The 283833-nt window shown below is 39.3% G+C and overlaps 25 protein-coding genes, 2 long non-coding RNA genes and 1 other non-coding gene across 78 annotated transcripts; 13 read left to right on the forward strand and 15 right to left on the reverse strand.

The window, feature by feature from the left end:
- Positions 1 to 3584: 3584 nt before the first annotated feature.
- LOC135086110 (gastrula zinc finger protein XlCGF57.1-like) lies at positions 3585 to 67583 on the reverse strand. Of its 29 annotated transcripts, XM_063980887.1 has the most exons (6): positions 67251 to 67583; positions 66073 to 66244; positions 65315 to 65458; positions 64291 to 64491; positions 37280 to 38459; positions 37030 to 37123 (listed from the first exon to the last, which is right to left on the reverse strand). In XM_063980887.1, exons 1-6 carry the CDS (start codon positions 67401 to 67403, stop codon positions 37114 to 37116), a joined length of 1860 nt encoding a protein of 619 aa, XP_063836957.1. In that variant the 5' UTR covers positions 67404 to 67583; the 3' UTR covers positions 37030 to 37113. The 29 variants fall into 29 exon arrangements, with proteins under 29 accessions (XP_063836966.1, XP_063836977.1, XP_063836964.1 ...); XM_063980896.1 differs by lacking the exons at positions 37030 to 37123; positions 37280 to 38459 and adding an exon at positions 3585 to 4845; XM_063980907.1 differs by lacking the exons at positions 37030 to 37123; positions 37280 to 38459 and adding an exon at positions 5107 to 6150.
- Positions 26258 to 28452, reverse strand: LOC135086120 (zinc finger protein 77-like). Its single transcript, XM_063980924.1, has 2 exons — positions 28353 to 28452; positions 26258 to 27904 (listed from the first exon to the last, which is right to left on the reverse strand). The coding sequence occupies exons 1-2, from the start codon at positions 28450 to 28452 to the stop codon at positions 26763 to 26765; spliced, it is 1242 nt and encodes a 413-aa protein (XP_063836994.1). The 3' UTR covers positions 26258 to 26762.
- A 511-nt stretch (positions 67584 to 68094) lies between the features above and the next one.
- On the reverse strand, positions 68095 to 73829 carry LOC135086114 (zinc finger protein 37 homolog). Its single transcript, XM_063980913.1, has 5 exons — positions 73505 to 73829; positions 72491 to 72626; positions 71864 to 71971; positions 71223 to 71378; positions 68095 to 69249 (listed from the first exon to the last, which is right to left on the reverse strand). Exons 1-5 carry the CDS (start codon positions 73661 to 73663, stop codon positions 68147 to 68149), a joined length of 1662 nt encoding a protein of 553 aa, XP_063836983.1. The 5' UTR covers positions 73664 to 73829; the 3' UTR covers positions 68095 to 68146.
- Positions 73830 to 74763: 934 nt separating this feature from the next.
- On the reverse strand, positions 74764 to 81616 carry LOC135086118 (zinc finger protein 2-like). The gene is made up of 5 exons (XM_063980923.1): positions 81384 to 81616; positions 80504 to 80648; positions 77070 to 77174; positions 76606 to 76743; positions 74764 to 76030 (listed from the first exon to the last, which is right to left on the reverse strand). The coding sequence occupies exons 1-5, from the start codon at positions 81540 to 81542 to the stop codon at positions 75033 to 75035; spliced, it is 1545 nt and encodes a 514-aa protein (XP_063836993.1). The 5' UTR covers positions 81543 to 81616; the 3' UTR covers positions 74764 to 75032.
- A 220-nt stretch (positions 81617 to 81836) lies between these two features.
- LOC135085902 (uncharacterized) lies at positions 81837 to 84455 on the forward strand. The gene is made up of 4 exons (XM_063980687.1): positions 81837 to 82087; positions 82209 to 82350; positions 83250 to 83375; positions 84214 to 84455. The coding sequence occupies exons 1-4, from the start codon at positions 81932 to 81934 to the stop codon at positions 84453 to 84455; spliced, it is 666 nt and encodes a 221-aa protein (XP_063836757.1). The 5' UTR covers positions 81837 to 81931.
- Positions 84456 to 84675: 220 nt separating this feature from the next.
- On the forward strand, positions 84676 to 97704 carry LOC135085904 (zinc finger protein ZFP2-like). The gene is made up of 12 exons (XM_063980688.1): positions 84676 to 84778; positions 85171 to 85350; positions 85713 to 85838; positions 86078 to 86203; positions 88791 to 88859; positions 89255 to 89338; positions 89674 to 89742; positions 90559 to 91156; positions 91785 to 91890; positions 92333 to 92442; positions 94890 to 95063; positions 97165 to 97704. The coding sequence occupies exons 1-12, from the start codon at positions 84676 to 84678 to the stop codon at positions 97244 to 97246; spliced, it is 1827 nt and encodes a 608-aa protein (XP_063836758.1). The 3' UTR covers positions 97247 to 97704.
- Trnal-cag (transfer RNA leucine (anticodon CAG)) lies at positions 92175 to 92246 on the reverse strand. Its single transcript has one exon. It is a non-coding gene; the product is annotated as a tRNA-Leu (tRNA).
- An 853-nt stretch (positions 97705 to 98557) lies between the features above and the next one.
- On the forward strand, positions 98558 to 103706 carry LOC135086158 (zinc finger protein 782-like). Its single transcript, XM_063980961.1, has 5 exons — positions 98558 to 98794; positions 99116 to 99254; positions 99923 to 100066; positions 101685 to 101891; positions 102537 to 103706. The coding sequence occupies exons 1-5, from the start codon at positions 98639 to 98641 to the stop codon at positions 103616 to 103618; spliced, it is 1728 nt and encodes a 575-aa protein (XP_063837031.1). The 5' UTR covers positions 98558 to 98638; the 3' UTR covers positions 103619 to 103706.
- Positions 103707 to 105512: 1806 nt separating this feature from the next.
- On the reverse strand, positions 105513 to 107541 carry LOC135086135 (PR domain zinc finger protein 5-like). The gene is made up of 2 exons (XM_063980938.1): positions 107526 to 107541; positions 105513 to 106669 (listed from the first exon to the last, which is right to left on the reverse strand). The coding sequence occupies exons 1-2, from the start codon at positions 107539 to 107541 to the stop codon at positions 105564 to 105566; spliced, it is 1122 nt and encodes a 373-aa protein (XP_063837008.1). The 3' UTR covers positions 105513 to 105563.
- Positions 107542 to 107611: 70 nt separating this feature from the next.
- LOC135085905 (uncharacterized) lies at positions 107612 to 110540 on the reverse strand. Its single transcript, XM_063980689.1, has 4 exons — positions 110322 to 110540; positions 109415 to 109556; positions 108973 to 109068; positions 107612 to 107781 (listed from the first exon to the last, which is right to left on the reverse strand). The coding sequence occupies exons 1-4, from the start codon at positions 110487 to 110489 to the stop codon at positions 107612 to 107614; spliced, it is 576 nt and encodes a 191-aa protein (XP_063836759.1). The 5' UTR covers positions 110490 to 110540.
- Positions 110541 to 111628: 1088 nt separating this feature from the next.
- On the reverse strand, positions 111629 to 118668 carry LOC135086078 (zinc finger protein 25-like). Its single transcript, XM_063980839.1, has 5 exons — positions 118370 to 118668; positions 116923 to 117070; positions 115410 to 115535; positions 114256 to 114477; positions 111629 to 113846 (listed from the first exon to the last, which is right to left on the reverse strand). The coding sequence occupies exons 1-5, from the start codon at positions 118523 to 118525 to the stop codon at positions 112735 to 112737; spliced, it is 1764 nt and encodes a 587-aa protein (XP_063836909.1). The 5' UTR covers positions 118526 to 118668; the 3' UTR covers positions 111629 to 112734.
- A 575-nt stretch (positions 118669 to 119243) lies between these two features.
- Positions 119244 to 132276, forward strand: LOC135086214 (zinc finger protein 431-like). Of its 2 annotated transcripts, XM_063981021.1 has the most exons (7): positions 119244 to 119610; positions 120632 to 120752; positions 121588 to 121791; positions 122718 to 122832; positions 124454 to 124599; positions 128219 to 129319; positions 130691 to 130740. In XM_063981021.1, the coding sequence occupies exons 1-6, from the start codon at positions 119455 to 119457 to the stop codon at positions 129280 to 129282; spliced, it is 1806 nt and encodes a 601-aa protein (XP_063837091.1). In that variant the 5' UTR covers positions 119244 to 119454; the 3' UTR covers positions 129283 to 129319; positions 130691 to 130740. The 2 variants fall into 2 exon arrangements, with proteins under 2 accessions (XP_063837091.1, XP_063837092.1); XM_063981022.1 differs by lacking the exon at positions 128219 to 129319 and having other exon boundaries at positions 119323 to 119610; positions 130691 to 132276.
- Positions 132277 to 132957: 681 nt separating this feature from the next.
- LOC135086239 (uncharacterized) lies at positions 132958 to 133674 on the reverse strand. The gene is made up of 2 exons (XR_010260338.1): positions 133427 to 133674; positions 132958 to 133206 (listed from the first exon to the last, which is right to left on the reverse strand). It is a non-coding gene; the product is annotated as an uncharacterized LOC135086239 (long non-coding RNA).
- A 12721-nt stretch (positions 133675 to 146395) lies between these two features.
- Positions 146396 to 172162, forward strand: LOC135086227 (THAP domain-containing protein 5-like). Its single transcript, XM_063981054.1, has 7 exons — positions 146396 to 146567; positions 167902 to 168647; positions 168882 to 169126; positions 169348 to 169401; positions 169810 to 169962; positions 170434 to 170520; positions 170639 to 172162. The coding sequence occupies exons 2-7, from the start codon at positions 168547 to 168549 to the stop codon at positions 170764 to 170766; spliced, it is 768 nt and encodes a 255-aa protein (XP_063837124.1). The 5' UTR covers positions 146396 to 146567; positions 167902 to 168546; the 3' UTR covers positions 170767 to 172162.
- LOC135085912 (zinc finger protein 25-like) lies at positions 147274 to 161372 on the reverse strand. Its single transcript, XM_063980695.1, has 7 exons — positions 161348 to 161372; positions 160836 to 161018; positions 158817 to 158939; positions 149731 to 151056; positions 149012 to 149164; positions 148150 to 148306; positions 147274 to 147456 (listed from the first exon to the last, which is right to left on the reverse strand). Exons 1-4 carry the CDS (start codon positions 161370 to 161372, stop codon positions 149786 to 149788), a joined length of 1602 nt encoding a protein of 533 aa, XP_063836765.1. The 3' UTR covers positions 147274 to 147456; positions 148150 to 148306; positions 149012 to 149164; positions 149731 to 149785.
- A 372-nt stretch (positions 172163 to 172534) lies between the features above and the next one.
- Positions 172535 to 177083, reverse strand: LOC135085852 (THAP domain-containing protein 5-like). The gene is made up of 6 exons (XM_063980636.1): positions 176341 to 177083; positions 175862 to 176106; positions 175587 to 175640; positions 175026 to 175178; positions 174464 to 174550; positions 172535 to 174344 (listed from the first exon to the last, which is right to left on the reverse strand). The coding sequence occupies exons 1-6, from the start codon at positions 176439 to 176441 to the stop codon at positions 174217 to 174219; spliced, it is 768 nt and encodes a 255-aa protein (XP_063836706.1). The 5' UTR covers positions 176442 to 177083; the 3' UTR covers positions 172535 to 174216.
- Positions 177084 to 177521: 438 nt separating this feature from the next.
- On the reverse strand, positions 177522 to 184269 carry LOC135085913 (zinc finger protein 555-like). The gene is made up of 5 exons (XM_063980696.1): positions 184249 to 184269; positions 181084 to 181216; positions 180174 to 180296; positions 179218 to 179367; positions 177522 to 178842 (listed from the first exon to the last, which is right to left on the reverse strand). The coding sequence occupies exons 1-5, from the start codon at positions 184267 to 184269 to the stop codon at positions 177572 to 177574; spliced, it is 1698 nt and encodes a 565-aa protein (XP_063836766.1). The 3' UTR covers positions 177522 to 177571.
- Positions 179421 to 259958, reverse strand: LOC135086216 (gastrula zinc finger protein XlCGF26.1-like). 10 transcript variants are annotated; one of them, XR_010260326.1, is made up of 6 exons: positions 259699 to 259958; positions 258613 to 258754; positions 258094 to 258186; positions 256433 to 256555; positions 251936 to 254216; positions 179421 to 179607 (listed from the first exon to the last, which is right to left on the reverse strand). XR_010260326.1 is itself a non-coding variant. In XM_063981034.1 (6 exons), the coding sequence occupies exons 1-5, from the start codon at positions 259831 to 259833 to the stop codon at positions 239461 to 239463; spliced, it is 1173 nt and encodes a 390-aa protein (XP_063837104.1). In that variant the 5' UTR covers positions 259834 to 259958; the 3' UTR covers positions 239124 to 239207; position 239460. The 10 variants fall into 10 exon arrangements, 9 of the variants coding, with proteins under 9 accessions (XP_063837101.1, XP_063837103.1, XP_063837104.1 ...); XM_063981034.1 differs by lacking the exons at positions 179421 to 179607; positions 251936 to 254216 and adding exons at positions 239124 to 239207; positions 239460 to 240140; XM_063981031.1 differs by lacking the exons at positions 179421 to 179607; positions 251936 to 254216 and adding an exon at positions 238047 to 239207.
- LOC135086090 (gastrula zinc finger protein XlCGF26.1-like) lies at positions 185803 to 189617 on the reverse strand. 2 transcript variants are annotated; one of them, XM_063980850.1, is made up of 5 exons: positions 189387 to 189617; positions 188842 to 189001; positions 187949 to 188089; positions 187407 to 187559; positions 185803 to 186973 (listed from the first exon to the last, which is right to left on the reverse strand). In XM_063980850.1, exons 1-5 carry the CDS (start codon positions 189528 to 189530, stop codon positions 185832 to 185834), a joined length of 1740 nt encoding a protein of 579 aa, XP_063836920.1. In that variant the 5' UTR covers positions 189531 to 189617; the 3' UTR covers positions 185803 to 185831. The 2 variants fall into 2 exon arrangements, with proteins under 2 accessions (XP_063836920.1, XP_063836921.1); XM_063980851.1 differs by having other exon boundaries at positions 186836 to 186973; positions 187436 to 187559.
- On the reverse strand, positions 189892 to 190800 carry LOC135086211 (uncharacterized). The gene is made up of 2 exons (XM_063981009.1): positions 190377 to 190800; positions 189892 to 190229 (listed from the first exon to the last, which is right to left on the reverse strand). The coding sequence occupies exons 1-2, from the start codon at positions 190694 to 190696 to the stop codon at positions 190022 to 190024; spliced, it is 528 nt and encodes a 175-aa protein (XP_063837079.1). The 5' UTR covers positions 190697 to 190800; the 3' UTR covers positions 189892 to 190021.
- LOC135085954 (gastrula zinc finger protein XlCGF48.2-like) lies at positions 190907 to 194228 on the forward strand. 2 transcript variants are annotated; one of them, XM_063980739.1, is made up of 6 exons: positions 190907 to 190922; positions 191232 to 191340; positions 191652 to 191787; positions 192260 to 192358; positions 192612 to 192833; positions 193224 to 194228. In XM_063980739.1, the coding sequence occupies exons 2-6, from the start codon at positions 191314 to 191316 to the stop codon at positions 194210 to 194212; spliced, it is 1473 nt and encodes a 490-aa protein (XP_063836809.1). In that variant the 5' UTR covers positions 190907 to 190922; positions 191232 to 191313; the 3' UTR covers positions 194213 to 194228. The 2 variants fall into 2 exon arrangements, with proteins under 2 accessions (XP_063836809.1, XP_063836808.1); XM_063980738.1 differs by lacking the exon at positions 190907 to 190922 and having other exon boundaries at positions 191154 to 191340.
- Positions 194698 to 195911, forward strand: LOC135086242 (gastrula zinc finger protein XlCGF8.2DB-like). Its single transcript, XM_063981064.1, has one exon. The coding sequence runs from the start codon at positions 194890 to 194892 to the stop codon at positions 195808 to 195810; it is 921 nt and encodes a 306-aa protein (XP_063837134.1). The 5' UTR covers positions 194698 to 194889; the 3' UTR covers positions 195811 to 195911.
- On the forward strand, positions 197181 to 198537 carry LOC135086240 (uncharacterized). The gene is made up of 2 exons (XR_010260339.1): positions 197181 to 197264; positions 198134 to 198537. It is a non-coding gene; the product is annotated as an uncharacterized LOC135086240 (long non-coding RNA).
- On the forward strand, positions 198707 to 201975 carry LOC135086215 (zinc finger protein 675-like). 2 transcript variants are annotated; one of them, XM_063981024.1, is made up of 7 exons: positions 198707 to 198816; positions 198947 to 199003; positions 199453 to 199606; positions 199867 to 199981; positions 200377 to 200490; positions 200576 to 200731; positions 200821 to 201975. In XM_063981024.1, exons 3-7 carry the CDS (start codon positions 199553 to 199555, stop codon positions 201942 to 201944), a joined length of 1563 nt encoding a protein of 520 aa, XP_063837094.1. In that variant the 5' UTR covers positions 198707 to 198816; positions 198947 to 199003; positions 199453 to 199552; the 3' UTR covers positions 201945 to 201975. The 2 variants fall into 2 exon arrangements, with proteins under 2 accessions (XP_063837094.1, XP_063837093.1); XM_063981023.1 differs by having other exon boundaries at positions 198707 to 199003.
- On the forward strand, positions 202432 to 236285 carry LOC135086218 (zinc finger protein 569-like). Of its 10 annotated transcripts, none has more exons than XM_063981044.1 (8): positions 202432 to 202694; positions 203280 to 203430; positions 204026 to 204106; positions 206140 to 206190; positions 209174 to 209338; positions 219101 to 219378; positions 220365 to 220661; positions 228284 to 228302. In XM_063981044.1, exons 1-7 carry the CDS (start codon positions 202551 to 202553, stop codon positions 220659 to 220661), a joined length of 1167 nt encoding a protein of 388 aa, XP_063837114.1. In that variant the 5' UTR covers positions 202432 to 202550; the 3' UTR covers positions 228284 to 228302. The 10 variants fall into 10 exon arrangements, with proteins under 10 accessions (XP_063837114.1, XP_063837113.1, XP_063837111.1 ...); XM_063981043.1 differs by lacking the exon at positions 228284 to 228302 and adding an exon at positions 223233 to 223321; XM_063981041.1 differs by lacking the exon at positions 228284 to 228302 and having other exon boundaries at positions 220365 to 221272.
- A 444-nt stretch (positions 259959 to 260402) lies between the features above and the next one.
- Positions 260403 to 263758, forward strand: LOC135085863 (uncharacterized). Its single transcript, XM_063980647.1, has 5 exons — positions 260403 to 260632; positions 262242 to 262328; positions 262592 to 262643; positions 262948 to 263013; positions 263553 to 263758. The coding sequence occupies exons 1-5, from the start codon at positions 260504 to 260506 to the stop codon at positions 263756 to 263758; spliced, it is 540 nt and encodes a 179-aa protein (XP_063836717.1). The 5' UTR covers positions 260403 to 260503.
- Positions 263759 to 264215: 457 nt separating this feature from the next.
- On the forward strand, positions 264216 to 268431 carry LOC135086190 (zinc finger protein 615-like). Its single transcript, XM_063980992.1, has 2 exons — positions 264216 to 264317; positions 265964 to 268431. The coding sequence occupies exons 1-2, from the start codon at positions 264245 to 264247 to the stop codon at positions 267139 to 267141; spliced, it is 1251 nt and encodes a 416-aa protein (XP_063837062.1). The 5' UTR covers positions 264216 to 264244; the 3' UTR covers positions 267142 to 268431.
- A 6399-nt stretch (positions 268432 to 274830) lies between these two features.
- Positions 274831 to 278742, forward strand: LOC135085864 (omega-amidase NIT2-like). Its single transcript, XM_063980648.1, has 4 exons — positions 274831 to 275249; positions 275993 to 276080; positions 277299 to 277467; positions 278585 to 278742. The coding sequence occupies exons 1-4, from the start codon at positions 275155 to 275157 to the stop codon at positions 278740 to 278742; spliced, it is 510 nt and encodes a 169-aa protein (XP_063836718.1). The 5' UTR covers positions 274831 to 275154.
- Positions 278743 to 283833: the final 5091 nt, after the last annotated feature.

The following is a 283833-nucleotide window of genomic DNA, read 5'->3' on the forward strand; positions in this document are numbered from 1 at the left end:
GTTTAAAGTAAAGTAAAGTCATGTTTATTTCTCACCAACATAACAGATAAATATTATGATATTTATAATAACAAACAATTAGGAAAATTAAAAAGTAAGAATATTAGAGACGTTGGTGGGTTGATACCTGAACTAGGAAGATTCCTGTGTCTCAGGTTTGTTACTCTTTCACGCAAAAAGTACACAACAGATTTTGTTGAAACTGTACAATATTATTGTTTGTAATCCAGATTACCATATAGGCTATAATTTATGCCGATCTGTGACACTGAATTTCACGCGGGTGAAGCCGCAGACATAAGCTAGTCGTGAAATAAATAGGAAAGTTTAAGGATCTGAAACGTGGTCGCTTACTATGGGCCTCATAAGAAGGCTCAAGGTCACCCAAAGGGCGATGGAGCGGGCTATGCTCGGAGTTTCCCTGCGTGATCGAATCAGAAATGAGGAGATCCGCAGTCTCCTGACCAACCTGACTCCAAAGTGACCGACATAGCACGCAGAATTGCTAAAATCAAGTGGCAGTGGGCGGCACATAGCTCGTAGAGACGATGGCCATTGGGGCAGAAAATTTCTTGAGTGGCGTGGCGACCACGGGCTGGAAGACGTAGCGTGGATAGGCCTCCTACTAGGTGGACCGACGATCTGGTAAAGGTCGCGGGAAGAACCTGAATGCGGGCAGCGCAGGACTGTTCATTGTGAAAAACCTATGGAAAACCCAAAGGGCTCTCGCCTTTGTCCAGCAGTGGACGTCATTTGGAGACGAAATAGGAAAGAATGTAACTATCAAAACTTTCTCTAATGCAGCATTTTTCCAATTTCTCAACGAGCGGCAATCACACTTAACTAGGTAACTAACAGACTAACAGAGAGCATAGCGAAATCTATTTAAACACCAATTTTCAAAACTCCCAGAACACTTTCCAGGTAACCACGTTAATTTGTACCAAACGACTGGACTATAATTTAACTGAAATAAAAATTTGGGTACCTACATCTTCTCAAAAACAAAAAAAACTGATGCTAAAAGGGTTAAGTGACATTTTGACATTTGTAGAGGGGCTTGTAGAAGGGGAGGCTATGGTGCTGAATGTGGATTAACTCGAGTGTCATAGTAACATTAGGTTGCTAAGCTTGATCAGATGATAAAAAGAAAAATATTTTATTCAATGTATAGTCTGGTCATAAGTTCTGTCATATGATAATAACTTTTGAATATTGAATGAAAGTCTCAAAAACATTTTTTACTGAATTAGAAATAGAAAGAAAAAATGTGCGATAGTTTGAATTTTATTGTATGAGTGGACGCATAATGAAGTCCGAACTGCAGTTGCCACACTGCATTGGTGCGGCTACGCGCCAAAGCACCATTTTAGTCGCGCTGAAAAATTTTAGTTCATCTTTTCATTAAATGATAGGTGTCTATGACAGACAGCTACACATCACTATCGGTCGATCTAATTCGGTCCGCGCGCGCGTTCACTCTTCCATTCACTGTATCCCCCTCTCGCCTATCCGCCACCGAACCGGCTTGACGTGCCGGCCGGCACGTTAACTCCAATTTCAATGTAATATTATTGTCTAAAGTACAATAAATTCTCAAAAGTAAATAATGTATTTCTAATGTTTGAATGTCATTGTCGGCCGTTTGGTGTAGTGGTTCGAAACGTACTACTATTCCGGAGATAGCGGGTTCGATTCCCACACAGTACAAACATTTGTGTGCATGAACATATTTGTTTGTATTGGACTGGGTGTTTTCTATGTATAAATGTATGTATTTACAAAAAAAAGTATTTAAGTATGCAGTTTATATCCGTTGTCTAGTACCCATAGTACAAGCTTTGCTTAGTTTGGGACTAGAAGCGCAGTGTAAAATGTCCAAGAATATTAATTTATATTTATTAATTAGTTCTGCGTGAACACAGTGAACAATAGGTACAATGAAGTTTTAATTGTAAAAAATCAAAAATAAAAGTAGTTACCCTCTCACGGATAGGGAGACCTAGTAGTAGTAGCGTTAAAAGCAGTGAAGGCGAGAAGTTCTCGCCTTCACTGCTTTTAACGATTCTCGCCGAGAACCCAAAGAATCCTATGTTTTATAACTGTTTGCCCTGGAGGTAGTCTACAGCAGAAACAGGGTGAAATTAAAACCAGACATCGTTCAGATGTGCGTTCAAATTCAAAAGACCAGAGATTTTAAAAAAATCCACGTTTTGTTTAAACGGTAAGCGAAAAAAAAGTGACTTGAAAATGAAATACAGAATAATAAGGTATGGTAAATGACAAGTTTTTATCAATGAAGAAGCAGAAGTTCAATTTCATAATATGTCCTCCATCTAGGCTAGTTTCCGTCGTCACTCAAGGTTTGACTGCGTCTCAAATTTGGGCTTAATTGAGGTATTTTTTGGGTGAGAGGCATAAGAACTAATGCCGTTTTATATCAAAAATTCATACTTAGAGGTACTCAACTAGGTACAAAGTATTTCCTTGTATGTTAGTCTGCCACACTTTAGTAAGTCCCAAAATCCCCGCTTCGGCTCCCCTACTAACCATTCTAACCATTGTACACAGATAATATCTTACATGCAGCTTTTCATGTTACTACGTCACATTTTCAAAATCCGCGCGGAAAATCGCTCCAAGCGGAAGAGCGCACTTTGAGCTTGAATATTTCAGTCATTTTTAAAGATATCAAAAAAGTAAAAATACAGTATTCATCCTAATTTTTTGTAGTTTTTTTTTGCATCTTCAACAAAAATTGTGCGCCATGTCCATTATACAAACTTACTTTTGTGTCCATACTTACTGAAGGCGTTCTTGTGATAGCTGATTTCTTCTCCAGGGACTACCACTTCTACAACTGCAAGAATCGCCTCATACCAGCGCTGTCTATCCATACAAAGACTGAATTCCGTCGCACTCTGAAACCGGGTCCGGGCGTCGACCGGCTTGGCCAAATGCCGATACCCCAAGAGCTGCACATGAAACGCGGCGAAAAAAAAATAGAGAAGAAAAAAAGGAGGTCGTCGGCGAAAGGGAAGGGAGATGATAAGAAAGAGAAGGATGATGGTAAGAAGGAGAAGGAAGATGAAAAAAAAGAAAAGGATGATGACAAGAAAGAGAAGGCTGACGATAAGAAACCCAAATAAGTAGGTCGAATCTATGAACTTTGGTCGTTATGGCCATTTGACCTTGACCTTAACCATGACCATGTGCAAAAATGCATGATTTACAAAAATCTTGTCTAATTTACCAATTAGCTATTAATATTTAGTTATTTAATTTGTGTTAGTGTAGCTTATCTTTTTAAGAATTGTTTTGATTTGTTTTAGTTTTATTTTAAGCCTTTGTTGTTGTCTTACATTGTAATTTAGAGTTCCTATTTGAACCAATAAATTTTTTTTTTTTTAATTTTGTGAATTTTATTTATAAGTAAGGTGACTTACGATTAATAAAACAGTTGCGTTGCTATATTTTTTTTTATTAACAAATAAATAAAAAATAAATAAGTACAACTCCTGTCTTGTGCGTAGATATGAAAGTCCGCCACATCAAACATAGAGTTATAACTCTATGACATCAAAGTACCTATTCCTAAGTAGGTACCTACTACTACAATTTACAAAGTGCACTAGGTACAATCACAATTCCATAAGTATGCCAAAGAAAATCCGGTTTTGAATTTGCTGGCAAGAAAATTTAGGTATAATCATTCGGACGGCTTATTCTGCAATTCCTCAACAGCAGTCGAAGAATTTCCATTTCCATGCGATTCTTTCATGTGTTTCCTAAACTCTATCTTACTAGGGAACCCTACCCAGCAAGTCGCACAAGCGAATTTCCAATCTGGGTTATGTACTCGCATGTGAGCTTTCACATTTTTTTCATACTTGTAAGTTTTATTACATAAAGGACAGGGGTAATTCCGTTCTTCCGTGTGCATCGCCATATGCTTCTTCAACTGCCCTCTATCGCCAAAAGGTTTCTTACAAACTTCGCACGATATGCTCTGTATGTGGTACTTCAATTTGTGCCCCGCCAAAGCTTTTCTCGTTTTAAATACAGAGTTACACGTTTCACAAACATATTCGAAAGATATCCCATGATTCTCACTCATATGCCTCATTTTTTCGTAATGATGAGTGAATCTGGCAGAGCAGTGCTGGCAGTTGTATATGTTGAGAATTTTGTTAGGTTGTCCGTGCATCCTTTCGTTGTGGTACTTAAATTTAGCAGGGCTTTCGAAGGAGATTTTACATTTATCGCAGTGGAACTTCCCTCGGAGATGGATCTCTTTATGCTGGACAAGCCTCTGGTGTGTTATGAAGCCTTTGCCACACCACTCGCATATAGCGTTGTTGAAATGGACGTTGATGTGTTTGTTCAAGAGGAAGAAGCTAGTGAACGTTTGCGTACACAAATGGCAAGATAGGACACCGTCTTTTGTCTTCAAACTGTACACCATCATGCCGTTACCAGAGTCATTGTTGAACTTCGTAGCGTGCTCGTGTACTAAGTGCTTTCTGATATCGTCTACGTTGGAGAAAGGGTTATCACACAGCTTGCATTTTAATTCGGAGATGTCCACTTTGATGGTCTTCTTCCCTTTCTTTAGTAGCCCTTTAAGCATATCATTGAGATCAGGAACTGGGTGGTGGTTTGTGTGTTCTAATAGCGTGTCCAGTTCAGGGTGTACTTCGTTGCAGTAGAAACACTTGAAGCGGAGAGGGAAAGACATGTACGTGAAGGGCCTTAACGTAGTCTTCTGGAGTAGGGTGGCAGCGTTCTCTCGCTCCATGAGAGTCATGGACCATATACTCGTCGATGGCAGCAATTTTGCTGGCGCTGAAAAGATATAATTGTTAGTAAATTGACATTTTACCCAAGCACTTGGCTTCAAATTGAACTTATTCCAAAAATCAACCACGATCAATTTACTGCTAAACTATTTGTTTAGGTAAATAGGTAGATGTAGTAAGACATTGGGTCAATGTTTCTGGCGAATCACGTAGAAGTCATGGAACCTACCTACAACGATTTTTTGCATAAAGTAAAGCAGGTCTCACTCAGTTGTGAAATGAGAGATGAAAATAAAATTCAGATAAATTCTTTCATTGTTTTATTTTCCCTCTACATCCTGATCCACCAGAATCTGGCATTGTCTTATCAAATCCAAACTGTGACTTTTCATGTGCTTGTTCAATGTAACTTTGTGAATATAAGCGCTTTTACAAACTGGACACACAAACGTCCTCTCCCCAGTATGTCCACGCATATGCAGCATCATCCTTGATTTAGTCCCGAACCTTTTACAGCACACATCGCATTTGAATTTGTCTGTGTGGCATTTCGTCATATGCTCCGTCAGAAACCGACGAGCTCTAAAATTGGCTTTGCAAATGTGGCATTGAAAGGTCTGGCTTATTCCATGAGCTTCCCTCAAATGCACCATCTTGCTATAATGTTCTCTGAAGCATTCAGAACAGTGCGGGCACTTCTTTGGTTTAGCTCTTTCTCTGCCTTTGTGGACGATCTGCGTATGGTACTCTAGTTGGCTCTTCTTGAAAAACGTCTTGTCACAATGCTTGCAATTAAACCTGTTCGTAAGATGAACCTCCCTATGCTTCATGAGGTGGTGCTGGTTGATGAATCCGACGCCGCAAGTTTCACAGACGACTTTCCCAACGTGACTATTCATATGGGTGTTGAGAAGTACAAATTCATGGAATCCTATTCCACACACATGGCATGTGTACATTCCGTCTTTAATTTCCAAATTGAACTCTGTAATCCCATTGCTGGCAGCCTGGAATTCCTTTCCGTGGACATTTTCTAAATGCTCTCTTACTGTTTGGAGATTGGTGAAGTTTGACATGCACAAACGGCATTTGAGATTCGAAATATCGACTAGGACACACCGCTTGCCCCTGGGCAGGTATTTTTCAAGGAGAGAGTGTTCGTCTATGGCTTCGTGGGTAGTTGTGTGAAGAAGAAGTGAACCGATCTCAGAGTGGTGCTCCAAGCAGAAGAAGCATTTGAAATACGAGCCCATGAATACGAAGGGCCTCACGGTGGTCCAACATATGAGGGCAGCCGCGTTTCTCCTTTCGAGCGATGTTAGTTGCCAGATACTCGCTGCCTTTCCATTTTCTGCGAAAGAAGAAATTTGGATTTTCAGTAAAAGCAGCTTCATCTTACACAGCTTCTGACTATGAAGTTTTTTTTTTTTTTTTTGTCTTCGGCACTTTTTCGATTTTGGTTAAAGTACCTAATAATGTGCTCACAGTTTTTATTGAACTTCGAAAGTTCTGAGCTCCAAGGGCGTTTAGTTGCAGTCTGCTAATGGATACAGTCTGCTACCAAACGTGAAAAGAGAGAGAGATCCAACAATACGTACCGCTTACAAGCTATGTTTTGTTGATCCCCTTGAGTTGATGGACTATTGGGTCAAAGCCCACTGTGGTATAGACGGTAACGAAGCTGCCGACAAAGCTGACTATGAAGTTATGACGTCACAATGTCACTCGGAGTGCGGTGATCAAAGGAATTGTTTTCCCATCGTCATCGTAATCGTGGTCTTTTGAGGAAAATCAAGGTTTTCTCAATGTAATACATATCACTTTATAATTTCAACATAAAAAGGTAAGAAATCAATGAAAAACAAATGTTATAAAGAATATAATACTGGCATGTTTTATTCATACAATTAAATTAAATACACACAAAGAGATCCATTTACGAGCAAATAATGCCCCTTATCATTATAATCAATTTTACAATTTTGCTGTTAATTCGAGCCTATAAAGAAGACAACGACGCATTTTCACTGATAATGCTACAGATTCAGAAATAAAAATGTTATTGCGTTTTTTCTCTAATAACTATTTTGAACACAGCATGGATTTGGATCTATAGACTACTTTAACTACATAAGGAGTCACGTTGCTAAACATTGGCGTTTACTGTAAAATTAAAATAGCATCGTGGGTGCCATTCTCTCACGTGTCTGTTAAACTCGTTCCTATTAGGGAACCCATTGCCACATTCTGCGCATGTAAACTTCGTGTAATCTTCTCCTTGGACCTGCACATGTGATCTCATATGGAGTTTCAGACTCTTCTGATGTCTATACGCCTTTTGACATAACGCACAGACGAAATTTCTCTCTTCTGTGTGCGAAACCATATGCTTCTTCAAAGAAGTGACGCAGCTGAAACTCTTTTTGCATATCTCGCACTGAGTTTTTTGTGTGTGATACTTGTTAGTGTGCATTGTCAAGGTTCTACGGCTGGGAAATATGGACTTGCAGACTTCGCACTCGAAGGTAAAAGTGATTCCGTGGGCGTCTTTCAAGTGCTTCAACTTTCTGAAGTGTTCTGAAAACTTTTCGGGACATCGGGTACATCTTAACATTCGCATTTTCGTAGCTCCTTCGTGCGTTTTCTCTATGTGATATTTGAGATTGGAATTCGTAGTGTAAACCTTGTTGCAACGATCACAAGGATACCCTCCAGGTAGGTGGATCTCTTTGTGTTGAACCAAGCGCTGGTACGTCATGAAACCAGCGCCGCACGTTTCACACACGACATTGCTAAAATGGACGTTCATATGCCGATTCAAAAGAATAAACGTTTGGAATATCTTGCTGCATAGATGGCACGAAAATTGTCCGTTTTTCAACGTCAGGTTGTAAGCTACAATCCCGTTGCCGGCCTCAGTAAATTTCTTTTCGTGTTCAGAAGTCAAATGTTTTCGAACCTCGTCCAAATCTTTTAGTTCTTGCTCGCAGATTCTGCAATTAAGGTCTGCTATGTCTACTTTGACTGTGCGTTTCCCTTTCGGCAGCAAATCCTTTAATATCGTACTACTGTCTGGAGTCTCATGTTTCTTACTGTGCTGGAGGACGCTATGTACTTCTGCGAACTGTTCTTGGCAAAAGAAACATTTGAAATAGTATCTGCAGTACACGAAAGGTTTGGCTGTACTGTTCTCTAGAATAATGGCAGCATTCTGTCGCTCAGATAAAGTCATTTCCCACATGCTGGTGAGCACTGCTGGTCTCCGTTTACCTCCTTCCTTCTGTGGTCCTGGGGAGATAAAATTTTTGTTTAGTTAATGCTCCCTTATTTTTCTTCCTTGTTAAGGAGAAGCCGCCATCCTGATTTTCCTTTCACATGCAAGCATCTAGTTTAAGAAACTTAAGAGCAAGTTAGAAGACGTTAATAAAACAGCCTCTGTCTTAATGGTATCAGAAAATGATTTTCAACTTTAAAAAAAGTTGAAGTAAATTCAGTAAGCTCTTGTGCTCTAGAATCAGCAACTTTTCAAAACGGCAACTAAGAGTACATAAAGATTAGTTTTGGGAAGGGAAATTATCTTTGGCAGTAGCATTATAAAAATACAGGAATATGACTATCCCAAAATGACAAAATATTCCTATTTTTACGCATTCGTAAGTTCACTTCCGAAATTCTTCACAATCGTCTTGAACTGCCACTGAGGGTGCCACTGCTTCATGTGTTTATTATAATCATTGCGGTTATGGAATCCGTTCCCACATTCTGAGCACGTGAACTTCCAGACTGGGCCATGTACCCGCATGTGTTGCCTTAAAGTTCTTTCGTGCATGTATGCTTTTTGGCAAACGTTGCAGTAGAAGTTTCTTTCACCAGTATGCCCTCTCATATGCATCTTGAGTAAAGATTTTGTCCCGAAACACTTCCCGCACATTTTGCATTGTATTTTTTGCGTGTGAAGCTTCGTCGTATGCTCTGTTAGAGCTCTTCGCGTTGGAAGCACTGCCTTGCAGACTGGGCACTCAAAACTGAAAGTGATCCCGTGCGCTTCTTTCAAATGCGTCATCTTCCTATAGTGTTCCGCGAATCTCTCCAAACAGTGAGGGCATTTCAACGGTTTTATCTTTTTGGCATTCGAATTTTCATGTTTCTTGAACACATGATAACGCAGCTTCAGTTTCGTCGGGAACACTTCTTGGCAGCTGTCGCATTTGTGAACTCCGTTTTGGTGCACTATTCTATGGTTGATCAAGCGCTGGTGAGACATAAATCCTAAGCCACAGGTTTCGCAGACCACGCTGAAGTGGACATTCATGTGTCTGTTCAGTAAGAAGAAGGAATTGAAGGTTTTGGAACATTTATGACAAGATAGCAAGCCGTTATTTGTGCTCAAGTCGTAAGCCATCAGCCCGTTGCCAGCTGAATTAAACTCTTTTTTATGAGCTGCAATTAGATGTTTTCTTATATCATCCAAATCGGAATACTTTTGCTCGCAAAGTCTGCATTTCAGCGCTGATATGTCTACTTTGATGACGCGCTTGCCTTTCCTCAAATATTGCTTCAACAGCGAACACCTTTCTGGAGTAACATGGAAGGCAGTGTGTTGCATGAGAGAATGTATCTCTGGGAAGACTTCGTTGCAAAAGAAACATTTGAAATTGGCCTGCTGGTAAAAAAAAGGCTTGACCGTGGTACATTCGAGAAAGGTGGCGGCGTTTTGCCTCTCTGATACGGTCATTTGCCATATGCTGGTGCGCGGCCCTGGTTGGTGTCCTGCAGGCTCTCCTGGGAAAACAAAATATTCGTTTATTGTTTCGTCTCCACGCAGAAACTGTGCAAATTGTGCCAAACTTTCAACCTACTGCGTGCGTGCGATTCACTGCAAACTTAATCGGATAGTTTTAAGAAAGAGTTCAGTTTAATGAAAAATACAAAACAGTTCCAGATTTTTTATTAAGAATTAATTTACAAACTAGTTTTACAAACGTCGACGTTTTTACATTAATCTTGATTAATTAGTTAATGTATCAGTTCAGTTAAAACTTTATTCTACATTCTATAACACTCCGTGGACTCCATTCATATGCGCGCCAAGGGACGCTTGATCAGCACAAACTTGACCACAAACCGAGCATGTTTGACTCAGTTCATGCACTCTAAAGTGTTCTCGTAAATTCTTTCTTCTCGCATAGGCTTTCCCACATACATTACATTTGAAGTTCTTTTCTCCTGTATGAATAACCATGTGTCTTGAGAGGCAGTACTTTGAAAAGAACCTAGAATGACATATAGGACATTCCTGATTCCGCTCTTGGAGGTGAACAGATCTTATGTGGATCAGAAGATGGTATTTCAGGTCGTATTCTCGCCCACACGTTTCACATCTATACAGTCCGTTGGTTTGGTTGTGGACTATTCTTAAATGCTTAGTCCTTTGGTAGTTGGAGTTGAATCTTTCAGGGCATATAGGGCACCGTCTGGGTAGCTGCTTGAGATGAACTCCTCTCATATGCAGTGTCCTCTTAGCTGAGTTGCTGAACACCTTGTCACATTTCTCGCATGGGTAGTTCCCGGAGACATGCGTCTGTTGATGACGTTTTAAAAGATTCAAAGATATAAACACAGACCCACAAACTTCACAATTATAATTATTGAAATGTTTGCTCATGTGGATGATAAGGAGCCTCAGCTTCAAGAAGTTTTCTCCACAGACTTGACACTCAAATGTACTTCCGCCTAATCGAAAAGGGATCAAATTGTCTGTCAGTTCTAAGTCAATATTTTTGCCGTGATCTTTTAAATGGACTTTCAGAGCTTCGAAATTAGGAAGATGCTCAAGGCATATCCTGCATTGTAAATCTGATATATCAATCTTTAGATTTTTATCTCTCAACCGGTTATTTAGTTCTTTTTGTAAATCTTTGATGTTATGCTCTCTAGTCGTGTGTTCTTTCAGTAAACTTGGATCCAGAAATTGTTTAGCACATACAAAGCATTTATATTTGTTACCGGAATGCACAAAAGGATAGACGTAGGAGTTTTCGAAGATAACCAAAGCATTTTGCTTCCACGCTTGGAATTCTACTGCGTTTGCCTTTCTTGAAGGTCGAACGTAGGAGCCTTGGATAGTTTTCACGTTATACGTCACTTGGCTAAGCGGTTCTGCCACTCTGTTCCATTCATCAAGACATATCGGGTCTTTCAAAAATAGTACGCTGGTAACATTATTGTTAGGGTTCGACAATTTCAAGGGTTTACGAACTTTAGTATCTTCAGTATATTGATGGGGTATCTTATTGTTTTTTTGTGGTGCATCTTCGTATTCCCACTTCAGGTTGTCAAGGCATATCGGGGTTCTGAGGATATTGAGTGTGATGTTGTTGCCTTCATCGTCTTTGATGGTAACCGTGGAAGGACTTGCTTGGATGATCCCTAGAAGAAAAATAAAATTCCTATCATATAAACGTCCATTTATTTCTAACACGTAGGAGGCAGTACAGTATAAGTAAAAGTAAAACAAGTAGAAAAAAAAAAATGAACAACGTACCGACGAAATATTTATTTAAATAAGTTTCTTTTTCATAGTAAGTAGCTCTACAGCTGTTAGAGTGATCAAATTAAATAAAATTCCAAGTTTACATTAAAATATTTATTATTCGTTCATAAAATTAAATTACATACTGTCTATTGGTGAAACTTATTTGTTTGAAACCATAGGACACATTGTTTATTTGATTAAAATAAGTCATTATTGAATACAGTGTAGTGCTTTCAATACAGTTTTCCTGTTTTAGAAATAAAATTAATATAAATGATCATAAATACCAATTATTATTATTAGTAGCTGCTATCTACCACAATGTCAGATTTATGAAAAAATAATTTGTATCTTATTATGATAAACTATTGTAAGACGAGATTCATAAAGGTGATTCTCGATAAAGTTCAGTAAGTATATTACAAAATAGAAAACTACAGTTAAAACAGAGTCAATATCCCCATAAAATTCATCCGATTCCATGTGACCTAAGATGGTCCTTCAAGTTCTTTCTCCTAAGGAAGGCCATACCGCACATCTCACATTTGTAATTTTTCTCCCCCGTGTGAATAACCATGTGGCGTTTCAAAGTCTCTTTGTTGCAGAATCTCTGGTGACAGACGTCACATTGCTGGTTCCTCTCCTGCAAATGCACTGATCGAGTGTGACAAATCAGATGGTACTTCAAATTGAACGCTCTGCCACAGATCTCGCATTTGTGGACACGTGTGGATTGATTGTGAACGTCTTGGAGATGGATCGTCCTTTTATAGTTCGAGTTGAACCTCTCTGGGCACATTGGACATCTACGAGGGTACTGTTTCATATGCACCCCTCGGATATGAAGAGTTTTTTTGTACGCTGTGCTGAAAACTTTGTTGCAGCGATCGCAAGGGAAGTTACCGCTTTCGTGCACTTTCAAATGGGTCTTCAAGAGTCGGAGCGTCATGAATCCTGAACCGCACACTTCGCAACTGTAGTTGTTGAAGTGTATGCTCATGTGAATGACTAATATGCGGACTTTGATGAAGTTTTGCTCACATATCACGCACTTGTAACCACCCTCTGCAGATTCCAGTTTAAATGGAATGATATTGTCTTTTAAATCAGGGTCAATTGGTTTTTGGTGCGCTTGCTTTAGGTGCACTTTCAACTCTGTCAGGCCATTGGGTTTGGCGGAGCAAATCTTGCATGCGATGTCGCTTACGTCTACTTTTAGGATATTCTCGCGTCTGTTGTTGACCAACCTTTTCAGCGGAGCAAATGTGTGCGCTTCATTCATGTGGTTCTTTAGCAACGCTGTTTCTAAGAAAGATTGTGAGCAGATGAAGCATTTGAACTTGTTGTTGCCATAAATGAACGGGTAGACAGTTGAGAATTCGAATATTGTTAAAGCGTTTTGTCTGACGTCTGGGTTTCTTGACTTTGTAGGGGCACTTTCTCTGAATTTGGGCAGGATGTGTTCTCTGGGAGGCGTTGACGATCTGCCACCTAAAGATACGGGTGACGGACTGCGCGATGGGGTGAATGCTTTGGATATACTTGTGGAAACTTTCACGCTTGGTATTCGTTGCCGTAATTTAAGTTTGCTGAAGTCCGTTATTGTCCCCAGAGGCCTACACAAGCTGCGGTCGTACGCGACTTGAAAGAGAGGCACGATGCGTTTCTGCTTCGTCGTTATAAGTGTCTGGTCGGTTCCTAGAAAAGAAATAAATTGAACTGTACTTTGGAGCTACAACGGCTGCATGCAGTTTAGTTCTGGCACATTAAATACAAAAAACCTTGCCCCTGTTTTCATTGGTTTAAGAGACTTAATTATTAGGTGTGTATCAAAGATTTTAATAGACGTTATGGAAGTTATGTAGGTAATAGTAAAAGTACCTGTATATTACTTTAATTTTGACATAATACTAAATCATAGAAGACCATTATCAAGTTGGAGCAGCGTTGTAAAGGACATCGGTCATTTTTAGCGCCGGCCCCAACGTTGGAGGATGGTGAATCTTGGCATGGTGCTTCAAACTGCAGTTTTGAACGAACGATCGTCCACAAGTAGTACAGACGAATCTCCTATCGTTATCATGAATCCTCATGTGTTCTCTCAAAGTATATTTTCTAGCATATGCCTTTTTGCAAACGTTGCACTGATACTTCCTCTCCCCTCCGTGTCTTATCATGTGTTCCTTTAATTCCGATTTGGAGTAAAACTTCCACTCGCACACATCACAAGCATGTCTCTTAACTTTTAAATGAACTGTCCTTATATGGACCCCTAATTTCCCACTCAGCGTAAACACTTTAGGGCACATGGTACATTTAAATTCCTTTAATTTCAACCCATGTACGTTCGATATGTGTTTATTCCTTTGAAAGTAATTACGAAACGTCTCTGGACAGTGTGGACATCTATGCCTTTTTACTTGCATATGGACTGTAGCGTGGTGTTCATTTTTGGCATTCGTAGACCTGAAGACTTTGTCACAACTCTCACAAGGGAAAGAACCACTTTCATGTGAGAACGCGTGAGTTCTCAACCTTTCTGGGGTAATGAAACCAGAACCACATTGTTCGCATATAAAATTCTGGAAATGCACGTTCATGTGTTGGTTAAGAGACTTGAACTCGGCGTATCTATCACAACATATGGCACATTCAAAGTTTTCCCTTGTCAATTTAAATGGCAGAAACCCATCACTGGATTTCGGATCGATGTTCTTCTCGTGTTTAATTAGAAGATGCTTTTTAACTTCAACAAAATCGTTAATGTTTTCATCGCAGAGTTTACAGTTCGCGTTTGTAATATCTACTTTTATGAGCTCGTATTTTTTGAGTTTGGATATGGCTTCTTTAATATGGGTGGGCTTTAGAGAAGTGTGTTCCATAGAGCTATGTTCCCTCAATTTGGCTGGGTCAGAGAACTGTTGCTCGCAGTAGAAACAAAGATACAAATTCTTGGTCCATCGGAAAGGGCATATCTTTGTGAGCTCCAGCAGTATTGTTGCTTGCTTTTTTCTAGCTTTCAGCTCGTCATTTATGTCCTTCGCTTGATTGAGTGCGTACTTTGACGATATCGCAGTTTCGTTCACTTCGGAACTTATCTTCATAGGGAGGGACGGAGCTTCACCTAAAATAAGAAAATAAGCGTGCATGAGCATCTTTCGTCATTTAGTTGGCATGCATCAAATACACGTTAAGTATAAAGGTAGATTAATAAATATAAACGTTTGTGAGTTATTTTATCGTGAAACTGCTCATCCACGTTCATTTTCTAAGATCCTTTGCGAGAAAAACCAGTTCGTTAAATAGGTACCTAAGTTGTTTTTCAACAAATATAAATAATAGTGACGTAGGTAAAAAACTGACATCAGGGTCATCAGGTAAGAAATAGCATCAGCTAAAAATTTAGTAGTAAATGAGACAAGAATGAAATAAAACATGTTATAATTCGAAATATTATTTACTATAGAAGTTAGCAAAGACATACAAGTTGAATAATTAACTATGTAATTAACTTTTAACATAATCCACCTAGTAAAAATACTATTGCACCTCATAACTTCAAATTTAAAGGATCATTTTTGTAACTAGTCCTACTATTTATAAAGTTCAACGTTGTATCATAGAAAATTCCTTGTGGTGCGTTTTCAAATGACCTTTCAAACTGCAATTTTGTATGAACGCTTTATCACAGTGCTGACAAGCAAACCGACGATCATTATTGTGTATCCTCATATGCTCAGTAAGAGTCTTCTTTCTGGAAAACGCCTTTTTACAAACTTGGCATTTGAAGTTCTTTTCGCCTGTATGACAAATCATATGCCGAGTCAGTGATTCCTTACTGAAAGACGAGTACTCACAAACATCGCAAGTAAATATTTGCGTTTTAATATGATTCCGGCGCTCGTGCGCTCGCAAGTAGGAACTGCTGAAAAACACTCTCGGGCAGTACCCACATTTGTAGTCCCTCATCTTCATCCCATGCACAGCCAGAGAATGCTTCTGTTTCTGATAGTAGTCCATGAATGTCTCTTCGCAGTACATGCACTTGTTCCTTTTTGTCTTCAAGTGTACCGTTTGAATATGCAGCTGTTTTGACGTGATCTTGCTAAATACTTTCCCGCACTCTTCACACGGGTATGATCCTATTTGGTGTGAAACAACATGCGCCCTCAAACGTGACTCCGAGGAAAATCCAGCTCCGCACTGATCGCAAATGAACTTCATGAAATGCTCGTTTATATGCCTATTCAGAAGCCTGTAATTCTCCAATTTCTTCTCGCAAATCACACAGATAAACTCATCTTGCGTTATTCTATAAGGCAATACCCCATCGTTGTTCAAATCAATGGGTTTCTTATGTTTCCCAATCAGATGGTGTTTCAGATCTTCAAAATTGAACAGCTCGTTGCTGCAAAGCTTGCAGTTGTAATCTAATACATTGATTTTGATCGATAGGCATTTGCTTGACCTTCCTGTTGCCTTTCTTATGTCATCTTCTGTCATCTGTTTGTGTTCTAGTTCAACGTGTCGTCCCAATTCTGGCATGTTAACAAACAGGCTGGGGCAGTAAAAGCACATGAAGCCCCTGTGGAATTTAAAGGGGCACACGTTGGTGCTGTGGATGAGCGTGATGGCACTCTCCCTACTGATTCTCTTCTGTTCTACATCTCGAGTTAACGTCTGGTCGTCGTATCCGGAACCCATAATTCTGATGGGAAGGACTTTGACAACATTATGTACGCCTGTTGCGCTTGCATCACCTATAATAAGAAAAAGACGTTGTTTTTAAACAGATAGTGTTGGGTGGAAGAAGCTCCGTAGCAGGCTATGTATGTATGTAATGTACCTAAGTATGAGTATGTTTTAGTTAGATTCAAAGAATAAATTCAGCAATAAAGATTACGAGTAGGTATTCTACTTTTAACACAACGCAGAATGATTCGGTAAGTACGTACTTACTTACTCCTCAGTCGAAGATACCTATAAAGAAATAGTTGTAGATGCTATAGTGAAATAGGTATTTATTGCAGCATGATTATGAGAAAAAATAATACTATATTATACTGCAGATTTATTTATTAGAAAATATTCCAGTATCTACATATGGGAAAGTAGTACGAGTTGATCCCCTGGGGTAAGATGATCTTTCGCGATTGTGCTGAAACCACTAACGTCATTTAGTTTCTTTCACTGGTAAAACATAGCTCTGGACACATCCCCGCCTCAGTCAAATCGTAATGGTGACGTGGGCGATACATCGAATTTGACGAGAAAAAAGAAAAATTGTGTACTTCTGATCTAAAATAGGCATGACTTTGAGCTTATGTTACTTTTATTCAAACAATGTTAAATGTAATTACTGTTGTCGTTAGGCTTTCTATTATGTTTAATTTTAATATTTTGGCCATAAAAACGTAGCCGCATACTTGTAGATTTATTTTAGCAAATATTAAACAAAAAGTGGGACTTGGGTCAAGATGATCCCTTCCTATATGTACGAGATGATCCCTGGGAATTAAAACCAAAAAGTCAATGGAGTAGGTAAAGGGAAGTGAAATAAAAGAAAGAGAACTTCATATAACTCACCTGAGTCTGAAGGAGATGATACTGAGTGGCTGTACTGAACAGAAAAGTTTTCAAGCGATACCAAGGGTGAAGGATGGATAAAATGTTATGCATGTGGAAAATGGGGCCATAAAGCATGTGCTGGGGTAGAGGGTGATGAAGCAGGTGAATTTATTCGTGATATATTCAACACAGCTCCAGCCAAAAAGCATTTCACTTATTTAAACGCTTTTTAGCAGGTACTAAGAAAGAATCAGTTATTTTCGTCGTTAATTCGTAAATGTTTCTCTTTTCTAACTTTTTAACGATTTGTTCGCATAATTAGGTACTCCAAAAGGAATATAACCAGAAAAGAATAGATCATAGAACAGAATCATAAGGATCATCTTACCCCTACCTGGGGGATCATCTTGCCCACAGGGGTGTACAAGATGATCACTTTGTAAGGTTTTGCAAAAAATGAAATATTTTAATGAAACCTCAATTAATTTCTGGTTTTGAATATAAGGAAAGTTGGATAGATAAATATACTAGTAGTAATCGTCTTTATTTTTGGTTTACCTTGAAAAATATGTATTTTACAGCGATTCCCGCTTAAGGGGATCATCTCGTACTACTTTCCCCTAATAGCTTATAACTTTATAAATCATAACCATAACTTACAATTAATACAACAAAGTAACCAATAACAGAGAGAAAAGTTCTTATGTCAGTAATCTACAAAAAAATTGTAAGTTTATAATCAGATTGGCATTTAGTGGAATGCCCCCTTTCTTTTATTGAATGCCATATTTAATTTTGTCTTAAAAACCAGCGCATTTATCTGTATAACTTGAGCAATTAATTTACAGTTTTCTGCGATAACGTTACAACTTAGTCTTCTTATTCCTGTATTTCGTCGGCTGATTGCAAGAAGTCATTAACTAGCAGAAACATGATTTCGAGAAATAGCTTAATGAAGTTTGGAGAGAAAAAAGCCATTTAAAAAAAATATATAATAGGTAGCGCCGCAATGAAAATGCCGATACATAAAAATAAGTCTTAGTAAAAAAATTTAGTTACTGGCATTTCAAAATAACGTACACAGTATTTTAAAAAAATCAAAATATGAAGTTAATGTCTTTTGACTGACGGCCAACTATAACAAACCAAGAAGTAATTACTTTTTACTTTATCGGATTACCGTGATACATGTTAAATCAAGTTAAATTACGTTTAAAATAATATAATAAACAATCATAATAACGAAATATGTATTATGACCTGTCATCTTCTGGGTCACATTCTAAACAAAAAAATCAGAAACAGTGCAGTGTAAATGACATAGAAAAGACAACACACGAGATGTTTTCTTCATGAAAATTTTCGCAACTACAGATGATATAATTTTGTAAATCTGTAGCTACGAATTCTTACATAACCGATGCTAATTGCTAGATAATAATTAACTTTAAAAAAAAATAAAACCGACTTCAAATGCGTGAACACAAAAAAAAATTAAAAATATTGCGTATAAAAAAGTTCATCCCCAATTTTCCACCCTTGGGGGTGAAATATTTTCTTCAAATTCGCATGAAACCACCCTTTTGATAATACCTATTCAACAAAAAAATAATCGTTCAAATTGATTTATAATCGGCGGAGATATTGCGTATAAAAAAGTTCATCCCCAATTTTCCACCCTTGGGGGTTGTTTTTTCTATTATTAAATTTAAATGGGACCACCCTTGAGGTATTACCTATACGCCGAAAAAAGATTTGTTCAAATCGGTTCATAATTGGCGGAGTTATCGCGTAACAAACATAGGAAAAAAAAAAACATACGGGTCGAATTGAGAACCTCCTCCTTTTTTGAAGTCGGTTGAAAATAGGGTATACACGAGCACAAAATAATCCTCCCACCGTGTAGAAAATTTTCATGAAGAAAACATCTCGTGTGTTGTCGCAAAATTTTCGCAACTACAGATATAATTTTGTAAATCAGTAGCTACGAATTCTTACATAACCGATGCTAATTGCTAGATAAAAATACGGTATACACGAGCACAAAATAATCCTCCCTCAGACACTACCGTGTAGAAAATGTTCATGAAGAAAACATCTCATGTGTTGTCTTTTCTATGTCATCCACACTGCACTGTCTCTGTTGGCAAGATTAAGAAGAGGTGCAGCAAACGCAGTTAAGGAACGGCTGGGATGAACAAGGATAGGCGCATTATAAATCTTTATTAAGTTCTGGCAGTTAGTCAAAACAGTGTGTGTATCGACTATGTTACGACACAAAATCATTAATGGACAATAATTACTTTAATGCTATAAAAATTGACGAAACTGTATTTATCAAGTTTTACAAAAATAAATCTTCCAAAGTACGGCAGATATCCATTTACTGATTCTTGCATAATATAGTATAAGTCGCGGCCAATATCGCCATGCTAGTATGGACACTTAATGACTTTTTGTAGTTAATGACTTCTTGCAATCAGCCGACGATTTGACTATCACCATTCTGGTGTTCCTTATGGTGCGTCTTCAAATGCCCTTTCAAACTACACTTCTGGACGAACGCTCTCCCACAGTACTGGCAGGCGTATCGCCGATCGTTATTGTGTATTCTCATGTGCTCTTTCAAAGTCCTGGCTCGCGCGTACGATTTCTTACAAACTTGACATTGGAACTTCTTCTCGTCCGAATGACAGACCATGTGGCGGGTCAGCGTGTTCTTATGATGGGTTTTATAGTCACAGACTTCGCACGAGAACGTCTCTGCTCTGATATGGCAAAGACGCTCGTGGGAACGTAAGTTAGAGCCTCTGACAAACACTTTAGGGCAGAAACCACACTTGTACTCTCTCATCTTGATGCCGTGGACAGCGAGCGCGTGCTTCTCTTTCTGGTAATAGTCCCTGAAGGTTTCGTCGCAGTACTTGCATTTATTCCTCTTCACCTTTAAGTGTACCATTTCAATGTGAAGTTGTTTAGACACCATTTTGCTGAAATGTTTGCCGCACTCCTCACAGGGATATGAGCCCTTTTCGTGCGAGGCAACGTGAGCTCTCAAGCGCGAGTCAGAAGCGAATCCAGCTCCGCATATATCGCAGATGACTCTGGTGTAGTGCTCGTCCATATGTTTGTTTAGATGCCTGTAAATCTCCAGCTTCTTTCCGCACAATATGCATATGAATTCATCGTCCATAACTCGAAAAGGCAAGACTCCATCGTTAGTGAGGTCGATCGGTAGTTTATGTTTTCCAAGCAGGTGGTGCTTTAGGTCTTCGAAATTGAAAATTTCATCGTTGCAAAGCTTGCAGCCATAGTCTATTATATTGATTTTTAATAGCTGACGTTTGCTTATCCTAGCGGTTGCTTTAAAAATGTAGTCTTTAGTTATGTTTTTGTGCTCAAGTTCGACGTGTTGTCCCAATTCTGGCAGTTTCATAAACTGGCGAGGGCAGTAAAGGCATATGAAAAATCTGTTGAATTTAAAGGGACAGACGTTGGTATTGTATATTAGGGCGATGGCGCTCTCCCTACTGATTATATTCTGTTCTATATCGCGTAACTTAGCGTCGTTGTCCCTGACAATTCCAACACCCTTGGCTTTGATGGCAGAGACCTTAGCAACTTTATGTACGCCCGTTGAGGTTGTATTACCTATAAAGAAAAATCTTGTTATAAACAAAAATTGTGTTGAAACAGAATCATTACTAATTTCATAAGCTTGTATTATGGCTTGTATAGATGAACTGTCCCACCAAACTCATTGGCAGAGGGGCGCCACCATCGTTCAACTACCGTACCCGTAGTTTCCAACACGGCAAAAATCGGAACCAGCGATCCGGTATTGACGGTGGCGCCCCGCTGTCACGGGTAGGACAGTTCAGTTTAAATGGGTCTTTAGGACGGTTAATATTGTCTACGGACAATATTGATGAGCTGATTTACGCATTGGATTTACGTGGATAAAAAAAGTATATCTGTATTTCAACAGTTTTAAGATAACAAATAAAATAACATTATGGCTCTATACCCTTTAATGGAGAGTAACGACATTAATATACAATATGTCAAAATAATAGTTATAGCCTGACCAGGAACATAAAAACCCTCGCCTCTAATGGTACTAATTTCTTATAATGGCAACAGTAACTGAAAACTTCATTGACATGTCACCTTGCATGTCAGTCTATTGTTGTCAGTGTAAACAAACTTTATTTTAAATGTGTGCAATTGATTTTGTGAATTAAATTGCTAAAATATTTTTATAGTCATGAAAGAAAAGTGGTTCACGATGTGTTAATGTATTTGTCGAAGAGAAATACTAAGGGTTCGGACAATATTTTAATTGAATAATGTTTCCGACAAAGTTTGTCAAATTGACTGACATGTTTATCGTATAGTACAGTCCACTATGAAAATTAGCTGTAGTCTGTTTCAACTACCTATTTTAAAGTTTTTTGTCACTTTCTAAGTTTTGAATTTTATGGAATTGGGAAAGAAGTACCGAGTTTGAAGCGTTCATGAGCAGACATTGCAGTTGAATATTCAAGTTCTGAATTTGATTATTGATGAATAATAAAATAAATTCTACTAGCTCGATTGACGGTTTCATTTAATTTATTTAAATCAGGTTACTTATAATAATATTTTTTCGTTAATTTATGAAAATATCAAATTAGCACGTAATCCTGAATCCTGATACATAAAGTTAGCCTATTAATTTAACACAGGTACGTACGACTGTACTCAGTGTTGCACTATCAAATGCAATTGACGCGCCTCTATGCCAGGGTTTTTATGTTCCTGGTCAGGCTATAAGTACTTAAAAGAACAGTAACAGTGGATAACATAATTCTCATAACTTCATACGAAATACACAAGTTTACTCGTATAAAAGAATAGATACTAAATTATGAATTTTGGGTTCTTCAGTGTAACAGTTCAGTGGAAGACAACATAATTTATTGAATAGGTTCAACAAAATATTGCATTAACAATTAAAACGATATACGCTCAATGGACAATATTATTGCCTGTCTCGAAGCGCTGGTAGGGCCCAAAAGATAAGGAGACATGTAAAGTGACCCTTAGGGGCCTTTTTTTTACCGTATTTGACGTTCATAAGTGCCGCCAGTGGTCAAAATTGAATAAAATATTTTTGATTTCATTTGCAGTTTCATCTAATTAGGAGTTCTACGTAACATCGTCCATGGAGACTATAATTTACAAAGTATCAGCAAATTACAGTGTGAATGCTTTGCGATAAATTATACTTGATCTAGCTGTAGATTATCCTCCTTCATCTGATCTCGATGATGTGTTTTTAAGTGGCCTTTCAAACTGCACTTTTGCACGAACGCTCTCCCACAATACTGGCAGGCGAACCGCCTGATATTGTAGTGTATCTTCATGTGTTCTTTCCAAGTTCCTAGGCGAGCGTAGGACTTTTCACAGACCTCACATTTGTACTTCTTCTCGTCAGAATGACAGATCATGTGGCGTCTTAACGTCCCTTTATCATGAGACTGGTATTCACACAGCTCGCACGCGAACACTTGAGCTTTTATGTGATTGTAGCGCTCGTGACATCGAAGGCTACCGCTTCTCGAGAAGATTTTGGGGCAAAGGGAACATTTGAAAATTCTCATCTTGATCCCGTGCGCATCTAGCAAGTGCTGTTGCTTTTGATAATAGTTTTTAAAGAGCTCTTCACAGTACATGCACTTATTTTTCTTAGCGTTCAAATGCACCGTCTGAATGTGCACCTGTTTAGTGGTAATTTTACCGAACACTTTGCCACACTCCTCGCATGGATAAGCTCCAACTTTATGCGATTCCACGTGTCTTCGCAAACGCGCTTCAGAAGCAAATCCAGCTCCACACTGATCACAAATAAACTTCGTGTAATGCTTGTTTATATGCCTATTCAGCAGCTCAAACTGCTCGAATTTCGTCTCGCAAAGCACACAGATATACTCATTCTCCGTGATTTTGTAAGGCAGAACCCCATCGTTGTTGAGGTCGATTGGTTTTTGATGTTTCCCTATCAGATGGCTTTTGAGATCTTCAAAGTTCGATATTTCATCATTACATAGCTTGCAACTATAGTCTAATACATTAATTTTAATCGGCTGGCATTTTTCCTTCTTTACCAGTGCCTTTCTTATGAAGTTCTCTGATAAGTTCTGATGTTGTATATCGAGATGTTGGCGTAGTTCTTGCATGTTCACGAATTGTGTGGGGCAGTAGAGACAAATGAAACACCTGAAGAATTTGAAAGGGCAGACATTCGTATAGGAGATGAGCGTAATGGCGCTATCCCTACTGACTCTCTTCTGTTCTATGTCTCGCAACAACACAGCGTTGCTTGGAGCTCCCACAATGACCGGTTGTATATTACCATCTGACCCATCTGAATTACATACGTCCGTGGCGGTTGCGTCACCTATAAAGAAAAAGACCTTGTTTTTAAACAGATAGTGTTGCGAAACATCAGCATCGTAAACCAATAGGAAAATAAGATTATTCTGTCTGTCTGTAAGGACCTATAAGTGGTTATTAATTGTAAAATAACTTACTGAAATTATTAAACCCTGGTATTCCTAATACTATAATTCACAATGATTATACGACTTTCTGTAACGATAACGAATTAACTTGTGATATAATTATTCGGATACGAAAGTTTAGATGATAAGATGCACAAAGCAAAAGTAATGTAAGGTACCTATTTAAACCTGTGTATTGTAGTCAGTTGATAGCTAAATACGCAAGTAAGGGCGATGTTACACTTCCATACATTTTACAATCGTTTTTCCACGTCCACTTAACTATGGAAACTTTGTTTCGCCTTCATCCAGTAGAGTCACAGATTACCTACTTACTAATAATTTACTTAAGTTGAGCCAACGAAACCTTTTCAAGTTACAGAATTTGTTTGGGTTCTGTTTGGGAAGAAAGTTTAGCCGGCCCCACACTTTGGTCCCAACTTCCAACACCAACGAACTAGAAAATAAAATACACTTGCGAGCAAAAGTATGGAATCACTAACCAATTTGTTAGTAACAAAAAAAGTAGTAGGTACCATTTTAAAGATTAAACTTTTAACTTTAAATTGTTACCAAATTCATTTAAATCACACCAGTATTTAAAAGGATATCCCGGCTGATGTGAAAAAGTAAGGAAAAAGGCATGTATCAACTGTTTGATACGTCGCGAGTTGCGGCCTATTTACCCCCCATAAAAGCAAGTGTTTTCGGATTTTTGCTTTCACACGTTGATCCATACACATCTCCGCTTCTTTTGACACTTTATCTGAGATTCTACACCTTCAGAAGCAGCATAAATCGTTGCACTATTGCAAGGAGGGCTCAGCCAGCGGGCTGTCGCACGTCAGCTCCACATAAGCCAGTCCTGGGTTTCGAAAGTGTTAAGACGCTTTCGGGATACCGGTGGCTTTATCCCGAGACCAAGTTCTGAACATTGCCGGTGCACATAGCAGAGGGAAAACCGTTTTTTCATGTCAACTTCTCTACGAAATCGTCATTTGACTGGTATCAACGTCCAGCAAGAGCTCAGAAATGTTCGTAGGATAGCTGTTAGCAAGTGGACAGTTCGTCTAAGATATAAACGATAGAATTTGACTCCAAAAAGGGCTGCCACAGGCTTGAAACTGACGGCAGGTCACCGATAAGCACGCTTTCAATTTGCTCCTACACATCTCGATGGGAAGTCGAGCAAGCCACCCCCATAAGCCAATGTTTTAGCGAACCAGCACTGCACAAATCGCTCCCCAGGCCGTCTATAGACCCGACCTCTTCGACTGCTGCGCTGCAAAAACAGTCTGCATGCATCGGAGAACAAAACTCGCCTCCATTACTCGCCTTCCGAGTGCGAGCTAATTGAAAGCGTGCTTGTCGGTGACCTGCCGTCAGTTTCCAGCCTGTGGCAGGCCTATTTGGAGTCAAATTTTATTGCTCATATCTTAGACGAACTGTCCACTCGCTAACAGCTAACCTACGAACATTTCTGAGCTCTTGCTGGACGTCGATACCAGTCAAATGACGATTTCATAGAGAGGTTGACATGAAAAAACGGTCATCCCTCTGCGATGTGCACCGGTGCTGTTGAGAACTTGGTCTCGGGATAAAGCCACCAGTCTCCCAAAAGCGTCTTAAAACTTTCGAAACCCAGGACTGGCTTATGTGGAGCTGACGTGCGACAGCCCGCTGGCTGAGCCCTTCTTGCAATAGTGCAACGATTTGTGCTGCATCTGTAGGTGTAGAATCCCAGGTAAAGTGTCAAAAGAAGCCGAGATGTGTATGGATCAACGTGTGAACGCAAAAATCCGAAAACACGTGCTTTTATAGGGGGTAAATAGGCCGCAACTCGCGACGTATCAAACAGTTGGTACATGTCTTTTTTCTTACTTCTTCACATCAGCCGGGATATCTTTTTAAATACCGGTGTGATTTAAATGAATTTGGTATCAATTTAAAGTTAAAAGTTTAATCTTTAAAATGGTGCTACTTTTTTTGTTACTAACAAATTCGTTAGTACACAAGATCGCGTGGAAACAACTTCATGTAAGTGATTCCATACTTTTGCTCGCGAGTGTAGTATTGGCACCAACGTTGGGACATTGACTCTGACTTGACAGGACTGGTATAATAGCCGACCTTAACCGAATATAACCGACCTTAGCCGACCAACGTTGGTACGAGAGTTGGCAGCAACGTGGCGCTCGTGTTAGAGAATTTGGAGAGCCTCAATACCTGCAGGGCTATTCCGAATAGCTATTTAGGTAGTTTCAGGTCTATTTGTCACTGTCGCTCTTGCTGACGTCTCGGTTTGCGTGACAGAGATAGGCTAAACTTCTGATAACGTTTTTCGGAGTAACCCGCTGTTCCTTTCAATATCTGTTATAGATTGTTTTATTTCGCAGGCTTGAAAACAATTCAAGTGAGAGGGCGGTAGAGATAACAGGCAGAAAAAATCAGAGCATATTTCGAACATAAGTATTTTATTGCAGGAAAGTACTTATGGCTAAAATAATAATGACAACAATCTTATTATACAACCCGATTGAGTTAACTGCGCACCTGGCGGCCGTGACGTCACATCGACGCTCTGGTACGGACAGGGGAAAACGCGGGGAGATGGGCGGGTGAGTGCGAGCAGAGTAAATACAAATGAGTAGGTCATCTTCATAGAAACGCACCGAGCGCGGTTTGTATGTGAGCGCGCGCCAATACGTATGCGGCGCGCACGCACACACTGACAAAATTCGGCGCAACTCCCCGCTAATTTTTTGACAGTGTGTGCGTGCGCGCCGCATACGTAATCGTATTGGCGCGCTCACATACAAACCGCGCTCGGGCGTTTCTATGAAGATGACCTACTCATTTGTATTTACTCTGGTGCGAGGGAGTCGCATTTCAGCGAGGTAAGCAGTTAACTCGACCGGGTTGAATACTAATATTATTAAATATTGATACAAATTTTAAAATTTATTTACTTTAAATGCAAGTGATCTTACAGATAAAAAATATAAATGGAGTAGTCTGCAACATTTTTAGGAATATAATGCAGATTACTGCAGTACATAATTAAGTATCTAAATTACTCATGAACAATGCAATAAAACAATCAGATACCGAAAAAAATAGACTAGGTATAACTGTGAAAAGGTTATTCATTCATAGCTAGACACAGTCAACAATATAATATAGAGAAGTTTGGACTCAGAATTGGAAGAAGTACGAAATATCAAGTATCTAGGAACGCAAGCTTGGAAAATAATATCCTACGCGCATGTCTGTGATTCTTGGATTTTCTTTTAAATTAAAAATGGCCATCAAATATTACTCAATTTTGATTTCATTTCGATGGTGTGTCCTCATATGACTTTTCAAGCTGCAATTCTGCACAAATGCACTGCTGCAGTATTGACAGACGAATCTCCTGTCGTTGTTATGGATACGCATGTGTTCAGCCAAAGTTTTTTTGCGGCCATACTTCTTTTTGCACACCTGGCATTCGAAATTTCTCTCGCCACTGTGACAGACCATGTGATCTCTGAGTACAGCGGAATTGGAACAAGTCTTCTGGCATATTTTACACTCGTACTTTCTAGTTTTTAAATGATGCACTTTTTCGTGAACTCTCAACTGTCCACTGAACATATAGACTTTATCAGGGCACATCGAGCACCGGAACTCTGGGACTTTGACTCCGTGCACTCTAACCATGTGTCTTATTCTCTGGGCATACTCCTTGAACAGTTCTTTACAGTGAGGACACCTGTGCTTGTACACCTTCATGTGGATCCTCATGACGTGATCCTTTTTCGCAGCAATTCTTCGGAAGACTTTGTCACACATCTCGCATTTATATGACCCAGTATCGTGGCTTTGAGTGTGAGCCTTCAACCGCTCGTCCGTTGCAAAGCCAACACCACATTGCTCGCAGACGAAGTTCGGAAAATGTACGTTTATATGCTGGTTTAGCAGTCGGTAATTATGAAAACTTTGTGGGCACATGGCGCAATTGAACCCGTCTGAATTCATCCGAAAAGGAAAAACACCATCGTTATCTGCGTTCAGTTTCATTTTGTGCTCTGAACCAATATGTTCTTTGAGACTGTTGAAGTCTTCAGCAATATGATTGCAGAGTTTGCATACGAAATTGGTATAATTCACTTTAACTTTCTGGTATTTCCCAAGCTTGATGAGCGCTTTGATTATTTGTATCTCTGTAACTTGGTGTTCAGCGGAGTTGTGTGTTTCTAAATCGGCAAAGTCCGAGTATTTCTTGTCGCAGTAAAAGCACAAGAAAATGTTGTTCCACCATTTAAAGGGCAAAGCGTTGGTGCTGCTTATGAGAGACATGATTCCCTCCCTACCTATTTTCTTCTGTTGGTTGAGTTCGAAGTCGATCAATTTCTTTGTTTTGTTACTGGCGTTTATATCGTTTACTTTACGGATGGTCGTTGTGTTGTCATCACCTAGAAACGAGAAAACAATAGCGGTCACAATTTGGCCAAGAATTTATGGATTCGTTGTATTTTCTTATTTCTCTAAAAATTACAGACATAAGGACGAAGCACACTTATCAAACCAGAAACGCCTCGTAACCGTATCAACTCGAGGCGGTCAGTATTATTTGTATACTGCAATGCACACGTCTTGTCCGCACCATAACGTAAACGCTTACTACGTAAATGCGATACCCTTTCCGGGTTGATAAGTGTGCACTATACAGGTAAATAAGCACTAATATAATGGAAATTAGAGAAATCTGATTGAGGATTTGTTTTTGTTAGATGCTAAAATAAATTTCAATAGTTACGAAATCCACTCTCCACATCGAGTAAGGTTCTACAGAAAAATACAGCGGTAGGTACTCATCATTATCGCTCATCAAATAGGTGTCTTATTAAATTCAATATTCACCAGTCGACGTTGTCCCAAACTGATGGCGAAGCAAGCTATCTTCAGAATTAATAAAGAATTCAAATGGTTGATGGCAAAATTTGTGATAACCGATAATCATTAGTTAATCATCGTCCGACTCGACTAACACTTCGTTTCGATGCTGTGTCTTTATATGATTCGTCATGCCACATTTGTACACAAATGATTTACTACAAAATTTACAGACAAATCTCCTGTCGTTATTATGGATCCGCATATGTGTTTTCAGCACTTTTTTGCGACTAAACTTCTTATGGCACACTTGACACTCAAACTGTTTCTCCTCAGAATGGCAGACCAAGTGCTCCTTAAGCGCCTGGTTTGTAGTGAATTTTCTTTCACATGTTTTACATTCGTGTGTGGTAACGCTGGCAATATTAGTATGAGCTCTTTTCATGTGACATTTCAATCGCCCACTAACCAGGTACACTTTAGGACACAAATCGCACTTATATTCGGGCACTTTCGCGCCGTGCACGTGAACCATGTGCGTTATCTTCATATTGTAGTGCCTAAACGTTTCATCGCAGTGGGGGCATTTGTTCTTTTTTATCTTCTTGTGGATTCTCTGAACATGATCTCTTAACGCCGCGATTTTGTTGACAACTTTGTCACACAATTCGCATTTATATTTTCCCTCCACATGCGTGGGCGCATGTTGCCTCAAGCGCAATGCCGATGTAAACCCAACGCCACAATTGTGGCAGACAAAGTTGCGAAAATGGGTGTTCATATGCTGATTTAATAATTTATAGCCGGCGAAACTTTCTGGGCAGATCACACATTTAAAATCCTCTGAATTGATATGATATGGAATAACCCATTCGTTGGTCTGGTTGAATTTGATATCATGTTTTGAATTGAGATGTTCTCTCAATGTTTTGTAATCGGCTGCTGCGTATGCGCAGAGCTTACACGTAAAGCATCTGAAGTTCACATTGACAGATTCGGCCGCGGGAAGTCTCATCAAGAAGTCCATTGTAGTTTCACTGCCAGTAACACTGTGTTCGGTAGCGTTATGTTGCTCTAATTTTAAAAATTCCTTGAATAATTTCTCGCAGTAAAAACAGGAGAAATGGTGTTTCCGGATCCTGAAGGGTAGAGAGTCGGAGCTGCTTATAAGAGCCAGAGCTCTATTTCTGATTTCTTTTTTGTATTTGAAGGTTTCGTAGGATTTCTGGCCATCACCTAGAAAGTAGAAAACATCAGTCATCACAATTGGGTAGGTATTTGCCACCACTCCCCAATAATGCTAAAGCACAACTTTTTTAAAAAGGTACTTCATTCTGGTCTTAAAAGTTTAATTAATATTAAATTACCTGCAAAACAATATTTTTGGTTGCATTGTAAATTACAATTTGTAATTGAAAAAAGTAGTTTAATGGTGTTGACAAAATGGTGACGTCACTGGCTAGTATTGAAAAACAAAGTCTATGGGAGAGTCCCGTTTTGACAGTTTTAAAAAGTACGTCAATTGATTGGTGGTGGCAAATACCCTATTGGTCCGTTGAGGATTCGGGCATCATACTTATAATGAAGGTCTCTCAACATGAGTGAAGCACGGCCAAGAAATATTTATGCCTGTGGGCTGAGTGTGAGCGCGTTTAAAAAATTTATGAAAATATTAGTTTTTGAACGTTTCCTGCTAGGAGCGCTGTACCTACAATCCGTCATACATTTAATGTCATTTTTTGACACGCTCACTACTGAGTGCGTTTGATGAAAACTCACACTAGGCCCTCTGTTCTCATACATAATACACTACGCGGACTATAGCAGTATAATACAAGACGATTCATCGTGCTACAAAGGGAATGAGACACAGTAAAAAAATACTAATTCAAGTTGTAAAATTATGTAAAAGGAACAGTGCAAATTGCTGAACAAAACCAAAATTTAGTTTTAGAGGAGCCTTTATTGTTAACAAGATAAGTACAGGTAGGTAATACATAATTTTATAACTAAAAGGCATTTTTCCCCATTTGAAGAGTCAGATCCTAAAACATAGCAAGGAAACTATCAATCAATCAAATAATCAATAATATTATGTAGTAATTGAAAATACAATGTCTAATATTATAGTACATTCTAAGCTTTCGAACCGAAATCTGGTTTAAATCATGTAATGTGGTAAGTATTGGCGGGTAACGTAACATCATTCATCAACGAATTCCTCTTTTACTTCATTACGGTGGCGCGCTTTTATGTGACTTTTCATGCTGCATTTTTGTAAGAACGCCATGCCGCAGTATTGGCAGGTAAATCTTCTGTCATCGTTATGTATCCGCATATGCTCCACCAATATTTTTTTGCGACTGTATCTCTTTTTACACACCTGGCACTCGAAATTTCTCTCACCCGTGTGACAGACAGAGTGTTCTTTAAGCGTATGGGGAGCAGAAAATTCCTTCTGGCATATATCACACTGGTACTTCTTTGTTTGGAAGTGACTTTTCTTCATGTGACAATTCAACTTCGTGCTCACCAAATAAACTTTGGGGCACAACTTGCATCTGTACTCGGGCACTTTGACGCCGTGCACATTCACCATGTGCATTATCTTGGAACAGTAATCCAAAAAGGTCTCGTCGCAGTGGTGGCATTTGTTCTTCCTGACCTTCATGTGGATCCTCTCAACATGTGCCTTCAATGAGGCCACGGTTCTGAGGACTTTGTCGCATATCTCGCATTTAAATGATCCCTTTTCATGGTTTAGGACATGCGACTTTAAACGTAAAGCCGTAGCAAAGCCAGCGCCGCATTCCTCGCAGATGAAGTTCCGGAAATGGATGTTAATGTGCTGATTTAATAACTTGAAATGTTGGAAATTCTCATCGCAGAACACACATATGAATCCTTCAGAATTAATATGATAGGGGAATATCCCGTCGTTGCTCACATTCAATTTTATATCGTGGAAAGACCTGAGATGGTCTTTTAGCTCTTCATAATTTTCGGCGACGTGCGTGCAGAGTTTACATTCAAAATTCCTGAAATTAATTTTGATGTCCTGTGTTTTTGCGAGCCTTACTATAGAATAGGCTAATTGCTTCTCAGTAACCTGGTGTTCGGTCAAATTGTGGTGTTCTAGTTTGTAAAAGTCCGGGTATAGATTGTCGCAGAAAAAGCACAGAAAATGGCTTTTGTGGACTTTGAACGGTAAAGCGTTTGCGCTGCTTATAAGCGCCTGAGCTTCGTCTCTAAGTTCTTTTAAGGAATTGTTGCTTTCGAAGCCTGTGCTGTCATCATCACCTAGAAATGAGAAAATAAATGCTGTCACTATTTGACCATTACAGATTAAGGTACGGTAAACATCAACAGGGTAACATGAGAGGTAATCTTCGACACAATAAATGAATATTGTAAAATTATTTATTATATTTTTGCTCCAAACACTCACCTCCGTAATAAACTCTAAAATCTATACTTCAATAAAATGTGCCAACATGAATCGCAGTAAAATTCAAATTAAACTTATTTTCTCGGAAATCTTAAATCGTTCAATTCTTTCATTTCATGAGCTAACCTAACTACATAAAAACATACAATCGAACACATAACTTCCTCCTTTTTTGAAGTCGGTTAACCGCTTGAGTCCCAGACGGCATTCATTAATGTCATAACAATTGATTTATCTATTGTGTCTAGATTCGCGGGCCTTGAAGGATTAATAAACATAAATAAATTTCAATCGGTAATAGGAAAGAGTTTTTTGTTTTTTTTCAATTAAATGGGAAAAATGATCTGCGATTGCCCAGAAGAGGGAAAAAAACAGTTTTAAGATATTATCCATGTTTAATGATTTAAAAATAAATAATTTGTACCTATGCATAAAATTATTGCTAATTACTTCAATTACATTAAAAGGAACAAATTGAAAATTAACTACATTATTCTGATAGTAAAATGCGTATAATATGTAGGTACAATAGGTACCTATATATAGGAATATTAGATTAGCCCTATTTTAAAACAATGGAATTCATTGCAGCAGTCACCACTTCAATTAATATGTTTCGAGAGCATTATAAATAAATCACGATTTGTCCTGTCTTTAAGTAAATCTAACATCCATTCACACATTTTAGCCAAATTAAATCCTAACATCATTTTTCATATTAGTAGGATGATGAACTCTCATATGCTGTTTTAGGCTGCAGTTCTGAATGAACGACTGTCCACAGACGAAGCAAACGAATCGCCTATCATCATTATGAATCCTCATGTGCTCTCTCAAAGTCTTTAATCTGGCGTAAGACTTCTTACAGACATCGCACTGGTATATCCTTTCACCGTTATGTTTGATAGAATGCTCCTGTAGCTCGTGATTTGAGAAGAACTTCATCCCGCACTCGTGGCACACATGATTGCGCTCTTGGAGGTGCTGGAACCTTATATGGGCTGTCCTACGGCTGCATAAATCGAACACTTTCGGGCATAGAGCACAAGGAAACACGGTAATTTTCTCCCCATGAACCGTGCTCAAATGTTTCACCCGATGTTTGTAAGAAGCGAATTTTTCGTCACAAATGGGGCATTTGTATCGTTGGTTGGATCTGTGGACTTTGGCCACGTGAGTGCACATTGCGGCGTACGACGCGAAGGTTTCTTTACACAGCCTGCAAGGGAACACACCACGCTCGTGTGTTCGAGCATGATTCGCCATCCTATGCTGAGTCACAAAATTCTTCCCGCAATTCTCACAAATATACTGCCCAAAGTGTTCGTTCATGTGCCGGTGGAGACTGAGGAACATCTCGTACCGTTTGCCGCATATCTGACAGCAGTACTCGTCTCTGCTCAGCTTGTATGGTAGTACACTATCCCCATAAGTGCAGTCAATCGTTTTATTATGTTCCGTTTTCAAATGCAACTTCAGATTTGTATAATCAGGTATATCAACGCCGCACAGCTTACAAGTCGTCACCGTGAAGTCCATTTTCAAGGGCTCATACTTCTTTGGTTTAACTGTTATTTTTACATCGGAATGCTGAGTTTTGTTGTGTTCTCGTAGTTTTTCAGGCTCCAGAAATGTGTTTCTGCAATAGTAACACATGTAGGTTCCTTTTCTGTACTTGAAAGGGTACGCTGTAGATGATTCTATTATAATAGAAATGTTTTTTCTGAACAGAATACGTCTCCGATCGGCAGTATCCCGGGGGGATACAAGTGTAGCAGCAATCGTTTCTGTAGGCACAAATTTTCTCTGCCTGTCGGCCTGCATGGTGCTAATCTCTCTGCCTTCATCGACAATAGGCACTTGTCCAGATTTTCCTAAAAATAGAAAAACAGCCGATATAGGATCTTCATGCCAGGATTTATTCTACAAGAAATTACATAGATTATGTACGTGTAATTTTTAAAATAAAGGATAAAAATAATGAAATGAGAAATCAGATTAATATAACGTTTATTGTAAACAGTCTACAATTAATATACATTGGGTAATCTTATTTTTTTCAAAGGTTCACTATTAGGATGGTGAGCTCTAAGATGACTTTTAAGACTACATTTTTGTACAAAAGCATGGTTACAAATTTCACAGACAAATCTTTTGTCGTTATTGTGTATTCGCATGTGTTCCCTCAAAGTCTTCAGTCTGGGGTAAGCTTTTTTGCAAACTTCACATTGGAAATTTCTCTCGCCGACATGTTTCACCATGTGGTTTCTTAACTGCGATGCAGTGACGAATTGATAGGGGCACATCACACAGTAAAACTGCTTAAGCCGTGTGTGAACTTGCTGGATATGCTTCGTCCTTTGATTACACAGCGCAAACACAGCCGAGCACAAATGGCAAGGGTACTCCACTTTCTGGTTGTGGACCAACTTCAGATGTTTGGCTCTGTCTCCATACCGCTTGAACGAATCTTTGCAATACGGACATCTATACCTATATTCTGGTCCGTGAACTATAGTTATATGACTATTCTTCAGAACGCGCGTCGGAAAAACCCTATCACATTTTGTACATTTGTATCCTTCACTATCGTTGGCATTCTCGTGTATCAGTAAATGAGCCTTTAGCCTTTGAGCGACGGAAAAAGATTTGCCGCATTCAAAACAGATGTTATTGGGATAATGCTGATTGATATGAGTGTTTATTTTCGAGAATAACTCGAATTTTTGGTCACAGTGCGTACAGATGAACTCTTTGCCGTCTGTTATGAAGGGGGTAACGCCTGACTCGAGATCTGGCTTGATAGGTTTGTTGTGGGATACGCGCAAGTGATCCTTGAGCGTGTCGACATCTTTCATGTCTTGGAGACAGAGCTCGCATCTGAGTCCCGTGGCGTCAATTTTGATGTTGTCCGTCTGCCGGGCATAGCGCAGCACTTCTACTCTATTGGGATGCTCTAACGTATGCTCCTTGACGCCAGCAAGATCTCCGAACGAAAGAGGACAAAAAGCGCAGGTGAACGTCCCGCGCTTCCACCTAAACGGGCACGCGTTTGAGCACTGAATAATTATGGCTGCATTGTCCCTGTGATCATTAAACTTCCGCCGTGGTTTCCATTTTAGAGTGATCTCCACGGAGCCTAAAAAAGAAGAAAAGTTTCTTTGAAACCCAGATGTACAATTTTCTTTATTATATCTAGGTAATTTAAAAAATGGAAACTTACTACAGTGAAGATTATAAATCTGCGTCAGTTATTAGGGACGAAAAGGCCAGTAATAAAACTAATTCATTACAATTTATATGTACGTTTATTAAAGTAGACAGTCATGATAAACTTAAAAATAATAAATAATTTTTAATTTTTATAATATCCTAAGCAAATCTATGTACAGTTAGTTATTTCTTTTACGCTTCCTAAAATGTACGATATTCATATGTGAGTATCTAAGTGTGCTGCTCCCAAACACAGCAGGGCACAAGCTACACCGGTAATCTACTTTTTCTCCATGCATCTGGTCTAGATGCCTCAGCCTAGAGTGGTACGAGTCAAAATGGGCATCACAAACTGGACAACGATACCTCTCCTTTGGACCATGTCCAACTGACATGTGCCTGTTTTTAGAGGCTCGATTTGGAAATACCAATTCGCATTTGGGACATGCGAATTCCCCGGTTTCATGGCATGTCTGGTGAGCTCGAAGTTTGTGTTTCCCAGAAAATCCTTTACCGCAAATGTGACAGACGTAGCTTTGGTAATGCTTGTTCATGTGCACGAAGAGAGACAAAAATCTTTCGAATACAATTCCACAGAGCACGCATTTGTACTCTTTATCAGTCAGGACAAACGGGATGACACCATCGCTGTAATTCTGATTTATATTCTTGCCATGGACATTACCTAAGTGGCTCTTAAGTTCTTTTATGGTAGGCGCGATTTCATTACAAATGGTGCAAATTAAATCAGAAATATCGATTCTTAAAGGGTATGAAACTCGAACTTCTGGATTTTCAAGAACGTCCAATTTCTCATGAATCAATGAATGTAGCCTCAACTCCTTCATATCAGGGCAGTTAGTTTGGCAATATGCGCACACAAATTTTCCACGCTGACATCTGAATGGAACTGCATTTGAATACTGCAAGATCAAAGCAGCATTGGCTCTGTCTTCATCCACTCTGCGTTTCCTTTTCCATTTAACCTTCACTGGTGGGTTCGACAGTTTCATCCGCAGAGTATCTTCTGGTCCTATAAAAAATAAACTCATTTGAAACCGCTAACTGTTCTACTGCAGTAAAATTGTGTTTATTTAGGTACTTTAAAGCAATTATTTTTGAGTTTCTTTCTTCATATGAGTCAAAAGATGTCTCTGAAGTTTTGATTTGCTATTAAATGTTGAAGTACATTCATTGCAGTCAAACTTTTTCCCTATATTCCCGTGCGTTAATCTGAAATGTGCAGCACGTTTTGAACCCGTTTCAAACGTTTTACCGCAAGCTGGACAGTCGTAGTCTATTTTCTGTTGTCCATGACGATCCACTAGATGTTTGCCTCTAGCATAGTAACTCGTGAACGATTCCGAGCACCTCGGGCAGGAGTATCGATACCCTTTTTTATGTATTTTCAATTTGTGGCACATTCTCTCGACTCTAGTGAGAAATATGATTTCACACTCTCCACAGGGAAACTTGCCGACTTCGTGTGATTGCACGTGTCTGCGGAAACGAGATTTAGACGAAAAGGGTTTCCCACACTCATCACATACATAGTTCGGGTAATGGGTGTTCATATGTTGATTCACTTTAGGGAAGGATTCGAACTGTGCATAGCAAATCTGACATTGAATTCCACCGTTTCCCAATTTGAATGGTAGCACACCATCACTGTAGTCAGAATTCAGCGCTCTTCCATGACATGACAGCAAATGGTTTTTCAGTGCATCGAAGCCTTCTACATAATTATCACAGAGCCTACAGGAAAGATTTCCAATGTCAATCTTGAGCATATTATTTTCTGTTATCTTTGCAAATAATCGTTTAGTGGGCGGCTCATTTGAGTGACTTGCGAAAACGTGTTCTTTTAAGGGAACCATATCAACAAACTTTTCATCGCAGTACGAGCAATAAAAAACACCATGAAACCACCTGAAAGCCCATGCAGTAGAACATTCTAGAAGTGTCATAGCATTTCGTCGCATCATAGTTTTTCCGATGCGTTTTTCAGATTCCTCTGGCAGTTCGTTGTTAGCGCGCCGTCGCCTGCGCATCTGTCGCTCGCTAACATTCTCCTTTAGCTTTCGCACTACGCGTTTCACAACGCTTACGTTTGCTCCCGAGTCCGCATTAGCGGAACCTAAAAAGAAAATAAGTCTACATTATCGTCTGAGAACCAATTCTGTGATATCAAGTAAGTACGAGTATAACCTAAGGGATAGTTTAGAGATAAACAGTGATGCTGAAATACAATCTTTATTACATAAACATGTTTTATTACAAAAATATTAATTACTTAATTGGCACTTCACATTTTTGGGAGACCGTGATCTCCAAATCGTCTAATTGAGGATGATTAGTTTTCATATGTTCAACTAGCAGTGTCTGCTCCGGGAAAACTGTCGAACACCACTCACAAATGAATACTTCATGCTGTTTCATATGCCTACTGTGCCCTGCTTTGGAAGAGAAATCTTTTCCACAAACGTTGCAATGGTGTTCCTTTTTCCCAGTATGTGTGAACATGTGACTTTTCAATTGTTTGCTCGAGCTGAACCGCTTTCCACACAACAGGCATTTAACATCTTTTTGGCGAGGAAAATGAACCGTTTTTAAATGCAACGATCGTTTCGCACTTGTCTTAAAAGTAGCTTCGCAGAGAGAACAGTTGTATATCACTTTCTTTTCTCGATGTGCCTCGTTCAAATGGGCCATCCTAACGTAGTAACCATCAAATCGTAGGCTGCAATAGGGACAACCGTAACGAGGGCCTTTCGCATGCGCGCGGGCCTTGTGAGCATCTCTACTTGCGCGCATCAAGAACACCTTCCCACATTCGTTGCATGGAAACGATCCAGAAATGTGAACTTCGGAATGTTTTCTTAACCTTGTCGCTGTCATATACCCTTTTCCACAAGTGGCACAAATGTAATGCTGGTAATGCACGTTCATGTGTTTGTACAGTTTGAGGAACGTGGTGAAGTAAGCTTGGCATAACACGCATTTCCACGATTCTTTATTGAGGTAGAACGGCAACACCCCGTCAGGATGATTGGGGTCAAAGGTGCGATCGTGTTGAATAACATGTTCTCGCATATGACTGACGTCAGTGAACGAAGCCGAACAAATGTTGCAGTGAGCGTCGGTAACATCGATGTTAATCTGAGGCAATTCTTTGTATTTGCGGTATATATCTTTTACGGTATGTTTTGAAGTGCACAACCTCACGTGATCTCTGAGTGGTTTGAATTCCGAGAAATCAGTATCACAGTACGCACACATGAATCTGCTGTTTTTCCATCTGAAAGGACATACTGTCCAACTATTAAGGATGATGCTGGCGTTCCTCTTTATTATGACGCGAGCTTGCCCCCTGGCGCTCCTTTGGTAGCGTCGTTTCTCTGGCACACTATTCTCTAGGCGGTTAGGTATATTTTCCATCTCTTCTACCTTTATCTCAGTTTGTCCGCGTTGTCCTAAAAATAGAAAACGTGTGTCAGAAATCTGAATCCTCCAAATTCACTTTTCTTGATGTGCCTGAGATAGTTTTTAAACTTTTTCAGACAGCTGAAAAGTCAACTGTATTTGGTTATTTTATTTTTATATTATGTTACTTATTTAGATGTGTATTTTGTGTGATCATAATCAATAAGGAAAGCCTAGGTAGGTATATTCATTTGTATATTATGTACATTTTATTATCATTAGTTACCTGACTCGATATAGGTAGATATAAAAATTGAAGAATATTGATGTAACCTTAGATATTTCATTTTGGATTTGGAGTATGCCGGGATATAGGTAAATGACAAATAAATACAATAAGTTAGTTACAAAATGTTGTTTATTACATATTTTAGAATATTTTTCCAATAAATTAATATTACATAAAGATGCATTTACACTTATTTAAGATCTTTTACAATATATTTAGCAGCTCAACTATAATCCTAATACTTCTGTCTACATTTTTACTAATTATTGTGACAATACGACAGAACTAGGTAAATAGTTACACTGACTAAAATATATTTAGGAATATTTTTATTAATGATTGAATATTCCAATTACACATGCCAGACTCGGGACAAATTATTTAAGCCGTGAAATCAGACCCATTTAGTATTGATTGCTTATGAAAGGAAATGTGACAACAGACTTTAAGAAAGTAGATACCTATAATGAAAATAATATAAAATGTTTGTTTATTTTGTACTTTGTTCAGGAACGTGGCAAGGAAATAAATGAAAACGAATCGATGAAGAATAACAATATTATTCTTTTACATATTATGTAAAATCCATTGTCTTAAAACAAAAAACTAGCGGCTTATTCATTTTTATTCAGTTAACTTATGCACAATGAGATCTAAACCTTAAGATCTACTAATACTATCCTTTCGCGAAAGTTACCCAACATGAAAATGTTTCTTAGCGATATGTTTGTCCAGCGAAAGCTTCGAGATGAATCCTCTGGCGCAACTACCGCATTGGTAGTTATAATCTGTCTCTTTCCTCATCCGATGCGCCTTCACATTGTGGTGGTACTTCTGAGATCGCGTCTTAAACGTCATATGACATGTCGTACACTCATACATGTCTGCACCAGGCTTATAATTGTGGAACTCCATTAGATGACGCTTGCGCAACTCCCACGTTGCGAAACGAGGCTTTTCTTTACAGTACATACACATATACGGCAAAGTCGTATGTTGAGTTTTAAGATGTATACCCCTCTCTTCAATGGTAGAGAACGTAGCGACACAGCGTGGACAGCTGTATTTATTACCGTGAGGTATCTTCGTATGTGCTATTAGAGCTGTTTCAGTTATGAAACCCTCTCCACAAGTATCGCAGACGTAGTTCTGGAAGTGTTCAGCCGTGTGTTTCTTCAACGATTTGAAGTCCATGAACTGTATTTTACAAATGGCACAATTCCAATTGGTGCCGTCACTCAATTTGAATGGAAGAACACCAGGTTGAACGTCAGCATTGATTGGTTGCTTGTGATCGTTCTTCAAATGAGTGATCAGATCATCGAGGGTATCTATCGGCATAAAGCAAAGTTTACATTGAAGATCAGTAATATCAACTTTCAAGAACTCCTTACGCAGTTTCCTATTGAACACTAACTGAATATCAAAATTGGCGTGGCGTGTGGCCATGTGAGTTCGGAGACCATTCGGGTCGTTTGATTGCACTCTGCAAAAGACGCAATTAAAGTTCTGTCCCCAAGTTCTAAAGGGACAAGCTGTGGAGCATTGTAGAATGATTTCAGTGTTGCTACGATGTTTCAGAGCTTTACCAAATCGAGGTTTATAAGAAGTTCTGTAGCACTTGAATTTGCGTTCGTGCTGCCGCAATCCGTGTTCCGACAAGAAAGTCGCTCCACATTTCTCACAAGTAAATATTTTTACATGGCTTCGCAAATGACTATTTATTTGAGAAAACTCCGTAAACGATTTGTCGCATTCCAGACACATCCAATGACCAGTCGGGCCTTGTCTGTACGGCAGGACCCCAAAAGGCACATCGAAATTAACTACTATTCCGTGGTCCCGAGATAAATGCGTCATAAACGTCTCAACACTCGGTATTATATCTTGAGCACACAGATTGCATTTAAACTCGGTAATGTCAATTTTCAAGTCGTCTACGACTTTATAGAAGGCGCTGTTGTAGTCTGCATTAGTGTGGTCTGTCTTCATGTGGTTCCTGAGAGCAGCCATCGGTTCGAACTCATCGTGGCAGTACGAACAGACGATTCTATTGAATCTAGTTTTAAAAGGGAACGCAGTGGAATGTTTTAGAATAAGAACGGCGTTTTGACGCTGAGGGTTCTGGTCAACGGATCTTTCGAATAGTCTCTTTTTAGGTTTATTCTTTTCAATAACCTTTTTGGGCTTACTTTCTTTTTCTCTAAGCCCGTCATTTTCCTTTTTGGCCCCTAAAAAAAGAAAAGAACCACATCATTATTATGTTCTATGAAATCTTTGTTTTAAGGGCAAAAAATCAAAACGCCGGCATCACTACACACACACAATAGTAACTCTTAATTAGATCACATTTTTTATACCTAATATTGCATTGTATTAGTGTAAAATACTTTTAAGACAGCATAGTTTGTCCTAATACTTTTAATAACGAATCAAATCACACATCAAAATGTTTCTTAGCGATGTGTTTGTCCAGAAACAGCTTAGTTGTAAAGGCTTTCGGGCAACTTGGACAGGGGTAGTTAAGTTCGGTATCCTTTTTAATGCGATGGGTCCGAGCCATGTGGTTGTATTTACCAGATCTTGTCTTGAACGATTTCTGGCAAGTGGTACATTCGTATTTATCGGCGCCAGTTTTATAATTGTGAACTTCCAAGAGATGTCTTTTCCGTAACTCCCAGTTAGCAAAACGAGGTTTCTCTTTACAATAATTACACATGTACGGCATCGAAGTGTGTTGAGTTTTGACGTGGATATTCCGCTCATCCAACGAAGAAAATGTAGCGATACACCGACTACAACTATACTTGTTCTCGTGTGGTATTTTGGTGTGAGCTATCATAGCCGATTCGGTGATAAATCCTTGTCCACAAGTGTCGCATACGTAGTTTTGGAAGTGCTGCGACGTGTGCAGTTTTAACGATACGAAATCTTTAAATTCATTTGAGCACATTGTACACTTCCAAATAGATCCGTCGTTTAGAACAAACGGTAACACGCCTAACTGTGAATCAGTGTTAAGAGGCTGGTGATGGTCATTTTTCAAATGGTAAGTCAAACCCTCAAAATCGACGATTGGCATAAAACATAGTTTACACTGTAGATCGGTAATGTCGATTTTGAGGAATTCTTTGCCTAGCTTCTTATAAAATGCATTCTGTACATCATAGTTAGCGTGACGAGTCGCCATGTGACCTCTTAAACTGTTCGGATCGCTAAACTGAACGCGACAGAACACACAATTGAAGTTATTTTTCCACGTGCGAAAAGGACAGGCCGTTGTATATTGAAGAATAATCTCTGCATTGCATCTCGGTTTCATAATTCGACCATTCCGTGGTTTGTACGCTGTTCGGAAGCATTTGACCTGGCGATGGTGGTCCCGTAGAGCATTAGCAGATAGAAAGGCCGTGCCACATTTGTCGCAGCTAAAGTTCATAAAATGACACCCAATATGCCTTTTGAAGCTGACAAAATCTAAGAAAACCCTCTGACAATATACACATAAGAAGTTACTTTCTACAGTTTGTTTGAATGGCAGTACACCGAAGCGTGCATTGAATTTTACAGGTTTGTGGTGCTTATGACAAAAATGACTCATTAATGCGTCTATATCTGGAATTTCTTCATTGCATATCTTGCAGGACAAATCTGTGATGTCTACTTTGACTAAATTATCTTTAGCTCTATAAAATACGTTTTTAAAATCTGAATTTAGATGTTCAGTTTTCATATGGTATCTGAGCAGGTTTAGAGTGTCGAACTCCTCATGGCAATAGGCGCATAGTATTTGGCTAAAACGAGTCTTAAATGGATAGGCCGTGGAAAATCTGAGAATCATTTCGGCATTGCGCCGCTGTGGAGTCTGGTACACAAGGACTATTTTCTTTTTTGTGGCGGTCTCACTACGTCCATGAATTTCCAATGTGGACCCTAAAAACAAAAAAGAACATGGTCAGTGTCTTACCCAACGACTCACTATAGTTTATTATAGTTTGAGAAGACATTTAGGCCAACATTTAAAGGCGGATCGTATTGATCATGCATTTATTATCATAACTATGTGTAACAATAAGTAACCAAGTTCAAAATTCAAGAGAAACGTTAGGGTGATGAGATTTCATATGCCCTTTCAAGCTAACTTTCTGAGCAAACTGTTTATCACAAATAAGACAGCCAAATCTTTTATTTTCGCTGTGAATCCACATGTGCTGTTTTAGCGTCTTGTCCCTGGAGAATGCTTTCGAGCACACAGAACATTTAAACAACTTCTCTCCCGAGTGTCCAAGCCTGTGATCTTCTAAATCCTTTTTATTGGCAAACCTTTGACCGCAGCAAGTACAAATAAAGTTCTCGTCGGTGTGGCTTATTTTAAAATGTTTGTAGTATAGTTTTCGGTTTTCAAAGACTTTGTCACAGTCTGGACAGTTATAAGTTTTCTTCGGACGCCCGTGATAGACATTCCAGTGTTCCTGTTTGGTCTCCCAAGAGAGAAATCTATCGCCACAAATAGTACAGCAGAAGGACCAACAGGGTTTGGACATTTTGATGTGGTCTCGTTTCTTTTCTAAACTAGGAAAATCTTTCCAGCATTTCCTGCAAGAATGTTTCCCTGAATGCGAACATTTGATGTGGTAACGTAAAGCTTCCATGCTCAGGTAGTTCCTTCCACAAATGTCGCAGGTGAACTTCAGGGAATGCGCAGTAGTATGACGTACTAGCGTGACCAATGACGGCATTTTCTTGTCGCATAGGAAACAAGACCAATTTCCATTCTCCATTTTATACGGTTGCATGCCCACTTCGTACCTGAGATCTAGTTTTTTCGATTCGTGTTGCTCTTGTATGTGTCTAGCGATGCCGTTGATGTCATCAAATGGTTCATCACATACTCGACATCTAAGCCCAGTCAGATCGACCTTGAGGTATTCTTTGCGGCGGTAGCAATGTGCAAACGCTGTTGAGACTGTATAAGTTTGGTGAGCATTGTCCATATGCCTCCTGTATTCTACTGGGTCCTGGTACGACTCGCAGCAGTAGACGCAAAGCATCTCGTTGCGTTGTAAGCGGAATGGGTAGGCAGTGGAATATTGCAAGACAACTTCGGCATTCCGTTTCGCCATAATGTGATTGGCTGGTTCTAGAAAAAGAAAAAATCTGGTTGTGACTACAAGTGTTCAAAGATATCGAGAAATTTTTAAATGTATGTGTTAAGACAAGTTACGTGTCAATTTTACTGACGGGTATTGTAAATTGTTACCTAATGCTCCATACAGCATAAAATGAAAAAGACATCTAGTTGTTAATATCCATTTATTTAAAACTTAAACATCGAATCTGCATTTACAAGTAGTAGCGATTAACAAGTAATGGGAGTTACAATAAAAATATTCCCCAATCTATACTATATTAGACAAGTAAATATTTATGTAATTTCACCTTAACCAAAGTAAGTTTATATACGAAAACGGATGTATAATAAATCCAATTAACAATAATGTAGGTGTGCGCATAAGATAAGTATAAGATAAAGTGTAATAATTGTCAGCATTGTAATGAAAATATTGTAATTATTTACCAGCTATAATAATAATAAACAAATAATTGAGTCTTGAATTAAAATACAATCGTCATTTAAGTTGAATAAGTATTACAAAATTGACATAAAGATATGGTACAAAGCACGCAGAGAGCGCGAGCAATTTCTAGTCACCGTAGTGCGAAAACTCACAGTGGAAATCTCGTTGAAGAAGTCACAAAATTACACCCACTACGAAAAAATCAACTCCGTGCGTCATAGCTCACAAAACAACTATCAAAACACTTTAATCTGTTAGACTTTCCTGTAATTAATATTGATTGAAATTAGACCAATCTAAAGCCACAACACAATCATTGAACGAGTTTTGTGTGCTTCGTCTTGTAATACATGAACTTTAGTGTTTCATGTCCATAATTTTGATGACTTATGATATGTACACTCGAAAACGTGACAACTGGAACTTCCTGAAACACGTCTTGCTTTAACAATAACTTGGGTACCCTCTTTAATGCAAAATCAAAAATGAAATGCAGCTCACGTTTTTTATTATACATAACTTCAATATCTACGCGTACTCGAGAGCTATGATAATATTGCAGTCTGATTGATCAACAAGACAGTGCAATGCCGGTTAGATATTTTAGAAAATGAAGTCGCAACTGTACGTAATAGTCATGGGACTCATGGGCGATGGTAATCTAAGGGTGCTCAGAGTAAAATTGCCATATGGCCTACACGCATTGAAAAACAACATTTACTATAGACTAATACATCCAATGATATTATTATTATGAGCTTGAAGAAGAAATCATATTAAAATGCGCGTGGATATACGAGTTATTTTTATTGATAGTTTTGGTATTTTTACGCTAGCTCTTTACACAGTTTCATCCACCAGCTCTGGGTGATGAGCGTTAATGTGTTTTTTCCAAGAAATTTTTTGGCAGAAACCTTTATCGCATACGTCACATACGTATTTTTTAACGTCGCTATGGATCCACATGTGAAGTTCAAGTGTAGACTTCCTGAAAAACATTTTACCACATACCCCACATGAAAAGTTTTTCTCTTTAGTATGGGATATTAAGTGTCTTTGTAAGGCAGGTTGAGTATGAAACTTTTTCTGGCAAAAAGTACAATCGTAATGGTTATCAGTGTGTTCAATAACAAAGTGTACCCTTAAGGTGTCCCGCTTCTCAAATACAGTCCCGCATTCTAAGCAGGGAAAAATTTTCTTTCTCCCATGAACTTCTTCCATGTGGATCTCTCTTACTGACCATGAGTAAAATCTTTCCGAGCACATTTTACAACTGTAGGAGCAACAAGCTTTGGACTCCAACAAGTGGTTTTTAAGATCCTCTGCAAACTGGAATTCTTTTTTGCACTTTTTGCACGCCGGAGCAGACGAACTGTGATTGATTTTCACATGCTGATGTAACGCGGCCCGTGATGAATAAGATTTACCGCACACCTTGCACGATTTGATCAAAAAATGCGACTGCGTGTGTCTGCTAAGCCCGCGTAAATTACTGAATTTGAGTTGACAAATAGCACAAGCGAACTTATCATCAACGAATGTGTATGGTGTAACTCCTAAACATCCATCCAGGGCTAGGTCAGTCAAGCCATGATCGTCGATCAAATGTCGTGCGATCTCATCTAAGTTTGTAAAGAAGTGTTTACAATGGCGACATTGAAGGGACGTGCAGTCGACTTTGACTAAAGCGAAGTTTCTATTGAGGACTATGTTGACGTTGAACTCTTCATGTTCGGCTTCCATATGCTGCCTAAACATCGATGGTGTATTGTATGTTTCGTAGCAATACATACAGACCATGTCTTGACCCAGTAGCTTGAAGGGGTAAGCGGTCGTGTTTAGCAATATGATCGCGGCGTTGCGGTTTGCTTGGCTTATCTCTAGAACAAACAGAAATGCTTCTTGTGAGTTTTGATTTGAATGGTTTAATGATTTAATATTTAAAAATATCTCGATAAGCGATATTAATCACGCTAGTTTAGAAATTCTTACCGCGTAATTAATGATATTCAAACTAGGGCATGCAAACCGGTTAACCGGATAACCGAAAAAACCGGATAACCGACACAATTTGGAACTCGGTTTTTGTCAGTTATAAATCCGGGTTTTTCGGTTTTTTCGGTTTTTCTTCTACGATTTTAGATAATTTAATAACTCATACAAGAACACGCTTCTTTAGTCATATCAATAAAAACAATTATTGTAATGCAATGTGGAAGCGGTACCAAGGCTCCAAAGTGTTCGCAAGAGACAACTCTATTGGGCAAAGCCAGCTGACGAAGCTAACGACGGCGGACGGTAGTGTAACGTCAACAAAAGCCGAGGTTCTGGGTGAGATCGAGAGGTTTTATGGACAGCTATATACCTCGGTCACCAAACCCGTTGATAGCTCAACTTCAGATCCAAGAGCTAAGCTAACTCGACACTATACCGAAGATATCCCGGACATCAGCCTATACGAGATTAGGATGGCTCTCAAACAGCTAAAGAACAACAAGGCACCGGGTGATGACGGAATAACATCGGAGCTTCTGAATGCGGGTGGAACACCGATACTGAAAGTCCTTCAGAGACTCTTTAACTCCGTCTTACTCCAGGGAACTACGCCAGAGGCATGGAACTGAAGCGTGGTGGTGCTCTTCTTCAAGAAAGGTGATAAGACCTTGCTGAAGAATTACAGACCCATCTCGCTTCTGAGTCATGTCTACAAACTGTTTTCGAGAGTCATCACGAACCGTCTCGCGCGTAGGTTCGATGACTTCCAGCCTCCCGAACAAGCCGGATTCCGAAAAGGTTATAGTACCATAGACCACATCCATACGCTGCGGCAGGTTATACAGAAGACTGAGGAGTATAACTTGCAGTGTTACAATCTCTCCAGCGGTGCCGTATTGACTATCGGTATATCGAGGTGCTGAAGTGCTTGTACAAAAACGCCACCATGTCGGTCCGAGTACAGGAGCAGAGCACGGGGGCGATTCCACTGCAGCGAGGCGTTAGGCAGGGAGATGTTATATCTCCGAAACTGTTCACCGCTGCATTGGAAGACGCTTTCAAACTCCTGGTATGGAAAGGATTCGGCATAAACATTAATGGCGAGTACATCACTCACCTTCGGTTTGCCGACGATATTGTAGTCATGGCAGAATCGTTGGAAGATCTTGGCACAATGCTCGAAGACCTTAATCGAGTTTCCCAACAGGTAGGCCTGAGGATGAACATGGACAAAACGAAGCTTATGTCGAATGTCCATGTTACGCCCTACCCAGTTTCAGTTGGGAGCTCAATTCTCGAGATTGTCGACAAGTATGTCTACCTCGGACAAACGATCCAGCTAGGTAGGTCCAATTTCGAGAAGGAGGTCAATCGTCGAATCCAACTCGGCTGGGCAGCGTTCGGGAAACTACGCAACATCTTTTCGTCCAAAATACCTCAATGCCTGAAGACTAGAGTGTATAACCAATGTGTGTTACCAGTGATAACTTATGGCTCGGAAACGTGGCCTCTCACTATAGGCCTTATACAGAAGCTCAAAGTTGCACAGCGTGCTATGGAGAGGGCTATGCTTGGTGTTTCTTTGCGAGATTGAATCAGAAATGAGGAGATCCGTAAACGAACCAAAGTCGCTGACATAGCCCGACGGATTAGCAAGCTGAAGTGGCAATGGGCAGGGCACATAGTACGCAGAACTGACGGCCGATGGGGCAGAAAGGTTTTGGAATGGAGGCCGCGTACCGGAAAACGCAGCGTGGGACGTCCACCTACAAGGTGGACCGACGACATCGTAAAGGTAGCAGGGAAGCGCTGGACGCAGACCGCTGCCAATCGATCAACATGGAAAGCATTGGGGGAGGCCTATGTTCAGCAGTGGACGTCCTATGGCTGAAATGATGATGAATGATGATGAATGCAATGTGAATGAGTAGAGTATAGTCTATGGCTATGGTATTGAACTAAAGTACCATGTATCTTCTAGCTAAAGCTATAAGCGCGCGGGCGCAAAATGGAACGCGCTTTGTATTTGACCATTGCCGCCATTATTTTTGCTTTGCTAGTCTCTGTCAGTGTCAACTTGCATATTATTTAAATAAGCATAACTATGACCAAATTTTCTTCTTCTTTTTTGATGATGTTGGCAATACACGTCGAGGTCGACTTGATTTGTGCCATTTTCCAGTATATAAGTGATACGAGTTACAAAATGAGATCAAGTATGATATAATGAAGGATGATAGATGATACCCTTTCCCACCCTTTGAGTCTCAGTAAAGTTGTGGTGCTTTACTGAGACCTCCTATGGACAACTTGAGAGAACCAGAAGAATCACGATGCACTGTTTTGCTTCACTTGCCCACACCCATGGACGTTCACGAACACTCAATGGTTAATAATCCACCATTATTATACATTAATAGTCGCCCACACACGAATTTGAGGAAATAAAACAAAACCGCTAACATGACGCTTCAGATTCCCGCCAAGAAGTCCTGACCAAAGGTTTTGCTTTGCTAATGAGCGAAGTATCCTATTGTTGATCTCTTTATATTTGATTTTTAATTAAACTATTCAATTGATCTCACAATATTATGTTCAGAACATGTAACTTCATCTTGTCAAACTAGAATATAAAAGAAATAAAATGATTTTTATTATAATTTGCAGCATTTTTATTTACTTACAAACAGTCGACCCGAAAAACCCGAAAAAACCGGTTTAGTTCGGTTTTTAAAAATAAAAACCGAAAAAACCGGTTTTTCCAAACCGCTCGGTTTTTGCATGCCCTAATTCAAACATCTTCATTTAAGCCATATAACCCTTCGCCTGAGCATGCTTAACTTGCACCACTTCTCGGCATCAATACATCATGATCTTTTTCGCAATAGAGACGTATAAATGACTATACATTGTTTATATTTTTAGCATAAGGACAAAGCACTGGGAGCGTTTTCAGCAACACTATGCCCCTTCTTGCGCTTGATTCTCAAGTGTTATTTATACACTAAAGCAGATAATGAAAAGTTTAGTAATACTTATTAGTGATAAATAATTCTACTTAGAATAACTACGTAGAGTACATTTTTCTCTACGAATTTTGTGATCGTGGCACAGAGGCTCAGTCAGCTTCTAGTAGCTAAAGGAATGTAATTAAGATCTTTAATTGCTACTAAGTAGGACTGACATCAGAAATATCAAACTTTTACTCTATTTAACTCATAGGGACGTCAGGGTGGTAGTTTTTCATGTGCATTTTCCATGTCTTTTTCATTTTGAATTGCTTATCGCAATCTGTGCACTCAAATCTCTTTTGATCACTATGTACCCAGAGGTGGGCTACCAAACTATTTTTTCTAGGAAAAGCTTTCGAGCACACTGTGCAGACGAAAGACTTCTCCTTGGTGTGCACAACCATATGCTCCTTCAGAGTGAATTGCGAGCAGAATTTCTTACCGCACTCGCAAGCAAAATACTGATTCGTATGGTTCACAGTAAAATGCCTTTTATATACGCGTCGATCAGTAAACACTCTCGGGCATTCTGAGCAGGGAAACGGTTTAGACTTTAACTCGTGTACTTGAGTTTTGTGGGAATTCCTTAAAGCCAACGTGTGGAATCTTTCACCGCATAATGTGCAAATGTACTCCCAGCATAGAGGCGACTCTTGAATGTGATTTTTTTTATCTTCCAACGTTTCAAAGGTGGATTTACATCTCAAACAAGACCACAGTTCGCTATGAGAGTCCTCTTTGTGCTTTTCGAGCCGGTTTAAGTAGAAGTAGGATCTTCCACATACGTCGCAATGGTGTTTGGCGAAATGTATCTGAGTGTGGCTGCTGAGAGCGCGTAACGATATAAATTTAGAATCGCATAATGCACAATCCCACCTCTCACCGGGCAAAATGAATGGCTGTACTCCCAAATCATAGTCGAAATCGATTTCTAGATTGTGGTCGTCTACCAAATGGTTGACTGCGTCGCTTAATTGTTTTAACTCTGCCGAACAAATCCTACACCGGAGTTCTGTGCAGTCGATCTTGATATATCCGTAAGGAATATGGGCAAATGCCTTGCTTATGTTTACGAGAGGGTGTTGATCGGCCATGTGACGCCTAAAGAGAGTGGGGCCGTCGAAAGTTTTGTCGCAGTACAAGCACACGATGCCGCGTTTTGGTAGCTTGAATGGGTACGCTGTCGTATATTCGACAATGATCTTGGCGTTGTTCGTCGCGTTGACCATCGGATCAAGTTCTAGAACAAAAAGGAAAGCATTTGGTCAGGTGTAGCTCTTCCTTAGTTGATAAATTAGAAATCATTACACAAATTATGCATAATACGAAAAATTCCTAATTATAGCGATATCAGGGTTAGCTTTTGTTAACTTGAATAGAATTTCTTACTGCGTTTTAATAGATTGTGTTTTCGAATTACATTTTGATAGTTGTAATAATTTTATCATCGTTGAATAGTACGCCAACCAGGTTGTTGTGTAAATATACATATTAAGATCTCAATCCTCGCTAACTAATAGCAACGCCTGGGTAATGAGATTTCATATGAGATTTCCACGTGACTTTCTGATTAAATTGCTTATTACAATCGACACACTCGAATCTCTTATGTTCACTGTGTATCCACATGTGCTGCACTAAAGTCTTTTTTCTACAGAAGGCCTTTGAACATACTGTACAGGGGAATAACTTATTTTTTGTATGCACAACCATATGTTGCTTTAATTTCGATTTTGTTTCGTACTTCTTACCACATGAGCACTCAAAATAGTCGTTTGTGTGAGTTACCATATAATGCTTTCTATATTTTTGTCGGTCCGGGAAAACTTCGGGACACTCGGGACAGGTGTACTGCATGCCATGAACTCGAGTTTTGTGAACATTTCTCAACGTCGATGACACGAATCTCTCATTGCAAAATGTACAAACGAACTCCCAGCATTGTGGCGTTTCCTGAACATGTTTCTTTTTCGCTTCTAGTGATTCAAAAGTTTTTTTACATTTAACACATATCCGCTGTTCCCCTATGTGAGACACCTGTTTGTGAAACCGAAGAGCTGACACTGAGAAGTAAGATTTTCCACACGACTCGCAGGTACTTAGGTACTTAGGAAAATGCGACTGGGTGTGTCGGCTCAAAGCACGCAGAGATATGAATTTTCTTTCACACATAGCACACGCCCATTTATCATTAGGCAATATAAACGGCTGCACTCCTAAATCGCAAGTTAAATCTATACTGTGGTGGTGTTCTTTTATTAAATGGTCAGCGGCGACTTTTAAATTATCGAGAGTAACTGAGCATTTTCTACATTTGAGATCTGTGCAGTCGACTTTGATGTATCTATCGGGGATATGCGCAAATGCGATATGTAATTTCACTGCAGGATGATATTCGGACATGTGTTTCCTAAACAGCGGGGCGTCATCAAAGCTCTCGCAACAATAGACGCACACCATACATCGCTCTGGTAGCTTGAATGGGTACGCTGTCGTATATTCGACAATGATCCTGGCGTTTTGCTTGGCGTTGGACATCGTCGGATCATTTTCTAGAACAAAAAGGAAAGCATTTGGTCAGGTGTAGCTCTTCCTTAGTTGATAAATTCAAAATCATTACACAAATTATGCATAATACGAAAAATTCCTAATTATAGCGATATCAGGGTTAGCTTTTGTTAACTTGAATAGAATTTCTTACTGCGTTTTAATATATTGTGTTTTCGAATTACATTATTATTGATAGTTGTAATAATTTTATCATCGTTGAATAGTACGCCAACCAGGTTGTTGTGTAAATATACATATTAAGATCTCAATCCTCGCTAACTAATAGCAACGCCTGGGTGATGAGATTTCATATGAGATTTCCACGTGACTTTCTGATTAAATTGCTTATTACAATCGATACACTCGAATCTCTTATGTTCACTGTGTATCCACATGTGCTGCACTAAATTCTTTTTTCTACAGAAGGCCTTTGAACATACTGTACAGGGGAATAACTTATCTTTTGTATGCACAACCATATGTTGCTTTAATTTCGATTTTGTATCGTACTTCTTACCACATGAGCACTCAAAATAGTCATTTGTGTGAGTTACAATAAAATGCATTCTATATTTTTGTCGGTCCGGGAAAACTTCGGGACACTCGGGACAGGTGTACTCTTTCGACTGCATGCCATGAACTCGAGTTTTGTGAACATTTCTCAACGTCGATGACCAGAATCTCTCATTGCAAAATTTACAAGCGAAAGCCCAGCATCGAGGAGTTTCCTGAACGTGTTTCCTTTTCGCTTCTAGTGATTCAAAAGTTTTTTTACATTTAACACATATCCGCTGTTCCCCTATGTGAGACACCTGTTTGTGAAACCGAAGAGATGACACTGAGAAGTAAGATTTTCCACACGACTCGCAGGTGTGCTTAGGAAAATGCGACTGCGTGTGTCGGCTCAGAGCACGCAGAGATATGAATTTGCTTTCACACATAGCACACGTCCATTTATCATTAGGCAATATAAACGGCTGCACTCCTAAATCGCAAGTTAAATCTATACTGCGGTTGTGTTCTTTTTTTAAATGGTCAGCGGCGAATTTTAAATTATCCAGAGTAACTGAGCATTTTCTACATTTGAGATCTGTGCAGTCGACTTTGATGTATCCATCGGGGATATGCGCAAATGCGATACGTAATTTCACTGCAGGATGATATTCGGACATGTGTTTCCTAAACAGCGGGGCGTCATCAAAGCTGTCGCAACAATACACGCACACCATACATCGCTCTGGCAGCTTGAAAGGGTACGCTGTCGTATATCGGACTATGATCCTGGCGTTTTGCTTGGCGTTGGACATCGTCGGATCATTTTCTAGAACAAAAAGAATAGCGCTTGGTCAGTCTTTTCTTTCCTGGTGATGAACCGTACATAGAGTACGAAATTGCAAAAATATTTTGTTAGCAATGAACTACAATGAATGAAATCATTACTCTTCCTAATATGATTTTTCACTAGGTTTAACTGTTCTAGCATCACAAATTTTCCAGTGATTACGAAATTTTTCGCCTCTAGGAAACACTTCTCTGCATTCTGGACACGCCTGAGACCGTTTATGCTGCTGGATTACCGCGTGAGCTTTAGCTTGGTGAGACAACCTTTGGTTCCACGTGATGAATCGTTCACCACAAATTTTACACAAATGAGCCCAGCACTGAGGCGATTCATCCCAGTGCTTTCTTCTCGCCTCCACAGTTTTAAAAGTTCGTTTACATTTTCGACAAAGCCGATTGTCGCCTATATGTGACACTCTCAAATGCGCTTTTAAGGAAGATGACGTCGAATACGATTTACCGCACGATTCGCACGTATGTTTAAAGAAGTGACTTTGCGTGTGTCTGCTAAGAGAACGGAGACCAGAGAATTTCTCGTCACATAACGCGCACTCATAGCGGTCATCGTCCAACTTAAATGGCTGCATACCGAGATCGTATTTCAAGTTTAAGCCGGATATATTATGTTCACGTATTAAATGTTCAGCAGCGCTTTTCAAATCTTCCTGCGATTGAGAACACAAGCGACATCTAAGTTCTGTGCAGTCGGCTTTTCCGTATCCATCAGGGAGATGAGAAAATGCCTCGCGCACAGGGAAATCTTCATGTTCACTGTCCATATGACGCCTGAACAACGCCGAGCTGGAAAAGCTCTCGTAACAGTACACGCAAACTATTGAGCATTCGGGCAGCCTAAACGGATAGGCTGTAGTATATTTCAGCATTATCTCGGCGTTCCGCTTTGCGAAGTACATCGGATTGTGGTCTAGAACAAAGAAATGTTCTTTATCATACATCCGTCTTCAAATCAGAATACTGCTTTCAGTTATTAAAAGCTGTGAGAAGGTAAATAGTGACTTTTTTAAAGAATATAGCTCAATTGATCTAAGTAATAACCGTTTCAACAAATTAATTCAAGTAAATTTAACTTAGTAAAACAACAACAAATATGTGCAAATTAACAATTTTTTTACTATTTATTCTATCTATTTATTGCTAACAGAGCATCGTCTCAAAGTCCTATGTTAGGGTTTACGCGGCTAGTAGTAATATAATCATATATTTTTTATACAATAACAATTAATTAACAAGTCTCTTTGTTCTGCGCATCATTAAAAGCATTAGGTGGTTGATATGGAGGTATTTCAAACCCTGGATGGTAAGACTTCATGTGCGTCCGCCAACTGACCCTTTGGTTGAATTGCTTATTACAGAAAGTACACTCGAAGCGCTTATGTTCCATATGAATCCACATGTGCTGATTCAAATTCTTTTTCCTGGAAAATGATTTCAGACACACAGTACAAGGGAACAACCGCTCTTTCGTGTGGACAACTCTGTGTTCCTCTAATCTTCTTTCGTTTTCAAACTTCAATCCGCAATCGGAACACGCGAAGTTCTGATTGGTGTGGTTTATTTTGAAATGCCTATTATAAGCGGAGCCGTCAAAAAATATCTCTCCACATTCCGGACAAATGTAAGAATGTTTCTGAACCCCGTGCTCTTGGACTTGGTGAGTTTTCCTCTGATTCCACGTGATGAAGCGTTTGTTGCACACTCTGCATACGTGATTCCAGCACTTGGGCGATTCCGCCAAATGCTTTCTTCTAGCTTCCAACGTTTTAAAGGTACTTTTACATTTTCTACAGTAACGCTGATCGCCAAGAACATGCGAACCTGTAATGTGAGCTTTCAAGGACGACAATGTCGCATACGACTTGCCACACGACTCGCACGTGTACATGTGCTGTGAAAAATGTTTTGTAACATGTTTACTTAACGCACGGAGACCGCCAAATTTTTCATCGCACATAGCACAACCGTAGCGGTCTACATCTAGCTTAAATGGGTATATGCCAAGATCACATTTTAGGTCTAAATCGGACATGTTATGATCGCGCAGCAGATGTTCTGCTGCATTTTGTAGATACTCATGTTTGATTAAGCAAAGGCGGCATTTCAATTCAGTGCAATCAGCTTTTATGTATCCAATAGGGTAATAATGGGAAAATACATGACGCAGAGGAAAGTCTTCGTGTTCGTCATCCATGTGCCTTCTGAACACGGCCGGCTCAGTAAAAGTTTTGTTACAATATACGCAAACTACGGAACATTCCGGAAGCCTGAACGGATAAGCTGTTGTATATTTCAATATTATCTCGGCGTTCCGCTTCACGAAGTAATCATAGTCTAGAACAAAACAAACAAATGTTCGTGATCATGTGTTTTATATTATAACAAGAGACTAACTTTTAATCCGTTTGTAATATATATTTTACTATTAATGTACATAACGTTAACTAACATAATATTTATTGCACAAGAAACAAGAGACGCTCAAGAACTTTGGTCATTATAACACTTATTTATTTCCCTAACCCTGTGTTCAATCAATTTGATTTCAAGACTGATAGCAATAATTTGAGATTAGTGTTTTTTGCATCATCGAAAGCGCTTGTCGATTGATATGGAGGAATATAAATTTCAGGGTGATAAGACTTCATATGGGTCTTCCAGCTGACTCGCTGGTTGAACTGCTTACTGCACAGTGTACACTCGAACCTCTTGTGTTCACTGTGGATCCACATGTGTTGAACTAAATTCTTTTTCCGAGGGAAGGACTTAGAGCATACTGTGCAGGGAAACAGCCGCTCCTTCGTGTGAACCACTCTATGTTCATTGAGGTCTCTCTTGGTTTCAAATTTCAAACCACAGCACGAACACATAAAATTGTCGTCAGTGTGATTAATTTTAAAATGAGAGCGGTACTTTTTCCTATCTACAAATATTGCTCCACACTCTGGACAAATGTATGACCTCTTTTCAGTGCCGTGAACTTGAGCTAGATGAGCCTGTTTCAAATTCCACGTTATAAATCTTTCACCACAAACGTTGCACAAATGAGACCAACATTTACGCGATTCTTTCAAATGCTTGCGCTTAGCTTCTAAAGTACTAAACGTGGCTTTACACTTCCTACAAATTCTATTGTCCTGAATGTGCGAAAAGCGGATATGATGGTTCAGAGTCGTCATGGTGGCATACGATTTGCCGCAAGCCTCGCAGGTGTACTTCAAAAAGTGGGTTTGAGTGTGTCTACTCAGCTGTCGCAAGCAGAGAGATTTAGAATTGCATATGGAGCAAACGAATTTATCTTTCGCCAGTCGAAATGGTTGGATTCCTAATTCCGCGCTCGAATCTATCGGTTGGTGATGAATCATTTGCAAATGTTGGGCCACATCCTCCAAGTTGGCCAACGTTTCGTTACATAGCCGACAGCGGAGATCGGTGCAGTCGGCTTTGATGTACCCTTCGTTGCAATGTGCGAACGCCATCCTGACTTTGAACGTTTGGTGTTCAGTTTCCATGTGTTCCCTATACCCGGAGGAGTTCTCAAAGCTCTCGGCGCAGTACACACAGACCATGGCCTCCTCCGGCAGACGGAACGGGTACACAGTCGCGTATTTCACTATAATCTCGGCGTTGCGTCTCGCGATGATATTAGAATCGATTTCTAGAACAAAAAGAAATGTCCTTGGTCATTCAACTGTCTTGTTGATCGTTCTAAGTTAGTTCTTTTATACAAAAAACACATATTTTCCCGGTTTCCAAGGATATTATATTCGTGGGTTAATCGAGTCTATTAAATTTTCAATTGAAGTATAAAGAGAAAAATGACCTGGCTCTGAAATGATAAGTTTTTTTTTTGACATAGGTACTGATGATTATGAATGAAAGTTATGATTAGAGGCAAATGATTTATTACACATTATCATAGACAAACTAGCAAAGATAGCATTTATAATAAACAAAAAAGTATAGACTTATCACGTAAGTATTTTACACACGAGTTTATTATTATGTAGCAGATTTTTCGGGGAATTCTTTTAAAAATGTATCTGGATGATGTTTCTTCACGTGTGCCTTTAGCTTAGTTCTGCTAACAAACATGCGGTTACACTGGGTGCATTTTGCCTTTTTGCTATCATCGTGTATAGCCAAATGTAACCTAAACGCTTTTCCTCTAGCAAATGTTTTGTCGCATACTGGACAAACGAGGGGTCGTTGCCCAGTGTGGCTAAGAACATGTTCTTTGAGCGACGAATTATAAGTAAATTTCCTTTCGCAGTATGGACATTTGTGATCGTCTGTGTGTTCAGACTTAAAATGCTTATATAGCTGCATACGCTTCACAAACACAGCCTTGCATTCGGTGCAACGGAACTCGGGTTTGGGAACACCGTGCACTTGTTCCATATGATGCTGACAGAGCTCCCAGTATAGGAAGCGTTCTTTGCATAGCTTACAAGTGTACGGCATGCAGTTTTTGGATATTCGAATGTGTTCTATCTTAGCCTGTGCAGTTGGAAAAACAACCTTGCACTGCCTACACATGTGTTTGTGCGAGTGTTGAAGCTTGATATGGGTACTCATGCCGCCAATAGTCTCACATCGAAAGCCGCAAATATCGCAAATGTACTGGTAATAGTGCGTTCCCATATGCCTCGACAGCGGAATGAAGCAGGAAAACTTCTGATCGCACAATATGCATTTGTAATTGTTATGTTCTAGCTTCAACGGAACAACGCCGAGACTGATTTCAAGATAGATTCCGAGTGAATGAACTTCATGTAAATGTTCTGCTAGAGGTTTTAACTCATCAAAATTCGTGCTGCAAAGTAAACAGCGCAAATCAGAAATGTCTACACGCAATTGGAGGTCTTCGTTTTTTTTAATTAGACAAGTCGATTTATCGATGGACGGATGATCTTCCCCCATATGAGTCCTCAACCGAGAGGGATCGACAAATGTTTGGATGCAAAACCAGCACTTTAACACTGGTCCCTTATTTCGAACAGGACAAGCACTGGAATTTCGCAATATTAACTCGGCATTTTTCCTTATGCGTCGCTTTGTTACACTATTGGGAGCAACTGAGGTCATATTTTCCACAGTTGCGACTTTGCTGCTGGCCGCTACACTTCCTTTCTCTTGTTTCATGTCTAGAACAAGAAAAGTATGATATTCTAGATCAAGTACTAAAGTCAGTATCAGGAATATATCTAGTTAATAATAACTTACAGGAGGATACAAAGAATATTTATTATTTTTTATCATGGCACATTACGAATCCGCCTAACAAAATTAAATAGTCGTGGTGTATTTATTGGTACTATTTTAAAAGGATAATTTCGAGTATGGGAGTTGTAATAAATATTAATTAATTTGATAAATATAGTTTAATCAACAAAAGAAGAACATTACCATGTTTCTCAAATTGATTCGTAATTTCTATTCACAAGTATATCAATTGCATTTCACCAAAAAGTACAATTTAAGGATCGTCTTAAATGGAACTTCATACACGAAAACTATGAAACGTGTTTCTCCAAGTGTCTATTAAGTCTGGAAGGCGTGGCAAACTTGAGCCCGCAATGAATGCACAAGAGGCAGTCCTGTGAATGCCTCAGCTTGAAATGGTCATAAAACGCCCTTCGGTCCTCGCAGACCCAATTCACGCAATGTGTGCAACGATAAGTCTTTTTCTGCATGCCATGGACTTCTATCATGTGTTTCTGTTTCATCTCCCAACTGGGGAATCTTTCAGGACATTCCAGACAGCAATGGAGCATACACCGCTTTTCAGTTCTCTGATGTACCGCTTTGGCCTCCATAGAGGGGAAAACTGTCTGGCAACGCCTGCAAAACGCCTTGTTTTCCTCGTCGTGTTTAGCCCTTACGTGCTGTACCAGCCCTGTTGCCGCTTTGTAGCTCTTTCCGCAAATCTCACAGATGTGATTCTGGAAATGCGTTATCGTGTGTTTGTTGAGATGCAACAACGACGGCAAACTTTTATCGCAAACGGCACACTTCCACGCATCCCTTTGCAGAAGATACGGCATAATCCCCAACTCAGTGTTGAAGTTGAGGGGTTTTCCGTGAATATCTTTTAGATGTTCGGCGATGTCTTTGAGTGTGTTGTATTTTTGTGAGCAGATTCTGCATTTGAGGTCCGCGATGTCCGCTTTGAGCGGTTCTGTTTTTGGGAGCTTGACGAAAGCCATGGCGATCGTAAACGTTTGGTGTTCGTCTGTCATATGCGCGCGAAACTGGTCGGGGTCGTCAAGCAAGTCGCCGCAGTAAACGCACCGCAGCGACTTGAGGTTCACACGGAAAGGATACGCGGTCGTGTTCTTTATGATTATCTCCGCGTTTCTTCTCACGAGGTAGTTTGGCGTGACGTCTAGAAAAGGAAAAAAATGTGTTGTAGTTCTTCGGGTCTGGTACTCACAACGTAGGACACTTGCATTTGGGTCATGCTTTTCCGATACTGCCAAAACACTTGTCAAGAAGATGACAAATTTTTCAGTGTAAGTTGTAAAGAAAAGTTATTATGAAAAAAGTAAATGTATATGACGTAAGAGATGCATATTTAGCAACGCCAGTGAGGTCAAGGGTTAAATAAAATAGAATAACATATTGGTTTAAGTGTATTCATAAATGATAATTATGTGTGGTTTAAATATGGCCGCCAAACCCGGATAGCCTGAGATAAAATTTAGATTCTAGACTAGAATTGGGTAATAGATGCATTAGATGAAAAGGCATAAGAGCTATTGAATTACATATTGAGAGAGCTATTATTATGAGATCAGATATGTACCGCATTTGCTTATTCTTCATTAGAATAGTGCGAATCCAGCTTATATTTACAGTCTACTTATCTAGTATAGTAAAAGTTTTCGTATAATGAATTCTACACAACATGCTTCGACATATGCCGCTTTAGCCGATACTGCGATAGGAACTTCAAGCCGCAATGTTTGCACATGGCACAATCCTCGGAATGCTGCAGTTTGAAATGGTGGTAATACGAATTCTCGTTTGGGAACGTGATATCGCAGTCAGCGCATCTATACGTCCTCTTGGACTGGCAATGCTCAACCTCCATGTGTCGTTTCCGTGACTTCCAGTCCACAAACCTCTCGTTGCATTTCGGACAACAGTATGGCATGCAAGCCTTCTCTGCTCTACGATGCTTCTCTTTAGCTTCCATCGTGGGGAAGAACTTCCCACATTTCCTACAGGACACCTCGTAGTCCTGATGTTTGGATCTCACGTGGCGCAGCAAACCTGTGGTCGCTACGTAGCTGCACCCACAAACGTGGCATACATAGCTCAGGAAATGGGTTATCGTGTGTCTGTTCAGATGGAACAACGACGGTAGACTCTTTTCGCAGACCGCGCAATTGTACGTGTCCTTTCGCAAAAAGTACGGCATCACTCCGATTTTCGCTTTGGTGTTAATCTTTTGATTGTGAACTTCGGCTAGATGTTTGGCCATGTCTTCCAGGTTATGTTTTTCGGAGCAGAGTCTACACCGTAGGTCAGCGAGGTCTACTTTGATGAATTCTGGTTTGGGGAGGTTGTGGAATGCGATCTTGAGACTGAAGGTGTCATGTTCATCGTCCATGTGTTTCCTGAAGACGTCTGGGTCATCGTAGAGCTCCTGGCAGTAGACGCACAGTATGGACTTGTCATTGACACGGAACGGATACGCGGTCGAGTACCGCACGATGATTTCCGCGTTCCCCCGCACGGGATCGTACCGATCGGCTAAAAAAGAAAACATTCTCTTTGTAGGCCTTTGAACATGGAGGTCGGCGGCGGCTTACGGATACGGCGTAGCGGCGAGTTATAAGTATTATCGGAATACTATCCGTGATTCTCAAAGATTGTAACGTTTGTCAAATAAGAGTTGGTATAATTCAATTCAACGTGCTTTTGGGAGCACAAACCCGTGGCGAATAAAGGTCAAAATCCAGTAAATGCTTAATCTAATTAAAATTAAGACTGACACCATAACGCAGCTGTGAAACGTGTATAGTATGCTGTACTTTGGCTACTTTTGAAAGGTTTTGCAACATCACAGCTGTATTAAGAATCAGTTGGCCACTTCAAAGGAGTTGCTGGATCGAATCAGTTCTTGAATCCCGAGTATTTCAGCTATACTTCAAACATCTCTCTCGCTCTTTCTTGACATATTCGTTCTAACAACTCGAATGAAGTGCAATCGGAATACGGTATCACATGGAAATGTCTCTTTCTTACAAAAAATAGTTTTTACTATTGATTATAACTTTTTCAGAGCTACAATCAACATGAACAGAGCTCTCTTATCAAACTACATGGCTAACACTTACCCATGGCATTCTGGAGCAAGGGATCAGGGGATCGAACCCTGTACAACGCATGATGATTTGATGACTCGTTGACTCGATGATTTTGTTTGTAGTAGCTGCTAAAATCACCTAGGTATCTGATACGAAATCTCTAGGTTCTAAAGTTCGTAAAAGAAATGTCTTTCTGTTTTCTTTTAAAAATTATGCAATTTTTCTCAAAAATCTGGTGACTACGTAAAGAATAAACAAAAATAGAAAAAGCCCATGAACCCACTACTTTTACCCCCCGCGGGATTCGAACCCACGCATCATTGTAGGCCACGCAGTATTATATTAACTAAGGAAGTAAAACTTCATTTTCAACCCATGATTAGAGATATTGTTTCTATTACTTTAATATAGGATAAAAATGTTTTATTATTTCCTTGGAATGGAACCCTAATGCACCAACAAAAACTATTTTCAATAATGTTTATTGTGTAAAAATATCTTGTAGATCCGCTGAAGACTCGACGCTGTCAAGATGAAGCTATAATACCTATAGGAATCCCTATGTCAAACGAATATGTTTTATATGTAAAGTTACATAGAATCGTCTATTATAGACGATGGTGACTTTCTTCGTAAAATTCGTTCGTAATGTTCGTAAAAAGAACAAAATTCGTCTGACATAGGACTAAAAAATACATAGAAATAGAAAACAAGAACAAAATAGCTCTGCATGTCTCAACCAATGTGACTAAATATTGGCATGTCTGAAATTATTTACGGTTTTTTCGCGCAATGTAATATAAACATACATGTCAATATTATGCATATCTTTTTAAGATGGAGCACAAAGCTAGTATACAATGTGATTCTAGTTTATAAAAATCGATAATAATAATAAAATCGAGGTAAAAATAGGTACAGTCAGCGTCAAATAGTTAGTGACACCCAAAGTGGCCAAAAAGTTGACAACACAACCTTATTAAGAAGTGTTGCGAATTTTTTGGCTACTTTGGGTGTCACGAACTATTTGACGCTAAGACCAAGAACAGACGGTGAAACGCAACTGCAACGAAACTGCTAGTTACTTTTGAGTTGCATCTAAGTTTCTGCCATAGCGTCCGTTGAGAGACCACACATGACGCGACCAGTTTGAAAATTTCAGTTTCATTCATCAGAATCATCACAAAGTTGCAGTTTCGTTGCAGTTGCGTTTCACCGTCTGTTCTGGGCCTAAATGTATCTCTTTCTTGTCACTCGATAAAAAAACCAATATTCGGGTAAATTAATTTACGTCACACTGATCGAGACATTATTCTAGTGTGAGACATGTCCATATGATCAAACTATGCTAGAAAAAACACAACTTATTTACAGTGGTATTGGTAGATATTTTGCAAGGATAGCTTTCTTGTAATCTTGGAATTCCAATAATTTAAAATATTTCATGGAAACAGTGGAATTGTGTAGTTGTTATCAGGTGTCATAAATAATATTGCAATAGTCCTACTAATATTATAAATGCGCAAGTTTGTATGGATGTCTGGATGTTTGTCACTCTTTCACGCAAAAATTACTGAACAGATTTTCATGAAACTTTACAGTATTATTGTTTATAACCCACATTAACATAATATAGGCTATAATTTATGCCGATCTGTGACACTAAATTTCACGCGGGTGAAGCCGCGGGCAAAAGCTAGTCACCTATAATTAAAATGAAGAGTTTTAGGTATCTTTACAAAAACAATTAAAAACGTTAAAGTTTTCTTTCGCCAAAAGGATTTCACTTAAAATTATATTGAAAATCAATTCCCAAGCAGTTTGGGAAGGCATACTGGAAGAATCTTACAGCAATAACTTAATTATCTAGCACTTTTACTACAATATGATTATTGTTACATGTAGGTATGAGAAACAGGTATGTAAATAAATACAGTTTACTTACACACAGCAAAAAATATTCTTTACAAGATTTATTTGACTCATATCGATTTAGAAATAATCAATATGTTTTTTTTATTACTTTCCTAATAAATGAATAATGAGTGTTGGTGTGCGTGTGTGTGTGTGTGCGTCCATTGCAAAATATCTGCCAATAAAAAGTCGGTAGAAAGAGTTGCCATCAATTACCCTTTTGTATTTTTTTAAAGAAGAATCTACAGCTTCTTCTGTTAACCTTTAAGGTTGTATAATTTTTAATAGTATTATTTACCCACCATTTTAAAATTGGTTCATAACAAAATAGCTTTTTTGAAGAAAGAATAAGTATACAGGCTGTCATAGTCGCAAAATATAACGCTATGTTTGGATGAAAGTGTTTCGATCGCCCATACTTGAATAAAAAATCTGTCACTGTTCATAAAAATCTAAAAACTAATATCGATTGGGAATTTAAATGGTTTTAGCGTTTTAGGAACTGTGAGATATTCAACTTATTATAGTCTAGTCGCCGAGCACGTATAATTTTGTCCAATGACCCCAAGCTACCCATCCTTATCGCTCGCGCGTAATTATATTGCTGTCGCGACTGTGCGACGGGCGGCCGCAGTGAGTGTGCGAGCGCAACAGCAACATAATTACGCGCGAGCGATAAGGATGGGTAGCTTGGGATTGGACAAAATTCTACGTGCTCAGAGACCAGGCTTTAGCGGTTGTTATTTTTAACGGAGAAAAGGAGCAATAATTATTTGTCAAGTCTTCAAAACAGGACAAAAGAAGACCTAAACCGGCAATTCACAGCAACTCCCATTTCCGACCACAAAACATTTCAAACGGATGCCTACCTTTCTTCTTCTTCTCAGTCGGCTTGGCCGCCTTGCTGGTGGTGGCTTTGACCACTTCCTTCTTGGTTTTGGCCTTTTTGGCAGGGCTTGTTTTGGCCTTGGTGGTGGCTTTGCGTTTCTCCGGCTTGCTGTCCGCTTCAGTGTCTACGGATTCTTTTTTCGGTACCCTGGTGGCTAGCCGAGTTAGGGGCTGGTCGTCGACTGTAAGGGAAGGCACTTGTGAACATGGAGTCTATAGATTATTATTATAATAGGGAAGTTTCCTGAGTAAAAAAGCAAGAGTTTTAATTAGTCCGTCAGCCTATCAAAAACTACTTGACACGTATTTTTCAGTTTTTAAAACTAATGAAAATGTAAAGAGTTAAAGCGTGCCTAAGTTCTAAAGAAAAGGCCCGTGACGTCAGTGAGTGCGTAAAAGTGCAGCACTTTGTGACGTTGCGCGGAACTTCAACGCACTATAACTTTGTAATTATTTGTTTGATTAACAATTCAAAAAATAAGTGTCCTATATTTTTTTTTATTAAAATTGACGGACAAAAATTTTTTTTTAGGAAACTAGTCTATTGGCCTGTTTGTTGTATTTATGCAAATAGTAGAAAAAGATGTACACTTTAACCGCCAGTAGGCTATTTTGACATCTGCTGTATTTCACAAAACATCAAAATATTGTTTTAAACATTTTAAATGGTATGTCGTAGGGCGACGCTAATGAGAATATCGTGTCTTGCAAGCGACTTGCAGCGGAGTTGGACGCAGCACCACGCGCCGCCGAAATGTGACTGCGATCTTCAGTTCAGAAGTCGAAAACGGCGCGACTCGGCATTAGAAATAACAATGACAAAAGTTACCGGTGCGCGCGAGCCCTAATGGTGGTTCATTTAGAAGTAAAACCGAAAGTGACAAATATACAAGAAGAATTATTATAAACGACGGTACTTCCTGCTGAACACCTTGCATCTTACGAAGTAAAACTTGATACAAGTTGTGCCCTCTTCTGAACAAAGTAGTAAACAAAAACACTCACGATCATCATCATCGTCATCTAGGTCTGGGAAATCGGTCCTGTCTCCAAAGTCATCGCCGTCGCTCTCATCTTTCTCCGTCTTCACTTGTTCCACCTTCACCTCCGTTTCCAGGGATTCCAGGGTCACTTCAATGCGGGATTCTGCTGGCAAATGGACCATTAGTTAAGCACTTGAAATTTGGCAGGTTCCTTAAAGGGTGTAGACATCCGCTAAGAACGGATTTTACGGAACTCCACCCCTAAGGAGGTAAAATGGGATCCAGGATAAGCCGCGGGCGGCCGCTAGTGGCATATAAAAGCCAATAAATTGAGACCATTAACCATAAAAAAAGTCTACCCAGTAGGATATCCCTAAATTAGAGAACTAGTATTTGCCTTCTTTTGTTGACGCCATTGGCGCGTGATATAGGTCTTCATCAGTTAGCGCCACTGTAGCCACTGGCACATGACTCTTTCAATTTGACGGTCCAACACTTCTTTGCTCTGCTCCACCTTGGTGGAAATCAGGCCTTACATTGAAATAAACCTAGAAATGCATGGTCTAAAATGACTACTGGTCCATGGAGAAGAACTTCATAATTTCAGCTTATTACAGACCACTGCTGGACATAACTCTCTAACAAGGAGTGTTTAGGTGATAAACAATTGGTCTTATTTTTTTCATTCTGCCACTGCCAAAGTATTTGGTCTATCAGGTATCGAACTCTATCGTAATGATTGAGATCTTTAGCCAGTCTAGAACCATCCAGAACACTTACCAGTCTCAAAGTCCGATAGCCGTTCAGTCCCAGGGTCGAGGTACTGCATGAACGTCTTCTCGCACTCTTGCACCTGACGCTTGAAGTCCGACGCATCTCGCAACCGGGATATGCACGGCTCGCAGATGAGACGACTGTTGCTGTTCGGGCCACCGGATGTGGAGTAGGCGATCTAGGACAAATTGATAAGGTTTTGAATGGCGCAATGTTAGTGTCATACAATAAAATATAGCTATTATGGACCTTAAGACTTGACCAGGACAGGCAAAAGTGGAGCAAGATGGAGGAGGCTTTTGCCCATACAGTGCCACAATAACTAGCAAAACACAAATATTTTAATGAATTTATTTATTGTAGCCAAAACTGTTTTGTGGAAATAAAAGCCTTTTATTTTTATTTTCTTTATTATTGCCTTATAATGACATGTCATGACTATAGGCCTCTTTTACGTTAGTATCTGAAATTATGAATTGGTCCAATAGTTTATGACCACAAAGCATAAGATCTTTTCATTTTCAGATCAGGTTGATTTAAATTAATGTCGATTTTCCAACTTGTGTGTTACAATCTGGCACTGTTCTTACCCAGACTTTGACCGATAGGACATAGCTTTATTCTTTACTTGATCATTTAATAGACCATGTTTTGAAACATTGTAAAAATTTTTTTGTATCTAGACCCGTTAGTATTGTAATAAAATGAAGGCAGACTAAGAGCTAAGTTCTAAATTTCCTAATGGAGTCTCTTGCCCCAATGTGTTTATTTAAATTGACTAATTGAAGACATAATGTGAAAAATCAATAAATTCTTTATACATTTTAAAAAAATAGTAGCATATAGCCTCTTAGAGCTAGCTAAGCATAGAATGTTAACAATTTGACTGTTTTCTTCAATGATACAGCCCTTTTTAATTTATATTACTACTTAGTTTCTGATTCTCATGGTGATAGCTATATCAATAGCTTCAAACTTAACAATTCAAAAAAAACATCAACGAAAAAGATGGCGTTCTGAGGGCCTACAGCTTTATTGATTTTTACTACCCGACCCAATTGAGACTACATCACAAGCGCAGCCCGGACAACGATGCGCATGCCATCCCAATTCAGCAGCATAATCAATGAAAGCCAACTCCTGCATGAAGAAAATGGACGCCATCATGGCATCACAATACTTACGGATAAGCTGAAGGTCTCCGAGAGCATCTCTGAGTACACCTCCCGCTTGCCCATCCAAAAATATTCAGTAGAAATGTCTTTGTAACAGCCTTCAGACAAACAACAACGGCAGACCGTAGGGCCCGGTCGCCAGTCGGTGGTTTTCGCTGCCATTTTCACTGCTATAGTTGTTCTATCACGGCTAATTCAATTAACATAATAATTGTATGTCACTAACTAACAATAATAACTAATAAAACTGGCTTGAAACTAATTATTTTACATTTACACATCACAAAAATGTAGAACCGACGCCATCGGCGAAAAGCGGCTGGCTTGCTAGTGATGGGACACTGACGGCGGCAGACTGACAGACAAGGTGGAGAGTCGAACATTGGATCAATATTAATTTTTCTTAGATTGTAAAAACTCGATTAGGAACAAAAAATTGAAAATAGACGAAAACGGGGATTCTTTAGCAATAAAGCTAAGGTGAAGTTCTCCAGAGCCTCAATTTTTTAATATTTACTTCATAGAAACGCTACAAAGTTGTAGTATAGTTCCAAAATACTGAACTGTCCTATCCTATCGATGACATTGACAGCGGGGCGCCACCGTCAATACCGAATCGCTGGTTCCGATTTTTGCCATGTTGGAAACCATATAGTTGAACGATGGTAGCGCCCCCCTGTCATTGAGTTTGGCGGGACAGTTCAGCGTGGGTCATCTATATGTGATATGTGATTGAACTTATTCAAACAAAGAGCTGATTGCAAACGAAGAAAATGCTGTAATTAATCTTTACATATTTAACGCTGCTAAGCATTTCTAAAACTATTTTCTTACACAATAAAACACATATTGGCAGTGTATAATTGATTTTTATTTTGGTAAATACGGTAAAAACGGGCGTGTCATCATTCCAGCTGATCCAGCATTACTGACTGATGTTTCGCTCGTATGTGATGCTTCAGGTTATTGCTTTGTGTATACGACGCGCTGCAAATCGCGCATTTGTACTTTTTCTCACTATCATGCGACTGCACGTGGACGCGTAACGCGCGCATCCGTGGGTAACTCTTCCCGCAGTATTCACATCTAAAGTTCCTCTCACCAGTATGTGAGGCCATGTGGTCTTTCAACGCAGACGGCAAATAAAACTTTTTTTCGCAAACATTACACTCGTGTTTTAAAACTTTCAAATGATTCTTTCTATTATGCTCTCTGAGAGACTTTCTTGTATCGTACACTTTATCACAATGTTCGCACGGAAACGTTCTCTGTTCTCCGTGTACCTCTATCATATGCCGGTATCGTAAACTGTGTGAAAATAACACTTCGTCGCATTTGTAACAAGGGTACGCTGGCTGTTCGCTGTGAACCCGCGATATGTGGTAGTATCTACCGTGTTTTGACTTAAAAACTCTTCCGCAGTCTTTACAGGGATAAGTATCTTCAGTCTTTTGAGGTTGATGCGATTTTTGGTGAATAATCAACTTCCCTTCTTCGAAAAAATGCGCTCCACATATATCGCATATCCACGTCCCGAAATGCTCTGCCATGTGTTTTTTTAATGCGTGAAAATACGTAAAAATATTCCCACATTCGAGACACGATAAATTACCCAATTTTAATCGAAATTTCAAAAACTCATTCTTGATGTTTGGGTATAGCATTTTGTCGTGAAAACTAGTGATGTGACTGTAGAACTCCTCCAAATCATCGATAGGTTTTGGACATAATCGACAGTCTATTCTTGTAATGTCTATTAGTAGCGATTTCTTGTAAGTAACTGTGTCTTGGTATGTGGTAGGGTCATGCGTTAGCGTGTGCTCTCTTAGTTTGTCCGGATCTGTGTACAGTTCTTTGCAATATACGCAGTGGTAGTCGCTGAAGGTAGTGACGAATGGACAAACATACGAATTGACTACTAAAGTTATTGTGTTATGGAATGCTTTAGCGCTGTTTGATTTCCAAGGCCGCATCGCTGGCGGCATTTGAGGCGGCATAAGGTCCATATCTGTAAAGAAAATGAAGAAAAAGTTATTAAAATATCGATAAAAATTCGATTCGTAAACAATGCTTTACATCACTAAAATTGGCAAAAGAATTAAGGTCGAAGCACACTTATCAACTCGGAAACGGATCGTAACCGTATCAACTCGAGGCGGTGAGGATTCTTTGTATGAAACTCCGTACTGCAACGCACACTTTTCCGCACCGTAACGTAAGCGCTTCGCCTCGCGGCGAAAGGCGATACGGTGTGTTGACCGTTTTCCAGGTTGATAAGTCTGCCTTGGGCCGTGCGAGTTCGATTTTTTAAGTCCTAACGAAGACCCTTCAGTAGTGCGCAAGAATCGAAAGTTTGAAACCCTGTCGACTGCTGCGACGGGCTGTGAAATATGAAAATGCCCGCTCTTTTCGATTTTTACAAGCTTTATATTGACTTCACTTGTTAGTATGTGTGGGACAAATCTTGCAACTGAATTTAAGACCAGTTCTCCTCAACCGATTGAGGTGAAATTTGGTATACTTATGTAAGTACGATGACAATGCAATATTATGGTACCATTGAGCTGGTCTGATGATGGAGTCGGGAGGTGGCCATAGGAACTCCTAAACAAAACGGCGGAAACACATCGAGTTTGGGTTCGTTGGATTTGTCTTTTCGAGCACTTTAGTGTTAGATAATGTCCAGGGTCCTGAGATTAAGATATAACTAAAAAGTAAAATATAATTATAATAAAAATAAACTTTTTTAAAAACAAGCTTTTATTCTGAATTTCGAAAGCTTGTAGCGCAAACAGAAAAAAAGAGGAATAAATTCCATGCGCGATACAAACTTTCGAAATTCAGAATAAAAGCTTGTTTTTAAAAAAGTTTATTTTTATTATAATTATTTTGCTTTTTCCACTTTGTTTAGTGTTTCTTCTGGGGGCGTAGTGTGACTTTACGTCAAACGTATTCGATGTCGACTGCGTAAAAAAGTGACATTTATTAAATGTATGGCGGATTGTACAGTGCCCCTAGCGGAAACTTTCAAAAACTAAAATCTTCATACATTTTTAAACTCAGTCGGTATCGAATGCGTTTATAAACTCACAATACACCCTCAGTTGTCAGTTTTGTGCAGTTTAAAATGAAACTATTTTAACACACATACCGACTTCTTGGCGGGAATCTGAAGCGTCATGTTAGCGGTTTTGTTTTATTTCATCAAATTCGTGTTTGGGCGACTATTAATGTGTAATAATGGTGGATTATTAACCATTAAGTGTTCGTGAACGTGCATGAGTGTGGGCGAGTGAAGCAAAACAGTGCATCGTGATTCTTCTGGTTCTCTCAAGTTGTCCATAGGTCTCAGTAAAGCTCACAACTTTACTGAGACTCAAAGGGTAGGAAGTATCATCTATCATCTTTCATTATATCATTACTTGATCTCATTTTGTAACTCGTATCACATAAATACTTGAAAATGGCACAAATCAAGTCGACCTCGACGTGTATCAGCGTTGCCAGTTTTTTTTTTCGCCAAGTCGGGACTTTGGTACTTTTTGAGTGAAAATATCGGGACTCTTCCGTCAGAAGCGGGACATAGTAAAAAAACGTATATAATCAAAGGTTTTCAAATATTTATCTTTTTATTTGACTTAAAATTACTTTTACGTGACAATATATAGCAAAAGTAGCCATAGAAAATGTATATTAACAAAAAAATAATATTTTAAATCACATTTACTCTATCGTTAAATTCGTCTTTAGAATAAAAAAAGAATAAAATTTAAAAAAAAATATTTTTTAGAATAATATGGCGTTTCAAACAATAGTTTGGTGAAGTAAGTGTCCCTCTCCGAAAAGCGGGACAGAGCCTGTCCCGCGCGGGACATTCAAATTTGATTTAAAAATCGGGACGTCCCGCCAAAATCGGGACGTCTGGCAACGCTGACGTGTATTGCCAACATCATCAAAAAAGAAGAAGAAGAACACACATACCATCATTCTCCAACTGCTTAAGCTCGTCCTTCATCTTCTTGATCTTGACCAGCATTTCCTTCTTGGCGCGGGTGTCGCTCGCCTTGTTCCGTTTTGATCTGCGTTTTGTTTCTTTAACTTCGGCCTTCCACGTGTCTACTTTCACGTCTAGTGGGACTGCAAAGAGATATAGTTCCAAAATACTGAACTGTCCTATCCATGACATTGACAGCGGGGCGCCACCGTCAATACCGGATCGCTGGTTCTGATTTTTGCCATGTTGGAAACCATATAGTTGAACGATGGTAGCGCCCCCCTGTCATTGAGTTTGGTGGGACAGTTCAGCGTGGGTCATCTATACATGTATTTTCACTTCTTAATTAGGCCTTGAATTAAAATATGCCTACAAACTGTTTTAAATTAAATTTTCTTCCTGGCCTGGAATTTCCTTCATTGGCCGAGTCTTTGCTCTTACTGCTTAGTCCTATCAGGTAGAACCACCAAAAATTATTTGCAGTGATCCTGCCAGTAGCTCTATGGTAATTAATGATTTTGTACGGGTAACTTTACCCCCGAAAAACTAAATTATCTGTGATAATACTACCAGTAGAACTAAGCAGTAGGACCACAGGCAAAACCTTACATTATGGTTTGTAACTTACTATTATCATCGTAATGGTCTGTGTGGTCCATAGCTTCCGGCAGTGAGTCGCAGATGTCATCGTCAGCTTCTATCTTTATGTCCAGCTCTTGCTTTATCAGTCCTTCATCTGGAATGAAATTATTTAAATTATTTCAATTATACACCCAATATCACTTGAAGAGTCACTTTAGATTAAAAAGAAGTGGGAGTTCTTAATTTAATCATTGGTATTGGATGGAATATTCTTAGTCCAATGAATAAAATAAAAAACTTAGGCCATCAGAGCGTTGTGATTAGATCAAATTCTGTGGAAAAAAGGCGAATCATTAATCTCCTAAGAAATGATACGCCTTGAACAAGGCATTCATCAGAACGCCATCATGCATCAGGTAGAAATCTAAAATTCCAAAAATATCAACACTTCATTATCATTGATTAGGTACTAGATTGCAGACCGCTACTAACTGGGCAATGGAAATCATTAGGGGAGGCCTATGTTCAGCAGTGGACGTCATGTGGCTGAAATGATGATGATGATAGCTACCGCTGGCCAGCTGCGCTTGCAGCAGCTTCTGCTCGCACTGCAGCACAGATGCCGGGCTCCCCGTCTAGGTGGGACGCTGTATACATCACTACTGATAGCTACCGCTGGCCAGCTGCGCTTGCAGCAGCTTCTGCTCGCACTGCAGCACCTGTCGGCGGAAGGCGCAGGCGTCGCGCAGCCGCGACACGCACGTGGCGCAGATCACGCGTTCCTCTGGCTCCCCGTCTAGGTGGGACAGCTGGAACGGAAGGAAGAAACGCATTTAAGAAGGTTATGCTTCAAAGCTTGAAGTGGTAAAGTAAATTAGAGTAAGATCACACATTTCACCAGTGTGGCATGCAAAAATATGAAATTTAAACAATGTCATTAAGTATGTAGTCAACAATAGAATTCTCAAGATCTAAACACCCGTGATGAAATAGTTACATGTACTAAAATTCCACTGTCCATCGTCTCTTTAAACACTCAACATTGGCAAAACCAGTGTACGTCAAATAGGTACAAAATTGAAGCCATTAAACTTAATACTAATAATAAACGCCTTTTGAAAACGGTGACTGAGCTTCTTGTGCTGCTTCTTCTCCGCACTGGCCCATTTATAAATTATTTTCTTTCTTTCAATTACTGTCTAGGAGTGGTAGGGTTAAAGTAATGCATGTTAAAGCGCTTTTTAAAAGGCAATTTGGCAACGGGCAGAAAATAAATTACTTGACTTAATTTTTATTTAGATGTCCTGCAGGTCTATAACTGTGGAAAAACTAGACACAACGCTTTTGCATACAATGTTTGAAAGAATAAAATGCTCAATAATGTAAAGTATCATACTAAAAGTTTGCAATTTGTCCTTGTCTATTAGTCAGATCCGAAAGGGTATAGAATTTCTATTAAATTAATAACATTTAATGTAAGAAAATCTGTACATAAAATCTAAGTAAGTATTTTTACTCAAACACTACAAACTTTCAGGAAAAATAATAAAACAGGACAATCTACATTAATATTTTTGTCTTACAAATAATACATTTAATCATTGAATTTTCAGCACGTACCCCGCAGCACATTTTGAGGGGTTACAAGACAACAATATTATGAGTATTAATCATTAAATTTACTCACACAAAGCCCGAAAGAGTCCAAAAACATATCAGCATACACCTCCTTCTCCCCGCACCAAACGTATTCAACATTAAGCAGTCTACATCGCTTTACCAGACCGCAGCACCTGCATAACCCTGCCTCTATCACAGGACCTTTCTTTGAGATATTCACTTCCATAACTTTTAAATTATTTAATGTAAAAACGAAAATAATTCTGCGAAAACTCAATCAACTTCAGTCAATAACATAGACTAGTGATGTTCCATGTTATAGCTTTATTAAGTCGATAGGTAGAATGTTAACGATTTTATTCAGTCTATTAGAGTATCAATAATATTTTTGTGGTATCATAAAAAAAGGTACATAAAACAGGCTAATTCAAGAAAAATCATGTTTGTTGTAGTCAGATGGATGGTGAATTATTAATTTTTATTTCATAAACCTGTAAATTATTTTTACAGACGTAATTAATGAATAATAATATCTTACTATTCTATGGTAATTTAATAATAATTGACTGGTTTTGAAAGACGGTTTTTGTTGTGGATAAACATTATTTTAAATATCGATAAAGTAGTGGGTAACATCCCTATGCGGCAGGAAGTGACACTGACAGTTTACTTTTTCTTTACTAGTGCAGCAAGTACTCGATTTTAGTTTCATCCATTTTTTATACAAATCTCAAAAATATTTAAAATACAATTATTATACAATAATATTACACCAAAATTAACTATCAATATCGCGTCGGCTAATTATACCGATTGTAAGAAAGCTGAAAATATAATTTTCAGCTTTTTAATGTATTTCCGTGTCCAACGGATAGATGGCGTTGTGCTGATTTAGATCGCGGCTTACGTGCTCTGTGCGTCGATCAAAAAAGTGCCATTTGTCTAGCTCTAGCTAGCTAGACCCACTGAAGCAAATAATTACTTTACTCTTTGCACTGAAGTTTCCCGTAAGCTACATGACAGGACCAAATTCCCTAAATTCTGCCAATTTTTAGTATAAATTAAATGCTGTTGAAACATTGTTAAACAAATAAAATAAATGTAAGCTTAGACGATTATCACACTGCACCGCGCTCCGCGTGATTTCATATAAAAAATCCCCCGCGCAGACGCGTTGTCAGTGTGTGTTGTGCCGCGCGTGTTTTCTATACAAACTGAGGTAGTTACTTGCATACAATGATAATCTGTCGTCCCGCGTACCGCGGCGGAGCGCGGCGCAGTGTGATAATCGCCTTAGTCCAGGATTTTGAAGTAAAACAACGGGCTGTTTTAAAATAAGTAACTTTTAATAAACAGTTATAATACAGTAGACATTGATCCTGCAATGAAACTATCTCTGTATCGTTAGACAAATTCCTCCTCAAAGTTAAGAATCTCCTTTGTCCCGCCAAGCATTGGCTTAAGAGAAATCATTAAGGTTTGAATGGATATAATTGTCCCAATACTCCATAACACAGCCCCCACTGTATTTCAGAAATGTAAAGATTCAATATTCGTTTTCTCAATCAGGGAGAGAAAAGGAAACCTTCCGATCCTCAAGGCCCCTGCGAATTGTGCGATTGAATATGAATCTTCAAATAATGCAGCCGAGGATAGCTCTTCCCACAAATATCGCAATGGAAACTCTTTTCGTTCCTGTGTATCGACATAACATGTTCGTTCAACCGAGACGGCTGCGCGAACCCCCGATCACAAATACCACATTTGTGCTTGAATATCTTCAAATGCACCGTCCGATTATGCTCCCTAAGGTTCTTTTTAATAGTGTACACTTTCCCACAGATGTCGCAAGGAAATATTTTGGCTTCCCCGTGAACATCCAACATGTGCTTATAACGATCTTTATCTGAGAACAACACCGCGTCACATTTGCTGCACTGAAAGGCCGCTTCTTTCTTATGCACGCTGGAAACGTGAAAGAACATTGTATGCTTGCTTTTGAACAGCTTCCCGCATTCGTGGCACGCGTATCTCTCGTCCGATTTGTGAGAATTCCGTGTATGCAACTCCAAAGATCTTCTGTCGAAGTAATGCGCCCCACAGGCATCGCAGACGAAGGAACCGAAATGCTCGGCCATATGCCTTTTTAATGCGTGAAAGAACACAAAAGTTTTGTCGCACTCCGTGCAGGATATCGTGTCGCTTTTGAGTCGGAACTTCAAGATTTCTTCTTTGATGTTATTCACTACCTTCCCATGTACATCTTTAATATGTGTCTTAAACGAGTCCATATCTAATATTTTAGTTTCACAATGCCTGCAGTCAATTCTTTCTATGTCAATGTATGTTGCTTTTCTTTTGCTGAACACGCTTTTGAAAGTTTTCGGATCATGTTTCGAGGTGTGGTCTCTAAGTTGGTTCGGGTCCGTGAATGTAGCCTTGCAGTAGACACAGAAGTAAGTGCTGTAAGAAGTCTGGAAAGGACAGACGTAGGAATTTTCGACGATGGTGACCGCGTTTTGGAACATTAGAGAATCTTCGTCGACGAATTTGTCGCGTACCGGCGGTTTGAGTTTCGGTTTTGGAAGCTTTTCTGAAAGAGAGATACCTAGATGAAATACTGAATTATTACAACATACAAAACAAGGAAAGAAATAAATACACAATTTAGGCGGTCTTATCGCTATGTAGCGATCTCTTCCAGACAGTCGAAGGAGAGGACAGTGGTTTAAAAGTAAAAGGGAAGTTGCTTTGGGAAAGCAGAAAAGCGTTACTGAAAGAAGAGGCCCGTGACTTCAAGGCGTGCTTAAAAGTGTAGCACTTTGTGATGTCACGCAGAACTTTAACGCGTCTTAACTGCATAATTACGTGTTTAATTGACAGAAATATAATATGTCCAATATTTTTTGATAGTCTAGCCTATTATAATCGTTTCATTCACTAAGACGCGTCCCGCCAATTTTATATTTGGTCGAGGGAAGCGCGGGGTGCGGGAAGTTTGATCCAAGCAATCCGAGCGTCATTATTGTAATGTGCGTGTGCACTCATGGATGATATAGCGTGTACCAATAACACTCAAACATTAGCGGAAGAATGGTGGGGCGCGTCTTCGTGGATGAAACTATCTATCTACATTATAGCCTATTACAAAATAAAGATGCAACTCACTATCTGGATGGATCTTCTTTAGTTTCTCCTTCATTTTCAATATCTTGTTCAGGAGCTGTTGCTTGGCCAACTCATCATTTCGAGTGACAACTTTTTTACTATTTGTTTCTACTTTTATATTGTCCGACAATGCATTACCTGTAACAGTTAAAATAGAAAGTATAGTGACTTTCACACAAACGAGATAATGACGAAAATAAGACAAGAAGAATATCATGTGAAATTGCGCAATCTTGTAAACAGTCCTTCAAAACTTAACCTTAATTGGCTGTAGGGTGATGATATATAACCTAAAGCCTTCCTCGATAAATGAACTATCCATCACAAAAAGAATTTTTCAAATCGGACCAGTAGTTCCTGAGATTAGTGCGTTTAACCAAACAAACTCTTCAGCTTTATAATATTAGTATAGATTTTGTACCATCAATTTTATAACTCAAAATCAAATAACAAAATGTTCTCACCATTGTCATGATTGTCTTCACAGTGGTCCATATCATCATCTTCAATTTCTTTTTTGATTACTTCTATTTTGAACTCCTTCTTCACCATTGGAGGGCCAGATGCACCTGCATAGTGAGAATTATTTATCAACTTTAAACTAATTTTTAGAGATGAAACGGATATCCGGCAACTATCCGGTAGGCCGGATATCCGGCCTAAATTTACTATCCGGCCGGATACCGGATAGTAACTCACTATCCGGCCGGATACCGGATATTAAAAAACTACGACAATTTCCTATTAATAAAATGAAATACATCTTTGAGGTAAATATCAATAAAATGGCTTATAATAATGACAGCTTTTATTTAAAGTCCAAAAAGTTACAAAAAAGCCATTCTTCAAAAAGCCTTTCAAAAAACTAATTTCTTTTTCTGGGATATTCACTCTAATGACGAATACATAAATACAGGGTGGCCCAGAAGAAAATTCACTTTTGAAAATTGAAGGAAACGAAAACTGTACATTTTTATAAAACTTTAACTATTGCAATTTGAAGGAAAAATGTAATTTATTTTTAAAGGACAATGGGCAAAATGGTACCCGGCTCCAATAGATATGCTTCTAGTGTCGTTTGAAAGGTCTTACCAAGACGAACTACTTTTACTTTGGCCACCAGCCTCAGATCTGGTTGTGTTCGAAGATAAACATACTTTTTTGAAAAATGGTACCCGGCTCCAATGGTTATGTTTGTAGTGTCATTTGAAAGGTCTTACCAAGACGAACAACATTTACTATGGCCACCAGCCTCAGATCTGGTTGCGTTCGAAGATAAACATACTTTTTGTGTAACCAAAGTATCATACGTGTCCATCGTATGGTACCTACATACTTAGGTTATGCGAGGCATGAAGGGTTTACTGCTGCAGCATCCTTCCTTAACTCTATAATTATTGATAGGGATAATTGTGAAATAAATGTTTTTATTTGAAGAACTACTACCCCCTAATTAATAAAATGTTATACTTAGGATGAACCTTGGATTAAAATGACATTTCCATACCAAATGACAATTTAAGCCAGAGTTCAACTAGGGTGTAACTTTTATAGGGGTTGGAGTTTTATTACTTCTTAAGGGTTTTATTACGGGTTGTTAAAGCGAATAAACCCACAATACCCAATAAGTCCACCCACAAGATGGACCGACGACCTCATAAAGGTAGCGGGAAGGCGCTGGATGCAGGCCGCCACCAACCGGCCATTTTGGAAATCATTGGGGGAGGCCTATGTTCAACTAGACGTCCTATGGCTAAAATGATCATGATGATGATGATGAAAGCGAATAAAGGGCTAATGGCTTGGGTAGTTCATCGTAGGTATAATCCTTTCCTTTTCAATGTTTATTTTAGTTATATTAATAGATTCCAGTCGTAGTACATACTCGTATACATGGATGATTGTGTTATACTTTCATAATAATACTTAGTGGAATTACTACTTTCAAAACGTGAATTAGAACTGGCCCCATAGCAGACATTTTTCTACATCTAAAGACCTTTTGAAATATATATTGGTTATGGCTATTGGAGCGGGTACCACTTTCCATACATTTGTGCCCATCATCCTTTACCTTTATTAAATTAAATCGCCCAGGAGATTTCTTTGACGCTTACAACATTCGATCAACATACATCAAAATCTTGAAATGCGTTCGTTAGAATTACCTCGAAACCTATTTTCAATTTTTTGCCGAATGCTCAGCTTCAGTTGCTGCATGTTTGTTGGATTATAAAAGTATACTCTATTCTTAATGTAACACCACAAAAAAGAATTTTCTGGAGTGAGATCAGGGCTTCCTGGTGGCCAGGAGATGTCACCCCTGCCTGAAAATATTTTTTTGTGGGAACATGTCTCTTACCATCTAAATGCTCTCATTTTAAGTGTGACACGTAGCCCCATCTTGGTGAAACCAAGTGCTCCGGTCATAGCCTTGCGAATCTTGCAGCCTCTAAGAAGCGCTAATCTCATTCCAGCAGACTTCGTTTTGCGGGGTTACCTTATGAGCAGAGTATACTCTAATAATCCAAAAACTGCAGCATTCATCCATCCTGAATCCATTTCGAGGTAACTCTAACGAAAGTTTTCCAAAATTTTGATGTATGTTGACCGAATGTTGTAAACGTCAAGGGAATCACATGTACGATAAAATTTATAAAAGGAAGTAAATTTTAAAATAAATTGCACTAAATTTCCTTTAAATATATAATAAATAGTTAAAGTTCTACAAAAATGTACAGTTTTCGTTTCATTGAATTTTCAAAAGTGAATTTTCTTCTGGGCCACCCTGCAGTAAATAATATCTGTTAATGTCTAAATATTGCCAAATAAAAAAGGCGATCTTTTTTTCACTGATGGTTTGATGACATGATGCATGCAGTTCAGTCAGATTACGCAGCAAGTAAACTAATTTAATTTTCGCTATTCAATCACACACTCACGATAGCAACCAAAATCGCTCGAATTGATCTGCCCCCTAGACAAGTGGCAAAATCTGACATTCTATTCGGACAGATTCGATTTTCGAAAAGTGTGACTAGTCTAGTCTACTAATAGACCCACTGATCGCGTTCGAAGCACCTGTGCGGCGCTAAACTCGTCACGACATGAAACGAGACAATGGGCCAACTATCCGGCCGCCGGATATCCGGCTATCCGGCCTAGCAGCTGGCCGGATATCCGGTATCCGGTATCCGGCCAAACAACTATCCGTTTCATCTCTACTAATTTTCCTATTAGAGATTATTTATTTATTTTAAACTTATATGCACATAGAACGGTATACATAAGGCGGACTTAATGCCTTATAATAGAGGCCATGGATAAGATCACCTAGGACATTGGTTCGCGGGCCATCTGTGTACTTAAGTATAAGAAACCTGCGACCGCTGAGAAAATGCATTCCAGACTGCTCGATATGTAACAATAAATAATCTTGACTGGAGGAGGGGGGCGCGGAATTATTTGTATGGTTGAAAGGGGGCGAGTCTCAAATAAGTTTGGGAACCAATGACCTAGGAGATCAATGTGTACTTCTTATCCATAGGTAATCAAAGGACACCAAAGTGTCACTTGGAGTCCATTTTGATCACCTGGGTGATCAATTCCATCCAGGTGATTAAGGCTGGTTTTAGTGTCACGGGGACCGTCCGGTGCGGACCCGCTCCGCACAGCCGATCTGTATGAACTTCTAGGGAGCGTTTTAGAGTAATGCGGTCCGGAGGAACCGCTCGCTCCCTAGCAGTTCATACAGATCGGCTGTGCGGAGCGATCCGCACTGACAGTCCGCGTGACACTAAAACCAGCCTAAAGTGGAATAGAACTTAGAACAGCTTATCCATATGCTACGAGTATAAAATATAAGTAAGTAAAGTAAAATATAAAAACACTTAACTACCTTCACTATGGACATGAATCCAACTCTGCAGCATTTTCTCTTCACACTGCAGCACCTGCCGACGGAAGGAGCTGGCTTCGCGCAGTCGACTGACGCAGGTTGCGCATATTAAACGGTCTTTTGTTTCGCCATCTAGATGGGACAGCTGAAATAGGAAAAACAACACTCTTAAGCTTCGGCCAAACCAACGAGTGTAGACCGCGTTGGCGATGGTGAAAGCTGAAGCTTTAATAGCAACATAAAAGGGTGCCTGCAGTGAGTGTGCGAGCGCGACAGCAACATAATTACGCGCGAGCGATAAGGATGGGTAGCTTGGGGTCATTGGACAAAATTCTACGTGCTCACGGACCAGGCTTTAGTAGAAAGAAAGAAAGATAAACCAAATGTTCATTTGGGACAATACTTAGTTGGCAGGGAAGTAGCTACTAAGGGGCAGTGCCCCGGGGCCCCCAAGCTCAGGGGGCCCCTGAATCCTTACCAGAAAATCTCAATTGAAATAAACTTTAAAAATTTCTCCCAATTTAAAAAAAATAAATAGAGAGAAATTCGAAAGTTATAACTAGGGAATTTACCCTAAATTCTTTCTGTAGGTTGGCAGTGTAGTAAATTTGACAGATAGGGATATTACCTATGTGCGTTTTAATGTGAAGAGAAGAGAATGGTTAAAAAAAATAATGCTGAATCAGGAGTAACTAAGCTTAATGTTAATAAAAATAAACTTGATAAAACCTAACCCATTTTTTGTTTGCCCCGGGGCCCTTGGTTACCTAGTTACGCCACTGTTAGTTGGGACCTTACATTGTGAAAGAAACCTTTGTAAATACTTTTAGGGCCTCCGTAGAGTTATAAATAAGGTGGATTACTCCAAAGAATAACTTACCATTAGTCCAAAACACTCAACGAAGATATCAGAGTAGGTTTCTTTCTGGCCCAGATATTCGTACTCCAAGTTCAATATACGACACTTTTTAAGGGCTCCACAGCAGCGACATATCCCTGGGTCGTATATTGGACCTTTTTTACTGTACGTAACATTCATATTGGATTACTTCTTCACGATTTACAGTTTTATTTTTGTTCAACAACAAACCCAACAACAAAACAGCTGATCTTATCAGCTTGTCACAACAAAATGTCAAAAAGTTGCGTTTTGTTTCATCACTGACCACTTATTGATAAATTAGTTTTAAAATACAGATGGCGCAATTTCCGTTACAGCGCCATCTAGTTTTAGACACTAGCTCATTAGTATGACTACTCGGCGCTAGATGGCAGTGCAAAAACGTCAAAGGATTTGACAGATCGAAATGGTGTTTTGTTTGACAGCCGCGGCGTAGGCACAATCAGGGGCGAATTTTGTTTGTTGATTGATTTTAGAAAAACCAAAATGTGAATAATCTCACAATTGATAAAACATAATCTCTCAAAATGAGCGTGGCCAAGCCCAAGGGGCCAATATTTGACCCCGGGCTGTGCAGGTGTTGTGGGACTATGAAGAGGTGTCGTGTTTTGAACATTGAATACGAGAACAGCGGGCAAAAAGAAGTGTATTCTGATATGATAATGGATTGTTATGGCCTTCTGGTAAGAATATCAGTCAGCATTTCATCCCATAAACCTAGCAAATACCATTAAACTCTAAATTACTCACATATCCTGTCTCCTTAACTCGACAAACTTGTTCATTTTGCACATTTCCTTCCAGTTATCCCACCTAGACGGCAAGCCTTCAGAGCGTTTGGTGTGCGCTACATGTGTGTTGCGGCTCCGAGAGGCGTTCACCTTCAGGAAGCAGGTGCTGCGGTGTGAGGAAGCCTTTCTGCAGATGAGGATGTTGGACTGTGAAGGTATTACTATAAAATTATGTACAGAATATAAATATCTAAATCTAAATAAATATAAATAATTTTAAGTTTTGTAAATATATTATAAAATTATTGTTTATTGAATAATAAATAAATATAAATATCTTCCCAGACCCATCACAGAAAATAAAATTCATCATTTCAATTTCTGCCCAACGGGGAATTGAACCTGGGACTTCTCGACATAGTAATCTGTTCCAAACCACTACACCAAATGGCCAACAACAGAACATTACCATTTATAGTCATAATTTAGGAGTTGTGTTGCTATAAAATTAAACAATGGGTAATGGGTAATGGCACAGAAGGCGTACATTTTCGTTTTTTTATAGGTATGCTTATGTATAAATAGGTAATTTAGATTGCAAACATTTTTTTTTCCTTTAAAGTTTATAATTGTTTCAATTCAAAGTTTATAATTATTTCTTAAGCCCTCATAACTTTATTCTCGCTCAACATCCTAGAGAATTGGGCATGGCTGAAAACCAGTGTTGCAAGGATCTGTCCTTACAACGTATACTGAGCCAGGTCCAATTGCCTTCAGTGTACTTATTAGTTGTAAGTCTAACTACCTGTACCTACCTATGTCTAATGGTTCGAAGGCAATAAATACATTTTTTATTTTATTTTATTTTTAAACACTGAAATTCAGGTTAGTTTTTTATGTTACCCATTTCAATCTGTATACTGATGCATCAGTGAGCATGGCAATCCTGTTAAATCCTGCAAAATGATGACTTTTCAAGAAAATTATAAATACATAACTTGAAAAAATCAAACTGCCAAAGGCATTCATAAAATTAACTGATTTTATCATGAACTTTTAGATAAAAGTAAGTACCAAGTTTTAGTCAAACATTTTTTAATGTGTTTTTCCGCAGCAGGGGCTCAAGTGGCCCAAATGGCGGAGGCGACGGTGGAGGGCGCTCCGCCGGCGGTCTGCGTCAAGACCGAGCCGCCCGACGACGACTCCATAGCCGGGGACACGCTGGCCGACCTGCCTGACGGTCAGTAGAAAATGCACATTCATAAAACTCATTCCTTTTTGCAAATAGGCGTTACATGTTTACTTCCCGTTGTTCCCGTTAGCCGAATCTACGTTATGGGGGGAATTAAATTTAATCACGTCGTCGCTTGCCTCTCTAACTGACGTATCTGACATTTTTTCGAAACTGAGTTATCTACACCATCTTAATCAATTTCGCAAGACGAATCGATTTGTCTAATCGCCTGAAAATTATGCAAAATGTCAGTTAGAGAGGCAAGCGACGACGTCCCACTGACCCTGAAGTGTCACTGTCGGAGACACGGCGTATGGGGACAACGGGAATAGTCGTTAAAAAAAAGCGCTTTTACACAACCCCTTCTTACTTTTACACATCCCCTTCTAACTTTTACACTTATGAGGATATAAATGGATTAGAGCTTAGAAGAAGCAGCTGAAGAAACTCAAAATTTTTTTGAAACACAAACTGCCAATTCAATCTAATCTAATTAAATCTGCTGCCTGATCACAGATAAAAAAGGAGAGCAGAGCTCTGCTCTATTTAGTTGGTAGAAAATGGTCGTAAGTGAGCTTTTTCTCATTGGACCACAATCACCTCTTATGTTAAGTGACATGCAGTCTAAGAGTAGGCGCACACCGTTGATTTTTAGTTGGCCGATAGTTGTGCCCTATTTTAATTTGTATGAAGAATTGGCCAAATCGAATCGGCGTAGTGTGCGCACTCCCATACATGCCCATACTGATCAACTGCCCGACTAAACTATCGGTCGACGAAAAATCAACGGTGTGCGCCTACTCTAAGACTTCTAATTACGCAATATTTCCACACCAATTTCCAGATGAGCCCGACATCAAAGTGGAAGCAAACGACGACTCAAACCAAGGCGACGTACCACTAGTGCAGCGAGTGAGAAAAAAGTCCACTGCTCCGATGCTGGAGATCAATGTGGCTCCTCTCGCCACGCCTGCAAAGAAGGCCAAGCCTGCAAGTGAGTTATGTTTCTACCCGAACAGAGATTCCGTCCTCCCCATGCGAGATTTCGTCCTCCCCATGCGAATTTCGTCCTCCCCAATTGAGTGAGTAAGCTGAAGAAAGCCCGCCGCTCCCATGCTGGATATCAACGTGGCTCCTCTCACCACGCCTGCAAAGAAAGCGAAACCTGCAAGTGAGTGCTACTTCTCTCAATTTGGTTCTCCCCAACCGATATTCCATCCTCCCCATGCGAGATTGCGGTCTCCCCATGCGAAATTTCGTCATCCCCAACTGTTTTTCGCCGAAGCAAACGACGACTCAAACCAAGATGACTTCACTAGTGCAGCGAGTGAGAAAAAAGTTCACTGCTCCGATGCTGGAGATCAACGTGGCTCCTCTCGCCACGCCTGCACAGAAGACCAAGCCTGCAAGTAAGTGCTTCCCTCGATTCCATCCTGGTCGTTTCAGCCAAATGACGTCCATTGCCGTGTGGTGCCGTGTGGTGACGGCAGAGTAGAATACATTTGTCACCAACCCCTACTCTTCCCGCGGGTGTCGTAAGAGGCGACTTAGGGACTACACATCAAACAGAGAATGGGCAGCAGCGCTCTCTGAAAAACATCAATCTTTTAAACTGCGATCTCCAACCCGCCTGCCTAGCGTGGAGATTATGGCAAAACCCTCCACTATAGTGGAGGAGGCTCATAGTCCAGCAGTGGACTGTAAAGGGCTGTTGATGATGATGATGACGTCCATTGCTGGACAAAGGCCTCCCCCAAGGTTTTCCATAATGAACGATTTGATTCCATCCTCCCCATGCGAGATTCCGGTCTCCCCATGCGAATTTCGTCTTCTCCAACTGATTTTCCGCCGAAGCGAAACGACGACTCAAACCAAGGCGACGTACCACTAGTGCAGCGAGTGAGAAGAAAGCCCGCCGCTGGCATGCTGGAAATCAACGTAGCTCCTCTCGCAACGCCTGCAAGGAAGACCAAGCCTGCAAGTAAGTGCTTCCCTCGATTCCATCCTGTTCGTTTCAGCCAAATGACGTCCACTGCTGGACAAAGGCCTCCCCCAAGGTTTTCCATAATGAAAGATTCGATTCCATCCTCCCCAACCGATATTCCGTCCTCCCCATGCGAGATTTCGTCCTCTCCATACGAGATTCCGTCCTCCCCATGCGAGATTCCGTCCTCCCCATACGAGATTCCGTCCTCCCCATGCGAGATTCCGTCCTCCCCATACGAGATTCCGTCCTCCCCAACCGAGATTCCATCCTCCCCATTCGAGATTCCGTCGTCCCCAAGTAAGATTCCGGTCTCCCCATGCGAAATTTCGTCTTCCCCAACTGATTTTCCGCCGAAGCAAACGACGACTCAAACCAAGGAGACGTACCACTAGTACAACGAGTGAGAAGAAAGCCCGCCACTCCCATGCTGGAGATTAATGCGGCTCCTCTCACAACGCCTGCAAAGAAAGCGAAACCTGCAAGTGAGTTATACTTCTCTTGATTCCCTTCCGCAACCGAGATTCCTTCCACCCCATGCGAGATTTCGTCATCCTTATGCGAGATTCCGTCCTCCCCACGCGAGATTTCGTCCTCCCCATGCGAGATTCCGTCCTCCCCAACCGAGATTCCATCCTCCCCATTCGAGATTCCGTCGTCCCCAAGTAAGATTCCGGTCTCCCCATGCGAAATTTCGTCTTCCCCAACTGATTTTCCGCCGAAGCAAACGACGACTCAAACCAAGGAGACGTACCACTAGTACAACGAGTGAGAAGAAAGCCCGCCACTCCCATGCTGGAGATCAATGTGGCTCCTCTCACCACGCCCACAAGGAAGGCCAAGCCTGCAAGTGAGTTATACTTCTCTTGATTCCGCCTTCCGCAATCGAGATTTCTTCCTCCCCATGCGAGATTTCGTCATCCTTATGCGAGATTCCGTCCTCCCCACGCGAGATTTCGTCCTCCCCATGCGAATTTCGTCCTCCCCAATTGAGTGAGACTGCTGGTGGTGTGAGTAAGCAGAAGAAAGCCCGCCGCTTCCATGCTGGAGATCAACATGGCTCCTCTCGCAACGCCTGCAAGGAAGGCCAAGCCTGCAAGTGAGTTATACTTCTCTTGATTCCCTTCCGCAATCGAGATTTCTTCCTCCCCATGCGAGATTTTGTCCTCCCCAAGCGAGATTCCGTCCTCCCCATGCGAGATATCCCATGCAAGATTCCGTTCTCCCCATGCGAGATTCCGTCCTCCCCATGCGAGATTCCGTCCTCCCCAACCGAGATTTCGTCCTCCCTAACTGAGACTGCTAGTGCAGTGGGTAAGGAGAAGAAAGTCCCGCCGCTCCCATGCTGGAAATCAAAGTGGCTCCTCTCACCACATCTGCAAGGAAGGCCAAGCCTGCAAGTAAGTGCTTCCCTCGATTCCATCCTGTTCCTTTCAGCCAAATGACGACCACTGCTGGACAAAGGCCTCCCCCAAGGTTTTCCATAATGAACGATTCGATTCCATCCTCCCCAACCGATATTCCGTCCTCCCCATACGAGATTTCGGTCTCCCCATGTGAAATTTCGTCTTCCTCAACTGAGATTCCATCCTCCCCATTCGAGATTCCGTCCTCCCCATGCGAGATTCCGTCCTCCCCAATCGATATTCGGTACTCCCCATGCAAGATTTCACCCTCCCCAACTAAGACTGCTGGTGCAGTGGGTAAGCAGAAAAAAGTCCACTGCTCCGATGCTGGAGATCAACGTGGCTCCTCTCACCACGCCTGCACAGAAGGCCAAGCCTGCAAGTGAGTTATACTTCTCTTGATTCCCTTCTGCAACCAAGATTTCTTCCTCCCCATGCGAGATTCCGTCCTCCTCATGCGAGATTTCGTCTTCCTCAACTGAGATTCCATCCTCCCCATACGAGATTCCGTCCTCCCCATACGAGATTCCGTCCTACCCATGCGAGATTCCGTCCTTCCCATGCGAGATTTCGTTCTCCCCAACTAAGACCGCTGGTGCAGTGGGTAAGCAAAACAAAGTCCGCCGCTGGCATGCTGGAGATCAACGTGGCTCCTCTCGCCACGTTGATTGCAAAGAAGGCCAAGCCTGCAAGTGAGTTATACTTCTCTTGATTCCCTTCCGCAACCGAGATTTCTTCCACCCCATGCGAGATTTCGTCATCCTTATGCGAGATTTCGTTTTCCCCATGCGAGATTTCGTCCTCCCCATGCGAGATTCCGTTCTCCCCATGCGAGATTCCGTCCTCCCCATTCGAAATTTCGTCCTCCCTAACTAAGACTGCTGGTGCAGTGGGTAAGCAAAACAAAGTCCGCCGCTGGCATGCTGGAGATCAACGTAGCTCCTCTCGCCACGCCCGCAAGGAAGGCCAAGCCTGCAAGTAAGTGCTTCCCTCGATTCCATCCTGTTCCTTTCAGCCAAATGACGACCACTGCTGGACAAAGGCCTCCCCCAAGGTTTTCCATAATGAAAGATTCGATTCCATCCTCCCTATGCGAGATTCCGTCCTCCCCATACGAGATTTCGTCCTCCCCATGTGAGATTCCGTCCTCCCCATGAGAGATTCCGTCCACCTTTTCCTCTTTCATTAGGTCCACGTCGTCTTTATTTTCTTATTACTTATTACCTAGCAAAGAAGGCCAAGCCTGCAAGTGAGTTATACTTCTGTGGCGACACCGACGATACGCCACTACAAACTGTGTACCAACAGATGGCGCTGTTACTACTTCACTATGGCACACTCCGCCGCTCATACAAACCTGCATCGCGGTGACGGAGTTTTATATCCTGCCAAGTATATAAATCAAGATGGTGTAAATTGGACCTTGGTCCCCGAGCATAACACCCGCTCGGAAGGAAGCACTAACATCTAGCTTCCTTATTGTGGTTGAGCATCATATCCCACACTTCTCTTGATTCCCTTCCGCAACCGAGATTTCTTCCACCCCATGCGAGATTGTCATCCTTATGCGAGATTCCGTCCTCCCCATGCGAGATTCCGTCCTCCCCATACGAGATTCCGTCCTACCCATGCGAGATTCCGTGCTCTCCATACAAGAATCCGTCCTCCCTATGCGAGATTCCGTACTTTCCATGCGAGATTCCGTACTTTCCATGCGAGATTCCGTGCTCCCCATGCGAGATTCCGTCCTCCCCATGCAAAATTCCGTCCTCCCCATGCGAGATTTCGTCCTCCCCAATTGAGACTGCTGGTGCAGTGGGTAAGCAGAAGAAAGTTCGTCGCTCCCATGCTGGAAATCAACGTGTTTCCTCGCACCACGCCTGCAAGGAAAGCGAAACCTGCAAGTGAGTTGTTTCTACCTGAACAGAGATTTCGTCCTCCCCATGCGAGATTCCTTATCTATATCTATAACTACAGTTCTTTTTTATCTTTATTAAGTCGCTTTTATAATATTTTTATTTTGTGTTGTAGATTTGAGCGACAAGAGCTTAGCCTCATTGAAAAAGCAATCGGCATTACCGACTCAAGCAAAAAAACCAGGTATGTAGTTTATTTGTAAATATGGAATTTGGAAAAGTAATGTTTCAGGATGTTGTTGACAGATATGTTTCAAGAAGTTTGCAAATAATGCATCAAAACTAAACTATCCCAACCCATCTGTCAGTATGGAGAGTGTAGGCCAATTTCTCAATTTGCCTCTGGTAAAGTAGAAAAGGTTGTGCTTTTGCAGTGAAGACTAAATGACTTTCCCTGCCTGCTGCTGTCTTTCCCGAAAACTATAATCCGGGCCTCTTCAAGGCGAGAGTGAATAGGCACTTGCAGGGCAGATATGTACCATCCTAGACTGCATCCCACTTAACATCAGGTGCGATTGCGGTCAAATACCTGACTTGTTCTACATAAAAAAAAACCTGACGATGATGATTGTCTTTCAGTACTCCGTGCAACTGCAAAAAGGAAATCCGTCGACACGAAAGCTAAGAATGGAGCCGCGACCCATGCCATGGCTAAGAGGACTCGTAAGTATTGATTATTTCTATAAAATTTGATCGGGCAAGCGGGTTATTTTTCTTCAAGGCAATAAACTTCAAAATGTATTACTATAGGCGGTTATCACACTGCGCCGCGCTGTGATTTTCATATAAAAAAACACGCACGCGGACGCGTTGTCAGTGTGAAGTGCCGCGCGTGTTTTCTATACAAACTGAGGTACTTGCATACAATGATTAAATCTGTCGTCCCGCGCTCCGCGGCGGAGCGCGGCGCAGTGTGATAACCGCCTTACAAGTACAGTTTAAAAACTGTGAGAGTGAAAAAACAACTATTAATTTTCAAATCGATCCTTTCTTTTCAGGACCTGCAGGAGAAAAGCAAGCACAAATACCCACGGTTCCGACGGCCTCACAAATGCTACAGCGACAGAGTAAGTAAATATAGTATGTATTATTATTATTAAACTTACCGTAGCCATGATTTTCTATTAAGTAATAAAACATGAGGCCTCCAGCCCATCTGGGCAGTGTGACACTAGGACTAATTCTCCATTTGCCACTGGTAAAGAGAGAGTCATGCTCCTGCATTGAAGTCATAGCACACTTATCAACAGCGATTACGTTACGGCGCAAATAAATGTTCGTTGCAGTACAGAGTTTCATACAAAGAATACTGACTGCTTCGAGTTGATTTGTTATTGGTTTTGGGCCTTCATTTGCGCCATCTCGACCAGGTTTGATCTATTGTGGCAGCCCTTGTCTTTAGAGTTCACTGCTTAGACCCGTTGAGTCTATAAATTTCCAGATTCTTTGGAGCGTGATATCTGCTATCTCATCCGGGTGCATGATGTGTCGCCCGAGATGGATACTTCTTTTGCTCATAAGCGGGAAGCATGAGCAAAGAACATGCATGGCCGTTTCTTCTTCTGTATGGCAGAATCTGCACAGAGTTTCCTCGGTCATGTTCGTGTTTGATTTGTGTTTGTTTAGTTTGCAGTGGCCGGTTAGTATTCTAGTCACTGCACAGGCTTTGTATCTTTTGAACTTTAGCAGTTCCTTAGTTACTTTGTTGCTATATCCCTGAATGAGTGTTTTTGTCCCGATGTAGACTTCCACCACTCAATAGCCTCTTGTTTGCAGAGGGCGGTTGATAGGGTTACGATCTGTTTTCGGGTTGATAAGTGTGCTTCGTCTTTATATGATATTGACTGGTATTCTAAAAACACCCTTAATCCCTTCTTTTCCAGAACTCCCAATGGCGAAAGTGCAAGAAATGATGCGCGAACGCGACCCCACCTACATGATCGAGACAAATGCGCTCACAATCATCGAGTTCTCATACGTGTGCCCCTTCAAATGCCGACACAATCACCTACTATGTCACTACTGTGGTGCCCATTTCATAGACCCAGTGCATTTGAGAGAACATACTGAAACAAGCCACTCTCCGAAGAAATTCAAAATCGCTGAACACCGGAACATGCTCAAAGTGGATCTAACAAGAATCGACTGCAGATTATGCCCGGAGAATATTACAAACCTGGACGACTTCAAGAAACACATATCGAGTGTCCACAACAAAAAATACTACTTCGACTTCAAAGATTTGATTCTACCGTTCAAGTTGACTAAAAACGAAATGAAGTGTGCAGTGTGTGATGTGATTTTTCCGTACTTTCATGCGTTGAATAAACATATGAACGTGCATTTTAGTAATTATGTGTGTGAGACGTGCGGGTTGGGTTTCGTTGATAAGGGACGGTTTGTGATGCATCAGCAGAGGCATGAGGAAGGCGATTATCCGTGTGAGACTTGCGGGAAGGTGTTCAAGGCGCAGTATAATAGGTGACGTCATAAGAATATACATACTTTAATTTACAGAAAAAAATATAAATTGCAGTAATGTCCGTCTCTTAAAGGTCGGACCTCATTTGCTCGGCGCGACACAGCGTCAAATTATTATTTCAGTCATTTTGTAATTGTATGGAGTTTGTCGCATTATGGCGGCGCTGCAATGAACGTCGCAGCACAGTTGCTTACGAGAAAATATTTAACGCGCAGTGCAGTGCCGCGTACCGCCGCGCAAATGGGGTCCGACCCTTTTACAAAAAAAAAAAAGTTTCTTCTTTCTTGTCAAAAAGACGCCTGCTGAGAAAAAACACGCTCGCTGTGTCCTGGACACTGAATTTCAGTTGCATCTATTTAACTATTTCCAATGCTTGCGCCTGCGTGAGTTCCAGATTGTCACAGACAGTTGTTATTCGGATGTATAATAAACAATAACAATATAGTCTCTTGAAAATCCTATTAGTTTTTGCGTGAAAGTAACAAACCATCCTCACATACTTTCGCATTTGCAATATTAATAGGGTTTAAAAAAATATAACAGTCACAGTTAACTCTTTCAAATTGCCTCACATTCATGTATCAATTCTACCATACCATATTTAATTGTGTTTTTTTGTTCCCCCAGGGATCTCCACAACGACCGGGTTCACATGAAGCGCGGACGCGTTTACTGCCCCAAATGCGACATCCGGCTCATGTCCTACCACCAGAAACTCAAGCATTTGGTCGAGGTGAGACTTTAAATTTGTATTTATATCTATAATATTTTATTATCCACAATGAGGAAGCTCTTGGCCTGTATCTCACCTGATGGTAAGTGACGATCAGGCCGAAGGTGGAAGCAAGATTCACTCGGAATCCTCAACCACGGAGGAACTGGCTATCTTACCTCTAACTGCCGGAACACAACAATGCTGTTAACATTGTTGTTATGGCGACAGACTTAGGTAAGATGATGGTAGCTAGCCAGGCGGACTTATGACAAGCCCTACCAACTAAACCGAACAGAAAAATCTGCCCCCAGTGGGAATCGAACCCAGGACCTCTGCGTCTGAAGCAGGTAGTCTTACCACTAGACCACAGAGGCGGTATATGTTCTTTTTGAGACTGTACCCTGGCATTTTTGGTATGTCAACAATTCCAATTATTTTTACCTAATTGTCTGCATTTCAGGTGCACGGCGAGGAGCCTCTGTCGTTCACGTGCAACGTGTGTGACAAGGTGTTCGAGACGCGCCGCACGCTCACCATACACCGGCGGAAGGACCACTTGAAGGACTACAGGTAACGTTGCGACAATAGCCCAACGGTGGAGGCCGACCAAACTTAAGCACGCATGTCCCCTTATAGCACACATGTCCCCTTATCGCACGCATGTCCCCTAAAGCACGCATGTCCCCTTATAGCACGCATGTCCCCTTATAGCACGCATGTCCCCTTATAGCACGTATGTCCCCTTATAGCACGCATGTCCCCTTATAGCACGCGTGTCCCCTTATAGCACGCATATCCCCTTATAGCACGCATGTCCTCTTATAGCACGCATGTCCTCTTATAGCACGCATGTCCCCTATAGCACTCATGTCCCCTTATAGCACGCATGTTCTCTTATAGCACGCATGTCCTCTTATAGCACGCATGTCCCCTATAGCACTCATGTCCCCTTATAGCACGCATGTCCTCTTATAGCACGCATGTCCCCTTATAGCACGCATGTCCTCTTATAGCACGCATGTCCCCTATAGCACTCATGTCCCCTTATAGCACGCATGTCCTCTTATAGCACGCGTGTCCCCTTATAGCACGCATGTCCTCTTATAGCACGCATGTCCCCTTATAGCACGCATGTCCCCTTATAGTACGCATGTCCTCTTATAGCACGCATGTCCCCTTATCGCACGTATGTCCCCTTATAGCACGCATGTCCCCTTATAGCACCCATGTTCCCTTATAGCACGCATGTCCCCTTATAGCACGCATGTTCCCTTATAGCACGCATGTCCCCTTATAGCACCCATGTTCCCTTATAGCACGCATGTCCCCTTATAGCACGCATGTCCTCTTATAGCACGCATATCCCCTTATAGCACGCATGTCCCCTTATAGCACGCATGTCCCCTTATCGCACGTATGTCCCCTTATAGCACGCATGTCCCCTTATAGCACCCATGTCCCCTTATAGCACGCATGTCCCCTTATAGCACGCATGTTCCCTTATAGCACGCATGTCCCCTTATCGCACGCGTGTCCCCTTTTCAAAAAGTCACTAATTTTAAGTTTTATACTTGCACTAGCTGTGCCCGCGATTTCGTACCCGTGAAAATAGCTTGCATAATATTTCCCGTGTTAATAATATTCAACCAAATATACAAACTCAGTTTTATAATATCAGTATAGATAGGTACATTGAAAAAATCGATTGTTTCAACTGGGAATTCAACACATTACCGCTCTGACTGCTGAGCTACGGGACTATTCCCACCTCTCGTTCCCACCGCTGCAAAAGGGATGTTTCCTGGGTAAAAAAGCAAGAGTTTTAATTAGTCCGTCAGTTAACTTATCAAAATATACTCTACACGTATTTTTCAACTTTTCAAATTAATGAAAATTTACGGAGATAAAACGCGCTAAAGTTCCAAAGAAGAGGCCCGTGACGTCAATGAGTGTTTAAAAGTGCAGCACCTTGTGACGTCGCGCGGAACTTCAACGCACCATAACTATGTAATTATTTGTTAGATTGACAAATAAAAATATACGTGTCCAATGTTTTTTGATATTAAACATGACAAACTAAAAAATTTTTTTAGGAAACTAGCCTATTCCTGTGTAAACCGCTGAGCTACGAATATATCTCAACTTTTCAGCATTAATGAAACAATGCTGGTTTACCCGATGTGTCTATAGCTCAGGGGTCAATCAGTTAGTCGCTCGGCTAGCAAAAGTCGGATTCAATTCTCACCATAGGCAATCAATTTTTTTAAGTTAAAAAACCCTTAACCCCTAGGCCACAGTGCCATATTATTATACATCCCGGTAAACTGAACATTCGCGCTATCGGGATGCATGTAGCCAGCCAAGTATTCTTCGGTGCTTTTTTGCATAGGTCTTGAGAGTCATAGAATGTTATCGTTATGAGGATGTGGCGTAAATGCAAAAGACAATGCCGGAAATTGGCGTCTTTTTTTTTTCGCGCGGCCATCGACCAAACTTTGTTTTTTGATTACAAAATAGTGTAATAAATCAAACTTACTATGACATGTATGTATACCTCTAAACTCAGTCTGAACTGAGTTACGAGCATTAGAAGTTTGATGATTTTCATACTAGATTTGCTTTTTGCGCGCAAAGTTTTGTAAAAAATTGCAACAAACTAGTGAGATTGTATGTGTAAACAAACAATACCATCCATTAAAGGCTCCAAACATCAGTATGGAGCAGAATCAGCGCAATAAAAAAATAGCGCAATATTTTGTTGCAATTTCTTACAAAACTTGCGCACAAAAAGCAAATCTAGTATGAAAATCATCAAACTTCTAATGCTCGTAACTCAGTTCAGACTGAGTTTAGAGGTATACATGCCATAGTAAGTTTGGTTTATTACACTATTTTGTAATCAAAAAACAAAGTTTGATCGATGGCCGCGCGAAAAAAAAAGACGCCACTTTCCATACAAAATCTGGCATTGCCATTTATATGTTTGTTTATGTGTATCTATTTATTTGTATTTCCAGATACATATGCCAATGCTGCGGCCAGAAGTTCTTCACTCGTTTCGCCTTGAACAACCACATGCCGGTCCATACAGGCGCGAGAGACTTCAAGTGCAAGGTCTGCGAGAAGACCTATCCAAGGCTCAAGACTCTGAAGGACCATATACGGATACACACCAACGACAGGCGGTATAGGTGAGAAAATTTAAGACTGCTCTTTATTGCATTGATTGCGAGAGACTTCAATTGTAAGGTCTGCGAGAAGACCTATCCAAGGCTCAAGACTCTGAAGGACCATATACGGATACACACCAACGACAGGCGGTATAGGTGAGACATTATTTTAAGACTGCTCTTTATTGCATTGATTGCGAGAGACTTCAAGTGCAAGGTCTGCGAGAAGACCTATCCAAGGCTCAAGACTGAAAGACCATATACGGATACACACCAACGACAGGCGGTATAGGTGAGACATTATTTTAAGACTGCTCTTTATTGCATTGATTGCGAGAGACTTCAAGTGCAAGGTCTGCGAGAAGACCTATCCAAGGCTCAAGACTCTGAAAGACCATATACGGATACACACCAACGACAGGCGGTATAGGTGAGACATTATTTTAAGACTGCTCTTTATTGCATTGATTGCGAGAGACTTCAAGTGCAAGGTCTGCGAGAAGACCTATCCAAGGCTCAAGACTCTGAAGGACCATATACGGATACACACCAACGACAGGCGGTATAGGTGAGACATTATTTTAAGACTGCTCTTTATTGCATTGATTGCGAGAGACTTCAAGTGCAAGGTCTGCGAGAAGACCTATCCAAGGCTCAAGACTCTGAAAGACCATATACGGATACACACCAACGACAGGCGGTATAGGTGAGACATTATTTTAAGACTGCTCTTTATTGCATTGATTGCGAGAGACTTCAAGTGCAAGGTCTGCGAGAAGACCTATCCAAGGCTCAAGACTCTGAAAGACCATATACGGATACACACCAACGACAGGCGGTATAGGTGAGACATTATTTTAAGACTGCTCTTTATTGCATTGATTGCGAGAGACTTCAAGTGCAAGGTCTGCGAGAAGACCTATCCAAGGCTCAAGACTCTGAAAGACCATATACGGATACACACCAACGACAGGCGGTATAGGTGAGACATTATTTTAAGACTGCTCTTTATTGCATTGATTGCGAGAGACTTCAAGTGCAAGGTCTGCGAGAAGACATACCCAAGGCTCAAGACTCTGAAGGACCATATACGGATACACACCAACGACAGACGGTATAGGTGAGATAATTTTAAGACTGCTCTTTATTGCATTGATTGCGAGAGACTTCAAGTGCAAGGTCTGCGAGAAGACCTATCCAAGGCTCAAAACTCTGAAAAACCACATACGGATACACACCAACGACAGGCGGTATAGGTGAGACATTATTTAAAGCTGCTCTTTATTGCATTGATTGCGAGAGACTTCAATTGTAGTCTGCGAGAAGACCTATCCAAGGCTCAAGACTCTGAAAGATCATATACGGATACACACCAACGACAAGCGGTATAGGTGAGACATTATTTTAAGACTGCTCTTTATTGCATTGATTGCGAGAGACTTCAAGTGCAAGGTCTGCGAGAAGACCTATCCAAGGCTCAAGACTCTGAAGGACCATATACGGATACACACCAACGATAGGCGGTATAGGTGAGAAAATTTTATTCGCTCAAATCTATTTCGCTGGAATGCAACTCTCCGACCGTACCAAAACGGCGATGTGACGTCACGTCACAGCTGCCAGATGCGCAGTTAACTCGACCGGGTTGTATGAAGGATAGAGAAACTATCGCAAGCTAAATTCTTGCTCCATTTTGAAAATAATTAAAACTAAAGCAAACTTCTGCAAGTTTTATAGCTAGTTTAAACCTCGCATTATACTCAGAAGTCCTGGGTTCGATTCTCAGTGACGACAACATTTTCTGCTCGGTTTCGGTTGGTGGTAGGGCTCGTTCTAAGTCCCCCTGGTTAGCTACCACCATCTTATCTAAATTCATAAATAAAATTAAAATTAAAATTCATAATCATAATCAAAATCATAATCAATACAGCATTGTTGTTACGGCAGTTGGAGGTAAGATAGCCAGTTCCTCTGTAGTTGAGGATTCCGGGTGAAGCTCGCTTCCACCTTCGGCCTGATCATCACTTTCCATGAGGTGTAAAAATATCTTATATATGCCGTCAGAGACACAAGAAATATAGACCTTATTGTGAATGTAATAAAGTTTGTTTTCTCTCAACAGATGCCACATATGCGGTCAAGCCTTCATACAAAACTGCAGCTTAAAGGGACACATGAAGAGTCAACACCCTGAGTATGGATAAGGTGTCTTATTGTAAGAACAACGTGGCTGTACAGTACAAGCAATAGTAGTTTTTATGTGTATAGCATTAAGGTATCGAATCGGACAAGTTTTTGAAACCGGTACCTCTAGCATGAGCAACTTTCGTCTTCGAATCGTTTGCGTATTCGACAAAATTCGATACTCAACCTTCGAATTAAACGATTACGTGACAATTTTGATTCTCAAAATAAGTTTCGTACAACCATTTCTCATACTAAGTTCACTTTACGACACGGTCACAAGGGCGCTGATGTAGTTTTCGTACTAAATCTTTTGATGGCGATTCGAATACGCAAACGATTCGATCTCGAAAGTTTTTCGTGCTAGCCGAACCGGTGAATAAAAGTCGGACGTAAGTTCATTAATAAATTAATTTCGAATCTATTTGTCACTGTCGCACATGCAAGCACCTCGCAGTGAGTGAAAGAGACGACAATGTGAACAAGATCCGGGACCCCCCAGATATCGGGAACAATCACAATTTTAGTATTCAATTGAGATTATTTATTTTATGTATTAAAAATCTGATTATTTTTAAATGCAATGAAATATTTTATTATATTTTAAAAATTAAATATTATTTATAGGTTTTATATTTTATTCTGATTAATAAGAGAAATGATGTGGAAGTCATTGGGGGAGGCCTATGTTCAGCAGTGGACGTCCTGTGGCTGAAATGATGATGATGATGATGAATAAGAGAAATGAAATGTAATACATAGGATACTTTAGCGTGTAGATATCAAAAATATCTTTACAGCGAAAATGCACACATTTTCATTGATCATTTGGACTGTAAAGCTATTTCACAGACACTGTCTCCATTTTTACGTTGAGTATTTTGTAAATATTAATGAAGATACAATTTGTAATAAATTATTGTTAGAACAGTTCCGATTTTCATTTTAGATTAGCAAACGATTGTTTTTTCTATGCTATAAGCTAAACCCTAGCACACAGAAAAAACAGTAAATAATCGTCAATGCGTGCAGTACATAATATGTGCAGTAGCACATATTTTAAGTTCAGTTGCATTCGGATGCATCGCATATCATACATAAATTACGAGCATGCAAAACATTCTTCATGTTTCGTATCACCTCTGTGGCCCTCGCCCTTTTTCGCCCCACCTCTATTGTAAACTTTATTTACATCTACTCCTCAACAGATGGCGCTATATGACAAAACAGTATTAAAAAAACAAATGGAGCATGTTCCATTTATCTCGTTTCTTTACAATTTTGACACCTTTTATTGCACTTTTTCATTCGGTACGTATTTCTGCTTTTTTTCAATGGAACAGATTCTGTCAAATGTTATGTCTGCCTGCTGATTTGTTGTTTTACGAAATAAAGTGAAAAATTGTACAAAAATGAGTGTAAATAACCAGAGGGGACCTGTTTTTGACCCTGGACTGTGTCGGTGTTGCGGTGCGCTCAAGAAATGCAGGTTGCTGAACGTGGAATACGACTGGAGAGGTCAAAAAGAGGTGTACTGCGATATGTTTGTAGATTGTTTTGGTTTGATGGTGAGTAGCGGAACAAAACATTACCGAAACTCGATTTTAATTTGTATTTCAATCAACCAAAGCTTTAGTAACTCAATATCAAGGATTACTTCCTGAATTATACCTAAAGTAAGTCATCAATCATCAACCAAAAAAAGCTTTTAAAATTAAGCAAAATAACAGTGATTAGGAACTTAATCACCTTTAAATATACTGAAAAGGAAAACTATTTCCTTTAACATAACACACCTAACTTTACCCCCAAGCCAAATTCCACAGAAGTTTCCAGTACTTTTTCTATCATAACTTTTCTTAATAATATGATTGTCTGAACACTTACAGCTATCAAACCTCGACGGGGAACCCCTAGAGCGGCTAATATGTGCTACCTGTGTTTCCCGCCTCCGTGAGGCGAGCTCCTTCCGTATACAAGTGCTGAAGTGCGAAGAAACACTGCTGCAGGCAAGGATACATTTGGACGGTAAACAAATTATGTTTCTACTTTAAAGTAAGACAGGATTGGAACTAAAATAATGACGTAGGTGCTATGCTAAATTGTTGTATAATTAACTAAAGAAGTTGTATTACTTTCCTACCTTTTAATGATTTGTGCATGAAGTATGAACCATATTGTTATGTTAATGTGCACAAAGTATTCTAAACTATCACTGCTATAATGACTAATAATAATAATAATAATAATATAAGCCTTTATTACTGGATTACAAGGTATTTTACAACATTAACATTTCATTTTACAATTTAGTTGCACTCATCTCCAGTTTGTCCTTGGACATAGGCCTCCTCCAATGATCTCCATGCTTCTCTGTTTCTAGCCATTTGTGGCCATAATGGCCCTGCTAATTCGCGGATATCGTCCTCCCATCTTTTCGCTTGTCTGCCTCTGCTTCTTTTTCCTTCACGGGGATACCATTCCGTTACGGCTCTTGTATATGCTATAATGACTAAAATGTGTTAAATGATCAACTCCATTTCCTATGACTTATTAATTTGGAGGCTACTAGTAGATAATGGTTGTTAGTGTTCTTTGAAAATAAAAAAACAAAGTATACTCATAGTTAGTAAGCTAAATAAGTAGTTATTGAACTAAGCTAGACTTATATTACATAATTTATTTTTTCATTTCAGATGAAGCCACAGAATCTGACATCAAAAAGGAGCCAGATGCACAAATCAAAGTTGAAGTCCAGTTAAGCGCTGAACCGCAGCAAGATCCGTATCCTTATGACGCTGAGCCACACCATGGAGATAGTGGGTCTGACCGTGCATATGGTATGTATTTATCTCATACTACACTCAACATCAAATAAACCGCACCTTCCGCGACGCGAACTTTAAAAACTTTCTTCTGACACAATTATGGTACCCCAACAATATTGGTGTTATTTGAAAGCCCAATAAATATCCTTAAAGAAAAATACATTACATTTCTAAATAAATGATTAACATATACTTACCATAAATGTGACTTGAAAATAGACCTCACTTTGGGCTCACCTCTGGGATCAATTAGACCAATTTTTATGGTTATAAAACCAAATAAAGATCTCACGTGTCCTCTTTAACAGATGGATAGCGATTAATCCTAACTTAACAGTTTTATAGTCATAAAAAATGGCTATAGCGTAACTACCTATTTTTTGAAGAAGTGACTCTGGATCCTTGTAAAGACACATTTTTGGGGTAAAAACCTTTCCTTTAATGAAATGAAGTTTAGAACTAGACTTTCAAATGATACCAATGATTGTGGGAAGTGGGGATGCATACGTTTGATAAGTGCTTGTCGCGGGAGGTGCGATTTATTTGATGCCGAGTGTAGTTCTCATCATAGTTCAAATATGTATATTTGAATACAACTAAAGTCCGGTCGCCTAGCAGATAGAATTTCGTCCAATGACCTCAAGTTACCCATCCTTATTGCTCGCGCGTAATTATATTGCTGACGCGACTGTGCGCCGGGCGGCCGCACCGCAGTGAGTGTGCGAGCTTCAAGCAACATGATTGTCTAAAAAAGAAATAAAATATGGTGTGTCGGAATCGCGTCAGATTAAGGGAGGTGCGGCAGCGGTGCCGTTCGGTAGTTCTACAAATAAGGTCCACTGTCCGTCATTTGAAGAATGCATGCACACCGCATGACGAACGCAAGACGAGTGGTAGGGCGCCAGATGCCGTTTCGTGGACACTGATATTCAAGAAGTCAAGATGCAAGCAATCTTCAATAGACATGTTGATTGTTGACACCACCAATCAATTGACGTACTTTTTATAACAGTCAAAACGAAACTGTCTGTCTGTCCCATAGATTTTGTATGGCACTACAAGCAAGTGACGTCACTATTTTATCAACTCAATTAAACTACTTTTTTTAATTACAATGCGAACAAAAATCGTAATTTACAGGTAATTTAAAATTAAGTTTTTAGCCCCAGAATGAAGGGTCTTTTAAAAAAAGTTGTGGTTTCGAATTATTGGAGTATGGTGTCAAACTGTCTATTGACGATAGCGTAGCGCATGATGACGTGTGGTTTACGTGGACAGTATAGTTCCAAAATACTGAACCACGGTAATACTATAGTATTACCGTGACTGAACTGTCCTATCGATGACATTGACAGCGGGGCGCCACCGTCAATACCGAATCGCTGGTTCCGATTTTTGCCATGTTGGAAACCATAAAGTTGAACGATGGTAGCGCCCCCCTGTCATTGAGTTTGGCGGGACAGTTCAGCGTGGGTCATCTATAGGCCTGAATCTGACTACGCTGCGGCTGCGGTGACGCTCCGCAATACCAACAGGTAGCATTTCTATTTAAACTGAATGATGTATCAAACATCACATGAGAAAGAGAGATGAAATCAAATAGCTAACATGCTCTTGATGTAAATTACAGATTCACTTGACGACAACAAACCACTGTCAACAATGAAATCGCCCAAAAAGTCTCCCAAGCTGAAGAAATCTTTGAAAGCAAAGAAGAAACTGAAGACTGAAAAGAAAGCTAAACGGAAGAACTCCTTGAGTCAAGAAGAGAAGGATAGAAGGCAGATGTTAGCTAACATAGCTAAGATCAGTGAACAGTTGAAGAGGATGCATGAAGGTAAGTTTGGGCCAAGGGCCTATACTAACACTCCCGCCGCGCTTGCGATTCCGTATTGAAAATAATGTAATGGCGCGGATTTAACGTAGTAATGACTTTGCCAAACTGAACACGTTCCAAACCAAACGCTAAGGCCTCCTGCGCACTAGGCAGCCTGGCTGTGGCAGCCAAACCCGGTATATGAACACCGTCATATTATGTTCAACTGTCGTCGCTTAGCGACCCCGGTTGAACATATTATATGACTAGCTTTCCGCCCGCGGCTTCGCCCGCGTGGAATTTAGTCTGTCACAGAAAAACTATCGCGCGCGTAACTAATTATGTTGCTGTCGCGCTCGCACACTCACTGCGGGCGCCCGTCGCACAGTCGCGACAGCAATATAATTACGCGCGAGCGATAAGGATGGGTAGCTTGGGGTCATTGGACAAAATTCTACGTGCTCACGGACCAGGCTTTAGCTGTCTAAAGTAATTTTATTTTCTTGTAAGTAGGCTTTTATAAAGGGCTTTTAACTATATTTACACGGTAGTTTGACTATTGTATGTACCTATGTAGTTGAGGGTTTAATTCTTTTATGCATCACAGACGTTGACTTCAAATTGAACACATATTTTTAATATTTACGATAATAATCTTGGTTACAGATGAAATCCAACTCAAGCCGCCAAAAACGATCGACAACGATCACAAATGCTTCATGAACGCCGTCGCCATCGTCCAAAACTCCTACGTCTGTCCGTTCGACAGTTCATTCAGCGATTACTACTGCGTCTACTGCCGGGGAATGTACACAGACCCTATTAAACTCAGAGAGCACACGCTATCGCACGACCCGAGTGCGTTCAACGAATATGCTGTGACAAAGAAACAGCTCATGCTTGATATTTTACGAATAGACTGCAGATTGTGCGAAGAAAGAATTGACGATATAGACATACTAAAAAATCACCTGATAACATCCCACGATGTGAAACTGCATGACGTCACCAATGAGTTCCTGAAATTTAAGTTGACAATTAACAATTTGACGTGCATAGAGTGCAATGGGACGTTCAGTTTTTTTCATGCGCTAAAAAAACATATGGCAGAACATTTCGGCAGTTGTATATGTGATGTGTGCGGTGCCCATTATTTTGAGGAACGGATGCTGAGCCTTCATATGAGGTGTCATCAGAAAACGGACGAAGAATTCACTTGTGATGAGTGCGGGAAGACGTTTAAGTCTAAACATAGTAGGAATCTCCACGTAGCGAGGTTGCATAGGAAAGAAGCAGCGTATGAGTGTAATAAGTGTGATGAAGTGTTTTATTCGTATTCGTTAAGGTATAGACATATGATAGAAGCTCACGGAGAGCGACGTATATTCCCGTGCGAACACTGTGATAGGGTCTACGACAGCAGAAAGTCGTTGAGAGAACACAACCGAAGATCTCATTTAAAAATTTTCCGGCACCAATGTGAGGTCTGCGATAAGAGGTTTTACTTGCCATCGAGATTAAAAGAACACATGGCAACACACACCGGAGAGAGAAATTTCAGGTGTGAGTTTTGTGGGAAGAGCTACCCTCGGTTACGAGGTCTGAAAGTGCACATGCAAAGTCACAGTGCGGAGAAAAGGTATAAGTGCACGTTATGTTCGGCGTCGTTCACTCAGAATGTGAATCTGACCAGCCATATTAGAAGGCAGCATCAGCCTGCGGATATGGAGGAAGTGTATCACGAGTAGAGACGCTGTATCAGAGACAGTGGCGTAACTATATGGTGTCAGGGCTGGCAAAATGCCACGGGCCCCCGGCCCCCCTGAAAATAACCAAGATACGCCAAGGGCCCCATGCCATGCCCACAATTTGCCACGGGCACCGGATGGTATAGTTACGCCACTGATCATAGAGATTTGCCATAGCAGTTCTTCTTCTTCTTATTTTGTTTTTTTGCCAAGTCTGGGATATTACGACCTACAGAGTGACCTCCCCAATGAATTCTGTCTTCTAATAGGGCAAAAAAAAAAAATTTATGAGTTGCCAATTCAACACTGTTGGGTCAGCCAAACTGAAAACTTTGAGATAATTATGTGAGATGGGTATTTGGATTTGGCCATTAAAAATTAAATACTGGAGGAGATCTGTCTTTAGAAAATGAAATATTGAAAATGATTAATGGGAAATTGGTAATTAACCAGAGTAACGGTCTTATTTATTTGAGTATTATTTTTGTAAATATAGTACAAAACCTAGAATATTTAAGTTAATAAATTTTAATGTAAAAAAGATATAAAAATAATTTAATGGACTTAAGATTTAAATCATGCAATTACATAATGTAAATAATAATTTATTTATCAGTAATTTATGTTTCAAATAATAAAATGTTATATTGAGAAATAATTTGGTTTATTCTTCACCTTCAGAGGAGGTGGAGGCTCCTACTAGGTGGACCGACGATCTGGTAAAGGTCGCGGGAAGAGCCTGGATGCGGGCAGCGCAGGACCGTTCATTGTGGAAAACCTTGGGGGAGGCCTTTGTCCAGCAGTGGACGTCATTTGGCTGAAACGAAACGAAAACGAAACGAATTCTTCACCTTAGAAATTTAACACCGCCTATCTATCTTATAATCCGATTCTATACTGTTACAAATGTATTCTCACCCGCACACCTCCCCGCGTTCGCCGAGCAACGATGTGACGTCACGGCTGCTAGGTGCGCAGTTAACTCGACTGGGTTACAACCCAGTACTACAGTACTAAAGCCTGGTCCGTGAGCACGTAGAATCCCGTCCAATGACCCCAAGCTACCCATCCCTGTCGCTCGCGCGTATTATGTTGCTGTCGCGACTGTGCGACGGGCGCCCACAGTGAGTGTGCGAGCGCGACAGCAACATAATTACGCGCGAGCGATAAGGATGGGTAGCTTGGGGTCATTGGACAAAATTCTACGTGCTCACGGACCAGGCTTTAATCCATAAATAAAAGGAATACCTGCGGGCCAAGTGTGAGTTTACATCAAACGTTCTCACTAGTGAGCGCGTTAAAAAAAATAAGAACATTTTAGTTCTTGCTCGTTTCCGCTAGGGGCGCTGTACAATCCGTCATACATTTCATGTCACTTTTTTACGCGGTCGACATCGAATAAATTCACACTAGATTTGAAGAAGAAGGGTCTTCAAACGCTTCATCTTCACGTAATATTACTTGAGTACTTACAGCTTGACGTTTCGGATCGTCGGTTGTGTTGGTACAGCCGTGATCATAAACAGACTGGCGGTTTGCACGTCGTCTATTCGGACGAGCTTGAAGATCTTTGGCTACCCTCACAATTTTTTATGTAAAGAATATTACAACCCGATCTAGCTAACTGCGCACTTGGTTGGAATGCAACTTTCCCTCGCACTCACCCGCATACCTCCCTGCGTTCGCCCCGTCCGTATCAGAGCGTCGATGTGACGTCACAGCTGCCAGGTACGCAGTTAACTCAATCGGGTGTTACGAGTGGATTCACCCTATTAGACGAGCGGCGGCGAGGTTCGAATCAACGTTTCTCGGATATCGAGTCGGTCCAACACATTCACCGTTCGGCTATCGTGGCATAAAAATTTCTAGAGCATTTAAAAAAAAATACAAAACATTTGATCATCAATTCATGTAATAAATAAATAAAAAACACATTCACATTAATTCAACTAAAACTCGTATCCAAGTCGTACCCTTGGTGGTGACTCTTCATATGATTCTTGAGACTCCCATTCTGAGTGAACGCTGAGTTGCACAGATCGCATTTGTACCTTCTGTCGTTACTGTGAGACCTAATATGCTCTTGGAGAGACTGCAGCCTCGGGTAGCTTTTTTCACAGAACTCACATCTGAAATTTCTTTCACCGGTGTGCGTTGCCATATGCTCTTTCAACCTCGATGGAAGGTAAAACCTCTGATCGCACAAATCACACTGATGCCGGTACACTTTCAAATGATTTCTTCTGTTATGCTCCATTAATGTCTTCCTCCTATTATACACTTTGTCACACAATTTGCAAGGAAACGTCCTCTTGTCTCCGTGGACTTCTATCAAATGCTTGTTCCTTTGAGCATAAGACAGAAAACTTGCTTCACATTTATAACAATTAACTGTTGGTTTCTTTTCGTGTACAGTGGCTACGTGTAAATATCGGCTGTACTTAGATTTTAGATTCTTCCCGCAGACTTCACAAGGGAAATTCGCTTCGACTTTGTTGTGAGATTTGATGTGAGTTCGCAGTGAGTTTTGCTCGAGAAAGCACGCTCCGCACATATCGCAAATATAAGTGCCAAAATGGTCGATCATGTGTTTTTTTAACATATCGAAATACGGGAACACACTGTTGCATTCTGTACACGCTAGATTGTTTGAAGTCAGTCTGAATTTGAGGAATTCGTTGTCAACTGGGTATATGATCTTTCCATGGGTATTAGTGATGTGCCGCTTGAAAGTATCGATATCGTCTATTTTGTCCGGACACAATCTGCAATCGATTCTTGTGATATCTATTTTGGGTATTTTCTTGTTTTCCATCATACTTTCAAAGAGTTCTTTTGGGTCATGGGACAACGTATGGTCCCTTAACTCTATGGGGTTCACGAACTGGTCCTTGCAGTAGTAACAGTAGTAGTTGCTGATTCTATTATGGAACGGACAGACGTAGGAGTTCTGTACTATGGTGACTGCGTTGTTATACATCATGTTGTCGTGGTCGAGGGATTCCTTCTTTTTTGCTCTTGGTATCTTCTCTCGTTTTGGGGCAACTGCTTCTGTGGGCAAGGAATAGACAAGGTTAGTTTTGAACAAGGATCTAAGCTTAGGGTTTGATTCCCTCGAGGGCAAAATTTAATGATGAGAACAAGTATCTGTGGTGTAAATAGACATAAGTTTATAAGCTAAGGTATACCTGTTAGGTAAGGCAATTACGCCTTAGCTAGATAATATTCGTGCAGAAATAATTTATTTGCTTTATAAAAGGAAAAGTAGATGTTTTTTAACAGTAATAGCAGTAATAGGCACTTGTTGTTGTAAGTCAATTTACGTGTTTACCAGCATTCGCATCAATTCGTCGCAGATACGTCGTTTTAGCCAAATGACGTTTATTGCTGGACAAAGGCCTTTCTAGGCCAAGGACTACCAGATCGTCGGTCCACCTAGTGGAAGGCCTGCCCACAATACGTCTTCCGTACGTGAATTTCTACGATATGACGTCGTCCATGCCTTATAGCTTGTAGGCCTGGTAGCACCACTTCTATCATGTTTACTTGTAAAGCCTGGTCCGTGAGCACGTAGAATTTTGTCCAATGACCCCAAGCTACCCATCCTTATCGCTCGCGCGTAATTATATTGCTGTCGCGACTGTGCGACCGGCGCCCGCAGTGAGTGTGCGAGCGCGACAGCAATATAATTACGCGCGAGCGATAAGGATGGTTGCTTGGGGTCATTGGACAAAATTCTACGTGCTCACGGACCAGACTTTAGGAGCCCTTACCTATAGCACACATCGTAAAGATTCGTTTTTAAGTGTGCTACTGCCGTGTGGTTTCTGGACTATTCCCACCGCTGCAACTTGCTGAGTGGAAAGGGTCAGCTTGCTAAAAGTAGCAGGTATGCTATGGCTCTTACCTGTAGCGCTCATCATGTGGTCACTACACAGGAGTTGCAGCGGTGGGAACGAGAGGTGGGAATAGTCCCGTATTGCTGGAAAAAAACTAGTTTTTTTTACCTGTAGCGCTCATCATGTGGTCCAGCTTGTCTCTCAGCTTGTTCATCTTGGCGAGCAGCTGCCGTCGCCCGGGCTTCTTGTTGCGGCGCGGCTTGTAGTCCGCGTCCGAGGCGTCCGAGGGCGAAGGCTCCGACTTGGGGTCTTGCTCTTCGAGGTCTGGTGGAAATCCAGAAAATTATAATTTTATTGTGGAATCTAGAATACTACCCGTTCGCGCTAAGTTTGCCGGTCCGTGGAATGCGCGTCTCCCCCAACCGCGATTAAACGCAATTAGTTGGTGATTAAACGCAATTAATGTGTCTTATTTTACGCAAATACACAATTTTTATCAATAATAATAATTAAAAAATATTTTAAATAGAGTTATAGACGCTTTTCTTCGAGTGACGTCATATCGCCAGCGGCAAACTTAAAGCGAACGGATAGTACACGCAATTATTGAAGACGAAGCATTTCAATGATTTATCAACACGCTTCTTCACATACGAGCATCACAGCAACAACTAGTTTTTGTTCGTTGCTTCGCCCACGGGAAATTACAGATCGTTTTAAATAACATACTAAGTTATTAAAGTTTAAACAATTTACTGTAGTTTTAAGTTTTCAACAAAATCGTTTAGGTAGTAGTTTTTGCGTGACATCCATCGAAATACGCGATTGGTTTAGACTCAGTTTCCACCAAAACGGAGAGCATGTACCTATCCTCTGCATCTGTAGGAGATATTTTAAATAACAAATCAGATTTCCTTAGATAGAGTTAAGGAAGACGTGTTATGGAGATTTGCCGGGCTAGGATGTGCTTCGTGACAAAATATTATCGATAATTTTAGACGACAAATGTATGGGCATATCGCGAAAAATCGATAAAATGGCGCGATAAAAGCTTATCACGGGGTTCCATCCTAGGCCTACTGATTAGTTATTCAAAACGTTCAAGACACATCTCCTTTTGACTCCTAAACGGGCCTAATGCCGTGCCTACGCATTTATAGCGACGACGTCACATCATAGAGGGGCATTTTTAAATAGTTATAGATATTTGCAACAAAAAAGTAGGTGTAGATCGTTTAGGCGCGATTGGTCCAATCGTGAAAAATTTACAAATTGGCGATTAGTCCAATTCGCGATTGGTCTAATTCGCAATTAGTCCAATTCGCTATTGGGCCAATTCGCTTTTTCCTGCAATAGTAGTAAAAGTTGGATAACCTCCTTATTTTTTTCATTTTGGTTATCCTTTTATTTTGGACCAATAGCGAATTGGACCAATCGCGAATTGGATCAATAGCGAATTAGACCAATCGCGAATTGGACCAATCGCGCCTAAACGGGTGTAGCGTATGTGCTTACCGGGTTCGCCCATGCCCACGTCGTCAGCGCCCATCGAGTCGTTGTCATCTGCCGGCGGTTCCTGTTTCACCTCCAGCAGTATCTTGCTGTCTAGACCTGGAAAATGTTATTTTTAATGTTAAAAAACAGATAAAATAATGAATAAAATAAAAACACATCAGTCTGAACAACAGTGGCGTAGTGTGCCTTATTTTTATTGCATTTTTTGCCTACCACCAACCAAACCGAACAGAAAAATCTGCCCCCACTAGGAATCGAACCCGGGACCTCTGCGTCTGAAGCAGGTGGTCTTACCACTAGACTACACTTGACTTGACTTATGGTCCTATGTCCCCTAGATGGGGCAGAGGGCGTCCACAACAGTCCTCCATCGCGTTCGGTCTTGTCTTAGTCCACTAGACTACAGAGGCAGTTAAAAAACTTAAGTTCTTTAAGTTTTCACCTTGCTTGGTCTCAAGCCGGGCGCTCAGGAACACCTCTTCGCTCTGCAGCGCCTGCCGACGGAAGGCGCAGGCGTCGCGCAGTCGCGACACGCACGCCGCGCATATGCAGCACTCCTTGCTGTCCCCGTCCAGGTGAGACAGCTGAAAAATGGTTACGAAGTAGAAATATTTTTATAGACTGGTTACAAAAGTATTTTCTATAATTATTTGTTTATAAGAGTTTTTTCAACCTTTGGGTCACGACCCCCAAAAAACAGTGAACGGTTGGGGGGTCGCAAAAATTTTTTTTCATAATAAGGGTTCAAAAACACTGGTTTAGAATAATTGAATTAGTTCTTACATAATTAATCTTTACAGGACTCAATTCTTTTTCGTCCTACCAAAAGTAAAATCTGAATTATTAAGGACTTAAGGGCATAAACTGGTTTAAATGTAAAACCAGTGACAATACCCAGTAGTTACTTAAAATTATATACAGTATAACATAACACCGCCTCCTTTTTTGAAGTTGGTTCAAAAATAATGTAAATTCCACATGAAAAAGTAGTCAATTGTCAGTGATCGTCTTTACAACATTTTTTTAAATTATTTAAACTATTTTCATGCCTGATGCAAATATTGTAGTGAACAACAACAGTTTAATATTTTACTCATAGGTCTTCTATTAAGAGCCTATGATGTAAAATTCACAAGCATTGGGCAATTAGAAAAAATAGATTAGGTTTTAATTGTAGGGAAATAATTGAAAGTATGAAAAATATACAGAAGAGCTTAGAAAAAGGATTAAGGACTTTTTAGGACTTGGTTTGCTGCTTATTCTACAGAACCAAGGGGGAAGGATTTACCGTACTTTAAAGAAATAGATATCTAGGATGTACACAGCTCAATGAAATTAAGTTAGCTTACCAATAAACCGAAGCAGTCCATAAACATATCTGAGTAAATTTCCTTCTCGCCATTCCACAAGTATTCTGCGGTCAAAAGTCGGCATTTTTTAATAGACCTACAACAACGGCACAGTCCAGGGTCCACAATGGGTCCTCTATTTTTCCCTGACCCCGATGGAGTAGCCATTTCTTGATTTATTTACATTTAAATTAAATAAAACTTCGATTCTTCACATCAACACAATCACAAGACGATACAAAATTAACTATAGTCGTGTTCCATTCCAATTCGTCTATGTTTCAGCAGAGTATAATTTTTTTGTAGGATTTCTGAAAAAGCTTCAAAAGAAATTTGATCGTAAGCAATACACAAAAAAATTATTTGAAAAGAACATGACCAACGCAACGTCAAAAGCGTTTCGTTTTTGCTATAAGAGCCCCGATTACGGTAACTTTTAACGTCAACAATCCAGACACGCTTCTCGATTCTGCGATACGATTGGTCGTTCAACAGCGTACGTCAGCTGTTTTGACCAATCGTATTGCAGAATCAGAAACGCGTCTGGATTGTAGACGTTAAAAGTTACCGTAATCGGGGTGCAGATTTTATTCCCTTTAATAAAAATAAATTAATTCGATTATGATTATAAAAACCTTCGAGCAGGGAACTTTTGAGGAGATGATATTCCGCTCTTAGCCTGCTTCTCACCTGCCGGGCTAGGATGCACGCCGTGATTAAATCTTATCGAATGTTTTAGACGACAAATGTCTTAAGATTGATAAAATGGCAGTGATAAACGCTTATCGCGGCGCGCATCCTAGGCCTACTACTGATGTGGAAAGTGATCAGGCCAAAGCTGAAAGCGAACATCCTCAACCACAGAGGAACTTAAAAACTACCGGAACATTTTTGTTATGGCGATAGACGTAAGAAGCTTGTCAGGCGGACTAGATGTTAGAACAAGCCCTACCACCAACCAAACTTTTGCTCCCACTAGTAATAGAACCTTGGACCTCTGGATCTGAATCTGAAGTAGGTGGTCCAGCCTCACAACAGGAGCGGTATAAGTCGCGCAGCGAGAGTTGGGGCGATCAACACAAATATTATTTTATTCAATATCTATTAGCTATTAGTTTTGTTTTTTTATGGCGGTTTTTTATTTTATAGCTTGAATGTGATAGAAATTAGAATGCACTGACTAGGGTAAACGCGCAATTATCGTCTCATAAAAATAATTTAAAAAATATTGAGCAAAAAAAAATGTGAAAAGTTTTTAAATTGAAGTTCACGAAGTTCAGGGATTCACGAAAAAATGAAAGCATCAACACTTTTTAAACTGTTTTATTATAAAACTTATAAATTAAAGTCAATATTACTTCACTTGACCACTACTTAGGAATATTATCGTCATCATAATCTATGAGATTAATACTTATTTTTATTTACAATATTTAATTACTAAAATAAGCATTTACAAGATTTTAAACGCACATTTTTTATTCATTATTAATAATATTTTAGGTTTCAAAACTTAGCCTTGTGATGATAAATTATTATTATTGTGATTTGTTCAGCATAACTTCTGCATAACTGACTAATTTGCTATCTACAACTATTTTATTTGTTTGTAAAAATATATAAATTGTGATGAATTTGTTTAAACAAAGTATAAAGCCAAAGACTTAAGAATGTTACTTAAAAATCTTTGTGTAAAATATTAACCTACAATAGGTACATTTCTATATTAAACTGTATAAATAATCATCCTACTCATCATTACTCCTACTATACCGATACATTTGATAGATCGTGCTTAAATAATATTAAAACAATAAAAACATTATCGCAAATGCAGAATTACATTTCAAGAGATTGTGTTAGTCAGTTCAAAATTATGAACGCTAATATTGTAATTTATTTGTACTCTTAAGAATACTTTGCTGACGAAAATGTTGATGTCGTGTTTGTTAAACATCGGGAATAAATTAGATATAATAATTATTATGCTGCCTTATTAATAAGCGTTTAAAAATCTAACAATACTGTTCTGTTATACAAAATAATCTCAATAAAAAAAATGTAAAAAATAACTTAGAAAATATACTTTACACACTGTGATGTTTTAAAGTGATGTTGGTAATATAATTATATAATAATATAAATTATAATTACTTGTAAAATAAATTGTGATGTTTTAACGTGATGTTAGTAAAATAATTCTAAAACAATATAAATTATAATTACTTAAAAAATATACTGTGATGTAAGTAAGTGATGTTGGTAATATAATTCCATAATTTAATAAATATAAATAATTTCGTTTGAGAAATTGCAATTTGATTCAAGTATAAAACGCACGATCTACCCCATCTAATACACAATAATCTCAATACAAACACACTAAGCAATATCCACACAAGTTTCAATTATCTTAGAAATAACATCCCTCTATGTCACATTCAGGATGGTGGTTCTTTATATGGGACTTCAGACTCGGGTTTTGTATGAACGCTTGACCGCAAATGTGACATCTATACCTCCTATCGTTTGTGTGCGTTCGTATGTGGTACTGCAGAGACTTCAACCTAGGATACGACTTGTCGCAGTACTCACATCGGAAGTTTCTCTCGCCTGTATGAGTCGCCATGTGCTCCTTCAACCGAGACGGCAAGTAAAACCTCTGATCGCAATACTCACACTGATGCTTCAACACCTTCTGGTGATTCCTTCTTTGATGCTCGGTCAAAGTCTTCTGCCTATTATACACTTTGTCACACAAGTTACACGGGTACGTTCTATTTTGGCCGTGGGCTTCGGTCAAATGTTTGTTCTTTAACGCGTAAGACATGAAACACTCGTCACACCGCGGACACCGTATGATGGCCTTTTTCTTGTGCACTATATCCACATGCATGTCCTTGTAATGGTTTGATTTGAACACTTTTCCGCAGACTTCGCACGTGTGTCGCTCGTCGTCCTTATGTCGTTTTAAATGGGCGTCCAAGCGTGGTTTTTCCAAGAAACAGAAGCCGCAGATATCGCAGGTGTAGTTACTGAAATGCCCCACCATATGGGTGTTGAGGGTGTTGAAATCTTCGAACACATCGTTACACATGACACAGACTAAATCGTTCCACGTCAGTCTGAAGAGCAGCATCTTGTCCGGTGCTTCAAAGTATATTTTCTTGCCGTGGATCTGGTCTATGTGCTGTTTAAAAGTATTGAGATCATCTATTTTGGCCGGACACAGTCTGCAGTCAATTCTTGTGATGTCGATTTTTGGCATTTTCTTGTACCCCATGAGTAGCTGGAACGGTTTGGTGTCGTGGGTCGCTGTGTGTTCTCTAAGGTCTTCTGGTTTTGGGTAGTAATCTTTGCAGTAGAAGCAGTAGTAATTGTTTCTTCTGTTCTTGAAGGGGCAGACGTAGGAGTATTGGATGATCGTTATTAGGTTCTCTTCGGACATGCAGTCGAGGTCCCTGTCGTAGTTGTGGCGTTTTTCGACGGGCGGTTTTTTCACTTTGATCACTTTTTTCGAGGAACCTGTAAAGTACAAAAATAACTGAATCATTATCCAAACCACTTTAAGTCACGCAGCGAGAGTTGAGGCGAATACATACTCACACTGATGAAATATTTAATACAGAACACACAAATCTGTCAGAATAGGTACCCATGTATAAGAAATGTGAACAAATTGTATTTTTTAAATAGTGTAAGTAGGTATATGTAGGTACTGTTGGTGTACCTTTCCAAATAAAATAAAATAAGCAACACGTCACGAGCAGCACCGCTCTCTGAAAAACATCAATCTTTTAAACTGCGATCTCCAACCCGCCTGCCAAGCGTGGAGATTATGGCAAAACCCTCCACTATAGTGGAGGAGGCTCATAGTTCAGTAGTGGACTGTACTTCCTAATAATCTTTAAAAAGATGTTCATTGTTCACTTACCAGCTTTCTCCTTCTTCGCCTTAGCCACTTTCGTCTTCTTCTTCGTAGACCCATTACTCTTTGTAGATTTTGTCTTCTTGCTTCTCTTTCTTTTGATCGGCTTGTCGGAATCCGAAGATGATGCGTACGAGTCGTCGCTGTCTTCTGTGCTGCACTTTGGTGGCGGTTCTATGTCGTTTGCTTCTATGTCGATTTTCTCCTCTTTTGTGTCCGGTTTTACTTCTGTGGAGAGAATAATGTGGCGTGTTTATGACGTGTTAAAACCACTTCTTTTTTTTTATCCACAACGAGGAAGCTCTTGGCCTGTATCTCACCTGATGGTAAGTGACGATAAGGCCGAAGGTGGAAGCGAACTTCACCCGGAATCCTCAACCACGGAGGAACTGGCTATCTTACCTCTAACTGCCGGAAAACAACAATGCTGTTAACATTGTTGTTATGGCGACAGACTTAGGTAAGATGGTGGTAGCTAGCCAGGCGGACTTACTTTAACATTCCAACTGGAAATCTAGCCCAATGTCTTGACCAAACTGGGGTTTGTCAGTGATCAAAAAAGAGTCAATGAATGAATGGCAAGATTTGCGGATGGCGTACCAAAATAGCTCCCTAAATTGATATAATTTGTGACAAATAACTAGGTAAGTATGTCTTTGGAAGAACCAGTAAATGTTGAGGTAAACCAGAGCTTGGCAAGCATAGAATAGAGCTTTTTACGTCTAAGTGGAATGAGTCTGACGCAGAATCTACGCTGTTGGGGCATTTCTTCTAACAAGGGGCACTTCTCAAAATGTGCATTTCGCAAAATGTGCATTTCGCAAAATGTGAATTTGGTAAAATGCGTACTTTTCCAGATGGCTAGCGAAAGGTCGCTGGTAGACACTTGATGTGACAAGTTGAGGCCTATGTTCGACATTAGCTAATGATGTTAATAGAACATCCAAAAGCAATATAGGAACAAACCTAGTATACAGAATAGATAAAGTCCGGTCGCCGAACACGTAGAATTTCGTCTATTTATATTGTTGTCACGAATGTGCGACGGGCGGCCGCAGTGAGTGTGCGAGCGTGACAGCAATATAATTACGCGGTAGCTTGGGGCCATTGGACGAAATTCTACGTGCTCGGCGACCGGACTTTAGATCAATATCCCATACCTGTATCATCAGCGGAGTAGTCAATCGACAGTCTGTCGTCGTGGTCCATCTCGAGGACGGAATTGTGATCGCTGACGTCATCCTTGGGCTCTATCTTGGGCTCAATCTCCAGGGGCTTCTTGGTTTCTGTGGAGGAGTACAAACATTGCTGGTTGATGAATGTGGTAGAGATAAGTACTAATGTGGGTCAGGTCCACTAAAGCGGAGATGAGAGGAGATATGCGACGAAACTGGCAGGTTATTTCCACCAAAACGTAGCGTAATTAGACGATCCCTGCTGCCTTTCCTACACATAATATTTCACACACATAGCCTTTCTTGGGAACAAGGCGCGCGAGGCCATTTTCACCGAAAGCTGAGCAGAGAGATGTAGAAATAAGGAAATCTGATTGGTTATTACAGATTTTCTCTCGTCTCCGCTCCTTAGTTAGTTATTATGACTCGTCTCGCGGCGATGTATTTGCTTCAGGACGAGGCAGCCGTTCGGCCTGAGGTTGCCTCGCAATGTATCTGGAGTGACGCTCCTACAGTCATTTCTGGCTGGCGTAAAAGAACAGCTGTACCTCGTGCCTAAATTACATGATGATGAAGGATGTAGTGGAAGTCTCCTACCTTCCGCCCTCTTGTACTAAAGCGTGCAGGAACAGCTCCTGACATGCACCTGGTGCGTCATTTTCACAGTGAATTAACCTGATGATGAAGGATGTAATAGGTGTAGCGCTCAACTCAGTGTCTGAGTTATGTAAGCAGCACGGCGAGGGACGATTTTGACGTGACGGAGCATAAAAAATATGAACTCTCGCTCGCTGACATTTGACGTAAGAAAATCATCCTCCCGTGCCGCTTCCACACCTCAGGCACTAAGTTATAAGCTGATAGGTGAGTATAAGGCAGGTTTAAGAATCGCGCTGACCGCTCGCTGATCGTCGGCGCTGCCAGATCAATATGTACAATTTGAAGGAAACGTTCCTGAGTGACGCTGATCGCTCGGCGCCGTCGCTTCATACATTTTGGCCGTCAGCGCCGACGGTCAGCGTGCGTCAGCGCGATTCTAAGGCCTCAGCCTCGAACTTAGCGGGCAGCGGGGCGGGAGCGGCGGCGGCGCTGGAGCGGGGCGGGCAACGCAGACCCGTTCTCGAAACAAGCGGGCAGCTCGCGCGGCGCTTTAGCGGCGAAGTGTTGTGATCGGGGTTGTGTTGTCGAGATATTTGTTTTTATTCGCAAACGAAATGTCTGAACAACGGCGACAATTTTATTTCGATTCAAATTTATTCCTAACGCTCGATTTATTGTGGGCAAAAGAAGGAGTGCGCTGCCCGCTCGTTGCCCGCTCCCTCGCCGCTGCCCGCTCGTTGCCCGCTCCGGCGCCGCTGCCGCGCCGCTGTTTTCGAGAACCGGTCCATTTGATTTTACGCATAAGATCCTGCCGCTCCCGCGCCGCCGCCGCCGCCGCCCCGCTGCCTGCTAAGTTCGAGGCTGAGGCCTAAAACTAGCCTAAGTGGAAGTCTCCTACCTTCCGCCTCCTTGTACTCCAGCTTGGCGTGCAAGAACAGTTCCTCGCACTGCAGCACCTGCTGCCGGAGCGCGAGCGCGTCGCGCAGACGCACCACGCACGTCGCGCAAACGCCGCTGTCGCGCTCGCTTTCGTCCACGTGCGACAGCTGCATAATAAATAAATAAAATAAATAAATAATAAATATCCTTGGACATTTTTTTTACACTGCGCTTCTAGTCCCAAACTAAGCAAAGCTTGTACTATGGGTACTAGACAACGGATATAAATAAACATACTTAAATACTTTTTTTTTCGTAAATACATAGAAAACACCCAGTCCAATACAAACAAATGTTTGTACTGTGCGGGAATCGAACCCGCAACCTCCGGAATAGTAGTCCGTTTCGAACCACTACACCAAACGGCCGATAATGTTACAGGCTTAGCGCTCCTGCACACGACGCCGCCACCGTGCCTTTCCACTGTTTATACGCGCCGCGTGAAGCCCGCTGCCGCGCCGCTGGCGAAATTATGCTTTGATGGCGCGGTGGCGGCGCGGCGGCGGGCTTTACTCGGCGCGTATGAACAGTGTAGGGGCGCGGCGGCGGCGTCGTGTGCAGGAGCGCTTAGGCTGTTACACCATCTCACTTATAACTTTGACAACCATCAAAAATCTGCCAAACTTCATACAAAAAGCACCGGTTATTTTTATTGTTACGGTTAAAATAAGGTGGTGCAATTCAGACTTAAATTGAAAGAGAATAGAACCTTTATGGGATATCCACCATTCGAAAAACCATTTCAATGAGGGTGTGAACAATTTCGCTGGCAACGCAGGACCAGTCATTGTGGAAACCCAAGGGGGATGGCTAGCATTTACCTACCACGATATTTCATTTTGGTTATTCCCAGGATTTCATACCTTGATACAGCATGGAAATACAAATCTTAATCTTAACAGTTTAAATTAGTAATCGTCAATTGCTTAATCATGCTTTTTTAAAGGTCAAGCCTAGAGTGTAAACAGTTCAGCATAAACATTAAATTTAAAATCAAAAATCATCAATTTACCACTTTTTAGACATTTGTTTCATGCTCATGGGGTTGATTTTGAAACCTTTGGTAGATGACCTGATGTTATTATGTTATAGTTTAAATAATGTGTGACCTAACACACTATTTAAACAATCCAGACAAGAGTGTAATTTCTAAATGATAATTTGTTTGTAAATACTTATCCATGTAAGAACTTTTCTGGCTTTTTGAGAACAATTAATACTTTTGTACAAAACAAAATGTTTTTTTGTTGTTGTAATAGCATAGTTAAGAGGCTAAAATTAAAATAAAATAAACATTGCAAAATATTTTTTTTTTATGCTATAAGTGAAAGTGGATGTTTTACATTTTTAGCAATAAAATTGCCATTAAAGTTATATCACAGTAACTACCTTGTAATAATACTCACGAGAATACCAAAACAATCCATGATCATATCCGCGTACACTTCTTTTTTGTCCATCCAAGTATACTCGGCGGTGAGAACCCTGCATTTCTTGATGGCTCGACAACATCTACAAAGAGCTGGGTCTATAATAGGCCCGTTATTTTTGGGCGCACTCATTTTTACCGTTTGTAAATATAATTTAATGTGTTTCAGTAATAATTATTCCATATTAAAGCACCCAAGCGATTTTGGGATGTGGCCCAAGCACCAAAATAATGGCCCACGACACGAAAGCTTTCCCAAAACGACAAAATGTCAATAAAAGAAGCACAGACTAAAAAAACTGCGTTTAGTTTACTGCTTCAAGGAGAAGCTTCCAATCACTCGATTATGATTGTGATTTTAACACTGTATAGATGACCCACGCTGAACTGTCCCGCCAAACTCAATGACAGGGGAGCGCTACCATCGTTCAACTATATGGTTTCCAACATGGCAAAAATCGGAACTAGCGATTCGGTATTGATGGTGGCGCCCCACTGTCAATGTCATGCACACAGTTCAGTATTTTGGAACTATAACATCACTATTTCTTGTCTTTGACATAAGTTGGTGTGACCATAAATAAACGTAAATTACCAAAAAATGGGGAATTTTAGTTTTTGTGAGATCCTACCACTAATTTCGTTTTTTTTGTTAAAGCCAATGTAACCGAATTTTCATGTTAATTATGAAAAATCTTGCTTATTGTCTCATAATCTTGTCTTCATGCAAATGAATTTGTAAAAACTGACAGTAATATTCTGCTAACACGCACGGTGATATCTCAGAATATTCGATAAAAAATGTTCTTGTTCATTTACGAGTCACGAGTTTAAAATGGGATGAACTGAGCAATAATACTGCATCATGATGCGATAAGCGATAAGGTCAACTATCACTGGCCATCACCCCACCCTGCGCGTCAGTGCATTATTATTTATAAATTGTTGGTAATTTAAATATCGAACCTGGTATTCCGTTAAAAATTTCATCACCACCTTGGACGAGAGGCATTTGGCTTGGCTTCATTTTATTTTCCTATAGCTACATTTTCTGTTGTGAAAATGGATCAAGAAGTTCAAAATTCTGATACCGAAGTTTTCGGAAGATGCAGGTGCTGCTTAGAACTTGGCAACGTGAAGGACATGTGGACTCCGTATCCATGGGATGGAGCTAATGAAATCTATGGTGAAATGCTCATAGAAACCTTCTCAATAACTGTAAGTAAACAGTTTTTATAAAACTTTCTGTACAGCTGTTCAGAAAAATTTTCAAAGAAGATTGGACGTTGGATTATAACCCCCATCCTTAGATTAATCTAAGCCCCAATCTGACCCCATTCTTGTGCTTTTGGGTTCTATTTTAATCATGCATACCTTTTTGTAAACTTTATAACTATGATAACCTCAGAAAAAAATTAATAAAAATAGTAGCACTAGCACTATTTTAAAATGCTAATATGAACCAACCTTCAGTAGTTGTCAGCTTCTTACCCAATTATAAATATAGTCACAGAGTTAAATAAAAAAAAGTATATAAGTAGTATATCCATTAAGCTAGCACCCATAACACAAGCATTAAGTTGCTTACTTTGGGGCTAGCTGGCGCTGTGTGAAGTTGTCCAAAGATTTATTTATTATTATTTATTTATTATTATTTATTTATTATTTATTATAAATAAACATAGATCCCTTCATCAGTAGGAGTTGTCTCAACTGATACTGAATCCTTGCAATAATGCCAGTAAGAGAAGTACACACGGCAACACTGTTAACTATCCATTTCCGTTTTTGCTCTCATCAAATGGTGATTCTTTGCGATAGAACGAGACAACATGACAGGCAATGGATAGTTAACACTGTTGCCGATGGTACACCAAGATAATGCGATGAAAAAAACTGTGTATTTAGATCATCACAGTCCAAGTGTTTCTCTGTAAAACTTTAAAAAACAGAAGAATGCTTCAAATCGAATCACAAATATTTAATTCAATTTTATCAAAATCGTCAAAGATTTAAAATGCCCCTAATGGGGTACTTTGACGTTCATAAGTGCCAAAATACTGGTCAAAATTGAATCTGAAATGTCTCTTCATTTGGGCCCTAACGTGGCTGGCTGTAATAGTGTATTACATTTAAAAATTTCAAATTTACAGTTAAAGCAGTTGCCTGGCAAGCAAATGTTTGTGGGAATTCCCATAGGTTTTTTCATGTTATTAATAAAATCATGTTTATTTCACAGTGGGATTCGTCAGCGACCAATGAGGTGATATGTGAAATGTGTGTGGGAAGACTACGGGACGCGCACACTTTTAAAAGGGAGGTGTTGGCCAGTGAAAAGTTGCTAATGGACGGAGCCTTAGGTCTGTATGCTAGCTAGTTGTTTCAAAAATATCTTTATTTACATACATGGTGGAATTTTGTAATGCCACCTGGAGGGAAAGTACTTTTAATACTGTAGATAGAAAATTTTACTCAAAGAAAACATTCCTTTATTTTTATAAAGAAATAGAACTGCATTCAAAGAATTTCAAAAATTTGCTTGCCACACCCGGGACTCGAACAAACTAAAATCTAAAAAATTACACCCTGTATTTTAATGCATCGATAGTTAGGGTTAAGCATAAGGATGCAATCTCTCTAATAAACTTGATAAATCAAATGAAAGGAAAACCATCAAATCTTAAATTGTTTTAATTGTTTACAGAAAATTGCATTGATTGGTGGTGAAATTTCGAAAAATGTTCGGAAATCTTTAAATGCAGTTCTCTTTCTTTTCAAAAATAAAAGAATGTTTTTATTAAGAGTACTTTCCCTCCAGGTGGCATTACAAAATTCCACCCTGTAGACTATTAGCTAGACTAAAATCGGTTCAGTGGTTTAGGTGTGAAAGCCACACAGACAGACCGACAGTTACTTTCGCATTTATAATATTAGTAACGATTTAGTTATTACAAATCGTCAAATGCTATTAAGGAACGAATCCACAACCTTTCGACGCTACTTTACGACTTTTGAAAATTTCGATTGGTTCATCCAGTGTCTAAGTAGCTCAGAAGGAAGAACATTCGCCTGGCAAGCGAAAGTAACTGGCAGGTCATGGGTTCGATTCCTTAGGCAGTTGATATTTTCAATTTATTTGTAATGTAGCATTAGTAAACGCTCCCATGATTTTAATTCCTTTAATATTTTTTATAGATTCTGAATCAGAATCCGTTAATGAAGAAAAGTTATCGGAGATGGATCAGTACGAGATCATTACATACCACGAGGAAGGCGAAGAAGACAACGAGGAAATTGTATTCGAGCAGATTGAAGAGGATGATGTGCAAATCAAACAAGAAGAAGATGAGGACATTGAATATGAGGAAGTTGAATATCTAGACGATGAAGTAGCGGAAGGTAAGGAATCATCATTATTTGTCATCATCATTGCAGCCATAGGACGTCCACTGCTGAACATAGGCCTCCCCCAATGATTTCCACAATGGCCGGTTGGTGGCGGCCTGCATACAGCGCCTTCCCGCTACCTTTAGGAGGTCGTCGGTCCACCATCGTGTCTTTTAGCGCAAACATCCATTCGTGCACATGTCTTTTCGCGCAAGTGTCTGTCTATGCGCGCAAATGTCTTTCGCCCCCGATCTTTGACCCCAAGCTACCCTTATTGCTGTCGCGCTCGCACACCCACTGCGGCCGCCCGTCACGCAGTCCACAGACCATAACATGTACTGATGTTGTTGTCTTAATAAGGATTACTAAATAAAAAGAAAATTATTTCTTTCTTTTAGTCGGCCGTTTGGTGTAGTGGTTCAGAACGGACTACTATGCCGAGAGGTCCCGGGTTCGATTCCCGGCCGGGCAGAAATTGAAATGATGAATTTTTAAAAAGATTTATTGACTAATCATAATTGACATTAAATTTAATTTTCTCACTCTGTAACCATTTTGTATATTTGCATGTCATAGTCTATGACTAAATAGGTCTTAAGTAACATTATATCTAATCAAATAAGAACTACTCTGTAACCACCTATTTAAGGCAAATAAATGATTATTATTATTATTATTATTTTAATTTCTGTGACGGGTCTGGGTGTGACTATGTATAATATTTATGTATTTAAAAAAAAAAAAAGGATTTAAGTAGTATATCCGTTAAGCTAGCACCCATAACACAAGCATTAAGTTGCTTACTTTGGGGCTAGCTGGCGCTGTGTGAAATTGTCCAAAGATTTATTTATTTATTTTTTAGCCTGATGATAAAAAAAAATCTCTTCCTAATCTTTGGGCCAAACAGAATTTATGTTACCAATGGTCTTTTGTTATAGAACACCAAAAGAAGGAGAAAAAAAAACGCAAAGCAGCTGCCGCTAAATCGTCTAAGAAAGCAAAAGCAGTGAGCATCAAACAAGCGCCGCAAGTTGGCAGAAAGAGGAACTACAGGTATGCAACGACGTCACAATAATATCTAAAGCCTGGTCCGTGAGCACGTAGAATTCTGTCCAATGACCCCAAGCTACCCATCCTTATCGCTCGCGCGTAATTATATTGCTGTCGCGACTGTGCGACGGGCGCCCGCAGTGAGTGTGCGAGCGCGACAGCAACATAATTACGCGCGAGCGATAAGGATGGGTAGCTTGGGGTCATTGGACAAAATTCTACGTGCTCACGGATCAGGCTTTACATAATTATACTTCTATACTAATATTGTAACTCGGTGTTTCTTTACGAGATCGAATCAGAAATGAGGATCCGTAAACGAACTAAAGTCGCTGACATAGCCCGACGGATTAGCAAGCTGAAGTGGCAATGGGCAGGGCACATTGTATGCAGAACTGACGGCCGATGGGGTAGCAAGGTTCTGGAGTGGAGGCCGCGTACCGGAAAGCGCAGCGTAGGACGTCCACAAGGTGGACCGACGACATCATAAAGGTAGGAAGGCGCTGGACGCAGGCCGCTGCCAACCGGGAAACATGAAAAGCATTGGGGGAGGCCTATGTTCAGCAGTTGACGTCCTATGGCTGTGATGATGATGAATATTGTAAAGCTGTATAGTTTCGTTCGGTTGAACGCGCTAATCTCAGGAACTACTGGTCCGATTTGAAAAATTATTTTTGTGTTGGATAGTCCATTTATCGAGAAAGGCTTTAGGCTATTTAACATCACCCTACAGCAAATAGTGGCGGAGCAGTAAAGAAAAATGTTGCTAAAACTTGAAATATTACACAGCTAAAGTCCGGTCGCCGAGCACATAGAATTTCGTCCAATGACCCCAAGCTACCCATCCTTCTCGCTCGCGCGTAATTATATTGCTGTTGCGCTGTGGCCGCATGTCGCACAGTTAGTAGCTTGGGGTCATTGGACGAAATTCTATCTGCTCGGCGACCGGACTAGTAAATCATAAAATTTACCTGAGGCTGACAATAGTGTCTGAGTTTCTTGCGCTGCTTCTTCTCAGCACTGGCCCAGTTATTGTCACGAAGCAGTGGTAGGGTTAATAGGTACAGGGACGTGTAAAAGTGCTTTTTAAAAGCCTATTTGCAAAAATAAATGAGTTTTATGAGTGTTTACCATGACTTTGACTTGACTTATGGTCCTATGTCCCCTAGATGGGGCAGAGGGCGTCCACAACAGTCTTCCATCGCGTTCGGTCTTGAGTTTCGCGTTTGATCTCGCTCCAAGTCTTGCCGATCTTCTTCGCCTCGTCTGCCGCAGTGCGCCGCCAAGTTTGCTTAGGGCGACCATGTTTGCGTTTTCCTTGGGTGTTCCAATCAAGAGCCTGCTTGGTTTACCATGAGGATAGCCAAATTATAGGAAACTAGCTTTCCGCCCGCGGCTTCGCGCGTGTGGACTACGTTATTTACATATTAACCCTTTTTTCCAAAATAAAATTTAGCCTATGTTACTCGTGGAGTAAGCTACATTAAGCTTCCGAATGGTGAAAGAATTTTTAAAAACGGTCCAGTAGTTTTTGAGCCTATTCATTACAACCAAACAAAAAAACAATCAAACAAACAAAGTTTTCCTCTTTATAATATTAGTGTAGATAAATGATCTTTTTTAGGATGTACACCGAGGCGACCCTCCGTCAATGCGTCGAGGAAGCAATGTCAAGCACGGAGCCTCTGTCCAAGGTGGCGGCGCGTTACGGCATCCCCAGGAAAACTCTGATCGCTAGAGTATACAACATCAAGCACGGGCTGAAACCTGGTGAGTGGATCATCTATATTTATAATAAATCTGTAGAGAGGTCAATTCTGTACATGAAATATATTTTCAAAATAATTTCATGTACAGAATTAGTGATTAGTGATCGATACTGATGCTAAAAATGCAATCAGTAAAATTTTTGTCTGTCTGTATGTTCCTTATAGAAACAAAAACTACTCGACGGATTTTAACGAAACTTGGTACAATTATTCTTCATACTCCTGGGCAGGTTATAGTATACTTAGGAATTCCCACGCGAACGGGAATTAGCGGGAAAATCCTTTTGTATGAAAAATCTAAACCGCTTAAGTTAGACGCTTGAAATTTGACATGCAGGTACCTTAGTAAACTTAAAGCTTAGTTACAACAGGATATTGCAAAATTCCCACGGGAATGGGAGTTAGCGGGAAAAAACATTTCTATAAAAAATCTAAACCGCGTAAGATAGATGAAGGGGGTAAAACGGGATCCACGCGTACGAAGTCGCGGGCGGCCGCTAGTTAATAATAATTATCCTATTAATATTATAAATGCGAAAGTTTGGATGTCTGGATGTTTGTTACTCTTTCACGCAAAAACTACTGAACGGATTTTGTTGAAACTTTACAGTATTATTGTTTGTTACCCATAATAGGCTATAATTTATGCCGATCTGTGACAAAATTTCACGCGGGTGAAGCTGCGGGGCAAAGCTAGTTAATAATAGAGGAAGCATAATAATAATAATAAAATCATTTATTTGCAAGAACATGGTTACAGATGGGTGTTAACTGTTAATTTAATAAATTCCAGCATATTCTGTCGCATGCGACGTGCAAAAGTTCTTTGTCTTAAAGTTATATTAATTACTAGCTTTCCGCCCGCGGCTTCGCCCGCGTTGAATTTTGTCTGTCACAGAAAAACAATATCGCGCGCATATTTGCTCACCGTTTAGACCTACCCTGGACTACGACAAACATTTTAAAACCAAAATCAGCTCAATCGGCCCAGCCGTTCTCGAGTTTTAATCAGACTAACGAACATCAATTCATTTTTTTTTATTTATATAGATTATTGCTACATTTAGTTTTAGACTTTACATATTTTACAACTCAAAATACTTATTTTACTCGTAGTTGTTTTTTATACCAGTAACAATACAATAAATAAATGTCAGGAAACGAAATTTGAATTGCATGACGAGCAGCCATCCCGTGCCGCTCACATATAATTTTTTTTTATGCAAAACAGAGCAGGTATTTCTGGAATACAATCTCACTTGATTTTTATTAGGAACAGTATAGGGTGGTAGTAAACGCCTATTCACTCTCGCCTTGAAGAGGCCCGGATTATTGTGTTCGGGCAGGCTTGTTCATCTCCGCGTGTTTACATCGAAAACAAAACACGCACGATGGCCCACCTACAGGATACTATTCGACAAGGCCTCACATACGAGCGAACATTGACTCACGCACGCGTATTCTTGTGTATGATGGAAAAAAATAAAGAAAATGGTGTACTAAATACTGTGCAGTATTTAACTGCCTAAATAATAATAAAAACACAGAATGTACTTTTTTAAGTTGCCTGAAGACACTGAGAGGTAAATAAGTGGTTAATATTATTCATGCTTAATCATGTATTTCCTCCGCCATTTTCCGCAGTTTGGCACCTCACGTCACACATCATTTTACCGAAGTCAGCCCTATGGCTTCGGCGCAGTACCGATCACTGACGTTTGTCAACAAAATGGTGCTTGACTCTTGAGACAAGCTAAATTACACCATATTGTTAATGACATTGAGCATATTTTTTTTTAAATACCTTCGCGAAGTAAGCCTTCTGTACGTAGTACTTATTATTATTCTGTGGTTCAACGGAGAGAGACAGTAATGCGGAGAGTTGTGGAATATCTATTATTTGGTGCAGGACAAGTTTATTTTATGCTTAACAAGGTTGATATTTGACCACAATGGTGGTGTTAAGTGGGATGCAGTCTAGGACGGTACATATCTGCCCTGCAAGTACCTATTCACTCTCGCCTTGAAAAGGCCCGGATTATAGTCTTCGGAAAAGACACCAGCAGGCAGCGAATTCCAGTCCCTAGCTCGATCGTATAAGAGTCATCGAAACGCTTAGTGCGAGCTGGTGGAATGTCACAATATAGGGATGGTACGCTAACCTGCGTCTGGTTCCCCGGTGATGGAAGGGAGCGGAGCGGAAAGCGAACAATTAATTTACAGATAAATGTTGCAAGCTTAGAAGTACATAGAAATGAAATTTAATGTATAGCCTGACCAGGAACATAAAAACCCTCGCCATGTTGCGGAAAACTAATGGTACTAATTTCTTTTAATGGCAACAGTAACTGAAAACTTCATTGTCATGTCACCTTGCATGTCAGTCTATTGCTGTCAAAGTGTAAACAAACTTTATTTTAAATGTGCGCAATTGATTTTGTGAATTAAATTGCTAAAATCTTTTTATAGTCGTGAAAGAAAAGTGGTTTACAATGTGTTAAAGTATTTGTCGAAGAGAAATACTAAGGGTTCGGACAATATTTTCATTGAATAATGTTTCCGACAAAGGTTGTCAAATTGACTGACATGTTTATCGCATAGTACAGTCCACTATGAAAATTAGATGTGGTTTGTTTCAACTACCTATTTTATTTTATTTTTTCACTTTCTAAGTGTTAAATTTTATGGAATTGGGAAAGAAGTACTGAGTTTGAAGCGTTCATGAGCAAACATTGCAGTTGAATATTCAAGTTCTGAATTTGATTATTGATGAATAATAAAATAAATCCTACTAGCTCGATTGATGGTTTCATTTAATTTATTTAAACCAGGTTACCTATAATAATATTTTTTCGTTAATTTATGAAAATATCAAATTAGCCCGTAATCCTGAATCCTGATACATAAAGTTAGCCTATTAATTTAACACAGGTACGACTGTACTCAGTGTTGCACTATCAAATGCAATTGACGCGCCTCTATGCCAGGGTTTTTATGTTCCTGGTCAGGCTATACACACAACGATCGTGTCGAGAGTGAAACTACTTCTTCTTTTTCGTCGGTACACTCTTGCCAGAGTGGTCGTGGTCGTCACACCCGGTCCGGTGGCAAGCCTCACAATCCGTCGCCATTCCTCCTGCACTGCCATTCTTGTTAACTCGTGGAGTTGACCATCGAGTTAACCGCCTCTGTGGTCTAGTGGTAAGCCCACCTGCTTCAGACGCAGAGGTCCCGGGTTCGATTCCCAGTGGGGGCAGATTTTTCTGTTCGGTTTGGTTGGGGGTAGGGCTTGTTCAAAGTCCGCCTGGCTAGCTACCACCATCTCACCTAAGTCTGTCGCCATAACAACAATGTTAACAGCATTGTTGTGTTCCGGCAGTTAGAGGTAAGATAGCCAGTTCCTCCGTGGTTGAGAATTCCGGGTGAAGCTCGCTTCCACCTTCGGCCTGATCATCACTTACCATCAGGTGAGATACAGGTCAAGAGCTTCCTCGCTGTGGATAAAAAAAAATTGAGTGCGGTTTTGAGCTGGTCAGTCCAGCGCATGGGCGACCTGCCGCGCGCTCTTGTGCCCTCAACCTTCTCCACAAGTGAAACTACAACTGGGTGTTTTGTTGTAGATGCCCGGATCCGACCAAAGCCGGACGAGAGCCGGAAACACAGGCACAACGCGCGGACTATCCTGCACTACTCCACCGCTACGCCCTTTAAGACACACGGCTCAGATTTCGTCTGCTATTTCTGCAACGAAGCATATACCACCATCAGCGAACTAAGAAAACATAACGTCATCCACGCGCACGAATCAAATGAACTCCATTTAAAAATGGCTAGCGGTTTCAGTCTCAAACTCGACGTGACAGATTTAAAATGTCGTCTATGCAAAAAGAACTTTGACTCCTTAGAAAAATTTACCACTCATATTATCCAACACGGAAAAATTATACATACGGATATCAAAAACGTGATTATTCCGTACAAGTTTGACAAAGATGAGTTCAAGTGTACGCATTGCGATTCAGCGTTTAAATTCTTCAAACATCTCAGCGAGCATATGAGCGAGCACTATAGAAATTATGGATGCGACGAATGTGGGAAAGGCTTTATAAGCCTGCCTACGTTGCGGCAGCATAAGTTGAGACAACACACTATAGGGGATTTCAAGTGTGATATATGCCCCAAAAGATTCCCTACCAAGTCTCGCTTGGCAGCTCATCTGCGAGTCGTCCACATATATTCAAACGAAGCTCACAAGTGCTGGAAATGCTCTAAACTATTCCTAGACGCAGACGAAAAGGCTAATCATGAATTAGAATTTCATTCCGACGAGGCAAGACCATGCATTTGTGATGGGTGTGAGCGTAGATTTGATACTTGGATGAGCTTGAAGCATCATAAGACCCGTTGCCACTTCAACCAGCCTCAGAAAACATGTCCGGAGTGTGGCATGGTATTTTCTAGAAAAGCAACATTAGACAGACACATGGTGAAACACACCGGGGTCAAAAACTACAAGTGCCCGGACTGTGGGAAGAGTTTTGGCCACCGGCAGAACTTCCAACTGCATTTGAAGATACACAATGACGATTGCAAGCTGCTGTGTGAGCTGTGTCCCAGAAAGTTCACAAGGAGGTACAAGTGGAGGGACCACATGGCTTTCACACACAGTATTTATGATTTGTGAATATTGAATGAAGACTTGACAGACATGGCATCTATAGGTTCTTAAACTAGCGGCCGCCCGCGACTTCGTACGCGTGGATACTGTTTTACCCCCGTAGGAGTTGAATTTTACAAAATCCCGTTTAAATCGGTTCACCTACGTTCTAAAAGGAACCCCCATGCATGCAAATTTTGAGACTCCTAGCACTTAGGCCCAGAACAGACGGTGAAACGCAACTGCAACGAAACTGCAACTGCTAGTTACTTTTGAGTTGCATCTAAGTTTTTGCCATAGCGTCCGTTGAGAGACCACACATGACGCGACCAGTTTGAAACTGAAACTGAAAGTTTGCTTACAGCAGTTGCAGTTTCGTTGCAGTTGCGTTTCACCGTCTGTTCTGGGCCTTATAGTTTCTAAGATTTCATGATGAGTGAGTGAGTGAGTCGATCAGTCAGTCAGTGACTTTTCGCTTTTATAGATATAGATTATAAAGCTAAAAAATTGTTTGGTTAACGCGCTAATCTCAGGAACTGTATTTTTTTACCTTACAGCCAATAGGGGCGGAGCTGTAAAGAAAAATGTTGCAAAACGGGAAATATTATTCAAACTATTTTCACGCTTACGAAGTCGCGGGAACAGGTAGTTAACTTATAAACACTTCATTGGGTAATTGTAATAAGTTATTTTTCAATAAAAAATTATGCTCTTATGTGCTAAATCATTTTTGATGTATTATGCATAACTAGCTTTTGCCCGCGGCTTCACCCGCGTGAAATTTAGGGTCACAAATCGGCATAAATTATAGCATATATGTTAATCTGGATTAAAAACAATAATATTGTAAAGTTTCAACAAAATCCGTTCAGCACTTTTTGCGTGAAAGAGTAAAAATCATCCAGACATTTAAACTTTCGCATTTATAATATTAGTAAGATTAGTAAAAGATGTGTTGTTATTAAGTACTGTAAGATTATTGTATTTGTAGAGAGTAAGCGTTGAAATATTATGAGGTGTATTATGTACCTAAATTAAATAATAAATAGTGGTTATTTGTACTCTTGATTTTATTAAATTTTTAAAATAGCCAATTTAATGCTCCAGTTGAGTTAAATTATTAAGGAATTTAGTTCCTAAGGCTGAACGGCATGTAACAAATAAGTATTGTGGTCCATAATAATCTATCCCAAGGTAATTAAACGCATTAAAATCTTTTGGCAATTTTTTTAACGTAAACCAATGAGGGTTTTCGCGATTAATAAATCCGCCAGATGGCAATACGTAGACGCGAGGTCCAAATGCTGCATGATTGGTTATTTTTGACATAATAACCAATCATGCAGCATTTGGACCTCGCGTCTGCGTATTGCCATCTGGCGGATTTGTCAATCGCGAAAACTACCCTCATTTATTTTCAATCCTTTCTTTCCAGAAACGCCTAAAGAAATCGCGACGCATATGAACAACGAGCGACACTACCAATTCGTGCAAGAAATCACGAAGGTGCTGTCCCTCACCGACGCTGTCCCTTTCAAGGTAAAATCCGCCAGGTACTTCTGTGCGTTCTGCTACACTGCCAGTGAGAGCTTCGAGGACCCCAGCGAACTCAGAGTCCATACAGCCAGCCACGGACTGAAAGAAAGACTTGACAGACTCGACCAAATCATGAGGCCGCCGTTCCTCAACGAAATGTTACGCGTAGACATCGAAATGTTCAACTGCACGGTCTGCCAAACCCGCATACCGACGTGGAACGATATGTTCGTGCATCTGAAGGATTTTCACGATATTGAACTAGACCAGGTTTATGACAAATTGATTCCGTACAAGCTGAGCGCTCATAATGTAGTTTACTGCGCGCTGTGCAACGAAGATTTCCCGAATGTAGCCAATTTGGACTCTCATATGAACGCTCACTACTGCAATTATGTTTGCTCGGAATGTGGAGACACTTTTGTTACTGAAAATCGACTTAAACACCATATTATGATACACAACACGGGCAAGTTTTCGTGCGGGCATTGCGGGAAGACGTTCTCTTTGGAGAAGTACAAGAAAAAACACGAAGCGATGGTGCATAAAGAAGCTAAGTTGTTCAAATGCGCGGATTGTGGCGAAGCGTACCATTCTGAGTACGAAAGGCATTTGCACATAGTCGAAAAACACAAGGAGAAGGTGCGGATGTCGACCTGCGAATTCTGTGGGAAGACTTACGATTGGAAGCCATACTACATGGCCCATTTGAGGAAAGTTCACCACAAAGTGAAGAATTATAAGTGCAATTATTGTAACAAAAGTTTTCTTAGCGGACACGAATTGAAAATGCACGTGCAAAGGCACACGGGGAAAGGCAAGCATGTGTGCATGTTTTGCGAGAAGAATTACGTCACTTTCACCGAGCTGAAGAAGCATATGAAAAAGCACGCCGCTGAGATAATGTACGTGGACGAAGATAGCGTTGTAGTGAGCCAAAGCTAATTTTAATAGTGTGAGTTACATTTCATACAGCGCCATCTAGTTCCAAACCAAGCAAAGCTTGTACTTTTACTGTGGACCTTTTCACACTTGAAGTTACGTGTGGTACAAAATGTACATTTTGTTACGACCTAATGAATTTTTAGATTTTCTAGTTTAATTTACTTATAATTTAGTAACTAAGGTGCATTGGATTCTAGGACGTGTATAGATCGTTTCATCCACGAAGACGCGCCCACCATTCTTCCGCCAATGTTTGAGTGTTATCGGTACACGCTAAATCATCCATGAGTGCACACGCACACTACAATAATGACTCCCCGACCAAAAATTGGTGAATATATTTTTGAATAATTCGAAAAAAAAAACGAATCAAACAGTCTCACACTACAGAGGGTTTATGAAAAGCGAAAAAAATGTTACTGTTCCATAAAATCAAATGAGTTTGGGTTCTGTCTGTACATGATAGTTAAATGTGTGTACTATTCATAATTTATGCTCAATAAAATTAGATTGATTAAAAATCCGTCTGAATGAAAATTTCAATTAGAGTCATTCGGGTCAAGAGCACGCACTTTTTTTTTGATGGCCTCCCAGACCTATAAAGAATTGTATAATTGGCATGTTATGATATTAAATCTGTAGAATATTTAATAAATTTTCACTATTTAAGAAAAATTTCCATCAAGATTAATTAGTTTTAGCCCTACATAGGCTTAACTGAAAACTTTTCCAATGCGTACTCTTGACCCGATGTGTGGGTAAAATTACGCAAGTCTTAGGGTAAAGTTACGCACGCGGGGTAAACGTACGCATTCAGATTTCTAATCTAAGAGAATACAATTAAGATTGGCAATAATCAATATTTATTTAATCTTGTAAATAACATTTTAAGAACTTTAACATTAAAAAAAATAAGAACTCTTTGTATTATACAGGGTGGAATTTTGTAATGCCACCTGGAGGGAAAGTACTCTTAATATTGTAGATAGAAAATTTTACTCAAATAAAACTTTCCTTAATTTTTGAAAACAAAGAGAACTCCATTCAAAGATTTTTGAAAATTTTACGAAAATTCACTATCATACCATAAAATTTTTTGTAAATAATTAAAATAATTTAAGATTTCATGGTTTTCCTTTCATTTAATTTAAGCAAGTTTGTTAGAGAGATTTCATCCATAAACTTAACCCTAACGATCGATGCAATAAAAATACTGACGTGTAATTTTTAACAAATTTTAGTTGGTTCGATTCCTCTACATTACTAAGAGTACTTTCCCTCCAGGTGGCATTACAAAATTCCACCCTGTATCTATTATAATGTGAATCTTGTCTTAAATTATTTATATTGGCAATAGTCACACTTTGAGATCAAAATAATTGGCCTTCATTATTTGGTCATCTGAGATGAGATGAGGGTCCGCTGAGGGGCCTTCCTTATGTAATTTCTCAGCATTTTGGTGTAGGTATTCTGAAAGATTGAACAATTTTTGATATTTTTATTTCATTTGGGGTATAAGTGCGCAACGGGGGTAAACGTACGCGTGCGTACTATTAATCTCGTACTCTTACCCCAATCGGCAAATATACCAAATAATCAGTCACAACACACACGTTAAATACTTTTTACGAATATGATAAACTTAGATCAAAACTACATTAAATGAACAATAGAAATATAGTATACTTACTGGCACAGAGCTATCCATTTAACTACAGCACACTTTTCCGTGGCATAAAAATTAAACGAAATAAGCGTGCTACAAGTATTCGGCGACGTGTCGCGACCAGTACTTAGATTGCGTCGGCGCGGCGCGTGGCTCCTAAACGGCGACAGTAGCGCCACTCTATTTTACAAACACAGACCTCGGCTCCCCCACCCCTGTCGGAGATAGGACCACCGCGTACTTTTACCCACCGCGTGCTGTTACCCCGAATGACTCTACCTATTTATAAAAGACGATCATTAATAATGTATTTTGATAATTAGTTGATATCGAAGATGTTAAATGAATGGAATCATTAAGTGAAAATCACTATAATCCAGCGACATCTGCCATCGCCACTACTGAGCTTCGACAAGACAGACACCATATAGACTTAGAGCTAGTGAACGCCAGACCTACGTCACTTTATAATGCTCCCAATATAGGCACAGAATAATAATAAGTACCTTGTACAGAAGTTTTACTTCGCGAAGGTATTTAAAAAAATGTATGCTCAATGTCATTGTCGGCCGTTTGGTGTAGTGGTTCGAAACGGACAACTATTCCGGAGGTAGCGGGTTCGATTCCCGCACATTACAAACATCTGTGTGCATGAACATATTTGTTTGTATTGGACTGGGTGTTTTCTATGTATAATAAGTATGTATTTACAAAAAAAAAGTATTTAAGTATGTTTATATCCGTTGTCTAGTACCCATAGTACAAGCTTTGCTTAGTTTGGGACTAGAAGCGCAGTGTAAAATGTCCAAGGATATTTATTTATTATTTATTATTAACAATATGGTGTAATTTAGCTTGTCTCAAAATCAAAAAATCAAAATCAAAAATATTTATTCAGTTTAGACCACAAGTGGCACTTATGAACGTCAATAGAAAATAATAAAAAAAGAAAAAGGTAGCCCTTATGGGGCACTTTACATGTCTCCTTATCTTTTGGGCCCTACCAGCGCTTCGAGACAAACATATGGCAAGTGCTGAGAAGAACAAGAGTCAAGCACCATTTTGTTGACAAACTTTAGCGATCGGTACTGCGCCGAAGCTATAGGACTGACTTCGGTAAAATGATGTGACGTGAGGTGCCAAACTGCGGAAAATGGCGGAGGAAATAGATTACATGACTTACTGGACTTACTTTGAATAATATTAACTACTTATTTACCTCTCAGTGTCTTCAGGCAACTTAAAAAAAGTACATTATGTGTTTTTATTATTATATTTAGGCAGTTAAATACTGCACAGTGTTTAGTACACCATTTTCTTTATTTTTTCTATCATACACAAGAATACGCGTGCGTGAGTCAATGCTCGCTCGTATGTGAGACCTTGTCGAATAGTAATCCTGTAGGGTGCCATCGTGCGTGTTTTGTTTTCGATGTAAACTCGCGGAGATGAACAGGCCTGATATAGGTTAGACCGAATGTTGATGATGAGAAGTTGTTTCCTCATCAGCCTGGACAGTTTTGACCGTTCCAACTCCTTGATAGACATTCTCTCATATAAAACAAAATAAAACGTTCCTTAATTTAAAATTTACATAAAATTGGGTACCTAAATGAATAAATTATTTGTTGGGACTACACACTACAGTAATATTTGAGTCAAATTGACTGAATTTGACAATAAATGACCGGTCATTTATGGTTTTTGACCATCGTGACCGGTCAGATTCAGTCAGTTTACATCTCTATTCATGATGCACCAACATTCTAACCTATATTAAATTTGGAGGAGGGCATATGCTGACAAACTTTCAGCTTTTATAAAATGACTAGCTTTCCGCCCGCGGCTTCGCCCGCGTGGAATTTTGTCTGTCACAGAAAAACTTTATCGCGCGCGTCCCTGTTTCAAAAACCGGGATAAAAACTATCCTATGTTCTTTCCCGGGACTCAAACTATCTCTATGCCAAATTTCATCAAAATCGGTTGCGAGGTTTAAGCGGGAAAGCGTAACAGACAGACAGACAGACAGACAGACAGACAGAGTTACTTTCGCATTTATAATATTAGTTGGGATGTAAGTCTGGCGTTCACTAGCTCTTAGTCTAATAGGGGTATAAAAAGTCGCCTCAAAATGCAGGACATTTAAAATGTAAATTGGTTTAACGTTGTATTAATTTTATTGTAATTAGAAAATAGGGTGTGTTTGTGTATGGTTAGGTTATAATAGATGAATGAAATCTTTTGTAAGATAAGCTTAGTTTCAAGCAGTTGTTAAAAATAATATAATTATGTCATTGTTATTTGCCAATCCGCGCTTCGCGTCTTGACTGGGGTCAAAATAACTAAGTTAACATTCTTTTTCTTTTTTTTAATATTAGGGACTCCTTGGTGTTTATAATTTGTTGACGTCATGTACTATAATATTTTAATGTGCGTTCCCTTCGAGAGGCCACTGTGGAAAACGAAGGTTTCGTATACATAAAGATTTAGCAGAACCTCTAAAACAAATGTAGCCAGAATGATAAATTTGTAGGTGTTGTAAGTTGGACGCTACAACCCGCCGAATGTGGTCCCTCAGATGAACTATGTCAAATACCAAATTACTGAATCTGACCAAATAAGATGATTTTGATGAATGGTAATATTTAGGAGGTAAATCGTAGGGCTACATACGAAAATAAGAGCTCTGGATAGTTACTGCAAATAAAGAAAATCCAATCAGACGATGGGCCCTCAGTTCACCAGTGCACAAAATTTACTTTAATGCTACAAATTGGAACTTGAGACTAAGTTTCTTTGGTAAGGTTTTAATTTTAGCAGAAGTAGCCACAATGCTACCCTGAGAGTACAGGGTTTATATATTCTACTAGTACAGAATAAAAGCTCTAGTAAAGTGAGCCCTCGGAACACACGCTAAAAACCAATTCCATGATAAATATCTCGCCCAACTCATTGTTTGATAAAAATAGTTTACACCATTTTATGTACAAAATTTGCAGTTTAAAATTGTATTCAAATATTTTTGCTGTATAAAGTATTTAAAGAAATATCTTGCTTCTTAAATTCTCCGTAATGATTTTGTGTATGTTAACCACATTGTCGATTTTTTTAGGAAACTCAAAACTACGGTACCTATAAGTAGGTATTCTGTACTATTGCCTAAGAGGTATTTTGAGATAAATCCGAGTCTATTGATTTTATTTTAATTAAATAAGTACGACGTAAAAATAATTTTATTTAAAGTACCTACGCATTGTGTGATACGGAATAGATTTAGAGCTGTGATACAACAAAATCGATTAATGCCGCGATTCATTAATCAATAGCAGTGAATCGTTCGTTCGTTTCAGCCAAAAGAGGTCCACTGCTGGTCAAAGGCCTCCCCCAAAGATTTCCACAATGGCCGGTCCTGTGCCGCTCGCATCCAGCTACCTCCCGCGACCTTCACCAAATCGTCGGTCCACGCCACGTCTTCCGGCTCGTCGTCGCCACTCAAGAACGAGCTATGTGCCTAGCCCAAGCTGCCACTTGATTTTAGCGATGCTGCGGGCTATATCAGTCACTTTGGTTCTCCTACGAAACTCCTCATTTCTGATTCGATCACGTAGGGAAACTCCGAGCATAGCTCGCTCCATGGCCCTTTGGGTGACCTTGAGCCTTCATGAGGCCCATAGTAAGCGACCACGTCTCAGATCCGTATACCATCACTGGCAACACACACTGGTCAGTCTTAAATAAATAAAATAAAATAAAAAGTATTTAATTCATAATAATAAATATATAGATAACAGTGATCCATAAATGTTAGTAAAAACTTAGGCTAATGTTAGTATCTTATTTCTAAAACCGACCTCGTCCTGCTGAGCATGTGGCCGATCAGTGGACAATCCCCACTTTCGGCTATCTCCTTCAGTACGCTGTGGCACAGTTCTTAAGACACTGCGGTATTTCGGACGTGAGATTATCGCGAAGCTTCCCGGCGGACGCTGCCCAGCCGAGTTGAATTCGACGATTGTCTACTCACGGACATTGCCCGCGGGCGGCGTGACCGGAGGGAGCGGCGAGCGTTCGGCGAACGAACGAGCAATGTTCGGTTCGCGAGCGAACATCTAAGAAGACGATCCTGACGCACTCTCTTCAACGACTTTGCACAAAACGGTCTCGATAACATTGTTAATTTATACCGAATAGACAACTAATTGTATACAGTCCACTCTTTCATTTTATTAACTTCCACTACACTCACTATCGAAGTAACAACGATTGAGTAAAAATCGCCCTGTATATGTCGCAGGCAAATTGTATGATTCCGCATTTTACAAACGGCGTCGTCAATTTACAAACGCTCGCTGTTCTATGAAATGCCGAAGGCAAATTGGCGACTCGTTCAATTGATAAAATTTCGACTATGATTGTTGCAATAGGGTGACCATCATAAAACACATGTTGGACAAATCAGACTTAATTTCATAAATCAGGTAGGTATCTATTCAAGTAAGACAAACCTAAAATACTTGCTACTCCTTAAGGAATTAAAATATTTTCGTAACAAAAACAACACTAAACTAATTTAAACTATTGACGTACCTATAGGTAGGTACATAAAAATATGACATTAAATAAGTTTCGATAGTCACTCCTTTAGATAAGTCTTACATTTTAATTATACCAAGAAGAAGTCTAGAAGACAACACAATATTTTTTATACCAATATATTCCACAGCAGTCCTCCGAGCACCAGATTCCATTGTCATCTTAGCGTTTTTTATGTGCCGGATAACCTCAAAATCTATTTTATTTTTCCATAGCTTTTTCACTGCTCCTATTTGTGAATCGTAAAATTTTCTTAATTCACTAAGTATAATAAATGTCTTTTTTTGGGAAAAGTCCTTTTAATACGTAGAATTTGCACTGTTTGCTGTATCACAACACCACTAATCGACGCCATTTTTCTTGTTTTGATTAGCAGCGCCTCGCGTGGTAAGAAAGAGAACTAAATACTTCAATTTGCCGCGACATTTTGTAAACAGCGATTGAATTGGCTATCAAATGTTTTGGCATATTATAAAGTGCCAAGGCAATTTACATTTTGCCTTCGGCATTTCATAGAACAGCGAGCGTTTGTGAATTGACGACGCCGTTTGTAAAATGCGGAATCATACAATTTGCCTGCGACATATACATGGTGATTTTGTTATCAGTATACTTTTTTTATTATGCTCTATCTATAGAAATGTTTAACAGTACTACTTTATCTTGAATTTTTTTAATCGTGGTATAGGTTGTGTAGGGACACTTTTTCTAGTTTAATCTATTAATTTTCTGATGTGTGGTTACCCTAATACGAATATTTTGTTCACACATAAATGAGTCCGTTTTATTTCAAGAAAGGAAATATTTACACACCACACAGATACTTAAGTTTGTAGTACGAAATGACTACGTTTTTATATTATTATGTGTAAATTAATACACCTTCCACCTTGTCTCTAAATATGATAACTATTTTCTGAAACGTGTGGCCCGAGGGCTCACTTTACTAGAGCTTTTATTCTGTACTAGTAGAATATACAGTGTGTCCGGGCTTGTAGTGATCAAACTTTATGGGCAAAATCTAGGGACAATTTTATCGATAAAAATACTTCAAATTTGGGGCCTGACCCATTTCTCGAAAAATTACATCGATTTAAGTTTTTAATTTTTAGTTTACACCTCTTCTTTAAAAAACAAGTGAAAGCGTGGGTAGCTCAACATTAATAGGCAAATATTTTATATCATGCGATAGCCAATAAAATTATCTATTAGTTGAAGAAGAAAGCAGACACAAGTTTCATACATTTTATAGGAGTAAGAATGGATTGAATTAGAAAAATACATTACTTTTTTCACTTCTTTTTCAGTTATTTTCCAACACAAGGAAAACCAGGTCGTTAAGGTATGTTTTATTTGCATTGTATTTTTAGTATTTGAGCTATTCTACAAAACGAATGTAAATTTATTAGTCTACGTCTATTAGTTTCGACGTAATTGTTGAACAAAAATACCCCTTTCCAGCGGTTTCCATAGTAATCGGAATAGGTTGTGTGATTCTTTCAGGCAGTGCATTTTCGCATGTCGCGTGCGCTATGGAAACCGCTGGGAAGGGGTATCTTTGTTCAACAATTACGTCGAAACTAATAGACGTAGACTAATAAATTTACATTCGTTTTGTAGAATAGCTCAAATACTAATAATACAATGCAAATAAAACATACTGTAGCAAACCCGCCTAGGAATCGACGGCAGCGCCGCCTACCAAAATAATTTTTTGTCTATGGCAATGTAAGATATTCGTCTTCTCTCTGGCCACCCGGCACATGTATTGTAACAGCACCGTAATTTTTATTTTATAATCGTCAAGTAAGAGTGGAGTAAACTCGTTCACAGGTTTTCTGGACTTTTAATTCGGGCCCTTTCAAGATCCCTATAAAAGTGGCTGCCCAACGTGACGCCCGAATGTGAAAAGTGAACTCTGATAGCCGTGAATGAGTTTTCGTGTCAGCGCAGTTATTTCGCTGGATTTAGTGTTAAATCGCGTCTGCCTGATATCCCCGGACTCGAAAATCAAGTTTTTTCTTTGGTGCAACGTGTATTATATCGTTTTTAGCGAAAATACAGTTGAGAAAAACTGGACGATACCATTTTGCGAGTGTGAAGTGCACAGTAGGCGATACCATTTTCCTATTGGTCGATAGACTTTTAAAGTGACTTTGAACAGTATACGTGAAAGTTAGAACTGTGCACGCGTGTATTTTGACGTTCGTATCTGGAGTTGTTGATATCGGTTCTATCCGCCGATATTCGTTCCCAACAGCTCATGTTACCATACGAATATACCGTGCTGCACTAACCACGTCTGGACTGCTGTATTTAGTGAAAGTTACGCATAATAATGGTCCTAACGAGATCGCGTACAAATAGCCCGGCGCAAAGGCCTGAGACGTCCACGGAGACACCAGCTGCGGCTGAGGTGGAGATGATGGAATCACCAAGGGAGTCTACAGAGGTGCGTGACGCACCTGGTCCAGTGATGGCTCCTGCACAACCGGTGCCTGTCGTTATGACGGATAGTCAATTGGCGTTGTTGCTGTCCCAGATTGGAAGCAGAGCTGCACCTGTACCTGCAATGCAGTCTAACTTTGCTGCGTGCACACACCGATTTGATGGCAATAAAAATGTCATCCCGTTTCTAGAAGCCATCGAGATCTACAAGGAAAGCGTTGCTATGACTGATGCTATGGCGATGCGTGGACTGCCGATGTTGCTGACGGACTTCGCTGCGGAGTGGTGGCAAGGTGTAAAGCATTCAGTTACGACATGGAGTGAGGCACTAGCATTATTGAGGAATACCTATGGACCAAGATTGCCCCCACACATGATATATAAGGAATTGTTCCGGAGAGAACAGGGTGATGAAAACACAGATGTTTTTGTGTGCAAGTCAAGAGCACTACTATCACAGTTGCCTGCTAATACTATACCAGAGGACCCTGTGCAGTTGGATATGGTCTACGGGCTGCTGCACCGCCGTATTCGGAGACAAGTTGCCAGGACAAGCTTCTCATCCTTCCAGCAGTTGTTGGAGTTAGCACGTGTGGTGGAGGAGTTGGAAGAGGAGTGCCCAGCTGTTACCAAAACTGAGGTTACTTCGTCTGAGATGCCAACTAGGAGTGAATCTCTTCCTCAGGACCGAACCACAGATAGAGATGCTACTACAAATAGGAAGGCTAGGCTCCGTTGTAACTATTGTAAGCAATTCGGCCATATGAAAGATGAGTGCCAGAAAGGCCAACGGAAGAAGCAAAATGAGCAATTTGAGACAGAGCAAGAGGAGAGACCAGAATCTACGAAGCCAACTGTCACCTGTTTTGGTTGTGGTTTACCCGGAGTAATTAGATCTAATTGTCCAAATTGTAAAAGTACTAAATCTGACTGTAATGTTAATTTACCAGCATTTGCTGCATTTAGTCCTAAACTTATTGATGTTTGTATGAGACCTAAGCTAGGTATTGAAATTTTGGGATTGCATGGTTCTGCCTTGGTGGACACTGGGGCAAAGCAATCAGTAGCAAGTGATAGTTTGTATAGAGTGTTGGTGGAAAAAGGCCAAAAGTTTGATACAGTTAAATTGTTTATTAGTTTAGCCGATGGCTCTAAACAATGTAGAATTGTTAAAACTGCAAAAGTAAATGTAAAAGTTCATGCAATTGTAGTACCTACCTTATTTATTGTAATACCAGGTGCTACAGACTCTCTACTCGGTATGGATTTTATTCAGGATTCTGGCATGATACTGAACTTTACACAGAATTGTTATTCTTTTAGATCTCATCCTATGTCTTACCAGCTGAGGTATGAAACTGAGGACCCTGTTGGGGCCTGTGCTGCAGTTTCACCTGCTGTTGACCTCCGCGGCAAGGAAGGTGAGTTGTTGGAGGCTGCTGACCGGGAGTTGTTGAAGAAGCTCCGGTGTGACAAAGGCATCTTCAAGCGAGGGGGAGCCCCCACGACATCTGCTGTCCAGCATAAAGGTACAGGTGAGAATGTCCCTGTAACCATACCACCTTACCATGTTTCTCCGGTAAAGAAGAGGTCAGGAAGAAGGATCGGAGACATGTTATCTCCGCTAAAGGTACAGTACCCATCCAGGATTAAGGAAATTTTGCAGCAGAAAATGTGAACGAATGAAGGCCCTAGCCAACGATTAATAAAGTTGAATATGCTCCAGGTAGGATCAATGGTTGCTGATAATGTCAGTCATCCCCCTGATTCAACATTTACCATTTATAATATTATTATGTGTCCGGTAATAGACTTACCTCCCCTGAAGCACGTCGCACGGTGGATGCTGATGAAGCTCGGAGACCTGGACCTGACATCATTAGAGATCAGGTATTACTCACCACTCACGCCCCCAGTCCTGCTGCTCGCGGCGTCACCCATAAGTTCTGTTCTCGTCGAGAAGGCCGTTACCGCCCTGGTAAGGTCATTAGTCCGACCACTTATGAGGTAATAGGTAGAGTCGGTCAAAGGTAGGTCGGTATCATGCCGAAGGCATTGTTCCCTATCGTGGTCCTGGAGAGTTAAAGGTTGTTCAGCGTAGAAAGGCCAACACACCTACGGGTCGTTCAGGTGTGTTGAAGGGGGAGTCTGTAGCAAACCCGCCTAGGAATCGACGGCAGCGCCGCCTACCGGCCCGTTTTAGTGATTACAACTTAAAATAATTTTTTGTCTATGGCAATGTAAGATATTCGTCTTCTCTCTGGCCACCCGGCACATGTATTGTAACAGCACCGTAATTTTTATTTTATAATCGTCAAGTAAGAGTGGAGTAAACTCGTTCACAGGTTTTCTGGACTTTTAATTCGGGCCCTTTCAAGATCCCTATAATACCTTAACGACCCGGTTTTTCTTGTGTTGGAAAATAACTGAAAAAGAAGTGAAAAAAGTAATGTATTTTTCTAATTCAATCCATTCTTACTCCCATAAAATGTATGAAATTTGTGTCTCTTTTCTTCTTCTACTAATAGATAATTTTATTGGCTATCGCATAATATAAAATATTTTCCTATTAATGTTAAGCTACCCACGCTTTCACTTGTTTTTTAAAGAAGAGGTGTAAACTAAAAATTAAAAACTTAAATCGATGTAACTTTTCGAGAAATGGGTCAAGCCCCAAATTTGAAGTATTTTCATAGATAAAATTGTTCATAGATTACGCCTTTAAAGTTTGATCACTACATGCCCGGACACACTGTATAAACCCTGTACTCTCAGGGTAGCATTGTGGCTACTTCTGCTAAAATTAAAACCTTACCAAAGAAACTTAGTCTCAAGTTCCAATTTGTAGCATTAAAGTTAATTTTGTGCACTGGTGAACTGAGGGCCCGTCGTCTGATTGGATTTTCTTTATTTGCAGTAACTATCCAGAGCTCTTATTTTCGTATGTAGCCCTACGATTTACCTCCTAAATATTACCATTAATCAAAAATCATCTTATTTGGTCAGATTCAGTAATTTGGTATTTGACATAGTTCATCTGAGGGACCACATTCGGCGGGTTGTAGCGTCCAACTTACAACACCTACAAATTTATCGTTCTGGCTACATTTGTTTTCGAGGTTCTGCTAAATCTTTATGTATACGAAACCTTCGTTTTCCACAGTGGCCTCTCGAAGGGAACGCACATATATTTTACCCTATCGGCGTTGCGTGGCCTAAGTTAGATGAAAAAAGCAAAGTAAAATGAAAAAAGTTGTAAGAAATGAAATCGCAGAATATAAATTTTACTAAATTAATTGTAAAAGTTATATTGTAAATTTTGAGAAACACAAATGAGTTTTGTTTGCTCGTTCTACAAGTATTTTTAAGCCGGGTTCAAACGGGTGTAATGTGTCATGTAACATGAATTCTACGTGTGGACGGCACTACGAGCTTTACATGTAAATTGCTGCCCATTCTATTTCCATTACATTACACGATACATTCCATTACACGTTACACTCGTCTACCCGGCCTTAGATGAATTACATGGAAGTGTGACCCTTATGTTGAGTTAACTTTTGAATTAATAAATGCCAAAAGTTTCCAACTTGTTTTATTTATGTGAAACCATAATTTTTTTACATATTTAGTTTATATTTTTACACTTGCTCTAACATCTATATGTCGCAGTAAGATAGATAAAGCCGTAATATAGTTATGTCCCTAGGGATATAATTATATACCGTAACATAGTTATACGAAAGCGATTCATTACTATCTCACTAGGAATATAGTTATAAAACGGCCCAAGTTTAGTGATATAGTTATATTACTAGATAGTAATGAATCGCTTTTGTATAACTATGTTACGGTATATAATTAATTATATCCCTAGGGATATAACTGTATTACGGCTTTATCTATCTTACTGCGACATATACAATACATACATATAATAAATAATATTATGTGTAAATAAGTATTTTTCCAGCACTTTCGCTCGCAGATATCAGATCGTTTAAACCAAAGGAAGTCTACTGCTGGACAAAGGTTCCCAAGGGTTTCCTCAACGACCGGCCCTACGCTGCCTGCATCCAGGTTCGGCCTTTTCTAGATCGTCGGTCTACCGAATGGGAGTCCTGTTCACACCACACCGTGTCTTTCGGCCCTTGGTCGCCACTTGAGAAGTTTTCTGCCCCAACGGACATCAGTTTACGAGCTATGTATGCCCCGCCCACTGCCACTTAAACTATAGTCTGCGACTGGCACGCGCAGCGAGTGTGCGAGCACGATAGCAACATAATTACGAGCGAGAGATAAGGATGGGTAGCTTGGGGTCATTGGACAAAATTCTACGTGCTCACAGACCGGGCTTTAGCAATTCTGCTGGCTATGTCGGTTCTTTGATTTTCCTCCAGATCTCCTTATTTCTGATTCAATCACGTAGGGAACGCCAAGTATAGCATAGCACGCTTCATCCTGCATATCATCATCATCATTTCAGCCATAGGACGTCCACTGCTGAATATAGGCCTTCTCCAATGATTTCCACAATGGCCGGTTAGTGGCAGCCTGCATCCAGCGCCTTCCTGCTAACTTGAGGTCGTCGGTCCACCTTGTGGGTGTACGTCCCACACTGCGCTTTCCGGTACATGGCCTCCACTCCAGAACCTTGCTGCCCCATCGGCTGTCAGTTCTGCGTACTATGTGCCCTGCCCATTGCCACTTCAGCTTGCTAATCCGTCGGGCTATGTCACCATATCATCAGCTATTTAAAAAATTTAACCTGTAGTGCTCTCACATAACGTCCATATGACTCTTCATGTGTATTTTCAACGACTTCCTTCTCGAATAATTCTTGCCACAGATGGAGCATACGTATGACCGTTCTATGTTCGATTTGTAGTGTTTCAACATGTGCTCCCTCAACTCAGTCTTGTTGTAACATGAATATGTACAAATGTCACATTTGACGTCTTTCAGCTCCATGTGCCTCTTCATATGACAGGAGAGAGTATACCGTCTCTGATAGCCTTTATTGCACACATTGCAACGGTAAACCACTGGTTTCTCTCCGTGAACTTTCACCATATGTTTCTTCCGTAAAAAATAATCTGAAAACCGCTCTGTGCATTTAGAACATTTAACCTTTTTGAGCATTTTATGAACAAAATCAACGTGGTACCTCAATTTTTGCTGCGTTCTGAACACCTTTTTGCAACTGTCGCATGGAAAAGTCCCGTCTCTGTGTCGAGTATCCATATGTTTTTTCAATCGCATGGTGGTTATAAAACCTGCACCGCAGAAATTGCACACATAGTTTCTGTAGTGTGTGTTCATGTGTTTTTCTATCGAACCAAACGTCTCAAAGTTGAACGCACAGATTTGACATTCAAAGTAATTCTCGAGCACTTTGAACGGCACAACTCGATCCGTGACATTATGATAAAACTTATTCTTGTGTATTTCTATGAGATGCTCTTTGAATTCTTTAAGACTCGGTATCGTAATATCGCAGACAGTGCATTTTAAGTCTTGAACGTCTGCATATACAACTAAAGTTTCTGCAGTGTATAATTTCAGAGTTCTTAAAAGCGAAACTTTTGGATGCAGTTCGGTTTGGTGTCGCCTCAAGTGGTCAAATTCTTCAAATGACTCTCTGCAGTAGAAACAGGGGAAACCAGCGGAACGCATTTTGCTTCTGAAAAGTGTGGCGTTAGAGAATTGCAGTAAATTGTAGGTGTTCACGATTAGGGCTCTTTTGAGCCGTTCTTTAGGGTCTATGTGGAGTTGGGTCTGCTTGGGTGGCTTATCTGAGGACAAAATATGTTAATGTTATTTACCTTTATTTTCATAATTTTTAGGGTTCCGTAGTCCTGACAAGCAACTCTTATAGTTTCGTTATAATAAATAAATAAATCTTTGGACAATTTCACACAGCACCAGCTAGCCCCAAAGTAAGCAACTTAATGCTTGTATTATGGGTGCTAGCTTAACGGATATACTACTTATATACTTTTTTTTTTTTAATACATACATATTATACATAGTCACACCCAGACCCGTCACAGAAATTGAAATTCATCATTTCAATTTCTGCCCGGCCGGGAATCGAACCCGGGACCTCTCGGCATAGTAGTCCGTTCTGAACCAATACACCAAACGGCCGACAAATTATGTCCGTCTGTCTGTCCGTCCGAGGTTTTGTTTGGAAACTATTGGCACTAGAGAGCTGTATTTTTGTGGAGGTATGTATATTAATCACGCCGACAAAGCGGTAGAATAAAATTTTGAAAAAAAAATTTTTTTTGGGTAGCTCCCCTGCATGTAAAGTGGGAATGATTTTTTTTTCATCTTCTACCCCATCGTGTGGAGTATCGTTGGATAGGTCTTTTAAAATTGCTTATGGGTTTCTAAGACCAGGTTAAGATAGATCAGTTAGTTTAAGAGTAATAGTCGTTTTACTCATAAAATGTAGAATTTCATACCTAATAAAAATTTTCTTAAAAGAAAATACTAACTTCTGAAGTATATTGTAGTAACAAAGGACAACTACGGAACCCTACACTGCGCGTGGCACGACACGCACTTGGCCGGTTTTTATTTGTCACTAAGAGTAGGCGCACACCGTTGATTTTTAGTTGGCCGATAGTTGTGCTCGATTTTAAACTGTATGAAGAATCGGCCAAATCGAATCGACGTAGTGTGCGCACTCCCATACATGCCCATACTGATCAACTGCCCGACTAAACTATCGGCCGACGAAATATCAATGGTGTGCGCCTACTCTAAGAACTAGTGGCCAGATGGAAGGGATTCTTAGTAAAGGGGCTATTGAGTATACTAACTTGAATCAGAATCATTCCAGCTGATCTGCGTATCAGAGTTGCTATCATCGTTTAGTGTAATCGTCACTTCTTGCGTACATTCGTCACTCTCAGCATCCTGCTTGGTCTCAGTGAAGTTTCCAAAGTCGTTGACTTCAATTTTGAAGCCAACCGTTGTCTGTAACGTTTCCTTTGGTATGGGCACTGAAATCAAGTAATTAAATGAATAAATAAATAGGACCGTGCATTGTGGAAAACCTTGGGGGAGGCCTTTGTCCATTTGGTTGAAACAAACAAAATAAATAAAATTAAGTGAATAAATAACTTATTTGACTGTTTTCAATAGGCAAATAAGGTATTAGTATTAATTACTGATTTTATTTTCATTAGGAAACACTGGTTTAGCCTGTGCAGGGACAGGCAGCTGTGTTCAGCATTGTTGTTATGGCGACAGACTTAGATAAGATGGTGGTAGCTAGCTAGGCGGACTTAGAACAAGCCTTACCACCAACCAAACTAAACAGAAAAATTTGCCCCCACTGGGAATCGAATCCGGGACCTCTGCGTCTGAAGCAGGCGGCCTCAACGTGACCACGACCGCTCTGCCAAGAGCGTAACGAATTAGAAGAAGACGACAGAGGCGGTTATAGTCATGACTACTTTAAGAAAAATAAGAAAAAAATCTATTTCAAAATGTTTATCTTACTTTTCCTAAGGTTTAGGAAAAATTACTAGTTGAACTTTAAGAAAAATAAGAAAAAAATAATTAAGATGGTTTTTTATGTAGGTAATATGCACATCATGGAGCCGGCTTATCGTTGAATTTTGGGGCAGTATGTATACTCAGAAATATCATCAGCAAAAAAATCATCAACGCTTAATAATAAGTACAATTACCATTGACTAGAACCATCTGCTCGTTGTCGCATTTCTGTAGCTCCTCCATGAGTTGCTCCTCCGTCCGTAACACCAACGCCTTGAAGTCCCTCGCTGCCCGCAGCTGGGCCACGCAGTCTGAGCATATTAGTGTGCTTAGGTTGGTATGTGTTGATAGCTGAAGAATTTCAACAGGAAAGATTAGTTGGATTTAGGATCAAGTTGCCTTCTTCTTCTTTTTGTATCAATAACAAGCTTATCAAGCTTTCTGCCCGCGGCTTTGCGCGCTTGGACTACATTATCTACATATTTTACGGAACCCTATTTTTTTCCAAAATAAAATTTAGTCTATGTTACTCGTGGATAATGTAGCTTTCGAATGGTAAAAAAAAAATTAAAAACGGTCCAGTAGTTTTTGAGCCTATTCATTACAACCAAACAAACAAAGTTTTCCTCTTTATAATACTAGTGTAGATAGACAAATCTAGTTGCCTGAATTTGAGGATACTAGATATGTAGGGGGCTTAAGGGGTGTCGTCTCAAACACACCCAAATGATTTTGGGCGCCGGAGTTGCGAAATAATAATTTTAATTAATTTTTTAAGTTCGTTGATTACTTTTGCAAATGAGTGGACGGAACATAATTTAGCTACACTCCCCCTCGTTCTTTCCCCAAAATCGTGGACACAAATCTAATTAAAACCTTTCTTTATGTTTAATACCCAAACTATTTAACTATAAATGCTAAGCTGTTTTCAAATAAAGTTTCATCAAAATATGTTTAGTGGTTTTTAAGTACCTAACCTAAAGGCGTAATAAACATCCATCCTTAGATATAGCAAACTTATTATTTAGATTTAGTAGTAAAATTAAGAAAACTTACAAAAACATTGAAACAATCTAATAAAATATCCGCGTAGATTTCTTTAGAACCACTGCTTAGATAAGCTTTGGTGATGTTCCTGTGGTAGCCTTCTTCTAAACAACATCGGCAGTGGCCGTAACTAGACTCTGTATCAGTTGTATTATCGCGTTCCTGTAAAAAATCCATTTTTTGGAACTAGATAATCATTTTTGGTGAAAACAGCTGAAAATTTCTCTAATATTTTTGAGCGTGTCTCACAAAATGTGTCAAACCATGACAGCTAACTGAGCTAACTAAAGCACCAATCACGTATCACTTGGGCTTGGCTTACTTCAACGCGATTGGTTAAAATAAGTATCGCCATGTTGGCCCGTGGCTAGTGAAGTAACTTAGGCAAAATCATAATCGAAAAAAAAAAAGGAGAAAATATGTCATTTTGATGAGGTGTAGGTGGAAAAACAAAACGCTTTTCGAGGCAGAAAACAAAAATAATTCCTCTATGAAAAGGGGACGAAATATTTTTTTATCCGACTTCAAAAAAGGAGGAGGTTCTATGTCAAATTGTTAGTTACAGTAAAGTTATAACAGTTATCTTGGGTACCTATCTTTGAATTTCAGGCATTGTAGATTGTAGTGCATAAATTTTTTACTGCTGAAAGTTACCCTGATATTCATAATAAAATACCCAAGGTGACTGTAATATTAAGAAATATAAATTATACAATGAACATACATACCAAGATTATTTAACAAAATAATTTATTAGGCAACAATTAATGCAGTAATTTAATTTCACGTCAAACCATAATCTTTATGATGACTTCTAATGTGGCTTTTCAAGCTGCAATTTTGTATGAATGCTTGCCCACAGACAGGACACACGTACCTTCTGTCGTTTGTATGGATTCGCATGTGTTCCTTTAACGTTTTCTCTCTAGCATACGATTTTTTGCAAACAGAACATTCATGAATTCTTTTTCCGTTATGTTTTATCATGTGATGCCTTAATTCCACGTTAGTAAAGCATCTATAAGGGCATATTTCGCAGTATATATCCTTTTGCTGTATATGCGTTCGCATATGAATGGATAACGCGTAGGGACGTTCGAATGATTTTTCGCAAATGTTACACTTATATTCTAGAGGAGCTACTCCGTGTACCAGCACCATATGCTTATGTCGCCGGAAGTATTCATTGAATCTCTCAGGGCATCTATTACATTTATATTTCTTCACATTCTCGTGAACAGTTTCAACGTGAATCTTCCTCTTTTTCTGAGAAGGGAACTGCTTTTGGCAAACCTCACACGGGTACTGTTTGGTTCTACGCGAATGCATATGATAGCCGTGTATTCGTAATCTCTGTTTCGACACGAAACCAGAATCGCATTCTTCGCAAACGTAATTTCTGTAGTGAGTGTTCATATGCCGCTCTATAGCTCCAAATGTCTCGTAAAGATTACCGCAAAGTTGACACTGGAAACTGTTCTCTTTCACTTTGAAAGGAATAACTCTGTCCGACAATTCCAAATACATTTTCTTTCCGTGAACTTCTGTTAGGTGTTTCTTTAAATCGTTCAGACTTTGTATACTCTTACTACAAATTGTGCATTGTAGGTCAGATATATCAGCATAAACAACTACTCCATCAGGTCTGCCCACTCTGTACTTTTTTAAAACGCTTTGGCTGACATTCTCTTTGGTGTGATCTGATTTCTGATGTTTTTTAAGTTCTTCAAAATCTTCAAATAACTTTTCGCAGTAAAAGCACGGATAAGCTCTTTGGAATTTCGATTTAAAAGCTGTTACATTTGAAAATTCCAGTATTGCAGTTATATTCGTTGCATGAGTTAATCTTTCTATGGTGTATGGGTTTTTAAGTCTATCAATGTCCAGTTTGTCGTTTTCTTTATACTTGGTGGTCTGTATTCGCTTCTTTTTAGTAAAGGGTTCGTTTAGGTCGTCGTTAAGTTGGTCATTAGGTACCGTTTTTAAATTTCCTTTTAGTTTTTCTGTGTCTGTCTGTAGCAGTCGCTCTAAAGACTTTCCTGATATATGTTTACCTAAAACAAAAAGTATTGAGTAACAATAATACACTTTAGTTTGCAACACTAGCTGCTTCAGGTTTCAGGTAGTTAGATATTTATAGCTCTTGAGTCGTGATCCTTTTTTTTGATGTGCCAGGAGGCAAACGAGCAGACAGATCACCTGATGGTAAGTGATTACCGTCGCCTATAGACACCCGTAGTCCCTGGTTACTTTTATGTTTTTAATGATAATAAATCAATCAATTTAATTTAAAACAATCTGCTAGCATTTTTGTTACGTTTAGAACCATTCTCGTAATAGTTTCTTTTGCAATAAAAATACTGTCTAGCTACACTGTAAGTTTTAAAACTACCCACCTTGTACGGGCAAGCCATCGTACATTGCACTTACTTTTACGCTTACGTTTGCGTCCTACTTTTTGGGCGCGCGTTAGTTACTATTTTAAGTATTTTTCTTTATTATAACTCAGTACGTCAACAACCATCCCACGTAACACTACTACTCAAGAAAAGATTTGCCACGATAACTCTGTCAGTATTTCACTACAATATAAACTTTAAACTTTGGAGATCTTCTCTTCTTGACGTGCTCTTCAACTCGACTTCAACTAACTTCAACTCTACTTAGATAAATGTATGGCCCTACAAACCATACATTTAATGGTCCTTCGAGTTTAAATTCACCAGTGAAGTGTACAGTGTGTGATCAGTGATAAATCTGCGGTAGCGATTCGGTTGACTGGCCTTCCGGAAGAGGAAATCCCCAGATCAATTGAGAAGGCGCACATATCGCAGAGGAGTCCTATCACGTACTTACACTACCTCCTGGAACGAACCAACACCAAGCTTCATCTGCCACCGTCAACTACGTGCCAGATCACTAAGCTACGAACTACTTACGAAACTTCATCCAACTTCTACAACTACAATCAACTAACTACTTCAACAACATCATGCTGGAACTACAACAACAGTGTTTCAACAACATCAAAACTCTCTGCTCTAACTACAAGAAAGACAGCGAAAACCGAAAAAACCAAGAATACTTACTTAAACGACTGGAGTCTCTCGAGGCACAGTGGAGCGACTTCAGTGCACGACATAAAAAACTACTGGAAACGTTCGAAGACAAGAACATTAACTACTTTACCGAAAACATCTACGAAAATACGAAACAACTTTACGAAACTACTAGAACAAGCATGGAGAGCTTACTGAAAAAACTATCTGAGCCCAAGTCTCTGGAATTCGACCTATCAGGAATGCTGGAGGACAGTTCGGATGAAACTTCATCATCAAACTCACTGCTGGAAAAACAAATGTGTAACTTCAAGGCTCTTGATCGTGCTATGTCCAAAATTGACCTCAAAACAATCACCGAGAAGTGGGAGCTTCAAGACCATTTCTCTACAGGGTGTTAGGTAAATGGGTATATGAGCCGACACTAGCCCATGTTAACATAGGCATATAAATGGTATGGTGAAGTCAGAAATTTGATATCATCATTTTAATATTTTTAATTTTCATACAAAATAAATTTTATATAATACGATTTGTATGAGAAATAAAATAATTAAAATGAAGATATCAATTTTCTGACTTCACCATACCATTTATATGACCATGTTAACATGGGCTAGTGTCGGCTCATATACCCATTTACCAAACACCCTGTATACTAAAATCTAAGTGGCAAGACATTGACAAACTACATTGGGAATTAGAAGCTTAGTACAAGGGCTCCAACGACAAATACTACAACATATTTGTCGAAATGGAAGACAAGTATGACGACATCCGACGAGTTTTAAACTCAAGAATATGGTCGACTGTGCATTACGAAACATCAGCGCCGAAAATGGAAATACCTGAATTTTCTGGCAACTATACTCAATGGATTTCCTTTAAAGATCTTTTCATGGAAACCATTCACAACAATCCAATGATAAACAACGCTCAGAAGATGCAGCATCTCAAATCTAAACTGAGAGGCGAGGCAGAGCGCATAGTGCAGCATCTCAGTATCAGTGCCGACAACTACAACTCATGCTGGGAGATACTAACGCAACGCTATGGAAACCGACGCCTTCAGTTTACATCTTTCATCAACACCATGCTCAACTTGCCTACCATACAAAATCCTGATAGCTACAACTTGAAAAAGATGCACGACGTCATCACTGAATGTTTGAATGGAATCACAAACATTGGCATTGACACGACTACGTGGGACCCACTGATTGTCCACCTGATGTCACTAAAACTCGACAGAAGTACTTACTCGGAATACATGAAAGAACTACAAGACCACAGAGAATTGCAGCCCCTAAACGACTTTCTATACTTTCTCGAGTGCAAGTTCATGGCGTACGAGTCCATGAAAACACCAAAAAAGAAGCTTTTGTTACTCAAAATCAGAAGCATACTTTTACGAAGACTTCAACTTCAAACAGAAACATTCCTCCATCGTGGAATACCAGCGAGAGAAACTATTCATTCAAGAAATACAACAACGAACCTAAGAAAACTTATTACACTACTTATGGAAAGTGCCCTAACTGTAACGAGAATCACGTGTTGATGCAATGTCCAAAGTTCATCGACATGAACCCCACTCAACGCAATAACACTGTTGCAAAACTGCATTTGTGCGAAAACTGCTTACAGGCACGGCAACGACAAATGCAATTCTACAAAAACTTGCAAAGAATGCAACATGCGACACCACACTTTATTGCACAACTCTACAAAGAAATATTCACCAACAACTAAAACATCAAACGAAACTACCTCAAAACCACGACCTTCAACTTCTTCTCAACCATCTTCCAATCATCTATCGACGGAAGATGTGGAGATCTTACTGCCGACTGTACAGCTGCAAGTGATGTCTGCAAACGGCACTCAAATTAAACTTCGGGCTTTACTAGATCAAGGCTCGCAAGTGAACTTAATTACTGAAAGGGCGGCGCAACTGCTACGTCTGCCTAGGAAGCGACTGAACGCAACCGTAACAGGAGTAGGATCTGTTTCTGGAGACTGCAAAGGACGTCTAAATCTGTCTTGCAAGTCCATTTACTCCAGTTACGAGTTTGAGGTACAAGCCCTCGTAATGAAAAAGCTCACTAACAACTTGCCAAACTCCTCATTTGATCCAAATGAATGGCCACACTTAGAAAACTTGAAGCTCGCAGATCCAGACTTCCACATGTCGCGCCCTATTGACCTACTGCTAGGAGCCGACGTGTACTCCGACATCTTACTAGATGGAGTACTCAAAGGAAGTCAACAATCACCGATTGCACAACAAACACAATTGGGATGGATTCTGTGCGGCAAACTGAAAACTTTAAACTGTCACGTGACCCTCATCGATCGAACGAAATATCGAAATACTGGGAGAGCGAAGACATCGTCCAAGACGACAATGACCTGTCTAAGGATGACTTCTGTGAAAAACACTACTCAAACACCGTGCAACGTCACTCAAACGGGAAGTACATCGTTGAAATGCCACTTCTATCTAACTATGAAGAAAAAATGGGAAACTCAAGATCTATCGCTCTCTTACAATACTTACAACTGGAGAGACGATTTGAGAGAAACCATAAACTTGCTCAAATGTACCGAGACTTTATCAACGAGTACATTGAACTTGGTCACATGAAGCCGTCGTCATCGATACCTACATACTACCTACCGCAACATTACTTACCGCATCATGGCGTTTTACGTGAACAATCAACTACTACCAAACTGAGAGTCGTGTTCAACGCTTCTCAAAAAACTACAAGTGGCTTCAGTCTCAACCAACTACAAGAAAAGGGCCCAAATCTACAAAAAGATATTCAGGCCCTTATCTTAAAATGGAGGTATAGAAATAACTCAAGATCAACAACAACTACAAAAAATTATTTGGCGTGACTCACCAACTGAAAAGCTCCGAGAGTATGAACTGTGTACCGTGACTTATGGGATGAAATGTGCTCCGTGGCTTGCTATGAGAACTCTCAAACAACTTGCAATGGACGACGGTCACAAACACCCAGAAGCAGCACGCATACTTCAAGATGAGTTTTACGTGGACGACCTTGTCAGTGGTCACAACGTACTCGATGACGCAATCAAACTTCAACAATCGCTAATCGAACTTCTAAAACTGGGCGGCATGAACCTGAGAAAATGGTCAGCGAACGACCCCATTCTACTAAATAACTTAACTGAAGATCAAATTTCATCACGCAACAACTTCGACTTCAAACATGATGAATCACTGAAAACACTTGGCCTCGGCTGGAACCCCACTACTGACAAATTCTCTTTTAATTGGGAACTGGGAGACAACGTGAAAGCTGTTCTTACAAAGAGGACATTACTATCAGAAATATCAAAACTTTATGATCCCCTGGGATGGCTCTCACCTGTCACCATTACGGCAAAACTACTGTTCCAGAAAGTATGGACGGCCAAGTTAGGGTGGGACGAAGCTCTACCCTCCGACATTCAAGACGATTGGGCCAAACTTAGAAGTGAACTTCCGCTAGTCCAAGATGTCAAACTTGACAGATGGCTAGGGGGCCGGCAATCAAACATCGAACTACTTGGCTTCTCAGATGCAAGCGAGAAGGCTTATTCATGCGTCATCTACAGTTATGTCGCTAATCCTGACGGCCCTCCAACTATAAAATTACTCACTGCAAAGACTAGGGTTGCCCCTTTGACACAAAAAACAACACTGCCAAGAATGGAATTATGTGGTGCACTACTACTTTCACAACTTGTACAGAAAATAAAAAAAGCCTTTAAAGGACACACGATTAACGTCCGAGCATGGTGTGACTCTCAAGTTGTTCTCGCCTGGCTGCAAGGAGACGTATCCAGATGGGAGAGATACGTAGCCAACCGGGTCAACAAAATCAAGCAAGTTATTCCATCAACAAACTGGCAGTACATTAAGTCAGAACAAAATCCAGCAGATTGTGCTTCCGAGGACTGTACCCCAGCAAACTAATAAACTTTGAGCTGTGGTGGAAAGGTCCCGAGTTCCTTCAAAATGTTGAAACTGAAAAGTCCATGAAAAAGCTTACTTGTTTATACACTACAAATACTGAACTTAAAACCAAGAAGGTGGAAGCCCTGAAAACAAATCAAGAACATTTTATTGAAAACTTAATAAATAAATGCAGTTCATTGTCGCGTGTAACAAGAGTCACGGCGTGGATACTGCGCTTTATTACAAACGCGCGCCGTACGACAAAACTTGACACCAAACACTTGACTACTACAGAAATATCAGCTGCTAATGAGCAAATAATTAAATTCGTGCAACGTACAGAGTTCGATAACGAGTACAGACAACTGATGAAACAAGATGTTATTTCGAACAAAAGTTGCATGTTCAAACTTAACCCCTTCTTAGACGACAAAGGGATTATACGTGTCGGCGGCCGTATCAACAACTCCAACTTACCATTTGAGATGAAACATTCCGCCATCATCCCGCGGAATGGACGTTTTACTGGTCTACTTATCGATCAAACTCACTTTACAACACTTCACGGAGGTGCTCGATTGACGTTGGCTCATCTAAGACAACGCTACTGGATTGTTGGCGGAAATCGGGCAGTTAAAGCAAAATTACGTCATTGCATACGGTGTCATCGACACAAAACAACTGAAAGCCAACAGATTATGGCCGACCTACCACAACAACGTGTAACACCTTACCGGCCGTTCACGCACACCGGGGTCGACTTCACTGGTCACGTGGACGTCAAACTGAACAAGGGAAGAGGCGTTAAAACTTCAAAAGGATACATAGCTATCTTTGTTTGTATGGCAAGGCAACTAAAGCCGTACATATAGAGCTGGTATCAGATCTCAGTACTGAAACTTTCATTGCCGCCTTCCAAAGGATGTGTGCTCGACGTGGCACTCCAAAACATGTCTACTCGGACTGCGGCACCAACTTTGTCGGCGCATCTAAAGTATTGCGAAAGGAATCCGAACAATTCCATCTACAACTTTCTTCAGAGTTTTTTTGACCACATTGGACACCAGTAGGCCTAAGATGCGCGCCGCGATAAGCGGTTATCACGCCATTTTATCGATTTTGCCCATACATTTTGACGTCGATAAAAGTTATCACGGCGCGCATCTTAGGCCTACTGGAGGTAGATTGGCACTTCAACGCACCAGGCTGGCCTACAGCAGGAGGCCTCTGGGAGGCTGCTGTGAGATCCATGAAGTACCACCTACGGCGTGTACTCGGAGATCAGAAACTGACCTTCAAAGAGTTTCAAACTTTACTAGCACAGATCGAAGCGTGCATGAACTCCAGACCTCTGTGTCCACTAACTGAAGATCCTGAAGAATTTGAAAACTTTTTAACTCCGGGACACTTCCTCACCGGTGGCCCTGTGATGTCACTGCCGATCTCCGACCACAGTGACGACAATATCAACTTACGTCGGCGATGGCAACTTACTGAAAATATGCTACAACAATTTTGGAAAAATTAGTCTAACGAGTATTTAACGCAACTACAAGGACGAAGCAAATGGAACAAAGCATCTGAGAACATAAAAGAAGGTGATATCGTGCTGGTCAAGGACAACAACTTGCCCCCTGGAAAATGGGCCATGGCTCGTGTGCTTGAAACTCATCCCGGTTCTGACGGATACGTACGAGTGACTACTTTGAAAACTCAAACTGGCGTTATAAAGCGCCCCATCGTCAAACTGTCACCGCTCCCGTTGGAAACTGAAATTAACTCCAAACTACCAATATGCACATCTGAAGAGCCCCAGCAAGACGAAATCACACAAAAACAATCAACGAAAACTAAAAATAGCAAGACAAAAGGATTATCAGCCTTAACTACTGCACTATTAACAATGTTTATTGTTTTGACTGGATCATATGGCGAAGCGGCGTCAAGCGCTCTCTGTCGGCAAACTACAAATGATTCACGATGAGTGGACACAGCTTATGTATTACAATCTAACTAATTATTGGACTAAAGTTGACCAACTCAAAACTTACCTTCAAGGTTTAAGCGATCTGTGTGACAAAACGGATCCCAGATACTGCAAAACAACTTTAGATCAATTATCACACGAGATGGAACTTCTTGACTTTTACAACATGATTCTGCTAGCGCCGCATAAACACCTCTACGAACGGAAAAAACGAGGCTTGATCAACGGCATTGGCAGTATCGCTAACACCTTGTTTGGAGTTTTGGATCAACAATTCGCTGACAAGTACCAAAAAGACATTGAAACCTTACAAAACAATGAAAACTATTTACTTACTCTGGTAAAAAATCAAACTTCGATTGTTGAACTCGAAAACAAGGTGCTAAAGAAAACTGAAGACAACATAAATCGCCAAGTCTCCATGATGGAAGGCTACATGAACCAAACTGACCTGAAAACCTTGGGCTTACATAGATAAATTACATATTACAGGTAAATCTTACTTTAGATCTGGGGCTTGACACTGTATAATAAATACTTTCTATCTATTTACTTATGTATTTATCTATAAGCAAGCCTCTTTCACTCAGCTGATTGAAATTATAAAATAGGGGGAAGAAATAGGTATATTTATTCCCAAAAAGCATGAAGCATATAGTTGAGGACTGCACAGGACTGGTCGTTGCGGAAATTTCTTAGGAGAGGCCTTTGTCCAGCAGTAAGCAGTGAGTAGACGCATCTCTCACCAGATGCTGTGCATCGTCACATGCCGAATAATAGCAATGAATCACTAACCTTCACACATATTATATTTGCTGGACTCTTCTTCCGAACATTCCCCATTGCTCGTTATTTCTTCTTTTACAGATACTGTAATACTGAACTCCTGCTTTACTGTATCTTGATTTAGTATATCACCTGTAAATTTTAAGTCATATTTAAAAGACCACTTAACGGTTTTCAAGCATCTACAGTTTGGCTACAGTTTATTAGAGTAGGTGCAGATTTTATAGCTAGTAAATAATATTTATGTACAGACAGACAGTACATTTTAATTGCAATTTAGCATACATTTATTTCTAATACACTCGACGTCAAATAAATCGCACCTCCCGCGACAAGCATTTTCAAACGTATGCATCCCAACTTCCCACCAATATTGGTACCATTTAAAAGCCTAGTTCTTAATATTTGTGCCGAATCCGCTCCAGTCCAGGAGCTTGAAAACATCTTCCAGGGCGGTGGTAAACAGTTTCGGAGATATGACATCTCCCTGTCTCACCCCTCGCTGCAACTGGATAGGTTTTGAGTTCTGATCCTGGAGGCGGACCGACATTATGTTTTCGTACAAGCCTTCAGCGCTTCGATGTATCTATAGTCAATTTGGCACCGTCGGAGAGACTGTAGCACTGCCCAGGTCTCGATCGAGTCGAAGGCTTTTTCATAGTCCACAAACGCCAGACAAAGTGGCTGATTATACTCCTCGGTCTTCTGTATAATCTGCCGTAGCGTATGTATGTGGAAACCGGCTTGTTCGGGAGGCTGGAAGTCGTCGAGCCTGCGTGCGAGACGATTCGTGATGACTCTCGAAAACAGCTTGTAGACATGGCTCAGAAGTGAGATGGGTCTATAATTTTTCAACAAGGTTTTGTCGCCTTTTTTGAAGAAAAGTATCACCACACTTCTGTGCCATACCGTAGGCGTTTTTCCCTCAAGTATGACGGAATCGAACAGCCTCTGAAGAGCTCTTAGTACAGGCGTTCCGCCTGCTTTCAGAAGCTCAGCCGTGATTCCATCATCACCCGGTGGCCTTGTTGTTTTTCAGCTGTTTGAGAGCCATTCTAATCTCGTACAGGCTGACGTCCGGGATATCTTCGGTGTAGTGTCGGGTCAGTCTAGCTCTTGGGTCTTCCGCTAGATTTGTGACAGGTGTATGTACACTCGTGTATAATTGTCCGTAGAACTTCTCAACCTCTTCCAATAACTCAGGCCCCGACGAGATGTCTCTGCCATCCTCGGTCTTCAGCTTGGTCAGTTGACTTTGGCCAACAGACAGATCCCTAGCGAACACTTTAGAGCCTTTGTTACGCTCAATCGCCTCTTTAATACGATCTGTATTAAATTGGCGTAGATCGCGAGTCAAAGACTTGGAGATCTGTCTGTTAAGACGCCGATACTGAGCAGCATCTTCAGAGGACTGCAGAACCAAGTTTCGTCTCTCTTCCATAAGTTTATTGGTGAGGTCAGAGATCTTTTTGGTTCCTTTTTGACGACGGGTTTTAAAGAACTTAGACCCAGTCGTTTGGACAATTTCCACGAACCTGTCATTGTATTCGTCCACATTTTCGCAGTCTACTAGGCATTCGAAACGATTTTGCAACTCGAGCTGAAGCTTTCGGGGTTTTGGAGTTGGATGGGCGCTGGGCGGAGCGTAGACTTCATCAGTCGACGCCTCTCGAGCTTGGGTCTGATATTCAATGTGCCTCTTACCATTCGGTGATCGCTTCCTGTTTTGACCGAGTTGATCACAGAGACATCATTGAATATATGCTTCTTCGTCGACAAGATGAAGTCGATCTCATTTTTTGTAGCGCCATTGGGATGCAGCCATGTCCACTTTCGCTGTTTTGACTTCCTGAAGAAGGAATCATCCTGGATTACATACATACCTAATAAAAAACCCTTAGATTAATCTAAGAAAAAACCCTACACTGCACATGGCACGACACGCACTTGGCCGGTTTTTATTTGTCACTAAGAACTAGTGGCCAGATGGAAGGGATTCTTAGTAAAGGGGCTATTGAGTATACTAACTTGAATCAGAATCATTCCAGCTGATCTGCGTATCAGAGTTGCTATCATCGTTTAGTGTAATCGTCACCTCTTGCGCACATTCGTCACTCTCAGCATCCTGCTTGGTCTCAGTGAAGTTTCTCAAGTCGTTGACTTCAATTTTGAAGCCTACCGTTGTCTCTAACGTTTCCTTTGGTATGGGCACTGAAATCAGCAATTAAATAAATAAATAAAATGTTTATTGAATAAAAGTTCTATGTTTTTGGAGTAAGAGAATTGAAATTTAAAATGTATGCTCTCTAGATGTTATGGAGGTGTACTGATAATGTATCTTTAGAAATCAACCCCCTAAGGGGGTAAAAGGGGCGTCAGAAGTTAGTATGTTTTTGAAGTAAGAGACTTGAAATTTAAAATTAAGATTTTTTACGTAGATAAAGAAGTCATGACAATGTGCACCCTATGGCGCCAGCTTATCGTTGAATTTTGGGACAGTATGTATAATCAGAAATATCATCAGCAAAAAAATCATCAACGCCTAATAATAAGTATAATTACCATTGACGAGAACCATCTGCTCGTTGTCACATTTCTGTAGCTCCTCCATAAGTTGCTCCTCCGTCCGAAACACCAACGCCTTGAAGTCCCTCGCTGCCCGCAGCTGGGCCACACAGTCTGAGCATATTAGCGTGCTTAGGTTGGTGTGTGTTGATAGCTGAAGAATTTCAACAGGAAAGATTAGACTTGGATTTGGGATCAAGTTGGTTTCTTCTATGTATAATAAGTATGTATTTCCAGAAAGAAATAATATTTAAGTATGTTTATATCCGTTGTCTAGTACCCATAGCTTAGTATGGGACTAGAAGCGCAGTGTAAATGTCCAAGGATATTTATTTATTATTTTCTTCTTTTTGTATCAATAACAAACCTAGTTGCCTGAATTTGAGGATACTAGATATGTAGGGGGCTTAAAGGGTGTCATCTAAAACACCCCCAAATGATTTTCGCGAAATAATAATTTTAATTAACTTTTTAAGTTCGTTGATTCCTTTTGCCAATGAGTGAATGGAACGTAATTTAGCTACACTCCCCTTCTTTCCTCCCCCAAAATCGTGGACACAAGTCTAATTAAAACCCTTCCTTATGTTACTTTTAAATTCTACATATAAAACGGCGCATATACCCAAACTAATTAAGTAAATGCTAAGCTGTTTTCAAATAAAGTTTTATCAAAATCTTTTTAGTGATTTTTAAGTGTAAAGGAATAATAAACATTCATCCTGGGACCCTTGGGAACCTTGCAATTTTTTTCGTTTATATACTTACAAGATATAAAGAGATTTTAGTAACATAAAAAATTTGAAAACTTACAAAAACATTGAAACAATCCAACAAAATATCAGCGTAGATTTCTTTAGAACCACTGCTTAGATAAGCTTTGGTGATGTTCCTGTGGTAGCCTTCTTCTAAACAACATCGGCAGTGGCCGTAACTAGACTCTGTATCAGTTGTATTATCGCGTTCCTGTAAAAAATCCATTTTTTGGAACTAGAAAATCATTTTTGGTGAAAGAAAACAGCTGAAAATTTCTCTAATATTTTTGAGCGTGTCTCACAAAATGCAACAAAATGTGTCAATCAGTGGGTAGACACTTCTCATACAAAAACTAGTCTCTATATGTAGCAATTGATATACAACCTTATCTCTTAAGTAATAAAGTGCATTTTGGATTGATTTCACTATAGCAGGGGAACCCGCGGATCAATACCACCATACTAAAAATAATTGTTAGTGTCCTTATGTTGGTAGTATTGTTAGTTTGACAAATGAAAAAAAATGTCTGTCAATTGAGTTTGAGTTTTAAACCGGCGAATTGATTCGTGTGAAGTTATTTTCTCAGATTTGGTGCAATATTACTGTAAATAAACTTTTCTGTCGTTTACGTTGAGTTGATTAAGTTCCTCCGTATCGGGCGTGATAAAGTTTGCTGTTCAGTGTTATGTTTTTTGTGAGATAGAGACTCTTTTAAATAAGCTGTGTTTCAACTTCTACAGAAGTTTAAACTCTTATTTACTTTTCTGTTTAATGGGTATGTTATCTACTTACTTGAAATATTAGATCTATTACAAATCTATTTTTCATTAAAAACAACCCTATGTGATGAAAATGTAAATGTACTTTCAAAACTGGTAAATGCATGAACCAGGGCATTGACACTGGTTGGAGAGAAATTATAGGCTTTTGTTTAATTAATACCTATTTCATTTTAGGCTTCTACTGATAATGGAGAGTAGAAACAACAAGAAGTGCGTTATTTGTAATAAGAGGCGAAGTCGTGGTGGATCACCCTTACTTTTGAGTAGGTTTCCTCTGGATTCTGACCGGTAAGTTTCTAATAACACTCATTTTATTACAAGATAATTTTACTGATTGTGTAAACTTAAAGGCTGGGATTAATATTTTTAATCATACAGTAAATAACCATAACCAATTTTTAATTTCAGTATTTTGTTTCGTACTCTGTAAATGAATTGCATAACAATACTAAAAGAAATTAGTTGATGAATAAATTTCAGTTTGTTATTCTTTTTCTTTTCTAATAGGTATTTCTTATTTCAGTTGTCGAATGTGGGTTAAAAATGCTGGCATAGAAGACTTAGCATATGTACCTATTGAAAAGTTACACCAACTGAAGTTTGTTTGTGGTGGGCACTTCACTCCTGAATCCTTCAATGCCAAAGGAACTCGGCTGAAGAACTCAGCTATTCCAACACTGGAATTGAGCAATCCCATCTTGCCAGATGAAGTTTTGACAGAGTTTCCTCTTCATGTAAAAGACTCCAATAAAGAAAACCTCAAGACAGGTATGATGATGACTTCAATTATTTTTTTTAAATTTAATTTACTATCTATCAATTTTTCTGAATTATTTAGATGTCTTAATTAATTTTCTTTGGTTTCCAAAACAAACCAACCGAATGCAATTTAACAAGGTTCTTTCTTTGTAACCACAAACATGTGTTGTATGCTTATCAATAAATAATATATAATTTCAATTATTAATTATATCTATACTTTGTTACAGTTCTTTATGATCATTCATATTGCATTCCAAAGAAGTCAAATCCAGTTGAACGAGGTATGTTTATCTAAAATTATACTAATAATATAAAAAGGAAATATTTAATTGTTTGTTTGTATTTGATCAGCTCCGTAACTCGAAGCCAAGATAGCCTAAAGTGCGGGTTAGAACCCCACAGCTTGAATATTGTAGTAAACCCACTCGTAACACAATTTAGCTTAGAATGTGTGTTGAGTTAGAGGGACTTTAGTAATTTGTGTAATACAAATTCTTCAAAAAAAGTACCAGACCAATTTGAAAAATTTTAGGCAATCTACATTAATTAGCCAGGTCAGCTAGTTTAATAATATTTATAAGCTAGTAATTTTTAATGTGAGCAAGACATGTACTAGACTGATTGTACCCTAAAGTTGGGTAAGAACATGACATTTTATTACCCAATTCACATTTCATTATCTGCTTTCAGTTCCCCTTACAACTACAACCAAACAACTAAATTCAACATGTTTGGGAGCTGTGGATATACCAGATTCTGGTATTTCTGCGAAAACAACTTTTGAACCTCTTCCTTCTACTTCCAATGCACCAGAACATATGACCTATAAACCCATTACTCATGGTAAGTGTACAAACTAATTATTTACCTTCTAAAATATGCCTTCCCTCAAACTAAAGAATGCCACCCTGGATGCGTTCTGCAGTCTGCAGTCAGGTCAAAATGAACTTATATGTACAACATTCTAGGTTTCTGTACATTTTATATTAATGCGATTTGACCGTGTGGATACGAACAAAGAACGCAAAGCACACGTGACTGATTGCCTTATCACGACCACTTACAGATTGTCTTGACATACCCGCAGACCGCATCCAGAATGCAGAACATTAAAACCTCTAAATGCCTTTAATTTAATATTATGTCATTGTTATTGAAGGTGGGCCCACGCTTCATATTTTATGAGAAGAGCTATCATTATCCTGTCTTTGCATTTTTTAAAAACTTGATAATGATTGATTGATTTGGAAATAATATGTTTCATAAAACAACAAAATAAATTTTAAACTTATTTGCATATTTATAATATTTCAGATGATAAAAACATTTGCCATCAAGATGCACAGGCAGAAATATTAGTCCACAGTTATAAAAGACCTAAGAAAAACATTGAAATGAAAGGTAAGATAAAACATACCTAATTTAAAAAACTAAGTAAAATTGCTGATTAATTCACCAATATTCAATTCAATATTTTGCTTTAATGTTGCTTTTTTTACTAATGGAAATGTTTTTATTACAGACACTTCATCAACATTTACAATTAAAGAGAAGAGGCTTTGGCGACAGTTACAAAATGCAAAAAAAACAATAAGGAATATAGCGAAGTCAAGAGTGAATTTAGACAAGTTAGATTCGGAAGTGCTGACATCGTTAGTAAAGGATGTAGTGCAGAATAACAAAAAAAAGTCACAAGGAAAAAGGTGGACTTTAGCCAACAAAATATATGCTTTGGCTATATTTAAACGGTCCCCTAAAGCATACCGCTATATGCAAAAGCTGTTTACGCTACCAAGCACTAAAACGCTCCAAAGGATTTTAAAAAATATACCAATGGAGCCTGGTATAAATAAAAATATAATTGATATGTTAGAGGCAAAAGCATCAAGTATGCCAAAGGAAAATAAATATTGCTCGTTAATATTTGACGAGATGGCGTTAAAGAAACGGATAATTTATAACGAAATTGCTGATAAAGTGGATGGCTACGTGGATTATGGAGAGGGCGAGAACATGGGACGAGAAAAGAAAATTGCAGACCATGCGTTAGTGTTTATGATACAGGGTGCTAAACATAAATACAAACAATATATTGCGCACTATTTTGTGGAAGGCACAATATCAACAGCAAAACTGGCAAAAATTATATCGGACATCATCAAAAAATTAAAAGAAATCGGATTTATGGTTCTAACAACAGTTTGTGATCAGGGATCTACAAATATAGGAGCTCTTAACATGTTAAAAAGAAACTGTGGACAAGGCATAGATAGCAACTTTTTCTCTGTAAATAATGACAAAATTTTTATAATCTATGACATCCCTCACTTGTTCAAATCATTACGAAACAATTTCTTTAAAAGTGGAAATATGTCTTTCGATGGAAAAATTGCACAATGGAGGCATTTGGTAGTTGCAGAAGAACACAACAGAAATTTTTTAAATTTTAAAAAACTGAATAGTACCATTGTAAATCCAACATTCAAAACTAAGATGAGGGTGAAGTATGCTGCGCATGCTCTGAGTAATACCGTGGCAGCTATTTTAAAAATGATGGCATGGAAAGAAGTTTCTGATTGCAATGATACAGCATTTGTGATTGAACAGTTAGATAAACTATTTGATTGTACAAATGGTCCATCATCTTTAAATGACGTAAAGAAAGGGATCCGGGAAAATGTTTCCACATCAAGTAATCACATTGAGTCTTGGACCTTTTATACTGATAAGTTAAAAACCATAAAATTTATAACAGCAGAAAACACGATACTAAAAAATGTTAAATGCGTAAAGGGATATCAAATATCTATCAAATCCTTAAACGATATTTGGGAAAAGTTAAAGAATGAAGGGTTTAAATATATGAACCTTAGACAGTTTAACCAAGACTCTCTGGAAAACTTATTTGGAATCATTAGGCAACACAGTGTAACCAATAGAAATCCCACTATCACGCACTTTACTGCAGCGCTTAAAACAAGCATGGTTACTGGGCTGAAAGTGCCTCATAGCAGAAGTGCTAATTGTGAAGCAGACAACAATAAACATATGCTGGAATATAAAGACATTTTAAAAACTAATTTAAAAACAACAGAAATAAAAATTAATGTTCAAGATTCCACAGACACTGAATTTTATCCTGTGTTGTCTATCCCGGACCCTGAAAACTTAGAACAGCCCATTGAAAATTTGTGTAGCCTTGAAAACCAACCAGTAGTATATGTAAGCGGGTATTTAGCTGCCAAACTATTACAGAACAGTTCTTGTTTAATTTGTGAAGAGTGTTTGAGCGTGAAAACTCCTGTTGACAATGATTTGTATGCATATATATCTCTTCGCGAATGGTGGCATGATAAAAAAAGTCTCGTTTATCCAACAATTCAATTATGTACCACCGTAAATGCAGCTAAACAATTTTATCATGACCATATTGCCGACCAGATATATATGGAAAATGTTGGAAAATTCATTTTCTTAATGTTGAGTACAAATTGTAATTTTAGTTGGTTTAAATGTCAACAACATAATAAAGAAATTTATGATAAGATGTTTAAAATATTAAGTTACCTTTTTCTAAGAAAAAGTTGTAAAATCATTAATGACAGCTTCATAAAAAGTGAAAACAATTTTGCTGACAAAAGTAAAAAAGCACAGCAACAAAGCATTGAAAAGTAATCTTGAGGCTGAGGTTCGATCAGCTGATAAGAAATAAATAAAAATCCTATTTTTTCTTAGAAAAAGTTGTGAAAATAAAAGTTTACAAAATTATCATTTCTGTACTTTGTTATAATTTTCAATAATTCCTCATGCCTACAACTGCTATGTCATGTTCAATACTTATTGTAATATACCTATTTTATTTTGAAATAAATAATTTACGTTACAAAACTTCGTTTTACTTACACATAGTATAAAATAAAAATAGTAATCATTAAAATATTGAAGGTTCCTAAACTAGATATCGATATGCAATTACAACCCTAGCAAAGTATCGATAATCGATAAGTTATTACGAACGTCACTAATACTGTCAGAAAATAAGGCATTATGTTGGTAGCTCCGCCTGTAGTTTGTGCGGTTGGTAAAGATTTGCGGGTCGTTCTCTAAAATGCATATGTGTGCGTGAGCTCAAAAAATATCTATGGAGTGCCGTCTCTTACTCTTTTATGCTCTTTGGTGTCAATCCATGACAGCTAACCAAAGCACCACCAAAGAGCATAAAAGAGTAAGAGACAGTGGGTAGACACTTCTCATACAAAAACTAGTCTCTATATGTAGCAATTGATATACAACCTTATCCCTTAAGCAATAAAGTGCATTTTGGATTGATTTTACTATAGCAGGGGAACCCGCGGATCAATACCACCATACTAAAAATAATTGTTAGTGTCCTTATGTTGGTAGTATTGTTAGTTTGACAAATGAAAAAAAATGTCTGTCAATTGAGTTTGAGTTTTTAACCGGCGAATTGATTCGTGTGAAGTTATTTTCTCAGATTTGGTGCAATATTACTGTAAATAAACTTTTCTGTCGTTTACGTTGAGTTGATTAAGTTCCTCCGTATCGGGCGTGATAAAGTTTGCTGTTCAGTGTTATGTTTTTTGTGAGATAGAGACTCTTTTAAATAAGCTGTGTTTCAACTTCTACAGAAGTTTAAACTCTTATTTACTTTTCTGTTTAATGGGTATGTTATCTACTTACTTGAAATATTACATCTATTACAAATCTATTTTTCATTAAAAACAACCCTATGTGATGAAAATGTAAATGTACTTTCAAAACTGGTAAATGCATGAACCAGGGCATTGACACTGGTTGGAGAGAAATTATAGGCTTTGTTTAATTAATACCTATTTCATTTTAGGCTTCTACTGATAATGGAGAGTAGAAACAACAAGAAGTGCGTTATTTGTAATAAGAGGCGAAGTCGTGGTGGATCACCCTTACTTTTGAGTAGGTTTCCTCTGGATTCTGACCGGTGAGTTTCTAATAACACTCATTTATTACAAGATAATTTTACTGATTGTGTAAACTTAAAGGCTGGGATTAATATTTTTAATCATACAGTAAATAACCATAACCAATTTTTAATTTCAGTATTTTGTTTCGTACTCTGCAAATGAATTGCATAACAATACTAAAAGAAATTAGTTGATGAATAAATTTCAGTTTGTTATTCTTTTTCTTTTCTAATAGGTATTTCTTATTTCAGTTGTCGAATGTGGGTTAAAAATGCTGGCTTAGAAGACTTAGCATATGTACCTATTGAAAAGTTACACCAACTGAAGTTTGTTTGTGGTGGGCACTTCACTCCTGAATCCTTCAATGCCAAAGGAACTCGGCTGAAGAACTCAGCTATTCCAACACTGGAATTGAGCAATCCCATCTTGCCAGATGAAGTTTTGACAGAGTTTCCTCTTCATGTAAAAGACTCCAATAAAGAAAACCTCAAGACAGGTATGATGATGACTTCAATTATTTTTTTTAAATTTAATTTACTATCTATCAATTTTTCTGAATTATTTAGATGTCTTAATTAATTTTCTTTGGTTTCCAAAACAAACCAACCGAATGCAATTTAACAAGGTTCTTTCTTTGTAACCACAAACATGTGTTGTATGCTTATCAATAAATAATATATAATTTCAATTATTAATTATATCTATACTTTGTTACAGTTCTTTATGATCATTCATATTGCATTCCAAAGAAGTCAAATCCAGTTGAACGAGGTATGTTTATCTAAAATTATACTAATAATATAAAAAGGAAATATTTAATTGTTTGTTTGTATTTGATCGGCTCCGTAACTCGAGCCAAGATAGCCTAAAGTGCGGGTTAGAACCCCACAGCTTGAATATTGTAGTAAACCCACTCGTAACACAATTTAGCTTAGAATGTGTGTTGAGTTAGAGGGACTTTAGTAATTTGTGTAATACAAATTCTTCAAAAAAAGTACCGGACCAATTTGAAAAATTTTAGGCAATCTACATTAATTAGCCAGGTCAGCTAGTTTAATAATATTTATAAGCTAGTAATTTTTAATGTGAGCAAGACATGTACTAGACTGATTGTACCCTAAAGTTGGGTAAGAACATGACATTTTATTACCCAATTCACATTTCATTATCTGCTTTCAGTTCCCCTTACAACTACAACCAAACAACTAAATTCAACATGTTTGGGAGCTGTGGATATACCAGATTCTGGTATTTCTGCGAAAACAACTTTTGAACCTCTTCCTTCTACTTCCAATGCACCAGAACATATGACCTATAAACCCATTACTCATGGTAAGTGTACAAACTAATTATTTACCTTCTAAAATATGCCTTCCCTCAAACTAAAGAATGCCACCCTGGATGCGTTCTGCAGTCTGCAGTCAGGTCAAAATGAACTTATATGTACAACATTCTAGGTTTCTGTACATTTTATATTAATGCGATTTGACCGTGCGGATACGAACAAAGAACGCAAAGCACACGTGACTGATTGCCTTATCACGACCACTTACAGATTGTCTTGACATACCCGCAGACCGCATCCAGAATGCAGAACATTAAAACCTCTAAATGCCTTTAATTTAATATTATGTCATTGTTATTGAAGGTGGGCCCACGCTTCATATTTTATGAGAAGAGCTATCATTATCCTGTCTTTGCATTTTTTTAAAACTTGATAATGATTGATTGATTTGGAAATAATATGTTTCATAAAACAACAAAATAAATTTTAAACTAATTTGCATATTTATAATATTTCAGATGATAAAAACATTTGCCATCAAGATGCACAGGCAGAAATATTAGTCCACAGTTATAAAAGACCTAAGAAAAACATTGAAATGAAAGGTAAGATAAAACATACCTAATTTAAAAAACTAAGTAAAATTGCTGATTAATAAACCAATATTCAATTCAATTTGCTTTAATGTTGTTTTTTTTACTAATGGAAATGTTTTTATTACAGACACTTCATCAACATTTACAATTAAAGAGAAGAGGCTTTGGCGACAGTTACAAAATGCAAAAAAAAACAATAAGGAATATAGCGAAGGTAGTTGCAGAAGAACACAACAGAAATTTTTTAAATATTAAAAAACTGAATAGTACCATTGTAAATCCAACATTCAAAACTAAGATGAGGGTGAAGTATGCTGCGCATGCTCTGAGTAATACCGTGGCAGCTATTTTAAAAATGATGGCATGGAAAGAAGTTTCTGATTGCAATGATACAGCATTTGTGATTGAACAGTTAGATAAACTATTTGATTGTACAAATGGTCCATCATCTTTAAATGACGTAAAGAAAGGGATCCGGGAAAATGTTTCCACATCAAGTAATCACATTGAGTCTTGGACCTTTTATACTGATAAGTTAAAAACCATAAAATTTATAACAGCAGAAAACACGATACTAAAAAATGTTAAATGCGTAAAGGGATATCAAATATCTATCAAATCCTTAAACGATATTTGGGAAAAGTTAAAGAATGAAGGGTTTAAATATATGAACCTTAGACAGTTTAACCAAGACTCTCTGGAAAACTTATTTGGAATCATTAGGCAACACAGTGTAACCAATAGAAATCCCACTATCACGCACTTTACTGCAGCGCTTAAAACAAGCATGGTTACTGGGCTGAAAGTGCCTCATAGCAGAAGTGCTAATTGTGAAGCAGACAACAATAAACATATGCTGGAATATAAAGACATTTTAAAAACTAATTTAAAAACAACAGAAATAAAAATTAATGTTCAAGATTCCACAGACACTGAATTTTATCCTGTGTTGTCTATCCCGGACCCTGAAAACTTAGAACAGCCCATTGAAAATTTGTGTAGCCTTGAAAACCAACCAGTAGTATATGTAAGCGGGTATTTAGCTGCCAAACTATTACAGAACAGTTCTTGTTTAATTTGTGAAGAGTGTTTGAGCGTGAAAACTCCTGTTGACAATGATTTGTATGCATATATATCTCTTCGCGAATGGTGGCATGATAAAAAAAGTCTCGTTTATCCAACAATTCAATTATGTACCACCGTAAATGCAGCTAAACAATTTTATCATGACCATATTGCCGACCAGATATATATGGAAAATGTTGGAAAATTCATTTTCTTAATGTTGAGTACAAATTGTAATTTTAGTTGGTTTAAATGTCAACAACATAATAAAGAAATTTATGATAAGATGTTTAAAATATTAAGTTACCTTTTTCTAAGAAAAAGTTGTAAAATCATTAATGACAGCTTCATAAAAAGTGAAAACAATTTTGCTGACAAAAGTAAAAAAGCACAGCAACAAAGCATTGAAAAGTAATCTTGAGGCTGAGGTTCGATCAGCTGATAAGAAATAAATAAAAATCCTATTTTTTCTTAGAAAAAGTTGTGAAAATAAAAGTTTACAAAATTATCATTTCTGTACTTTGTTATAATTTTCAATAATTCCTCATGCCTACAACTGCTATGTCATGTTCAATACTTATTGTAATATACCTATTTTATTTCGAAATAAATAATTTACGTTACAAAACTTCGTTTTACTTACACATAGTATAAAATAAAAATAGTAATCATTAAAATATTGAAGGTTCCTATACTAGATATCGATATGCAATTACAACCCTAGCAAAGTATCGATAATCGATAAGTTATTACGAACGTCACTAATACTGTCAGAAAATAAGGCATTATGTTGGTAGCTCCGCCTGTAGTTTGTGCGGTTGGTAAAGATTTGCGGGTCGTTCTCTAAAATGCATATGTGTGCGTGAGCTCAAAAAATATCTATGGAGTGCCGTCTCTTACTCTTTTATGCTCTTTGGTAAGAGACGGCACTCCATAGATATTTTTTGAGCTCACGCACACATATGCATTTTAGAGAACGACCCGCAAATCTTTACCAACCGCACAAACTACAGGCGGAGCTACCAACATAATGCCTTATTTTCTGACAGTATTAGTGACGTTCGTAATAACTTATCGATTATCGATACTTTGCTAGGGTTGTAATTGCATATCGATATCTAGTATAGGAACCTTCAATATTTTAATGATTACTATTTTTATTTTATACTATGTGTAAGTAAAACGAAGTTTTGTAACGTAAATTATTTATTTCGAAATAAAATAGGTATATTACAATAAGTATTGAACATGACATAGCAGTTGTAGGCATGAGGAATTATTGAAAATTATAACAAAGTACAGAAATGATAATTTTGTAAACTTTTATTTTCACAACTTTTTCTAAGAAAAAATAGGATTTTTATTTATAAACATCTTTAATTTTCTTATCAGCTGATCGAACCTCAGCCCTAAGATTACTTTTCAATGCTTTGTTGCTGTGCTTTTTTACTTTTGTCAGCAAAATTGTTTTCACTTTTTATGAGGCTGTCATTAATGATTTTACAACTTTTTCTTAGAAAAAGGTAACTTAATATTTTAAACATCTTATCATAAATTTATTTATTATGTTGTTGACATTTAAACCAACTAAAATTACAATTTGTACTCAACATTAAGAAAATGAATTTTCCAACATTTTCCATATATATCTGGTCGGCAATATGGTCATGATAAAATTGTTTAGCTTCATTTACGGTGGTACATAATTGAATTGTTGGATAAACGAGACTTTTTTTATCATGCCACCATTCGCGAAGAGATATATATGCATACAAATCATTGTCAACAGGAGTTTTCACGCTCAAACACTCTTCACAAATTAAACAAGAACTGTTCTGTAATAGTTTGGCAGCTAAATACCCGCTTACATATACTACTGGTTGGTTTTCAAGGCTACACAAATTTTCAATGGGCTGTTCTAAGTTTTCAGGGTCCGGGATAGACAACACAGGATAAAATTCAGTGTCTGTGGAATCTTGAACATTAATTTTTATTTCTGTTGTTTTTAAATTAGTTTTTAAAATGTCTTTATATTCCAGCATATTTTTATTGTTGTCTGCTTCACAATTAGCACTTCTGCTATGAGGCACTTTCAGCCCAGTAACCATGCTTGTTTTAAGCGCTGCAGTAAAGTGCGTGATAGTGGGATTTCTATTGGTTACACTGTGTTGCCTAATGATTCCAAATAAGTTTTCCAGAGAGTCTTGGTTAAACTGTCTAAGGTTCATATATTTAAACCCTTCATTCTTTAACTTTTCCCAAATATCGTTTAAGGATTTGATAGATATTTGATATCCCTTTACGCATTTAACATTTTTTAGTATCGTGTTTTCTGCTGTTATAAATTTTATGGTTTTTAACTTATCAGTATAAAAGGTCCAAGACTCAATGTGATTACTTGATGTGGAAACATTTTCCCGGATCCCTTTCTTTACGTCATTTAAAGATGATGGACCATTTGTACAATCAAATAGTTTATCTAACTGTTCAATCACAAATGCTGTATCATTGCAATCAGAAACTTCTTTCCATGCCATCATTTTTAAAATAGCTGCCACGGTATTACTCAGAGCATGCGCAGCATACTTCACCCTCATCTTAGTTTTGAATGTTGGATTTACAATGGTACTATTCAGTTTTTTAATATTTAAAAAATTTCTGTTGTGTTCTTCTGCAACTACCTTCGCTATATTCCTTATTGTTTTTTTTTGCATTTTGTAACTGTCGCCAAAGCCTCTTCTCTTTAATTGTAAATGTTGATGAAGTGTCTGTAATAAAAACATTTCCATTAGTAAAAAAAAACAACATTAAAGCAAATTGAATTGAATATTGGTTTATTAATCAGCAATTTTACTTAGTTTTTTAAATTAGGTATGTTTTATCTTACCTTTCATTTCAATGTTTTTCTTAGGTCTTTTATAACTGTGGACTAATATTTCTGCCTGTGCATCTTGATGGCAAATGTTTTTATCATCTGAAATATTATAAATATGCAAATTAGTTTAAAATTTATTTTGTTGTTTTATGAAACATATTATTTCCAAATCAATCAATCATTATCAAGTTTTAAAAAAATGCAAAGACAGGATAATGATAGCTCTTCTCATAAAATATGAAGCGTGGGCCCACCTTCAATAACAATGACATAATATTAAATTAAAGGCATTTAGAGGTTTTAATGTTCTGCATTCTGGATGCGGTCTGCGGGTATGTCAAGACAATCTGTAAGTGGTCGTGATAAGGCAATCAGTCACGTGTGCTTTGCGTTCTTTGTTCGTATCCGCACGGTCAAATCGCATTAATATAAAATGTACAGAAACCTAGAATGTTGTAGGTACATATAAGTTCATTTTGACCTGACTGCAGACTGCAGAACGCATCCAGGGTGGCATTCTTTAGTTTGAGGGAAGGCATATTTTAGAAGGTAAATAATTAGTTTGTACACTTACCATGAGTAATGGGTTTATAGGTCATATGTTCTGGTGCATTGGAAGTAGAAGGAAGAGGTTCAAAAGTTGTTTTCGCAGAAATACCAGAATCTGGTATATCCACAGCTCCCAAACATGTTGAATTTAGTTGTTTGGTTGTAGTTGTAAGGGGAACTGAAAGCAGATAATGAAATGTGAATTGGGTAATAAAATGTCATGTTCTTACCCAACTTTAGGGTACAATCAGTCTAGTACATGTCTTGCTCACATTAAAAATTACTAGCTTATAAATATTATTAAACTAGCTGACCTGGCTAATTAATGTAGATTGCCTAAAATTTTTCAAATTGGTCCGGTACTTTTTTTGAAGAATTTGTATTACACAAATTACTAAAGTCCCTCTAACTCAACACACATTCTAAGCTAAATTGTGTTACGAGTGGGTTTACTACAATATTCAAGCTGTGGGGTTCTAACCCGCACTTTAGGCTATCTTGGCTCGAGTTACGGAGCCGATCAAATACAAACAAACAATTAAATATTTCCTTTTTATATTATTAGTATAATTTTAGATAAACATACCTCGTTCAACTGGATTTGACTTCTTTGGAATGCAATATGAATGATCATAAAGAACTGTAACAAAGTATAGATATAATTAATAATTGAAATTATATATTATTTATTGATAAGCATACAACACATGTTTGTGGTTACAAAGAAAGAACCTTGTTAAATTGCATTCGGTTGGTTTGTTTTGGAAACCAAAGAAAATTAATTAAGACATCTAAATAATTCAGAAAAATTGATAGATAGTAAATTAAATTTAAAAAAAAAAATTGAAGTCATCATCATACCTGTCTTGAGGTTTTCTTTATTGGAGTCTTTTACATGAAGAGGAAACTCTGTCAAAACTTCATCTGGCAAGATGGGATTGCTCAATTCCAGTGTTGGAATAGCTGAGTTCTTCAGCCGAGTTCCTTTGGCATTGAAGGATTCAGGAGTGAAGTGCCCACCACAAACAAACTTCAGTTGGTGTAACTTTTCAATAGGTACATATGCTAAGTCTTCTAAGCCAGCATTTTTAACCCACATTCGACAACTGAAATAAGAAATACCTATTAGAAAAGAAAAAGAATAACAAACTGAAATTTATTCATCAACTAATTTCTTTTAGTATTGTTATGCAATTCATTTGCAGAGTACGAAACAAAATACTGAAATTAAAAATTGGTTATGGTTATTTACTGTATGATTAAAAATATTAATCCCAGCCTTTAAGTTTACACAATCAGTAAAATTATCTTGTAATAAATGAGTGTTATTAGAAACTCACCGGTCAGAATCCAGAGGAAACCTACTCAAAAGTAAGGGTGATCCACCACGACTTCGCCTCTTATTACAAATAACGCACTTCTTGTTGTTTCTACTCTCCATTATCAGTAGAAGCCTAAAATGAAATAGGTATTAATTAAACAAAGCCTATAATTTCTCTCCAACCAGTGTCAATGCCCTGGTTCATGCATTTACCAGTTTTGAAAGTACATTTACATTTTCATCACATAGGGTTGTTTTTAATGAAAAATAGATTTGTAATAGATCTAATATTTCAAGTAAGTAGATAACATACCCATTAAACAGAAAAGTAAATAAGAGTTTAAACTTCTGTAGAAGTTGAAACACAGCTTATTTAAAAGAGTCTCTATCTCACAAAAAACATAACACTGAACAGCAAACTTTATCACGCCCGATACGGAGGAACTTAATCAACTCAACGTAAACGACAGAAAAGTTTATTTACAGTAATATTGCACCAAATCTGAGAAAATAACTTCACACGAATCAATTCGCCGGTTAAAAACTCAAACTCAATTGACAGACATTTTTTTTCATTTGTCAAACTAACAATACTACCAACATAAGGACACTAACAATTATTTTTAGTATGGTGGTATTGATCCGCGGGTTCCCCTGCTATAGTAAAATCAATCCAAAATGCACTTTATTGCTTAAGGGATAAGGTTGTATATCAATTGCTACATATAGAGACTAGTTTTTGTATGAGAAGTGTCTACCCACTGGCACCACTCACGTACCACTTGGGCTTGGCTTACTTCAACGCGATTGGTTAAAATAAGTATCGCCATGTTGGCCAGTGGCTAGTGAAGTAACTTAGGCAAAATCATAATCGAAAAAAAAAAAGGAGAAAATATGTCATTTTGACGAGGTGGAAAAACAAAACGCTTTTCGCGGCAGAAAACAAAAATAATTCCTCTATGAAGAGGGGACGAAATATTTTTTATCCGACTTCAAAAAAGGAGGAGGTTCTATATCAAATTATTAGTTACAGTAAAGTTATAACAGTTATCTTGGGTACCTATCTTTGAATTTCAGGCATTGTAGATTGTAGTGCATAAATTTTTTACTGCTGAAAGTTACCCTGATATTCATAATAAAATACCCAAGGTGACTGTAATATTAAGAAATATAAATATACAATGAATATACATACCAAGATTATTTAACAAAATAATTTATTAGGCAACAATTAATGCAGTAATTTAATTTCACGTCAAACCATAATCTTTATGATGACTTCTAATGTGGCTTTTCAAGCTGCAATTTTGTATGAATGCTTGCCCACAGACAGGACACACGTACCTTCTGTCGTTTGTATGGATTCGCATGTGTTCCTTTAACGTTTTCTCTCTAGCATACGATTTTTTGCAAACAGAACATTCATGAATTCTTTTTCCGTTATGTTTTATCATGTGATGCCTTAATTCCACGTTAGTAAAGCATCTATAAGGGCATATTTCGCAGTATATATCCTTTTGCTGTATATGCGTTCGCATATGAATGGATAACGCGTAGGGACGTTCGAATGATTTTTCGCAAATGTTACACTTATATTCTAGAGGAGCTACTCCGTGTACCAGCACCATATGCTTATGTCGCCGGAAGTATTCATTGAATCTCTCAGGGCATCTATTACATTTATATTTCTTCACATTCTCGTGAACCGTTTCAACGTGAATCTTCCTCTTTTGCTGAGAAGGGAACTGCTTTTGGCAAACCTCACACGGGTACTGTTTGGTTCTACGCGAATGCATATGATAGCCGTGTATTCGTAATCTCTGTTTCGACACGAAACCAGAATCGCATTCTTCGCAAACGTAATTTCTGTAGTGAGTGTTCATATGCCGCTCTATCGCTCCAAATGTCTCGTAAAGATTACCGCAAAGTTGACACTGGAAACTGTTCTCTTTGACTTTGAAAGGAATAACTCTGTCCGACAATTCCAAATACATTTTCTTTCCGTGTACTTCTGTTAGATGTTTCTTTAAATCGTTCAGACTTTGTATACTCTTACTACAAATTGTGCATTGTAGGTCGGATATATCAGCATAAACGACTACTCCATCAGGTCTGCCCACTCTGTACTTTTTTAAAACGCTTTGGCTGACATTCTCTTTGGTGTGATCTGATTTCTGATGCTTTTTAAGCTCTTCGAAATCTTCAAATAACTTTTCGCAGTAAAAGCACGGATAAGCTCTTTGGAATTTCGATTTAAAAGCTGTTACATTTGAAAATTCCAGTATTGCAGTTATATTCGTTGCATGAGTTAATCTTTCTATGGTGTATGGGTTTTTAAGTCTATCAATGTCCAGTTTGTCTTTTTCTTTATACTTGGTGGTCTGTATTCGCTTCTTTTTAGTAAAGGGTTCGTTTAGGTCTTCGTTAAGTTGGTCATTAGGTACCGTTTTTAAATTTCCTTTTAGTTTTTCTGTGTCTGTCTGTAGCAGTCGCTCTAAAGACTTTCCTGATATATGTTTACCTAAAACAAAAAGGTATTGAGTAACAATAATATCGCAACGCTAACTGCTTCAGGTTTCGCCGGTAGTAGACGTAGTTAGATATTTCTAGCTATTCGAGTCGTGATCTTATTTTTAACCGACTTCAAAAAAGGAGGAGGTTATTTATGTGACAGGAGGCAAACGAGCAGACGGATCACCTGATGGTAAGTGATTACCGTCGCCCATAGACGCCCGTAGTCCCTGGTTACTTTTATGATTTTAATGATTAATGAATCAATCAATTTAAAACAATCTGCTAGCATTTATGTTACGTTTATAATAGTTTTCTTAGTAGTTTCTTTTGTTAATAAATAAAAATACTGTTTAGCTACATTGTAAGTTTTAAAACTACCCACCTTTTAGAGCTTCTAAGCGTTTAACGAAATTCGGGCAAATCTTCTTGAGGTGCACTCGCTTAAGCAGTGGTTTAAGCGAAGTGAACCTCGCGATAAGTTTTGATTCGCCTTCCACAAGATCATTATTCGGGGGAGGGGTATTGTATATTACTGAAAAGGTAAAAAATACTTTTTTACAAATTATTCTGAATGCAATGTTAATACTCCAATGAGGGTTTTCGCGAATGAAAAATCCGCCAGATGGCAATACGTAGACGCGAGGTCCAAATGCTGCATGATTGGTTATTTTTGACATGACATTGACAGATATGTCAAAATCCACCAATCACGCAGCAGTCACACCCCACATCCACGTCCCGCCATCTAGCGGATCTTTCATTCGCGAAAACCCTCATTGCAATGGCCATTCTTATAGGTGATGGGAAGCACTGTGGAGTAGGCAGGAGGCCTGGCGCAGGTTGTACATTGAAGGTTGCGGAATGAAATAGGTATATTATATTTATTATCAAAAAGTATGAAGCATCTACAACCTGGTCGAGTTAACTGCGCACTTGGCGGCCGTGACGTACATCGACGCTCTGAGGTGGAATTGTGTAAAGCAATCGTAATCATTTGACAGTTCATAACGTACGATAAAGTCAGTTAGACAAAGCGTTTGACAGAATAATCGTACGTTATGAACTGTCAAATGATAACGATTGCTTTACACAATTCCACCTCTGGTTCGGATGGGGTGAACGTAGGGGCGTGTGCGGACAAATGGGGGGGGGGGGGGTCTTAGAATCGCATTTCAGAGAGGTGAAGGTGATGCAGTTAGCTCAATCGGGTTGTAGCTGCAGATAGCGCAGGACCGATCGTTATGGAAAATTCTTAGGGGAGGCCTATGTCCAGCAGTGGTCATCCTTTGTTGAAACGAATTCTTATAATTTCAATAATAATAGCCATAAATCACTAACCTTCACACATATTATATTTGCTGGACTCTTCTTCCGAACATTCCCCGTTGCTCGTTATTTCTTCTTTTACAGATACTGTACTACTGAACTCTTGTTTCACTGTATCTTGATTTAGTATATCACCTGTAAATTTTAAGTCTAATTTAAAAGACCACTTAACGGTTTTCAAGCATCTACAGTTTGGCTAGTTTTTTAGAATAGGTGCAGATTTTATAGCTAGTAAATTATATTTATGTACAGACAGACTACCTATATATTTTTGTTGCAATTTAGCACCTATTTCTAATAGTTAAGATAGCAGTGTTCTTTTTTTTGTTGTCTGATGTTTTTTTAAATTTACATTGAATGGAATCTGAGAGACCAGGCAAGCGTCTAGTAAGTTTTCTTTTAAAAAATCTGTCCATAATCACTTCCTCAAAATGATCTCATCTTCATGAATTGTAATTTCAGTTTAACTCAATCATCTATTTTATGTATGTATTTATTTATTATATATTTTATATATTATTTATGTATGTAGCATATTTGTTTTTGTTTTTCTTTCCTGCACTAGAAGTACCGCCAAACAAATTTCTTTTCTGCTCAACCCAAAGGTAAACTGGTCGAGAATGCTTTAGTGCATTAAGTTCGCCTTATGTTCAAATTTATTTTGGCATAAAAGTTTAAATAAATAAATAAATAAATCTGACACAAAAGTAGGTTAAAAGTTTGAAAATATCGCCAGGGCACAATATTAATATGTATGACAGTGTGACTTAAGTGAGCCATCTAGTTGAGCTATAGCACACACTGGGCGACAGTCGCGGCGACTAGACTCCGCGACTTTTCAATTTCATATTATTCTCGTCACAACAGAGTTGAGTTGTCGCTTTTTCTTCACATCAAATACGTCAAAAATATACAAACTTACTTTGACCAGAATCCAAAGCTTCCAGCAGCTGTCTCTCCGTGTTGAATACCAGGATCCTGAAGCTGCAAGCATCTCTCAAGCGTGTGATGCATTCGTTACATATGAGAGTGGATAACCCGGCCTTTGACAAAAGCTGAAAATAATACAAATATTAAAGTAAACTATTATGACAAACAAGTATAGGAAATTAAAATAACAAAACTATCTAAACTTAAAATTATAAGAGAAAAACCTTATCTTTTTTATCAGAAACACTGTAAATGGTAGGTACACATCACTTAAATATAGGTGATGATCAATATGAACTAAATAAAGAAAAAAAATGTTTAATAAATATGTTTTTATAACTAAATCCTATGACACAGTATAAATGGTGTAATAAAATTAAATAATAATTAGTTATAACGCTGCTAGAGTTTCATTATCATCATTACTTCAGCCACAGGATGCCCACTGATGCTGTGAATAATAAAAAATAAAAAACTAAAATAAAAAACTCAATAAAACTCATTTATTTCTGTAAATAGGCTTAAAAAAAGCACTTTTACACGTCCCAGTATTAACCCTACCACTGCTTCAGGACAATAAATGGGCCAGTGCTGAGAAGAAGCAGCGCAAGAAACTCAGTCACTATTGTCAGCCTCTTTTTCAAAGGTTTACATGCTTTAAAATGTACTAAGTTATAAATATTTATTTATGCGAGCTAGGCAGTAAAGTATCCCAAACATTTTTATCTTTTAAATAATCATCGACTTTATAGTAGCCCTTTTTCATTAAGGTACTTTTAATATGTGCTTTGAATTTATGAATGGGTAGTTCTACAACAGTTTGTGGTAATTTATTAAAGAATTTAATACATTTTCCCATAAATGAATTACCAATCTTATGCAATCTGAAATTTGGAACGGCAAGTTTATTTTTGTTTCTTGTATTAAAGTTATGCAAATCGCTCTTTTTCGTGAATTGCTCTATATTTTTGCGGACATATAAAAGGTTTTCATAAATGAACTGTGAAGCTACTGTCAGTATGTTAATTTCCTTAAAAAAATCTTTCAAGGAAAATCGGGGTCCAAGGTTATAAATGGCCCGCACTGCTCTCTTCTGCAGAACAAACACAGTTTCAATGTCCGCGGCTGAGCCCCACAACAATATGCCGTATGACATTATACTATGAAAATAGCTAAAATATACTAGCCTTGCCGTTTCAATGTCAGTTAATTGCCTTATCTTTCTCACTGCAAAAGCAGCCGAACTGAGCCTTTTTGACAAAGTTTCAATATGAGGACCCCATTGAAGTTTAGCATCTAAAGTGATTCCCAAGAATGTTGTGGAATTTATGCTATTTAATGGTTCATTCTTCACCATTAATTGCGTGGAAACCTGCCTCACATTAGGTAAGGTAAATTTAATGCACTTAGTTTTGTTTGCATTTAACAATAAGTTGTTAACAGTGAACCAATGCAGAACCTGTGAGAGTGTGTTATTAATATCGTCAAAATTTACTTTACCTCTATCAACTTTGAAAATGAGAGATGTGTCATCAGCAAATAACACAATATCACACAGATCTTTTACAAAGTAAGGAAGGTCATTAATATAAATAAGAAATAGCAAAGGTCCTAATATTGATCCCTGCGGCACACCCATAGTAAGAGGTGCTCCAGAAGACTCAGTTCCGTTAATACAAACTTTTTGTTTTCTGCCTGTGAGATACGAGTTCAGCAGATCAAGTGACTTATTCGAAACACCATAATGTCGCAATTTGTTTAGTAAGGTTTGGTGGTCTACACAATCAAACGCTTTTGAAAGATCACAGAAAATACCAACAGCGTCCTTTTTACTCTCCCAAGCATCAAAGACGTGTTTCAATAGTGCTACCCCAGCGTCAGTAGTACTTCTACCTTTCGTAAAACCAAATTGCTTATTGTGTAATAATTTGTTAAAAATGAAGTGAGATAGAAGTTGGTGGAAAATAATTTTCTCAAAAATTTTGCTAAGTACTGGTAGAATAGAAATCGGTCGAAAATTAGAGGGGTCACATTTGTCACCAGCCTTGAACAATGGAATTATTTTACTTAACTTCATTAAGCTAGGAAAGCAACCTTGATCAATACATGTATTAAAAATGAATGCAAGGTGAGGAGCTATGGTGTCAATAATTGTTCCAATTATACTGACTGAGATTCCCCAAAGGTCCTCGGTTTTTTTCATATTTAATTCTCTAAAGGTTTTAATTATTGTATTACAATCTATATGCCTGAACTGGAGCAGACACTGGCACTCGGTGACATTAGATTTTAAAAGAGACTCTGCAAGAACTGGTGATGAATTCAGTTCTTTAGTTGTTTCAGACGCAATATTGGAGAAGAATGTCTCAAATGTGGTTGCAACTTCTGTATCGGAATTTTTAATTTCGTTTCCGATTTTCAGTGAAAAAGTGTTATCCTTCGATTTATTTTTACATGTTTGTTTATTTATTATGTTCCACGTAGCCTTAGCTTTATTATTAGAATTTAAAATCATGTTTCGAAGATGATTTGATTTAGCAGCCAAACAAACCCTTTTAAATATTTTTGAGTAATTTTTAACATATTCTATAACATTCAGATCTTGCGTATCGGCTTTAAGACTATATAATTCATACATTTTATTTCTACTCTTGTGAATGCCGGTTGTAGCCCAGTCGTCAAATTTACATTTAACAGAATTTATTCGGATCTTTTTCTGTGGGAATGTGGTTTTGAATTCCTCACTCACAACACTGAATAGATCCTCATAAATGTGATCAACATTATTGTCATCTAATATAAGTTTATCAATACCATCACAAATATTTTTCTTAAATTTGTCAATTCGGTTAGTTGTTATTGGCCTACAAACAACATCCACTGTACTAGCGACATGATGGTGCTCAAATGTGGCCAATTGTCCACTATGATCTGAACTAAGGCAATTAATTATTGATTTACTTTGAATATTACAGTTACAAAAAATGTTATCTAAGCAAGTAGCTGATGTTGGAGTGATTCTAGTAGGCTCATTGAAAAGATTTGATAAATTAAAAGATTTAAAAAGGTTTAAGAATCTTATTTTATATTGAGTATTATCTAATAAATCTATATTAAAATCTCCACATACAACTACTCTCTTATTTGATTTAAATACCTTTTTCAAGACCTCCTCCATAGTGGATTCGAATAATTGGTAATTTGCAGATGGGGGCTTGTACACGCTTACAATTATATACTGCTCTAGCTCTGCACACGCAAGTTCTATAGTTCGTTCGATTGAGAGTGAAACAATGTCTTTTCTTTCCTTGTATTTAAATTGATTATTTATTATTATGAGTGACCCCCCTCTAATAGCAGACTCCCTGGTGAACGAACTACAAACTTTATAATTACCTACATAAAACATTAATTCATAATTTTTAAGCCAATGTTCTGTTAAGCATAATACATGAACATTGTATTTTTTTAAAAACAATTCTAGTTCTAATTCTTTGCCAGCCAGGCCTTGTAAATTTTGATGAACAATATTAAATCCTTTAATAGACCTGTCTGTTGTCGTCCCTCTCAGTTTAAATCAGAGGTCGTCACAGAAATATTAGTATTTCTACTAATAATATCAAAAGTTGAATTTACTTGTTTTGTGTTAATAACACAGTTAATATTATAAGCTAACAATGTAGCAACTTTTAATTTTATACTTTGAGGCAGGTGTAAAGAGCTGCCTGTCAATAAGAATTTATTATTAATAAATTTATTTGTGTCGAAAAACACAAACTTGTCGCTATGACGAACAGTCAAGTTACATAATAGAGTATTCAGTAAGTGAATACTTTTGTTATTATCTGAGGAGCCATTTTGACAGTATGGCAGGGCACACATAATTATCTTTTCAACATTAAGGCTGGCCAGCATGGAAAAATTATGCAAAATATTTTTCCTACTAATATTCTGACTGTTTCCTAACATTAAAATTAAAATGGATTTGCTGAAATAAGAATAACTTACACAAAAAGAATAACTTACTTTTAAATTGTAGCATTCGAATAATATATCGGAATACACTTCGCGAATCCCATTCCAGCAGTATTCCTTTTTGAGATCCTTGTGGCTGCCCATAGCAGAGCAACAGCGACATTTTCCGTAAACGCTCGCAAATTTTATATCCATTTTAATTTATTGTTGTCGTTTTTGTAACTAATTTAATTAATAAAAATAAAATAAGTATTGCGGATCATTCCGTACCAACACAAAAAAATGGTTAAATTGACAAGTCAGTGATGTGCATTGTGCATCGGCCATGGAACTGTCAAATTATTCGATTATGATTCTGCGTTTCGTTATTGCAAAACCACATGTTTGTAAAATGCAACTAATTGCAAAAAAAAAACTAGAAAATTGCAGGATGTATCCCTAAAATACCCAGCTAAAGATTTTTCTCAACTTTCTCACATTGTTCATTTCAGCCGAATGACGTCCTGCTGGACAAAGGCCTCCCCCAAGGATTTCCACAAAGACCATCCCGGCACCTCCCGCGACCTTCATCAGATTGTTGCTCCACCTAGTGGTGGCCTGCCCACACTACATCTTCCGGCTTTGTGGTCGCCACGAACGACGGTCGAACTTTTCTGCCCAAGCTGCTCTGCGTGCTACGTGCCCCGCCCACATTATTCTCCAATTTCTCACATTGAAATAAATAAAATTAAACTAGAAAAATTACATTAACCTTTATTTACAACATCATTGCAAACCGTACTCATGGTGATGAGTTTTCAAGTGTCCCTTCAAGCTACATTTCTGAACGAACGCCTGTCCGCACACAGCGCACGAGAATCTCCTATCATTGTTATGTATTCTCATATGCTCCTTCAACGTCTTCTTCCTAGCGTAGGACTTTTTGCAAACGGAGCACTCGTATATTCTCTCACCGTTATGTTTTATCATGTGCACTCTCAGTTCATTGTTCGTAAAACATTTATACGAACACAAAGTACACTGGAAGTCTCTCTCTTCCAAATGATCTCTCTTCATGTGTCGAGATAATGTGTATCGTCTATCAAAGCTCTTTTCACACACATTGCATTTATACTGTAACGGCGCAACACCATGTTCTTCTACCATATGCTTCTGCCGTCTAAAGTACTCCGAAAATCGCTCAGGACATTTTGTGCATTTGAACCGTTTGACCATCTTATGCACTGTGTCGACATGGTTCTTTTGTTTCTGCTGTGTTGTGAAAACTTTCTTGCAAATATCGCAGGGAAAGCTGCCTCCCACATGCATGCTTTTCGAGTGAACTTTCAGCCTGTATTTCGTTACGAAGCCCGTCCCACAATCTTTGCACACATAGTTCCTGAAATGGACGTTCATATGTCTCTCTATCGACCCAAAGGTTTCAAAACTAAACCCACACATCTGACACTCGTACACATTATCTGTCGACAGTTTGAACGGTATAACTCTGTCAGTGTATTCGAGGTGCATTTTCTTATTGTGTGTTTTCGTTAGATGAGTTTTCAACTGGCTAAGATTCGTAATGCTGCTATTGCAGATGGTACAGCGCAAATCGGTGATGTCAGCGTACACAACTAAGCATTCAGCCCCGTATGTGCCGAGAACTTTCCTCAATTCACTCTTTTTATGCTCCGATGTGTGCTCTCTGAGTTCGTCAAGGTTCTCGAACAAGTTTCTGCAGTAGAAACATGGGAATCCGCTCCTGCTTCTGCTCTTGAACGGCGTAATATTTGAAAACTCTAATAACGTAGACGCATTGACGATGTGGGCCATTTTTTCAGAGACAAAAGTCTTTTTTGTGTGTACTTTGCTTCTTATGTTATCATTATCTAGTAACTTCACTAGTGAACTGGGCAGCACAATTAAACCTGCAAACAATATACTTTCTTAAAGTTTCAATTAATGTTTTCAGCATCTTTTCGATACAACGATAAGCTAAGGAAATTCAAAGCGATGGCCAACATGAAATGTTGCATATGTCAGTCTGTACCTTTTAATCGTAAGTCTAATGCACCTTTCTAAAGTTTGATGTACCATTCAATAAGTGTAATGTACCTTTCAATAAGTGTAATGTACCTTTCACAAAGTCTAATGTACCTTTCAATAATTCTGTTGTACCTTTGTCCTATGTGTATCTTTCACTAAGTCTAATGAACTTTTCAATAAGTCTGATGTACCTTTAAACAAGTCTATTGTACCTTTGCCTTATGTTTGCCTTTCACGAAGTCTAATGTATCTTTCAATAAGTCTATTGTACCTTTCAATAAGTATAATGTACCTTTAAATAAGTGTTATGTGTACCTTTTAATAAGTCTAATTGTTTCACATACTGCGGACAGGTTTTGGCCAGGGTCTGCCGCGTGGGCAGACACTTGAGCTTTGGGAACCTCGCAAGGAGCTTCGCCTCACCTTCGACCAGGTCGTTGTCGGGCTTCGTTGGTTCAGCCTCATCCGCTGAAAAGTTAAGGAATATTTCTAAGTTATGTATTATTAACATTCTTTCACTAACATAATATTTTTGTGTTGTAAATATTCTTGGGCATAGTGTGGGGGAGGCTTTTGTCCAGCAGTGGACGTCTTTCGAACGAAATATTCTGGCAGTGTGTAAACACTGCGCCATCCAGTCCCAAACTATGCAAAGCTTGTACTATGAGTACCGAGACAATCGATATAATACTTAATACATTATAGCAGATAAATAACTTATAAATCAGTTAGAATCCTCACCTTTTTGCTTTATTTTCGAAATACGCGCCCACACGTTTTTAGTTTACTTAAGATAAATAAAGTACTATTTTTTTTTGTAAAATAAATGATACTAATAAATAAGAAGAAATACGTACAATAATGATCATCTTCAGGCACATAATCTGGGTCTGCATCGGTGTTGTCGGGCTCCACATCGATCAATTCTTCTTTAATTACTTGAACATCAATTTCTTGCTTGACTTCCACATCCTTGAGAGCGTCTATGCTTACTGGCACTGGAAACAAATAGTGAATTAGCTTTAGTGATTAATTTAATAAATCTTTTTTATTCAATGAGGGTTTTCGCGATTGAAAAATCCGCCAGATGGCAATACGTAGACGGGAGGTCCAAATGCTGCATGATTGGTGGATTATGACATATCTGTCAATGTCATGTCAAAATCCACCAATCATGCAGCATTTGGACCTCCCGTCTACGTATTGCCATCTGGCGAATTTTTCAATCGCGAAAACCCTCATTCAGATTCGTTCAACAAGAAGATTGGAGGCCTTGTGGGCTAACTTACAAATAAAACAAATGTAAATCAAATGAAAACAAGTTAGATCTTACAATCGAGGGAGAGGTAAATTTATTATAACAACAACAACAGGAGCAGGAGGTAACAGTATTTGAACGTCAGGATCTTGCCAAAAAGGATGCGGAATACAAACTGGAGTTAGCTTCCTGCTGCTGTCTTTCCTGAATACCATAATCCGGGCCTTTCCAAGACGAGAGTGAATAGGCACTCACAGGCCAGATATGTACCATCCTAGACAGCATCTTACTTAAAACCAGGTGCGATAGCGGTCAAATACCTGCCTTGTCTTGCATAAAAAACAACAAGTGTGTCCACGGAAGGCCAGGACTTTGACATGCCTAGATAGTGAACATATCACCTCTGCATGTGTAAGCTTGTATTGCAGTCGCAAGAAATACAATTACTTAAGACAATATCAGTAAATTCTCTATTTAAATTTTAAAGTTTACCATTCACGAAAGTCATCTGGTTGTCCCCTGGTTCCTTCCGAGCAGCGCTCAGCAGTTGCTGCTCCGTCGCTACCACCATCATGCGGAAACTGATCGCCTCGCGTAGCCGCTGGACGCAGGATGAACATATGAGTGTGCTGATGTTTGCGTCTGTTGAGAGCTGGAAGACAAGAATAAAAAAGGGACGTGTTTAATAAAATATTAAGATCATAAAACTGGGTCTCCAGCGTCGTGTTTTGCCCTAAACAATTAATTAAAAAAATGTCAACATCTAACATTTTTTGTAGTTAATTTTGTTGAAAGTTGACATGTTTTTGGTGATTGTGCTGGAGATCCAACTTAACTAGTTTTTTTTCGAACAACTAGTACATATCGCAAATTATTTCAAATATTCACAAGTGTGGTGTACCTAAACTAAACCCGTAAGTGCTTAAAAGAGTAAAAGGATCTAGCAAATCAGGTACATAACACGTATGCGAATTACGGTTGCTAATAAGTACGCTGCTTAAACCCGAAAATAAATAATTTATAGACTTTTTACTTACGAACAAATTGTAGCATTCCCTAAAAATTTCAAAGTACACTTCGCGTATGCCATTACAAAAGTATTCTTTCATAATATCCCGGTGATATCCTGTGCCTAAGCAACAACGACACTGGCCGTAGTTTGCCAGAGTTTTAGACTCCATGATTCTTTAAATTATACAGCGAAAATAATTAATTTTTCTATCAAAACAACAAATAAGATCAAAAAGAAATCAACAAATTTACGCATTTTGACATTTTTAGTTTTTTAACCAACTAGTGCGTGCCCAACACCATAATCGAATTTCCTTTTTCTGCCTTCGATTAGTGATTTACAATGCAGAAACAAAACGCAGTTGGTTAAAAAAATCTTATAATTCAGTTTCAGGTTTCCAGTTTTCAATGATGTACATGTAATAAATCAAAACATCAATTTTTACAGAACACCTGAAATGCAGTAACTTAAAAGTGCGTGAGGCAGTTAATTCCATTCTTATGTATGTAAAAAATAGAAAAATAAACAAGTTAAAATAACTTTTTTATTCAAAAACCTTATCAAAAACATACAATATCGTAGCAAACATAACAACTGCACAGCCAGAATCTAACAGAATTATCATTTTATTTGACTTTTACATTTTACAACACTGTAACTTCAACCTTTTTTCTCCAACAAGTCTACATAAGCACAGTCAATCAGATCTTCATTTTTAACACCGAGTTTGGTTTGCAAGTCCTTGGCAATAACTTGACCTTCTTCAACAGTCTGTTCTGGCCGCAGCACAACTTCTAACTCCATGAAGTCTCCGAGGTCCTGCACGGAGTCAATGTGGACCCGAGTTTGATCAACCATGTACAGTTTCCTGGAATGTAAAAAAATAATAATAAAAGAATAACAAATTACAATACAACAATGACTTACTTTTGAAGATACCGTTTTGAAGCAACAGTACAGGCAGAAATTTACTTTTCATCATACCCTCAACCAAATGTAATAATAAGAAACTGACCTTTCTTTGATAACACGTCCTCTCGCACCCATACACTGGGTTAGCATCTTATCTAGCAATTTAGCTTTCTCACTGTCCGTCACTGAAAAATGCAGCAAATCATAATCTGCTAGTTTCGGCCCCTCTTGGTCACTACGTTCGTATCTTACTAGAGTGGCTGATTCATCAGCGTAGTATCTCATCTTCAAACGCCCATTATTCACTCGGTAAAAAACATCGTCCTGTTTGATTATTGTCGGAGGACCACCACTGAGTTGCTCGGCTACTTTGCAAATGTTTTCCAGATTTGTTATCTTCGCTTTTATCTCAACGTTACGCATTTTGAATTATTAAACACAAAAACAATGAAGTGGATAGTGAAATTACAGTAATTAACTGTAAAAACCTAAAGAGATAACGCCGGTAAAAAAAGAAGTGAATGTTTTTTTTCCCGCCTTGGCGTGTCAAATGTCAATGTCAAGCTAGAACATTCGTTCAGAAAATGATTTGAATCGACAACACAACTATTTTCATTCGATTGTGTTTAAAAGTACATAAACAATAAAGGTAAGCAGCTTTTCTGAACGAATTTTATGCAGTCATATTTGAAAGGTCAATAATTTTTTAAACTTTTATTCTTTCTCTTTTCCTATTATACTATCTTGTGCATGTGTAAAAGAGATAAGCTGCCTAAAATGTCATCTTTCCAAAACTATTAAATCTGATGGTATTATAATTTGTGCATAAATGTCAAAAAATCATAAAAAAAATTGTATCTTTGCCAATCTTTGCAGCAGTTGTTTTAGTGAAATTTTAACTTAAAATAATGGATTTAGAAAATATAAACAGCTGGGTCTCACAGCCAGATGTATGCAGGTGTTGCCTTTCGGCCAGCGGGACGTGGGATGTCACAGCTTCTTACATATCAGATTCGGGAATCAAGGAAGTGTATTTTGAAATGCTTCGAGATTGTTATGGCATTACTGTGAGTATTCTAGTTTCTAAAAACGTGAGCTTAACATTTTATCTTGCTTGCTAACCGGTAGATTTTGCAGTAATAAATATATTGTGACTAAAAGTTTTTTGTATCCAACTGGATTCTAATTAGAATTGTTATCACCTTAATACAGCCTAGACATGCATTATAGCTGACTAAGTAGCCTTTATAGAACTTAAGGCTTACTATATTTATGTATTCTTTTTATATTGTCCATGTATTAAATCCCTGAAGGTGCTAAATAAATTATTTTTTATTTTTTTCTTTAATTAAACAAGATGTCTGCCTTCATTCCCCAGTTGTCCTATCTCTCGGAGTGGGGCCCGAGCCGGATGGTGTGCAAGCTGTGTGTGGGTCACCTGAGGGAGGCCTGCAGCTTCCGCGACCAGGTCAGGGCTGCGGAGAAACATTTTACGGAATACTGCAGCAGTAGAGGTATGAAATTCTCTTGTATTATAAGATTTTAAATTTTCTTTCTTCTTTCCATTTTAATTCTCTTGTAATCTGTATGTATCTGTATCACCTGTGTCAACCATAATGAATCTACTGTTAATAAACAGACAATCACTCTTCCTTCAATGCACACCCTGCCAATAAGTTTCCAAGTTAGTTTTGTTTATAATTTAATTAATAAACATTTTTCTTTCAAATTTTACTTATTCACATTATTTCATGGTACATTACTTATTTATAATCATCCTAAATTTTTGTTTGTCATAAATAGAACTTGTTTTTGTCTCACATAATGGCATGTCTTTTGGTTGGTTGGTCAACTGTATACAACTCACACAGCAGCAACACAAGTTACCACTGTGTGTTAAGCAGTAGCTGCCATCTTTCCATTCCATCTGCTATAAGCTAGTTAAATACTGCTATGCCCTTATCTAATAAAATTATTTCATTACAGATCATAACACTGGCATGGTGACAGTCAAATTAGAAGAAAATGTCAAAGCTAACAGTCCAGAAGCTGATGGTTTCAGTGATAGGGGAGTCCCATCTGAAGGTAAATATCTTGTTTATTGGTTTTGATTTTGGACATTATTTTATATGAATTAAAGTTTACAATATATCAGCCTCATTAGAAGGGATTTAAAAAGCTTATTTAGAACCTAATGTTCTTGTTTTAAGATCTTAGGATTGCTTTTTGGTGAAATTAAAGTAAAAATAATAATTCAAATCACACTAAGTGGCTGGTAACTGGACTTTATTATTATTTTATTTCATTAGTTATAGGACTCCAATTTTTTTCCTTTCAGACGAAAACAATCGAATATCGCCTCCAGTTGTAAAACCTGAAAAAAGAATACAAAAGAGAAAGAGACAGAAAACAGATAAAGTGAGACAAAAGAAAAAGAAAACTAAAACGGAATACGATTCAGATACGCCTATTGCCAACATGATAGATAAGAATGAACCTTCATGCAATGATAATAAGGCTGTGATTGGAAATGTAAAAGATGAAACTCCCAATGTTGAGAGTAAGTGAGGTATTTTTATTTTTTATTTGAGGTCATTTCTTAACTTATTTTTGATTCAGAGTTGCTCATCTTTATTTTTATAGTTTGGTAGTTTATGTAAACTGTATCTACAATTTTATAAAACATATTGAATGAAATTCTTATACATTTTGCCTTCACATTTGTAATTTTCCATCTCAATAATGTGAAAATCCAAACAACCTGTTAAATCTTTTGAAAAATTTCTAATTTTGTGGCTGCTTGACTGCTGGCGATAATAATAAAATATTTGACTTATGGGTTATGTTGTGAGACGAGAAAAATCCGACTTAAGGTATCAATATTAGTAATTTGACTTTTATAACTAGGCCGCGGTGGTAATCAAACAAATAAATAGCATTTTATTTTTAGGGCCACCGCATACCGGGGCGAACGGTGCCAAGCACTTATCGGACCGGAAACGCGTCATGCTGACGTGTGACGTCGTCCTTAGACACACCACCGCGTGCCCCTTCCGTCACCACAAGAGCTGGTTCCAATGCTTCTTCTGCTCACAAGGATTCATGGAAATGAACCTCCTCAGAAACCACACCCTCCAAGATCACTCAAATGTAGACTCTGAAATAAAAAAAATAAAACGCTACCCGCGCTCCCTCCAAATCGACATTTCGAATTTAGAATGCCGCAACTGTCACTCGCCGATGACAGATGTCAACGAAATGCGCCGCCATCTTAGCGACGCGCACAGTAAAGTCATTTACAACGAGTGCATAGCCGATTATAAGGTTAACGCCAGTCCGTTTACGTGTCATATTTGCAAACAGGAGTTCCACGTGTTCCGAACTCTGACTACCCACATAAACGAGCATTACGCGAACTGTATTTGCGAGGTTTGCGGGAAATCGTTCCTTAATTCTAAGAGGCTTAAGGTTCACAAACGCACTCACGAATCTGGAAACTTCCCTTGTTCCGAATGTGGGAAGGTTTTGAAGACGAAGACTTCCCAAGCTAACCACATGGAGAGTGCTCACTCTAAGCGACAAATGAAGTGCCAGATCTGTTTTAAGCCCATGAAACATTATAATGAGAGGATCAAACACATGTCGGAAGTTCACAACATAACGCATAAGTTCAAATGTCCTATATGCGGTAGGGAGTACAATATAAAACATTATTTGGCGACTCACATACGCCAGACTCACGGGCATAAGAATAAAAAGTGCTCTGAGTGTGGCATGGCCTTTATTACGAATCATGGCTTGAAAAAGCATATGCTTAAACATTCAGGAGTCAAGCCGTTTTCTTGCAATGTCTGTAGTAAATCGTACGCGAGGAGTTATACTTTGAAAGAACACATGCGGGTTCACGATAATGACAGGAGGTTTGGTTGCCCTGAGTAAAACTGAAGGCGCCATCTCTAGAGTTCTAAAGCCCGATCTGTGAGCACGTAGAATTTTGTCCAATGACCCCAAGCTACCCATCCTTATCGCACGCGCGTAATTATATTGCTGTAGCGACTGTGCGACGGGCGCCCTCAGTGAGTGTGCGAGCGGGACAGCAATATTTACGCGCAAACGATAAGGATGGGTAGCTTGGGGTCTTTAGACAAAATTCTACGTACTGGCAGACCAGACTATAGACAGGCAGGATTGATAGTAGGCAGAAACCAAACGGTTCTTACCACTGCTTCGGGACAAATAATGGGTCGCTGTGCTGAGAAGAAGCACCGCAAGGAACTCAGTTACTATTCAGACATTAAGTCCAATGTCATAAGTAAATTCCTGTCCCAATGTCTATAGACTGAAAAAGAGTCACTAAAATAGGCTTAAATTGCTACAACGCTAACAAATATTGTATTTTATTTTCAGCGAATAAATTAGGGCTGGTATCGTTTAAAGTGCAAAGAAAGCAAAAGATACCTTCACAGAGCATCATCGACAACCGCTCACTTCGCTCCAATATAACTTTAGTTCTCAAAAACACCTCTGTAGTTCCTTTCAGGCATATAAACAACAGTAAATTCGCGTGCCTGTATTGTGAAAAGGGGTTTCTATTCTTCAAAGAATTGAAATCCCACATGGATTCCCACAGGAATATAACGGAAGAAGAGATTAACGTGTCTCTAAAAACTCCTAGAGATTTAATAAAGGCTGATCTAAGCGAAATATCCTGTACACTTTGTGGGGAAAACTTCAAAAACATCGACAGTGTTATAGAGCATTTGGTGGAAGTCCACAAAAAGATTTATCATCAGAACTTACGGATGAAACCTCCTCACGGAATTTTGGGTTTCGATCTTAGCTCCGAGCAGTTAAAGTGCAGTGTGTGTCAGAAACAGTTCAGGTTTTTCAAGAACCTATCTGTCCACATGAATGAGCATAGCACATGTTTTATGTGCCACGTGTGCGGCAAAAAATTCATATCGGACCATAGACTGCAGACGCACATAATGATGCACAAACGGACGAATATATTCTGCAAGCATTGCAACAAAGACTTTAAGACTGTGGCAGCAAGGAACTACCATATACGAAAGGAGCATAACGAAGCTCCATACAAATGTCCGGAGTGTTCTGAAAGTTTTACGCAGTACCATCACAGGTTGAAGCATTTGGTTGAGCGGCATAAGGTGAAGAAGCCGGAGTTTAAATGCGATATTTGTGGACGCGAGTTAGCTAGTTCTGGGGGACTTGCAGCCCATAAAAGGTATTCCCACTTGAAGACGGTTCAGTACCCTTGTGAAATATGTGGGAAAGTTTTCGCGTACAAATGGATATGGCAGAGGCATATGGATGTCCACACTGGTGCCAAAAACTTTGAGTGTAAGTTCTGTAATAAGAAATTCGCTAAGTCGTATTCACAGCAAATGCACGAAAGGATTCATATGAACGATAAAAGGTACGTCTGCGGAATATGTAAAGCCGCGTTTATACAGAAGTGCAGTTTGAAGAACCACACTAAAGTCCATCATCCGGAGGCTGATTTGAGCAAATTGTGAATTGGAATATGTATTACTGTGATGTGATTTCTAGTCAAAATTTAAATGAAAAATCAAAACATTGAATTAGAACTAAGGCCCTTGAGATCGTTGGTCCATCAAGGTGCCTTTTCCATTAGCCTAGGTGCAGACCACCGACTTTTAGTTGGCCGATAAGTAGTTAGGCCCGATTCTATTTGTATGAAGAATCGGCCGATACCAAATCGGTGTAATGTGCGCACTTATACATCTCCATAGGTACTAATCAACAGCCCGACCCAACTATCGGCCAACTAAAAATCGGTGGTCGGTGCCTAGAGTTAGAATGAGGGCACCAGTTGGCGCCACTGTGAAGTAACTGTCACTTGGTAGTGGCGAAGACTGGCGCACATTGGTAATCGCTGAAGCGGTAGGAGGACTATCGCATTTGCACGCACCAGGATGGCACCACTGTAATTAAAGAGTAGGATCTTTTCAATCGCCAGTGGTGTCAAAAGTAAACCTTGCTCTACAGTAACTGGTAAGAGAAAAACTGCCACATTAGCTTGCTCACGCTATCGGTTATTTATTGATCTCTTTTATGATTGTACTCTTTCTGCCATAATCACTGCGATATTATGTATTTATTTAATATTTTTGCTAATCAAGTAATATAAATAAATATTAAAATTTTTAATCGTTTTTTATTTATTTAAACAAAATTCACGGAGCGAAGTAGGTAGTACGACAAAGAAAATATGGACAGCAAAAATTTGAGTGAGATCTTAAGAGTAGGCGCACACCGTTGATTTTTAGTTGGCCGATAGTTGTGCCTGATTTTAAATTGTATGAAGAATCAGTCAAATCGTCGGCGTAGTGTGCGCACTCCCATACATGCCCATACTGATCAACTGCCCGACTAAACTATCGGCCGACGAAAAATCAACGGTGTGCGCCTACTCTAAACAGTTGTAATGGAATGTAATGGAAGCTATTTTGTATCAAATGACGTGCTGTCCCTATTTAAAAAATACGTCTTTCTTTACGTGTCGTTACTTTATAGAGGCTGGATCAGACTGAGCATTAGAATTAATTTATGAAAGTACGAGAAAATAACCATACGGTGATTTTCGGTCCACTATCAAGGTCATGGCCAACTCATTCCGATTAAACCATCACGTCTCCTTTGACATCAATCTGAATGTCTAATTTCTCGATTTAGTTTATAGGTGTACCAGAATCTCATGGCAAACAAAAATATTGGAAAAGTGTGTTTTTCATATGGCCATTGTCTATGGCTTTATTGTCACCTGTCAAAGTAAATCAAGAGATCTGTCAGCCGTTGCAGAAATTTTGTAATCTCTTCATGCCTATTTGTTATTTTTGTGAAAAAGACGAAAAAACTCAAGCAAGTCATATTGTTTTCAAAGTGTATTGTAAAATAAGGCATAATTCAAAGTCAATCTTTGATTTTAAAGCGCGTCGTTGAGTTGACAGTAAGTTGGAGTGAAATGTTTTGATACTTATAGCCTGACCAGGAACATAAAAACCCTGGCATAGAGGCGCGTCAATTGCATTTGATAGTGCAACACTGAGTACAGTCGTACCTGTGTTAAATTAATAGGCTAACTTTATGTATCAGGATTCAGGATTACGGGCTAATTTGATATTTTCATAAATTAACGAAAAAATATTATTATAGGTAACCTGATTTAAATAAATTAAATGAAACCATCAATCGAGCTAGTAGAATTTATTTTATTATTCATCAATAATCAAATTCAAAACTTGAATATTCAACTGCAATGTCTGCTCATGAACGCTTCAAACTCGGTACTTCTTTCCCAATCCTATAAAATTCAACACTTAGAAAGTGACAACATTTTTAAAATAGGTAGTTGAAACAAACCACAGCTAATTTTCATAGTGGACTGTACTATACGATAAACATGTCAGTCAATTTGACAACCTTTGTCGGAAACATTATTCAATGAAAATATTGTCCGAACCCTTAGTATTTCTCTTCGACAAATACTTTAACACATTGTGAACCACTTTTCTTTCACGACTATAAAAATATTTTAGCAATTTAATTCATAAAACCAATTGCGCACATTTAAAATAAAGTTTGTTTACACTTTGACAGCAATAGACTGACATGCAAGGTGACATGTCAATGAAGTTTTCAGTTACTGTTGCCATTAAAAGAAATTAGTACCATTAGTTTTCCGCAACATGGCGAGGGTTTTTATGTTCCTGGTCAGGCTATACCTACATTTAGTTTATTACCTAACTGCGTCAGAAGGAGGGTTATGTTTATTTTTATATTATTCTTACCTAATAGCTGCTTTATCGGGGTTTTCAGGTGTATTTCATGCATTGGTGCAAAGGAATGGTGAAAATGTTATGACCATGTAAAGAAAATTGAAAAAGATTTCATCAAGCAAGTTTCAGTAATTGAAATGCTGAAAAAGCGATTTATATTATATTAATACCTCTTCAACTTGATCATCTATTTGAAGAACAAGAAATGCAAGTGGAGTTCTTAGAATCGTTTTCTAGTTCTGAATGAAGTGATAAGTTATAAGTATGATACTTAATAAAATTATTTAGGTACAGTAATATACGGTTTACTTATTTTTCAAGACATGTTCCTATGTTAAAAACCCGATGTATAACAACATTCTTCATACACATACCTAAAATGTATAGGTAGGCATTCGTACTTCATGTTCATTAATATTAGTCATAAATAAAAATTAAACAGTATCAAGATCGTTTAATCCAATTTCCCCAGTATTGCACTCAACAAAGTTTATTTTCCCCATTTGCCATGAGATTCTGGTACACCTATAGTGTCGCCACTTCCCTAGCAAATGACCGATTATGGTGCTATGCTATGCCGCATTTTGTGCGTTTTGTCTAGGGGGGCAGCTGTTGTTGTTTTTTCATTGTTTTTGTTGTTGTTGTGATTGCGTTGCCTTCTATGGAATTAATTTTAAAAAAATCTTTCTAAAACATCAATTTATTGAAAACAAATGGAACAAAGTTAGGATCATGATATTTTAAGTTTAATTAAATCTTAAATAATTATTTTAGCAAGAAAAACCTTACGCTCCCACGTATTTGTAGAAAAAATGACTACAGAGATGAATGTACTTAATAACGACCATTGTAGCAACTTGAAGAAACAGTGCCAAGGCGGAAACATTGAAGACAACAGTAATTATTCCCTGTAAGTAAATAAAACTGCTGACTTTTAAGTGGCACTGTTTCTCAAACTTTTTCAGATAAGTCCCATGTGGGCACATACAAATTATTGAGACTTTACCTACAGATGGAAGAGCAGTCGCCCGGCAAGCGAAAGGTCGTGGGTTCGGTTCCCGCCTTAGGCAGTTTATGCCTAAGCGATTATAGCGATTTCTTCTAGTTGTTTATTTATATTTTACCAACAGATGTTTCCTTTTTTTTTATAAAAAAAGAGACCGTACTATCAAACGTATATTGAGAATTAACATTTCAATATAAATTATCTGCCTGGGTTTTTTTTTTTGTTTCATTTTTGGCAAATAAATAATATTATGACAATAGAGAATGCACCATAACCTTTCATGCGCCTACAAGGAGCCTGTTTAAAATAAATCATGTAGATGTATTGGCTCAATAAATTTTTCCTTTTTTCAGCCTGAACTCAGTTTTTGAGGTGCCTATAGAGCAGGCTGACTTGTGCTGCTGCTGCCTTCATCTGCAAAGCCAGAAGGGCTTGTGGCAGACTTATGAATGGATGGGGGGCTGTGAGAAGTATGGGGATATGTTGGGGGAGTGTTTTGGGTTAGATGTAGGTATTTATTTATTTCTTGTAGTAACAGATCATTTTGAGCTTTAATAACTTGTGTTGAGAACCAAAAACAATAGAAAGTTGTAGCTTTCTGGAAAATATTAAGTGACTTATTTGCAGTTTTAAAGGGGAATCTGGTGTCTGAAAAGGTTAATTTATATTGACTTAAAAAACTAGTAAACAGCTTTGACGAACATCATCTCGCTTTGAATAATAGATGAGAGAAAACTTAATCATAAAATTTTTCATTCTGGTTTCAGTTGTCAGATCAGATCAATGCAAAGATCTGCGAAGTGTGTATAACGCAACTGCGCAACGCGGTGTGTTTCAAGGCGCAAGTGTCTCGCTGTCAGGCTCGGCTACGTGAAGAAAGTGGTCAGTAAAATTAGGATTTTCTATAAGCGTTTCTTGAGACTAATTCATCGTGATTTTTAACTTGAGTCAGGATGTACGGCACGTCTAATGTCCTTGTAATAGGTGCTACTTTGCAACAAATTATTCTTTTTATACAAATTATTAGTATTTGAATGTTCTGTTGACTATACGAAATAGTATCTATCATTTTATGCCCTCAGTGAAAGAGTGCCTTTACTTGCCAAACTTTTATTTAATTTAGAACTACATTTATCTCATTCTGTACAATTTCTGTGAGATGTTTAACGTATTTCTAAATAATTATCACACCTTCAGTCTTTGTTTGTTGCATTTTGAAAAAGCTGGAGGAAGTGTGATGATTCTGAGCTGGTCTTTTAAAATGTTTTCTATTACAGATGTGAAAACTCATGAGAGAAGACCAGATAAGCAAGAGAAAACAGAAAATGAAGTAAAAGTTGAATATGATTATGACAGGAAAGATACCACAGGTCACGACGATTTCTTTGAAGGTAGGTTAATAATAATTAAGTTGCTATATTTTGGTTACCTAATACCTGGCGCTATTTGTTCATTTTTTTATCAATTTAGTTCCAGATAGACCTCCTTCGGTGAAATCAGAAAATAGTAGTGATGAATTTAGTAAAACATTGAAAAGGCGAAATGATAAGAGTACCCCAAAGAACTTGAAAAGGCTACCAATTATAAACAAGCGAAAGAAAGGGCGGAAAAGACTAATCCAAATCAAAAAAGGTGAGGGTATAACCTTTAAAACTTTTCAAAAATTATTATAGCTTGTGACAGAGATTTGCTAACCTGTTTTTATGATATTTCTTTTCTAGATCCCAAAGTTGACCGCAGAACCGTAGCCTTCCAGTCAGTGAAGTATACGAAACCACGCAGAAATGTTGGCCTTCTATTAGAACATTCCACCATCTGCCCTTTCAAATACAGCCAGGCCTACTTCAAATGTTTCTACTGCAGTAAAAATTTCCTAGTCTTCCAAGAACTGAAGAACCATGTCATAGATTATCATGCGAATATCAGCTTTATTGACATAGTAAAAGGCATCACAAGACCGCACGATCAAGTCAAGGTGGACGTTAGTGAAATATCTTGCAAAATATGTAATTTAAAGTGCACGAAATTGGATGAACTGACGATTCATTTGAGTGAAACACACAGCGTAAAGTTCGATGAGAATCCAGAAGATTCCATCATAAGCTACGATTTGGGTGATAATAAATTTAAATGTACGGTTTGCAAGGAAGAGTTTTTGTTCTTTAAAACGCTAGCGAAGCATATGAACGAACATAGTTCGAACCATGTCTGCGATGTGTGTGGGAAGTGTTTTCTTCTTATAGAAAGGCTGAGAGTACACGTGCAGATGCATTCGGAGAATGCCATTAAATGTGATAGCTGCGACAAGATTTTGCCCACAAAGCAAGCCTTGAAAAGCCATATACGTTACGCTCACGAGAAAAAATTGTACGCATGTTCTATTTGCAACGAAGCGTTTCCAACTTATAGGAAAAGGTTGCAGCATTTCGTAGAGGGGCACGGTCGAGCCCCTTTGAGTTTGCAGTGCGACCAGTGCGACAAAACTTTTAGCTCTAACAGCAATTTGAATCATCATGTCAAGTATAAACACCTTATGGTGCATAGAGAAGCAAAGTATACATGCGAGGATTGTGGTAGAAAGTTTAAAACGAAACGCGTTTTGACTGGTCATATGCTTGTGCACTCGGGCGAGAAAAACTTCGAGTGCGAGGTCTGTAAAAAAAAGTTTGGGAGACTGAGTTCGTTGAAGGAACATTTGAAGATACATAGAAATGATAAGAGATGGTCGTGCGGTGCTTGCGCCGTTTGTTTTGTACAAAAATGTAGCTTGAAAAACCATATCAGAGTGCATCATGCTGAATATAATGTGGCTGATTTGATTGTTTATAAAAGTCCTGATAAATAAATAACTTTTACAATAAAGATGTGTGACTTTTCATGTTTTTTTTACAAAAAAATCAAAGATTTTAATTTTTTTTAAATTAATTATCGTGTGTAACTGATAAAGTCATATACATATACAAATTATTTGAAGTCACGGTATATTTTTTATTTTAAATCACGATTTTCTCAATCATTTTAAGAATCGGACGTTATAAGCACACAGAGTTCAGAATCGGCCCCTTACGTTTAGTTTTAAAGATAGTGAAGTGAATAACAGAATCGAATATTTAACTATCTTGCAGTGCTTGCAGCGAGAGAGACGTCCTCTGTCCATATATATTTAGCTCTAATCCTCATTACACACAAAAATTAAAATCGAATTATTGTCCAAAAATACCTACAAAATTATTTTTGAATAGCAATAGAAATATGTAGTTTTTTTTTTCGATTATGAACAATATAAACACAACGCGTACCTCCCTACTTAATGTTGTGATTGGTTTAAAAAAATAAAGAGCAACAATGGCGGCGTGTCCACATTAAAATTTGTGAAAATTCTCTAAAATTTATGATAAAACTGTTGTCACAAGTAATTTAAGCCTGCACAGTGTAATGTTAATCCTTAAAAATGTCGGGGGAGAGTTGGAAACTTGAGCAGGATTTGTGTCGCTGCTGCCACAGCGAGGGCGCGCATAAAAACTTGTCCGAGGCTTGTATTGACGGGGAAGACGAAATTTTATCAGACATGTTACACGATACGCTAGATATTACTGTAAGTCCGTAATTTCTTTCATTATACTGTACTAGAATTCTTTTAAAATGCTATTGTTCGCTCTTGCTTTGTGTATCAACATTACTTGTTCTGCTATTCCTCTGCTCTTGAATTGAATTTTTTTAATAAGACACCTCTAGTTAACCTCAGTATTGACTAAAATCATCCAAGTACACAAATGGTCTATTTGGGGTGGGGGCTACAACACTATTCTTAGATGGGCACAGCCCACTCGGCCCCCTATAAATATGCCTATGCAGTCTTCACTAGTTTTTGATCCAGGGCTTCCATATAATGTATTATGTTACAGTGCATTTACTTTTACATTCTTCCTAGTGACCAGCCCTGGCTTCGCACGCAATGATGATACTAAATGTTTTGTTAGTTGGGTCTGATTCTAATTTGCATGAAGAATCGGCTGATACCAAATCTGTACATCGTACGTGTCCATGCTGATTAACAGCCCGATCCAACTATCAGCCAACTAAGTTGGTGGTTTGCGCCTAGGCTTAAAGATGTAAGCATACATAGGGACAGACAGCGGAAAGCAACTTATTTTATACTATGTAATGTTTGGTGTTCCAGATAAACCCGGTCACGGGCCCTCTCGGCCTGGTCACGTACACGATATGCGAGCCGTGCATGATGCGGTTGCAGGACGCATGGAGCTTCAAGCAGCAAGTGGTGGACTGCGAACGACGCTTCCACGAATTATACAGTAGAAACGCTTTGAAAAGTATGTAACACGTGTTTTTGTAAACAAAATACCAATTTTATCTCCATTCTTAACACATTGATGGACAGTAATATCAGAGTAAATTCAAATGAGTAGGTCATCTTCATAGAAACGCATCGAGCGCGGTTTGTATGTGAGCGCGCCAAAACGTATGAGGCGCGCACGCACACACTGACAACATTTAGCGGGGAGTTGCAGTGTGTGCGTGCGCGCCGCATACGTATTGGCGCACTCACATACAAACCGCACTCGGTGCGTTTCTATGAAGATGACCTACTCATTTGAATTTACTCTGGTAATATCCACGGGCGTTCATGTAGTAAAGGATGATACGACAGAACACTTATAGACGTCATAGTTTTTACTCATTTTACATTGACACAATAAGTAATGTCATTTGGGAAGTAATTCATGTCGCCGCCCCCGCGCCTTTGCACTGTTTATACGCGCCGCGTGAAGCCTGCTGCCACGCCGCCGCCGCGCCACTGGCGAAATTATGCTTTGATGGCGCGTGAATAGCAACTTTAAAACGCTAAGAAATTTTAATAAAATATACCAACACAAACATACATAACATAGCATTTCTTTGTTACAGTGGATCCGGACAATGTCATCGTAGTAGATGTGAAGCAGGAAGTCGATTTGCCTATTGTTGTCAAGACCAGTCCAAACGAAGGTTTGTAATTATATCAACCAATGGACGTAATGTGAGTTTACATCAAACGCATTTGACATTGACTGCGTTAAAAATATACAGGGTGTTAGGTAAATGGGAATATGAGCCGACACTAACCCATGTTAACATGGGCATATAAATGGTATGGTGAAGTCAGAAAATTGATATCATCATTTAAATTTTCATACAAAATAAAATTTATAAAATCCGATTTGTATGAAAATTAAAATAATGAAATTTAAGATATCAATTTTCTGACTTCACCATACCATTTATATGCCCATGTTAACATGGGCTAGTGTCGGCTCATATACCCATTTACCTAACACCCTGTATATTTTTAACGCAATCAATGTCAAATGCGTTTGATGTAAACTCACATTACGTCATATATGATACACCCTGTATATGAAAATTTTAGTTCTTGAAAGTTTCCGCTAGGAGCGTACAATCTTTCATACATTTAATGACACTTTTACGTGCTCATTAGTGACGACGTTTGATGTAAACTCACACTAAGGCTAAGAAGAACTCACGGCGCGATTTTCACCCGCACTTATGAAAAAACTAGCACAACTCGCGCCGTGAGTTCTTATCGTAACCGTAAACGCTTCCGTGAGTTTTGAAATTAAACCGCAATTCCACAACCGCCGCGGGCGGGGGTGAAAATCGCGCCGTGAGTTCTTAGCCTAAGGGCCTTGCCACACTAGCGATTTGCAAGCGGAGTGGTGGACAAAATGCTTGCAAAACGCTGCCGCTCCTCCGTGTTGAAACCGCTTGTAATACGCCAGTGTGGCAAGGCTCTAAGCCCTCATCATCATCATTTCAGCTAAAGGACGTCCACTGCTGGACATAGGCCTCCCCCAATCTTTTCAGACTTACTAGTTGGTAGTGACATACATCCAGCGCCTTCCTGCTGCCTTTATGAGGTCATTAGTCCGTCTTGTGGGTGGATGTCCCACACATACATTACTTACTAAAATGGATAAAATATTCATAAATGTCCATCTCATTATAATAGTTGATGATTGATGATAAATAATGATAATTGACTCCCCTTGGCTACTACTCAAAATATTTTTTACACGGTCACTACTCAAGGGTCATTTTGACCCTGCTATAAAACTTTATATATCTTCAAAACTATTGCGGATTATGGGGTAAAACACATTATGTAATAAAAAGGGTTTATAATGCAATGACATAACAACTTGAATTGTTAACTAAACAGTTTAGACAAACATTAATTTGAGCATGTGTTGCAAATGGGTATTTTACACGAAGAAAAAACACTGTTGGGTTTGCGACCTTTTTTATAGGGACAAATGCCGCAAAGCTTCCTTTTAGATACCACATTAGAGACAACTGGAACAGATCTTTCAGGCATAGGCAGTTTGTATATCCCTGAAGTTATCAGACGCAATTCTCGGGGAATCTGTTCATTGCAAATTCGCTGCTGAGCGTAAGGTACGCAAAACTTCATATCAAGCCCTCGTAGGAAGTTTGGTCGATTTACTGATGCTGTGTAAAGAAGCAAAGGTGGAGGGGCCTTGTATCGTGGAAGTATCCACCTCATTAAAATCACCATCATCAAGCAACAAAACATTGACAATTTCTTCATCCGTGAGCGCATTTCTACCCCCATACCTATGACAAACCAAATCAAAATGAAGAAAAAGACGACGACAAAAAGCTACACTATCATTGCAAAACAAACCCTCAAACTAATAGTATTTTACGCATAAAAAAAACGTAAAAAAAAATATCACAAAATATTTTTTTATCGCCTGTCCCTGCTACTCAAGGGTCACCGTGACCCTGTCTTTGCTATTTTGGCGCGAAAAATGCACCGAGCCACTGGAAACACCCACCATACGAAGCAGCGAGCGCCGTACTGAAAATACACGGGCGGGGGACTCGCAGTCGTTAGGGGCCATTGCCAGTAAACGTAGGTTTTAAAGTTGGCAGGGTCTCACTGACCCATGAGTAGTGACCAAGGGTTGCAATTAAATTATATTTTTTTCATTCTACAGGTGTAAAAGAAGAAAGGCTACACAGTGACGATGAAGATTTCCTACCAGTTGGTCAGTATTTATTGTTCTTTATTAATACCTTGATTCATTTCTTTCTATGCAATAAATATGATTATTTGGCAGACTAAACCAAAATATGTAATAGAATTTTGCTTATCCTATTAAGGCTTGGTATTTCTGCTAAAGTAGGTATTTCGCGCTGTCAAAATCTGCGCGCGCAATACTTCGCCGAAGACAGCGCGCCAAAGAGCTCTCGCGGCTACACAGTATAGAAATACGCAGTTTAGAAATACGCAGTTGGTTAGGTTAGGTTGACTTCCTTCCGTTCAAGCGTCACACTCACAGCACTTTCTAATACAAATCAATCATATCCAAGTGATACAAATTAAAACAACTTTCAAAATTTTTGGGAATATATTTTAGAATCGAATAAATATAGAATATAAAAACACGGTAAACACGGTTCAAAGAGGCGTGGCGTCACCCGACCTTCCGGAAGTTCCGCGCCGGCTAAAATAATTTCAAGATTACGTCACCCGACCTATCGGTAGATCCTCGGGAGCTTGAGCGATTGGAAAAACATTTTATGATCAGTTACTCGTATTAGCGATTATTTAGAGCTTGGATAATAAATTATAGTTGTTGCACTTCACAAAGCTTTGCATGTAGTTAATTACATTAATCAGTACACGCATCAATTTTGTTCAGTCTTTTTGTTTATTAATAAATAAAAATATACTAAAATTGCATACATATTTGTTTGTATTGGTCTGGGTGTTTTCTTTCCATAATTTATGTATAAAGTATGTACGGGGCTCTGTATCGAAAATCACTATGAGCAATGAGCATCACACACGGTTACCTGGAGTGCATTACCGCAGCAAAATTTTTATAAATGTTGTGCTTTAGAGAGTCGAGAGTATAGCAGATAATTAGTCCATCGTGAGCAGAAATTTGTTCACTAATAGCAAAATTCGTTCAAATTATAGTTTTAAAGTTATTAGGAAAACACCACTTTTAACTGATTTTTGCAGTCAAACTGGTTTTGACCGATTATGAGGTGGTCCCTGACAAGACAGAAATTTGGTAAAATGGTCCCTCATGACTTAAAGGTTAAGAACCACTGCCCTAGAGACTCAAAACTACAAGGATAAACATAAACTCCAGTTTTAAATCCGTTGATATCTGCTGCATCTGCCATGTTTTTGGCTATAAGATTCTTCTATCTTACGGCTTAGACCTTTAGCTACAGACCTTAGACAGTATTTTTGTGAAAATTCTTACGCATGGTGGAGGAAGGGACGCTCTAGACACTCAAGTCTACAAGGAGTCACATCAACTCCAGTTTTAAATCCGTTGACATCTGCTGCATCTGCCATCTTTTTGGTTAGAAGATTCTTCCATCTTGCAGCGTAGACCTTTAGCTACAGACCTTAGACAGTATTTTTGTGAAAATTCTTACGCATGGTGGAGGAAGGGACGCTCTAGACACTCAAGTCTACAAGGAGTCACATGAACTCCAGTTTTAAATCCGTTGACATCTGCTGCATCTGCCATCTTTTTGGCTAGAAGATTCTTCTATCTTGCAGCTTTGACCTTTAGCTACAGACCTTAGACAGTATTTTTTATTATTTATTTGTGTCAGTGTGCTCTTCTAAAGAGTGTAAGACGATTGTATGTAGGTACTATTAAAATGTAATTTTAACTCATTGGTTTGTCTCATATTTGAGGAATGTACCATGTATCATTAGTAGAGTCTTCGTTTAAAAGGATGCGAACGATTTAAATTTCAATAGGTAGACAAAATTGATAATTCTTAATTATCAAAAATTTAAGCTTTCTCCAGTAACACTGATATTATTATACTGTGACTCATCAAAGTCATCATTGTCAAAAATATTGACAAATCGCGAACTGTCACGGCCAAAAAACTGACACGCGTCCGTCCTCCGTAAGCGCCACCGCGCGACTGATTGAGATTGTCCAAGCCGTCATGGACGATTTTTTCCACATTTTTTAACATAGTAACTAAATAAGACGCAATATAAAAATTTCATCCGTTAAAAGCCCTCAAGTTATTTCTGAACTTTAGTTTAGTAAAAGATTTAGAATCTCAAATCGCTTATTTTAAAAATAAAACCATAAATAGAAAACGAATAGAGGTAACTTTGGGAATTTATTCTATCGAGTCAACTTCATCAAATCGTGTTTCCATCCGTTAATAGCCCTAGAAAATATCCTGAACTATGCCCCATAAAAATCTTAGCCTTTAATTTTACTGTTTAGTCCCTCAAAAATGAAAAATGAAAACCTCATTTTCGCCATTTTCTCTGCTACCCGGCCTTAACCGTGTGTTTTCAGTAGAGTGTGTTTCCCTACTCTTGCCGTGGAAGTCGTAAATATGAAGCGATTAAGCGTGATAAAGTCCGATCGCCGAGCAGATAGAATTTCGTCCAATGACCCCAAGCTACCCATCCTTATCGACGGGCGGCCGCAGTGAGTGTGCGAGCGCGAATAGCAATTTATTTACGCTCGAGAGCTAAGGATAGGTTGGGGTCAATGGACGAAATTCTATCTGCTCGGCGACCGGACTTTAGAACATAAATGCACAGGTGAAGTGACATTGACAAATGTTAGAATTTTCCATGCACAAAAATATAGGGATAATAATATAGTCCCACGATTCTGAAACGTGAAGTGGCAAAAATCTTAATTAATTTTTTGTCGGCCGATAGTTTAGTCGGGCAGTTAATCAGTATGGGCATGTATGGAAATGCGCACATTACACCGATTTGATATCGGCCGATTCTTCATACAAATTAGAATCGGGCCCAAATATTGGCCAACTAAAAGTCGGTGGTCTCGCCTAGGCTTAAACTAAACCCAGTATTGATATTAGCGCCCTCCGGTAATGTTATATGGTTGATTAACGTGGCAAAAATCGAAACCAGCGATCCGGTATTGACGGTGGCGCCCCCTGTCAATGTGTATTAGGTCTATAGGACATTATTTTATAATACTAATCCCTTTACAGACGACGTCCAATCCGACCTATCTGACCAAGAACAGACCAAAAAGAAGCGCAAGCCCCGCGGCCGGCCCAAAGCCCCGCCCAAGATCAAAAGAACGCCCCGCCACGCCCAGAACAAGACGCAGAAGGTGGACGACTCGACGGCGGACGACGGGAAGGAGAAGAAAGGTAGGTGTCTTGATTACACTGAAAAGTTCGCGCGTGGAGTTTCGGGGTGTTTGACGAAAGCTAGACGTTTTAAGGTTCAATTTTGAGGATTTTTTTAGTGAAAATAGGGAATATGCATGTTTTACGTGACGTCACGCTCATCTAATTTAATGAACGTTGAATGCAGAGTAAATACAAATGAGTAGGTCATCTTCATAGAAACGCCCGAGCGCGGTTTGTATGTGAGCATACGTATTGGCGCGCGCTCACATACAAACCGCGCTCGGTGCGTTTCTATGAAGATGACCTACTCATTTGTATTTACTCTGTTGAATGCAACGTTTTCTATTTCTAGTTTTAATTCAGTATTTTTTGTAAAGATAAGATAACTATGCTTTTTAAAAAGTTTTTTTACATTGTATAATTATTATCTTTTATAAACTGCATATTCCCTATTGTTTTTAGACACCATTTATCCATAATTCTAAAGCACAGCTTCCTAAATGAATAGCATTAGCTTACATCGACCTACTGACGTGACGATAATTTGTCGCCGATAGCTAGCAAACGCTCAAAGGTTTTACTTAGGGCCACATAGCAGGGGAGACAACTGAAAAGTTCATAGGTCAATTTGAGTCAGAAGGCCTTCTTGTTTTATTTCATACGATTAATACAGATTTTAAAGTATTGTGCTCATTATTGAATAACGAATAATCTTTAGGAAAGGAGAATAGGATTTCACAGGACATATTTCAGGTTTAAAATTGATATCAAACGTTCAGCTTTCCTCAAAGACCGTGTAATTTTCTTTAATTTGTGTAATAAGCTTCTATAAATATACATAAAGGTCTTCCAAACAATAAAGAACCATATATGGATATTCGAAACTCCATGCAGAACCGATTGTATTATGTACAGATACGAAAATGCATTTTTATCAAAAAGCCTGGAGCCTGTCTCGATTTTGCTTAAGGCACTATTGTCTCTCGATTGATAGAATCGACATTAAAATCGATAAAAAAAATCGATGTTATGTAATTTATTGCAAATAACTCGGATACTGATTCAGAGACCTGTATTATCGTCACATTTGTTCTACAAATAAAATGATTTGATTTAAAAAAGTTCTCAAAGATAAATTTTTGGATGACTTAAAAACCTTAAAAAAACACTAACATTGAATTTTGATTTGTTTTAGTGCATTTTCGTATCTGTGCAATTTGTATTCTATTTTTCTGTGTGTTTTTATCTGAATTGACTATTATTCGTATCGTGTGACATTATAACTCTTATGCCATTGGAATATAAACTACTTTACCCTGACATTCGAATCGGCTTAGGCTTTTAACTCTACGACATTAAAAGATGCGTTTTATTATTTTTTTCTAAACGGCAAATGCGTTAATTGACAGAATAGAGCGGTTTTTAGCTTAACTGGTACGTTTTTATCTATTTACAGTATTTATACATTCGTAAACTATATTTTATTCATCTGTGAATATTTTGCGGCTTGAAATATTAATTTATTTACTATTTTTTGCGATAATTACTCTTACTTTTGTTTATTATGAATTCTCTAGGGATTTTTTTAGAAAACCATTTTCTTAAACCTTACAATATTTGCCCGTATCCTTAGCATTTTTCAACGGCAATTTTTGCCACCACGTTATAACCTCACCACCTTGTATTAAGGTCCAAAAACGATAAAATTTTGATGGCGTGTACGCCAAAAAACCTATTGAACATACAAGTGACTTAACCGCCCTGTTTAAAATGCCCAAAACGACCACCCCGTCACTGGCACGCCCCAAAAGAACATTCAAGAAAAACCAAGAAGCAAACTGAAATGTTTATTTTGTTCTTCTAGACGGTAAAGCTGCCAAGTTCCGCCTCAACGACGGGGACTATACTCGGGACGGGGATATATACCAATGCGGCCGCTGTGATAAACGTTACGACAAATTTTTCTCGCTTAAGTTTCACGTGAAGACAAAACACTATCACATAGCGAGGTATCCATGCCCGTTCTGCGAGGAGCAGTTCATGACGCCCGCGCCTCTCACGAAACACAAACTCAAAGTACACAATGTGGACGACAGAATCAGTTGCAACGCTTGCAAAGGGATATTCAACTCTAAAGTGCAGCTGCGAAAGCATATCAACAATTTCCATATGATGGGCGAACGGTATAAGTGCGAGTCATGCGACTACGAGTCCTTCAGCTTCGAAGGTATGTACAAGCATAAGTTCAAACACAAGACGGTCAAGGATTTCCATTGCCGGTTTTGTAGGAAGGCGTTCTTGAGGAAGACGACTCTGGATCTGCATGAGAGGATACATACTGGAGACAGGAGGAAGGTGTGTGCTGTGTGCAGCAAGGCATTCGTTCAGAAGGCCAGTCTGAACTATCACATGACTAAGTACCATCCAGAGGTCAATTATTAGTGCCAGTGACGTTAGTGGGATGTGTCGTTTTTTTACGTGAACATTTTTTTTTGTATTTATTGTTAAAATTAATTTTACATGATCGATACTTAATTGTTTAATCATACGTCTTCTTGTGCAATAGAATTTAAGCCTAATTTGATCTTATTAGATGTTAAACTTACATATCAATGAGAGAAGAGGCAGGCACGCCCCGTAGATGTGAATATACCTTTACTAGCTTTCCGCCCGCGGCTTCGCCCGCGTGGAATTTTGTCTGTCACAGAAAAACTTTATCGCGCGCGTCCCTGTTTCAAAAACCGGGATAAAAACTATCCTATGTTCTTTCCCGGGACTCAAACTATCTCTATGCCAAATTTCATCAAAATCGGTTGCGAGGTTTAAGCGGGAAAGCGTAACAGACAGACAGACAGACAGACAGACATACTTTCGCATTTATAATATTAGTTGGGATTAGATGTGCGCGTCATGACGTCATATTATGTCAAGGAAAGAATTGGCTACGTGCGTCAACAACTGAGTCATTTCTTACGTAATTAAAAAGTAATTTTGTTATAACAGAGACCGTAATATTTTTACATAAAGTTTATTTATGTCAATCTTTATTTAAAGCGTGATACGTAACAAAACGTTAGCAGAATGGGTCGGGTGTATGTACCCTACGGGACTATTCCCGCCTCTCGTTCCCACCGCTGCAACTTTTGTGTAGCCAGGATCTACAGTTTGACCGCCAATAAAAACCCAACCAATGAAGGTCAAGTTTGTCCCGGGGTAAACTTAAATTAGTATAGTATGGTCGGTTAAATTATAGTCAATACTTCTCTGCAATCATCCAGTAAAGCCTTAAAAAATATATTTGTGCAAGTGTCATTGCTCTTCTTAATTTCGTTGCGGGTCCAATGACTATTGATGTGCCGTTCCCGAGAACGCTCTCTCAACTGAGAATATTCTCGGGAGCGCTCCCGGGAGCGTTCTCCTAAGTGAGAAAGGTTGAGAATCATGTTTATCAAATGGAAATAAACAAACTTTCGTAAGTAAATTAGTATTAAATTAAGTCGACAGATAAGTGTATATTAAACAATACACTCTATTTGCAGTGAAAGGCTATATTCCCAGTGTTCCCGAGAATATTCTCGGGAACTTTCCCGGCAATATTCTCGGCAACTGCACCTTTATTATATTTTATTTTTTTCGTCGTGAAATGTCGTTTTAATGATATGTAAGATGACAGAAATTTCTTTTTACACGTAATTAAATATTGTAACTGTCCATTTTTTCGTTTATAACACGCTTTTATTAGGTCGTCGTGTATGTAACTAACTATGTAATGGAATCTTAGAATCTGAATCACACGTACTTCTAAGTCTTGTATCATCATGAAACTTGGCAATTATAATGTAGATTAGATGACAATACAATATTGTGGTACCAGCTGGTCTGATGATGGGACTGGAAGGTGGCCAAAGGAATTCCTAAACGAAACGGCGGAATCACATCGAGTTTGGGGTCATTGGATTTGTCTTTTCGAGATCTTTAATGCTAGATGATGTCCAGGGTCCTGATGATTTTTGGCCTTTTAGTGCTGTTAGTAATTAAAAGCGTGTTTTTAGTTTTTTAAACTATTCTTATTTGACATTAAGGACATATTTCACAATCGCTTAGTAAGGGCCAGTTTCGCCACTTCTGGATAAGTTGTGGATAGCTTGTCTGACGGATCATTTGACACATTTTTATAGAAAATACGTGCTAGCTAGATTGATCCGACACTTACCGAATATATCCCGGACATTAGTCTGTACGCGATTAGAATGGTTCTCAAACAGCTGAAAAACAGCAAGGCACCGTAATCACGGCTGAGCTTCTGAAAGCAGGCGGAATGCCGGCACTAAAGGCTTTTCAGAAGCTGCTCGATTCCGTCATCCTCGAGGGAATAACGCCTACGGCATGGCAAAGAAGTATGGTGATACTCATCTTCAAAAAAGGCGACAAGACCTTGTTGAAGAATTATAGACCCATTTCGCTTCTGAGCCATGTCTACAAGCTGTTTTCGATAGTCATTACGAATTGTCACGTTAGCAGGCTCGACGACTTTCAGCCTCCAGAACAAGCCGGTTTCCGATTAGGCTTTAGTACCATAGATAGACCATAATAATATACGCTACGGCAGATTATATGGAAGATCAAGGAGTATAATCAGCCGCTTTGCGTTTGTGAACTATGAGAAAGCCTTCGATTCGATTGAGACATGGGCAGTGCTGCAGTCTCTCCAACTGTGCCAAATTGACCATCGATACATTAAAGTGTTGAAAGGCTTGTACAAATAAGCCACAGTGACAGTCCGTTTCAAGACCAGGACCCGAAACCTATCCAGTTGCAGCGAGGGGTGAGACAGGGAGACGTCATCACCATCGCCCTGGAAGATGTTTTTAAGCTTCTGGGCTAGAGCGGATTCAGCATAAATATCAACGGCGAGCACATCACCCAGACAACAGACGATATCGTAGTCATGGCCGAGATTGTGGACGATCTAGGCACAATGCTCGATGGCCTCAATAGAGTATCTCAACGAGTGGGTCTCAAAATGAACATGGACAAGATTTAAAAATCATGTCTAAAGACCGTGTTGCACCCACTCCTCTAAAAGCTGGAGACTCTACACTCAAAGTTGTTGACAATAAGTATACCTGGGACAAACAGTCCAGTTAGGTAGGTTCAACTTCGAAAAAAGGTCAATCATCGAATCCAGCTCGGCTGGGCAGCCTTCGGGAAGCTTCACGATATTTTCACGCGGCGTCTCCGTCGCGTTGCCGCTCCGCTTTAAATCCGCTTTGAATCCGCTTGCAATCCGCTAGGGTGGCAAGGGCCTTAAAACTCAGAGGCACACTGATGTTCAAATACCGTAGCCGAGTCCTAAAGCCGCGGTACGCGTTCGCCACGAAAAGAGTGAGCAAGACAGCAATATCTCACTCACACGTGTCATGCCTTGTTTATAACGACTAGTCTTAACGCCCAGTTTCGAAACATTGCAAATAATATCACATAAACAACAAAATTACAATTAAAACTAAATGTATTCTATCGAGAACACTGAGAATATTCCCGGGAGCGTTCTCGGTTCTCGAGAATATTCTCACTGGGAATATTGCCGGGAACGAGAACTTTCTCAGCGGCACATCTCTACCAATGACAATTTAACTTTCCCCCGGAACAAACTTGGCCTTCACTGGTTGGGTTTTTATTTGCGGTCAAGCTGTAGATCCTGGCTACACAGGAGTTGCAGCGGTGGGAACGAAAGGTGGCCACCTGACCAATGTCGCACTTTGCCATATTGCCATGCACGATGTTTTAGTACATTGTTTTTATACTTTTTATGTCGATTGTTGTATAATAATAGTCTTCTGTACTGTTGTATGAAATGGTTATGACTTTTTTACATTATGAACTTTTTTACTCGTAAGAATATTTTTTCCATTCTAACATACAATCAAGAATCTTATTTGTTTTTTTTTTTCGAAATATAGATAGCAATTACAATACAATACAAATTGCTAATAATCTTAAAAAAAGAAAATAAGAAAAATTGCCAGAAATCGTAGTAGAAAAAAGTGAACGTATTTTGCAGTCAGATCAGTGTATTTATTTTATTTATTCTGGACTTCTTAAAAACCCGCATTTTTGTATAACTTGAAATATAGGAGAAGTGAATCTATGACCATTTGCTTACCTAAACTAGGAAACCTAACTGTTGTATTTATTTTAGAAGATATGGGGAATATTTTTATGCACATAGTTATTATTCATATTATAATATTAATTAAATATAAATAACTATTATTTTATAAATATCACAGGTTACTTTTATGAATTTACCTTCCATTATTTTAATTTTTTTACTGTAAATAGTTTTTTCCTTATACATACATAGTACTATGCGTAGTACATACTCATATAGTTATATTTGTTTTTATACAACAAAGCAGCCGTGTTTAAGACTGTTGTGTAATAAATAGTTATAGTAATATAACGTGTTGTAAAATGAAAATTAAAGTAATTATTACATGATTTGTTTATTTCATTTGATATTTTGCTAAGCAATGATATTTCGCCCAATACCTCCTGAATTTTGTCGGTTTAGTTTAAGTGTGGAACAGAAACAAACATCCATTCTCACAATATAATATTAGTAGGAAGGATATAGACGTGTTCAAAATGTATCAAAGTATCTTTAAATTTACTTTAACTGAAGAACGCAATAAAAATAGTCAACTACGTAATTACATGGCGTGTGTGTCATTCAGGTATATCCAAAGAAATCAATTTAAGACGAACATATTTATTCAAGGAAATCAAAATCAATAACACGTCCTAAATCACTTTCAAACTAGGTATAACCCACCCAACAATATTCCACTTAATCACAACAACTATGAACTCGTGAATCTGTAAGATATACTCGTATAGCCCGGACGAAGGAAGTGACGGCCATCTTTCTTCTACAGGGAACAGGAAACGCGCGGACTATTACAGCGTAGCGAACGAGCGTTACACATGCAACCTCTGCGAGCGAACGTTCGCGTCGCAACCGCTTGTCTCGCAACACCACCGCTACGTTCACTTAAAACGGCGCCGTCCGAGAGAGCGAAAATGTCCCCACTGTCCTCAAAAAGTCCCAGGGTACCTCCGTGCGTACCATTTGGAAGAAATCCATGGGATTCCCGCTCCATCTTGTGGGGTTTGTCAGAAAAGGTTCAGGTTCCCATGTGAGGTGCTAAATCATCAGAGGAAGGTGCATCTAGTAGAGAGGACCGCCACTTGCGACGTCTGTGATAAGAAGTTCTATGATGGTTTTAGTCTGAAATCGCATATGCTTACCCATGGTAATTTGATGAGGTTCAAATGCGATTTTTGTGGGCAGGAGTTTAGGTGGAAGAATAACCTGAAAGACCATATTTTAGTGCACATGGGGGTGAAACAGTATTCGTGCAAGATTTGCAATAAAGCATTTGTGCAGAAGTCGTCGGTTAAACAGCACACTTTGCGGAACCATTACTGATTATGATCAATGGCAGGCAAGAATGGAGATCATCATCAGCTCATGTAGACTCGACTGCTGATTTACTTATGGGCATAAGTATAATAATAATGATACGGGCGTATTCATAAACGATGCTTGCTTTAAGTGAAGCAGCAAATCTTATGCACAGCATTGAATAGAGCTCTGTGATTGACTCGTGTGTCATCTCGGGGCTACCTCCTAACGCCTACTTACTTAATAATACAACTAACTAAATTTAACACTGACTTTCATTATGTACCTATAAGGACATGCCACACTGGATGCGGTCTGCGGTCAGGTCAGATTACTTTGACCGCAGACCGTATACAGTGTGGCAAATCCTTACATGACATTACAACCTAAGTATGCATAACAAAGTACCAACCTAAAAACCGTAGTTAATATAAATGGTTCTACCAGCTGCCTAGGCTAGAAAATCGCTCATATTATTCCGAAAGAAATCGTGTCATGTGAAATTTAGAATAAGTCGAAAATGATAGGATGCTATGAAGGTTAGTAAGAATTCCAAAATGTATCTTGATTATGAGCTCAAAACTTATTATACACACGGCGTCAAAGTACCGGCACCTCCCGCGACATACTTTTAAGCGTACGCTTAAAATGTATCTTTATTAGGATCCAGTGTCTCTTCTTAAAGCGACAGGTAGTTACGCTTGAGCCAACTTTTATGATTCTTAAACTGTTAAGTTGGGATTAATCGCTCCATCTGTTAAAGAGGACACGGGAGATCATTATTTATAGACTAAGAGCTACTGAACGCCAGACCTACGTTATTTTATAAAGGCTGAAAGTTTGTCAGCGCATGCTCCCAACATAGCTAAGAACCATGGCCAAACATGAAGTTTGGGTCATGGTGGCTTTGGCAGACAGACGGTACTAAAGGTGTGTAAAATACCAACTTAATTACGTCAAAGTATAAAGGCTGATTTTTTGATATTTCCTTCAAAATGTCATTAGAAATGACGTCATTAATTGACAGACACCTACCATGGTTGCAGTCCTTAGCCAGACACCTTAAAGTTCATGAAAATGTAGTCCTACTTACGTCATACTATAAAAGCTGATATTTACACAAAATATTTGAACTATCATTTGATGAAGTTTCCTCATCAGCCAGACACTTCTGATGGTTCCTTCGCCTTGCCAGACAGCTTTTAGGGTGGCTGAAAGTGCGAACGCGAGGCACTATAAATATTGTTTTTTGTACTTTTTCTTAAGTTACTCAAGTATTTGAGTCTGTAAATCATCATCTCATGTTGATGAGCTGATGATGGAAGGTAAGTACAACTCCTTAAGGCTTAGGAGTTGGAGGACAATTCCTTAACCAGTATAATATAAGTATAGTTTCTAAAGTTATTAGGGTGTTTGCATCAGCTAGTCATCATCCCATGTTGATGGAAAGTACAACTCCTTAACGCTTAGGAGTTGTAGGATAATTCACGTCATGCTCTCCGGCGGAACTACTTTTGATTTAACTAGTCTAGTGTAAGTTTCTAAAATAAATCTTTGAAATGTCTTTAAAATTCTAGTCCTATTTAAAAAAAAAATGATGTCACAGGTTTCGCCGTATTTTGTTATTGAAAGTGGTTGCGCTGCAGAGTATCCTTCCAGCGAAACCATCACGATATATCTATTACTATGCAAAGTATAATCAAATTTATAGTATCAAATAATACTATAACAATTCTGTATTGAATTAGGACCCCCAAATCCTCACTAGAATTTATATACGCGGAAAATGTGGTGCCACAAATTTTATCTTCAAAATAGTTGCTAAACGCCTAGAGTAAAGTTCTTAGCAACATTAGCATTAACATAGGTAATGATAATGTTGCTAAGAACTTTACTCTAGGCAACTTTCAGAGCTAATCACTTTAAAATTAGGGATTACCTAAGCCTTAAGGAGTTGTACTTACCTTCCATAATCCGCTCATCAACATGAGATGATGATTTACAGACTCAAATACTTGAGTAACATAAGAAAAAGTACAAAAAACAAACAAACTGCATTAGTAAAGCCTGGTCCGTGAGCACGTAGAATCTTGTCCAATGACCCCAAGCTACCCATCCCTATCGCTCGCACGTAATTATGTCGCGACTGTGCGACGGGCGCCCGCAGTGACTGTGCGAGCGCGACAGCAACATAATTACGAGCGATAGGGATGGGTAGCTTGGGGTCATTGGACGGGATTCTACGTGCTCACGGACCAGGCTTTAGGTTCAAATACCAGCAAGATGCTCACCCTATCTTTCTTTTTTAGGGTGCGCTGACCAAAAATTGATGCCTTACATCCTCAAGGAAAACGACGGGGTCAAAGAGTTCATATGCAGCTGGTGTAGAAAGCCCTTTGGGAAGCTGGGACTGTTCTCGCAGCACTATAGAGATGTGCACCTAAAGAGGCGGCCTAAGTTGTACGGCTGTTACTTGTGTCCAGCGAAAGTGCGCACCTACTTGCGTACGAAGCATTTGGAGGAGGCTCACGGCATCCCAAGGCCGCAGTGCTTGGCATGCGGGAAGAAATTCGCATTCCCTTTCCAGGTAGTCTTTTAGCTGTCCTTTTAGAAGTAATTTACTTTCCGCAAATTGTCTTTTAAAAAACGGTTTTACACGTCTTAGTTTAAAGATCAGAGATCTGTCAACCCATGTGACCAGCTCTCAAGTAACTTTGTAGCCTGCTTGAAACATGCTTTTAAAATCAAATGGACTAATCCAATCAATCAAATCTAATGTCCAAATAACTAATTTAGACATGGCTAAGTAACAAAGAATTGAATGACTGAGTAGCGATCTTTTGTGGTTTGATACTTTCAATAAGTAACTTTTTTAACTCACATGTCCCTAATTTGCCGTCGTGCAGTCCTGTTGTTCCCAGGGAAACAACAGGATCAATCCTATTGTCTCCTCCAGGAGGGGCAATTAGGAGGACAACAGGACTGACCATAGCCTATGCTATAGAACAGGGGTGGCCAGCCGGCCGATCGCGACTATTAGTGCAGTCGATCGTGGCAAGGCAAACAATACTACATGATTGTGTACTAATCTATGCTGTTTCATTTAAGATTTCAAGAAGTATGTAAGTGGTAGATGCCCAGGGTTTCGTTAGTAAACAGTAGATCTATGTCTAATCAAGTTGGCCACCCCTGCTATAGAACAATCTCTCTCCTTCATGGTCTCCCACTGGGTGGACCAACGATCTGGTGAAGGTCGCGGAAAGTGCGGACCGGTTGTGGAAATCTTTGGGGGAGGCCATTGTCCAGCAGTAGACGTCATAACTAACAAATAGAACAAAGGTTCGTTCGTTCGTTCGTTTCAGCCAAATGACGTCCACTGCTGGACAAAGGCCTCCCCCAAGGTTTTCCATAAGGAACGGTCCCGCGCTGCCCGCATCCAGGCTCTTCCCGCGACCTTCCCCAGATCGTCGGTCCAGCTAGTAGGAGGCCTGCCCACGCTACGTCTTCCAGCCCGTGGTCGCCACTCGAGAACTTTCCTGCCGAACAAAGGTTAAACCTTCCAAAACCTTTCAGGTGATCCAGCACCAGAAATTGGACCATATGAATGAGAAGTTGTATTCTTGTACCGAATGCGATATGCAATTCAAGAACCTATCCTACCTGAAAAGGCATTTGCCGTCTCACTCGTCGGAGAGGCCGTACCAGTGCCAGTATTGTGACAAAACCTTCAAGTGGAAAAAGAACCTGACTTCGCACCATATGATGCATCTAAACGACAAGAGACATTTTTGTTACGTCTGCGACGCTGCGTTTGTTCAGTCCTCCAGTCTCAAGTATCACCTTATGAAGAAACACCCGGAGTTGGCTTAGGTGTGTTTTGTAACCTATGAAAAGCCTAATATGGGGGGCTGGGGAAGGCAGCTGGGAATGTTACAACCAGGGATGTTATGGATATGAAGTTTCGGTTATGGATACGGTTACGGATATTAGAATAATATTATACCGGTTTCGGTTACGGTTACGAATATGAAATCATTTCGGATTATTCGAAAGTTTCGGATAATTTCGGTTACAGATATTATAATTTTAAAAATGTTAAATTCAAATAGCAAGATGCTGTGCGATCCACATACTTAGCCACTTTATGTACTATGACGACACCTATGATAAAGGTAAAACAGGCGGGGATATTAGATGGTGCCAGGGAATGCCAGACAAGTAACAAATATTAAGATTTAGACAGAATTCGCTTTTATCCGAAACTTTTGAATCGGTTACGGTTACGGATATTTTTTTATTTCGGATATCCGATAGTTTCGGTTACGGATATCCATAACATCCCTGGTTACAACCCGATCGAGCTAACTGCTCACCTCGCTGGAATGCGACTCCCTCGCACTCACCCGTATATCTCTCCGTATTCGCTTTGTTCATCCGAATCACAACTTCGATGTGACGTCACCGTCGCCAGAGTAAATACAAATGAGTAGGTCATCTCAATAGAAACGCAACGGTTTGTATGTGAGCGCGCCAATACGTATGCGCTGCGCACGCACACACTGACAAAATTTAGCGTGGATTAGCGGGGAGTTGCGCCGAGTTTTGTTTTTTGTTGTGTGCGTGCGCGCCGCATACGTATTAGCGCGCTCACATACAAACCGTGCTCGGTGCGTTTCTATGAAGATGACCTACTCATTTGTATTTACTCTGCCCCTACAATACACGAACTTTACTATGAGGTCTCACAGTGCGCGTGGACGCATATGACACGCGAACCAATCACAGAGCTCTATTCAACGCTCTCCTTTCGATTTGCTGCTTCACTTAAGCAAGTATTGTTTGTGAAAACAGGCGTAAGAGTGCATCCTTAAAAAACTTATTTGCCCAAAATTGCTGTATTTAAAACATAGTGAAAGACATGTCATCATATTGCATTTTACTGTTAAGTATCATGTTTAATCCAAAATAGTTTGTTAACTATATTGATTACACTAATTAATTACTGAGCTATTGTATTCTTATTTGTTTTTAAATCTTTACCCCAAAATATAATGAGCCACAGTACATTTAATTTTGCTACTTTTAGGCTGGGTTGCACCATCATAATTTCATCATATAGACCCAATATACTGAACTGTCCTATCCGTGACATTGACAGCGGGGCGCCACCGTCAATACCGAAGCGCTGATTCCGATTTTTGCCATGTCGGAAACTATAAAGTTGAACGATGGTGGCGCCCCTCTGTCAATAAGTTTGGTGAGATAGTTCAGTTTGGGTCATCTATACTCCATACAAAAAGCACCGGTTATCGTCTTAGTTACCGTTAAAGTTAGGTGGTGCAACTCAGCCTTAGGATCGGCGATTGCTATCCACACCGCTATCTTACAAACGCCAAACGTGGCGATTGAGTCGCTTTTCGGAAGCTCGACGGAGCGACAGCAATCGCTAAAACGGGCGATTCCAATACCGCGTCCGAACTCCGATAGTATGAAGTCGCGAAATCGCTATGCTGCATCGATACAGTCGCAAAATCGCCGATTCTACCTATTTAGAATTAAATATTAGGCAGACAGAAATTGATAGACAAAAAGAAGAAATGTTTATTCAGTATCTTTTAAATTAAATTAAATTGGAAACTTAGATGGACGTAAGGTACCTAATAATCCGACTTTCTATGGTCGGACATCGAAATGTGTGAGCTCACGCACGGGACGCGCGCCGAACGTCTCCGAACGCGAGCAATGTTCGATTCGCGAACGAACATGGATGTCTATTCACTACCTATAAAAACCCATAGTAAGCTGACACTTTTGCCCACCTTTTAGATTTAGCATTATTTTTAAGTAATTCGCTTCATTATTCACAAGATTTAACTAAATAAACTAACTAATCAGCCCTTTTAAACAAAATGAACATTATTTTTTGTAACGGTTTTAATTTCGAAATCGTTTCACGGAGCGAAGTAACTGCTACAACCCGATCGAGCTAACTGCGCTGGAATGCGACTCTCCCTCCCACTTACCTGCACACCTCCCCGCGTTCGCCCCGTCCGTACCAGAGCGGCGATGTGACGTCACGGCCGCCAGGTGCGCAATTAACTCTATTACATAATTTTTTTCCCAATGAGCAACAGCAAGCACTCAACGGGAACAAAGAAAGGGAAAAAACGTCGTAAAACGTAGTGATTTAACGAAAGGATCGATACGTCTGAAAGTTACGACCATTGCGTTTTTAGTGAGAATATTATTCCTAACCAAAAGCTACTTACTAGTAAATTTTTTGTATAATTTAATTTTGTTTTTGCTTACTCCACTATTTACGATGGCTTCTTCAATTTTAATAACTCCAGTGATCTTCGTGTGGACAAAAAAATACATCTCTGCTAAACCTAACCTGCGTTATTTTAGTCAAAGAAAAGTAAATACAAATTTTAATTTCAGATGCGCCAACGAACTCCTCATTGCTTGGTTCAACTGTCTGCCTGAGCAACAGTAAGATATGTAAGTCATACACCTGCATCGAATGCGGCAAAAAAGAGGACAAGCCGGGCAAAGTGAAAGATCACATATACAAAAGCCACTTAGAAAACGCTACGACTACGACTTGCTTTTGTAAGAAAAAGTTTGGAAACCAGACCCGACTGGACTACCATATCAAGAATGTGCACACGCTGTTTGAATGCAACGTATGTGCTAAAGGTTTTATGAAGAAAAAGCTGCAGCGTCATAAGGCTGAAGTTCACGGCCTGCCTAAGAAGTTGCCCACTTGTGGTGTTTGCGGGTATAAGTGTATGACAGAACACTTGTTAGTGGAGCATCAAAGGCGCGTGCACTTGAAAGAGAAAAACGTCCAGTGCCCCCAATGCGGGGAAATGTTTTTCGACAACGGATACTTGAAGTTACATCAGGTGAAACACAATCCAGTGATGAAGTTTAAATGTAGATTCTGCAATAAGACATACCCGCGTAATCATACCCTGAGTAGGCATGAGAAGATTCACACTAAGGATATGAGGAAAAAGTGTGAGGTTTGCGGGCAGATGTTTGTTCAGAAAGCCAGTCTGAGTTACCATATGAAAAAGTATCATCCGGAAAAAGTTTAATAGGCTAGATTCCTAAAAAAAAACTTTTAATGCGCTATTATAAAAAATATTGGACACGTGTATTTTTATTTGTCAATCAAACATGTAATTACGAAATTATGATGCGTTGAAGTTCCGTGTGACGTCACAGAGTGCTACTCTTAAGCACGCTTTGACTTCACGGGCATCTTCTTTTGTACTCGCACTTTATCTCTTTAAATTTTCATTAGTTTGAAAAAGTGTACGTGTCGAGTATTTTTTGATAAATTAACTGACGGAGTGATTCAAACTATTGCTTTTTTACCTAAGAAACATTCCTATCATGATCATCCGGGTTAAGGTGCGCGCCGTGATAAAATCTTTTCGGTGATTTCAGACGACAAACATATGTACTTATCACGTAAAATAGATAAAGCTTATCGCGACGCGCGTCCTAGGCCTACAGTGGGCTGAGTGTGAGTTTACATCAAAAGTCCTCACTAGTGAGGTGAGCGCGTTAAAAAAATGTATGAAAATTTTAGTTCTTCAAAGTTTCCACTAAGGGCGCTGTACAATCAGTCATACTTTTAATGCCATTTTTTTACGTTCTCACGCCGCCGCTCACTAGTGACGACGTTTGAAGTAAACTCACACTAAGCCTCATGTAGTGGAGACTACATGACTCAGGTCATGTAGTCTCCACTACATGAGCCCTATCTTATTTACCAAAGGTAAATGGAGGAATTTGATTACACTCCTCAAGCTCTGGCCATACGAGTTGGAGACACTTAATGTACGCATTATTTGTTGCATTTTTGTTATATTTCATTAACCCCCGTCGAAAAATGAGGGGTTCTCTGTCTATGACATCATAGCTGCTAAATGACTGAAGCGATTTTCATGTTGTTTTTTTTTTGTATGAAAAGTGTTTCAAGCGCGAGTGTTCTTAGCTATGTTTGATGAAAATCGGCTGAGCCGTTGAAAATTTATGGGGGTAAAATTACCCGAGTGGGGGTGTGCGTTACAAAATTGAATGTTGAATTAATGAGGGTTTTCGCGATTGAAAAATCCGCCAGATGGCAATACGTAGACGCGAGGTCCAAATGCTGCGTGATTGGTGGATTTTGACATATCTGTCAATGTCATGTCAAAAATAACCAATCATGCAGCATTTGGACCTCACGTCTACGTATTGCCATCTTGCGGATTTTTCAATCGCGAAAACCCTCAAAATTGAAAACCCCCAACATAAATGAAAGGGTTTGCTGACTTAAGTACTTAAGCGGTACCCCGACCCGATAAAACCTTATTTTCTAATTTCATTTCTACTCTTCAATAAGTTACTTAATGTTTTTGCGTTGAGGGTTTTTTAAATTTTTAATTAAACTACCTACCACTTAAAGAAATGTCACAAAGATTGCGTTCATGTTAACTAATTTTATTATTGTGGTATTTTACTGATAATTCTGTAAGTTGCCGTTCCAATAATATACGTATTTTCTTAAGATTAATGGTGTTTTATTTCTAAAAAGAACACAAATGTATATTATTAATTCGGCTTTTAGGTATAGGTACGACGAGTAACTTTATGTATGAATTATTGAAATGCAACAAAAGTGGTATTTTATTAATCATAATTTCATTATCTCAAAAATGATATCCCAAAATAAATAGTAGCTTTACAGTCTGATCAAGCTAACTGCGTACCTCGCTGGAATGCAACTCTCCCTCCCACTTAGAGTAGACGCACACCGTTGATTTTTCGTCGGCCGATAGTTTAGTCGGGCGGTTGATCAGTATGGGCATGTATGGGAGTGCGCACACTACGCCGATTCGATTTGGCCGATTCTTCATACAATTTAAAATCGGGCACAACTATCGGCCAACTAAAAATCAACGGTGTGCGCCTACTCTTACCCGCACACATCCCCGCGTTCGCCCCGTGCCAGAGCGGCAATGTGACGTCGCACCGCGTGACGGCCGCCAAGTGCGCAGTTAACTCAACTGGTTTGTAATGATGTAGTCTCAATAAACTGGCGCCCAACGAGTTACTATAATATGAGAGAACACTGACGATAGTCGACACTCTGAATACCTTCATAGTCCAGTAGTAAGAGATTGAGACTCGTGACTATTAGGTTCAGGGTTTGATTCCCAGGTGGGTCACAGGGTAAAATCACGTCTAGTACGCAAACGTATTCGTTCTTTTTATGATCATAAGGTAGTCCAGTCAATAAAGCATTATAGATGGAAATCCATGGAACACAATTTTTGACTTCGGGACTTTATTTAGACTAGTTAGGAGGTGAACATAGCAAAAGTCCCCGCCCTTAGCCCTTGAGCCGGCGGGGTGAGGGGGGTTTAAAGGTACCACTTTTCGGTTTTTCGCTTAATCCTCGGAAACTATGCGTCCTAGTGACATGACTACTATGAACCAAAAAAAGCTTATTCAATTTGCTACAGGTGAGATAGTCAAGTTTTTCTATATCTTGTATAGTTTTTGCGGCATCTGTTCTAGAAGGTCTGTAATATTGGAAATTTTATTTTTGTCTTACATGTTCCCATCAGGAGAAAATCGACTAAATCAACATTGAGCAAATATTTTAGACATGCGGAAGCATGTTAAGCCTAGTTCCAGGGAGAGGACTGCACTGTGCGTATATTTAGACGAATCAATTGGAGCCACTTTTGACTCCACATCACTCAAAAACTACTGTGCATTAACACTTCAAATTTGGCTCATGTGTTGAGACTTGCAAGATAAACATCAGCTTCAAATTTCATAAATATACCTCAAACGGTTCTTTAGGTATTGACGTCCAAAAATCTACATATCTGACTTATAGACCAAATTCTAACAACTTCCAGATGACTTTGAAGGTTCAAATTTGGCATACAGATAGGTAGATGTGTAAATACAAAGAAACAAATAAAAAACCAGTAAATTTTAACATTTAACATTTTTAGATAGATTTTAGTGTTCTAAATGTAGAATTTTGAACGTCAATACCTAAATAACCGTTTGAGGTATATTTATGAAATTTGAAGCTGATGTTTATCTTGCAAGTCTCAACACATGAGCCAAAAGACAATGCCGGAAATTGGCGTCTTTTTTTTTTCGCGCGGCCATCGACCATACTTTGTTTTTTGATTACAAAATAGTGTAATAAATCAAACTTACTATGACATGTATACCTCTAAACTCAGTCTGAACTGAGTTACGAGCATTAGAAGTTTGATGATTTTCATACTAATTTGCTTTTTGCGCGCAAAGTTTTGTAAGAAATTGCATCAAACTAGTGAGATTGTATGTGTAAACAAACAATACCATCCATTAAATGCTCCAGACATCAGTATGGAGCAGAATCAGCGCAATAAAAAAATATCGCAATATTTTGTTGCAATTTCTTACAAAACTTGCGCACAAAAAGCAAATCTAGTATGAAAATCATCAAACTTCTAATGCTCGTAACTCAGTTCAGACTGAGCTTAGAGGTATACATGCCATAGTAAGTTTGGTTTATTACACTATTTTGTAATCAAAAAACAAAGTTTGATCGATGACCGCGCGAAAAAAAAAAGACGCCACTTTCCATACAAAATCTGGCATTGCCATTTGAAGTGTTAATGCACAGTAGTTTTTCAGTGATGAGGAGTCAAAAGTGGCTCCAATTGGGTCGTCTAAATATACGCACGGTGCAGTCCCCTCCCTGGAACTAGGCTTAACGTGCTCCCACATGTCTAAAATGTTTGCTTAATGTTGATTTAGTCGATTTTCTATTGATGGGAACATGTAAGACAAAAATAAAATTTCCAAAATTACAGACCTTCTAGAGCAGATGCCGTGAAAACTATAAAAGATATAGAAAAACTTGACTGTCTCACCTGTAGCAAATTGAATAAGCTTTTTTTGGTTCATAGTAGTCATGCCACTAGGACGCATAGTTTCCGATTCCGCATAGTACCTTTAAACCCCCCTCTCCCCGGCGGCTCAAGGGCTAAGGGCGGGGACTTTTGCTATGTTCACCTCCTAACTAGTCTAAATAAAGTCCCGAGGTCAGAAATTATGTTCCACGGATTTCTCTCTACACCGTCGTTAAAGCATTCATTGACTGGACTAAGGTTCCTGTTATCATTTTTTATTTCAAATGACCGTTTAAAATCTACAATAATTTAAAGAACGAATCATTCTCGCCTAAACATTAAATTAAATACCTACACTAAAACTACGCTAAAATACTCACAAAACTTCTAATACACTAATGTTTTAGAACTTATACACGACCTTTTGATTGATATGATATGACTGTGTCTGGCTCTAAGATTCAATTGATAAGTACTCGCCCCATACTATCTCTACAGTCAAATATTTAAATGATTGTATACTTCTGTCAGTATGCAAACTAAACAACTCTTATATTTTAATTTCAGATGCGTCAAAGGACTCCGTTAAAAACGGGTTCGCGTGCGAACATTGCCCCAGAGTCTACAAGCAACGATCTCACTTGAAAAGTCACATTGAAAACATACACAATAACGTCGCGTCTACGTGTCAGCATTGCAATAAGAAATTCGAGTCTGTGTTTAAGATGAAGAAGCATATTTACATACACAAGTTATTCGACTGTCCGGAGTGTTCACAAAAATTCCACAAGATGGAGCTGGTTTATCATAGAGCTGACGAGCATGGTGTGCCGATGCCCACTTGTGGGGTGTGTGGGTATAGGCATTACAATAAATTCATCGTTGTTAGCCACCAGAGAAGAGTGCATATGAACGAAAAGACAGTGCCTTGCCCGGAATGCGGTGAGAAATTCTTTAGTATTTACGAAATGAGGGACCATCAGGTCAGGCATAATCCGGTTAAGAAATTCGAGTGTAAGTTCTGTAAGAAGATGTTTCCACGGATGCATACTCTCATCCGGCATGAGAGGATCCATACTGGGGATAAGAGGAAGGTGTGTACCGTTTGCGGAGAGAAATTCGTGCAGAAAGCCAGTTTGAGCTACCATATGATGAAGCGGCACCCGGACCAAGTCTGAATTGCTTAAAAATGAATCATCATCGGGTCACTTGGTCTTTGGCAGGAACACGATCCTCTAATTTGTCAGAGATGAATCTATTTGGCCCACACTCATGCTTCGGGGTCACACAAACTTGTGGTCCCCTTCTTTTTATTTCAATGAAAATCTGTGTTTCAAGAGTTTTGTCGGTGTTACAATATCGTTGTCACGAAAGAATAATGATTTCTTAGTCTGTTAAACTGTCTTAGATGTGCATTCTATCAATGTTAAATTCTTTAAAACTCATCCATTACTGTCTGTCTATTATTACTTACTTCTAAGATTATTCTCAAATTATTTTTTGATCTAACTCAAAAACTTTTTATTTTTTTTCAAAGAGAAGACTCATTTACGTTTTTTATTTGTTATAGATATTCAATTTTTATTTGATTTGATTATTTTATAGTGCAATGAGTAAAATTAAAAGTAGGTACCTACCAGCTATCTTTGTTCTTCATAAATGTTGAGTTAAAGAATATAAGGTATTTTAATTATTATAATTTAACAAAAGTGTCACTAGAGTAGCTATAGCTAAAGTATTTCAGTTGTATGGTCTGTTAAATAAATTATCTTGTAAAATAAAATATGTGTATCATTTCCGAAATAAATGTCCTTGTTCTGATGTTTACTAATAAGTTTTCAAATCGTGATTCTCCTATAGATTTTGACCGCTATTTCGCGTTCACCGTTGTATTTTTTAAATAGTTTATTCAGTAGGTAGGTACATAGGGCACTTATACACGTCCCAAATATAGCTTGCCCTACCAGCACTTCGGGACAACATATGGGCTGGTGCTGAGAAGAAGTGGCGGAAGAAACTCACACCTTTATCAGCCTCTTTTTCAATCAAATACAGTAATTTATAACTTTCATGAGACGTAATAGCCTATTATTCTAATGTATGTTATGTAATGTAACTTTAATACTCAAAATTATCTTACTTTTGCGTGTAAGAGAAAGAAACATTATCACAAACTTATACATTTACCTATTACGTTTACCCGTGGGCGCCAGCCAGCCACTTCATATTAGTATCTTCAAGCACTAATGTGTGACAGGACCTTACTCCTAACAACCAAACCTTATTATCATTTTCGCTTGGTCCAAAACCAATGAAAATTTTTATCACGTAGTTCCCTATAGAGGGTTAGCTCATAACCGTAATTTCTTAACCTACTTACGTAGAACGCCCATGATCTTATATCACCGTACTCATCACTCTTAAGGTATAAGTCCAAGATGGACTGCAGAGCGCAAACTGCAAGCCAACACGGTTTCTTTGACTTTTTCTTTTTTTTCATTACGATCAACCGCAGCCTGCGGTTGCAGTCTGGCAGTCCATCGTGGACTTGTACCTTTATGTTTACCCCTACTTAAGTAGTCCGGGAGTAGGTAGGTACTTAGGTCCCGATGGGATTCGAATTTTGAACCTTTATGGCGTTGTAGGTTGTAGTCCGGTACGCGAGCCACTAAGTCAAGACTGTCGTCAAAACAATAATCCATGTATTTTGTTTGTGTCAGTGGAAAGAAACAACGTAAAGTAAAAAACGGGTGTTGAAGACTACATTCTAAGATGGTAATAACTTTGATATTAAGTAGGCAGCGTTAGGGCTCTAGCAAAAATTTCATTTAAGCATTAACTACAATTTAAATTGCCATGCTACAATAAAGTAAAATTGCTGATCAATTCTCTTTAATGCTACCAGAACTAAACGGCATCTTTATTTTCAGGTGATTCTAAAATGGCGGCGTTACTAACCAAATTCACTGTCGTCGAGGAAGACAGCAAAAAGAAGTTCCTCTGCGAATTCTGTGCCAGAACGTTCACTACACTTTTCTTCGTAAAAAATCACTTGCAAATATATCACTCGCAAGAGTTCATATGTGGGACGTGTAATAAGAAATTCCAAAATGGCTGCCAGTTAAGAAAACACTTGGCTATCCATAAGCTTTTCGACTGTCCTGATTGTGATGGGACGTTCTCTAAGATTGAGTTGGGTTATCATAGGGCAGACGCGCACGGGGCGCCCATTCCCACATGCGGAGTCTGCGGTTACAGGACCTTGAATAAGTCTCAAATGATGAACCACCAAAGGAGGGTCCACATGAAAGAGAGAACGATTCCATGCCCGTTCTCACAGTGCGATATGATGTTCTACAACCAGAATCATTTGAGGCAGCATTTGGTGAAGCACAATCCGGTAAAAAAGTTCGAGTGTAAGTATTGCCTGAAGTCTTATCCCAGGCAGAATACGCTAATGAGGCATGAGAGGATTCACACAGGAGATAAGAGGAAGGTGTGTAAAATTTGCGGGGAGAAATTTGTGCAGAAAGCGAGCTTGAATTACCACATGATGAAGCGGCATCCGGACGCTGTGTAACAACATTATATTAGCTTGGGTACTTATAAAATGGTTTGTTCTGCTGACCACTCTGACTGTTTTCTATGACGCACAGCCAAAGAAAGCTGAAGTTTGAAATAGGCTTCAAGGCTCAGCCGAAACGAATTCTTGAAATTTTAAACTACGAATATTATTATTAGGTTTTTAGGTATAATGTTATTGTTAGCATCCGCTAAGAAAGGATTAAGTGGAAGATTTTATTTTTATTTTGGCAAAATGGGTTAATTTGTATTAAAGTTTTTATTCAAAAGAAGCTAGTCTAGTACCCAGTTAATAAAGGTGTGTAAAGTTTGTTATTTGGGTTTCGGGATCGTAAAATATGTAGCTCTTGTTTTAGTTCGTTCGCTCACGATTCGTGATTCGTTCTTTTCGAATAACTAACTTTACTGGTGTGTATTTAAAATTGTATACCTACTGTAATAATATAATATACCAATCCTACAGTCAGGCAGAACACCGTATACTTAGTTCATAAGTTGTTTTGTAAGACCAACACTTACTCTTTTACCTGTTTCTTTACAAGTTTGTGCGGTTGATGGCACATCAATATGACCCTACTCCTCTGTAGCAAATTCAAATTCTTTATTGCATATAAAATAGCTCATTAAATAGTTGTGATTGATGCGATGCGCAGGCCGCTACCAACCGGGCAACATGGAAAGCATTGGAGGAGGCCTATGTTCCGCAGTGGACGTCCTATGGCTGAGATGATGATGATGATTGATGCGATTATGCAATATTTTTTTTAGTGTCAGCGACCGTAGAAACAGTTCTATCTAGTGCTATCTCAGTCACTGCTTGAGGCATGGGAGCGGTACGGGAGTGTGACATTGACATAATGATGTGACATAAAACTCTCATAAGAATCTGAAGAAATTCTGAAGTCTCCCTGACATTTGACAAAAACACCATCCCGTACCGCTTCCTTACCTCAGACACTGACTGAAGTTAAAAGTAAGCCTCTATTATGATTATTGATCATATCTTTAGGCTAGGACTTAATAACAGAATTTGTAAGTACACACAGAATTGTATCATTTATGTAAATAAGAACAGTCAAATTGCTGACGTGTGTGAGAGCGACGTTTTAGTAAAATGGTGTAACTAAGACATTATTTCGTTAAACAATTTTGATTTATTGTAATTAATTAAGAAAGATGGAAGAAATTGTTAATGCAATTAAAAATATTATTGTTTTTTGGTCATACCTATTGTTTTATTTTTTTCAAGATAGCAAATACTTACCCCATAATGACCCATAAATACCCCATAGACTACGAGGGGGGTTCAGAAAGTAATGAGAATGGGTTATTTTTAGCCAACTCAAAAATCTGAAAAAAATTGGACAGGTAGCCTAATTCTTCAGTAAAACTGTGGTAGAAAGTTCATTTAAGTTCACCATTGCATTTAAGAAGCATTTAAGAAAAGGGAGTCAGGATTTACTTATTTAGCTTTACAATACCACTTGCCATTGTGAAACCAATCGCTAACTTCTCGTCTTAGTTATATTTCTTTTCCAATACATGCTTGATGATGAATTAAAAAAACCAAATTGTTTAAACGATTTAAAATATTATTTTGTTTCAGACGGATCGATGACGCTAGAAGATGTCACCGACTTCACCATCATCGAAGAAGGCCCCCAAAAGAAATACCGTTGCAACAAATGTCCCAAAATTACTTCAACGCCAGCTAGAATCCGGAATCACATACGATACCTTCACTTGCAAGAAGAGAGTGCTTGCGTATGTGATATTTGCAAAAAGGAGTTCAAAACCAGACCCCAGTTAAAAAGGCATATGTGGCTTCACAAGCTCTTCGACTGTCCTGAATGTTCGCGGCAATTCACTAAAGAAGAACTAGGATTTCACAGAGCAGATGAACACGGAGTTGCCATGCCTACTTGTGGGATCTGTGGTTATAGGAATATTGACCAGTTTCGTGTAATAAGGCACCAAAGGTCAGTGCATTTGAAAGAGAAGAACCTATCGTGTTCGCTCTGCGATATGAAGTTTTTTAGCACGTCGCATCTAAGAAAGCATATGGTGCGGCATGACCCGGTCAGAAAGTTCGAGTGTAAGTTTTGTAAGAAGACTTTTCCACGGCTCAATACGCTGCGGCAGCATGAGAAGATTCATACGGGCGATAAGAAGAAGGTGTGCCCCGTTTGTGGGGAGAGGTTCGTGCAGAAAGCCAGTCTGAATTATCATATGATCAAGCATCACCCTGACGCGGTGTAAGAATACGAATCGTTTTCTAGCTGTGAAAGAAATACAATCCGATCGAGCCAACTGCGTACCTCGCTGGAATGTGCACTCAGGCGCTCACCACGAGCGTAGGAGACGTCACGGCCACCAGGTGCGTAGTTAACTCGACCGGGTTGTATGTAGTTATTCCAAGTTTGCGTCCGTTTCTGTGTTAATCAGATATTCCGAAAAATAAGCGTATACAGGGTGTTAGGTAAATGGGCATATAAGCCGACACTAGCCCATGTTAACATGGTTATATAAATGGTATGGTGAAGTCAGAAAATTGATATCTTCATTTTAATTATTTTATTTTTCATACAAATCGGATTTTATAAAATTTATTTTGTATGAAAATCTAAAAAAATAAAATGATGATATCAAATTTCTGACTTCACCATACCATTTATATGCCCATGTTAACATGGGCTAGTGTCGGCTCATATACCCATTTACCTAACACCCTGTATTTGCGCACCTGTATGTTTAGTCGATAAATGCGATTGTTAATTGTTTATTTATATTTTGTGTAAACAAGATTTTACTAGAATTCTGTAAATTGATATTTTGACTCGTACATTTTATTAATATGAATTTATTTACATTTGTCATTAATTGAGAAATAAAACCCGTCATTGGAATATACTTACCTAAAGTTTTTCAATAAAACATTATTGAAAATGGTTGCGTTTTAATAGCTAATCATACGAAAATAGACCTAAGTGACATTGCCACAACTAAAGTTGTCGCCTAACGTGGATTTCTAATAAACCTAAGTGACACTGCCCAACTAAAGGTGGCGCTCAACGTGGTGTTCTAATAGACCTAAGTGACACTGCCCAACTAAAGTTGGCGCCCAACGTGGTGTTCTAATAGACCTAAGTGACACTGCCCAACTAAAGTTGGCGCCCAACGTGGTGTTCTAATAGACCTAAGTGACACTGCCCAACTAAAGTTGGCGCCCAACGTGGTGTTCTAATAGACCTAAGTGACACTGCCCAACTAAAGTTGGCGCCCAACGTGGTGTTCTAATAGACCTAAGTGACACTGCCTAACTAAAGTTGGCGCCTAACGTGGTGTTCTAATAGACCTAAGTGACACTGCCCAACTAAAGTTGGCGCCCAAAGTGATGTTTCAATAGATCTAAGTGACACTGCCCAACTAGAGTTGGCGCCCAACGTGATGTTCTAATAGACCTAAATGACACTGCCCAACTCAAGTTGGCGCCCAACGTGGTGTTCCAATTGACCTAAGTGACACTGCCCAATTAAAGTTGGCGCCCAACGTGGTGTTCTAATAGACCTAAGTGACACTGCCCAACTGAAGTTGGCGCCCAACGTGGTGTTCTAATAGACCTAAGTGACACTGCCCAACTAAAGTTGGCGCCCAACGTGGTGTTCTAATAAACCTAAGTGACACTGCCCAACTAAAGTTGGCGCCTAACGTGGTTTTCTAATAGACCTAAGTGACACTGCCCAACTAAAGTTGGCGCCCAACGTGGTGTTCTAATAGACCTAAGTGACACTGCCCAACTAAAGTTGGCGCCCAACGTGGTGTTCCAATAGACCTAATTGACACTGCCCAACTAAAGTTGGCGCCCAAAGTGATGTTCCAATAGATCTAAGTGACACTGCCCAACTAAAGTTGGCGCCCATCGTGGTGTTCCAATTGACCTAAGTGACACTGCCCAATTAAAGTTGGCGCCCAACGTGGTGTTATGTGAAGTTGAAACATTACACCGTATTATTTATTTATTTATAAAGATATTTTATTTAAAAATATTTTTTATTTTTACCATGTGTTGAAAATTAAGGAACTTCAAGTGGTAGGTATGGTACTTTTAGTTTTTACAAATAGATAGCTTGTTTCGTATACAGTTCAAATTCTAACGCTCTTCTTTCTTCATAGGTACCGCTCTCGTGGACGAGTACGTAATGATACGCGACGATAAGTACACTTGCAAGGCTTGCGAGCTCTCGTACATCCGGCCATCCGATCTCCGGTACCACGTCATCCGATCGCACCTCAAGCAGAAGTTCATTCGCTGTCCTCACTGCCCAGAAAGATTCATGTACCACAGCCAGCGGAAAATGCACATATCTTCCAAGCATTCCAAAGAAGATCCTAAGAAATTTTCGTGCGCGCATTGCAGCAGAGAGTTCAAAAGGAAAAACACTTTAGCTGAGCATATGATGGATGTCCATATAGAGAAGAAATGTCAGCACTGCGAGAAACAATTCGTACGGAAGCGGTATTTATTCCATTTGAACGAAAAGCATGGGGTTTCGATGCCCACTTGTGGGGTTTGTGGGTTGAGAACTTTGACGCAAAGCTCTCTGGTACGTCACCAGAGAAATGTGCATTTAAATGAGAAGAATAAGAAGTGTGAGGTTTGTGGAAAGAAGTTCCACACCCAGTCGAATCTACAAGACCATATGATCACGCATGATCAGAAGAAAGTTTTCAAATGCGACGTTTGTGAAAAGAGTTTTGCTAGGAAGGAGTGCTTGAAGACTCATTCTAGAATACATACAGGAGAGAAACCATTTATTTGTAATTTGTGTTTCGCCTCTTTCGTGCAGCGAGCCAGCTTGAGGTTTCATATGAGAAGTCACCACGCCTCTTCCAGTTCAACTAAAAATAAGAATTAGTAATTTCACTTCTATGAGAGAAAGAATAAACGCTTTTTTGTTACCAAATAATAGAGACCAATTTATCTGATTACTAGTCAGCATTATCAACGCTTATGTAAATAAATAATTGCTAATAATTTTGTTTCAATCTTTTAATGGTCTGCCATGGAGGACGCTCATGGAATAATTACCTAAATAGCCAATAAAATCAAAATATCATCTACATACTAACATAAATAAAAATAGTCGAGAGATTTCTATATTTTACCTCTTGCAATACTTACTGCTATCATTTGCTATTATGTCCAGATGCTTGAGCTCCTCGTCCGCCCCATTAGCGTTGCCGTTGCGTCGAGTCGCCGTTGTCGTTCCGTCAGCGTCGCCGCTCCATATTTTGGCTGGCTAGGTGACTTTTCGACAGACTTATGCCCGTTTTCACCATCAATCCCTAATTTTTAAGTGACCCCTATGAAAACAAAATTCCTGTTATGTGTTACCATTATAGGGGTCACTTAATAAAAATTAAGGATTGATGGTGAAAACAGGCATTAGTCACTCTATTCGCTGGGTGCGAAGTACTAGGTGGGGGTAACATAATCGATCGCAGCGCTCATGGTGGTCAAAAGTAGAAATAATGTAAGCTCTGTCATCAGATTTATCTGTCAATGGCAAAGCGATTCTACATAATACATTTTAATATCATTAACTAATCGCATGAAAAGGGTCCTACTGGGAACTTAAATAAAAGAGTGGACTGTATTTCGATAGGGCTGGTTTAATAGCCGTTTACAATTTGGAAATAACTAGACTATACAACGTGGTAGTACAAAAATGAGTCACAGTAGTTGTTGTGCACAGATGTTTGCCTTATGATGAGAGCGTGAATTATTGAACTCTGCCCTTGTTTTGTTCTTAATTCTTCTTCATCTCGGACTTGTCCAGCCAATACCAACAACTTTCCTTAAAATACGGTTTGTGGTTGGAATTTGATATTGTAAAACTCACAAACCCGGTCTTCAAAACAATACTCATTTCGATCTGAAAACGGTATTTAATTTATTACTAGCGATACAGGAACATTTAAATATATTTACTGTTATATAATGAAACCGTTAAAGTAGCTTTTTCTTTTTGTTTTACTGTAAAACTACAATTATAAATGAAGTAAACAAACCTTGACACCATCAAAATTAAACACACTTTTTGGACTTACCTCATTTGATTTGAATGACCAAAATGATTTCAAAACCTTTTTTCCACCCAAATCGTGGTATCACAACAATTTATTAGTTGAAAATATTTGTTATGTTTTCATTTCGATATTTTTTCACAAATAAACGACCTAAATGTCAATGTGACAGAGCCCACAAAGTTGTGGACGCTAGTTGGCGCTGTAATCGTGCACTGAGCCAATAGGGCGCTTTCAATTTAGACGTTTCGCGCGCACCATAGTACCTACATGTTCATTTTAACACCCCGACCCAAACTTATACTTACGCTCACTGTAATAAAAACTTACCTCTGCACAGCACATACTTTTTAAGACTTAAGTCAGAGTAAATGCAAATGAGTAGGTCATCTTCATAGAAACGCACGGGCGCGGTTTGTATGTGAGCGCGCCAACACGTATGCGGCGCGCACGCACACACTGACAAAATTTAGCGGGGAGCCAGTCGTGGTTGCGCCGAATTTTGTCAGTGTGTGTGCGGCGGCATACGTATATTGGCGAGCTCACATACAAACCGCGCTCGGTGCGTTTCTATGAAAATGACCTACTCATTTGTATTTACTCTGCTTAAGTGTTATAAATTATGAAATTGGAGGTTTGCTTAAATTAAAATGTAAGTAAATAAAATGTTTAAGTAATTTATTCTAAAAAGTCACTTACACGTAGGTAATACAAGCAGGTATCATCTTATAAAATAATGGGAGAATTTTGCACGGACTACAACTTCAGATCTATGTAAGTACATGACCTATGAACGTTTTCACCATCAATCAAAAGTGACCCCTATGAAAACAAAATTCCTGTTATGTTACCATAGGGGTCACTTAAAACTTAACCTACTTCTTTAGTCGTCCTTCAAGTAAATGATACGACTTGGTGTGTACAGTCAGCGACCGTTGGTTATCAAATATCTTATTGCAAGCCTGGCACTTCAGGACCAAAGCTTTAGCTCCGTGCACCTTCACCATGTGATCGTTCTTCTTAGTGTAGTCCGAGAATTTCTCTTCGCAATACCCACACTTACTTCTTTTATTGTGGCTCACATGTACAGCCCTTTCGTGCTCTTTCTGCTTCACCTTATTATCGAAAACCTTACTACATTGCGGACAAATAAACTCTCCTTTCTTATGCCTATAGCTATGAGTTTGAAGCATCCTTTGATTTACAAAACCACTGTCACAAACATCGCAAACGTAATTCCTAAAATGTTTGTTCATATGCTCCAGGAGGACTTTGAAATTGTTGAATTCGTTTCTGCAAATGGCGCACCGAAGAGTGTCTGCATCATCAAATCTGAATGGAACGATGTGGTTGATACAGTCTTTGTGGAATACTTTGTGATGTGATGAGGTCAAATGGTGTTCGAGTCCTTCCAGGGTGTCGACAGCGTAACCGCAAAGCTTACACTGTAAATCTGTCACGTCCAACTTCACTATGAAGTTTATAATGGAATAGCCCTGCATGAACATGGATTTTTCGTCGTCGCCATGACTGGTTAGGGTGTGCTTTTTTAGTTGTGCTGGGTCAAAGAAATTCGTCGGGCAAAAGCTGCAAGTAAATCCCAAACCACCCCAACTTCTGATCGGAGTGGCATTTGATGACGTAATAATAGAAGCGACGTTCGCTTGATGTTTATCCACTTCTTTCTTTTTCGTCAATTTCAAGTGAACGGGTGGGGGCGGGGGCTGGGGAGTTATGACCATGACTCTTTTTGGGGCGCCTCGGAGCATTTTCTTTCTTGGGCCAATTTTGATTACGGCTTTTCTGGATTTAGGGCCCGGACCTATAACAAAATTATTCAGTAAGTTCAATTTTGTATGCGTCATCATCACTGATCAGTGCTTAAATATCTGCTATGAACATTTCCAGACGCTTATAACTTTTATAAGGTCCTAATATTTTGCATCCGAAATAAAAGGCTATGGTCTAGTTCTTACGGTCGCAAATTCTTCTACATCATATTTGCCATCATCTAAATAATACCTGAAGAAATAAACAAGAATACTATAATAATACTTGACTTAATCAAACGCACATTACACGCGGTGCACATCCTTCTTATGTTCAACCATCACACTCCTCATGATAAACGCTTTGTCACAGAACTCGCAGACATAGTTCCGATAATGTTCAGTCATATGACCCTGAAGGTCGCTGTATTCGTCGAACTCCTGCAGACAGATCGCACAGCTCAGCTGGAGACTCTCAAACTTGTACGGGACCATGAGATTCCTGATGTGAGAATGGATCGGCTCGTCATGTTCCAGTTTTAAGTGTTCGATCAATTCTTCCAGACGATTCATACTGTCGTTGCAAATGGTGCACTTCAGATCTGTGACGTCCAAATGCACGCTGTATCGCGATAAAGACCGAATGTTGAGGCATTCGAGTTTATCATCAGAATCCCTGTGCTTGTCTAGCGTATGTTTCTTCAAGTCTCGGGGATCCATGTATTGATCAAGGCAGTAGCCGCAGGCATAACGGTCGCCAACTTTGCAGCGTATAGGGGTTGCGTTGGAGCATCGCACGACAGTTTTGATGTTATCAAAGTGCAGGTCCAACTCAGTGAGGCGTTTTTGCTTCTGGGACGTGCGTTCGACGTGGCGCACGCGCGAAACGCCCGAAGGCTTGATGTTGATGAAGGTGGAGAAATTGACTCGCTTGTTTAGAGTCAGTGTTTCTTCGGAGACTTTCCCACGGGACCTCGTGTTACGCCCTGAAAATAAACGTGGGGATGATTGTTTGGATTTGTTTTACAGTGTTTTGTTCATGTTTTAAATGTAGTTTATGAAATAGTGTTAATAATAAATTATGTTCTCCCTCCAACTTGTTGGAAGATCTCACGCCATGCCGAAGTCTTGGAGATAAGAAAATGGCACACAAGAACGTTAGTAGCAGTAAAAAGACATGGTTTTTGATCGGGCTGTGGCTTATTGGGTTTGCTGTTAAATATTGTATCAGTTACAAAATAATACTATTTATAACGTTCATAAAGTTGGTTAGAATTTTGTATTTGAGTAGGTACGAGTGACGAGTAAATAATTTACGTAAGTTTCTTGTCGAGGTGTTTGAATTTACTCTTGACATTATGTAAATAAAAGCAATAAAATGTTGCGTTCCCTAATTAGATAACGAATGTAAATTCACGTCTTCTTGTAATCCGTGTCTATTGTCTAGGCAATGAATCCGTTTTCTAATGCTTAATGCTTATACCTAGAGAGGCAACTCTAGATTATTTTAATAGTATGAATAATCTTTGTATTTTGAGATTCTCAGCTTTTAATCTTTCACGTATGATACGGAAATAAAACATCACAACTAGGTCATACCAATTAAAATTTATTTCATAAAATTTTAAATATAACAATCATAATTATCTCTAACATAAATAAACTCTACACTTACGCACAAATAAACATAATATCTTTAGCTAGATAAAGTTAAATTTAGACCATGTCCCCGTGTTTGGCGCGCATGTGACCTTTCCAGCTGCATTTCTGAACGAAAGACTGCCCGCAGTGCTCACATTTGAATCTCCTATCGTCCGCGTGTATCCTCATATGCTCATTTAGAGTCTTTTTCCTCCCGTAAGACTTAAAACAGACCCCACACTGGAACGACCTCATGCCAGTGTGTTTCACCATGTGCTCTTTCAACTCGCTCGTCTTGAAGAATTTCATTTCGCACTGCTCACACTTATGGCGTCTCTCCATCAAATGATCCCTCTTAGTATGAATGGTCAAAGCCGTTTTAGTCGCAAACGTTTTGTCGCAAGCGTGGCACTTTAACGCGCGGCTTGGCACACCGTGAACCTTGGCAATATGCTCGTCTTTCTTCTTATAATTCTTGAACTTCTCGTTGCAATACCCACACTTGTTCAGCAAGTTGGAATGTATGTGCACGGATTTTTCGTGCGATTTCTTTTTGCGGAACGTGTCGAAGACTTTCTCGCAGAAATCGCACTGGAAGACTCCGGTCTTGTGAGCTTCGGTGTGGTTCATTAGAATGCTGCGAGACACAAAACCTGCATCGCACACTTCGCAAATATAATTTCTATAATGCGAGTTCATGTGCTCTAAAAGTACTTTGAATTTGTTGAATTCGTTCATGCATTTGACGCATTTAAGCGTATCGCCGTCGAATTTAAAAGGGAGTATGTGGTTTTTGACGTCCGTATACAGTCTTTTATTGTGTACTTCTATTAGATGCTGAATGAGATCTTCTAGAGAATTTATAGGGTTATTGCAGACGGTGCATTGTAGAGACGTGATGTCCAGTTTGACGAGGAAGGAGTACATCATTTTGCCTTTCATGAACTTCACTTTGGCTTTTTCGTCGTGTTTCTCTATGGTGTGAGCTTTAAGGTCGGCGGCGTCTGGGAATTGTTCGGAGCAGAAGCAGCAAGCGTAGCCGATGCCGCCTCGGCACCGGATCGGCGTCGCATTGGAGTGTTGGAGGATCATTCGGATATTGGTGCGGTGCTTGTCCAGTTCCGGGATCTGGCTTAGAAACTCTTCACTCATTATCCGTGTGCCGCTCGCTTTTAACTCTATTTTGACTTTGCGTTTCAGTTTCAGACGCACACCTACAAAGAAAAGTAAATGTTAATAGTCGATCGCACTGGAGTTATTGTCCGATTCTTATTAATGATACGTGTTCTAGCAGTGTCCGTATGTGTTGGTAGGAATTTGTTTTTAGCGCGTTAAAAATACTCATTTAGTAGATTTCACGTTTATTTCCATAAATTAATTAAAAAATATTATTACAGTTTTTGGAGAGCTTACAAAAATTAAACTTACTTTCAAGTGTAAGAAACTCAAACACCTACCTACATCAAGTCTACAAATAAACACTATTATGAAAGTAATATTAAATAATAATAAGTCCTATAGCTTTTACAAAAGCCTTAAGGCGACTGTCCAATTATGCAAATAATCAGTCCTTTTCATTGTGAAAAATGTTGAACTAAACAAATTCAATTCAAATTAATAATTAATTAGCAGTAGCCTATAAATTGACAACGTTTAAACTTCCAAATTATTAGCAGTCAACGTTTTCTTCATCTATCAAACGATTATTCAGTTCACAACCAATTCCTTATGCTTAGAACGCATGTGATTCTTCCAAGAGCACTTCTGGACGAAGGCTCGGTCGCATATCCCACACTTGAATCTTCTGTCGTCTGCGTGGATCCTCATGTGCTCTTTTAAAGTGTTCTTCCTTCCGTACGACTTCAAACACACGTCACATTGAAACTCTTTGATCCCAGTATGTTTCAACATGTGCTGCTTCAGATCACAACTTATAAAGAACTTCATATCGCAGAGTTCGCACGCGTATCGCCTCTCCATCAAATGATCCCGTTGTATATGCATCATGAATCCCCTTTTTCGGTCAAAAATCTCCCCGCAAGACCGACAGTTGAACTCTAAACGTGGCGCCTCCACGCCGTGAATCTTAGTAATGTGGTTCTCTTTCTTTGAAGAACTCGAAAACTTCACGTTGCAATATCCACATTTGTACAAAAAATTCGAGTGAATATGCACGGCTTTCTCATGGGATTTCTTTTTCCTGCTCGTGTCGAAAACTTTCTCGCAGAATTCGCACTGGAAAACGCCAAGCTTGTGCCCCTGTACGTGGGTGTCCAGGATCTTGCGAGAAACATAACCAGCGTCGCAGACCTCGCAAACGTAGTTCCTGAAATGCGTATTCATGTGTTCTAGGATAAGTTTAAATTTGCTGAAGATCTGCAAGCAGTAGATGCATTTTAGAAGTACGCCGTCGAATTTGAACGGGAGGATGTGGCTTTTGATGTCCGTGTATAGTTTTTTATTGTGAGATTTAATGAGATGGTCGACGAGTTCTTCCAAAGTGTCTATGGATTTGTTGCAGACAGTACATTTTAAGGCCGTGATGTCAAGTTTTACTAGGAACGCGCTCATCATTTTGCCCTTCACGAACTCAGCTTTGTCGTTGTGGTGACATTCTAAATTGTGAGTTTTGAGGTCTGCTGGGTCTGGGAATTGTTCGGTGCACAAGCAACAGGCGTAGCCGATACCGCCGCGGCACCGAATCGGTGTCGCATTGGAGTGTTGGAGGATCGTTCTGACGTTGATGCGGTGTTTGGCCAGTTCTGGTATCTGCCCCGAATAATCCTTGGACTTTTTACGTCCGCCGACTACTTTTAAGGCCCTTTCAGTTTTGACGGTACGTTTCAGTGTCAGACGCACACCTACAAAGAAAAGTAAATGTTATTAAGTCGATCGCACCGGGCAATTTTTAGATGTATTTTTTGTAAGTTTTACCTACCTACTTATTAGATTTTTGTTTAAGCAATTTGTAAAGTGTCCTAGCTATTAAGATTTTTGCATTTACATTGCAAAAAATAAATTGTCACTGATAAATACCTATTAAAATAGCTTTTCCTAAAAAAATGACACAAACATAAGTTTGTATTTGGGTCACTTCAGATTAGACGCAAGTTGTGGCATATGGAGATTTGCTTTCGCAAGTTGAGGCACATAAAGCTTTGCTCTTAACATTAGTAGGTACAAGTAGATTTAGGCACTTGTCCTACCGCAGGCGATCTAAAAGAAAAAGAACTAGAAACTAGATATTTTGGCGGGAGAACGAGACATTACGACAAATACACAAGATGGGAAGAGACAGAATATTTAACTCGACAGTTCTAAAGCCTGATCCGTGAGCACGTAGAATCCCGTCCAATGACCCCAAGCTACCCATCCTTATCGCTCGCGCGTAATTATATTGCTGTCGCGACTGTGCGACGCGCGCCCGCAGTGAGTGTGCGAGCGACAAGGATGGGCAGCTTGGGGTCATTGGACGGGATTCTACGTGCTCACGGACCAGGCTTTAGTCGTATCGACCTTTTGTATCGCTGCTAGTTGACCGTACTTTAGTTAACACTGTTGCCGATAGTACGTTGATTTGTGATTATTTTAATGGAAGATTTGGGACATGGGATACAAGTAAGTAATCAATTTAATTATAGGTATAATCATTTATTCATCATCTAATTATTTTAGATCATACAGCACAAATAAGAACAATGTAGGTTTATCAATTACTTATAAGTACAACAAAGCGATTTACCAGTGGATGGATTTACCAATATCTATAGGTAGGTATTACATTCTTTTCATTTATGTATTAGGCCCGGTTACGGTCCACTAAGGCGGAGCGGAGAATTTGCCAGCGGAGGCGGCACAGAGCGGTGCGGTGTTTCATTGACAGCAATAACTGACAGCTGAAAGCTACGCACAGCTTACTGCTTAGCTCTCTGCTCTTTTCCGCTCCGCTTTGGTGGAAATAGCCTGCCAGCTTCGCCGCACATCTTTTTTCGTTTCCTCTCCGCTCCACATTGGTGGAAACCGAGCCTTACACTGGTCTCTTCACGAGGAATGCACAAAAATATTTAAGTTAACCTGACAGACCTATCCTACTTTTTGGATTAAAGGTAATGCTACCTATGCAGCTATGTTATAATGACATCATGCTTCGACCGCATGTGATTCCTCCAAGCGCATTTCTGGACGAACGCTTGCTCACAAAGCTCGCATTTGAATCGCCTGTCATCCTGATGTATCCTCATATGCTCTCTCAACGTATTCTTTCGTCCGAAACACTTCAAACACACGTCGCACTGGAACTCCCTTACGCCCGTATGCTTCAACATGTGATTTTTCAATTGGGCTCCCGAAAAGAAGTCCATCTCACAGAGTTGGCACTGAAAAGGCCTCTCCATCAAGTGATCCCTCTTTGTATGGATTCTCAAGGTATCCCTGTTCGTAAAAGCCTTGTCGCACATCGGACATTTATATTTAGACTTCCCAACGCCGTGCACTTCTAAAACGTGCCTATCCCTCTGTCGGGAACTTCGAAATTTGACTTCACAATACCCACATTTGTTCAAGAAGTACGCGTGTATATGAACTGTCCTCTCGTGCATTTTCCTCCTTTGTGCCGTGGTGAATATACTGTCGCAGAAAGTGCAGGGAAAAGTACCAGTTTTGTGAGAACCCTTGTGGACAGACAGTCTGTTACGCGAAGTGAAGCCAGCATCGCAGACCTTGCAAATGTAATTCCTGTAATGTGTATGCATGTGTTCCTGAAGCAGTTTGAATCTGTTAAAGATTTGCTTACACTCGACGCACTTTAGCTCACTGCTATTGAACACAAAAGGTAGAATATGGCATTTGACGTCTGTGAAGAATTGCTTATCGTGTATTTTGATGAGGTGCTGAGTCAGTTCTTTGACGGTAGGTATATTTTTATAACAGATGGTGCATTGTAAACCCGTGATGTCTAATTTAACGAGGAAGTTGCTCATGCATTTTTGTTTCATGAACGTGCTTTTGGCTTTTTCGTGGTTTTCCAGAGTGTGGGTCTTGAGATCGGCTGGATCTGGGAACTGGTCTGAGCAAAAGCAGCATGTGTACCCGATGCCGCCGTGGCACCTTATAGGCGTGGCGTTGGAGTATTGTATAAGCATTCTGACGTTGGTCCTTTGCTTCTCTATTTCTTGGACCTGGTTATACTTGAAAGACTTGTAAGCCATTTCACTTTCGTCCACTGTGGGCAAGACCCGTTCGAATGTGACCGTAACTTCCGTACGACCTATAAAGAAAAGTCAATATTAATATTAAGAAGAGCTAAACTATTGGGTTTTTAAAAGATAGTTAAGTAGTTTACCTAACCTTTTATTTAATTTTGTCCTAGCGATTCTGGTCGTGTCGTGTCGTATAAACAAAACACATTGAGTAACATCCCAACTAATATTATAAATGCGAAAGTAACTCTGTCTGTCTGTTACGCTTTCCCGCTTAAACCTCGCAACCGATTTTGATGAAATTTGGCATAGAGATAGTTTGAGTCCCGGGAAAGAACATAGGATAGTTTTTATCCCGGTTTTTGAAACAGGGACGCGCGCGATAAAGTTTTTCTGTGACAGACAAAATTCCACGCGGGCGAAGCCGCGGGCGGAAAGCTAGTTTGTCATATTATTTCAGATATCTCCTCGTTGTTTTTTTAAGGTTATGTTATGCCAAACTTATTATCCACACTTTTATAATGATCTTCAGGAAACCCTATACCTATACGTAAGTATTGAGTCATTGTCTCGAAAAATAAATAAGAAATACTGAGTATTAAATAAGAAACAGGATAGCTTATGATATTATATCATTTATTAATCAATAGAGATAAATTCGATGTGAATATTGCAAGAAAAACATAAAAATATGGAATGTACATAGGTAAATTAAGTACTTATTTATACATCTTTTAATTTATTAATGTTTATATTACAATCATTCCAAATGATCAATTCACAACCTCTCCGTGTTTAGACCGCATGTGACTTTTCCAACTACACTTTTGCACGAACGCCTGTTCACATCTTTCGCATTTAAATCGCCTATCGTCTGCATGTATCCGCATATGCTCCCTTAGCGTATGTTTTCGACCGTAACACTTGAGACACACGTCACACTGAAACTCCCTGATCCCAGTATGCTTCAGCATGTGATTCTTCAAGTCCTTGCTCGTAAAGAACTTCTTCTCACAGTGCTCGCACTCATGCCGTCGTTCCATCAAGTGATCTTTCTTCGTGTGCTTCGTCAGCCGGTCTCGACTTGCAAAAGACTTCTCGCAAGCGAGGCATTTGAAAACTAACGGTTCTGCCCCGTGAATCTTAACCATATGATCAAGTTTCTTCTTATGAGACGTGAACTTCTCTGAGCAAATCCTGCATTTGTTTCTTTTTTGGATGCCTTCATGAACATACCTTACGTGTATATCCCTCTTGCTCCTCGTGTCAAAAACTTTGCCGCACGTCTGGCAATCAAAATCTCCCTGCTTATGCCTTCTTAAATGACTCATCATCGTCCGCTTGTTCACAAATGGCGCGCTACATATCTGACACAAATAACTGCCGTAGTGAACATTCATGTGCTCTTGAATTATTTTGAAGCTTTTGAATATCTTTGAACAAACAACGCAAACGAACGCTTCGTTCTTGAACGAAAAGGGTATTATATGGTTGTTGATGTCCAAATGCAGTTTCTTATTGTGTTCTTGTATTAGATGGTTCATCAACTGCTCTAGGCCTTCTATGCTGCTCTGGCAAAGCAAACATTGGAGCGCTGTGACGTCTAATTTGACCACGTACGACGCCATCGGGAAATTTTCCATGAACAAATTCTTTTCTGAATCTGTGTGTTTTAACAGCGTGTGAGATTTCAAATCCGTTGGGTCCGGGAAGCTATTTTCGCAGCAAAAACAACAAGCGTAGCCTTGACCATCGTGGCATCTGATGGGAGTCGCGTTTGTATATAGAAGTATCTCTCTTATATTATGTAGGTGTTTATCTATTTCCCGGGGTATTGTTTTTCTTGAAATTGGCTTCTTTATCGACACTGTCCATTCGATTCGACGCTCTCTTTTGATCGCCTTGGGTCGTAATATCTTTAGGAATTCACTCATGGATCTTTTTACAATACCTAGTTGCGTTTCGCTGCGATTACCTACAAAGAAAAATTCGCATTAAAATCTTCGAAGCACCCTACAAGATATAAGATAAAGTCGAATTTTGGAGGGGTGAAAGACCGTGACGTCAGCGTTACTTATAAGTCAACCCAACTAAATATTCAGTGGGTAGATGGAATTGACCTCGTCGCCAATATCGCCTAAAATATTGGCGACGAGGATTATTAAACTGCTTATAATTTGCTAGTGGGTATAAAGTGAAACATTCTTTAAAAGGAGAGAGCACAGTTTTCTTAATTTAGTGTTATTTTTAGGTTATAGAATCTTTGTTTAACCGTTGTTTTGGTTCTTAAAATAAAAATACCAAAAGTATATTTTAATAATAATATTATTCAAATGAAATAAGTGTATAATTTGTGATATTATTATAGTAATACTTGATTAGGCAAATCACGATACAATTTTTGTATAATAGCAATAAATATTGCAATCCTTTCTTCAAAATACACACAGTTTACAATAACCTAAATAATAATATCCTAAGGAAAAACATTTGTTAAATATTTTGTTTATTATGCGATGAGCGTGTCTTTGCTATTCATAAACTAAAGATCATTCGATGTTGGTTCTTAATCATACAGACACGCCTATATGACTTTATTATTAAGACTAGATTACTATTATTATTTAAAAAAAAAACATTTAACTAGGTTTCAAATTTGTGGATATTAACAATAACCACAAGGATTTATTCAGTTTCGGAATGTCTAAATTCATTCAACTTTGAAAAGTGTCTTGAATGAATTTCGTGGAAGGCAATAAATTATTTCGAATTTAAAACCATTTATAAAATACCGTATTTCAGGAAAGCATTGTTATTAGGCCAGCTAGTTTTTTTTGCACAAATTGAATAAAATAAATAAAATCTTTACAGACAAAAATAAAAAGATTATGTCCATAAGTTTAATACTTTTTAGGCCGATAAGTACAGCATTTGTTATTCAAATATTCGTTAAAAGATTTATATTATGCTAAAAGTTTCCCTAATACATTTTAAATTCAGATAAACTGAACGTTTTTATAGGAATATTTTTAACTAAGTAGTTATTCAGTCGGGTAAATATGTAACTCCGTGGAAATGTACAAAATCCCTTATACTGTATACTAACAAAATTCACTTAGGCATGTTAGGCATATTCTGCTGCAGATTCTGATTTGGATTCATCATAGACGTTTTAGTTATTCCGTGATTTTTCTTCATGTGTTTTCCTTTGCTGTTCTGCGTAGCGTATGCCTTCCCGCATATATCACATTTGAACTTCCTCTCGTTTGTATGGGTCGCCATGTAATGCCCTAACATGTGGCGTTTGATAAAGAATCCCATACTGCAGACGGAGCATTCGTACGGCCGCTCTTTCAAATGCACCCCACGCATATGCAGCATCAAATTCGACTTTAAATTGAACTTCTTTTCGCACATATCACATTTGATGCCTTCAGCGTTGTGCACTTGCATCATATGCCGAGTCTTCTGGTAATAATTCTTGAATCTAGCTTTACAAATTTGACACACACTATCTCCAGCGATTCCTTTGTGTTCTGTATTGACGTGAGTCTTTCTTTTGGACTCCGCAGCGAATGTCTGTCCACAATGGCGACAAGGGAAGGTAGATTTCTTCTTGGCATGAGTCGTCTCGTGCCGGTTTAAACGGAAACTATTCACAAATCCTGCACCACACGTGGTGCATATAAAGTTCCGGTAATGCACGTTCATGTGTTGCATCAACAGTTTCATGTTGTGGAACACTTCGTCGCATAGAACGCAGTTGATTTGCTGTTCGTTGGTCAGTTTGAAGGGCTGGAAGTAGTCAGTTATGCCGTGATAGTATTTTTTGTCGTGTTCTTTGACTAGATGTTCGGTGAGCGGGCTTAGGCTGTCAAAGTTTTGGTCACACAGAGAGCATTTGAGGTCGACAATGTCTAGGAACGCTACGAAGCTAGCCATACCAGAGCCTGCTTTGTAGGTAGGTTTTTCTCTGACGTGATCGTTTTGTGTGTGAGCTCTTAGCACGTTAGGGTCGGGGTAAGTCTTGAAGCAGTAAGCGCAGACATATCCCGCGTCATTGCGGTCCTTGAACGGCGTCGCATTGGAGTACTTCAGCAGGGTAGTCAGATTGTGCCACTGCTTTTTCATCTCCGGGAGATGTTTCTCGCGGAACGGTAAGTTATCTACCTCTATGTGTACCTCCTCAGCCTTTATTTTCTGTTTTCGTTTTTTTGCGCCGCATTTACCTATAAAAGAAAAATATTCTTTCACACGTTATTCCTTGTTCTTCTTATTCAACTAATACACCGGACGTTTCAACGTTTAATTGGTTTCCTTTTGGTTATTATGAAAAAACGAGAAATATGAAATCAAACGCATAAAGGTAAATCAATATAATTTATTACAGCAACTTTAGCAGCCACTATAAAACTTAAATACTATAAAACATAAAATAAAAGGATAAAATAGTTTCGTGGTCATTTTAACAAATCTAATGTTTTGATCTAAAGATATACTTGACTGATTTTCACTATGTTATGTGGTTACAATAAAACTTTGCTAAAAGCCTAAAATAAAAGTTAATCGATACAAATAAAATGTATTTAGTTCGATTCTATTGAATATTAATATAATCAATAAAATTTAGAATAAAATAGACAGGTTTTTGTTTTATTTCAATAAAACTAAATGTTAAAACATATCCGAAGATGAGATACGTAACATAATATTTTCATAAAATTTATAAATGAATAAGAAATCTACTTTGTCATACTGGAAGAAAAGAAATCTACGTGTTTTTGTTGGTATAAAACTTGTCATAAGGCCTAGGTGATAAAGGTGATAATAATTTTGCTCTTAAAATAAAATAAAAATGCAATACTTGAAAAAGTTTGCAATACGGTTGGTTTTACCCACAGATAAGGATAGATGCAGCATGTGTCAAAAATTGTATGAAGCCGAGCGTGCCACTTTTTAAACGTCATTAGTGTCATTTTAGCGAATTTTAGTGATTGCCGCAACGTAAAAGTAATCGTATCATCGTACTGCATTTGCAAAGTCATCGAATGATATCGTGTGACTCGATTCGAAAATTAATTAATTCCGATAAAACTGATAATTTGTTAAATACAAAACCAAAAGCATCTTTATTTACCTTTTTAAAATAAATTAATTCTTACAAATCGTCAAATCTCGTTATTTTTTTTACCCTACCACCGTTTCAAGACATAAATTTGTCAAGTGCATGAATACATGCATCAGTGTGTGTCTTATTGTTATGAGTAAGTACGGTTCCTTGGGATCGGTATGAGTGCACCACATACAGGGACCATGGTTTTAACTCTTAAGAGTACATCGCAGGATATGTATTAAAAACAATGCTACTCTATTACACTTCTTCTACTGCTACTTTATTCTAATTAATTATTTGTTACTTGTGCTGTTAATTACAATTCTCAATCCGTAAATAATTTCTTCTTTCTACCGTGTTCGTACTACTGTCCTCGTAAAATCATCGAAACCGATTGTTGTAATCGGATTACATGAACATCACTCGACCATGTATGTCCATTTGGACATATCGGAATGGCACGCTTTGACGATCAACTTGCTGTATCTACTCTAATCCATATCTGTGGTTTTACCAGTGCTGAGCATTACATTTCCTGCCTAGATCGTTACAGTCAGCGTTAAATAAGTAGTTCATGACGCCCAAAGTGGCCAAAAAGTTGACAACACAACCTTATTCCAATGAGGGCTATCGTTTTAGCGCTCACCAGTTGGCGCCACTGTAGAGTAAGGTCCTGTCACTTGCTAGTAGCGAAGACAGTGGCGCCAACTTGTGAGCGCTAAAGTGGTAGGAGGACTATCGCATTTGCACTCATCAAGATGGCGCCACTGTAGAGTAAGGTCCTGTCAAATGCCAGGGGTGCCAACTGTTAAGTATAAAAACGATAGACCTCATTGTAACAAAGACGTGTTGCGAACTTTTTGGCTACTTTGGGTGTCACGAACAATTTGACGCTGGCTGAACCAGCTAAATCATTAAATAAAACTTTTGCCAGACATTCTAACTGGCTGCATACTATCATCTCTTGTAGGTACCTATAATAAGCGTCAAATAGTTCGTGACTAGTAGCAGGCCTGTTCATCTCTGCGAGTTTACATCGAAAACAAAACACGCACGATGGCCCACCTACAGGATACTATTCGACAAGGCCTCACATACGAGCGAACATTGACTCACGCACGCGTATTCTTGTGTAGGTATGACGGAAGAAAATAAAGAAATGTGCAGTATTTAACTGCCTAAATAATAATAAAAACACAGAATGTACTTTTTTAAGTTGCCTCAAGACACTGAGAGGTAAATAAGTAGTTAATATTATTCATGATAATTTCATGCTAAATCATGTATTTCCTCCGCCATTTTCCGCAGTTTGGCACCTCACGTCACATCATTTTACCGAAGTCAGCCCTATAGCTTCGGCGCAGTGCCGATCACTGACGTTTGTCAACAAAATGGTGCTTGACTCTTGAGACATGCTAAATTACACCATATTGTTAATGACATTGAGCATACATTTTTTTAAATACCTTCGCGAAGTTAAACTTCTGTACGTAGTACTTATTATTATTCTGTGCTAGTAGCCAAAAACTTCGAAATACGACTTTGTTACAATTGGAATAAGGTTGTGTTGTCAACTTTCTGGCCACTTTGGGCGTCACGAACTATTTTGACGCCGACTGTATATCAGACTATAACGTGGCATCTATGTAGTTATCATAAGAGCGACTTTTTGACAAAAATGTAGGTAATATACGCTGTTCGCTGTATACTGTACGATATAACACATTTACGCCCGTATTCACAAACATTACTATGAGGTCTTATAGTGCTCGTGGACGCACAGGGTCCACAACCAATCACAGAACTCAATTCAACGTTGCGTTCCATTTGCTGCTTCACTTATGCAAACGTTTGTGAATGGCGTTACAATGCGTACGACTACATAAACTCTGTCTTGTGTTTCTCATCCTCCGCTTTTTTTTTATTTTCGGCTGCAATCTGCTTCAACGTCATCTCCCTATTGTCAATCAGATGTTTAACGTCTTCAAATTCCTTGAAAATGTCCAAATCGTCCTGATGCAAGCGCATATGCGCTTTGAGGCTGCATTTCTGAACGAATACCTTTTCGCAGACCTCGCACTGATATCTTTTGTCGTCTTCGTGTAATGCCATATGGACTTTCAATGTACGCATCTGGGAGAATGTCTTTCCGCAGACATCGCAAGCGCAAGTTTCCCCGCCAGAGTGCCTCGCCAGATGATCGACGAGACCGCGCTTGGAAAAGTACTTAGCGTTGCATTTATCACAGAAATAGTTCCTTTGCTGCAAATGGTGATTCCGTATATGCCTGTTGAGCTCAAACTTCTTTTTATACGACTTACTGCAAGCGTTGCAGTTGTACACGATTGATTTTTCGTTGTGCTCTTTAGCTAGATGCTCGTTTCTGTCGTAGTAACTCGTGAACACTTTGGGGCATTTCGGACACTTGTTTCTCAGCCATCCGCCGGTGTGAGCACCTTTTTCGTGGTTTCGTTTCTTTGCTAGAGAAGAATATGTCTTATCGCAGTGATCACAAGGAAAGACACCTTGAAAGTGCGTGTAATCGTGTCGCCTCAACGCCGCTATGGTAACGTAACCTGCACCACATTTTTTGCAGCAGTAATTCCTGTAATGCGTCGTCATATGATGGAACAGATTCTTGAACGATACATGGACAACAGAACAGATCATGCAAGTATAGCTGTTGCCGTTTCCTAAGCGGAAAGGGAGTATGACGTCCTTGATGTCTTTATAAATGGTTTTATTGTGTACGGCTGTGAGATGCTCCTTGAGATTTGCTAAGTCAGTCATGGGCAGATCGCAGACCGTACAGCGTAAGTCAGTGATGTCGAGTTTGATGGGGTTGTAGCTGAGTTTGTAGTCTGCCATGGTGTTAAGTTTGTCCTTTTCGGACTGGAGGGAAGTGTGTTCTCGTAATTCTTGGATAGTTGGGAATGATTTACAGCAGTAGAGACAGGAGAATCCGCGGACCGTCTTATTGCGGAAGGGACTCGCGTTGGAGAATTGTAGTATGGCGGTAAGGTTGACCCTGTGTTCGGCGCGTTGTGGCGTGGCGCTATTGACGCCTTTCTTTTTCGCTTTCCTGCGCTTCGGCGCGGCGCCGTCCGTTCCTATAACAGAAACGTGAATCTAATTATCTTGTTCCGTCTTCTTAACTTTAACCCAGGGTTGGTTTTAATTTACGTTGTTTCGGTTATTTTTATAAATAAAAGTCAACGGTTGTCGCAATGTATGTTTTATTAGTGATAATAACTAATATTTATTTCAATATTAGCAAGTTTTCTCAAGTATTTAAGTGCTGAGAATAAACATGCTGAAAAGGCGTCCACCGTGCTAAGATGACGTCGAAAATCTGTATTGCAATATCATTTTTTTGTATTTCTTTGCTGTTTGTAGTGCGTGGAGGAGAAGATGTGACTTCCCACACTTCATTTCTATGTGATTTCCTGCCTATGTTCACTTGCCCTTGTGATTTCTGTGGATATGGTATATCTTCGGGTGATCATCTTGAGAAAATCTTGCATCTGTTCTTGTATTGATATTTTTCCTTCTTCATGTCCAATTGCTATCAATTTCGAGTGGAGGAAGTCAATAGCATTTCGAGGCAGCTAGCGGGTTAATTGATCTACGTTCTTAATTTCCTCCATTTGCCAAAGTCAGAGGGTTGCTCCTAAAGTGAAGACTGGATGACCTGATGATGTGGATCATCATTTATTAAAACCGTTCTTCAAGTAGGTACTACCCAACTTATAAGATAATTTAGATCTCTTTCCAGATAGGGTGTATCATTGTATCAAGGTGTTTTGTTAGATTAGTGTTTGCTAAAATGGTAGATTCAACTAAAAGTAATTAAAAAAATTGGAAACAATTTCCGAAACGTTTATGCTACTTTCAATCTTTTGCCAAATAATTGTCATGGTTGAAATGAAAACTAAATAGAAGGCAGTATATTTTGTAATCCAAGTAATTCTCCAAAATGCATTAATATTACGGTGGTATATTGTACAGATCATACCAATTCCCAGACACCGATTCAAAGTCCTCATTAAAGATGATATTAAGAAATTGATTAATCGATTCAAAACGCAATAGAACAAGCCTCCACTTTATTCGTTTCACGCCATCTAGCGCATCGTATATGATCTAAATCGCTACGTAGAGTGACGATTTTTTTCGAACCGGTTTAGAGAAGTTTGCAATTTTTAAGTTCTAAAAGAACTCAAGTTAGTCTTTATTATTACTTACTTTACTACAATTTAAGTTATTAATTTAGGAGTGAATAAATAAAGGAGCCAAATTAATTTCAAAACATAGATACGATTTCCTGTTTAAGTGGGTAAGCAGAACTAAAAACAATAAATGCTGATTTGTCTCGTCCGCCTAAGCAATTTTTAATTTTCCCTGTACAAAATCATATGCATCTGTTGTAATAATAAAGAAAGGGCGACTTAAAAGCTAAACGGATAAGTATAAAAAAAGCTGTAAAAATTTGGCTTGCTATTAAAAAACAATAAGTTAATGATATTTAATAGTGTTTATGTCAAACTGTGGCGCTTAGAAAAGTTTGACACGGCTGTGATAAACGTTGCTACAATGCACATGATGGAAAAAGATAAAAAACCGTAAGTATACAGCTATTTTGATACCTATAAATATGTGGCACAGTAGGGTATGAGCATGCTAGTTACAAAACACAAAACTCAATTTGTTAGAAATGATTTATTTTTCTTTTTGTTGTTGTGCTATCGAAAATAATTTAACATGAGATAACATGTAACTAATTTAAACAATTAGTGATAATAAGTTTAATGTCCACTGTGTCTGAGCTCAACTATAGAACTTTAAAACTTTAATTGGATGCAACTGGTAAAAAAAAATCCTAAAAATAACAGTTTATTCTTTTTTGTTTATACTGCTAAATAAGGCATTTGGTTGGTAGGAAGAAGTAGATCGTCAATCGTAAACGTATCTAACGCCCGTATTCACAAACATTACTATGAGGTCTCACAGTGCACGTGGACGCACAGGGTGACACACGAACCAATCACAGAGCACTATTCAACGCTGTGCGTTCAATTTCCTGCTTCACTTAAGCAAGCATCGTTTGTGAATATGGGCGTAAATCATCATCATCATGTGACCTAACGTAAATTAGTCTCAATACCTAAAAAATATAAAAACTTTTTGTAGTAGCAACGGAAAGCTCTCAAAAAATCTTTCTAGTATTATAAAAAAGTTTCAAAACTTGTTTGGCTCAGCACAGCGCCATTAAACCAACCAGAGTGCACAGACCCACAGTCCACAGATAAAATAAATCTTCACTTACGTTTCGAAGACGTCTCGGCTTCGAGCTTCGGCTGTTTGGCCCGGGATGTCGTCGCCTTGGCCGACCGCTTTTTGGCCTTAGTATCGTCTGACGACTCAGTCTTGATTGCAATTTCTTGGTATTCTGCAATAGGGGGATTTAGTTTTAGAATGGGAGGAGAACAGTCATGTAAGCCAAGGATGCGCGCCACGATAAGCTTGTATCGCGCCATTTTATCGATTTTTCGGATTAAGCCCATACATTTGTAGTCTAAAATCCTACTAAGGGGCCGTCCATATTACGTCATTCTAAATTAGGGGGGGGGGGGGGGGTTGGTCTGCGGATGACGGTAAATGATAGATGGGGGGGGGGGGGGGTTTCGAAATTGACGTCATTCTTATTTATTTATAGTTTATTGTTCACGTACAAAATGATTATTTCTAATAAGAAATTTCTTCCAGCACACCTAGTAAGTGAGACTGCAAATGTGAGAGGCGGCTAAGGCGCGTACAATACTAAAATAACTCATAATAAACATACATAATGCAACATAGATGTACACAAATACAGTAATAACTACAGATAAAATACTCTAACAATAATATTACATATAATACTAGCTGCCCGCCCCGGCTTCGCCCGTGGTACTTTCATGTATTATAGGTACATATAAACCTTCCTTAAGATTCACTCTATCTATTAAAAAAACCGCATCATAATCCGTTGCGTATAGGGTTGCCAGGCGTCCGGCTTTTTAGGGTCTTGTCCGGCTTTTTATTTGGTTACCGCGCCATGCGAAAGTCGAGCCACAGAATCGTATGAAGCGCACGCATCAGGAATCAGGATGTTGGTTAGCAACCGATGATGATAGTACTCACTCATGAGCTGTCACATGTACGGCTTTTAGGGTAAAATGTCCGGCCACATGAAACACAAAGTCCGGTTTTTGTGATTTTGGACCTGGCAACCCTAGTTGCGTAGTTTTAAAGATCTAAGCATAGGGACAGACAGCGAAAGCGACTTTGTTTTATACTATAAGTCGGCTTCCTTTGTCTTTGGCAATATATAATATTATTATTCCCTATTTTTCACTTTTATATTATATTAAATCAATGATTATTGCCAAAGAAAAAATTATAAAAGGTGCTTCTATAACCAAGTGTTTTAATCATATAATACCCTATTTTTCTCAAATCTGCAATGTTTTAATTTTGTCAAACTGGTAATGACGTCAATTTTGGGAGAAGGGGGGGGGGGGGGGGGGTCCTTAAGAAATGACGATAGGATGATTGTAGGGGGGGGGGTCTAAAATCTGAAAAAATCGATGACGTAATTTATGGACGGCCCCTAATATTATAATTTATAAATGCGAAAGTTTGTGTGGATATCTGGATGTGTGGATGTTTGGATGTCTGGATGTATGTTACTCTTTCACGCAGAAACTACTGAACGGATTTTGATGAAACTTTACAGTAATATTGTTTTTAACCCAGAATAACATATAGGCCATAATTTATGACGATTTGTGACAAACTGAATTTCATGCGGGTGAAGCCGCGGGCAAATGCTAGTATTATCATAATTCTAATTAGATTTTGCAATGAAATTGTAGTCTGAAGTAGCATCTTTATTATAGTCCCTTCAGATTAGTGCAGCTAGGCTTAAAAACGTAAGAACTTTACCACTTAAACTCATTTCGTCGGAGTACTTGTCATCGTCATCGGACACTCCGACTGCTTCTTCCAACGGACTTGCTTCCACCTTCACTATGTTTGCTGTAACAATGGATTTAGCAAATTAAAACAAGACCAGCAAGAAATAATGATTGTGTTCAATCCTACTGCTAATCAGAAAAGTGAATTGTGTGTAAAAAGCCCAAAATTAAGCAAATGATAATGTATTTGTAAAGAAAGAAAGAATGTTTATTCAGGAAAGAAAGACATTTATTAAATCGATATTATTTGCAAATATTGGCTTACTTACAGTAGGTATCTTATTGTTGAATGTAAAACTACATCAACATTTTTACAGAACAACTTATGGTGTTAACAATAATTAATAAAAAATAAACTAAAACTCTGTAACTGGCTCAGATTTAATGCTCCTTAAGCCAACACGAAAATTTCAAACCAAGCTGTCGAGTTTCTAAATAGATAATGAGAAAACAAGAAACAGCGTAATTTTAGTAAAAAAATATTTACATTTAAACGGCAGATCGTCCAGCCGCCTCTTAAACTGCTCCTCTGTCCTCTGCACCTGCTTCTTAAAGTTGGCTGCGTTGCGTAGCTGTGTGATGCACACTTCGCATATGCCTGCCTCCTGGCCGTCGTCTGACGCTGCCAGCTGTCGATAATAGAGACATTAGTTTTATTACTCTCAGTAGCCTTTGAAATCAAGGCACAATACAGGGTGTTAGGTAAATGGGTATATGAGCCGACACTAGCCCATGTTAACATGGTCATATAAATTGTACCTATGGTGAAGTCAGAAAATTGATATCTTCATTTTAATTATTTTATTTTTCATACAAATCGGATTTTATAAAATTTATTTTGTATGTAAATTAAAAAAAAAATGATATCAAATTTCTGACTTCACCATACCATTTATATGCCCATGTTAACATGGGCTAGTGTCGGCTCATATAACCATTTACCTAACACCTTGTAGAAATCAATTGTTACGGCAGCCTCATTTGACCACTTAGGGTTAATTTATACAAAAGACACAATTCATTAAAAAAGAACTAAATGCACAAAAAGGTGCAATAAATATGAACCTCACTGAACTGTTCAAAAACAACCAAATTGTTGTTATTTATACTTTAAAATCTTTAATGAAGGTCTGTCATCCATTAATTTTAAATGAAATTACATAATGCTTTAAAATATATGGGTTCATTTATGTGCCTGGTAATTTCTAATTAGAAACACATCTAGATGTGTAAATTGAAAAAAAAAAACCTAATTAGTTATTAAAAAAACTTAAATATTTAGGTGATTGTGTACAAAATACTGTGGCTATAGAAAAGCAATTTTATTAAAATTACACTTTACAGGTTGAAACTAAAAAGTATTGAGAAGCGGATTTATGACTCAGGTAAACAATAATATTTATTCATCATCCATTGCTTGTTCAAAGTGGTGATCAAAGTTACGCCTATTAAAAAAATTATCCATGTAAAGTTATAAGGTAAGTTAAAATATTTTTAAGGTTATCAGATTCATGAAGATAGAATAGAATTGAGGACCGTTTATTTGTTAAGTTATTCTTTTTGATAAACTCACAGTAATATCAAAGCATTCTCGTAACATTTCCCCGTAGACCTCCTCCTCTCCCATCCATTGGTACCTCGTCGCGACATCTTTGAACGTGCCCTCGGAAGCACAGCACCGGCACATGCCGTTGTTTATCGTCTCCATCTTTCGCGTTTATTACACAAAACGTTTACTTATTAACTAAACCGATCAGCGGAGTAATTTTATAATATTTTCAATTTATAAATTCAGTCAAAAACGCCGTCGATGATGCGCCGCCATTTTGTAAGCTAGCTAACTTTTTTTGGCGTTTGTCGATGCAGTGCAGTGGTAAAAATAAAATATCGGTATTATTGTACCGGAGTATTTAAAAATTATATCGTTAACTTTCCTATTGAATTAAAAAACATGTTTAGAAAGGGTTTATAAATCTATTTTCCATAACTTTTTCAATTTCTATTTAAAAAAGAGCAAATAAATTGCGAATGCAGGGCCCCAATTACGCTATTTTTTAACGTCTCCAATACAGACAGCGCGCTCCAAGCGCGTCTGTATTGGAGACGTTAAAAATTAGCGTAATCGGGGCCCAGTTTGTTCGAAAATAATGTAAACTGTAGCAACGACAAATGAAATAACGATAAACAACGTCACCTCACGTCACGTCAGTCGGTGGCCAATTTGACACTACTACCTGTCAAATTGGCCACCGACTTGTCAAATCTGTCATTTTCAGCACAAAAAAAGCTCCTGTTTTTCAGTCAGTTTTCTTTTCTTTCCGTGGTTTTTCGGAATTTCCAATAGGAATTTCAGAATTCTGTTTATTTTAGCGTAAAAAATGGACTCCGCTATGGTTTGCCGATGCTGCCTGGCACGGCCTCCGGACAAAGACTTGAAGTTATCCTACCAAAGGCTTGGGAAGAATGAAGTGTACTTGGACATGCTAAAAGAATGTTTTGAGATTCATGTAAGTGGCTGATGGTTGAGAGATCTATTATATTTGTCTGCATGAAACAGGTCACATTCCGGCCAAGTAATGTTGGTTGCCATAAGCAACAGAATTAGTTAAGGACTCTGTACCTGAAACTGCAGTAACATTCATAACTTTGAAACTTTAATAGTTGAAATTCTACTACAGTGTAAATGTCACAGCTGATTGATTTGAAAGTACCTTTTGCCTTTGATTTTGTCTGCATCCATAATATGCTCGAACATCAGAAAGTTAAGTTTCTTTGAAATCCGGCTAGCAGTGTAGCAGTGACAAATATCTACTATCACAGTCTTTAATGTTTATTTACAATGCAGTGGACTTCCAGTTATCTGGCAGCCACTGTTATCCAACATGCCTATCGCTATTGATTGATACATCATTTTTGTCAATTTTTATTCTTTGATTTGTATTTTGTCGGATTACAATATACTCTTTTTTTTTTTAATTCTGGATTATAAAACTATAATGAATCTTAAGTCCAGCAGTGGACGTCTTTCGGCTGAAACAAACGAACGAATGGGTCTTAGAGAGAGTGCTTTTAGTCTTGAGAAATCTGAGTCTGGTATCTGAATGCACACATATACCACTGTGTTCATCTACGTAAGTGTGTGGGCCCACTCCAGAATGGTCAAGTGCCCACCCCAGAATGGACTAGTGCCCACTCCAGAATGGCCTAGTGCACACCCCAGAATAGTCTAGTGCCTACCCCAGAATGGTCTAGTGCCCACCCCAGAATGATCCATTGCTCACAGCAGAATGATCCAGTGTCCTCCCCAGAGTGGTCTATTGTCCACTCCAGAATGGTCCAGTGCTCACTCCAGAATGGTCTAGTGCCCACCCCAGAATGGTCTAGTGCACACCCCAGAATGGACTAGTGCCCACTCCAGAATGGCCTAGTGCCCACCCCAGAATGGTCTAGTGCACACCCCAGAATGGTCTAGTGCCCACCCCAGAATGATCCATTGCTCACAGCAGAATGATCCAGTGTCCTCCCCAGAGTGGTCTATTGTCCACTCCAGAATGGTCCAGTGCTCACTCCAGAATGGTCTAGTGCCCACCCCAGAATGGTCCAGTGCTCACCCCAGAATGGTCTAGTGCCCACCCCCGAAAGTTGCAGTGCCCACCCCAGAATGGTCTAGTGCAGCGGTTCCCGAATGGTGGTCCGCGGAACCCTGGGGTTCCGTGGAAAGGCCGCAAGGGTTCCGTAAAAAATATTATCCCACGTTTCGTGACCGACGTTGTTCGCTTGTTTACGCACAAGGGAGGGGTAGGGCGTGCGGGCGGAGTAGTACGGGGGTTCCGCTAGGAAAAGTATAATCAATTAGGGTTCCTTGGCAAAAAAAAATTGGGAAACCCTGGTCTAGTGCCCACGCCAAGATGGTCTAGTGCCCACCCCAGAATAGTCTAGTGCCCACCTCAGAATGGTCTAGTGCCCACTCCAAAATGATCTTGTGCCCACCCCAGAATGTAGGGTTGCCCAATTTGATGTTCATTTTAGAGCTCAATACACTCAACTCTGACTAGTATTGCTGAATATCTGTGTTGGTATTTCAACTGATTAAGATTGCGTTCTCTTTCTTTTCAGATGCTAACCGGAGAGTGCGAGGGAGACAGTGGAATTTGCGATGTGTGCGTGGGCCGGCTGCGCGATGCGAACGACTTCAAAATGCAGGTATGAGTTTGTTAAAGTGTTAACATGCATGTACTCGGGTGACTTTTGCCACCGTCAGAGAATCTCACGTAAAAGCGACAAAAAAATGCAGAGCCTTAAATAAAAAATAAAATCTAGATGCTTTTTTTACAGTAGGTAGGTGTATTGTGTCGTTATTAGGGTCTTATATAAATTGGTGAACAAGTTTAGTGACGTCTTCTTAATCGGTTCTGTAATTATTATATTCTATTTTAACTCAAAAATGAATATTTTCACTTCTTCAGGTGCAGCAGTGTCAACGGGACTTCGCCAGTTGCAAAGATATACTTGTCAAAGGTGATTATTTTTTAACTTTAACAGCGCATGATAATCTATGGTGTGGGTATAGATCGTTATATCCACGAAGACACGGCCCCACCAATGTTTGGTCTCGGTCGCGCGGGGTGCGGTGAGTTTGATCCGAGCAATCCGTAAGGCATTATTGTAGTGTGCGTGTGCACTCATGGATCATTTAGCGTGTACCGATAACACTCAAACATTAGCGGAAAAATGGTGGGGCGCGTCTTCGTGGATGGAACGATCTACAAAGGGTCTGATTTTCAAATAGGGTAACTTATTGAAATATTAATCTTTTTTGCAGGAGAAAAAGTGAAAGTAAAGGAAGAGATAGCAGACGGTGATGATGACAACGGAATATATTTCTTACGTGAGTTCATTTTGAATTACCAAATACTAGGCCTGTAATTTTAAGCAATTATTTTCTATGAGAAATCACTTTCATAAACACTTTCAAGTTCAACTAAGAATAAATTGCTTGCATGTACTACTGTAATATTATAATTTAGATAAATTACAACAGCCGTTATGACATGGCTTTCCTTCTGATTCTCTTCATAATGTTACGAAGAGAGCAAAAATAAAAAGCCGTATTGCGTTTGGTCGAAAGTCTGCCATCTTTATTTTGTTTCAATTTATTTTTAATTTTTGTCTTTGACTTCTTCATAGCCACAACGCGTCTACTTCATAAGATGGCTACTTCATAAGTTATTAACTTACTAACACAAATATGGATTATTCTCGTCCGAAATAAGTATATTATTATTTTTACTATAAGAGGCCACAACACAACACGATATGGATATTTGAAGCGAATGAGCGTTTTTCGTTATTGAGCGTAAAATACTCGAAAAACATAACTCTTTTTGCGCAGCCGGGTAAATAATACACCCTATTTTTCTATTACAGCGTTAAAAGACGAGCTATCCGAGTACGACGAACTGAAGCACGACAGCAGCGACGACGACAAGAACTTAGCGGAGATGTTGTTCGATGGCGTCGGCCTTAAGAAGAAGCTCGCTAAGAAGAAGCGCCTTTTGCTTGACAAGAGTGGTGAGTGGCATCCTGGAACAATAAGCGGATATTCTGGAACATTACAGGGCATTTTGGAATAATAGGGGGTATTTTGGCGCAGTAGGCGACACTAGGGGCATTCTTAGACACTTCAGGTAGGCGTAAAATATAAAAGTACGAGGAACTGAAACACGATATCAGCGACGGTCTCAAGAAGAAGCGCCTTCTGCTTCTAAAAGTGGTGAGTCTACACAATACACGCCTGTAGCCTAGGGACGGGGGGCATTCTGGAGCGGCAAGGGGCATTCTCGAACAATGGAGGGGTTTCTGGGTTAGTAGGGGGAGTTATGGAACAGTAAGGGGCATTCTGGAATAGTGTGGGACATTCTGGAACAGTGGGGAGGCATTCTGGAACGATGGGTACGCATTCTGGAACACTATGGGGAGTATTCTGGAACAATGGAGGGGTATTGTGGATTAGTGGGGGGCATTCTGGAACTATAGAGGTGGGTCATTCTAGTAAAGTCCCCCCGCTCTTAAACTTAAGGATGAAACAAAGTAGCGACGACGATAAAAACTTAGCGGAGATGTTGTTCGACGGCGTCGGCCTCAAGAAGAAGCTCGCTAAGAAGAAAAAGCGGTTGCTACTTGACAAAAGCGGTGAGTCAATCATCCTGGGACATTATGGAGGGGTTCTGGAATAATAGGGGGTATTTTGGAATAATAGGGAGCATTTTGGAATAATAGGGGGTATTCTGGAATAATAGGGGGCATTTTGGAGCAGTAAGAGGCATTTTGGAATAATAGAGGGCATTTTGGAGCAGTAGGAGGCATTTTGGAATAATAGAGGGCATTTTGGAGCATTAGGGGGTAATCTGGAATAATAGGGGGCATTTTGGAGCAGTAGGAGGCATTTTGGAGCAGTAGGAGGCATTTTCGAGCAGTAGGGGGTATTCTGGAAGAATAGGGGGTATTTTGGAGCAGTAGGGGGTATTCTGGAATAATAGGGGGCATTTTGGAGCAGTAGGGGGTGTTTTGGAATAATAGGGGGTATTTCGGAGCAGTAGGGGGTATTCTGGAATAATATGGGGCATTTTAGAGCTGTAAGGGGCGTTCTGGAATACGAAAATCAGTTTTGGCAGGGTCCCCTGCTCTTAGACACTTCAGGTAGGCGTAAAATATAAAAGTACGACGAACTGAAGCACGACAGCAGCGACGACGACAAGAACTTAGCAGAGATGCTGTTCGACGGCGTCGGCCTCAAGAAGAAGCTCGCTAAGAAGAAGCGCCTTCTACTTGATAAAAGTGGTGAGTGGGGGGTAATGGGGAGTTCTGAAACAGTAAGGGGCATTCTTGAATAGTAGGAGAGGGCTCTAGAACAGTTGGGGGTATTTTGGAATAGTATAGGGGATTAGCAAGCTGAAGTGGCAATGGGCAGGGCATATAGTACGCAGAACTGACGGCCGATGGGGCAGCAAGGTTCTGGAATGGAGGCCGCGTACCGGAAAACGCAGCGTGGGACGTCCACCTACAAGGTGGACTGACGACATCGTAAAGGTAGCAGGGAAGCGCTGGATGCAGGCTGCTACCAATCGATCAACGTGGAAAGCATTAGGGGAGGCCTATGTTCAGCAGTGGACGTCCTATGACTGAAATGATGATGATGATAGGGGATTCTGCAAAAGTAAAGGGCATTCTGGAATAGTTGAGGGGTTTCTGGAACATTAGGGGGCCATTCTGGAACAGTAGGGGAATTCGGGAATAGTACTGGAGGATTCTGGAATAGTAGGGGGAATCAGTGAGGGGCATTCTGGTACCATATGAATTCTGGAACGGTGGAAGGGGCCTTCGGGAGCAGCAAGGAGCATCCTAGAACAGTAGAAGGGGCCATTCCGGAAAAATAGGAGGGGGCATTCTGGAACAGTAGGGACGGGGACATTCCTTAACATACTGTTATTGAAGGGGCATTGTGACCTAGAGAGAAGGCATTCTAACCCAGAGGGGTAAACCAAGTTTCTAGGGCAGGGCTCTCTGCTCTTACACTTTCATTCTGATACAGGCAGTTGAGGGTACATTCTGCCTTTAAGTGAGGCTTTTTTGACAATATCCGTGCGCTTTGACAGCTCAAGACGAAACATGGTCGCATCTTCTTCTTTTGGTTTTTCCCACTATTCACATCGGGTTTGACGCAGACCGAATCCGTATGCCAATGGGATAATTTTTGAATTCGTGACGAAATGCAAATGGGACGATCTGCATCAAATCTCCCACATCACAGAGTTTAAATATTTCTCTTTCATTTCCAGAAAAGAAACTCCTGAAAAACCCTCTCAAGTACTCTCTCCGGACGTTAACTGAAAAACTGAAGAAGCCTCTCTCATGTCGATACGTCAGCGAGAACAAAATGCACAAGCTGAACGTAGAAAACATCCTCAAATACTCCAACTGCACTCCGTTCCTGAACAAAACCATAGCGGGCATATCCTGTGCTTACTGCAAAGAAACGTACCAAGATCCGCAAGATCTGAGAGTCCACACTCAAGAAGTCCACAGAAATGACGAGCTACATGACAACAAACGAATGGATAAAAACAATTTGTCCATCAAAATTGACATCACAGATCTGAAATGCAACATTTGCAACGTCCACGCAGACACAATATCACTATTGAAGATACATCTAACAAACGAACATGATATCAAATTTTATCCGGACGCAAACGACTACATCCTAGAATTCAAATTAACGGACACAGAAATTTTGAACTGTGCGCTATGTAACTCCACGTATGAGACGTTCAAAATGTTGCTACAACACATGAACGGGCATTATAGAAATTATATTTGTGAAGTGTGCGATATGGGCTTCATAAATAAGCACAGATTGAAAAATCACCAACGTACACATGATATTGGTACGTTCAAATGCTCGTATTGTGATAAAGTGTTCACGACTCGAGTGAGGAAAGCCTGTCATGAGAAATACACACACAACACCAGTGCTAGATACACAACTAACTGTCCACACTGCGACCAATCGTTTACAAGCTATTATCAACGCAATAGGCATATGTTTAAGGAGCATAATCAAGTGGCAGCGAGTTACAAGTGCAATATATGCGTGAAGTCCTTCATTTTGAAGTCTAAATTAACGTCTCATATTAAAAAAGTTCATCTAATGGAGCGGAATCACATCTGTGCGGAGTGCGGTCAAGGATTTTTTATCAAGCAGTCGTTGGATGAGCATATGATTAAACATAACGGTGAAAGAGTGTTCAAATGTACAGTGTGTCATAAGGCGTACGCTAGAAAGAAGACTCTAAGAGAGCATATGCGTATACATAATAACGACAGGCGTTTTAAGTGCGGTGTGTGCGGTTCCGCGTTCGTTCAGAAGTGCAGTTTGAAGAGTCATATGCTATCGAATCATGCTATAACGCTGTCCGAGTATGAAGCGGCCAGGAGTGAAGCGAGCAGTCCATAGTTGGTAAGTAATGGTAGCTTTAGTAGAATTTAGGCCGAAGTAGGCAATGAAAGCTACCGTACCGATCCAGGGCTACTATATTTACCAGTTGGCACCACTGTAGAGCCTTGTCACTAAAGTCCGGTCCGGGGTCATTGGACGAAATTCTACGTGCTCAGCGACCGGACTATAGCTGGAGGCAAATTCTGGTCAGACAAGTGTCAAGATATTTGTGAAGACGCACAAAATATGTGTTCATACTGTGTTAGAAGTTGTGCAAGAATTCTTTGCGATGTATTCTTTTATCAACGAAACTGTCTTCCATTATGCCCGCTATCTTGTTTTTAGACTAACGTGTCACTGAATAAAATTATTTTCTTTCTTTTTATCATTTTTATATTATTTCAAAAATACTTATTTGCGGAATGCGAGGAGTAATATTGCACCAATATCTTGCCACGTGTCTGTAATCCTAATGGTGCGTCCACACTGGGCGAACGGGCTCGCGCGGCAAACTCGACATCCTGCTCACTCAAGAGCAGGGTGGGCAGGATGACCAGCGTGCCGCACGAGCCCGTTCGCCCAGTGTGCACGCACCCTAAAACAGGCGCCATCTAGTGAGCGCTGAAGCTGTGGAGGACTATCGCATTTTGCACTCACTATAATCAGCCCCCCTAGACAAAACGCACTTTTTGATCTAATCGAAAATCGAATCCGTCAAAACTCCATACAAAAAAGGGGCTTTTCGACCACTTTTCGACTGGTTTGCGATTATAATTTGCACTTTGTCTAGACCCTCTGGTCTGCGAGCACATAGAATTTTGTCCAATGTCCCGCTCGCACACTCACTGCGGGCGCGCGTCGCACAGTCGCGACAGCAATATAATTACGCGCGAGCGATAAGGATGGGTAGCTTGGGGTCATTGGACAAAATTCTACGTGCAGACCGGGCTTTAGAGTGGCGCCATTGTACAGTAAGGTCAAACGCCAGTGGTGCCAACTACTCATGTGAAGAGAAACTGTTAATATGAGTTTTGTTATGAATATGAAGGAATTCCTTTTTTATATTTTGTGGTTTGGATTGGGGTACCAATTTGACAGGATTATAACAGAAAAATGTTTTTAAAAAGGTGCCTAACTCGTACCATAGAGGCTTAATTATTTATTTTTTTTAAATTAAATAAATAATTTTGACACTTAGTACCCACACAGAAGTGTTTATATTTTGTAATTTTAATACATTATGTGCATCACAGATTTATGTTATAATAATTTAGAGGTTTCAAATAAACCAATTATTATATTACAGATTTTTAAGCATTTATTTATTTATTATTTACCTTGTTGTATGGAGTTGTATGAAAGGGTAATATTTAAATTACTTTGCCTTCATTAATTAATTCAGTTACAAACATCACAATGTTACTCGTTCTAAGTTGTAAGGTTTTTTTGTTCTACATAAAATATAATCTCAATGAATTGATTGACTTTTTAGAGTTAAAATATTGTTATAAATAAATTGTAAAAAGAGTTGAAAAGTGAATTGAAATAGAAAATATTTATTGTGCAATAAGTAATTGTAAAGAGATACTGCCCTTTAATTATAGCTAAAATAAATTAAATAGTTATTAAATAGCTAACAATGTAAATATGTAATTAATATTATTATGTTTCAATTTGTGTTACATAATAAGACTAGTTTCCTAAAAAATGGTTAGTCCGTCCATTTATAGTGTCAAAAAATATTAGACACATATATTTTCAATTGTCAATCAAACAAATAATTACAAAGTTCGTTCGTTCGTTTCAGCCAAATGACGTCCACTGCTGGACAAAGGCCTCCCCCAAGGTTTTCCACAATGAACGGTCCTGCGCTGCCCGCATCCAGGCTCTTCCCGCGACCTTTACCAGATCGTCGGTCCACCTAGTAGGAGGCCTGCCCACGCTACGTTTTCCAGCCCGTGGTCGCCACTCGAGAACTTTCCTGCCCCAATTACAAAGTTATTATGCGTTAAAGATCCGCGCGACGTCACTAAGTCCTACACTTCTAAGCACTTATTGACGTCACGGGCCTCTTCTTCTGAACTATGGCGCGCTTTATATCTTTAGATTTAATTAGTTTACAAAAGTGACAAATACGTGTCGAGTATTTTTTGATAAGTTACTGACGGACTAATTAAAATTCTTGCTTTTTTACCCAGCATGTTTGCTGGGTAAAAACAATCCGGTCGATTTAACTGCGTACCAGACGGCCTTGACGTCATATCGCCGCTCTGGTACGGACGGGTGAACATGACGTGTGCGAGTAGGTGCGAGGGAGAGTCGCATTCCAGCAAGGTGCGCAGTTAACTCGATCGTGTTGGAAATTGGATTTATTAGATCTTCCATTACAAGCTCAGTTATAAATTAAATATTTTTGGTACACATCCAATGAGCGCGAACACATACATTGACTGATATGTCAAAATCCACCAATCATGCAGCATTTGGACCTCGCGTCTACGTATTGCCATCTGGCGGATTTTTCAATCGCGAAAACCCTCAATCGTATTCACAAACGATGCTTGCTTGTGAAGCAGCAAATCGAACGCACAGCATTGAATAGAGCTCTGTGATTGGTTCGTGTGTTACCCTGTGCGTCCACGCGCATTGTGCGACCTCATAGCAATGTTTGTGAATACTGGCGTTAGTAAGTTTAAATACTTTTTTTTAATAGAATTTCCAGAACAGAAATTGTTAATTAAAATGATTGTTTGTATTTTTAATGCCGTCCGAAGCCAAGTTATCATTTTCAAAGGTTTATATAAAAATTACAAGTTTTTAGTTCAGCGGGGTTACTCCGAAATACGTTATCCAAAATTTCGAATGTTTTCATCCCTCTCATGCAAAGCGAGATGCAAGCATGAGTGACTGTGACAGATAGACTTGAAACTATAGATCGTTTCATCCACGAAGACGCGCCCCACCAATTTTTGGTCTCGGTCGCGCGGGGTGCGGGGAGTTTGATCCGAGCAATCCGTAAGGCCTCAGCCTCGAACTTAGCGGGCAGCGGGGCGGCGGCGGCGGCGCGGCGGCGCGGGAGCGGCAGGATCTTATGCGTAAAATCAAATAGACCGGTTCTCGAAAACAGCGGCGCGGCAGCGGGGCGGCAGCGGGCAACGAGCGGGCAGCGGCGAGGGAGCGGGCAACGAGCGGGCAGCGCACTCCTTCTTTTGCCCACAATAAATCGAGCGTTAGGAATAAATTTGAATCGAAATAAAATTGTCGCCGTTGTTCAGACATTTCGTTTGCGAATAAAAACAAATATCTCGACAACACAACCCCGAACACAACACTTCGCCGCTAAAGCGCCGCGCGAGCTGCCCGCTTGTTTCGAGAACGGGTCTGCGTTGCCCGCCCCGCTCCAGCGCCGCCGCCGCTCCCGCCCCGCTGCCCGCTAAGTTCGAGGCTGAGGCCTAAGGCATTATTGTAGTGTGCGTGTGCACTCATGGATAATTTAGCGTGTACCGATAACACTCAAACATTAGCGGAAGAATGGTGGGGCGCGTCTTCGTGGATGGCACATATCTATGTATAATACTGTTTCAACTAATATGCTTTGTCACTTTCTGTCAAGTAAAAGGGACAAAAGTGTTTATTTTACACCAATTTTTATGAAAGATTATTTATTTACCTACTTTGATTTTATTTTCTTATAAGGGTCAAATAACTTGTACTCTTTGGCGATTTTATCTGTCAGATAACTGCTAGATAAAAATGGAGTAAGTTTATTGTAGTCCATATACGACTGATTTAGTTTTTATGATCATAAGAGGAAGGTCGACTTTTGCGTGGTTTAACAAAATATGTATGTTGTTTCATTTGTATGTATAGAAAGGTTGTACTTTTGTTGTGAATTCGCAATAATTATTAAATAATTTTATTTACTTAACCTTAGTTTTATTTCACATGTTATTGACTAGGGGTAGGGTTGCCATCCGTCCGGATTCCCCGGATTTGGGACGTCCGGGATGCGTCCGGGCGGGGTTTCATTTGTAGTCCGGGTTTAGAAATTTCATTCTTAGGCCGATGCCGGGGCACGCGACTTCGTAAAAAATACCTGTTGACATATCCGGGTTCCTGAAGCAATTTCGTATTACTGTTTTTTTATGTAAGGCAGATATTTGACCGCAATTGCACCTGGTGTTAAGTGAGATGCAGTCTAGGATGGTACATAATCTGCCCTGTAAGTGCCTATTCACTCGCCTTGTTTACCACTTATCTATAAGGGCTGGATATACAGTGTGCGAAAAACAAGATCTTTGACAAAATTAAGCACAAAAGCAAATATGTTCTGGTAGTTACTACAAAGTATTGTTCACAGAAGAAGTTTTCAAAGCATTTCAAAATAAATGCGTCGCAACGAATCGCTACGATTTTAACTCAAGGAAGACCAATTGGTTATTGTCGTAATTTGTAAATGTTTATTGAATTCTCACTTGAAAAAATATGGCTGACGTCATTCAGCTCAGCCTCGCCACGCGCCACGCTCTTTATCGAATTAGATTATAGTATAGTAAATTAGAAAGCCGCGTTCACATTGACCAGGGCCACGAATGTGCTAATTTGTAATGTCTTCAATTCAATCGCGTTTTATCTCCAGTCGCGCGCGACTTACGCTCCATTGTCATTCGAGCTGATGTGCAATTCGTTATCGCGGTAAAGTTCACGTAATGACGAAACAACGGAATTATGCACTTTCCATTAAAAGTCCGCACACTTTATTTTAAAAATTAAAATGACTAAAACACAGCAAATGTTCGTGAAGCGTTTGACTTGCGTTTGCGTTTGAGTCGCGCGCGACTGGAGTTGAAATGCGAATTAGCGCAATCGGGGCCCAGTTGAAGTAAGGCACATTTTCCACGGTACACACGGCCACACTGTTAACTATCCATTTCCGTTTTTGCTCTCGCTCTCATCAAATGGTGATTCTTTGCGATAGAACGAGGTGACATGACTGGCAATGGGTAGTTAACACTGTTGCCGATAGGACGTCATTTGACGAATGCATGCACCGCATGGCATACGAACGCATGATGACAAGTGGTAACTAGAGCGTGATGTGCCGCTCTGTGAATACAGTTTTGATATTTTTGATTGGTTTTACGCAAGATGCAAGCATAGCTTCCGCATGACGTGCAGTTAATATGTGGACTGTAGGTCCTTTGTAAGTCCTTAAGACGATATGTTTAGCCTATTACATATTTTTGGCTTGTTGTAGCCAGTCGTTTTCAACAAATTGTAAATTCGTCACTGTCTGGTACTTAAAATAAAATCGCACACCGAGGGTTCCATACAAACTGTAGGTATGTAAATGATTTTGTTCCTGAAATTAAGGCAGGTCCTTACGTGTACTATAAGATGGTACTAAGTAAGTATAGGTACTTGCCAAATTTCATAGTTATAGGTGAAAGGTAAATACCTACCCTATAATTTTTGATCCCTATAGATAAGTAGGACCTACCTAGGTTTTTAGCGTCTTTTTTTAAAGTTTGACTTTTTTTTCAGCTGAGAGACTCGATTCCCCCACGTGTTAAAAACGTCTTGACAAACGGACGGTTTTTCCTTTTGATGTACGGAACCTTAAAAATTAAGTCCCATTCTTTGTCTTCAATTTTTCGGATTACTAGTACCTACACATATAACTAGCAATCGCCTTAGTTATTACTTATTAATGGCACCGTTCACCGTGTTAATACAGTGCTAGAACTACATAGTAACTACTTAAATATTTATTACTTATCTAATGGCATTTTCTAAACTGATTCCAGGTAAGGTTGCCGTCCGTCCGGGTTTCCCTCGATTTGTCCTAGTTTAGAGGGCGTCCGGGTGGGGTTTAATCTGTCCGGGTATACAAAATTTAAGTCTTAGGCCAATGCGACTAATTTTTATAAAAAACCTGTTGACATATCCGGGTTTTGGGTCTTCACGCGTTTTGTCCTGGTTGCCTTTTAGCGAGATCAAACACGAAGCTCAAGACCGAACCCGATGGAGGACTGTTGTGGACGCCCTCTGCCTCATCTAGGGGACGTAGGACCATAATGCCCGTTTTCACCATCAATCCCTAATTTTTAAGTGACTCCTATGAAAACAAAGGGGTCACTTAAAAATTAGGGATTGATGGTGAAAACGGGCATAAGTAAGTCATCCCTAATTCCAGGATTGAGGATAGCTCTGGTGCAGATGCTATGGTGCCCGGACAAGACGAAAAACCTGGCGACCGCTGTGAAGGAGATCCACAAGGCCAAGCAACGAGGCGCACAGCTGGTAGCCCTGCCAGAATGCTATAAGTACGAGCACAATAGTAAGTACTTACTTCTTTTATAGCTTCAAGGTTCGGTCAAATCATCGCGTACAACCCGCGTACGCGAAAAAATTTTCACGCCATTTTATCGTAAAATCCATCCATCGCCATCGCTCAAGCAGGCTGCACGCGTTTCAATTGCCTACACATTACACTCAAGCCGTTCACGAACACTTAATGGTTAATAATTCACCATTATTGCACAATTAATAGTCGGCTAAACACGTATTTTAGAAAATAAAACAAAACTGCTTACTTAAGAAAAAAACGATTAAAAATACACTCATCATCAAATAAACCGCACCTTCCGCGACGCGAACTTTAAAGATTTTCTTCTGAAACAATCATGGTGCCCCAACAATATTGGTGTTATTTGAAAGCCCAATAAATATCCTTAAAGAAAAACCAAGTGTAAATAAATGATTATCATTTATACCATAAAAGTGACTTGAAAACAGACCTCATTTTGGGCTCACCTCTGGAATCAATTAGACCAAATTTTATGGTTATAAAACCAAATAATGATCACACGTGTCCTCTTTAACAGATGGATACCGATTAACCCCAACTTAACAGTTTTATAGCCATAAAAGTTGGCTCAAGCGTAATAGCCTATTTTTTGAAGAAGTGACTCTGGATCCTTCTAAAGACACATTTTTGGGGTAAAAACCTTATCTTAATGAAATGAAGTTTAGAACTAGGCTTTTAAATGGTGCCAATATTGGTGGGAAGTGGGGATGCATACGTTTGAAAGTGCTTGTTGCGGGAGGTGCGATTTATTTCATGTTGAGTGTAGGTAGTTACTTGTATGAAAAGGGCAGCGCAAGACCGGTCGTTATGGAAAGCCTTGGGGGACGCCTTTGTCCAGCAGTGGACGTCATTTGGCTGAAACGAAGGAACGAAAAGGACACTTGTTACGGGTGTGTTACGGGTGTCACGCATGCGGGGCAATCCCGCGTCCGTAAAGAAATCCGCACGATATTAAAAACACCCGCGGCTAGATGTCAAGCGACACCGCGATACGAATTTGTGATTTTCGTTCGTCGTCTAGTCTAGTCGCGTTGTAGTTAAAAATATAATAGTGCAATCGGGGCACTGTGCACCTTGCTGGAATGCAACTCCCTCGCACTTACCGGCTCACATCACATCCTCGCGTCCGTCCCGTCCGTAGACCGTCGATGTGACGTCACGGCTACCAGGTGCGCAGTTAAGGTCGAACCGCATCTGCACGGCGCTGCACTACACTGCGCGTCAAACTATTATTTCGTACAAGTAAGTAGGTAACTCATGGAGGATACCTCCATGAGGTAACTGTTCTGTCAAGCGCGCTCATAATGCAATATTACTCCATACAAAATAACTGAAAGTATCAAATTGACGCTTTGTAGGTACAGTGCCGCGCTGCGTCGCGCAAATGCGGTCTTACCTTTAACTTGACTATTTCTGTCCAGCAGTAAAAGAGGAGTATGCTTTACAAAATGCCCATTTGACGCGGATTGAGGACTATAATCGCCTTAACTAAATCACATTGTAAATTATGGTACATAGTCGACTGGGAAGAAGTGCCATCCGGGGAAGCGTGTCGCGCGCTGTCTGAGGCCGCGGCCGAGGCAGGCGTATGCGTGGTAGGCGGCAGAATAACGTAGATTTTAATAAACGCTCTTTTTTTTATATAACTAAATATACTAAATATGATGGTAGTTGACTGGGAAGAAGTGCCATCGGGGGAAGCGTGTCGCGCGCTGTCTGAGGCCGCGGCCGAGGCAGGTGTGTGCGTTGTGGGTGGTATAGCCTGACCAGGAACATAAAAACCCTCGCCATGTTGCGGAAAATTAATGGTACTAATTTCTTTTAATGGCAACAGTAACTGAAAACTTCATTATAATGTCACCTTGCATGTCAGTTTATTGCTGTCATAGTGTAAACAAACTTTATTTTAAATGTGCGCAATTGATTTTGTGAATAAATTGCTAAAATCTTTTTATAGTCGTGAAAGAAAAGTGGTTCACAATGTGTTAAAGTATTTGTCGAAGAGAAATACTAAGGGTTCGGACAATATTTTCATTGAATAATGTTTCCGACAAAGGTTGTCAAATTGACTGACATGTTTATCGTATAGTACAGTCAACTATGAAAATTAGCTGTGGTTTGTTTCAACTACCTATTTTAAAGTTTTTTGTCACTTTTTAAGTGTTGAATTTTATGGAATTGGGAAAGAAGTACCGAGTTTGAAGCGTTCTTAGCAGACATTGCAGTTGAATATTCAAGTTCTGAATTTTATTATTGATGAATAATAAAATAAATCCTACTAGCTCGATTGATGGTTTCATTTAATTTATTTAAACCAGGTTACCTATAATAATATTTTTTCGTTAATTTATGAAATTATCAAATTAGCCCGTAATCCTGAATCCTGATACATAAAGTTAGCCTAATAATTTAACACAGGTACGACTGTACTCAGTGTTGCACTATCAAATGCAATTGACGCGCCTCTATGCCAGGGTTTTTATGTTCCTGGTCAGGCTATACCGTGCCCGAGCGCGACGGTAGCGCCCTCTACAACACCTGCACCGTGTGGGACAGTGACGGGTCGCTGCTGGCGAGACACAGGAAGGTGCGAAGTATTTAAGGTGTAAAACTTAGGCTGGGTTGCACCATCTTACTTTCTTTAAAAAACGTCAAAAATCTGTCAAACTCTATATCTGTGGTCAAACTCCATACAAAAAGCACCGGTTATCGTCATAGAACCTTAAAAAGTTAAGTGGTGCAACTCAGCCTTAGAATTGTGATTTTTTATTTACGAATTTATTGAGGATTTAAGGACTTATGACCAATTTTTTTCTTGTGGCCACTTGTCTTCGCTCCGCATCCGCATTGATTATTGCGGATTCGGATGCAGATGTCCAAATCCATGCGGAAGCTCCCCATTTTCGCAAAATTCCTGAAAACCTCTAGCTAGGCAGGTATACTGTGCTGTATTATCAATAATCACATCGTTGACATCGTCATGGGGATTTTCTGCGAAGGAAAAAGTACCTAGTACCAGGCCTGTTCATTTCCGCGAGTTTACATCGAAAACAAAACACGCACGATGGCCCACCTACAGGATACTATTCGACAAGGCCTCACATACGAGCGAACATTGACTCGCGCACGCGTATTCTTGTGTATGATGGAAGAAAATAAAGAAAATGGTGTACTAAATACTGTGCAGTATTTAACTGCCTAAATAATAATAAATACACAGAATGTACTTTTTTAAGTTGCCTCAAGACACTGAGAGGTAAATAGTTAAGTAGTTAATATTATTCATGATAATTCATGCTAAATCATGTATTTCCTCCGCTACTTTCCGCAGTTTGGCACCTCACGTCACATCATTTTACCGAAGTCAGCCCTATATAGATGACCCACGCTGAACTGTCCCACCAAACTCAATGACAGGGGGGCGCTACCATCGTTCAACTATATGGTTTCCAACATGGCAAAAATCTGAACCAGCGATCCGGTATTGACGGTGGCGCCCCACTGTCAATGTCATCGACAGGACAGTCCAGTATTTTGGAACTATAGCTTCGGCGCAGTGCCGATCACTGACGTTTGTCAACAAAATGGTGCTTGACTCTTGAGACAGGCTAAATTACACCATATTGTTAATGACATTGAGCATACATTTTTTTAAATACCTTCGCGAAGTAAAACTTCTGTACGTAGTGCTTATTATTATTCTATGCTAGTACCTACATGTATGTACTTACATACAATAGATACATTTTTATCAAAAATTTACTAAGTATACAAGTACCTACCTAGCTTATTGAAATGATTCCAGATGCACCTGTACGACATAGACATCCCGAACAAGGTGACGCACAGGGAATCCGAGCTGGTGTCGGCGGGAGACCAGATCACGACCTTCGTGTTCAACGGCGTCAAGATCGGCCTCGGCATATGCTTCGACATCTGCTTTCCTGAGATGGTGGAGCTCATGGCTCAAGATGGTCAGTCGAACTATAAATACAGGATGTCCCAAAAATAGCGTTAAGCCGAAGCCCAGAGTCCAAACTGTGTGGCTGTACACGAGGTGTTCTCTTTCATGATATTTGTTAGTATTAAGGTTACATTATTAAATAATTTATCACTTTTACCTCAACTGTCGGTAATTATTCATAATAACCGGCGATTATTCATAATTTTCAATTTATCACATTAATCGTAACATATTTTATATTGATGATTATAATACAAGGGGTGATTCGGGTAGCCCTAGTGCCCCTAGTGATACTAGTTTTTGGGACACCCTGTTTAATCGTTACTTACTACCCTAAACTCTTACTTACTCACTCATCTCTCTTGAGAGTGTAGACTGTAGACTATCGCATCAAGTAAGCGCGTACATACCGGTATTTTTAAGAGCACAGTTAACTTATATTATGTACTTACTAGTGTTGTATTTTGTAGTATAACCAGATAACCTATATCTTTATTTATTTTTCTGTCGTCTATTCACTATGTCGTTAAGAGATCTATAGTGCTATAGGTCTAGCTCTTAACTCAATCAATGCCTGAGGTATGGGAGCGGCACGGGAGGGTGTTTTTGTAATGTCTAACGTCTTGCTGACGATCTCCTTCAAAATCGTAGCTTTGTCACGTCACATATCAATGCCACGGTACCCCTCCCATACATCAGGCACGTCTTTAAGCGCTAAACCGTACCGTGTTCATAAACATGCTTGCTTAAGTGAAGCAGCAAATCGAACGTATAGCTTTGAATAGAACTCTGTGATTAGTTCGTGTGTCATCCTGCGTCCACGCGCACTGTGAGACTTCATAGTGATGTTTGTGAATAAGGGCGTATTGTAACCCGAGAATCTATCTTTAATTTTTCTTGCTGTCATTAATCTCTCTTCTGTCACTATGTCGTTAAGTGGTTAAGGGCGCTAATTTTAATGCTGCGTTTACACTGCGCGGAAATTAGCCAAGTCAAGTCAAAAAAACAGTGGGGTGTTCTCTCCTTTTTTTTTGTCTTGTTCCTCTGTTTTTTTGACTTGACTCGGCTAATTTTCGCATAGTGTAAAAGCAGCATAATATTAGATGATCATGTTTTCTAACGTCCAGGATGTTCCCTCCTAATCTTTCCGAGCGATTTTCACATGGTGACCGGGTCGCGGTACTGGGAGGCTCTCGGGCGCACTCGTGCCTTCGAGAACCAGCTGTGGGTGGCGCTAGTGGCCCCGCATTCACAAACGATCAGCAAATCGAACGCACAGCGTTGAATAGAACTCTGTCACCCGTATTCACAAACATTATAGTTCCAAAATACTGAACTGTCCTATGCATGACATTGACAGTGGGGCGCCACCGTCAATACCGGATCGCTGGTTCCGATTTTTGCTATGTTGGAAAGCTTTTATTAGTTGAACGATGGTAGCTCCCCCCTGTCATTGAGTTTGGTGGGACAGTTCAGCGTGGGTCATCTATACTATGACGTCTCACAGTGCGCGTGGACGCACAGGGTGACACACGAACCAATCACAGAGCTCTATTCAACGCTGCGCGTTCGATTTGCTGCTTCACTTAAGCAAGTATCGTTTGTGAATACGGGCGTGTGATTAGTTCGTGTGTCATCCTGTGCGTCCACGCGCACCGTGAGACCTCATAGTAATGTTTGTGAAAACGGGCGTTGTAACCAGAGAATCTATTCTTGCTGTCATTAATCTCTCTTCTGTCGCTATGTCATTATGTCCCAAGTAGCATTCGGGGTTCTATATAGTATGTCTAGTCGTTCACATGTACTCCACAAGCTGTGTATGTCAGCTGTATACGAGCTGTATAGCTTGCTATAATGCTTTTATAGAACCAGTTTGGGCACAAATTAGACAGCCTTAAGTTCACTATAATGCTCTTAGTCAGACGGCTGACTAAAGGATTGTTGTTGATAGATAGGAGTATTATAACACCAACAATCGTATAAAAGTATAACTCTACACTAGGCTACACTCCTATAAGTCCCTTAGACAGGTATAGGTGTAATTATATGCAATAATACAGCTTATACATCACGAGTGAACTGTACTAATGCTTTAAGTACACATTGGAACTAAATGTGAACTCTTAAATGGAGTAAAATGCTACTTGGGGTGGTTAAGGGCGCTAATTTTAACATTAGATGATCATGTTTTCTAACCTCCAGGATGTTCTCTCCTTATCTTCCCGAGCGATTTTCACATGGTGACCGGGTCGCGATACTGGGAGGCTCTCGGGCGCACTCGTGCCTTCGAGAACCAGCTGTGGGTTGCTTTAGTGGGCCCCGCGCGTGACCCCGACACCGAGTATAAGTCCTGGGGACATTCTATGCTCGTTGACCCCTGGGGCACCATCAAGGCGGAACTGGACGAGAATGTTGGGATGATACTGGAAGACATCGGTAAGTAGCGTTAGATGTTTAGTACCACTAAAGTCCGGTCGCCGAGCAGATAGAATTTCGTACAATGACCCCAAGCTACCCATCCTTAGCATCATCATTTCAGTCATAGGACGTCCAATGCTGAACATAGGCCTCCCCTAATGATTTCCACAAAAGCTGGTTGGTAGCGGCCTGCATCCTGCGCCTTCCTGCTTTTATGAGGTCGTCGGTTTACTTTGTGGGTGGACGTCCTACGCTGCGCTTTCCGGTACGTGGCCTCCACTCCACCTTGCTGCCCCATCGGCCGTCAGTTCTGCGTACTACGTGCCCTGCCCATTGCCACTTCAACTTGCTAATCCGTCGGGCTATGTCAACGACTTCAGTTCGTTTACGGATCTCCTGATTTCTGATTCGATCTCGTAAAGAAACACCGAGCATAGCTCTCTCAAGGTAATACTTGTAGGGTATAGTCTGGTCGCCGAGCACGTAGAATTTTGTCCAATGACCCCAAGCTACCCATCCTTATCGCTCGCGCGTAATTATATTGCTGTCGCGCCCGCACACTCACTGCGGGCGCCCGTCGCACAGTCGCGACAGCAATATAATGGGGATGTTGCCTGGGTCAAAAAGCAAGAGTTTTAATTAGTCCGTCAGTTAACTTATCAAAAAATACTCTACTCGTATTTTTCACTTTTTCAAACTAATGAAAATTTAAAGAGATAAAGCGCCCCAAAGTTCATAAGAAGAGGCCCGTGACGTCAACGCTTGCTTAAAAATGCCGCACGTTGTGACGTCGTGCGCAACTTCAACGCACCATAACTATGTAATTATTTGTTAGATTGACAAATAAAATTATACGTGTCCAATATTTTTTGATATTAAACATTACGGACTAAAAAATTTTTTTTAGGCAACTAGCCTATTACGCGCTAGCGATAAGGATGGGTAGTTTGGGGTCATTGGACAACATTTTACGTGCTCGGAGACCGGGCTTTAGGTATACTTAGTAATTTTCTTTTTACAGACTTTAATGTCGTGGAGGAAGTGAGAAAACAATGGCCTGTAAGGGCCCAGAGAAGGACAGACGTATACAACACCGTGCGGAAGTTTTCATGAAGAATAGTTTCGTTTATAAATTTCGGATATTTTTAATAAAATTTTGACTTGTTCATCTCAAGCGGCATTTTTTACTTTAAATAAGTACCTAATCTGAAAATTAGTTTCATTTTTATTTTTTGTGCATATGGGGGCGCCTGTCATCAAAATAATTACCTACTTTCAAATGAATCTGGCTAAAAAAATTAGGTTCTGAGGGCCTAGTGTGAGTTTTCAATGACATTAAATGTATGACGGATTGTACAGCGCCCCTAGCGGGAAACGGTCAAAACTATAATATTCATACATTTTTTACTCACACCCAGCCCACTGGTGAAGGTTAGGAAAGTCTTCATGGACCTTGACTTTGACCATCTTCGAAACTTTGGTAAATTATTTTGATGACAGGGAGCGTCCCATGTGCGCAAAAATGTAACTAATTTCAGACTATCGGAATTTGGGTGTCACAAACTAATTGACGCTGACTGTACGTAAATAATTTAAAATCATCTTTTACCACAACATCAATTTATTGCTTCCAAATTAAGGCATTTACATAATCTCTATTTACTTTCAATATTATAGATCGTTTCATCCACGAAGACGCGCCCACCATTCTTCCGCTAATGTTTGAGTGTTATCGGTACACGCTAAATGATCCATGAGTGCACACGCACACTACAATAATGACGCTCGGATTGCTCGGATCACACTCCCCGCACCCCGCGCGACCGAGACCAAATATTGGTGGGGCGCGTCCGAGTGGATGAAACGATCTATAAAATAGTCAGTAGTACATAGGTAAGTACTTATTATGTAACAATACACTAAGAGGAATATTATGCAGGCTGGTAAGAAAAATATTTTAAATAATACTTATTAATATAGAAAAATGCCAACAAACAAAATTTATATAAAAACTACGACTACTAAAAACTACGTTTACAGCACCTTGTCATATTTTTATGTGAGATTTTATGTACAAGCTATGTTTATACATTAATAATCAATAATTTATATAATTTTGTGATGAAATGTAACAATTTTTAATGGTCTTTTGATGGCTTAGATATTATTATCAAAGGGATCGTAACCGTATCAACTCGGAGGAGGTCAGTATTCTTTGTATGAAATTCCATACTGTAACACATATTTATCCGTAGTAGTTACACCGTAACGTAAACGCCTCGCTTCGCGGTTGACAGCGCGCAAAAGGCGATACGATTTACCGAGTACCTATCTAGGAGTTCCGTTCGCGAGTGTCAGTGGCTACACGTGTTTCTGGAATTCTAGCGTATTTTTTTGTAATTTCACTGTTCATTTTTACAGAAATCCAATCCTAAGCTCAATTATCAATAAAACAACGGTGGTGGTAATTTAACTTGATCTTTCCTTGGTAAGTACCTAGCAGAATGGAGGTGATTCCTCCCGATCCGCCTGATCCTCCAGATCAGGCCGCCGCTATGGAGCTTTCCCCGCCTTTATTTTCCCAAACGGCGACCAAACGCCGTCTTGTAGACACGGTAGTTGATACCGAGCCGGCCAAGAGGACGAATACAGATGGATCAATTACTCAAAATAGCCAATTGATGTACACTCACCCCTCACTTGTAATAGCCCCAAAAACATATAGTGACGAAGACAAAGGACCTTTCTTAGTTCACGTTTCCCATGTAGAATCGGAACCCTCTTCTCCAGCCTACATTCAACCCATGAGGTTTGGTAAATTTTTAGTAACCAATAAAATTCAAGGCATCATCTTGGACGGCGTCACGAAAATCGGCAGAAACAAGATTTCTGTACAATTCATTTCAGCCAGTGCAGCAAATAACTTCCTGAACAATGAAATTCTGCCCATGTATAAATATGTTGCTTCCATCCCCACTTATAATGTGACCCGCATGGGCCTCATTAGGAACATTCCAACTGACTGGTCAATGGACGAACTAGCAGAATCTTTAACAACCCCCGACGGTTGTGGTATACTTTTAAAGGCTCGTCGGCTAAACAGAAAACTGGTTAGGGAGGATAATCAAACATCGTGGGTCCCCACACAATCAGTGGTAGTGACATTCAAGGGACAAGTCCTGCCACAAAGAGTCTTCTGCTGCCATAATTCAATTCCGGTTGAGACATACCAATTGCCGACAATCCAATGCCTCAACTGCTGTCGTTTTGGACACATCAAGACGCAATGTAGGTCTAAACCTAGGTGCTATCGTTGCTCCCAACCACACACGGCAGAGGAATGTAATACCACAGAAGCCAAAGCCACCTGCATCAATTGTTTAGGTTCCCACTTTGCAACAAACAAATCATGCCCTGAGCACTCTCGTCAAAAGGCTATTAAGGTAACAATGTCTCAGGATAACATCTCATACTCCCAGGCCTCCTCTCAGTTTCCTCCTGTCCGCACATCATATGCGGACATTACAAAATCACCATCCTCCCATCAAACCAGCAGCTACGCTTCTCAACCTTCCCAACCTCACTCCTCACGCCCCAACCAAACCGTCTCATACCGAAAGACCATTCCCCGAACATCCCGCCCTCATGCACCGTTATATAAGGGTTACGACAAGCAGGCACACCAAGCCATAATTGGCAATTGTGCCTCCTCCCTACCTAATGGTTGTGCCTTGAACGGTGACTCTTCTCCTTCCCTGGGAGAGGATAACCTTTTGCAGATGGTTCTATCTCTCATCATCCATATTGTTTCTGGTCGTAATACCGCCCTACCGCCCAACGTTGCGCAAATGCTTTCCCAAATCTCACAGTTAAACTACAATAATAATGGACAAGGAGGTGGTTCAGTGGAACTGCCAAAGTATTAGACGCAAAAAACATGATTTAACTTATCTTATCA

The sequence above is a fragment of the Ostrinia nubilalis genome, chromosome 30 (genome assembly GCF_963855985.1).
Source record: "Ostrinia nubilalis chromosome 30, ilOstNubi1.1, whole genome shotgun sequence".
NCBI classification, from domain to species: domain Eukaryota; kingdom Metazoa; phylum Arthropoda; class Insecta; order Lepidoptera; family Crambidae; genus Ostrinia; species Ostrinia nubilalis.

Coding starts and splice junctions, on each gene's coding strand:
- LOC135085954 (XM_063980738.1), top strand. CDS start 191,182: ATGGATTTAGAAAATATAAACAGCTGGGTCTCACAGCCAGATGTATGC. Junction 191,788..192,259: donor GGAATACTGCAGCAGTAGAG/GTATGAAATTCT, acceptor ATTTCATTACAG/ATCATAACACTGGCATGGTG. Junction 192,834..193,223: donor TGAAACTCCCAATGTTGAGA/GTAAGTGAGGTA, acceptor TTTTATTTTTAG/GGCCACCGCATACCGGGGCG.
- LOC135086216 (XM_063981025.1), bottom strand. CDS start 259,833: ATGGAGACGATAAACAACGGCATGTGCCGGTGCTGTGCTTCCGAGGGC. Junction 256,556..258,093: donor CGACGAAATGAGTTTAAGTG/GTAAAGTTCTTA, acceptor CCCCTATTGCAG/AATACCAAGAAATTGCAATC. Junction 254,217..256,432: donor AGCCGAGACGTCTTCGAAAC/GTAAGTGAAGAT, acceptor TTTCTGTTATAG/GAACGGACGGCGCCGCGCCG.
- LOC135085912 (XM_063980695.1), bottom strand. CDS start 161,372: ATGGTAATTATACTTATTATTAGGC. Junction 158,940..160,835: donor CTGGAATGATTCTGATTCAA/GTTAGTATACTC, acceptor TAAAATTTACAG/GTGATATACTAAATCAAGAT. Junction 151,057..158,816: donor CAAATATAATATGTGTGAAG/GTTAGTGATTCA, acceptor TTTTTGTTTTAG/GTAAACATATATCAGGAAAG.
- LOC135085905 (XM_063980689.1), bottom strand. CDS start 110,489: ATGGCTACTCCATCGGGGTCAGGGAAAAATAGAGGACCCATTGTGGAC. Junction 109,557..110,321: donor TGGACTGCTTCGGTTTATTG/GTAAGCTAACTT, acceptor ACCATTTTTCAG/CTGTCTCACCTGGACGGGGA. Junction 107,782..108,972: donor CGTGGGCATGGGCGAACCCG/GTAAGCACATAC, acceptor GATTTCCACCAG/ACCTCGAAGAGCAAGACCCC.
- LOC135086110 (XM_063980882.1), bottom strand. CDS start 67,403: ATGGCAGCGAAAACCACCGACTGGCGACCGGGCCCTACGGTCTGCCGT. Junction 64,492..65,314: donor AGATGACGATGATGATGATC/GTGAGTGTTTTT, acceptor CTTCCCTTACAG/TCGACGACCAGCCCCTAACT. Junction 40,930..64,290: donor GACTGAGAAGAAGAAGAAAG/GTAGGCATCCGT, acceptor TTCTTTTTTTAG/GGGCCAAAAAGGAAAATGAC.
- LOC135086218 (XM_063981035.1), top strand. CDS start 202,551: ATGTCGGGGGAGAGTTGGAAACTTGAGCAGGATTTGTGTCGCTGCTGC. Junction 204,107..206,139: donor CAAGACCAGTCCAAACGAAG/GTTTGTAATTAT, acceptor TTCATTCTACAG/GTGTAAAAGAAGAAAGGCTA. Junction 206,191..209,173: donor TGAAGATTTCCTACCAGTTG/GTCAGTATTTAT, acceptor ATCCCTTTACAG/ACGACGTCCAATCCGACCTA.
- LOC135086211 (XM_063981009.1), bottom strand. CDS start 190,696: ATGCGTAACGTTGAGATAAAAGCGAAGATAACAAATCTGGAAAACATT. Junction 190,230..190,376: donor GGACGTGTTATCAAAGAAAG/GTCAGTTTCTTA, acceptor TTTACATTCCAG/GAAACTGTACATGGTTGATC.
- LOC135086114 (XM_063980913.1), bottom strand. CDS start 73,663: ATGGAAGTGAATATCTCAAAGAAAGGTCCTGTGATAGAGGCAGGGTTA. Junction 72,627..73,504: donor TGGACTCTTTCGGGCTTTGT/GTGAGTAAATTT, acceptor CTTCCGTTCCAG/CTGTCCCACCTAGACGGGGA. Junction 71,379..71,863: donor AGACCATTACGATGATAATA/GTAAGTTACAAA, acceptor ATCTCTTTGCAG/TCCCACTAGACGTGAAAGTA.
- LOC135086190 (XM_063980992.1), top strand. CDS start 264,245: ATGTTGTTCGACGGCGTCGGCCTCAAGAAGAAGCTCGCTAAGAAGAAA. Junction 264,318..265,963: donor GTTGCTACTTGACAAAAGCG/GTGAGTCAATCA, acceptor TTTCATTTCCAG/AAAAGAAACTCCTGAAAAAC.
- LOC135085863 (XM_063980647.1), top strand. CDS start 260,504: ATGGACTCCGCTATGGTTTGCCGATGCTGCCTGGCACGGCCTCCGGAC. Junction 260,633..262,241: donor AAGAATGTTTTGAGATTCAT/GTAAGTGGCTGA, acceptor CTTTCTTTTCAG/ATGCTAACCGGAGAGTGCGA. Junction 262,329..262,591: donor CGAACGACTTCAAAATGCAG/GTATGAGTTTGT, acceptor TCACTTCTTCAG/GTGCAGCAGTGTCAACGGGA.
- LOC135085902 (XM_063980687.1), top strand. CDS start 81,932: ATGAGCGTGGCCAAGCCCAAGGGGCCAATATTTGACCCCGGGCTGTGC. Junction 82,088..82,208: donor TGGATTGTTATGGCCTTCTG/GTAAGAATATCA, acceptor ATTTCCTTCCAG/TTATCCCACCTAGACGGCAA. Junction 82,351..83,249: donor GAGGATGTTGGACTGTGAAG/GTATTACTATAA, acceptor GTTTTTCCGCAG/CAGGGGCTCAAGTGGCCCAA.
- LOC135086090 (XM_063980850.1), bottom strand. CDS start 189,530: ATGGAGTCTAAAACTCTGGCAAACTACGGCCAGTGTCGTTGTTGCTTA. Junction 189,002..189,386: donor GGGAATGCTACAATTTGTTC/GTAAGTAAAAAG, acceptor CTTGTCTTCCAG/CTCTCAACAGACGCAAACAT. Junction 187,560..187,948: donor GCCTGAAGATGATCATTATT/GTACGTATTTCT, acceptor TTAACTTTTCAG/CGGATGAGGCTGAACCAACG.
- LOC135086118 (XM_063980923.1), bottom strand. CDS start 81,542: ATGAATGTTACGTACAGTAAAAAAGGTCCAATATACGACCCAGGGATA. Junction 76,744..77,069: donor TGAAGACAATCATGACAATG/GTGAGAACATTT, acceptor TAACTGTTACAG/GTAATGCATTGTCGGACAAT. Junction 76,031..76,605: donor AAAGAAGATCCATCCAGATA/GTGAGTTGCATC, acceptor TCTCTCTTTCAG/AAAAGCTTCCAAAACCGAAA.
- LOC135086215 (XM_063981023.1), top strand. CDS start 198,906: ATGACTACAGAGATGAATGTACTTAATAACGACCATTGTAGCAACTTG. Junction 199,982..200,376: donor TCGGCTACGTGAAGAAAGTG/GTCAGTAAAATT, acceptor TTTCTATTACAG/ATGTGAAAACTCATGAGAGA. Junction 200,491..200,575: donor TCACGACGATTTCTTTGAAG/GTAGGTTAATAA, acceptor ATTTAGTTCCAG/ATAGACCTCCTTCGGTGAAA.
- LOC135085864 (XM_063980648.1), top strand. CDS start 275,155: ATGATGGTAGTTGACTGGGAAGAAGTGCCATCGGGGGAAGCGTGTCGC. Junction 275,250..275,992: donor GGTGTGTGCGTTGTGGGTGG/TATAGCCTGACC, acceptor CTGGTCAGGCTA/TACCGTGCCCGAGCGCGACG. Junction 276,081..277,298: donor TGCTGGCGAGACACAGGAAG/GTGCGAAGTATT, acceptor AAATGATTCCAG/ATGCACCTGTACGACATAGA.
- LOC135086227 (XM_063981054.1), top strand. CDS start 168,547: ATGGAGAGTAGAAACAACAAGAAGTGCGTTATTTGTAATAAGAGGCGA. Junction 169,127..169,347: donor TAAAGAAAACCTCAAGACAG/GTATGATGATGA, acceptor ACTTTGTTACAG/TTCTTTATGATCATTCATAT. Junction 170,521..170,638: donor GAAAAACATTGAAATGAAAG/GTAAGATAAAAC, acceptor TTTTTATTACAG/ACACTTCATCAACATTTACA.
- LOC135086120 (XM_063980924.1), bottom strand. CDS start 28,452: ATGATTATCGGTTATCACAAATTTTGCCATCAACCATTTGAATTCTTT. Junction 27,905..28,352: donor GTTTGGGACAACGTCGACTG/GTGAATATTGAA, acceptor TCTCGTTTCTAG/GTGATGACAACACAACGACC.
- LOC135086078 (XM_063980839.1), bottom strand. CDS start 118,525: ATGAGTGCGCCCAAAAATAACGGGCCTATTATAGACCCAGCTCTTTGT. Junction 117,071..118,369: donor TGGATTGTTTTGGTATTCTC/GTGAGTATTATT, acceptor TTTATTATGCAG/CTGTCGCACGTGGACGAAAG. Junction 115,536..116,922: donor GGAGTACAAGGAGGCGGAAG/GTAGGAGACTTC, acceptor ACTCCTCCACAG/AAACCAAGAAGCCCCTGGAG.
- LOC135086158 (XM_063980961.1), top strand. CDS start 98,639: ATGAGTGTAAATAACCAGAGGGGACCTGTTTTTGACCCTGGACTGTGT. Junction 99,255..99,922: donor GGCAAGGATACATTTGGACG/GTAAACAAATTA, acceptor TTTTCATTTCAG/ATGAAGCCACAGAATCTGAC. Junction 100,067..101,684: donor TGGGTCTGACCGTGCATATG/GTATGTATTTAT, acceptor TGTAAATTACAG/ATTCACTTGACGACAACAAA.
- LOC135085852 (XM_063980636.1), bottom strand. CDS start 176,441: ATGGAGAGTAGAAACAACAAGAAGTGCGTTATTTGTAATAAGAGGCGA. Junction 175,179..175,586: donor GTCAAATCCAGTTGAACGAG/GTATGTTTATCT, acceptor ATCTGCTTTCAG/TTCCCCTTACAACTACAACC. Junction 174,345..174,463: donor GAAAAACATTGAAATGAAAG/GTAAGATAAAAC, acceptor TTTTTATTACAG/ACACTTCATCAACATTTACA.
- LOC135085913 (XM_063980696.1), bottom strand. CDS start 184,269: ATGGAGGAGGTCTTGAAAAAG. Junction 179,368..180,173: donor CAAATATAATATGTGTGAAG/GTTAGTGATTTA, acceptor TTACCTTTTCAG/TAATATACAATACCCCTCCC. Junction 178,843..179,217: donor ACGCTTAGAAGCTCTAAAAG/GTGGGTAGTTTT, acceptor TTTTTGTTTTAG/GTAAACATATATCAGGAAAG.
- LOC135086214 (XM_063981021.1), top strand. CDS start 119,455: ATGGATCAAGAAGTTCAAAATTCTGATACCGAAGTTTTCGGAAGATGC. Junction 119,611..120,631: donor TAGAAACCTTCTCAATAACT/GTAAGTAAACAG, acceptor TTTATTTCACAG/TGGGATTCGTCAGCGACCAA. Junction 124,600..128,218: donor CAAGCACGGGCTGAAACCTG/GTGAGTGGATCA, acceptor GTTTTGTTGTAG/ATGCCCGGATCCGACCAAAG.
- LOC135085904 (XM_063980688.1), top strand. CDS start 84,676: ATGACTTCACTAGTGCAGCGAGTGAGAAAAAAGTTCACTGCTCCGATG. Junction 92,443..94,889: donor GACCACTTGAAGGACTACAG/GTAACGTTGCGA, acceptor TTGTATTTCCAG/ATACATATGCCAATGCTGCG. Junction 95,064..97,164: donor ACCAACGACAGGCGGTATAG/GTGAGAAAATTT, acceptor TTCTCTCAACAG/ATGCCACATATGCGGTCAAG.
- LOC135086242 (XM_063981064.1), top strand. CDS start 194,890: ATGGATTCCCACAGGAATATAACGGAAGAAGAGATTAACGTGTCTCTA.